General features: G+C 37.0%; 8 protein-coding genes and 2 long non-coding RNA genes across 16 annotated transcripts in view; 6 read left to right on the forward strand and 4 right to left on the reverse strand.

Moving 5' to 3' along the window:
• The first annotated feature begins 466 nt into the window (after positions 1-466).
• LOC139970479 (uncharacterized) lies at positions 467-8,122 on the forward strand. Its single transcript, XR_011794157.1, has 2 exons — positions 467-721; positions 3,112-8,122. It is a non-coding gene; the product is annotated as an uncharacterized lncRNA (long non-coding RNA).
• Positions 8,123-8,335: 213 nt separating this feature from the next.
• On the reverse strand, positions 8,336-21,700 carry LOC139970474 (uncharacterized). The gene is made up of 12 exons (XM_071976224.1): positions 21,500-21,700; positions 19,518-19,637; positions 18,870-18,989; positions 18,043-18,177; positions 16,894-17,027; positions 16,061-16,287; positions 15,651-15,841; positions 14,998-15,039; positions 13,530-13,749; positions 12,762-12,878; positions 9,543-11,683; positions 8,336-8,482 (listed from the first exon to the last, which is right to left on the reverse strand). Exons 1-11 carry the CDS (start codon positions 21,578-21,580, stop codon positions 11,493-11,495), a joined length of 1,578 nt encoding a protein of 525 aa, XP_071832325.1. The 5' UTR covers positions 21,581-21,700; the 3' UTR covers positions 8,336-8,482; positions 9,543-11,492.
• Positions 21,701-25,687: 3,987 nt separating this feature from the next.
• Positions 25,688-41,756, forward strand: LOC139970482 (uncharacterized). Its single transcript, XM_071976236.1, has 9 exons — positions 25,688-25,847; positions 29,786-29,941; positions 31,085-31,156; positions 31,766-31,856; positions 32,056-32,153; positions 34,019-34,094; positions 34,664-34,819; positions 36,121-36,259; positions 37,796-41,756. The coding sequence occupies exons 1-9, from the start codon at positions 25,732-25,734 to the stop codon at positions 38,521-38,523; spliced, it is 1,632 nt and encodes a 543-aa protein (XP_071832337.1). The 5' UTR covers positions 25,688-25,731; the 3' UTR covers positions 38,524-41,756.
• On the reverse strand, positions 39,206-48,906 carry LOC139970483 (actin maturation protease-like). The gene is made up of 7 exons (XM_071976237.1): positions 48,674-48,906; positions 47,375-47,658; positions 46,027-46,110; positions 45,336-45,457; positions 44,945-45,071; positions 44,493-44,563; positions 39,206-43,797 (listed from the first exon to the last, which is right to left on the reverse strand). Exons 2-7 carry the CDS (start codon positions 47,578-47,580, stop codon positions 43,454-43,456), a joined length of 954 nt encoding a protein of 317 aa, XP_071832338.1. The 5' UTR covers positions 47,581-47,658; positions 48,674-48,906; the 3' UTR covers positions 39,206-43,453.
• A 4,458-nt stretch (positions 48,907-53,364) lies between these two features.
• Positions 53,365-110,242, forward strand: LOC139970484 (TOG array regulator of axonemal microtubules protein 1-like). Its single transcript, XM_071976238.1, has 20 exons — positions 53,365-55,661; positions 60,070-60,211; positions 65,666-65,794; positions 75,326-75,544; positions 75,929-76,128; positions 77,325-77,527; positions 78,745-79,058; positions 90,917-91,080; positions 93,744-94,332; positions 94,966-95,092; positions 95,878-96,054; positions 96,786-96,978; positions 98,884-99,032; positions 99,714-99,872; positions 103,617-103,743; positions 104,112-104,239; positions 104,819-105,014; positions 105,853-106,069; positions 106,259-106,345; positions 107,561-110,242. The coding sequence occupies exons 1-20, from the start codon at positions 53,595-53,597 to the stop codon at positions 107,806-107,808; spliced, it is 5,835 nt and encodes a 1,944-aa protein (XP_071832339.1). The 5' UTR covers positions 53,365-53,594; the 3' UTR covers positions 107,809-110,242.
• On the forward strand, positions 79,447-83,995 carry LOC139970486 (uncharacterized). The gene is made up of 3 exons (XR_011794160.1): positions 79,447-80,580; positions 81,466-81,615; positions 82,041-83,995. It is a non-coding gene; the product is annotated as an uncharacterized lncRNA (long non-coding RNA).
• A 141-nt stretch (positions 110,243-110,383) lies between the features above and the next one.
• On the reverse strand, positions 110,384-157,133 carry LOC139970485 (xanthine dehydrogenase/oxidase-like). Of its 4 annotated transcripts, none has more exons than XM_071976240.1 (33): positions 156,914-157,133; positions 155,089-155,180; positions 150,924-150,981; positions 145,346-145,442; positions 144,514-144,622; positions 142,929-143,117; positions 142,314-142,577; positions 141,829-141,909; positions 140,045-140,189; positions 137,462-137,629; positions 135,672-135,748; positions 130,584-130,680; positions 129,532-129,638; positions 129,253-129,437; positions 126,159-126,324; positions 125,890-125,982; positions 125,227-125,344; positions 124,524-124,575; positions 124,155-124,275; positions 122,729-122,848; positions 120,461-120,682; positions 119,005-119,138; positions 118,294-118,468; positions 117,828-118,019; positions 116,696-116,844; positions 115,762-115,843; positions 115,205-115,429; positions 114,848-114,922; positions 114,690-114,742; positions 114,260-114,449; positions 113,364-113,552; positions 112,150-112,317; positions 110,384-111,532 (listed from the first exon to the last, which is right to left on the reverse strand). In XM_071976240.1, the coding sequence occupies exons 2-33, from the start codon at positions 155,140-155,142 to the stop codon at positions 111,482-111,484; spliced, it is 4,206 nt and encodes a 1,401-aa protein (XP_071832341.1). In that variant the 5' UTR covers positions 155,143-155,180; positions 156,914-157,133; the 3' UTR covers positions 110,384-111,481. The 4 variants fall into 4 exon arrangements, with proteins under 4 accessions (XP_071832341.1, XP_071832340.1, XP_071832342.1 ...); XM_071976239.1 differs by lacking the exon at positions 156,914-157,133 and adding an exon at positions 156,705-156,883; XM_071976241.1 differs by lacking the exon at positions 156,914-157,133 and adding an exon at positions 156,599-156,649.
• Positions 157,134-176,744: 19,611 nt separating this feature from the next.
• On the reverse strand, positions 176,745-209,648 carry LOC139970599 (serine/threonine-protein phosphatase 2A 56 kDa regulatory subunit gamma isoform-like). The gene is made up of 17 exons (XM_071976406.1): positions 209,328-209,648; positions 202,748-202,816; positions 201,252-201,405; positions 197,547-197,746; positions 195,459-195,569; positions 195,057-195,149; positions 191,475-191,605; positions 190,348-190,407; positions 189,032-189,140; positions 188,747-188,800; positions 188,078-188,128; positions 186,261-186,380; positions 185,385-185,512; positions 184,065-184,166; positions 183,603-183,675; positions 181,514-181,636; positions 176,745-179,596 (listed from the first exon to the last, which is right to left on the reverse strand). The coding sequence occupies exons 1-17, from the start codon at positions 209,355-209,357 to the stop codon at positions 179,447-179,449; spliced, it is 1,758 nt and encodes a 585-aa protein (XP_071832507.1). The 5' UTR covers positions 209,358-209,648; the 3' UTR covers positions 176,745-179,446.
• A 3,952-nt stretch (positions 209,649-213,600) lies between these two features.
• LOC139970893 (uncharacterized) lies at positions 213,601-254,020 on the forward strand. Of its 3 annotated transcripts, none has more exons than XM_071976954.1 (22): positions 213,601-214,013; positions 220,760-220,982; positions 221,879-222,011; positions 222,701-222,891; positions 223,758-223,881; positions 225,800-225,963; positions 226,642-226,910; positions 228,464-228,536; positions 229,843-229,988; positions 230,225-230,365; positions 234,817-234,991; positions 235,270-235,386; positions 235,909-236,001; positions 236,675-236,837; positions 237,854-237,970; positions 238,534-239,771; positions 241,402-241,503; positions 242,770-242,853; positions 244,024-244,149; positions 246,664-246,732; positions 247,899-248,222; positions 248,996-254,020. In XM_071976954.1, exons 2-22 carry the CDS (start codon positions 220,800-220,802, stop codon positions 249,179-249,181), a joined length of 4,218 nt encoding a protein of 1,405 aa, XP_071833055.1. In that variant the 5' UTR covers positions 213,601-214,013; positions 220,760-220,799; the 3' UTR covers positions 249,182-254,020. The 3 variants fall into 3 exon arrangements, with proteins under 3 accessions (XP_071833055.1, XP_071833057.1, XP_071833056.1); XM_071976955.1 differs by lacking the exon at positions 213,601-214,013 and adding an exon at positions 219,500-219,685; XM_071976956.1 differs by lacking the exon at positions 244,024-244,149 and having other exon boundaries at positions 213,602-214,013.
• A 9,528-nt stretch (positions 254,021-263,548) lies between these two features.
• Positions 263,549-288,358, forward strand: part of LOC139970542 (kelch domain-containing protein 3-like) — a 30,286-nt gene continuing 5,476 nt past the window's right edge. Inside the window, exons 1-10 of one of the 2 annotated variants that reach the window (XM_071976327.1) lie at positions 263,549-263,999; positions 265,299-265,478; positions 269,252-269,428; positions 270,727-270,842; positions 271,677-271,742; positions 274,369-274,591; positions 278,057-278,252; positions 280,652-280,713; positions 281,673-281,751; positions 283,633-288,358. The exon at positions 283,633-288,358 is cut by the window's right edge and continues 5,476 nt beyond it. In XM_071976327.1, the coding sequence (XP_071832428.1) occupies positions 265,325-265,478; positions 269,252-269,428; positions 270,727-270,842; positions 271,677-271,742; positions 274,369-274,591; positions 278,057-278,252; positions 280,652-280,713; positions 281,673-281,751; positions 283,633-283,699 (1,140 nt within the window). In that variant the 5' untranslated portion in view covers positions 263,549-263,999; positions 265,299-265,324 and the 3' untranslated portion in view covers positions 283,700-288,358. Of the gene's footprint in view, positions 264,000-265,298; positions 265,479-269,251; positions 269,429-270,726; positions 270,843-271,652; positions 271,743-274,368; positions 274,592-278,056; positions 278,253-280,651; positions 280,714-281,672; positions 281,752-283,632 lie in introns of both variants that reach the window. The other variant, XM_071976326.1, reaches the window with a different exon arrangement.

Consider the following 288,358-nt stretch of genomic DNA (forward strand, 5'->3'; position numbering starts at 1 on the left):
GGCTGAAGTATTCCATCATGTCCTTACTTCAGTAGTTCTGTTACGTATTTGTTTTGTCTTCCGCTCGGAAGTAAAATTAACTTGCTTCCTGCTCAATAGTTTGCTCAATAGTCTGACTCAACAACCTCAATTATTGGAGCACAGCTTTTATTAATAATGATATGGAAGCTCTCGCTTATTCTCAGTTCCTTAGTACATGTGCTCACTTAATTTGTTCAGTTGGGCTTGTGATAATATTATTTTCAAGATCTCTTCTTGTTAGAACCTGAGGCAAGAAGCTAATGAATCATTAGTCACTGGGTCTGTAAATTTCATTTCAATATATGCCTGCTTGGCTAGAGTTCAATGTTCCATTCCTAGCTTGGACTCAGCACTATATTGTGAGTGGTATGTGAAAGATGCCCGAAGGGAACAACAGCAAAGCTGGTTAGATGTTTGACCTTGCCTTGGAGAAACGCAGGTATTGGAAAAGCAGGGAGTGTTCAAGGCACGCTAGTAGTAGTAGCCATAGTCTGTGTTGTCTCAGTGCTCTTGATGCTGACATATGAATCATTGGGCTAAGGTTTATTGCTGCCATCTGCTAAGTGGGTGTAGTCTTCACAGTGTACTGATACTAACTGCACATGCTATTACCACTCTTATTGCTTAAACTAAAGCACTTGGATCATTACAATAGCTGGATATACTTCTTCAGTAGTGAAAGATATATTGAAGTTTTAAGGTTTGTATTTCAAGTTTGTTTTTCATGTCTTTTCTGTAATTAATCTAAGAAAGAGAACTTCAGTGTCCTGGTAGAGCCCGTTGACGGCCTGAATTTATGTTGACTATCGAGGTGTGTCATTGTATGCCTGGTTACATTGTAAAAGGTGTTGTTTGGTTGTATTGTTAGCGTACATCGTTGAAGTCTCATGATAAGTTTGTCACCTATTGGCTTTAGTATCCTGTTATTGGAAGATTGGCAAAGTATCCTTAATAGATATTACAGTACATATACTTGCACACAAATAATTAATTTAGCCTTATTATCAGTAAGAACAGATGTGTTTGTGTATGGTGTCCTAGATTATAGTAGGATGGTTAATGGATGCAATCAGTTAGAGTTAAGTCAGTATATAACCTCAAAATTAAAATTCAGAGTACTTCTCATGGTGTAATTCTGTCAATTTTCAAGTCCTCAGACTTCAAAGAATGTCAAGTTCAGCTGTAGACAAGGGGAAAAAAAGAAGCTTTGAGGGCAGTGAAGGGCTTGCTCAAATTTGAATACAGGTTACCAAATGATATTAGAATATCTAGCATATACTGAACAAGTTTTTACTGTTGGTTGGTTTCAATGTTTGTGTCTGTAAGGATCAAAGGAAAGAAGGGAAAAGTACCCAGTGTATAGCAAACCTAACAGTGTGAAGACGAGAGGAATGGTTAAGTCAGTGAAAGAATTGAATGAGGTAAAATGGATCATGCAGGATGGATTTAAATTTAAACAAAACATTTTACCAGCATTTTTTTAGGGGGTGGGAAGGGTGGAGGAGGGGGTAATCATATATCTGTGTGCAATGCTTCATTGAATGATCTCATGAAATATGGCAAGGAAACACTAAACCTGCTGGCTTCCTTGTACTACTACAAATGTTAATGAGCACCATAAGGATTGATCTTGTCTTATCAGATTTTAAAGATTGTTAGCATGTTATTGGTTGATTGTCCCTTAACTACAAACATGAGAAGCGTCTGGAACATGAGGATACATGAGTAGTGTTCGGTTTTTCTAAGAGCTCTCTCACCACTCAACAGATACATCTTAAACATGTTAAAAGAGTTAATTCAATAGGCTGAACAATTTGCTGGTAGATGCATTGTGTGCATCAGTTGCATAGCAGATCCGTAGTCATGTTACATTTAAAGGCCAGTTCACCAATATAATAATTGGCACTTATCAGTTCTTACCAGAGTAGATTTGTATAGAATAAAGCAGTGGACTACAGCCTCTATGATGAAACAAAGGAGTTGCTAATGGAAAACTATTGAAATAATCATTTTAATTTAATCTGTTGCAAATGAAAAGCATTTCAGCTAGGACCTAGGTATTGTCAAGCTATGTGTTACAAAATTGCAAATGTTGTGCATGAAAGTCAAGTGTGAAGTTGGCCTTGGTTGTCTTATTCCTATTAGTGACTCATATATAACACAAAGGATTTCTAAAACTTAACACTTAGACTGGATGTAAGGCCGAGTGTCATTTAGGCATATATCCATGCCCATTGGATATATGTGCTGGTAAAATACCTCTCCCCTCCCCCATTAGTTGTGAACCCTAGAGTAAGGTGACCATATTTACCTGACTGGAATCAGGGACATTTATTGCATGACTGATATGGGGGAGGGGTCTAAGGGGTGTCCCCCTCCCCTTTGGAAAATTTTCAAGTGCCTAAGGTGCTTTGATGTAAAATGGTGATATTTAGAAGCACTTTTAAAATCAATTTTATTTTCAAAAATGTAGCTTTTTCTTAGATGAAATTTACTTACTTTACGAAAGAGTGCTAGGCTAGATCGATCTAGCACTTTACACTGGCCCACCTGAAATACTGGTTAGTTCCGTTCTGCGACTGCACACTTGACTAAATTTTGTTTTTACAATTATTTTACTAAAAATGTGGGATATTTTCGGAATTCCTGAACATTTTGACTTTTCGGGGACACTTGTTCATCGGGGACAACACACTGTAATCGGGGACTGTCCCCGAAAATCGGGGACGTCTGGTCACCTTACCCTAGAGCTATTGGGTCAACCATCATCGATCCTATACTATATACAGCCAGTTATCCATACTCAATGGGTATATATGCTGGTAACATCCCTCACCATTAGTTGTGAACCCTAGAGCTATGGTGTCAACCATCACCCATCCTCTAGTATAGCCAGTTATCCATACTCAATGGGTTTATATGCTGGTAACATCCCTCACCGTTAGTTGCGAACCCTAGTGTTATGGCACCAACAATCTTTCATCCTCTAGTTTAGCCAATAGCCTGGCTACAATCATACTTTTTCATTCCAAGAAAATGTTTCTTTCTAGATTATCATCTAACTAGCTTGTATCTGTTTACTTTCTCCAGCATCTTGTTTGGTCTTGACATCTGGTTACTAAAATGGCAAACTGTGGCTGGCTCTGGAGTATTGTGTGGGCTATCATCCTACTGATCATCGGCTGGCCTATTGGTATCATCTGTGGGATCCTCTATGCTATCCTCTGTGCATTCCCACCCTGCTGTATAGGCTGCCAAGATCTAGTCAATTTCATTCACAGAGGACTGGAGTTGCCGCGAACATGTGCCACCAACATGGTTGCTCAGAGATCTGGATGCTAGCGGGATCATCTTACTGCTGTGTTTGTCCTACAATATTAGCTGTGTTAAATGCAGAACATAGAACCGATTGAGGTGCAAGTTTGGGGGCCATTCACATATTTGGCCATCACAAGAATCATGAATGAGGAGATAAACAGCGAAATGTTGTCCGACCAATCATGACAAAATTAAATCAGCTAAATTGGATCCTTGTGTGGTAAATGCAGTCAAATTGTAATTTTTATGTTCAGTCAATTTCACCTCATCCGTGAGATACCAGGAGCAGGTCATTTCACCCTTCAAATTCATTAATAAGTTTTCTCAAAGAACTGCTTACCTTACCTGGTTGGTAAAAATTGAAAGACTGAATATTTGAATTACTTCACTGAAGTGTTGACCTCAGTTATGAAGTAACAGAATCTGGCTGAAAGTCTATTTCATCACTTTGTTCAATAAAATAATCACAGATAGAAAAAATTGTACAGGAATACAAATAAAGACAATGTCTTAACGCATGGGATGCATTTAAATTGCTGTTTCTGAGCTCTGTTACTTACAGATTACTTACAATTTACAAACAGCTTTATTCAATTTTATGAATTATCCTGACATCATGAAACAGAACACAGAGATATTTTACATAAATAGGCACTACTGAGAACGATTACAGAGTTGTAGAGTTCCTTTACTTGGTTTACTCTGACCTAGCTCATTGATTGTTCATTTTATTGTATGACCAGGTATTAGTTTGGTTTACTTTATTCCTAATCCCCCCACCCCCCACCTGTTTTAGTACTATCTGCTCCTGGTATCTACTGTTTTTAAAACTTGTTCTGTAATGCATTCAGTCTGTTGGTCCCTGATAGCTAAGCCATGACCTTACTTGGTTTATACTTCCACTGACTTGCTACTCTTGTCCACCCTTTATCTGTTAGTTCATTCATGGAGCTAGTAATAGCTCCATAGCCCATGTTTCTGCATGCCTTTGTTATCATATTTTACAATTGTTGAAAGTGTATTATATTCTACAGTAGTTAGCACTTTAATAATCAAATGCAGTGTATGGTTTGGGTATAATGCCAGTTTTTGCAAACATTTGTTGTTTCTATGACAATCTACATGAGCTTGTACATAGTTTAATTACAATAGAATGGAAGTATCTAAGCAACAAAGCTTCTTCCCTGAATGGCTTACTGAAAGTCTGAATTTTAATTAGTTGTTACAATCACAATGAGGTTGCCAATTATCTGTTCCCTTTCCCATGATGCATTGGTTTGGTTTACATGGAAATCTACAGTTATGGACATTGCAGTATTAGGACAGGACATATCAGTATGAGGACAGAATCAGAAGACGTCTGTTTCCAGAAGTATTTCTGCATCATAGTAGGGCTGGTTAATTGTTTTATAAACAGTAAATTTAACTTCACTATATTTTGGCTGAAAATACCTGTTTTTTATACCTTTATTTGTCGCATAATATACTAGTCTTATGCTCCACATAGTTACATGTTAAGTAAAAGAACTGTGTTATATGTAGTTTTCCTAAATGTATAGTTTTAACCTCACATCTTGTACTAGTGTAGCACATGCACTTCCCTCTGTAAACATCCCAAGAGATGATTCTGTACGCCCTTTATGATTGTATACGGTGGCTTATCAACATCTGGATTGCTTCCTTTGGTTGCTAATATTACAAACAAAGAGTACAGAGGATGCAATTTTAATCAGTATGAACAGGAAGGTAATCTGATCCCTTTATTAAGTAGACTTTGTGTTATGAGCGTGGATCACTTCCTCGATATTCTGAAAGATGTTCTTTGTTAGTCTAGATGAAGGCTGCGTGGGATATATTGAATATTCGTTGTTGGTAATGAGACATACAGATATGGCCATGGCTGGATTTATCATTGAAGTCATCTTTGTGTTTTTACTTTGTTGATACACTGCTCTGGTCATTCATTTATAGACAGTGTTAAACTTTCTGACTGTCACTGTAGTTGTCAGTAATGTTTCTGCTAGTATATATACACAATCCTAGTATACCTCAGTAATACAGTATTTGCCAAATGTGGATGTAACAATGTTCTTCCACGTAACTAATCAACCTCTTAAGGTTTTGTCTCAAAAAGTCATTTGCAGCTATACTTTATAATGTTCATCTTCATAAGCAATTGACTAACTGTAAAAACTCCTTACCATTTAGATATACTGTGTACTTTAAAGTATCTCTACAAAGCATAGACCATGCAGCAATTGGTACTTTGAACAAAGTATGAAATATCTGATTAGAGGCTTTTTCTGCTGTTGTCTGAACTTGAGAAGTTTTTTAAAGCTTGCTTGTAAATGAAAATCCTTTGCAGAGGCTGTTGTCTTCAATTTTAATATTCTATAATTGCCTTGTATGGAACCTTTATTGACAATGGGTGGGCTGAAAAAAACTAAACCCATACACCCACACTGTGTGAAACCATTTCAGTGAAACATTTAACTGTACTGTAGATTCACTGTGTACTTTAAAGTATCTCTACAAAGCATAGACCATGCAGCAATTGGTACTTTGAACAAAGTATGCAATATCTGATAAGAGGCTTTTTCTGCTGTTGTCTGAACTTGAGAAGTTTTGTACAGCTTGCTTGTAAATGAACATCCGTTGCAGAGGCTGTTGTCTTCAATTCTAATATTCTATAATTGCTTTGTATGGAACCTTTATTGACAATGGGTGGGCTGAAAAACACTAAACCCACACACCCACACTGTGTGAAACCATATCTGTGAAACATTTAACTGTACTGTCATGTGGCATGATCTCTGTACCTTAATGAATATTCATAAGATATTAAGAATGTATATCAGACACAAATTAGTGTGACAAAATGAAATGATTTGTGTTGTAAAATATTCACCTACCTATAGCTGCAGTACCATTACTTAAGGTTCAGTGACAACAAGCAGTGAACATCAAAACTATGCGTTGTGTACAGAATCATATACCACCATAAAAGTTATGTACATTTCAACTTTATAGTTTGCAATGCTTCATAAACACACCAAGTATTTGTTTGCTGTTACTGATGTCTGGAATTTATTGAAAAGTTTGTCTTACTCAGCCATTGTATGCGAACCTTTCAGTCTCAGACACATAGGTCCTCAGACATTTCAAATACCTTGTAAACATATCTGTATATTTAATCACAATATCTCTATGGCATGTGTATGCAGTGTCTGTAGCATTGTTATTTTAGCATAACTAGCAAATTGTGGCATCTCTTATTAGTCTCCAATGCCATCCCAGAGAACATTTAGTAGTCTACTGGACACCAACACTGATCTCATTTTTATGAGTGAGATTATTGTCCTAAATGTTTGTGGGGTAGTCAGTCTGCCACACCTATTGGTGGTATTATAGAATACCTAAGTAAGGAGCAGGTTCCCTCACTGCTGCATAGATAAAGCAGTTTCTCTCTCTAAGCAAACTTGAGTAGAGTTTATGTTAATTTATCAGTCAGTTGATTTGTTTGTGTAGTATGGAGACGTAACTACATACAATGTAGCCTCTGTGTTGTATCCAATTCCGCACAGCCACAGCTGGATTTATAATTAAGAAGAAGTTCCTGTACTGCCTAAATTATTACATTTTCAGCCAGCCATGCATGGTAAAGAATAAATATTGTACCATGTGATCAATACATCAGAGAAAACTATAGTGTGCAGGGAATTAATGCCTTAATGAACATAGAGTTCACAAGAAACAAACAGGGAATGTAAGAACAAATATGTAAGAATATTACTACTTAATTAATTTATGCTTGTTTCTTTATCATGCAATGCAAGTGATTCAAGTGTGATGTGTCACCTATTTGGGGCAGTGGTTCAAATTCTACAGCTTATTAAAAATAATCAGAATGTCACAAATTAAAAATTTAAAAAAAACTTTTTCTCTTTTTGGAGAGAATCCTGAGGTCATTAGTTTAAATCATGTTCTTGCCAAGAAAATTCTTTCCTTTTTAATTTGTTCATAAATTCCCACATGATTTTTTTAAATTCTTAATTTACTATAATTACTTTTTGCCAAATCTGTAACTTTTGCAGTTTACATTGATAATATCTCCTGAGAAGTGCCAAATCATACACCTTGAAGGACTTGTAATATGTGTCATAATTAAAATCACATTAATAATACCTTGAATAGCAAATTAGTTAAAATAACATATTACTGTTGCTGTGTTTTAATGTGGTAAAAATACACAGACAAAGGTTAAGCAGAAAGGTTTGAAGATGTAAAATGTTTGCAAAAGAAAATGTGAAAGTGTCGTTGCATAGTTCTGATGTACTGTCAGTCTGTTTGTACATGGTTAGTTGTCATACAGACAATGTAATAATTACTATGGCTGAAGTAAATAATTTAAGGTTTAATTTACATTGTATAACATGAGTGATTAAACCAGTATGATGGGGTTGCTACTCTACGGCAATTGCTTCCTTTTGACAGTGATTTAATTTCTCAAGTCTTCCAATCAACTCATTGGTTCACGACCCCTTCACCATCTTTCAAAGTTCACATGATTTACAACATCTCTGATGATGTCATTTCATAAAATGAATCTTAAATCAGCTACATTGCAGTCTTTCTTCAACTCATTGCTGCGGCTGAAAAGTAGTGTCCATGTTTTAGGTGCTTTTTCATTGTTTTATACTCCTTTTGCATGAAATATATTTACCCTTGTCTTGTTATAAATGTCTTTGCAACAATTCAATACAACACACATATTGAAACTGAATCCTACTCTTGACTTTTTCTTTGTTATTAAATTGATGGACAATCTCAATGATGTTGGCAATTTAGGCACATGTAAGTTGTTAGAGGAAAGTGGGATGGGTAGGAAAATAGTCGGACTTTGTAAGCAACTGTTCAGGTGAGAGGGTTGTGGTCAAATTTGACTCACCATCTGTGTGTGGTCACGACAAAGACAAGAAGTACGAAGAACAATTTGTTTGGTTCATACGGCATCATCTGTGCACTGAGTTCATCTTCTATTGGAAAACTTGCTAAAACTACAATTAAATACAATCATAAGATTAGTGAACAATGGCACAGTTGAAAAACAATCCAGGTACAAAGACAAATATGTTATTTACACCTGTACAAGGGCGGCGGAAGTACTTTTAATCTGGGGGGGCACCAACGTCGAAGGGCACTTTATAGAAATTCGATTGGACTGATGCAGCCTGATATTTAGTACCCTTTATAACTCTTATTGTATTATCTTATTTGCGTATACACATCACTGCATCAACGCCCCCTCCCCCTCAAGGAAACAATGCATACTAGCACTGCAATATCCAATGTGCAAATTGGGAAACAAGGAACAAGTTTTCTTTCGAGACAAAATGAGGTGAAATCATTATCAAGTCCAAGTCCCTGCACACGCGATCGATACATGCATGAAAGCAAATGAAATATGTCAAAATACGAAAGGATGGGGTAGGTTATGGGATATTAAAACTATACTCATTATTTATAGTAGGCTATAAATGGCTTCTGCTTATTACAAAGTCACAATGTAATATAGCAATGCATTTTTGGAAATGCACTAGGATTTTTTGGGCAAATTGAATATGCATAATGGCACCCACCAGAATGTTAGAAGCCTTGTGGTAGTAAACATAGGCGTAGGAGGCGGGGGGGCCCCCCAACCAAAAATTTTTGTAAAATTCGGGCAATATGCTGAGAATTTTTCGGGCACCTACTGAAAGAAAAATAATTTGCTATGTGTTTTTCAATTGTTATACTGATATTATTATGATCATGATTGTTGTAATGACTTTCCCAATAATTCTAACCAATATAGAAGGGTAATAACACGGCAAATGATTGTATTTTATTGGCATGCGATGTAATAACCGATGCATGCCTATATGATATGCACATTAACATGTTGAACGCGCGCGGAGCGCGCGAAAAATTTGGGTAATATTCTTCGGGCAAGTGTTACAGCCCCCCAAATCAAATTGGGCCCCTACGCCTATGGTAGTATACATATAAAACTTCCCGAAATATTTCAATAGACGTGGGTTTCGCTTTGTAAACTCTTTTTTTTTTATAGAAATTTTAATGTAGAAAAAGGGCACATTTTTAACCTGAGGAAAAGTGGGGGGGCACGTGCCCCCTGTGCCCCCCCGGTTCCGCCGCCCTTGCACCTGTAAATATTCTTCAAAAACCCAGAGTAATAGTGCTCCCACCCCTCCCCATCTTCCTAGTCACTATTCAACCTCTCCCTATAGACCAAGCTCTTTAGGAGGACATAAAATCAATTTCTTCTAAAACACTTTTCCAAAACCTAGAACAATTTACAGAAGTTAACAATAAAGGTACTGTACAGGTTAATGATAAGACAGTGATAAAAAATATACAAATATCAATAAAAGTATCACTTGCTATTTAAGATAAATTCATCTACCCCACATAACGAGTGTATGATATTATTACTACACTAATACAAGTACCTAAGAGACTTTTTAAATCTGTCATTAACACAGCACTTGCAATGGCTGTAAACTACAAGACATAAGAATATTTTGTACACAAAAGTTATATCAATATTATATTCTGACCTATCTAGTGAACTGCCCTTCAGCTTACATGGTATTTAATCTATTAGCCTTAGCAAACTATGTCTTTAATAGATAGGCTTAGGTTATCCTGATGTGACCTGGTCTTTTGCTCAGTAACTATCATAAGCTGCACTTGCACTATGACAACTGCAAAACTGAAAGTTATACACCTGAAAATTCTTCTGCATAGAACAAAACAGTGAGACATGTGACAAAACTTCAGGAAATGTTGGTATTCAGTCCTTCAGATGAGACATGATGGGTCACATGCCTGGTTATGCAATGGTAACAAACAACTGTAGCATGTGATTGCATTGTTTATCACTGAGTTGGGCAGCAGTGAGGATACTGAAGGTAACAATCGCACAGTAACATTTTACTTCCTGTCAATCAAGTTATCAACACACTGTTATTCAGATAACCATTCAAAGTATATACCACTCTTTTGTCAAATGATATATCCCTTGACTTTAAATCAACAAAAATTCTACCACTCTTCTGAACTCTTGGTTGACTCCATACTGAATCAAATTTTAGTGACATGAAAGGGGACAATATTTACCTCCATATTATGAAAATTGACATCAAGAGCACACCATTACTGGGATTTGTGTGCATCACCTTCCTGTTACCATGTCAACCTGCTATGGGGAGCCCTGAAAAATATTTTCTACCATCAATGGTCCACACTTTGAAGTACAGCCTAGGGAATCATTGTTTTGTCATTGTTATGATTTCCTTATTCTTTGAGAGAACAAGTACCTTTGTTATGCTCATATGAAAATAGATTACATATCAGAACAAAGGAGATGAAACAGGTTAACTAATCCCTGATTATAATAGAACACATAAGTTACAAGTTTGTGAACAAGGCAAGAAAATATACTTATCTATACCCCACAATTTAACAGAACTTTGACAACAAGATTAAATTATTAACTGGATTAACCATGTATATTTTCAGCAATGTTACCTTCCTTTAACTGTGCTGCATGATAACCAGAGGCTGTGGCAAGCTCAATGCAAAAACCAGTGACTGCAGCATACTTTTATTTGGTATCATCCATTAAACCAGCAAGTTTCATTCATGACACAATAAAAGTGCTAGGAACTTCTGTTTTGTCATGATTGGACATCAAAACTATTTGAGTACTCTGCATGAGGCCGCAAACTTGAAATAGTTTTGTAAAATGACACACCAAAGCTATGATAATAAAAGGAGGATATGGTATTTAAGGCCTCAGTGTGCTTTTCCTGCTAACAGTACTTCATCCATCCTGTTCTCATCTTCCAATATTTATGTTACCTAAAATATTCAAAGCTTTTAATCTGACTAACCATTTTACATAATTACATTACTGGCGGGCAACAGCTTTGTGCAACATTGTGTAAAATGAGAAAGAACATAAAATATGAGATTGCATAACTGCGTGCAATGCATTTGTCATTATAGATAATTGTATATAGAGAATCCAATAATGGAATGCTGGTAGCAAGTCATATGGTACATATTTACAACGCACTGTCAGGGTTCCTCTATACCACAGATAAACCCCTTCTTGTCATCATATTATCTTTCCTACTCTTTGTTCTGTGTTTAGTTGCCGCTCTCTGTCTCTCTAGCTTGCTACCCAGTTTCGGTTTCTTCAAATTTTCTTTTGCTTTGGCAATGTGCGAAATGGGTCGTGATTTAACTGGTTGAGTTTCAGCTAACGGTTTCAATTTACCTAGTAAAGAAAAAAAAGTTTGCATGATCATCATCATTATGATATTAATGAAACGAAACGATATTATATGAGTGAACATGTACATGGTGTGGAATGTAGCCTAGGTTTGTTATTACTGTAGCATAACACAGCCTATGTCTAGACTAGTGTGTCACACTCTGCAGTCAGTTGTCCAGTATTCATTTGATGAACTGATCTTTTACAAACCATGGTTAGGTGGACATAAATCATGAATATTGGGCTAGAACAGAATAGGAAACATAGACCTGAGCAGTCATATACCTAAACCAAATGAGCTTAGGATGCCAGTAAGAAGCCAATGTACCTAATGTATCATGCAACAAACAGTCACAACCCATTCATTACACACAGCCCCAGACTGAAGCAGGGAAGGGATTTCGATACACGTAGTTACTGTATAGAAGCAAGGAACTGGTTGATTGAAACAAATTATTCCATTATCGAGAAAATTAGCGTACATACATGTGTGGCCTACAAATTTCTGTCAGTCGGGTCATGTTTGGGATGGGGTTGGGTGGGCATGCATTGATAATCTACCAGGATTAGGCTTGGGTGGACATGCATTGATAATCTACCAGGACTAGGCTTGGGTGGGCATGCATTGATAATCTAGCAGGATTAGGCTTGGGTGGGCATGCATTGATAATCTAACAGGATTAGGCTTGGGTGGGCATGCATTGATAATCTAGCAGGATTAGGCTTGGGTGGGCATGCATTGATAATCTAACAGGATTAGGCTTGGGTGGGCATGCATTGATAATCTAGCAGGATTAGGCTTGGGTGGGCATGCATTGATAATCTAGCAGGATTAGGCTTGGGTGTGCATGCATTGATAATCTACCAGGATTAGGCTTGGGTGGACATGCATTGATTATCTACCAGGATTAGGCTTCATGACTGTCTTTCATTGCTTTCATGTATAATGTGGGTACATGTGTAATGTATATAATGTAATGTATAATGCATAATGTGGGTACATGTAAAATGTTTTACATGTGGTTTAACATAAGTTATATGGCTAATTTGTTGCACCAGGAAAAGATATAATTGAACTTACCACTGTAAGGTTTATACGTCAGTGGCTTGGACAAGGAAGCCTTCAAATCAAATTTCTTCTGAGTGGCGGGTGAGTTGACCGAGGTATTGGAAAACTTAAAAGGTGTGGTACTGGGTCCTAAATTTGGCAAAAGAAAAAAACAAAGTATATTTCATTTCTTCTTTGCCTCCTCCCAATGAGTGGGTTTGAGGTATAGAAGTGCCCTTGCAGACAGCATTTACTAAACAGAAAAATATATTAATAAAATTAGCAATAATAAGATTTGAAAACAACTGGTTGCCTGTCACATTGCTAGTCCACTGATCACAACAATCACTAAACTCACATGTTCAGCTAGACTCGACGAGGATAATAGCTTCAGATTGGAATAACATTTGCAGCAAAATGAACAAGGCATAGGCATAGGCAAGGTACTTCTACTATCTAAAGACAGTGTGATAGCTATCAAATACATTTCAACAGAATCTATCTTGATTCTTACTTTTTTGTCACAACAGTTGTTTAATATAAATCTCTGTTGATCTTCAAAATTTACATCAAGAGTAAGCTGAGTGACCTTTCTGCACAGGTTAATGAGTAATCATTCACTAAAAGTTTCTGCTTTGTTTGGCTATATCATCAACTACATATTATTCCTTCTTACATTGTCCGTTTCAGAAGGTCAAACCTCATGAAGCCCCCTCCTCCCTCACACCATTTACATTGTAGTCAGATCATTTGAAGAGTTTTATCTTTTTTATCTTCTGGATAATGAAAGCCCACCCTCACCTGACACAGACTTCCTGCTGACTGAGCCACTCATGACCGCAATGGATTTACGGCTTCCGGGTGTTGCAATTCTCTGCTCTGTGCTGGTCTTCCCAAAGATAAATGTGGAAGGCTTTGCTGGGGTTTTAAGCCGTGAAGCATGGAAGGTTACCGTCTTGGTAGTTGGCTTACTCGGTTTTGGAGAGAAGAAGCTAGTCCTCTTCATAGCAGGTTTAGCATCCTGTTAAATATAAGTGTTAGATATCACATTATACATGAATTACTTCAAGCAAAATACACAGATTCATGAACTGTTTATAACTGAAGGCCTGTTAAGTAGACACTATGTGAAAGAAACTTTAAAGGAAGAGGAGGATACAGTTAAAGGTAGATGATACTAGTCTGGAATGGAGAGTGAGATGCATCGAGTATCAAGATATCTTCACATAAAATATAAACGATGAATTGAATCAGATTTTTTCTGTCGTCGAACATAACATTTTATGATTTTCTAAATCTTTCTCATAATCTCATGAGAGCAACATCTGAGAACTCTTTACAAGACAGTATTGCCAACATAGAAGACCAAATGATGAAAGGCTTTGTGAATAATTGCCTGATTCAAAGACATCAAGGTAACCTTAGCCAGCACACTTGAATTTTGACTATTGTTGAGCTTTAGAAGTTCAGCAAGGTTCTTGGACTGACTAAGAAGGATCCTTCCCACATACCAGATATGAATTTCAACCAAGGTATCATTTTGAGTTATTTAGCTTTGAACTTAATCACCAAAACTGATCTTCCAACTGGTGATAAAGTGTTAGGGTAACCCCTAGCAGGTGATTAAGTGTTTAGGGGTATCCCTAGTAGGTGATAAAGTGTTTAGGGGTACCCCTAGCAGGTGATAAAGTGTTTAGGGGTACCCCTAGCAGGTGATAAAGTGTTAAGGGGTACCCCTAGCATGTGATTAAGTGTTTAGGGGTACCCCTAGCAGGTGATTAAGTGTTTAGGGGTACCCATAGCAGCACATGTATGTCAACTTCTCCAGTAATGGTTGTGAATGTATCACCAATACCTATCACACCTATATCACCAATATCTACCTATATCACACAAAAAAAAGGTTCTAATCTTGAATAGTGTGCAGACTTATGAGAACAAAAGCTATTTGTTTAATAAACAGAAGAAGATACAGAGCATGCTACCTATGTTCCGAAGATGAGTACAGTGCTAACAAATAACGTTGTTCCATTCTATGAAAGGTCAACTCATATTTCTCAAGTTACAATATTATGGACAAGTACAGCTTTTTGCTAATCCAAAGCTTTACAATGGCAGCAATATAGCTTTGGTACTAGCTTACATATGTGTTTCACTATATAAAATGTATGTCTTTGCTTGTGCTGATGGGTGTAGTCTGTAGGCAATGAGCCTTTGTTGATGTTTGAGAAGTTGATTGTGAGATGTTTACTTCTCTTGTTGGACTCACCTTTGGAGTCTTCTTGGGAGTCTTCTTGGAAGAAGATGGAGCCTTTGGAAAAGAAAAATTCGGAAATTATGTTACTGTTAACTGATGAATGCATATCAATGATGTGGTCATTACATTCTTAACATATACAGTCAGCTTTAAGATGTGTCTTCAAGGTGACTTCCTAAACAGAAGTTAGCTTCAAAACAAATCCCTGTGTCACATTTATTGATATGCTTGCGGAATCATAAAAGCAGCTGCTTTATGCTATACAGAATTGCGATACTGCGTAAACAGAGATTTATGCATCATTACATTTGATAGTGTTGAAACATCCTCATCATAGCTACACATTTAATTCAAAATTATTAGTTGAAACATTGTGTATTAGAGTGCATACCAATCTTATCACATTAAATGTGTCCAATTATATATTAATTTTAATTATTAAATTTACAACATATAGGAAGTATACAAATTTCCACAGAGGTAAAAAGCAAAATGTTAAAAAAGTACATGGCAACACTTCAGTATTTCAACATTACTGTGATAGTTCCCAGTGCCCTGTACGCTACAGACAGACCACGGTCTAAACAGAACCACCCCCACATCTACTTCCAACAAATTTGTCTGACAGGTGTATAATAAAACAAATACCTATTTAGATGACTAACCTTTTTGTATGACTGAGTCAATGCTTCAATTCGCTTCCTCTTTCTCTCCAAATAATCATCGATTGATTCCAGTTTTTCAAACTGAGCTTTGTGAGCTTTCTTAAAGTTTAAAGATTTCCCAGGAGTAACATTTTCAGAAGAGGCCTTGATTTTTGGAAGGGGTATGCCTGTCTTCTTGGTTGCAGGTAAAGCTAATAATTAAAGTTGAAAAATTGTTATCAGATAAGATTAATACTTAAAACTTGTTAACAATGTTTACCAATGACTATAAAATGTAAAATGATATACTTACATGTCAGTTGCATTACTTATAAACTGAGGTTTTACTCATGCTCAAACATACATCATGAAAAATCAATAAATACACATTAAGGAAAAATATTTTTATGCAAATTATATGGGATACTAACGTTTTTGTGGTGAGGTCTTCAATTCCAAACCAGTGATTGTTTCTGGCTTCATTTTATTTTTATTTTCTGGCGAAATCCTTTCTGCTCCTCCTGTTTCTCTTTTCTCATTCGCTGAGCTGCCATCTTGATTTCCGTCCATGCTGGTTGCTTTCATTTCTGACTGACTTCCATTCTCTGTTACTTCACTTTTTGGTGACATTGAAAAGGTCCTTTTCCTTGTTGATTTTCTGTAATAGAAAACATTATGGAAGTCAGGGTTGGCCGGTTCACATCACATTGACTTAAAGATTGATTTAATCACTTGATTTTTTTTTAAAGATTTAAATGATTGATACTGTTAATCCATTTTTTATAAACTCTATATCACAACCAAAACATGTTCTTTTAACTTCATAGAAACAACAGAACACCCTCGGATGACATACACCACCATCAGTCCTTAACTGAATAAGCTTGGATGTATCAAGGGACATGTCTCAAAGAATAAACATGTTATAGAAACACAACCTGGACTGTAGCAGTGTTTTATAACGGTCTAAAATGTATCAAATTAATTTGTGCTAGAAGTTATGTATTCATGATCAACAAAAAATGGAAGTAAACAAAATTTGCAACAAATGATCTAAATCAAATCACTCTTTTTGTTTATATCACCAACCTTGAACCTTTATAGAAGTGCAAATCCAGTTTGATAAAAAATTGCAAATTTTGTAAGATGATATGATATTTGATATGAAGTTTTGTGTTATGAAGTTTTTATGATATGAAGTTTTATGATATTGAAATTGGTGCACTGTAATTATCAAAAGTTGGAAAAGTTGCATTTCTTTTACCTTGTAGCAGGGATAGGATCTGCTGGTTCAGATATTTTCTCCACATTACCAGCTGGAGCGAGTCTCTGCTGCTTGGCAGGCGGTAGCACTAGTTCATCGTCAGAACGACTTCTCTTCTGAGATGACTTTGGTGTCTTGGAAAAGTAAGAAGAACCCAAATCGCAAATGACATCTTAACTACAAATATTCTTTCATGTTGTATCTCATTGTAGACAGATCAAGTTGGTTTAACCATATACTACTCTAACTAGTTAAAAAATATTGTTATTTAACTGTCTATAATGATCCAAATAGTTTGAAACCCTCCTCTGATTACTTCATCAGCATCTTCTGGTTTCCTTACGGCTTCAATTTCATTACATTGGTATAATGATGCACAGTGCATTTTCTTCTTTAATAGCATACAGTATGTAATTGTATTGTGTACTACGATATTAAATTAGAAAGCAGACATTAAATTAATATTGATATACTCTGTAGAACATTACAAATCACTGCACTATCACTACTGATAGTATGTTTATGGAGACCTCTTATTATTACTGGCTCATCAATGCCATTTACTGGGTTACTTGATATAGCTATAGCTACTTGATGACAGCTCAAAGCAGACATTCAATTAATCTTGATATACACTGTAGAACATTGAAAACCACTGCACTATTACTACTTATAACTTATGTTAATCGAGAAATGAACCTTCAACTATTACTGGCTCATATATGACAGTGGCTGGGCTACTTAATATAGCACACAGCTCAAAGTAACACAAAACTCAACAGAAAACCATGACAGAATCAATCGCATCTAAGAAGATGTTCACAATACATTACAAATGTGTATCATAATGTAGTTGGGTTTCATCTATGGGTGCTCTATTGTTTGTATGGAGTTAAAATAATAGTTTAGAGATAACTTTAATTTGACATGTAAATGTAGAGTATAGGCTTAATCTGTGTTGTGTGAAGAATATTTATATGCTAGTTATACATTCACATACAGGAATCACGTTCTGGAAGAGCTGTATACATGATTAATTCTTCGTACCATCTAGTTGATTTGGCGACCATTACTAACCATCTATGTTATGTACTACTAGTTTTACTCTCTAGTATGCAAACTGCACTAGATTCTTGGAAAAATATATACCTTAACTACTTCCTGGGGAGTTTTGATCACAGAGGTGCGCTTTCTCCTCAACCTTTGACCTCTTCTTCCTCCTTTCACCGACTTTTCCTGTTTGGTCTCTGTATCAAGTTTGGGTAACGATTCTGTGATTTCATTCTGAAGAGAACAAGAAAATAATATGTATGATCCAACAGACCATTAAGTAACCTACCTTACTGTATTTTAAACTTGTCAACTTTAAGTTAGGGTAATAGCTAAAGACAGTTGCCAATCCTTTGAATCAATATGCATCTAGGTTGACAACATGACATGATGATAACGTGCTAAGAAAATGGTTGGGAACCACATTAATGAAATCAATGTTATTGACTTTCAACTGATATAAAAAAAGAAAGAACTGATATTAAAGAAAGTGTCCATTTGATGTAAGTGTAATGTCAAGAAACATTTTCTTTCTGAGCTTGCTGATCTTATAATCTACAAGTGGCACAACATATTAGCCATATGTGTTTTCTTCATAATTTGCTCGCTCATTCCTTATGGTGGGAAACACTGTTAATTTTACCTAGGATTAAATAACATACAGTTTATACACAGTTTCACTGAGCAAATGCTTTCGAGAGCACTGAGGAAAGTCATGCAATGACTGCATAGTTTTTGTGTTACATACATGTACACTGTAAGCAATTTCTTGTTTCATCCCTCGTGAGCAGAGATCATAAGAACAATAACCATGTACCAAAGGCACAGTATGAGATGAACCAGTAAGTAGTAACTGTGAAAAGTCAAAACAACATAGATATGCAAAAAAAGTAGTTTAACATTACAAAGATGAAGCAAAAAATGACCTGCACTGGTTCAGGATCAGGAGTGTCATCTGGTGGAGAGGCTTTCTTGCGCCCCCTTCCACGTCCTTTTTTGACTCTTTGAGGCTTTGCCTCATTTGTCAGCTCACTTACAGAGTCTATCTGTAATGGTAAAGAAAGAAAGAAAGAAAAGTAAAAATGAAAACATAGAAGTGCTATTCATTCCTTAGCTGTCTGTTGGTATGAAGTATACTGACACAAATCAGTTAAGTAATGTGTTACTAAGAAAAAAGCACACTTAAGTATACAGCCGTAGTGCTGATTGTAATGTAGCAGTCATCATGTATCATGTATAAAGTTATAAACTGACCACTTCTTGATTGATTTAAAACCTTGTGGCAATAAGCTGATAGTTAAACTCAAATGCTATAGTATATTGCTCATAGTTTTCATGACTGTTAAACTCAACACAGTGCATATTATATGCAGCATATTATATAATCATGACAAATTACAGACATTTTCAATACCAAACATGTTTTATGGTTTACTGTGTGTGTGTGGCCTGTACATTAATGATGATGTTATGGCAAGGAAACACAACCAGCTGCTTAAAGGTGAACCCCTCCATGATAAAAATCGACCAACTAGAAGCATGAAGTGACCATACCCGTAGAATCATTACCGTACCTTAACAGAGGTGCTTGCAGCTTCATCTCCCTCTGTTTCATTTTTTGCTGTGTTGATATCTTCATCTGATGGATTAAGTTGACTCTGATAAGCAACCAGTGCCTTGATTAATTCTTCAGTCTGAAAGTTAAAATTAAATAATTTCATGAGTCATAGGAAAGCAAATTCATGCAAAAAAAAAAGTATTCCAGTGGCAGATGTAGATTGCTTTGAAACATTGCAATGGAGGAGCGAATTAATTTCCCCACTACTTTCAAACCTGAAAGTGTTTTGTTTTGTTCATAGGCATACACATAGAAAGTAGTGCAAACTACTGTAGGTAATCAATGACAAATACCATCTAATCAGTAATCACTGTATCAACATTTTGTTAATAGTTTGAAATATTCTTATATACTTAATAATAATGCTTCCTCAGTCAAAATTATTATTCATTCATATTCATTCTTCATTTTCAACTAATCTTATCCAACATTTATCCTGGGCTCTTTGCAAGCAATCATCTATACGAAAATTACAGTAGGCCTATGTGAATAGCTTTTTACGCAATGTAGATTTAAAAAAAAAAATCAGTACAGTCATTTACAAATGAATGTTGCGCCACAATAACATTTACTGAAGCACGTGGTTAATTGGACCGTGAAAATTTTTTGCAACAGAAACTACTTATTGCAAGAATGCACATTTTACATGAGCAACTATTAATGCAGAGAGAAGAAACATACTGTGAGCTGAAATATCCTGATCAGGATCAGAGATGTTAGCTTCCCACAAAATTCATAGATTGTCTCCACTCATTAACATTTTCTGATCAAAACAATGATTCAAATATTACGTGATAGTCTCAGAAACAATGCAAGTGCATCTTCGTTGTCAAAATGCATACGTACTGTATGTGGCAAGGCCTAACGTTATGATATTGGAGTACAAACACATGATAGCCTATATAGCGAACTTCACTATCTCTACACAGGGGAAAGTAACTGTTGCACGTAATTGTTGTGAAACAACATACTACGTGTTCATTGAGCACTACAGGTGCAAGAATATTCACAGACAATGGATGGGGACTATTAACCAATCAAATCACGGGAATTTTGAAAAGCATCATTGTCTATTTTTAGCATGAGAATCTCCGTAATTAGAATGAGAATCTCTGTGTTGTTAACCCTGTACAGTACCTTGCGGTTGATTGTTATGATATATTTATTTTCAAACAAATTCAATGATCTGTGGGAGTAGGAGAACTTTTGGTTCTTGTAAGAAGTTGTGGTTTTTGAAAAGAAATAATGAAAGATGTTCATTCAAAAATGTGTTTTGTTATGTTTTCCGTTGACCTAGTTGTGAGTGTGTATACTTGGGGTTTGTTTCTCAAAAAATTTTTTTTGCATCCGCCGGATGCAAGCAATTTGAAGATTTTGCGTCCCTGGCCAAAACATTGTGTCCCGGACGCAGAATCCTGCATTCATAACCATGCTGGGACTCCACACTTTGGATGTCTGTGTCACTCTGATATATATTTTAAACCAACCAGAACAATTAACAGGTGGATATTCCAGAGCACTATAGGTGCTAACCACAATAAAATTTAGGCCTAGGCCTACCTGCCATTGTGATGACATAATACTAGTTACTATTACCAGTGGTGAAAGGCCTCACTGTTTTATAGATTGCATCTTCTAAGTTCTAACATTGGCCTTCTTTTCTCTCTCAACTAGGCCTAAGTTTGAAACTTTAAGAATATTATTGTAAGCAGTGAGTCTACATTATTTAGTCCAGATTCCCTGTTAATCCATTCAACTAGCCTAGTTCTACTGTAGGCTAGTTGACTAGGCCTAATTCTCCAAACTTGTTATGCCCTAGCCTTACTTTACCTAGGCTAGCTAGTACTTCGGTATAGGCTTACAGTAGGCTAGTGTAACTTATGTTATAGCCTACAAGACAAGTTTCGTTGCTCATTAGTGAGACTTAGCGTAGGCTACCTTCATGTTGGCCCTTATACCAGCCTTCTTTGCACACTTCTGCAATTCAGTCCGTTTCATGCCTTCGAATTTTAGCTCCATTGTTTCAAATTTTAACAGCTTATACAGCTTTGAAAAGTTTGTTTAGGCTCCTCTGTCTACTTTCTATTCGGGTATTATCCAACTTCCTAGGATAATTTCAAAATCGTCCTCGCATGAAACACTAAATATGATTGGTTAACCAAATGATGGCGCAATACAACATAATTGTAATAAGACTACGGACGCTTAAATACGGAAGTTTAAAAGTGCCATCAACATAAGAAAAACTTTGCCCCATTAGTTGACATTTTTCGGTAAATTCTTTAGACAACAAGATAATATCTTATCAAAAATCAGAAAAACATTTTGCAGAAACATGTTAAAATTGACGAGATATGAGTTGTCAATTACACATTTTGCAGAAAAATGTTCAATTGCTTGAGCAATCCAACATTTTTCTAATTTTTGATAAGATATTATCTTGGTAATTAAACAATTTACTTAAAAAATATTGACTTATAAGGGCAATGTTTTCTTATGTTTGTGACATTTTAAGCTTCCGTGGCTATGAATTTGTTTGGAGATCACGACAAGGGGCCATATAGACTCCACTCTGTTACGAACTCGAACTTAGCCAATCCAAAATTTTGTTTCGGTAAAGGGGTTTTTGATGCAAAATGGTGTTATCCCCAGTCAGGGAATTTCGCTTGTATTTATATAATTATACATGACACCATAGACTCTACCCTCTGTAACACGCTTCCCTCTTTTCAATCATTTTACTACATTTGTGAATACGACTTTGCGTGTGTGTGTTATAAAATGTAAGGAATTTGCAAGACAATTGTGGGGAGGGGGATTGCTGTCCCTGACATATATAATGATATCAGACATTTAAAAAACATTAAGTACTTTTGAGTAGGTATACGCATGTACCCCTTTTATGTCATATACAATGGCGGCACCAAAAATTCAAGAGGGGGAGGCGGGGCCGGGAAAGCAAGCAGTTTGGGAAGGATAAGGAGAGGGGGAGTCTCAAACGTACCTATCTAAAGTGTACATCATGGAGTTTGAGGATATTAGGGAACACGTCCTGCTCCCCCCCCCCCCCCCCCATCTACCTTTTCATCGGTGAACAAAATTTATTTTTTTACATCATGAAATTCAAAATTGTGACAAACTTTATGCAGAGTCGAACATGCACCCTTTTCAAAAGCAATGTTGATCGATTTCAAGACTGACTTCCATGCAGTGACTAGCTGAGCAACGTTTCCGAAAATCACTAATGCGGTAATTTACTTTATATTTGTATCGGGGACCTGGTGGGAGTCTAGGGTAAATTAGCCCTCGGAAGGCTTAGCATTTTGTAGACTCATATTATACCCACACATGATAAAGGAAATTTGTTTTAGTTTACCACAGCTCACTCAGGGGGGGGGGGGGGGGACAAGCATCATGATTGGGTTAGAAATCCGCCAGCCCCCTTGGCGCCGCCACTGTTCATACCTCAGTGACCCAGAGATGTTTTATTTTTCATTAAAGACTACAATCCAGTTCCATACGACTCACGGAACTTTCACTAGAACTGTCATGCACTTTGAAATTTAGTAAATGCTCCGCCACTATAAATGTGCAGCAAACGTGTCAAACAGAGCCGTATATCGCTGTCTATCTGGTGTCAAATACGGTCCTAAAATAGATTTGAAGCTATTGATTTCGTATAACGCCACTCGAGTATACGGCCTTCTATATACTTCTAGAAGTTGTTACAAAACTTAGCATAATTTGGCAGTTTTTTGCACATAAGCAACCTTGAATGACCTTGGATGACCTAATGGTTTTTATAAAAAATGTTCTCCTTGATGTCCTAAAGTCTGTCCGAAAATTGTTATTTGCTCCAATGTACACACACAATGTTATTGCTAAAAAGGTATCAGATCCAACCTTTGGCCCCTCATAACTTGAGAACTGGGTGTCCGATTGAAGCGGGAGTTGGATTCCTCTATATAGCACACAGAACTCTTATATCAAAATATTGACAAACTTTTTTTCTTTGACCCGTATCTCCCAAAATGAGCATATTTTTCCAGATTTGACATTTTAACCTCATAGTAGAATGTAGTTTGACAGACTGATTCAAAAAAGCAACATTAAAAGTCTGTAAGACCATCCTAACCTGCATGTAAGTTTATTAAAACCAAACCAAACTTTGACCTCTGATAACTTCGCACAGGAACGTCGCACGGGGGTCAACTCATGGACAATTTTGATCGGAAAGTACCTTTGAGATTTGAATATGGCTACAAAAATTCAAATAACCAAAGAAACTATTACAGGTCACTGGAGGTCAACCTGAGGGCAAAGGTCACCCAGATGCGGATCGACTATTGGATTACAATAGCGTAACTCCCAACCTTGATGGACATAAGAATAAGTGAAGTGCTAATAACATATTATAACTAGTCCGGTTTGCGAAAAAAAATATCTGGAAAGCTATATCAAGAGTAAGTTGATGACGACGTCTTCGGCTCCTCGTGGAGTGGCCTATTGTTAATCCATTGTTTAATTAATTGTAATACTGACTCCGACGACCAACAACAATTAGTTCATAAAATGGATGATATTCAACAACACTTTAAGTTGGAAAAAATCCGATAGGAGTACCAAAAGGTATACTCGAGTAAAGACTCTGGTACGAGTTCGAGTACACCGAGTATCTATTTACCATGTGCACTCACGAAACATATATGTGATCTATTAAGATTAATGTACTTAGTTTGCCATGGAAAAGACAGAAAAGAACGATTATTCTTCACGGTCTGTCATAGAATTAATTTGACCTCCTGAGCTGGAAGGAGATGGGAAGAGGAGTACTGAGATGGGAGACCGGCCAGGGAACGGCAGCCTCAACCTAATAATCAGACTTACAAGCATTTGATCCTAATTTGATTCCACGCACAACACATACAGAGAGGCTGGTTGTATTACTCATCCATGCCAATTAAAAATAAGTAAGGAATACAAGCACAGGCACATACATTAACACAATTGTCAATACCAACAACACCGACAAAAATACATAACACTAACACAAAGTAACCTATACTACATTATAGTGCAGAACAAACTTGAACTACTTATACGGTAATGGGTGTTTCAGGCTAAATAAATCTCGAGTACGATAAAGATGCAAGTACTAAGCTCCGGTTGCGAGTACATGACATTGGCCTTATCATCCCGAGTAAGAGTATATACGAGCAAAGCCCCGCGGAGTACGAGTACAGGAAAATATAGTTTAGTACGCATACGGACTCGAGTATACTATTCCAGTCTGGTATTGGCCCCAAATTAAAAGTTGCTAAAGGTTTGCAAAAGTACATTCCTTGTGTTTCTACCTCTACAAATGATTCCATAAACAATAATGAGCTTTAATTTAGACACTTAAATTTTACAGTGAGGAAAAGACTTTGATGGTGGTATTAAAATGTTTGTTGGCCGGAGTTAGAACATGAGTGACCATTGCTTGACTTTGTAGCGTGTTTGGGGCCAATAATGATGACTCTGATGTTTAATGGGCCATCTCTCAATATTCAGAGGAATAGAAATACAGCCTGGGCATATATATATATATTTATATATTTATATATATATATATATATATATATATATATATATATATATATATATATATATATATATATATTCTGATCATGGTCTAGACTCTAGAACATATCCTGAAGTTCTTCTGGCATGTCTTCTGCCCCTCAAATTATTCACTGCATGCCATTCCGGAAAATTTTCATACGACAAAATTCATATCTCAGTGAATGGATAAGCTTTGACAGTAGCAGCAATATCTCTGTTAATAGTGGAACATGATTAAAGATTATTTTTGCTTTCTGACCTACTGTGGGAAAAGCAGATGTCTAATCAACACAATGATCACGACTGTTTCTGCTACAGCTAAACGGCGCTCCATGTATCAAAAGGACTGAGACCCATTACCGTCACATGTACTTGTCACAGAAATTTATGTTTCTGTGATACATGTATTACCCTGCAGCGTAACACACACTATTTACAATAAATGCCACGGCGTTGATATCACGACTGTATGGTATGCATATGTAGGCCAGGCCTATACCATACTCTTCAGACTACTGTTACTTGTTAGCGTTGGTGAGACGAACAAGTAAGATACAATCGGAAAGATGTCTGCAACTGTTTCTAGACTCATCCAACAAAGGATCGAAAAGACGAAGGAGAGGCTAGAAAATGTTGATGAGAGCATTCGAAAACTTACAGGCCGTGATGCGGAAGAGTGGGGGTACTGTAGATTTTTTTAAAGCAATTCAGTCTCTAGCATGCCCTAACGTTTGGCCTAATTAAGGCTAACGTTAGGCTACTGACATACTGTTGTGTATACTTTTGGCCTAATCATCTCGCTAGGCCTTAGACTACAGTGTGGCCTATGCCCAGACTTCTTAGTCAAATGATATTACAACTAGGCCTTTACAATTGGGCGTGCAGTAGCAGAATCGCTTCCACCAAGCAGTAGGCCTAAAAGCAAAATGTAGTAGTGTAGTAAAGGCTTCATAAATGATGCACCATCGTAGTTGACGCATGTTCAAATATTACTGGTACTAATTTAGAATCCGTACCATTTGACTATTTCTGTTAATCCATATCCCGCTTACTATCTCTCTCCCACATTCATGTAGTCACTCCCTATCTCCACCTCCCGTTCTTCTATCCCCTAATCCTAACCGGATTATACAGTTGTTATTCTGCCGATTCGAAGTAGCCTAAGCTTTCCCATTCATATGATACGGATTCTAAAGTTAGGCCATATTACTAGCAACGATACAGCAGGCAACCTAAACTTTTTGCAGCCAAGCAGAGTTACATATTTCATGAGTTTTAATTCATTTCAGGTATATGCTGATCAAATTTTGTTTTTTTTATAGCTTTTAACACCTTCCCCCCAGTTCACACATTTTTTGGTCAGTATGATACCACTATTCTGTGGGACCTGACCTGTCTGAGCTTAGGAGGCTCAGAGCATAGCAAACAAAGTCAATGGATGTATACTTAGGCCTACACTACAGTTAGTTTATATACATGGCGGAAAGGATCGAAACCTTTGGAGGAAAGGTATGCCAGTATGTTCCTATGGTGGAATGGCACTAGATCCAGTAGGCCTCACCTAGTGCTAACTGCCAAGCCTAAAGAAAGTTCAGAGTTTGTATTCTTGAATTATTCACAAGTTATATTATTGAGACCTATAACATTTTTGTATGCATTTTTTATTCCTTGCCCAAAGGCTCAAGGAATCTATGCGATGGTGATTGCGTGTGTGTGTGTATGTGACTCCCTTGGCTCGTAAACACGATAACTCAACAATGGCAAGTTGAATTGAAGTCGTACTTGGTACATAGATGCGCCATACTGAGTAGAAGAACCCTATTGAGTTTGGTGCTCATCTCGTGAATAATAATGAGGTCTCAGGCAGGCCTGTAAAAAGAGGGCAAAACGGGAAGCTCATTGCCGGGAAATCTTGAAAACTCGCGGGAAATCTCACACGCAGCAAAAAAAAAAAAGGGTTAGAGAAAGAGCCAAAGAGGAAATAAAATTTAAAAAAATTATAAATAAAAAATCAGAAACACTAACTTTAGTGTCTGGGTGTCTTTATTTCTCACTTGAAATAACCCAAAATAGCATCATAATTATTTAATACACTTAATGGCATCGCCGCCGCAACCCCGCTGAATCTCTCAAGCAAATGTTGGAAAACCTTGTTCAATTTCCCGCGAACACACTGCCGATTTCCCGTCGGTGTTCGCGCAGTACCTGGGAATTTTCCCAGGTACTGTACATTGCCAAACAACTGTGAGCACTTCCCCTGTCTAACACCTGTTGGTTAACCTTTATTCTTTTTTTGGCATGTTTCCAAGGAACGTTTTATGTAGTACACGAGGCACAGCCCATACGTACATACACTCATATCATAATAACTTATGTTTTAGGCCACTTGGCATGATTAACTAAATGCTAAATATTGTTTCCATGTTCTTGTAGAAAACGTCAACTTCGCAAAATACAGTTAGTTGTGTTTTTGTAGTTACGTGAGATCCGTAACCGACAAGGTGGTTAGGCTATTTGATATGCACTTAACTATTGTAGGATATTATTTTTTCCGTATTTTTGGAAATTCTAGAAAATACTTTCTTTTTCCCCCGCTTAACACCAGATGTGGTCTTACGGTTTATTCATAAATGGGTGTACTAGAGCCTTGTTTACATGACATTAGTTGCATTTAAGACGATATGCCAGTTTCGCGTGAATTTTTCGAAAGTGTTTTGCTCGATCTTTCGTCAAATTTGAAAGGTGTACCAACTTACTTTTCGTACACAATTGGTAATTTCTCTACTGATTTTCAGAGTTTTTATCTCCATACAGTCAAGTATATACGTTGTGTATTGAGTATAAACTAATCGAGAATGCAACTTATGCAAGAAAACAATGCGGGGATTTCCAGCAGACAAATTTTTTCTTTGCGGGATTACTGAGTCAGTTGAAGGAATCCCGCACCTTAGAGGGAACACTGAGCTGAAGTCAAATTCATACGACAGAAAACGTTTACTTTCTAACATACAATATAAATTTTTAAAAATGTGGAATGGCAATATTGTTGTTCAAAACATTTCCCGCCAGGCAAATTTTTTACAGCAACCTTCCCGCGCTGTGCCGTGGGTGTCAGTTTGACATTGACATTGCCCTTGTGAGTGGTTTGGGGACACATCATTACTCGTTATATTGTGACAAAGATTGCGCGCACGCAGAACTTTTCGTAGGTAGTGTGATGCACTGATTGTCAACATGTGATTGTCATTTTAAAAAGTTTCGATATTATTTGTACGTGAATGAGAGTGAAGTGAGGAGTGGTTTTTTTCTCGTGCGCTTTGATAAATTGATAGGGGTAGTCGGGTAGGCCCACACGTCAACAAAAATACAAAATGGCTTCGTTTATTTAGTCTTTATCAAAAATATTTGAAGAAGTGTAAAGTCTGCTCAGTTTGATCGATCCAACACAATTTAATAATAAAGGCTTACTGGGCGTCCTCTTTGAAGGATTTTTATTTCATTTGTTCTATTTTTATCGTGAACCATATCCAATTTATCTCTCTGCTCCAAGCCATGCAGCACACTGTACATAAAAACTGATGGGATCCATCGCGCACTCCATTGCTAAAATACACGTGCTCGCTCCAGCTCCACTGATGTGTAGAGATCAGTGGCTCACTTGCATCTCATGTAACTTTACGATGTTTGTTTACATTACATATTAATAATTGATGTGGTACAATGTGACAGCCGGGTTATAGATGTATAATAAATTATTATCAGACTGGAGTGATTGCTTGAGATGAGACTACTTTGAGTTTTGTCAAGGTAAGAACTCAAGAAACTGACACACTAAACCAGTTTGTTTTAAAAATTATATTTATTACCTTTTTAAGTTCAAATTAGCACTGGTCTCAACGATTGCAAGTTGTTTTAAATCGCCAAAAAGGTGCACCAAATGGCGCCAATTGCATCCTCATTTTCAAAAATCTGTACCTTGTGAGGGGGGGCACATCCCCCCTCACACACCCCCCTGCGCCGCTAAAGCGGCGCAATGGCTGCTCAGCAGCCATATGGTTCGTGGGAAATTATACCGTCCTTGCAGGGAAAAAAACATTTTTTACAGCCCTGGTCTCAGGGTCAAATGTAAACATTTTCAGAATTGAATCATACTCTGTGTGAAGGTGTTGGTAGGTAGCGGGTACATGATAATGTATGTTCAATGCGATATTATGCACATTTATTAGGGGGCAGGGCTAGAGCTGATTTTTGCTAAAAATAGCTTGTAAACATGGTAAGTTAACATATTTAGTAGGTAGGTCCACAGTTAGTGAAAGTTTATAAATAGGAGTGTAGCCATATTGCCATAGCCTACCTGAGAAGTGGAATGGCCTTCCATTCATTGAAAATTAATAGCATTCAGTGTATTGTATTGTTTTATGCAGTTTTCATATAAAATTATTAAAAGTCAATTTATTTTTATTAAGCTCATTAATTCCAAAGCATGTCAAGGTGACCATTTGAATTATGTGAGCCTGGTAGGTTTGTAAGTTTATTAGTTGTCTGCAAGAGAAGCTTGCATGCAATAAATGATCATCTGGCATATATATATTTCAAGGTTTTCAATTTTTCATCTTACAGGCAAGCAGGTGACCAAAGGCGGGTTTCCATTGGAGATAGAGGAGGAGGAGGAGGAGGAGGGAGTAATATTGGAGGGCGACTTGGCCAACGTGGGGTGGCAGGGAGACTGGGTCCCAGAAGAGGAGGTGGCAGAGGCAGAGGACAGATTGGGCTAGGGTAAGCACAGCTTTGGTACAGTGGGTCAGACTGTAAAGTTATTTTTGCACTGGGAAATCAAAAGGGAGCATTGAATATGCGTGGAAAACACAGCTTCAGATCAATTTTTCTGTGGAAATGTTCATAAGACCATACTGTTGGTGCATTACCTATCTTGGAAAGGTAACTACAAATCACAGCGAGGTTCCAAGGCGTGAGTATAAATGAATGAATGCAGGTGTTTGTTGGTTGAGAGCCAGAGTGTAACTGTCTCCTGTATTTACTATCAGGCCAGAGTTACATCACAACGGATGTATTAATTAGCATAGCATGTAGAGCTTTCAATTGCATAATTTGTTTGGCACAACTATACTTATAGGTGCAGTATGTGTTTGAATATATAACACATAACATCCGAGGGACATCAATTCCATTCCAAATGAAAATATTTTTGCCATAAAAAAAAAGGCTGTCAACTACATATTTTATTATATTAAACAACATCTTTAAGATGTCAATAATATATTCAAACCAATATATGCTTATATAATAAATGTTCATGGCTAGCTCACCTCTGAAGCAGAGTGAAGATATATTAAGTCAGTTTGTAACAACAGAAAAAAGAAAGAGTGAATATTAAATGATACAAAAGTTGCTTTTTCACCTGGACCTTCATCAGTCTGGAAGCCACTGTTATTTTATTTTCTGTTAATTTTATTTAAAAATGTCTCCGAATTGTTGGGTAGTTCCAATAGTTGCATGGAATGGATGAACATTCGCAACTGTGATTTGTACTTTTGGCAACTCCAATTTGAGCACAGAAAGGCAAATTGTTTATATAGTAACAGTAACATTTCCTGAAGCGGCTGATGAACAGCAGGTACTGAAGAAAAGAAAACTGTTAAGTTTGACCAAAAACTGAGTCGGGAATGCTTTGCAATCAGACAAACTTTGCACAGATTTTAATAGTGTCACTGAAATTGTGCAAGTGACTGTCTATTGTGACCAGCCATTCTTAAATTATGTAATCTGAAGAGAAATCATTGGAATGCACATGTACTGTTTGACAGAATATAAATTATTGACATTAAGATGCATTCGTTACAAAACTTTTTATTTTGCCACCAACGCTGTGGGTAATTAATCTTTTTGCTTCTTTTTCAGATCGAGGATGGAGACTTTTCAGAGACCGGGAATGCCCGTGAGACGGCAAAGCACAGGCAGTGCCTTCAGTAGGTGTGTACTGCATGCCTCTTAATGTCAATTATTCATTCTTAGCTGATGTATTATTACCACAGTAGTTTTATCTTTCATCAAGGAAAAGGAACGAGACAATCCAGTTTGAATCTATTGCATTTAATATCAGCTGGTTGCAATTGCAGCATAATTTTTTAAGCTATAAACCTGCATGAAAATATGTTGCCTTGTTAGTGTTTTGCGTTAACGTTTCATTTGAAAAATTATTAATATCTGGAGAACATGTACTAGATTGCATTACATATTAACACTAAACATAGACCTACCACACTTTCATAACATATGTTTATATTCTAGTCTACTGTTCATATGTGAATTTCAGCTGAAGCTGTAATTGTCATTTACTGGTGAGGATAATCCTCTATTTGTTTCATCTTTTGGAATTTCTATGAAGGATGTGTACAAACAATATATTAGTAACTTGAGTGATTTTGGTCGGAAGTGGAATACATATTTATGAAACACAACCAGCTAATTATGATGTGGTAAAGTGACAAAGCCTAATGTTTTGGTCTTAGAATGGTCTTGTCCAAAATGTATTTTACAATCTTGAAACTGACTACAATTGTTTCTTTCGTCACCCTCAAGGCTTGGTAGCCGTGTGGAACCCAGGGACAGGGATCGGGACAGGGATAGGGAAGAAAGTGATGAAGAAGAAGAAGAAGATGAAGCCAAGAAGGTACGGGATCTTCATAAGAACGAAATGACTTACATAATTATAGTATTATAGTCTGTCAATGATAGCTAAAACATGGGTTAATTTTCCTTAAGCAGGGTGGTGGTCACTTTGGTTAATTATAGTTATTGCAATGTGTTTGTTTGAGCAAATACAGATTTCATCCTGTACTCTTGAGTTGTTTATCCTTGTTTTCCTCCAGCCCACTCTGCAGTCCTCAGTTGTAGCCACTGCTCCTGTTGTCAAGTCCAGGGAAGATACCGTAAAGGACCAGCAAAAAGATACTCGTGGTCGAGCCAGGTATGTTAGTAAATTTTCTGACTGTTGTGTCAAGTAAACTTGCTTTGTATATATAATGTCAATATAACAATGGTGTTTCATTCATTCCCATACCAGTGATGTGGTAACCCCATCCCAGTAAACTTGCTTTGTATATAAAGTGTCAATATGACAGTGTACCTGGTGTTTCATTCATTCCCATACAAGTGATGTGGTAACCCATCCCAGGCATATCATGAACACTTACATACTTTCCAATAGCTATTTAAAATAAATGCCAATAGTGAGTAATAGATGCCAATAAATCTTAATCAAAAACATCATATTTCATGGTTTACCACCAAATACTTGGAAAAGAATAAGTTCAGTTGTGGTGTTCACACATCTCAAGAGACTCAAGTTTGCTGATACAGGAAATATATAGCTCTGTCTGTTATCTCAGTCACTGCAAGACCAATGTCCATTACTACCACAAATATTCAATATACATCTCCTGTCTCCATTGGCTGTCTAAACACTGTCCTAGAGGCTGTTTACCTCTCATGACAGAGTATTTCACATTTTTTCTTTGCCACATGTCTCCTGCGATACTTCACTATACAATATAACCTTTACCTGGTTTAATGTATTTTCATACCCATTGCTCCAATGCTCAGCATTACCTATTAAAAAGTGGTGTTTGGTATATATTGACACTGTGGAAGGTGATGTATGTGTGATCATATATATCGTATATAAAGCATATGTGTACTTACTCTCTATATCGATTTTTTCACAGTTGCTACTATGTTACCCAATATTTGCTCGCTAAATGAAAACATAGCACATGTTGCATCCTACATAAAATTGCTTGTTACTTTAAGCAGTTCTAAGGTTATGTTGACTTTGTCCACGGTGTAGTGATTTCTAAAATGCGTTTTGAATATCCTTGGTCAGTTAGTAGTACTAGGACATACTCTGTTTTAAAATTTCCTCTGTTTTTCTTTAACATAACTCTGCCTGGTAATATCACTCAGCACACCTATATTTTTCTTTTTGTCTTCTTCTTTACAATGTCTCATTGAAAAAATATCTCCGAAAACAGTGTTCAATGTTTAAAATTATGTGATGGACATGTCAGTGTAAGTTTTTTACCTTTTTTGAAAGAGACATAAATGTGGCATTCATGTGTTTTACAAAACTAACTGTTTGAGATTCTCTCTGCCCTCACAAACATATATATATATCAATATTTTCTTCTGTTACTGTTACTTGTCATTTAGCCTTTGAAGAAGATCTTTCTAGGATCGAAACGTCAGGCCAACTTACTTTTACACACACACACACATCAATATTTTCTCATAAGATCAATTTATTTTTATCCTTGCTGGAGGCAAACGGAATCTATGCCTTGGTGATGGCCTGTGTGAATATGTGTTTGTGTTGCCTTGTCTTGTAAACACTGTTACTACAAAAGTAAAAGTACAAAAGTAAATGGACATCATATTTGCTATACATAGACTCAGCTTATTGAGTACAAGAACACTGTTCCTCTTTGTAAAGAAAAATGTTGTAAACTCTGTGTATTGAACTGCTGGAGAGCAAGGAAAATTGCTGAAAAGGAGAAAAAATTGGGTGGTAAAAGTTTGCTTTCTGCTAAACTTGAATTCTTTCTGTGACTCTATGATTGCTCACATGACAAATTGTCAATTTTTTACAAATAAGTATTTTGTCAGCACATCTCCTTCTTCCAGTAGTAATGAATATGTAATAATACTGTGCATGTCTTTGTACAGTGTTGCAAGTATAGACATTCTTTACAATGTAATGATTGTGGACATTTGTGTCTGATTTAAGCATAAAGGATCTGATGAAACTTGATGTCATCTTCTTTTTCTTTCTTGCAGGAATAAGAGAATGTTCGGTCTGTTGCTTGGGACTCTTCATAAATTCAAACAAGAAGCCACTCATTTTGAAGACAAGGTGAGAAAACTACATGTGATAACAAGAATTTAGAACTACTTTTGTTTTCTTGAAAGAAATCACTTTAAACCATGTAGTGCTTAGTGGATGTTGTTTCTCCTGTATGAATTCACAGATCTTGCAAACTCATTAGCTCCGCTGTTTAGTAATCAATGAATATTCACAATTGCGGTTATAAAGAGGGTCAGACACAAATGTAACCTATCCCAAAGTATGAACCTGACAAGAAGTAACTTGGCCACCTGTATGTCAGAACTAAAACCTTTCGCCAGCTTTAACGATTGTCATCTGACAATTTCCTTTCTGATATGCACTCTTTGAACGTCAGACGTCCAACGTTGCCTTTCTTTCTTTCCTTTGTGGAGTGGGCAAGTTCGTCTGCTTGGCGTTCAAGCAATGTTGTCTGGGCATAAAGTGTTCTGCATACCTATACTGTGGATGTATTCCCCGTATAGTATGTGCGGTTCTATATTACGTAGATTGATTACACATTTACCCTTCTGTGTTTACTACTTCAAATAATAACATCTACCCGAGACTGGAAACTTCATCCCTCATTTATCTTGCAGAATGTGAGACGGGCACAGATAGAACAGAAACTAGATCAGAAGGCACAGCAAGAAAAACAAGCCATTGCCACACAGAGGAAAGACTTGTTTAATGAAAGGAGAGAAAAACAAAGGGAAATGGTGAAATTGGAAGACTTAATGACTTTAGCCAATGAGGTACATTTTTGTGACAGATTTATCCATTCTCATGTTTTACATATGTTACAAATATGTCCTATTTAGGTCTTTCAGAGTCTTCTTGTAGCTAGGCACAATCAAACATACTCTGAGATGTATTTCATTCTCAGCTAAATGACATTTCTACTTATCCAATAGAAGTTCATAGATGTCAATGGTCCAAACTTGATACCTCTATTATAAGTTAGGTATTACATTTTAAACAGTGATAAGATTCAATAAAAATAAAAAACAATGGAAGGCAAAACTATATGATTTACCTTATATGATACAGTTACATTCTAGGATCTGTTTCAGATAAGTCTCAAGAATTATTATATTTTCATATTTTTGGGGGGCTTTCAATTGATTGACACTGATGTAGTAGAAGTACATGGGAAGCACTTTTGTTTATAACTGAATGGATTCAGTAGTTATGCTACTTACTGCTCTTTAGGCAAACAAAAAGATGGTAAGATGGTGTTTTAATACATAGCAGTCATATTTTTGTGTATAATAGATGACATATTGGAAAATAGTCACAGTCTAATGATGGATTACAAAATGATGCTCTAGAATGTTTTCACAGATCGGAGAATCTAAATACTTGCTGGAGTACCATAGCTCATAAAAATAGCAATGTTACCAAGGTAAAGTTTGAGCTGTACACAACTTTAATGAGAGCTGAAATGTTTGTTTTCAGCTGCTATAGAATAAAAAGAAACACCATATCATATGAGAAGGAAACACCCATCTCAAGCAAACCGTATTAAGTGCTTGTATGACAGCTGCAGATAAGGAGAACATCACTGCTGCCTACTCCCTAGTACAACAAGCCTTAACAGTCTTTGGCAGGGTACTCTCACAATCTGTGTTCTACACATGAGTGTAGTAATGCCTTCTCAAGCAGCAATATTTTCAACTGATGAGGGCCTCCACATGCTCTCAATGATACTTAAGACTTCTGTGAAGTCTACTGTTTAATGTTCTCATATATATCACAAGGAATCACCAAGCTATATTGTCTTTCTGGTTTGATGTTGGGGGTCACTTTTATATGCTGTTTGATCACAACCTTAAAATCCAATGAACAAAGTACATGTACTATATAATATAGTCAGCATAATGTGAGTCATGGAAATAATGCCAATGATTGTCATGTGTAAATCTTGTTCTCAAGTGACTCACTAAACACAGTTTATCAAGTGAGTAGGGACAAGAGTTAAAATATCAAACGGTTATCTTTTTTCACATATGGAAGGTGAATTGCCAAGAACATGTTTGTGTTTTTTTTACCACAGCAAGAGGCATGGGATGAACATACAACTAAGTTGTCCAATTTCATCTGCACCAAGACCAAACCAAGAATATTCTACATGCCCAAGACCCACACATCAGACACTAAGAAGAAACTGGCGGAGTCGAAGGATGATTTCATGGGTATGTATGATGACTGTAAGATTGTGACTTCAAAGTGTGTATGATGGCAGGCCAAATGGGCAATATTGTCCTGTCTGAGCACTAAGCAGCAATGTAGTAACATTTCATGAAACACATTTGCACAATCAGCAGTGTAGCATGAAAGCAAGCATACTTTGAAACACAACTCCATGACAAGACAATTACATCCAAAGCCAAGTACTTCAAAAGTTGCATGAAAGACAATCCTTGCCATTTATAAATGCATACCTTCAGCAAATGATGTACCATGAAAGTAACTGCACAACATCATGAGCATTGGGAACAAGTGGGATTACAAGATTTAGTCACACCTACCTGTTTGATGAAGTTTATTTTGATGACTTGCAGTATGAACAACATTTGATTCTCAACTCAACTAGCAAAGGAAGTTTGCAAGGTTTGAATCGTAGACAACCACACAAGTTTAAATTATTTCATGTAATGGTATCATAACAAAGAATAGCATGGACCTTGCAAAGAAAGCACTGAAGAAGAGTACATGGTATGTGGATATACCATGGTGAATTAATAAAAGTCATTTCAAGTCAGCAGAGGTCAAAGTCTGAAAATGTTGTAAATGCAATAAATCCAACAGTAAAGCTTTAGTGAACTTAAGTAGGTATGTATAATCACCATAGTGAGAATAACAAATCCTGACATTGTTTACTTTAGTGGGCAAAGTTTATTGAGGTCATTAGAAAGTATGGAACCTTGTAAAGGTCTACAACATAGTGCAAGAAGTTAAGAAACTTGTTGATCATTTGAATTATTCAACAATGGTCAAAACTTGAATACTTTTCTGCAGTGTTTCATTTCGTGCTTCCATGTGGAGTGTGGCAAGGAATCACTAAGTCATCTGATGTTCTGTTCTTGCATTGATTTAGGCAAATCAAAACCATGAGTAACACAGTTGATAAATCAAGTAATGTGATGCCAAGTGATTTCGATTTTCACAACATGATTGGCTTTTGTGATATAATTTGTAATCAAATAACTCTTTATCAATTGAATTTGTTCTGGTGTAAGTATCTGTATGGTACTACAATTTGTTTTCTTGTACCATTGCTTCTGATGCGATTACTTTTCATGAATGCTACTATGTTTAAGTAGCTTGACAAATATTGACTACAACTTTTATTTGCTTTGTGCTGCTCTGTACTTTGCTCCATATTCATGCTACATTTTTAATGCAACTTTAATATCTGCTTGATTCTTGTTGAACATTTAAAACAACATAAATTTAATCCTGCCTAACATAGGTCTGTAACCAAAGTTACAGTGTGACAACTTGCAAACAGCAGTTGCTGCCATCTTTGTCTCCACTTTGGTATTTTGCTTTGAAAATTGACAAAAATATTGAGAAACAGTTAATAATGCATGTAGAAGGCCTGTTGAAGATGCCTTCTCCTTGGGGATGTAGCAGATAGGGAGTAATGATCATTGTCTTTGAAGTTTAATCCAACATACTAGTGACTATCTCAGTTCCTTATCTCTTGTTTATTGTCCTTTATGCAGGGAAGGTAAAGCAGCGTAAAGAAGACCTGAATAAGGAGTTGGAAGAATTGGAGAATGAAAGGAACAGAAGAAAAGAGAGAATCGAGCAGAGAGAACGGGAGGAAAAGGAAAACGTGAAAGCGGAGAAGCAAGTCCGAAGTTATGACGGATATAGTCAAAGAAGGGTGACCGAGGGCAAGGATGAACGACATGTGTCCGAAACCCACGATAGGGAAAAGAGAAGAAAGAGTGAAGAGGAGAGGGCGGGAGGCCATCATAAGAGGCGGAGGACAAGGTCAAGAAGTGACGACACCCACAAGAGAGAGAGATCTGACCCAAAGGCTGATATGGTAGGTAAAGAGGAAGTTGCGGTAAAGAAACTCAAACAGGTCGCGGAGGAGAAAGAAGAGGCAACAACAACATCGATTGAAGGAATGGAGAGTAGTTCAGGTAAGACAGGTAAGTATGAGGGTGAAGTGCATGATGGGGAGGGACAGTCAAATATTGCCAAGGAAGATGGTGTAGCCAGGAGTGAAGATGTCGGGCGGACCAGCTCCGATGGTAACGAATCAGAACTTGTCCCGGATTTAAACTCAATTCAATTACCGGAAGGACCAGGAGTACCGATCCCACCGCCGAGACAAGAAGACCAATCAGCAGTAGCAACAATGGATGATGTGAATCCATCTAATGATCTCCTGATTGGTGGGGTAGATGAACAGTTGGACTATAATGAAGCTATGGAATAAACATTGGTAGAATGCTGTAACAGTGGCTTGAGCAGGATTACTTTTATGGAGAGGGAATTAATTCATGTTGTTCGGATACGTTACTTTCAATCAATGGCTGATATCACTTAGCCGAAGCAGATGTAACCTGATACTGCTCTAGCTCCTCTCACAGAATGACATGCCATATTTGGCCAGTGAAGCACAAAACGCTTGGTTTTCCAGATTCTCTGATGTGATTATGGATGTCTTAGTTATATGTATAATGAAGGATGTAATCCCTCATCATTTCAGCTAACAGAAATCACAATTCCAGTCATGATAAGATATAGACTCTTTGTAACAAATTGACATCCTACATATGTACTCTTCTTTGCCTACCAGATCACAATTCCTCCAGAGCTTCTTGGTTTATTAGCTATGTGTGCCTGTCATATCCAGAACTGGAGTCAAATGCGAGAATGTTGTTGTATAATCTAGTATATACTTGGAGTTGGGGAATCAATTGATAGGTTGTTACAAGAGAACTAAAATTTCTAATGTGTCACACAGATGCTGGCTTTCATGTTACAGTGGTGGAATGGTTCTAATTTGTGTCAAAGTTAACCATATCTAATACATCATGGCTTTTCATATGTGTTTTCCAGGACGATTCCCAAATGAATTAAGTATCTGCTTGAGTCATTGAATCATTTATTTGTTAAAAAACAAATACCCATAAGGAGAAGCAAATCCAAACAGTATGTTTATCTTATATGACATAATCTTGTGACCAGCTACTCCCTTTAAATTTCATTCCATATAAATTGAAGGTATCCCTTATCCCTTACTATAAGTTTTTTTTTGCATATGTTCAGTGTTTTATTTTTTATATGAATGCTAGTGTAAGGTAATTTTTGGAAAGAATTAAGTGCTAGTGTAATATTCAATCTTCTTCAAGTCATCGCTCTAGTATTCAAAGTAATCCACTTAAAAGATGGTATGAAACAGAATGAAATTATTGTTAACTGATTGAGGTAGTTGTTCAGCTTATCTATCACACAAGTGAATAATTTTGCTTTAGGTTTGCTTCTCCTTTGACCTAAAAGTTGGTTAATATAGCAGAGGCAACTAAAGTGAATCAACTTTAACCTTGAAGAATCTTATTTAAATTAATGGTTTGATAATTCTCTTAAGCATCTCTAGTGTATAATATTTTCTACTCAGCAGCAGGAATGTCAATACATGGTTGCTCCAGTTCTTACATAGAACAGCAATGTGACCGGGCCAGTCATAAAAAGATATGAATAAATTGTAATGGATTGGTGCTCAGTATTCAGTTCTTATTAAAGGCTTTGGGATTTGTTCTATATATGTTTATGTTGGAGTCAATTTGCACTGTTTTTGCAATCATTTTTTGCTTTTTTTAATGTCATAATACCAGCCGAAATTTGCCGTCTAGCACTGACTATAATGTTGTGTACAGCGATTGCAATGTGTCTTTCTAGTACTTAAATCATTTATGAAGTTATTGTACTGATGAAGCAATTTCATGACATGTACACTCCCTGATTAGATAAAAAGTATCAAGAATGGAAGAAAAAACTGCCTGTGTAGGGAAATGTATAGAAGTTAGAGGGTCTGATGGTTTCTTCCTAGCAGGAACTTCTTCATAGGCTTACTGAAGAAGTTCCTGCTTGTAATGTCATGCAATACTAAAATCCTGTGTCAAAATATATCATTGATTAACTTGAGAAAAATATATATTGCCATGTTGCTTTTTGGGTGTGATTATTCAATGTTAAAAGTGTGACAGATGTTGAATGAATTTAATGAGAACTGGTGATTTTCCTTCATTTGGTGAAAAGAATCTGTGATGTTTCAATAATATGATAATTTTGTTACCGTAATAAATAATGCTTGGTAGGTTTGGTAAAATGACTGACCAAACACATGAAAGCTGCTTTTTTATGGTTTACAGTTGAAGAGCTTTATCATAGTATTAATCAATTGTACATATTCAAATAATAAATGTTAGGCTTTTGTACCCAGATATAAACCTTTGGTGTTGAAGTGGTAAACACCACCCCAGTCCTGATTTTGCAGTGGAACTACTGTAATATTCTGTTTAGTATTTCTCCCAGACTGTTGGCCCCTAATTATTTGTAGATGGTCTTCACGTTGGTTATTAATGAAGGTAAAGCAGAATGTGCTTGTCTATCATAAGTGACAGCGTTGTGGTCAAGTGGTTAAAGCAGAGGACTTGATCTAAGGTTTGGAGGTTCAGATCATTATGTTGTGTCATTGGGCAAGGCACTTTATCTCCATTGCCTCTCTTCACCCAGGTGTATAAATGTGGACTTGCAAGGTAACTTGTAAATATATTGCATTCGCCGGTTTTTGGCTGCACCCTTTGGGAAGTCCCCTGGGGCACACTTGGTTGTGGTGCACTGTAGTCCCCTAGAAGGGATTGTTTGAATTGTGCCCACTTTGGTGTGTGGGTGTGACAAGTTACCAATGACCAGGGGTTAAATTGTAAAGTCAAGTGAGGATGCCATGGCCTCAAACAAGGCTGTAAAACCAATATTTTTTTTAGTTTGTACCATTAAAGGGGGGGGGGGAGGGCAGGGGAAAATGCCCCGTCAGGGGATTCTCATAATTTCTTTGCATAAATTTATTAGCACAACCTTGCATTAAGACCTAATTATAGACCTAATTCATAGTCTAGGTATGCCTCAGTATGCACCATTTGAACTTTTTTCTCCTTACATCTTAGCAACACCTCTCCCTCAGAGAATTGTGGATCCATCAACAGCCCTTCCAAAAAGGTTCATGCCCCTATCTTTGAAATCCTGTGCACTTCACTGAAATAGTTGCATTCAATAATGGGATATTGAAGAGAATGTCTGTTAGCAACTTGATATGTTTGATCTGGCAAATTATTTTTTCAAAACAATGAAGGCCAATTATGTATTCCACCTGTGAATCCTTCATCAATTAATGTCCTTTGATTTCAATCGTCTTTCTTGTTGAAGGTTAAAACAAAGTCCAAAGAGTCCGAAGTGGTTTAGCATTGTATGTATGGTAAGGGAAGAGACTTTCCTGAAATACCCAATAGCACTTGATTGGTACTTCATGTTACTTCAAGAAACCTTTCCAAATACGATGCTAGAGAGAATTTGATCCATTTTATTTGTACGTATTTTATAACAAGATTAGATATGTTGGCAAATCTGTAAACGTGTACAATAATAAATATGAACAAACAAACAAAATTGTGATTCATTTTAAGTTGCTTTATTTTGTCTCTTTACTTTGTGTTACTGAAGAGATAATGGAAGTTCATGATACACAAGACAAAAATAAATAAACCAGCTCTTTGGCAAGAATGTGGCAAATATCTTGTATGTAAATGATGGCAAACTTGGCATTAGATGGCAAACTTGAAACAACAACAATACAATTATATACAAATTTTTAAATAACAAGGAATCTCAAAGCAAGAGCCAGGTAATCCCTGACTACTTCAATATTTCTGGGTTGCTACTAATCAAACAAGGAGGGGGGGGGGGGGTAAACTATTATTGCATTGTATTATGGCTCCTGACCTACACCAACCTTCCCTGCCAATGATCATTAAGGACATATTCCCACTAACTAATGGTTTTTGGTTTTCATGAATGTTCATGATAGCGTATGTGTGAGTTTGTGATGCCCAGCTTGTAAACACGGTATCTAAAGAAGGCAATGTTGGACCAAGTTCATGTTTGGTGTCTAGATATACCACATTGAGTACAAGAAGCCTATTGTTTTCTGTAGAGGTCATTTGGGGTCACTAGGGTCAAATTGTGAAAACATTGTAAACACGATATCTCAAGAAAGGAAGCTTGGGCAGCCCTCATATTTAGTGTGTAGAAGTACCACATTGAGAACGAAGCTGTTGTTTCTGTGGAGGTCAAAGGCCGTTTAGGGTCACTAGGGGTCAAATTGTCAAAACCTTGTAAACATGATATCTCAAGAAAGGAAGCTTGGGCAAAACTCATATTTAATGTGTAGAAGTACCACATTGAGTACAGGAAGCCTATTGTTTTCTGTGGAGGTCATTTAGGGTCAACTTGTGAAAACCTTGTAAACACAATAGCTCAAGAAAGGAAGTTTGGGCAGACCTCATATTTGTTGTGTAGAAGTACCACATTAAGTACAGGCAGCCTTTAGTTTTGGTGGAGGTAATTTGGGGTCACCAGGGGTCAACTTGTGAAAACGTTGTAAACACGAAATCTCAAGAAAGGAAGTTTGGGCAGACCTCATATTTGTTGTGTAGAAGTACCACATTAAGTACAGGCAGCCTTTTGTTTTGGTGGAGGTAATTTGGGGTCACCAGGGGTCAACTTGTGAAAACCTTGTAAACACAATAGCTCAAGAAAGGAAGTTTGGGCAGACCTCATATTTGTTGTGTAGATGTACCACATTGAGTACAAGAAGCATATTGTTTATGGTGGAGGTCAAAGGTCATTTGGGGTCACCAGGGGTCAAAATGTGAAAACCTTGTAAACCCGATATTTCAAGAAGGGAAGCATGGTCAGCCCTCATTTTTAGTGTTTAGAGGTACCCCATGGAGTACAACAAGCCTTTTGTTTTTGGTGGAGGTCAAAGGTCTTTTGGGGTCACCAGAGGTCAAATTTTGAAAACCTTGTAAACACACGAGTAAATAGACAATGGAAATTTAAGTGACAGCTTTGTAGTTAACTGAATAGCCTAGCAGTGTATGATAGCATTTTTAACAATTAATGACACCAGTCTCTCATAGCTGTTACGCTGACCGACATATCCCTGACTATAAAGCTCATTTCATGTCATCTTATAAAGTCAATGTCACCATCACTTTGTGTATATGCTAACTGAATTCCCTTACCCTGTTAGGTATGTTTCTTCTATCTGTTATTGGTATTGTGTACCCTTAACAACTTTCACATTAAACCTCTGCAGTATCCAGAATTATGGCTTTTCCACAGAGTCCTGCCTCCACTCCACCAGCTGGTAATAAATATTCATCATCATCTCTAGATGGACTAAACTCTTTCAAGTTGTTGTTACTCTCAACAAGGGAAGAAAACGACCAAAGCCCAAGATGTTTACTTTTGCCTTGTCGAGTAAATACATAGACATCACCAGCCTCCAGACTGATAACTTTAAGAGGGTCTTCTTCCAAAGGCAGAGAGGCAAGGAATAAATTAGAGCAAGATGGGTCAGGGCTGAATCCTAGCTTCTCTAGTTGCTTCTCATCCATATGAGACAATGGAAGCCTGATGAGATACCCTGCAAAGAAAACATGAAAGAACTTGACATTTAGTTGTTCATGCCAGACTAAAACTTGTTCCTACTAGCTGTTAAGTTCAATGCACAGCCACAATAATGCAGCTGAATAGAGAATGAAAAATATTACCTCAAGACCCACTTTTTCAGGTTTCAAATTGGATCTCCTGGTCATTGTCTTGCCTTTGAAAGCATTGTGAAGAGTCAAACTATTACTAACAGCAAGCTGATCAGATAAGGGTGTTCTTTCCTTCAAAGGGTCAGGCACATATACCAGCAAAGGTCATTTAGAGTTATTTCACTAGCATCTAGTATTAACTGCATCAGGCATACTTGTTCTTATGAAGGAAGTTACACTTCTTTTGATGAAGCCTAAGCAGTCACTATGATACAATAGGCGTAGGAGGTAAATAAAAGTCAATGTAATATATTAAATTTCTTCAGAATACTAAGTAGTTCAATTAAGAATGTTCAATTTATTTGTAGGAGTGTAACTCCAGTCTGTTTAGCAAAACTCTTCTCTTTAATGAATGATCCAATTAATGGCTCAGGATAATCACAAACACTTTATCTGCGTTGCTCAAGTTATACATGGAACAACACTTAAGAGAGCAAAACCCTTGCAGATCTCGTCATTCATTTCACTATCATTTAAAAATCCTGAATTGATGTTATAACTTCATTTAAAATGCTATTACCTGTCAGCAAGCTCCAATGTGCCCTGTGCCCACCACGACAACATGGTTCGTGGTTAAAATCAGCATCATAACTATGGAGGGTGAATTAAGGTCATAACACACTGATTAACTAAATTTGATCTTAGATTCTCATTACTAAGGAAATCTTGCAACAGAAGGTTGATCTCTTCATAAGAAGCAATATTAACATTTAATGCTACGTGAAAAAAAATAAAAGAAAGACAAAACTCACAGGAATAGCCCAACTTAGAAGAAAATACCACACACTGTAGGCAGTTTAAAATGACCGCATATCCCATATCTGGTACAAGCATGTGAACTTGGGATGATGGTAAAGTTTGGATAACATACAGGGAATTGACAATTAAGGTCTATTCAACAGAGCGATGTGTATGATATAATTCTGCAGTTTCATTCCAGCACAAGTAAGTATGTCAAAACACAAAGGATACGGCACAAGTACAGGTTTTAATCTTTGTATCGAGGTCAGTATCTTCTTCCTATGAGTCTGAAGGCCGTGAGATACCAGCTCTCCGGTACATCTCAAAGCTGCAGTGGCTAATTCCAACATGTTCTTAGCTGAAGATGAACAAAAATGTCTTCTTTTCAATCATTGTAGGAATAAATTGTAACCCTTAATAGAATATGGTATTCACAAGCAATGAATCAGTACAAGTCATTATTATCTAAGCATTGTGTTGTCTTGTAGGAAATTTTAAAAACACATGACTTCAGGCTAGGGGTGAATGTTCTTATGGAGCTGACACAATAGGTTTGAGGACTTGCCTCCCAAGAACACAAGTTTCAAAATGTTAGTAACAGTACTATAAAGTGACTGCTCACCAGAAAACATTTCTCCTTGATGGGTGAACTTCTTCCTTCTTGCCTCATTCAAGAGATATTCCACATCACTTTCCTCTCCACATAGAAGTCTTGATGCCAGTTTGATGACCACAAGTCCACACCTAAGAAAGAACATTTAACATTAAGAGTGATGAAGAGAAAATGCAGTCTTGTACTTTTTGATAGAGATGAGTATGAGATTTGCAGATTACAATGACATTTTGTCTTAACTCAACGACAAGTTAAGGAGTGAGGCTGGCAGACTGCAACATTTCATGTACATGTTTTAGAAACAACGTACAAGTAAAATTAACTTAGATGAGAGGATTGAATGAAACATCCCTGCTGAGAACCATTGGGCACTGAAGCCACCAAGAAAAGAAGTTATGCCATAATAGTCCTATTACATGCCCTCATCAAATATATTAATTGAAAAATACTTTATTAATAACAATGGTCCAAACATTTCCATAAAAGTGAAGTATTTTGTCATAAAAAAATTGAATAACCTTACATTTTGGCAAGAGAAGGTAAATATCTTTAAAAAATATCAACGCCAGTATATTACATATTAATATTTCTAGAACGTGCAGAAGGCTATTAAATTGTGCAGGTAAAAATCAGAAAGTTGTGTCACCACACATTTACTATTTGTTGTAGGCTAAAATTTCACAGACTCACTCTGACTTACGTTGGTCCATCCTGAATAACAGGACTCACATAAGAATTGACTGAGAGCCAAACACTTTTTTCCTCCTTTTCCTCTTCTGCTCTCCTGAAAATAATAGAATTATATAAATAACAAGACACTAAAAACCACATGTGATCAATGCATGCAAAGACCAATACAATGGACTAGGTAGTTAAGCAAACATTTCTTACCACTTTATTCTATCTTGGGCTGAAAGGCAATTATTTTATGATGCTAAGCAACCACATGTGATTGTAAGAGAAGCAAATGGCTTTAGCTTACACTTCACATCAGGTGGCTATATCCAATTTACAGTTTAGTTAAGTTTGGACATTTTTAACTTTTGGATTATCGAAGACTACTTCAACGACTAAAACTGTTGATTATCCTATATACGAAATACACCTTTCTTTAGCAGGGCTTGATCCATGACCTTTCCAGATGCTAAGTTAAGATTATAATTGTTTACTATTCTGTAAAGGAAGCTGTCATAAATATTGGCATTTACAATGCACTGTGCTTGACATTTGGCATATGCAGTGGTTGACAGCAAAATTTAGCTTTCCTCAAAACAAACAGTCTTGAAGTACATATTGCTTTCAGTGCAATTGTAAAGGAAGTTTAACTGAGTGTAAATTAGGAGATAGCATACTGTAACACACAAATCATTTGCTTCTGCCATTTCAATTTTCAAGGATTGGAAAGATTTATTTTGAGCCTAACATTAAAGGAAACACAAGCCGTACTATCATCAATGGTCAATGTCATCAAAATAATTGTCATGAACAATATCCCCAAACAGCTACCTAAAGCCTATGTATGTCTTTAACCATTTACAGATTTAATGATCCTTCACATACAATGCTGAAGACTTGATGAAGTCTAAATATGACATCGTTAAGCCATATGTGCTTCAGTTTTATAAGTTGTTCTCTGTCTATTACAACGTTTATTTTCTGTAATAGAAATGGGATTTTCAAATGATGACTCACAAATATTGAATCTCTTAACATGACCTCATTATGACATTGGTTTCAAAGTCAACACTGTTAGCATTCTACCTTGAAAACATGAAAATACGAAGAAAGAGAAACTAAAAGGTTCCCTGATCTTAGTGGCTCTATGACATCACAGATTTAGAAAATGACAGCCTCAGATATGCCTTGTAAATTAGGATATATAACTAGCTTGGATAAGATTTCCCTTAGTTATTTGGGGGAGTTCATCACAAAGAACTCTGTCAAATACTGAAGCCCAAAGTGATGGTTACGTTAGTGTCCCCTTTAGAAGCAACAATAGAAAGGCAATTTTTACAAGGTTGTTACCTTCAAATCAAGCAGTCTCTTACCACTGAGGAAGCTTTTTGATTGCATAATAAATCTCCTGCAGGGGATTAGTTTCAACCACATTAGCTTGTATCTGACAGAGCAGTTCGCTGCTATCTGCTGATAGTTGACTTCTAGTCTGAGTCTTGTTTGTGTGTTGCATTCGAGATAGAGGAGGTGGAGGTGGTGGAGGAGACGAGCAATGTTTAACCACATCGTCACTTGACATGATGACACAAATATTTCCCTTCACTCCTTTGGCTGATTATATCTTTGACATCTGGAAGAACTCCACAAAATGAAGAATCTGCAATGAAGAAAAACAGACTTTCACCAAGGGCTCTTGCTTCTTGCAATTGGTAGGCTCTGGTCTGAACTTTGAACAAGTTTACTGAAATTGGTTCTGGCCTGGGTTTAACTTTGAAAGTTATGGTTTCCCATTCTCATTTGAAAAAAACCCAGGTACTTTAGTTCAAGTTGGCAATATGAGCTTAGATAATTTACTAGTTAAGTGTTTTACATTAGGCTGAAGGTATTAGCAATGTTTGTTATATATATAAAACATGCCTTGACTCTGAACATCAATTTATAATACATGCTTTTGAGAGGTAGTCTACACATCATTTTCACTTAGGTGTGGCTATATAAATGATCGTCAGTTAAAGAAGAATGAGTTCTTGCTTGATCACCCGATCATAGGTAGTGAGCTAATAGATGCGTCAAGCCATGGAGGAAGATATTGATGTGCAACGTACACAATCCAACAAGTGGAAAGTGACAGTGCATGAAGTTTCAGGTCTTTGTGGTGTATTCATTATCATAATGCTGAAATCATGCCTGGTTCATGTTGAGACATTTCCCACCTTTAATTCAATTCCTTCATGACAGTATGTGCTAATTGTTAGAATGGAATCTGAAAAGTGCCTTTCATTTAGCTATGATGATTAAAAACCGGTTTAGACTATCCTGTGATATGAAAGATCGCCAATGATCATTGGTGTAACTCACTATGTGCGATCGATAAAAAAAAAAACACTATTAGTTGCATACTACACTGTTCATTTTCCCAACAATCGGCGGATCGGTTAGCATAAAATAAGCATTGTACTTAGGCCTAGCCTGTTACTGTTAGCCTATAGCAACATTGGTGCATATTGACCCGACGATCAGTTAAATAAGCAAGAGGAGCATCCTTATTTGCGCCACCCTCCGAGCATAACGTACGTTATGCATAACTTTTTGAGCCTAGCGTTAGTAAAGAGGCCCCAATCATAATTTACTTTATAGTTTAGTTTAGAAACCCAAGGACCAGGAAGCCTTACAAGTTACAGTAGCTTATTTGAGACCCGATCCGTGTTAGATCGTGGATGAACACCGTAGCATCCACAGAAATTCCTGTAGTAGCATCGCTATATTCCGCCTGCGTTTTGTTAGACTTTCAGTTTTACGAAGGTGGAATATCTTCGGTAGGACCATGGAGGTTTGTTTTTTCAGAGAGTTGTTATGGTCAGATCAACTACACCAACCCGCACTGAAGCATCACTACCTTTATTTGTTGAGCAGTATGCAAGAAACTTGACTACTATGGAACGCCAAAACCAACAAAAATGCAGATTTTTTTTTTTTAAATCTAAGTCATTATGTGAATACAAAGTTATCGCACATTATGACCAAAATGCGAGTTTTTAAGTCGGTGACTCGACAATACTCCATTTTTTGTCGAGTCGCCAAGCTAACGAAAGTCAGAAACTCGACAAAAATCAACGTTTAATCGTCTTGTCGAGTTCCCGTAGTTAGGGAACTCGACAAGAATCAAATTCTTTGTCCAGTTGTCGCGTCAGTATTGTAAGTCTGTAACTTGACAAAAAACGTAGTTTTGCCGATATAACATGGTTTTCTTACACGGTATCTCGACATCTCGCATGTCCCCTTATCGCTTCCGTAATTATATTACAATTGTGGTCGTTTTCCATATAGAAGTTACTAACTTCTATATGGAAAACGACCACAATTCAAGTTACAGGATCAGATAAAAGTATAAATAAAGAGGGCAATCCACCGAGTTGCATATCTCATCGCCAGCAAACACTGATTCAAATGAACAAATTTACTATTAGCTATGCAATCCCGCAATACCGCTTTTGAAGTTAACATGATTACATTCTTTTGTGATTCTGGGAGTCCTGACTCCAGAATCATACTTTTCAAATGATAAGATTATTGTGAAAATGTCCTCTTTTCTTTCATTTTATACCAACTTTTAACACTGGGAAGGTTACCACTCATTGTCAATCAGTGAAATCTTAATGTCGCGTGAAGGTAATTATACATAGCCTAGGCCGACTTAGCTTTGTCTTCTTCGCGCTAAGACGCAGGGAATAGACCTAGGCTACACGCCTCAGCACAATGCAGCACACACACACACACACACACACACATATATATATATATATATATATATATATATATATATATATATATATTTATTTATTTATATATATATTCATTTGCCTTTGTCGTTTACCTCCATTGCATTAACATAAAGTCTGTTCAAAGTATCTCTTTCGAGATCCGGCTTTAGGAATCACAAATGATTTCGAGTTGGTTAGCATCATGTTTGATCTCTAGAGTAAGGCAAAATATGTCACCAAAAACAGAACTAGTATTGTTCGATACAGGTGACAAACGCCTACAGTGGAATTACGACCTTCCTTACCGGTTTCGAACCTCTGGACATACAATCAGCGTCCATAGCCTAGTGGTTAGGGTGTCCGCGTACAGAGCGGAAGGCCCGTGGTTCGAATCCCGGTGGAGGCTGAAAGTTTTTTCACTGTTCTTGATTTTCCAACTCATTACGATTTTCATTTATATATATATATATATATATATATATATATATATATATATATATATATATATATATATATATATATATATATATATATATATATCGCGTAATCACGCAAACGTTTACAAGTGGCTAGACCCGGACGCGAAGGTGAAGTGAGTCACAAAACTGCGACTTTCCCATCGGACGTTACCGTCGTTCTAACCTTGTGTGACACGTGGACATATTTGGAAAGTTTACCATGACAATTGTTGCTATGGAAACTGACATAGCTGCATATGGCTCAACGGGCAAAGGAACTACAACATCTCACCTTCCCTATGGGAGCGATGAGATAACAAGAGGGTAATTCATGGACTTCTGAATGCATCTTAATTGTTGTCATCTTTGCTATAGGCAGGATTCCAGTTTTTTAACATTATAGTTTAAAACGACAATACCTAAGCATCACTGTTGTTTCATGCAAGGCATCAAAGTTGGGGCAATTTCACCTCTGACCTACATTGACCTTTCAACTTCAACATCCAAAAGGGAATATTGTCGTATTTGTCTCATCATTCTCTACATATCTTGTGGCTAAAAACCAATGTTTAGGGCCTTGAACATTGACCTATGACATTATCAATTAAGCAGGCACGAGTTCACATGATCATGCACCTATACCCACCAAGTATGAACTTGATCCGAATTATGGTCTAGGAGAGTTTGCGACAAACTTTTCCACAGAATTAAGGCCAAATTTGCTTTTGACCTACATTGGACTTCGATGTCGACCCTTAACAACTAAATAAGAACTATTTTAAAATTTATCCCATTATCTTGTGGTTTAATACATTTTAACAACATACTAACATTTAATGATCTAAAAACAAACTTTTCCGGTATTTGATTTCTGACATTTGACATCACCAATCACACAGGCACGCGTTGTCATGGTTAGGCACCTCCCCACCAAGTTTGAACGTGATCAGACTTACGGTCTAGGAGTAGTTTGCCATTTGACCTCAATTGACATATATATATGTGACACCGACCCTTGCGCTTTAATCGGTCCTACTTAAAAATTGGTCTCATCATTCTCTACATATCGTGGTTTAATGACTTTTTCCTACAAGATGAAAGATAATTATTAGATCTATTAATCTTTTTCAGTGTTTTCAGGTACTTAGAAGTGCTGAATAAAGAAATGTTGCGCACAGAAGTTGAAGAGGGGAAACAGATCAACAAAATGCAACTGTTTAAATGAGGTGTAATTTATGCAAATTATATTCAAATGAGCAACAAATTATAGAAAAACATAACTAAAATGAAAATAAATAGGAAAAAAAGAATAACCTTACTCTATTGTATTATTTTGTCTTTGTAATTACTTCCCCCTCTGTTGTCATTATATATTTGTTGTTTTTTGGGTTGCATTGGATCCTTCCTATTACCATAATTGATTGTTTATGGAAATTGCTGGAACTTTTCTGCAGCATAGACCAATTCATATCCTAATTTTTAGTGGCAAAGATATGCCTATTTTCAAATGTCTTCTTCAAAGTGTCTTATGTCGAGAGAAAAACAACAAGGGCAACAACGCTGCAGAAGCTCAGCTAAGCTTCTATTTGAGAAATTTGTTTTGATTGGCAAGTCTTCTGAGCAGTTGCTCCGTTTGTTTGTGCATAAAATATAAGACATATCCGGAATAACGGTGTCCTTTCCTTTGCTCCCGATCTCCTTTTTTCCTTGTCTTATGCTCCTTCTTACCAGACGTAGTTTGTTAAAATTTTAGAAAGTTGTAAACATTTGTTTTGAAAAGAAGACATAGAGATAATTGTATCAGTTATTGAAATAAACAATGATAAAAGTTTGAAATAAATATAAAAAGTAAAAGGGCTACTAATAACCGCTACGTTGTGTTCTTGAATATTTAAACTGCAGAGCCTTTATAGTATCTTTAAATCAAAATGCAAAACTGCATTGAGGTTTGATGGATGACTCCATCGTAAAAGGGTATGAGCCAATGTTATCATTGTAAGATATAATGAAAAAAGTTTTGTTTATATGAATTACGCCGCTACATATCCCGAAATCCCAAATGGGGACTGATTTCAACGGTAGTTAGCCCTAAATACTGTCGGGTGTATATACGAACTGCCCATTGTTAGTCCTAGAAGAAATTTCCCGATATTGTCGTATTCCGGGAAATTCCTTCAAGTGTCTCTTTCAAATGTTGTGGATATCACGTTTGAATTGTGCTGACCCACAATTGTTCACGAAAATTGCACCCATAAAATAATAGAGAACTACCTGCATCTTGTTTACAATCGACGTACCACAAAGAAACGTTAGAGATCAGCAATCGGAATCGGCTCCAACAAGCCGTATCCCACACACAAACTGTGGAAAAGTTAAAATGATAAATCTGCCAAGTCGTTCTTAAGTTTACAGAGAATGATATCGAACTTTATATGAAGCCTGAAGAAAAAGTGAACATTTGTCTGGATCAAGCTTTCCACGGGTGGAATTATATCCAATATGACGGGAACAATTAAAGATGAAAGACATTTTGCTGCTCACACCAAAACGCATACTGGTCGTGAATCTAAAATGTTGAAAAACAAATTTTATGATCATTACATATGACGTGTGGCCTACATTTCACCATAACTGAAAACTCTACAGAAGGCCCTGTGTTGGGCCCTCACATAACGATAACAAAAATTCCTGAACAACTTTGGTTCGCGACATTCAAACGATATATCCACAACATTTCAGCAGAGTATGACAACAGCGCTCTAGGAGGAGTAGCATGTTTAAGTTGTCAGATAATGACCTCTCGTGACCTCAAATGAAGTTCAAATTTACAAACCAAATTGTATGAAAAGTTAACTCACACAAGCCATTTTCGAAATTTGGTCCAAATCGTATAGAAAATGACGAAATGCAGTCATTCAACAAGGTTGCCGAAAGTGAGAGGATTTCGGCAGAATCGCACGATCGCTGTAAGATCAGCTGAAAGCGTTCAGTACGAGTATCTTATGTACGGGTAGTACATACCAACAGTAAATCAGTATAACCCCCTCAATTATATTTCGGACATTCCAATTCCTTGCGCCTACTGTGTGAATTGTACTGTACGAGCTTTTATGGTAGGCCGGAGCGCTACATGCAGAAAATGTACATAGTAACATAACGCCATACAGCAACAGCGTTTCATCTCCATGGACTCGACGATATTAGTAAGTACAATTACAAATGTATTCTAGGCCAACCCGGTGTAGCCTAGATACGAAATTTATGATCGTAGTTTCTCTTCCAGTGGAATAACATGATTTTAAGGGAAACGTGTTACCATCTTACAAATTGGTGTGTCAGAGGATCTTATACTTGTGCTGCAAAATGGGAATTAAATGGCAGAAACCGTCGTCAAGTTACCACTATTTAACTCTTTCGACGAGGATCCCATGGTAATTAATAACACTAGGCGTATCGATACTAACGTTCAAATTCGTAGTAAAATTAAGCATTCTAAACCACGAAATTGGATCAACCACATTCATGAAAGACAGACGGTTGGGGACAATGGTGACTTAATTATGGAAGAAAGTGACATTCTCGATCAGTTGCGAGATGAAAATTACATCGAGCACCGTGCATATCTACTTGATGAATTACTTCAGAGAACTCAAAAGTATGCAGGCCAAGAGGCTGCTGGAAATAGACAGGAACTTTTTCTCAGTTTAGCCCATGTATTGCTGGACAGTGACTTGGAAGTTAGACAGAAGGCCGTTGAAGTCATTTATGCAGTAATACCACACCTTGATTATGAGTTAGATAAATGTATGGACTATGTGCTTCCACAGTTCATTCACAATATTGGTGAGAAGAGGGTTGCGGTACGGAAGGTCATTATTCAGACCCTGCATTCATACATGCGTAAAACATCAAACATACAGCATTTGTTTCATGCTCTTGTGAAACATGGTATTGAACATACTGATCCAGATATAAATATGCAAGCAGTGGTTGCCCTTCCAATCCTACTCACTCCTAACATTCCCTCAGCTGATGTGTATCCAATTATACAATCATTGGCATTCAAAATTTGCAAGGAGCATGATCAAAAACTTCTAGGTTTATCACTTATTGCTCTTAATCAGATCAAGTCCACAGTTGGAAAAGACAGATTTAATTCTTATATGGAAAAGCTTCCACCTGAAATAAAAGCTAGATACCAAGCCAGAGAACAACAAATAACAACAGAAGAAACAGATGACCTAGATGTTAATTCAAACCAACGAAACATATTCCAGGGGCATGGGTATAGTGATTCTGTGTCACATCAAGGATCTAGCAACTCAGAGCATATTAATTACAGTGATACACAAGTGCACGATGATGACGTTGGGTTTGGAATCATTCCTCAAAGTATAATGAAGGGTCTAATGGATCAAGAAAACTGGTATGAAAGACTTTTAGCAGCAAAAGAGTTGAAATCTTTGATATCTGAGCTTGAAGATGTGTCCAAGCTTAAAAGTAACTTTATTGCGCTTATAAGCTTCTTATGTCAACTTTTGGAGGACTTGAATTTTAAAGTCTCAATAGTAACAATTGAGATAATTGAACAATTAGTCTTGAAATTAAATCAAGACATTAAGTTTTACCTCAAACCAGTTGTATCTGCCCTCACCAAAAGATTCGGAGATAATAAAATAGTGATAAGGCAGACAAATATGAGAGTGATGATAACTCTAATGCAAACATTAGAACCAAAGCCCGTTGTAGATGTTGTCAGTGAAACTTTGAAGCACAGAAAGTCTGGTGTTCGAGAAGAGGCGCTTCATATTATCATCGCTGCCCTTTTAACTTTTCCAAGCAATGATTTTGATCTTGCCAAACTGTGTAGTTCTGTGGCACCCACATTAGGTGATCCAAAGAGGAAAGTACGACAAGCTTCTTTGGAGACATTTGCTGTTCTTGCCCAGGCAATGGGTCCAACAAAGATATCACCTTTAATACGTGCTGTCGATGAGGTGGAACTGCAAATGAATGACGAGGGTGTAATGAAAGCAGTTCAAGCTAGGCTAGCTCGACGTCAACTACCGAGAATAAATGATGAATACATGGTGGAGTTGCCATCTCCTTTGCCATCATCAGCTAGCTCACGGTCGGCTTCATCTGTTGCTTTTGACACTGTGTGGATATTGAAAGCAGCTGGTAGCACTGGTAGTGCTAAAGACAGATCATATACTGACCCTGCTATAGAGTTATTACAACCTTCTCCTAACAAAACTGCTCTTACTAATGGATCTCTTCAAGAGCTCGTCCCACCAAAAAGGTTTTACAGCGCAGGAAGAGGAAGGTCCAAATTACCCTGGGAAGAGGACCGAGATGATAGGCCAGATGACTTCGCATCTGAAGGTTATGATGGTTCCTTAGCAGCGGCTCGTGGTCATGTAAACAGTGCCCCTATACAGGTGAGTTCATTACATTTTAGAAGTTTAAATCTAATATTACATGATAAACAAAAGCAGGTATGACGTGTTCAAAGCAGAAATGTTAGAGAATACTGATAATGTGATATGATTCCCCTGCTTGGAAATGTTTCAGTTTTGTGAAAAAAACTGTTTCACTGCATCACTAATATGATTGTCTACTAGTAGAGACAGGATTTTTCTTTTGCCATTATGAACATTATTAAGTACCAAAAATGCCATATTAATATTTCATGGTGATTTTGACCAAAAGTATCCATTGTATTGAAGAACTTATCTTTTTTGAAATTGTTTTGCTCTCATCAGTTGTGGTCTGCATCAATTGAGTACATAATTTGCATGACATAATATACTATGTAACTGAGTAAAATGGTAAACAAAAAATGGAAGTGATTTAACTATAGTACTGCAATTGAGGGAGCAACTAAGGTGTCTGCAACCACACAAAACACACAGACAAACACAAATTTGTATTTTGTTGTTGTTTTTGTAGTGGTCATATTGCATGTGATGGTTTAATAGCTGATTTGGATAACATTTAACAAACAATTAGGTAAAAAATGAGCTAAACTGAATCATAATGACATCAGAATGTAATTTTCAAATTGGCTAACCAGTATTAGTATGGTTGTTATTATACGTACAGTACCATACCTCCCAACTAAACTCAGGAAACAACCTCTATCAAGTATATGAAACTACTGTGCATAGATGGCAGTAATATTAAATGACATGATAATATGATTAGAACTGTAATTGATAAGATGAAAATTTCTATCATGTTACTGTTACATGTAGGTACCCATTGGATTCCTTACCTCAGCTTTGCATAGTTTAGTTAATTGCATTGTGGCTGTAACTAATTTTGAGCCTACATCAATCATTAGCCACTGGCTGCTTCCGTACATATGTACACGGCGGTAGGAAGCTTCCAAAAAGTGGGGGGGGGGGCACAACATCAGAGGGGCACTTTCTTATGCCACAACCACCATTCACTATGCTATAAACTGATACACACCGGCCATTTCACTTAAATGATGTGTTAGTATGTTATCAATACTATTATGGTGCACGTGAATAATTCAAATAAAATATTAAAATTAACAAAGGCGAAGATATCCAAAAGACAGTTCATCATCCAAGGGCATGTTTGCTATTTTGGAAAAAGAGTAGGGGGGGCACGTGCCCCCCGGCTCCTACCCCCCTGTATGTACACATGTTTCCTTTTGCATTCTTACTGCTGAAGGTTCTGATGGATTCATGTGTAGTAGGTATCTACAGTACAGTATATAGACTTTGATAATCAAATTAACTCAAAATAGGCAATTTTGGCAAAGGCTTGGTTCTAAGGCAAAGGCTTGGTTCAGCGGTTAGAGTGTCCACCTCACAATCCTTAGGTTCCAGGATCAAAATTCCACCAGGAGCCAATTCTCTGACCTATTAAAAAATTGCTGCAGTGCAGTGGTGATGTGTGAAGTCTTCTGTGGATTTGGTAAATTTCTGGTTTGTGAACTTGGGAAAAGGGGTTTGTTTCTGTTCTTCACTTGGTTTCGAAACAACTTTGTTCGTCATGGCTGCACTGCAGTGATGTCGAATGGGTTGCCTTTGCCTACCTCAGTGTTTGAGAAAGTAGTCAGATGATGGGATAGACAATCTCGACCCTGATGGGGACGTTAAATGGCGGTCTCGGGAGCTGGAAGGGGAGCGAATTCACACCCCTGCCTGGCTGCCTCGTTATCCTCTGAACACTTGTCGAAAAGAGAAGGCTTGAAATAAGCCGGTGTTCATCCACGATCTTACTTGTGAATGGTGTGGAATGGTATTCACTTCTGAAACCATCCTGAACGTTCCTGAACATTAAGACCAGCAAACCATCAATAACATAGAATTCCTCATTGTCCACATATCAATGAATACAATTGACAAACTTCCAGCCAGTGATCCCAGGCTTACATGCCTCTTTACAATGTAAATGATTTTCCATAGTTGGAACTTATTGTTACTAGAGCACAACAGGTTTTATCTCAGTTAGTGATGAAAAAAAAATCAATATTAAACTAAGCAAGGCTGTGCGATAGTTTTGCACACTGTGTGGCTTATATGTATGTATTCATTGAGTGTGTTTGGTCTGTATTAGTATGGATTTTATTTCTACCAAGAACATTGGAAGAATGATGTACACGTATGAGCTGTGGCCCATCTTATTTACTTTGTTGTACTGTATATCAGTTGGTTTTAGCAATTTTAGCAACTTGCTACGATGTTATCCCTCTTCTCTCTGAAATGCACTATAGACAGTCCAAACATCATCTTATGAAAATAATTATTCTGGAACCAAATTTTCCTTCTGCCTTGCAGTTATTCTTCTATCAATCACTGATGGAACACAACACATTTATTAATAAACATGAACAGTGTGTTGATACAATGGAGCCAGATTATGCTAGCATACATGTAGCATTTGCCCTACTCCCAGAATGGTGATACTGTGCACATACTATAAGTTCACTTTGGGTGGAGGTCAAAGTTTCCCTGACTAAATAAGGTCAGCGGAATTATACCCGCAAACTACATGAATTTCTTTCTTCTTGCTGTGTGTATCGACCTCTCTCTTGTTGGGTAAAAAGATTCATCTGTTTTGTTCGACATATCTTTATTTTCAAGTAGTTAACTTAATATTGAATACTTACGTAATTGGTTGTAACTAGTTGATGGGATAAAAGCTAGCACAGGTCAAGTATGAAACTACTGTATTATCCAGATACTTCCATAATTTAGGCATCAGAAGTGGACATAACTGTTTGTAGTCTTGAAGTCTTGACCTGCCCTCTTGCTTGCATTCATCAGCAACTTAAACCTATAGAGCATACTGAAACTCCCATTCATGGGCAGTTGCTGCATCTACGGTATTCTTTCAGACATGTAATTAGTGGGCATTATCATCAACTTAAGTTTGCAAATTTTATGTCTGAATATTCTTTGGTGGATTATTAATGTTTGATATTTCAGAGAGTACCTGAACACTCTGTCTATATACAGTAGTCACAAATTGACTGTAAATGTTTGATCAGCTGACAGTTGGTGACAATTACTTAATTTCTCCTAATTAGTAAGTTGTTAACTGTTCAACCAACACGATCTTTTATTCATTACCTACGTGATTTTGGTGAAATAAAGTAGTTCTTATCTCCTTGCAGGTACCTGATCTTTATTAAATCATATGGACTGGTAATCATAAACTGTGTCAAGCTTACATAAATGTAGACCAAACATGAAAGCTCTTCTAAGGTGCCTTTGTCATTTTGTAAGCAACTCTGAACATGACACTATATTACAGTAATAGTTCCATCACTCTCTGAATTACCTGTGTCCACACACAGTCTTATAAATGCAGTCTTCTCTAGTCTACAACTGTATACTGTACATCTTGGTCATGTTTTGGGACTGATTCTACTCGACTGTTCTACTCTATTGTCTGGTCTATTACCAATGTCAGTTACCTCTCTTCTCATGTCTACTATCAAGATATTGTTTTGGACAAGTGTTAATCTTTTGATTATAATCAAGTTGTATATCGGTACATCAAACCATTTATATTCAACACAGTAAGTCATTTGGCATAATTTACTCTTATGCAGTCTTCCTTTGCATACATTGCTTCCTCAGTTATATACTTGTCTCCTCACAAATTACAGTCTCATTCTACTGTGGAGTAGCTTGGTAAACATTTAGCTGTCTGGTCCATTCTGGATCTCCTCATTCTACCACCTAGATGTTATTGCTTCAGACAAATTTATATCTTTCGATACTCAAGTTGTACAGTACCTGTACATCTAAGCATTTATTCAAAGACGGAAGTTATTGTGGCATCTTTTTCTACTGTTCCTAGGTCTCTTGATTCAAGTACTATTTTCAACTTGAGTGTTTTTAAAGGCTGGGTTTCTCCCTGTGCTTTCTTACCTTCTAGTAGTTTCTTATCTTCCAGTGCTCAATTTCCTGTTGATCTGTGTTGCAGATCTGAGGAACTGACATATTGTGTGATAGACTAACAGTAATTAGTGAGTCTCAGATTTTCAAGGGTCATTTCTAAATAAATAAAACTGGTATCGAAGTTCAACCTGGACTGATAGGGCTCATTTTGAATGATCTATGACAGGTCAAAATTAATTTTGTGCCTACTGTCATTGTTGAATATTGTGTTAAATGCCAAAGTACATCACATAATTTCACACGCTCCAGCTGACTTTTCATTCTCTCATTGTTAATACAATTAAACCCTGTGTTATTGTGCCCACTGTACTCTCTTTTCTTTGATACCTGTCATGATGTGATCAAATTATTTCAAAGATTTCTGTAGTTAAAAATCTCACATTTCATTCCTTACCTCCAGGAAAAGCCAATGGATATAAAGCCACCGTTCCAACCTCGACAGACATGGAATGGTTCAGAACCTAATTTAAGAGAAACCGTTACCAAGGAAAGACGGCTGAGGCCAGGGTTCTTAACAGACAAACAGGATATGAGAGATACAGGTAATATGTTTGGTCATACAGTGTTTAATTAAAAGATATAATGCTGCTAGATAGGGAAACGCTCTCTCAATAGTTTGAGCTAAGATGCATATATTTAAGTATAAACTTGTAAATGATAAAAGAAATATGAAGACGGAAAAATGAGCACTCAGATTTTGCCTTGAAGACACTGCTTTGACCTTGAGGAAGAGGGATTGGATGGCATGTGTGTGTACATTAATAACTATGTATGCTTTTATTGTCTAGCAAGGAATCTGCAGCTTCTGTTAGCGATGCAATGTGGTCTAAAGTTTGAGAGAAACCTGCACGGGTAGAACATGCTTGAAGTAGGTCTAAGACACACAAGTAAAATACAGACATTTTTGTATGCCCAACTTTCTGTACCTACCAGTGTAGGACTTTCACGGTCGTCCGAGACGATTAGAAATTACGTCGGACTACCAAATCTTTCAAAATGTTGTGTGCTTGGTAGTCCTTCGGACGACCAAAAAAAAATGAAGGGTTCGAAAAATTATTGAGCCTAATTATATTTCATTAAAAACGAAAGTCAATTTAATTAAATAGTTTCTGAATAACACCCAAACCATACATAAATTATTTAAAAACATGCGCAAAATATTAACTTTACAACATCGTTAGCAAAAATCTGTTCACTAATAAAGTTGCCTAACGTTAGTTTCTAATGATGTACCCAGAAAACAAATGAGACTTGTGGCTAAATGTCAGTGCAATGCATTTTGTACGGTGTTGTAACAACAGTCGATCAGACACTGACAGTCTATAGGCCGAGTGAAAATGCATTGCTGGACAATGGGGGAAATCTAGCCTATACTGCTGAATTTGTGACGCAGTTATAAGATATCCATGGAATACTTTCAGTATTGCTGTTATCTTCGACCACATGGTTGCCTAACAGCACATTAAGTCAATTGGGGAAATCTAGCCTATACCGCTGAATTTTTGACGCAGTTATAAAGTATCCATGGAATACAGTAATGTTATTAGCGAAAAAAAATTGGCGTCCCGGGGACGCAAGCCCCCGAAAAAGTTTGCTTCCCGTAAAAAAAAGTTTGCGTCCCGATCGAACACCAATTACGTTTATTGTAATTTGTATGACCTACTGTACTAATACTAGTGTAGTATCACTGCCTATACTTTGTGAATGTTATACACAATATTATAGGACAGATGGCTCAGTGTCTTAGCTTCGGTGTTTGACAGGGGCGGCCCGCCCCACTCCTCCTTTCGCCCACCCTGCCGTTTCAAACAATTTTTACCCCAGCCTCCTCCTTCATCAGCCCTCGTCCTTCCTACTGGCAACTCCGTGGTCAATTGGACCGCGAAAAAGTTTGCAACAGAAACTACTGTGGTATGAGTGCACATTTCACATAAGCAACTTTTATTGCAGAGAAAAGAAACATACTGTGAGATGAATATCCTTTCAGGATCAGATATGTAAGCATCCCACAAGATTCATAGGATGTCTCAACTCATAACATTTTCTGATCAAAACAATGATTAAAATATTACGTGATAGTCTCAGAAACAATTCAAATGCATCTTCGTACCACCAGAGATTGTTGTCAAAATGTACGTAACAAATATGAGACAAGGCCTAACGTTATGATATTTGAGTGCACACATATGAGAGCCTTTACCACAAACTTTGTTATCTCTACACAGGGGAAAGTAAACGTTGCAAGTAATTGTTGTTAAACAACATACTTCGTGTTCATTGAGCACTGAAAATGCAAGAATCTTTGCAGACAATCGGTAGGGACTATTAGTCAATCAAATCACAGGTATCTTGGTAAAGCATTGTCTATTTTTAGCATGAAAATCTCTGTAATGAAGTTTTGGTGACCCTGTACCTTGCGGTTGATTGTTATGATATATTTATTTTCGAACAAATTCAATGATCTGTAGGAGGAGAACTTTTGATTCTTGTCAGAAGAAGAAATAATGAAAGATGTTCATTCAAAAATGTGTTTTGTTATGTTTTCCGTTGACCTAGTTGTTAGTGTGTACTTGGGGTTTGCAAGCAATTTGAATATTTGCGTCCCTGGCCAAAACATTGCGTCCCGGACCCAGAATCCTGTGTTCGTAACAATGCTGGAATACTTTCGTTATTGCTGTTATCTTAGTCCACATGGTAGCCTAACTCAATGGGAATATCTTGCCTAACCATAGGTTCTCAAAAAAAACAAAAAAAACACACTGCATAGTATTTGGGAAATAAATAAGGAACCAGGTAGTATCTTGTCGGGCGGGTATCCGGGTACCCGGATACACCATGCAAACACTATTTGAAAACAGTACACAATAACATGGTTATATGCTAAACTAATAAAGCTTTAATTGACACAATCAGATTGAGCACCAAAATGTTTTGTTTTGAATTATTTGTGTTCATTTTCAATTTTGGTGGAAAATTTGGAAGGACTACCAAGTTTTTTGCAGGACTACCAAATATTTGAAAATCCTTGAAGCTGGTAGTCCTTCGGACAACCTTCTTAAATTCCTGAAAATCCAACACTGCCTACTGTCAGAGATATCGGCAAGTTCCTTTTCCCCAACCACTTTATTCAAGTCTGCCCAACCCCGGTCAGTTCCAATCCCTTTCCCATTACAGTTTGTCAATAACTTTTTACACAATGTAGATTCAAAAACTCAAGCTTCAATGGATACCTTTGATGATGTATTGAAGTAGATTACCCATCAATGTTGCACAAAACTTTAATTGAAGCACGTTGCCAAAAAGACCCAGAAAATTTACACAAGTTTCCAAAGAAGACATTACTGTGGTATGAATTCACATTTCACTTAAGGAACTCTTAATGCTGAGAGAACAAACATTCTGTGAAATGAAAATCGTTTTCAGTATCAGAGATGTTAGTTCCCCACAAAAATCATAAATTGTCTCAACTCAAAACATTTTGTGATCAAAACAATGATTCAAATATTACCTGATATTCTTAGAAACAATTCAACTACAACTCCCTACCATGATCCCTTTTTGTCGAAATGTGTTGTCAACAAGGCCTAACGTTATGATATTTAAGTGCGCACATATAATAGCCTATATTTCAAACATTGCTGTCTCTACATAGGAGAAGTAACTACAACTAGTTTAAAAGTTGAAAAACATTCTTTGTGTTCCTTGAGCACTGCAGATGCAAGAATGTTTGCAGACAATGGGTAAGGGACTGTTAGCCAATGGAATCTTGGGAAATTTGGATAAACATCATTGACTATCTTTTAGCATGAAAATCTCTGTAATGGAAATGTTGTTAGTTCTGTACTGAAGCATCACAACGTTGATTGTTATGATTAATTTGTTTTCAAAAAATTTAATCATCTGTAGGATTGGAAGAAACTTTGGTTATTTTGAGAAGTGCTTTTTTTGAAAGAAGGAGAGATGTTCTTGCAAAAATGTGTTTTGTTATGTTTTACACTGTCATAGTTGTGAGTTTGTGTGCTTGGGATTTGTTCTCATGAAAAAAAAAGTTGCTTCCACCGGACACAAGCAAAAGGTTAAAACAGTGTGTCCCATACGCAGAATCCTGCATTGGTAACAATGCTGTTAATGTAGCTTAATATTACCAAAGTACCGTTCACTGTGCTAGGGACTCACACATATACAACTTGTCTGCACAGTGAACACTGAGGAATGTAATTTCAAAGATTTCAACACTTTCATCGAATCATCGGCCAATAACCCAATTCCTTTTTGAGTATTAATGCATCTGCAAATACAATTCAGCAGCACAATGCACAAAGAAGGAATAGCGAAGTAAATCCTATAATTGAGGCAGGTTGTCACCCGGATTCAATTAAATTATTAAATACAGCTTTAACTTGAACTTATCACCATGATCTCAAGACACACATAGTACATTCACTTGTTCTGCAGAAATAGAAACCCATAACTTGACAAATTATGTTTCCTCTGCTTGACAACAACACACTTTCCATGTTAGACTAGCCTTAGATTTGTGTCTATGTATTTATCATGCAGAAGAAGCACAGTAACTCACTGTAGCTCTGCTCTCTGCTGTCAGTTGCCTTAGAAGTGACCATTGCCATAATAATACAACTCTAAGGATACAATGCTCTATGTCAGCAGAATACAATAGATAAGATGAAGAGAATTTCCCATTGATAAAAACCCCATTCAAGACATTGTTGGGATGGACAAGAGTTACAAAAGGTAGATTTTGTAGAGGAGTGACAGTGTTTTCAAATTGGAAAGGAGAACTAACAGATGACATAATGGTAGCAACAGACCATGAAACCACACAACCAGTACAATTATTATTCAAACATTCCAAGACTTTTTTACGATGGAACAAGTGATCATGCATATATATTATGACCCTTTATACTGTAGCCTGTAGGATACTAGGATTCAAAGGACCACTTCTCATGAAAATCTTACAGTTTATACTAATGGTGAAGTACACAATTTACCATGTTATTTTGTAGTAGTCCTTATGCAACTTAATCGCACACACATAACGGGGAGGGGGGGGGGGGGATCTTATCCATGGGTGTTCTAAGTATTTAGAAATAACCATGTACATTTGCTTTAAGAAAAAAATTTCTTCAGAATCATGGCTTAACTGGCTTTTGCAGTTTACTCTTAATGGAGAGGAAGGTCAATTTGTCAAGACAAAATTTCCTTTGAAATATAGAAATTATTTTGAGTTTAGGTTTGATTGAGCACTGCATCTCCAGATATAAATTAAACAATTTTCTTTGCGAACATTGTAAGGTCATATATGCACAAGCTCTGCTACTCTTACAACGTCTCAAATGCATGTAGATATCATCACTCAGTGAGATACACATTTCACTTACTATTTGCGAAATGGCTGCCAAATTGTTTGGAAATTGTTATAAATGTGATAAGTGTCCACTGCTCTTCACTTACAGTGCACACTTAAAGTACTTGACTGTTTTTGAACTGTTACAGGGATGTGTTAGTACCTTATGAAAGACATTCCCAATGAAGTAAGATTTACAAGCTGACAGTAGATACAAGGACCCTATTGTTTTAGTGGAGGTCCACTGTCATTTGAGGTTGATAGAAGTCAATGTCTCAAGACTTTATCAACTTAATAATTTTGTAAAACATGGATTAACTTCACGCACTACTAAAATGATCCACTTTGGTGAATGTTCCAAAATATTGTATTGAAATTATGCCTTGTATACATTGATGAGTTTGTTATACAGGTAGGATGTTAATTGATTTCACCATTAATTCTCTAGAGTGTTTGCACATGGAAAGCATCTTATTCTGTATTGAGAATATCTGTCAATCATGAAAAGTCAATAAGGTTTGCTGAAAATGATTAAAAAATTTCTAATTAAAGAAGAATGTTTTTGGCTGCAATCAGGTAAACAGGTCAGTTTCATTGATGACTTCTTCAATACTGTCTTTCTCTTCAGGTGGATTTGGGGGATCTTATCGTCAGCACCATCTTGATAAGATGAAGATGATGTCATTAGCTCCTGTGAAGAATGAAGTTGATGAAACACCATACAATGGCTCCCACAGTGCTCCAGTCAGTGATCGAGGTAACAGCATTTGATGTCTCTTCTAAAGTTTTTGTCCAGAACCAATATCTGCAAATTGGAAAATTACTGTTTCACTAAACAAAGACGAGCATAAAGAGAGGAGGGGAGGCACTCAAAGTCATTGATAAAATAGTAATAATTATGTTTTTCAAAATTAGCTGTCGTGGCAAACCTCCCCTCTACTACAATACCAATGACAATGTTCACTGTCATTCCCCATCTTATTGAAATGCTCTCCTTGTATTGGGTCGGCAAACTTCTACCATAATTGATAGTTTGTAAATATTCCTTTTTGAGAAAGGCAGGGTAATGGAAAAACAAAATAAACTACTCGTTCTCATTTTTAACAGGAATCTCAAAAATCAAAGTTGAACTTGAAAGACTAATAAACAGAATGACTTGTGACTACGTATACTTGATAACATCCATTGTGACTTTGTGAATGTTTTTGTCAAATATATACAGTAGGCATGTTCAACTTTGTATCATTTAATGTGATGAATATAGATTTAAATATCGGTCCAATGTTAAATCAAGGATGATTGATTAAAGTCTACTTGCTTATATTTATATGTGCTGTTTCCTACAGTCTGTCTGAGTTTTACTCTAATCAATGAAACAATCTATACTCTACTACGTAGGTACTTCCAATTTACCTTGTTATGACGGCTGTTCTTAGTTAGCTAGATGGAATTGAGTTTGGTTCTTCATTCTTCAGGACATATTGCTTTGGTGAGAGGCGATGATATATTACCCAATCAGACTGCAGTTTCTAGTGTTTACAATTCTAGCTCAGACTGTAATGGTTGTGTAGATTTACTTTTACTAGTCTGTTTAAAATATGTAATTTATACTGCAAACACTACTCCTGTTTCTATTATTCATTAAATTGATTCGTATAGTCCTGTTCTCATCACACTTAGTTTAGTGTGTCACCCATACACAAGCTGCAAAGGACGTCATTGGCATATTCATTATAGTCAAAGTCTCAGATTAGGGGAAGTAGGTGTTGCTCAACAGCCTCCATGTTTGAGATTGATTAATTACTTCTGCAGCGCTAGGAGTTTAAATTTATAGGAGCTGTCAAATAAGGGACAAGAATATCTACACAACTCAAGTATAGATAAAGGAGATGCTGAATTCTGTAATTGATGGATGTTCTCAAATTATTTTCTGTGATTCTGGTTAAGTGAATCTCGAAGATCCTTTAATCCTGAATTGTAGACAATTGGTGCTGTCAGTTACAAATAAATCATACATCTTTTGTAGAATTATTTGGCATCCAAAGAATTGACTAGAAAGATGATTAAGGATTCATTGTTTGTGTGAAGTAACAGTTGCAAGGTTGATCATGTAGCACAATAATTTTGCAAGCTGGGTCGGCAGAGAAAAGTAGTTGGAAAGTACCGTCTCGATTGAGTTTCTGAATTAATTTGTTTTATGAAGACCAGAGATGAACGTTGGTTGGAGCAATGGGAGAGCGAGAACCAGTATAAGCCCCCAGGCCATCTATTGAGAAACCCTGGTCTAAATGTGGATCAGACATTGTGAACTACAATGGAACATAATGAATAAAGCATCAAAAACAGGAAGGTGAAGTTTCCTGCAGTTGAAAATTCTGAAGCAATATAAATCATCTCTGCAAGATGCAAGAACTCATGTAAAACTAACGCTGTCAGTGCACTCACTGAGTTAAATGAATGAAGGACATCACAAAGTGTACAGCACATATAAAGTCTCAGCAAGTGTGTTTGACTGCTCATACAAGACAAATCAGCTCATACAAGACAAACTTCATTCTAGTCTTTTGTTAGTATGTATGTACTTGTTTTGATGTGACTTGTAAACTGCACTGCCCCCCCCCCCCCACCTTTCCAATTCCCCTACCTTGCTTTAACCCTTTATAAATGCCTGATTTTTTTTTTATAATATTTAACTTTCAATGCCATTCCTTTCTTGTACTTAATCTGAGTTACTGATGCAACAGTAAGGATTGGTACAAAAGCCAAATTTCAATTTAGTCCAACATGGAAGCACACACTTGGCAGAAAAGGTTATACTTGCTTAGCAAGTCAATAATGATAATGACGTTTTCTTGTGCAACACATGCAAACATGTTGACTCTTGGACCTGAGAGCAGACATTCACATAGATCTAGGGAAGCAGTGGAGCAATTTCACTTTATCTTTTGTAATTTTCCTTTTTGCCAGTTTATTATTGCATTTTTTGAGACATTGCAAATACCATGGTTGGTTTCAATGACAAGAGAAACCAATGCAGTCACGCAGATGTAAGTGTGTGTGTGAGTGTGTGATGCCTTGCTTGTAAACAGGATATCTCACAATGGGTAACTTTGATGAATCTCATACTTGGCATGTAGATGTCTTATATTGAGTATAAGAGCTCTATTGTTTTTGGTGTGGGTCAAAGGTCATTTAAGGTTACCAGAGGTCAAACTGTGAAAACTTTTTAAACATGGTTTTTCAAAATGGGAAACTTTGACAAATCTCATACTTAGCATGTAGTTGTCTTATATTGAGTAGAAGAACCCTATTGCTTTTGGTGGAGTTCAAAGGCCAGTTGAGGTGACCAGAGGTCAAATGGTGAAAACCTTGTTTATAGTCCATCAGTTACAACTCTTTATTGAAGATCTGACAAGAAACAGATTCAAACAATTTTTAGTTCTAATGAGAAGAGAACCTATGCGGTCAAGGGCATTTGTATGTGTGTGTGCGTGTATACATGTATGTGTTTGTGACATGTAGCTTGTTAACATGATATCTCAAGTAAGAATCATGGATGCATTTTATACTTGGTATGTAGATGTGTCATATTGAGACAAAGAAACCTATCGTTTTTGGTGGAGGGGAAAGGTCATTAGAGCTCACCAGAGGTCAGACGCTGAAAGCCTTTTAAACACTATATCTCAAGATTGGAAGCATGGATTCTTTGGGTACATGGCATGTGGATGCGTCATATTGAAAAGAAGCCTATAGTTTTTTGTCAAGGTCAAAGTTCATCTTAGGTCACAGTTTCTATGTCAAACACTGAAAACCTTGCAAACAATATCTCAAGGTAGGAGGCATGGATACTTCTCTAACCATGTTGATGTGTTATATTACATAAGAGAACTCTGTTGTTTCTAGTGAAGGTCAGAGGTCATCTGAGGCCACCAGAGGTCAAATAGTGAAAACCTTGTAAGCAGGATATCTCAAGTTAGGAAGCAGGGATCCTTTCCTACTTGGCTTGTAGATGCATTTTATTTTGAATAGAAGACTCAATTGTTTTAGTGGAGGTCAAAGGTAATCTGGGTCACCAGCAGTCAAACTCTGAAAACCATTTAAACATCTCATGGTAGAAATCATGGATACTTCTCATCCTTGGTGTGTGGATGCATCACATTGAGTACAAGACCCCTATTGCTTTTGTTGGAATTGTACAGACCTATGTTTATGCCATAGTGTCATTGTACATCATAATAGTGGTTCAGGACATTTATCTAGTGGTTTTGGATCATATTCATGTACTTCAACAGCTTACTGTTTACATTTGAATTCTAATTTTGTAACCCAATTTTTAGACATGAAACCCAAATGGAAGATAATGCCACAGCATTCTGACATGGTTCTCGGTAAAGTACTCCTAGATTCTTGTTTTTTGCTGACTCTCTTTCAGTCGCACCTTTCTTTGCTTGCAGTGAACTGTTCAGACATTAAATTACTTAGATATTACAAGAGATATTCTAGGCATGGGCGAGTAACACGACACATTATACTGGTCACTGTTACCACATGCTATACATGAAGGAAATGCTGGCATTGAATCAATCATGAGATGTTTGACCGCCTCTAACGTGTAATGTTTAGTTGACAAATATTTTTACTACTATTTTCCGTATTAACAAATGAACATTATCCTTCCTTGTTAGCGTTTACAAGTCAAAATTAAACCTAACCACCTTGAAAGTGATTGAAAACAAGTTTAGGAGAACAGCAAAAACCTGTGAATGAGGAATATAGTAGCTGTAAAAGACTTTGGGATCACTATTTCATGGAATTTAAGTAGAAGAAACTTGGAATATCATCACCTTTCGGTCATTGTGTTACCTTGAAGGAGTCAGGACAATACCCAGAGGCTTTGACTAGGATACAATAATCCAGGGTCTGAGCTTCATTTCCCTCCCAAGTTGCTGGGAATGTTCTGCATCTTTAGGCCAAACAGTGCCTATAGAATGTATTTTGGACATAACAATTTTTAAAATTTAATGACATTTTATTAATGTATCTGGTAACAGCAGAGTAGATATCGTCATGTCAATTGAAGTGACAAAGGCTTTGTTTTGTTTTGCCTTTCAACTCATTTATCCACTAAGAGAAATAATATTCAGACATTAAAAAGTTGCATGTTGAAGAAGAGCACAACACCAACTATATTCGGAATAAGTCACATTTCGAGAAACAGTCAACAACAATATTGTATTTGCAGTTTAAGCTATTGAGGAACATCTACAATGATGACATCTCAGACCACTTACAGTACACTGATCCACTCTCTGGAGTAAGAGAGTATATATGGTAACCAAAAAAAAATTCATTCAAACAACCTCCTATAGAGTTTGGAAAATGATTTTGAGATGGGGTCTTCTCCTAATAGTGTGGAATATTTTTCTAGTCAATGTAAGTTGCTGTTGTTGGTGGAAGGGTATCCTTCTATCTACAGTACATTGTTTCTTTGAGAAAAACTTTCTTGAACATTAATTGTATTGGGGGGGGGGGGGGGAGGGGAGCTGGTGTCAATGAAAGTTTTACTAATAGATGACAAGAAAATACCATCACAGTGACAGTGCATTATCATGGCTGTTTGTCGAGTTCGTTATCAAGTAAGTGTGCAATCCCTTTAAAGTTTTGATTTGTTGTAGGTGATTGATACTACTGTACATAATTAAAGTGTCTGGGTGACATAATTTAGAATCGAATGAAACCTGTAATTACTCCCATTTAACAAAGTTTCATTTGGTGGAAAAAGGCCTATTCAGTCCTAAATCGAGAAACACGGGTTAGTTTAGAGACATTTCCAGAAGTTGACATGTATCAACATTGGCAAAAGCTGTCTCAATGTTCTGTAGCTTGTTAACTTCACCTGTATTATCTGTAATATCTGTAAACAAAAACCACTTATATGGAATGATTCAGTGCATCTAGATGCAATTTGAATAAAATTCATTAAGATTAATTTCATTCCCTCTTTGCTCACTCCTATTCCTTTGTACTCAGATCAACCTTAGCATAAACATCTTCACTGAGCCCCAATGAACCCCTGTAAAGTCACTGCCCTCTTTTAAAAAAGTTGCAGCTTGGTTGAGCAACTTGAGCATCATAATTGTATGGAATAATTTATCTGATATGGCATCACAAAATGCTATGCAAAATGGGCATTGCTGTACAAGTACAACGATGTACAGAAGGTCGGTTCTCAGATATCATAGTATATAAGAATATTCAGAGCCATTATAACTGCTGCACAAAATTTGAACACTAAGTTATTCCCTGACTTGGTGTATAAATGTCTAAGATCCATAATGGAATTGCTGGGAGGTAGGTCAATGTCTGAAAATGGGACTACAAAAGTAAAACCTGGGTAAACTTAATATCTGTACATGAAGTACATTTTTTCTCAAGTTAAATGACCAGAAAACAGTTTGTTCTTCTTGGTTCTAGGCAACAGCTCTCAAAGGTTTATGTACCACACAACACAAATTGGTGACTCTGATATTACTCCAGTAGCACCTGCTAGGAATTTGGGTGCTCTTTTTGATTCCTTGGCGGTAGCCGTAGGAATCTATGCGGTCATGACTGCGTGTGTGCGTGTGTATGTGTGTGTGTGTGTGTGTCTGTGTGTGTGTGACGCCAAGCTTGAAATTAGGTTTTCTCAGCAATCCCAAGGTAGATTGATCTCATTCTTGGTACATAGGTTACCCATCATGAGTAGACGATCCCTATTTATTTTGGTGCTAATATCATGAATATTAATGAGTGGGCGGGGCTTAGAGTGATTTTCAACAAATGTCAATATCTTCGCAACCGTAAGTTCAATTTTCATGGAACTTAGTTTGGTGGTACAAGAGGAAAGTCCTCTATATGAATATGGTGACAGTTTGTCCAATCTCATTATTATTCATGAGGGGCGGGGCTAAGTGTTGTTTTTCGCAAAAAAGCTTGAAATTAGGTTTTCTCAGCAATCCCAAGGTGGATTGATCTCATTCTTGGTACATAGGTTACCCATCATGAGTAGACGATCCCTATTTATTTTGGTGCTAATATCATGAATATTAATGAGTGGGTGGGGCTTAGAGTGATTTTCAACAAATGTCAATATCTTCGCAACCGAAAGTTCAATTTTCATGGAACTTGGTTTGGTGGTACAAGAGGAAAGTCCTCTATATGAATATGGTGACAGTTTGTCCAATCTCATTATTATTCATGAGGGGCGGGGCTAAGTGTTGTTTTTCGCAAAAAAGCTTGAAATTAGGTTTTCTCAGCAATCCCAAGGTGGATTGATCTCATTCTTGGTACATAGGTTACCCATCATGAGTAGACAATCCCTATTTATTTTGGTGCTAATATCATGAATATTAATGAGTGGGCAGGGCTTAGAGTGATTTTCAACAAATCTTCAGTATGACCCGGCCAGGAGTCGAACCCCTAACCTTCCAGCTGCAAGTCGGAATTTCTACCCCAATACTATTAATGAGGGGGCATGAATATTAATGAGTGGTAGAGCTTAAAGCAAATTCTTTAAAATATCAATTTGTTCATCAAACTTGAGCTGATAGCAAGGAACAACATTTGTGCTAGTGTTGCGCCGATATCACCAATATCGGTTTTGGCCGATATCCGATATTATCATCCCAATATCGGTCCGATACCGATATTTTTTATCAGAAAAAATAAAGGCAAAATCGTACTTTTAGTCATGCATACATTCACAAATAAATCTTCAAGTAAACAACAAAATATGGTGTTTTGTTTTCCTTTCGTCCTAAGTTTCACACTTTCGAAAAATTCACGCAAAACTGGCATATCGTACTGAATGCAACAAATGTCATGTAAACAAGGCTCTAGTGCATCCATTTATGAATGTACCGTAAGACCACATCTGTTGTTAAGCGAGGGGAAAAGAAAGTATTTTCTAGAATTTTCAAAAATACGGAAAAAATAATATCCTACCATAGTTAAGTGTATAGCAAATAGCCTAACCACCTCGGCTGTTACGGATTTCACGTAACTAAAAAGTTCCCTGGCAACGTGCCAAAAAATGTTAACAAACAGGTGTTACACAGGGGATGAGCTCACAGTTGTTTGGAAAGGTACCTGGGAAAATTTGCAGCACATGTACCGTGGTAGTTGGGTATAGGGTTAAACACTGCAGTTGTAAAAATGTACGCATAGTGCACGCTATTCATTGTTAGGCAGTCTAGAAACATGGCTTTGCTGAACGTTGTTTGTTTCATAATATCGGAAGTTTTGTAAGTTGCATTTTTTAAAGATTGAAAGACAGATTAAATCTCTTTTCATTTTATAACATAATATAGCTACTCTAACTTGTCATTTTAAAATTTTCATCAGTTTCGTGACAGTTTAAATAAAAAAAGTTGTCAGTATTTTGCATCCTCAACTGCGAATTTTTTCATCGCCAGACACGCAAAAAATGCCAAAAATTTTCGGGGGCTTTCGCCCCCCAGGATTTCTACGAGGGGTTCTATCCCATGACCCCACCAAGGCCCTAAGGCGGGCCCCTGGACACCACGCCTTTATGCTTGCACGCTACGCATGCTCGGCGCTTTCGCTGGGCGAACACCGGCGGGAAATCGGCAGTGTGTTCGCGGGAAATTGAACAAGGTTTTCCAACACTGCTTAACTGTGCAGTTACGCATCATGTTCAAGGTTTTCACGGAGGCCTTTGAGAAAATGAGTGGTTAGTACAGTGTATATATGCTGCACTAATGCTGTGTGTAGGCCAAGGTTCACGAAGGTCATTGGTTATATTCGCGCGCCGTTGACGTGTTTTTAGAGGTTACGGAGGGTCAGGTTTCCATGGATATTAATCGAAAATGAATCTGAGTTTAACTGACGCTAAAGAAATGGATCGTCTTGGGCAGATTAACAAATCATTGCAAGTGTAAAGAAGTAGCTCAATATCGGTTTGCTATTATCGGCAATTAGGCAAAATTTTACCGATACCGATATGCTGCCGATATTGCAAATATCGGCCGATACCGATATTGAAAACGATTATCGTAGCATAAAAGGTCGGAACCAAGTGTACACAATGAACCTACAGTAATATTTAGATGCCAAGGAATCTCAAAACCTCTTGGTTTTCTTGTTGATACATCAATTGATGTCACTTAGTTCTCTGGAGTCTAGTAGAGTGCATTCATCATCATTTCACATCAGAAACATTGGTAGAATCAGAAAGTATTTAGTTCCACAAGCCACTGAACAAATTGTTCACAGTTTTATAACCTTCCGGCTTGACATGGGAAACTCACTCTTGTTTGGCCTCCCTCAAGATCAAATTGCTCGTCTTCAGCGCACCAAAAACGCTGCTGCAGGCTTGGTCACTTTGACTAAGAAATCATCCCACATTACTCCTGTTTTGTACGAGTTACATTGGTTGCCGGTCGGTTATAGAATTGTGTATTAGTTAATGCTGATTGTGTTCAAGTCACTAAAATGATCTGGCACCAGAATATATAGATGCTCTTCTTACACCATATATAACTCTCCTTGTGCAATCTGTTCCAGCATATGTCTCTTCTTTGTGAACCGAGATCGTACATGGGGGGATGGGGCTTTTCTGGAACTCATTTCCATCACTTGTTCTTCAGTAAATCAGTTCAAAAGCTCTGAAGACTTATTTAATGTCACAAGCATTTCCATAATCTGCCAGGTCGTTTAGTGCAGTGCCTGTGTTGTTGTTTACCTCATGTTATTTGCTGTAGTATTTAAGTGAGTAGGATTAAGTCGTAAAGTTTTGATTTTGTATTTAAATTGAGTTGTAGTTTTTATGATATTGTAGTGTGCCTCGAGCACCTGCTAGTGGAGTTTGTGCCCGTTATAAATCCACATTATTATTATTATAATAACACTTAGTGGTACAGAAACCCTGTGAACATGTGAACAGAGATCAATAGCTAGCTCTTCATTAAAGTTTTATCATTTTAAACATTCTAATTCTTGATATCACACTTTAAGTAACTTCATATTTGATATGTACATCCACCTTTGTGATTGCAAGAGACCTATTGCTTTTTTCAGGTCAAAGGCCATTTGAGAGAAAGGTCTGATATTCTTCTAAGAACCTGTAAAGACAAAAACATTAACTGCAAGTCAACAGCACTTGGTTCAAGCTTCATGATATTGTGTGCAGTGTTATTTAAACAATTGCCTTTTATCCCATAAAATAGGGCACAGAGTCACTAAAGTTCTTTCTGGTTATGTTTCAATTTCCACATCTTATTTCTTTCAGATGGATCTGATCCTTTTCCACTGACTGCATCAATTCTCTCCAAGAAGAGAGACGAGAGCAAAATTATGGAGATCTGGAATGAAAAGAGAATTGTTTATGATAAGCAAAGAGTTGCCAGAAGACCTAATGATCTGTCATCCTTAAATAATAGCCCAAGACGGAGTTTCTCAAATTCTTGGCCAGATGGAAGGTTTGCTGAAGATATACAGCCTCGAAGGAGTAAGTATTCATCTTGTATTCTCAGAAAACATTCCTTCCAATCCAGGTTAGGCTGTCATGAACTACCAATTATACCCATTTAGCTTGTTAAGTTCATTTGTGAATTAGACCATAAGTCTCATATTAAAATGATATTATTATTTGTATGGCTCACCATTACGTGCTATCAATGAATCTAAGAAGAGCTGTTATTTGACATTGTGGTCATAACTCATGGCAGATATTATCTACTTGCGGTAAGTGAACTAGAATACAGATTTAAGAAAAGGACGTTTTAAAAAAAAAAAAATTATGTTAATAACCTATTACAGTGAGGTTTATGATGTCAAATCAGTTTGGAAAAGAACAGTTGTCAGGTTATTGTGCAATATCATTTATATGCAGATGCTGTATCAAACACTCCTAAACGATCAGCAGGAAATTATTCTGGCCCAACCGCACATATACCACTCAAAGCAACCTTGGCCAGATCTGCCAGCCGTTCACGTAATAAAGATTTGAGTCCAAGGGAAGAAGTAATTGACATCGACTTTGAAGATAATAGTCAGCGATCGCCAGACTCGGATGATGATCTTGGTCCTGCAGTAAGTGTTCTGTCATTTACCACTAGTGTCCTGTCATATTGAATGTTTTTCATAAGTAGTTCAGTTTTGGTCAAACAAAACGAGATCTACTTCAAGGGAATGCTGTCAGAATTACACTAGTTAGGTGTTCTCAATCTTCCTAAGACCTTCAAAGCCAAGCCTTCATTAGTAAAATGTTCTTGTAGAGGAAGGACTATTGAACTCTCCTAATTGGGTGAAGATTGAATATACATACAGCAGTGTGCATGTTTTTTGCTAATCAGCTTAACTTACCAATTAAACATCTTCATCAGCTTCAGGATCACTATTTCCCCCTTCACAGAATGGTAGTAATTTTTATCCTGCTGATAATTCAATGCAAGGCTAATATTTGTATACCAAAAAAGTTCAGGTTATGGGACATTTGGATGAAAAGGAAAGTGGCGGACATTGTAACATGGGAAAATATTCCATAGTGGTAGCTGAAAACCCAATCTTTATATTGTTCCCAATTCCAGATATGGTTGATTGAATGTAACCTATTTTAACAGGCAAAACCCTGGATTCTAAAAGTGAGTCAGTCAGTCAGTCAGTCAGTCAGTCAGTCAGTAGATGTTCTTCTATGTGATCATGATAGATGTTCTGAAAAAAGTTTTACTTTCCTATGTAATAAACTTCCTGTTGACATATCCTACAAATGTGATACGTATGGAATGTCACTAAGAGCTGTGAATAATTCTCTGAAGGTGCAATTTCATTTAATTTACAACTTTTCAGTTCAGTTTACTGCCATGATGTGATGACATCATTCACTCTGCTGTTGCCGGAGGTATTAAAACGCAATTTTGGAAAGCTTGTATACATCCGCCATACAAAATGGTATAAAGATATGGTTTTGACCTTTGATCGATTCAGAAAATTGCCAGCAGTTTTGTTTAAAGCAATCAACATCAGTCACCAGAATATATCTTAAAAATGGTGTGATTTATCCTTAGGTCAAAAGAAAGTTGTTACAGGTTTACAAAGATGCTGTTTGTAAAACACATTTAATTATGATTATCTGTTGATTAAAAAAAACTGGCCTTTCAAGCTCTGTATTAGAAGTCTGACAAAGTAGGCCAGAAAATCAGCATCAAGTCTAAAAGGTGTGAAACATTGACGTCAGCATTCTTTGTGATAGTTATGGTGATAAGCAAAGGATCATTCATTCTTTCTAGGACTTCTTGCAGAGTGTTCGCAGCAGCGCTCAAAAGAAACGTGCCCAGAAACAAGCCAAGTCAAGCAAAAGTGTGTCCTCTCATCAGCAGCAGTCCGTGTCAGATTTACAAGACTCTGCATTTTTTGACAACTTTACTCCCATGAACAGCGCTGTGGAAGAGAGTAATGTCGCTAAACCTGAACACAGCTCCAAGAATGGAAGGTAATTTCATTTTGCTAGTGTCTTTGAGCAGTGATATTTAACTTATGATTGTATCAACGATGATCTTCTTGTAGACTTAGTATAATTACTGTGTTGCCAATAGCTTAAGAATATTTTATGAGGTTATGTCATTTTCCTCCTGAAATTTATTCTGATCCCATTTTAGTACTACTCTTAGCTTATTTTAATATTCAATTGATAGGGTTATATACCCAGGATTGGTGACATAAATATTCTTTCCGAATGTGCATTGACAAGCTTGTTATTTGCATTGTGTAACTTCTGTAGTTTAAACTGTTAAAATCTCTAATCGGGATAACACAAAGTTAAAAACCATGTACATGGTTGGTTATCTTGTGGGACAAGCAAACTTTTCCTTGTAGGTTGCCCACAAAAGATTACCAGTTTATTGCAGTGAAAGCAATCAGTCAACCAATCCAGTTAAAAAGTTAAGCACAGAAACTTTATTCTGTTTAAAAGGAAACCTCGATAAAAGCCATAAGATTCTTTTCTTTGCCATTCAGAAGCTCAGTTGCGGTGTACTTTTACATTGTCTTATCCCATGATGGAAATGTATATTTTATTCTAATTAAGTCAACCAATTTCATAAAAATAGTTTAATAGATGTTGTGCTTTGTTATTTCTGTCCTTCTTGCTCTTAGTATTATTATTTCATGGCTGATGGATTTTTGTATCTCAAATCTCCTTCCTACTATATTTGAACTCAAATTCTTTTGGCCATAGTTTTCCTCTACCCTTTCTTTCTAAATGCCAACAACTAAACAGTAATAGATTTTTCCAAATTTGTGCATTTATCAAAATTTGAGGTAAACCAATGCTGGTAAATTGATTGTTCTGAGCCAGAGGGAAATGCCAAACTACTACTCACAGTTGTTATATAGTTAAATGAGTCTATGCAGTCAAAAACAGAAAAGCTTGTACTTTGGCCCACATACCCAGCCGCTAAGTTTTGTCTTTGTGTAATCCATCCCATATTAATCATTTTTCTCAGAATCTACAGTCTCAAGTATCTGTGATTGTGAAAGGAATTAGATGTGTTTCTCTTCCATGCTCACATGTTTTTTTATAAATAGAGTGTTTTTTATTCCTTTTCTCATTGACATACAGTTGTATACTATATTTTACCATCTTATGAACAAAATATGATTGTCTGGGTAACTACTGTATCAATGAGTGTTCTTCTTAATATCTCTCAGCCCAAAGAGGGTTCCACCAGACTCACCATTTAGTAGCAAGCCTCGAATTGTCCGTTCGTCGTCTGGGAGGAATCCGAGGAAAGGTTCAGGGGAACTTGTCAACCGAAAACTGGATCTGGCTGGACCAGATTTTAATCCTGCCGGCGGAGTGACTTTCAGAGATAATGCCACAGCTGACGTAACCGTGGTCGGGAAGGGTTACAACAGTCACCCAGGTCATGAAGGAGCTAGGGAACCAGTGGTTGATGACACACTGGCTGCTGTTATCGGTGGAAGACAACAAAATGCCAGAGAAAGAAGACGTCAACAGAAAGGTAAAGAAATTAGTCTTCAACTTCTTTCATTAAATTTTTCTAATTTTTTATGCAGAAGAATTGTTTGTTCTTTCCCTATGAATTTATTTGGCTAGCTCTTTCCTGTCTCCAATCTATATGCAAATTCCCATCTACCTAACCTGAAAAACTGGAAACGATTTAGCACTGCACCCAACTATATCCCACTTCCAGGATACGGTCCACTTTCTACTCTTTCAAAATCTTCCATTCAGAAGTCAACTTACTGTGGACTTTTCATCTAAGAAATTATACAAGATGTTTTTTTCTAAAAGATAGCAAAGCAGAAATAATGAGAAATCAAAATGATTAATTTCAATTTATCACAACACACTCTCTCTTAGTGAAGTTTCATTATGAGTTGATATGTATATGGCTCATTCCATGAACCTGGGGCCCTAAGGCATCATTCAGTAGTACAAATATACTTTCATTTATAAATCAACTTGCCAATGATTTTCTTTCATGTTACTCATTTGTTATTGTCAAATGTAATATTCTTTTCTCCATTCAGTGTCAAATTTGCTCAAATGGAATTTTTTTATGAATAAATTTAAACAAAATGTTGTGGTGTTATCCCATAATTTGCAGGTAATTCTGTGACAAATAATCATCTTCTTTTTGGAATGAACATATTCGCATTAAAACATCCTTGCCATATTATAACTATCTACGGATATGTACAAGAACACATCATCTGATGTGTAATAGACAACCCAGCTCAACACACAAACTGCATATTGTTGAACTCACTGCCAATATAATTTCCCTCAGACGTAACTATTGGTGTAACAACAAAAAACTCCATGTTACGTCCAAACAACCCCTTGCTTGGCTTCTCACAAATGTGTTAGGTACTGTGCTTCTCAAATTAAGTTCTTTCTGCCCATTTACACCTGCTTGTGTCACAAAAGTTGCCAAGGTGCGGGATTTTTTAAAAGAAATGGAAGTTAAAACTTTTCTTGGAGATAAGGTGTAACGGCGGCATGTTACGTCTGGGTCACGATGATATTTCATTAAACATGATAGCCATCCCCCTAACAAGTAGAATAGCCCACTACGTAGCCATTTTGGACCAGGGATTTTCCCTTGGGTATGGACGGCGGGATTGTTCATTTCTTTTTTTCGTAGGTAAGTTTCAAAATTTGGTGTAACAATGTTACGTCTTAGAAAATGTTACGTCCAACATTCATATTCAATGTTTTATTTTCCAATTGTTTAATTCCTCCATCAAAGAATGTTAAGACAAAATTGAGCAACATTCCCAGAAACATTTGGTACAAAACAACAATCTCTAAATGATTCCCCCTTCCACCAAGTAGAAGGTTCTCTATCAACAGCCTTCTGGTGTACACGGTGTAACAAACACGAACGTTACGTCTGATTACTAACTTGAACCGTATCATTTTTTTTGGGCTTTACTGTGTGATTCCAGAAAATGAAGATAACCTTATCATTAAGTGTTACGGAGATAATCGGATGGTTGTTGTACACGAGATTAAAAGTAAGTATTCGAAGCTTTTTCACTCCGAAGTAACGTTACGGTGATCGCAGTATCGATCTCGCGAGAATCGGCCTAGGCCTAGCCTAACCTCCCTCAACACATTAACAGGTAGCCTAACAACCGTCCGTCATGAAAAACATTCGAATAAAAATACCCCACTAACCTTTTACATGTTCCAAACCATCCGAAATAATTTGATAGTGCCACTTTATGAAATTTATCACAGTGAGGAAACGAAGCCGTAGTGTGATCTTGTTGCATTGTTTGGCTTAGCCTAAAGTTATACCAGTGCCTAACGTTAATGGTCAATCGTAATGTTAGGCCTAGTGCAGTTTTCACTTTGTAGTTGTACTGTAGTACGTACGGTTACAATAGCCTAGCAGTGTCATAACTAAACATTTGTTCCTAGCCTACTAAGTTTGTACCAACTGAGCTAAAACATAGACAGTTCAACAATGCAAAATAAAGCTTATGAAGCATATTCTTGAATATGAAAAATTTAAAGGATAACTCAAAATTTGTTTATCAATTAGGCCTAACAGTAACACAGTAACAAGTTAGACTGCAGAAGGCAGACTTCCCAAGTTTTGTGGGATCAATTGCACAAATCGAGTTAACACTAACATCATGGTGTAGCTGTGTACCTTGTTGATTCAAGGCCTAACATAATTGTAGAATGGTGCATGTTGACATCTAGGCTACCATTTTAAAATTCCTAACTGTGTGCTAGACCTTACTCAAACATTAGTTGAATCCTTTTTAGGCCTACCAGAGGCAGGTAAGGTTTGGTCCCTGGTTTGTGTTCACTGAGGGCCTAGCTTGAAATGTCGTTTCACTCTCTATTAAATAGTTTATATGTGATTATTTGTTTTTGTTTTCTTCCAGCCCGGCATTTGTTTTGGCCAAAATGGAATAGTAATGCCTAAAAATAAAGCTCTGCAGGTGGCTTCAAACTGCAGCTGTGAAAGTTGAATGAAAAAGTAACTGGACACGTTCTTCGAACTGGCGTACCAAGCTTCAAGAAGATCCAGTAAGGTATGAAGCCTATAAAAAAGTGGATGCCGTTCGGGCTTCTATTTACAGGCTTTCAATGAGTCAAGAGAGAATGAAAGTTTACAATGAATTCTGGGTGCAAACTACGGATGAGACAACACAACAACTGTGCTAACTAAAATTTTATTAAGAGCCACGGTCCATACAATTTGTGGACCTAACTGTAATATTAAAAAAAAACACTGGGCATTTGTGATTCATTCACTTGTTTGAATACCTTATCTTTGTCTCTGAAATTGCCCCATTCTTTAAGGTCTTCTTTAGTAGGTGGTTGTGGTCCTGGTCATTGGGTGGGGGGGGGGGGGAGTTGGGGGTTGGAGGAAGAAATTGCTTATTTAAAATCTTTTTCCCATCCCTCACATGTTCCTTTCAAAAATTATATAAAAGCAATTTTTTTCTCTTTTCAGATATGCAGGCCTGACGAAGAATATAAAAATGGGAATGGAGAAATAGTATGCTGTTTTTACACCAATGAATTTTATATTGAAAGACTACAAGGCTTGAAGGTGAACTCTTCTGGTTCAAGTTCCTTCATAGAGCCAGAAACTCAGAAAATAATGAACGTACTTGAAACTGGCCAAAAAGGTCTGCTGTAGTTGCTGAGCAACCACAGTATGTTATCAATGGGCCACTTTCCATTGTTGGCAGTGGGCCATTTACAGCCATTGAGCTGGAAGAAATTGCTTCTGTTTACAACAGAATGAAGGGAATGAAGAGAGTTGAACTGTTAAATGACATGTTCTTGCTGATTGCTTTTTAATCTGTTTAAAATTATTAAATGTGTTTATTTTTCCAGTATTTACTGAATGGTGTGATCTGGAATCTGGTTTACTTCCATTCAAACTAGACTAAAAGTTATTATATGGTGTTACATCTTTGATCTAGTGTAGCATTTCAAAAATAAATATTTGGGATTGAAAGTTTTTTTTTTTCATCTGTGTTTAGATTATCCTCCAGGTGTTGCTAGGAAACCCTTCTTTATTAAATTCAATGCCTGAAATTGGGACATACTGTTGTTAGTGCATCATCATCAAGGATTATATGAAATCATTTCTGATGTGAGCTTGCTGACTATTGACAAGGGGTGTGTTGTTGAAAAGCAGATGAGAGATATCTATGATATCTTGAAACTTACAAGAAGAAAAAGTTATTTAATATGAATTTTAAATCCAGTTAATGTTTATGCAAGAGTTTCCAAAGTTTGTGTTAAACTGCTGTCATAATGTTCACAACATTTATGTAAATTAAAATTGTCATATTTTCTAAACTTGGATTCTTTCAATTCAAAATTTTGAAAGACTAAAAGTAATGATAAAGTGCTACTTCTATGAGCTAGTTTTGCATAAGAAAATAAAATATTTGGCATTGAAAGTGTTGATTTTTCTTCATCTTTCCCCGAGGTGAACTTGCTGGGATTTGGCAAGGTGTGTATTGTTGGAAAGTGGGTGACAGATATCTCAGATATCCTGAATCTAAAAAGCAAACAAAGAAAGGTCTTTAAGATAACTTAAATGTACTTCCAGTGAGAGTTTACTTAAAAGAATTTCCAAACATTGTTTGAAAATAATGTGAACAATGTGTTTATCAATTAAAATTTCATATCTGCCAAATTTTGCTTCAAGAGGAATGTGGAAATTCATTGAATAGAATTATTAAATGTCCCCTGTATATTGTTGCAATTATGTTATTCTATAAAGGGAGAATATTGCCTGCATGTGAGTTTTTAATTTGACATTGATAGATAACTACTGCATGTATACATAATGAACTGACCGTATGTTCAGTTACTGTAGAAAAAGCATAGAGACAACATACCGATTGAACTTTCCAAATGTAGTGCAAAGTAGAATTAACTATAGAGCAAAATTTTGCCTTGATATAAAACAACAGGTACTTACATAAATGATTTAAGAAGAGTACATAAATGATATTTCTTCATAGCACAAGTCTTCTCTAGAAAACCATTTCACATGAGAGGTTATGTGGAACAAATAGGAACAGCTTTATATGATTTTTCCAGATGTAACACATACACGGTGTAACTGTTACATCCAAACCATAGTCAAACATGTTAGAAAAAGCCTCACAAAAAGAAATAATATGTTTAAAACATGAACAAATGTACTGAGAAACATTGCACTGGAGTGCAAAATCACATGGATGAGACTATTTAATCTGAGAATGCTTTCTCTTTGAACTTATATGTCTTACTCATATTCTTGACTTCTTTAAGCCTATTTTTGAGCAACGATGCTTACACTGAAGGAGTGTGAAACCATTTTTCTAAAGTTTAAAGAAAGCTCTTTTACTTTTGTATGTTATTGTCAATGGTTATAATTAAAATTATATGTGAGAAAAAACACTTACTTTGTTTTCCATTTCATTGTAACTATTTGAACATAGAGCGGTGTAACCTGTTACATCTGAGCTTTTGCTTGAATCTCCAAAGCAAAGTTTGAGATAATTTTTTCACGGGTAAGGAACTACTTTAAATACTTTAAAAATATGAGACTACATATAGTTTGCTGGTCTTACAGCACAAAATATCTGGAATGTAAGTAGTTTGAAATTTTGACCCCAATGTCACACTAGGAGCCCCAAGTTCATGGAAAGAGCCATATATATTTGATATTGTGGTTGAAAAAATATATCTGTGTAGTATAGCAGCAATCTTTATACATTACCCTCTAAATTAATACTTAAGGTGCTACACTACAGTAAAGCAATGATGCACTTAATTTGATTGAAAGGTTCACTAGCGCCTAATTGCTAAGTGCATTGGAATCTATTTCAGACTTTCAAACATCTCATGGGGAAAAGTATCCAAGGGATGTTTGAGAGTACTTTTTTAATTTTGCACAGTTTTAGTGGTTTGTACACTCTTCGATAGTTTAAAAGATTCATACTTTCATTATGTTGAGGTTATTTACCTCTGAAAGAATGTGATTCTGTCTTTGTCTTTAGATTGCATATATTCCTGTATGTGATCAGTGGCTACAGATATGTTGCAGAGGTTAACAGGCTTCAGATATTCATCTGAAGTTTTATCTGTTACAAATATATATTTGTGTAGAGGTTTCTTATTTTAAGCTTCATCTCATGTACCTCTGATCAATATGCCTATCAATAACAAGCAATACTTTGTCATAGCTGTTATTTGTAATACAAAGCAGCCTATCTTTGTTCATTCTAGATATATCCATATTCAAACTATGAATTCTTTGAACTCAACATTGGTCAAAGCTTGAAAAAAATTGTATGCAATATTACATTAAACCTTCCACATGAAATCAGGCAAGATATCACTAAGCCTCTTGGCTGTGTGTTTTGTTTCTCCTTCTATAACTGTATGATCATTATAACTCTGCTTTAGTTTGACAAACAGTCAATAACTCTGAAGAAAGCCTACCTTGTTTGTTGTTATTAAAATCCAGTGTTTTATATTCCATTGACCAGTATTAAAATACTGCTTCTGTGCTCCAAGTGGAAAATAGGTGGCAACTGAAGTAGATACGATTAATTTACAGTATCATTTTGTATTGTGTGTCTGTGTATGCAACGCTAATTCCTGCAGAGAGGTGTCAAGGTGCAGTAGGAGCTGAATTATATTAAATTTTTCATGCTGTATTAAGGAGGAGGCCACACTGCTATTATCAAGGAGGAATCGTTAAAGCATTGTATACTATTACTAGTTGGTTTGTAAAGTTTCATACGAAAAGTCAGATTGTGATCAATGAATTTCTCAAGATCAAATGATTAGGTTTGCAAGAAACTAATTTATGATTAGCTCTGTGGATAGGAAAATGGATGTTTCGTAGCTATTACTATATATGTGTGTGTGTATGTATTGTATAAATTGTTTTATATTTGGCCATCATATGTGAGTTGCAGGGAGATAATATCGGCCACTAGTTTTAGTATTCATTAATTGCTAGCTGTTTTTTTAAGTTCTTTTCTGGTGGTTCTGACCCTTCAAATTAATGCCAGTTTATTGGGAATGTCAAATTAGATGATGAAATGTCTCAGGGAATGCTATTGAGGGTTTGAGCATCATGTTCAATGAAGTTTGTCCAGTACTTGACTGTCTAGCATATTCTAGCATATTGGGTGCAAATGGATGCCTTTTCAACTCACTTAGATCAACATGAATGACAAGATCAAAGACATATAAGTCACAAACCATTTGGCTTTTCAAAGAAACTGATGTCAGTTTTCATGTTTATAGTTTGTTGTATTATTCTTGTCTCATCTAAGTTGTATTCCTGCAAGAGATATGAAATATGAAGACATAAAGTATATTATTGCAAATCCCTTAATACTGCCTCAGATGTAAGATATTTTTACAGCTGATCGGCAGTACTGCTTCCATGTCATCACTTACTGTGCTATGGATTAATCTGTTCATATGCTGCTCAGTGTTCCCATTTTCAGATGCAATCTTATCATTGTAATATCTGAGACTTAATCAAGCTGAATGCTTCCATACCCTGGAGGGATTTATGTATGGATATTTGTATTTTAGCATCAGAGGCTGTCTTATTTTTTTCATTTGCTTAACAAATATCCTGAGTCTTCCTAATAACTGCTTTGTGGGTTCGTTCATTTTCGTCTGCTGGTGAGGCATGTCTTTAGAACTAGCCTAGAGGTTTATTAATGGATAGGTAGTGATAGTACCCACATCTATGGACATGATAGCTACACTGTTGGTGTCCATATAGAAATGACCAAATGCCAAAATTGACATTGTGTTATGACTTCAAGTATTTTGCCATTGTTCCTCCTTTGGCTGAAATAATCTAAAGTTTCAATTTTTGTAGCTCCTGTTGTCAGTGAGCTGGTGGTTTGTGCTATTCTGATCTTAGCAGCTACTTAATTTGCTTTATTCTATTTTATTTGCAAGCAATGGAACATGAAATATCCCACAACAATTGCTGCTTAGTTTGTTACTGTTTATGGAGTCTTATTAGTAAGCTATGATGTTTCTGAACAGCCCTGATAGTCTCATAGTGTATATTGGTTGCTACACTATTAGGTGAGGTTTTTCCTGCATTGAGACATTAGTTTCAATAACTTTTGAGGAACATTGTTTACTACTTGTTTACAATCACTGGTGCTCAAATGGTATGGACACTGCAGTACAGTACTATGTTGCCTCAGTTCACAAATGTCTAAGTCTATTGATAACTAAAATGTATGGAAATACATTTTTTCTTGTTCAGTTTTTATCTAGTACCGATGAGCAAGCGCTGTTATTTCAGCATAGGAAGGATCCTTGTATTGATGAAATTTCCCTCTGTAAGAAGTTTCAGCATGTCAGCTACAACACTTTTGTTTTCTTGCCAAAGGCAAAAGGTGTATATGATCATGGGGTGTGTGTGTGTATGGTGCCCCTTGTAAATCTCCAAAATTGCAGCTTGGCTGAACTTCATGTTTTGCTATGTAGCTCTCACTTGGTGAGTTATAAACCTTTTGAATTTGTGGAGGTCATTTGACTTCAACAGAGGTGAAAGCCTGAAAGTCTGCAATAACTCCAAAAGTATAACCTACATGAACCACATACCTTGTACATAGTTCCTTAGGAAGTGCAAGAACTTACTGTATTTTGTTGAGGTCAATGGTCATTTGATGTCAACATAGGTCAAAATCTGAAAACCTTGTACACTCAATACCTCCAATAGTAAAGCTTCGATGAACTTCATACCTTGTATGTACATCTACCTTTGTAAACTTGTACAATAAACATATTACATGTTTTGAAATGTCATTTGAAGTCAATAGAGGTTTAAAGTCTTCTAACCTTATAAACACAATAACTCCCAAATAAAAGTTTGGATAACCCTCATATATTGAATACATGTAGATCCATGTTAGTGAGTTCAAGAACCCTGGTGTTGTATCGTGTTGTATGTAGGTCATCATACATTTCAGGTCAAAAGGTATCAAAGTATGGAAGCTTGTAAACACACTCCAAAAGAAACTGTTGTATGAACTTCATTCATACCTTGTGTGTAAGCTGACCTCAGTAAATACAAGACCCCCAAGGGCATTTTGTGGAGTTCATAGGTCTCTTGAGTTCAATGGAGGTCAAAGTCAGAAAACCTTGTACAGTATGTAACTTTAAAGTAATTGGTTTTCTTTCTGATTTGAAACAGTTAAACTGACATTTTACTAGCAGTTTTCCTTTATCTTTCTATCAATGATAATTGGTCAATCAATATCTATTGTTCCCATTATTATTGTGAGAAACTCACAAAGTGAAAAACTAAGAAAAATGGTAACAATGTGTTTAAAATTCTTTTTCCTCCTTTGTTTTGCATGTTTAGTCTAATTCCTATATAAACTTGTCCACATTGTTTACCAAATGCAAACAATCTGTAATATCAAGACAGTACCTCATCGGTTATCAAAGTTGGATTTTGTTTCCTCTCATCCTGTAGTTTTCCATGAAGAACTGATTCCTTCCATCTCATATTATTCTAAATGTCAAAGGACCATGTATAGTCTTCTAGTAATGCTGCAAGTTGAGGTTTGTGATGAAATTGATTATTCTTGAGTGATCTTCTCGGTTAAAGAGAAGCTGCATATTAACAGATGAATGGTTTTACACTTGGGAATGACGACCACTCATATTTAAAGTGATACACATCATTAGCAGACAGCCTCTAACTTTATGTGCTCATTAAAAGCTGTCAATGGAATTTTCATTTAATCTTTGTGAGATGACCTAAATCATAAGAACTGAATTTTATTACTTGGTCACTTGATGAATGAATAGCAAATATGAACCCTATCTTGTCTTACATGTCCCCATTGTAAGAAACAACAAACATCAGGTGTGTGTACGGATACGTAGTACCAAATATCTCAAGATGAACCTTTAATATCAAAAGATTAATCCCATGTCTTTTATATGTGAGAGGCATTTGAGCTCTATGGTTTGTGGGGCAATCTGTGGTCACTTGAGAGATAAACTACTGTTGGTCAGAATGTGAAGACAACTCTAACTGCGATACAGACGAACCTGGAGGAATTATGTCAAGCAATGCATGTGAATGTCCCATAGTTTCTATATAATTTGAGGTCAACAAAGTTCAACATATGTTATATAAATCAATAATGCTTTATGATCACATAGTACAATTTATAATAGGTACCAAACTTGGACAAAAGATTTGGTTTATGAATGGGTTTTAATATAGTAAGTAGCAGTTTCTTACTTTCATAGTATATAGTTAAAGTTTGAGATGTACCATGCAAAACATGGTGGCCTACTGGCCTCCATGTGTCTCACTTTTCATGGTGTGATTGTAAGAGCACACAGTAATTTTTCAGTGAATATAGAACTCGCTGCTCATTTAATGACAAGCAACAACATGAATAAAGCACCAATCAGGCCTCGACAAATACGGTCGCCAACTCGCCAATGGCGACTAGAATTTTGCGACTGGCGAGCAAAAATTGCATTACGCTCGACATTTTGGCGAGTGGCTCATTCGCTCACTGCCTTTGAAAGTGAAAGCTGCAAGTCGGACACTCAGTAATCGATCGATAATAATAATAATTGTCAGTATTAAGTGTTATCTTAACTTGTTAACGATACTAACACATACACATACACTGACACAGTAGTCTGATGTCATTTCCAGTGAAAGTTACAGATGGTCGCCGTGCCATTGCTTATTATTGTGGTTACTTTTACAAAGCAAGTCATAAACAATGCTTACAATGTTTCACCGTTTTCTATTTTCATGAATATCATGTTTTAAACACTTTTGACGAAGCACTATTTACATAGATCGTTTTTGCTGTAAACAACTAACAGTAACACTGAAACCGAGATCCTAAGTTAGGCCATACTACCTAGGCGTATATCACACAAACACTTTGCGAGAAAGAATGGCGCGTAAATTCAACGTTTTGGCGAGTAGAATTTTAGACTCGGTCGCCAGTTGGCGAGTAGTTTTAAATTTTTTTGTCGAGGCCTGGCACCAATGCAGTTGGACTACCTTACTGATTGAGTACTCTATCAAATAGTATTGCTCATGTTAGCTAGTGTTATGAAATAAAATATAAATCATATAGGGAAATGTGAGAGTAAAATGCCTTTGCACTAGCCTTTGCTGGATGTGGGAATGTCTATTTAATAGTTTCAAATGGTCTTTGTGGACTGTGCTTTTCTTCCTGTTCTTTATCTTGTCATAGTCAAAGTATTTGCTCATTGTGTACTCTTCACCCTGCAATGTCTTAATTGTTGAAGTGTATGAAGAAAAATTGCTTTGAAGTTGTATCTCCATAGAGACTGATGATGTCACAAGGAAAATGTCTTTTCTTGGTGACACACTTTCATCTAGCTGGGTTTGTCAACGGAAGTAACGAAGTAATTGTCCATTAGCTCTGTGTTATTGATTTCTTTCCTCACTGAGAGTTCATTTTCACCTGGAAGAATTTGTCTTTGGTTTACAGTAGGGACACTGAGCTCTCATTGCTGCTGCTAAACTTGATGAACAAGTTGAGGATAGACCTTTAAGAAATGTAATAATAGTCAGTTGAGATGGAGTGTTGAATGATTACTCAGATGATTGAAATAATTTCTTTACTCCTCTTGATATGTTGAAATAATCATGCACAATTGATATGTATGTCAAACTGAATTTGTATGATAATATGCAGAATAAACTGTACTAATCAGTTTGTTGTTTTTGGTTTGGTAAACAACAATGATATTACCCATTGATTAAACTATAATAGGGTTGTCTTTTTGTAGTCAGTAACTGTCAGCTATTGATTTTTTTGTTAGTGCTATATTAATTATGTTGTGTGGAATCAATACATTAGATTGGAAGACATGTTAGCCCAAGAAATATACTCTATCTTCCTTGAAGTACACAATGGTTGAATTTGGTATATTATACCTTTCTTGTTGTCTTTGGTGTAAGTTCAAACGTGATTTGAGCCAAGAGGGAACCTAAGACATCAGAGGGCTTTGGTATGGATACCTAGATGACATGTTATCACAAGGCTATGATAAAGTGGGAAACCAATGTATGTCAAATAGTTCCAGATAAATGTCATTAAAATGAATTTTATGCATATATTCATATTTGTATGCTTTGCCGTACGTAGCATTAACAAGGAAGCTGTCTGTCTTGCTGTCTGTTGGTCAGTAGTGACTATGATTTGATCTAGCCTCCCTGATAAATACTGCTGCTTTTTGTTTATTGATGAGCAAAAGGATAAGTTCATTGTAGGTTTACTGACAACAAGATTTGTAACATTTTTGCAGGTGTCTATGGCAACCACCAAAATGCAGAGACTAATCAACAGCTCGCACAAAATAGACGCCAAAGTAACCAGAGGGATTGGACTGAAGCAGGTTATGAGGACCCACCAGAAATAGTCGGCTTTTCTTATCAACAGAACAACGAATCCACTAAGAGTGACGATGAGGTAAGTAACATTGTCTAACAGAAGGCTTGATAAGATGAAAAAATAAACAGCGAGGTGTGAAAACACATGTTTTAAGATACCTGTCCCCTAAAAGAATGCACAAAACCTACTTGACCCCTGCAGATAAAGTTGGCTTGTGTCCAGCAAAAACTACTCATAAGTATTATCAACTCATCTTGTAATTATCATTTAAACACTAAACGGTTGCCCGATGCTGTTTTTTTTTACATTTTTGTATTGGGCAAGCCACCCAAACTTTGGTCTGTTCTGAATACTGCTCTTGGTCATACATGAACTAGATTACACACAGAATTATAATTGAAACACATAATTGGAAGGATCATAATGATTTGGCAACTTTGCAATGAAATTATTAATGTATTAAAGTACAGTTTAGGGACCGAACTCTCAAAACATACATAGTTGTGAGATCAAAAGTCATTTCGTCAGTATATCAGAGTCACTAGCTTCTGACCTGTGAACTGCAAGCATAAACTGTTCAAATTCAAAGATTCGTAATGAAAAAATATGTTTCAAGTATTAAATGATAGCCTCTGAAACCAGTTCAATGGTGGCCTTTTTTGCCATGAACAGTTCTTATTGAAAATAACACAAGAAGGCCTATGTTCATGATCTTTATTTGAACACACTTGATAGCAGAGTTGTAGTATGAGTACAAGTAGTAGCCCCCTTGGTATGAGCACAAGTGTATCTATACTGATTTACAAAATGCCAGAGTATGAGTTAAATTGTGAGAGTGGACATGAGTACTGCATGTTAATCTATAGCACATGGATTGCTCTTTTTTGTAGTAAAAACTAATGTTGGCAATAGCTCTACAGCAGACTGCATAGTTAGTAGTTTATAATATCATGTAGAAACATTAAAGAGCAATAGATTTATGTGAATAGGTTGCATGGCTATAAACATATATTAAAATTATGAATGACATAGACAGGGAAAAGACTACAAGAATTAGCTGGATGGCTAATAGTGTTACAATTGCTATGAGGTCAAGTGGAATATTAGTGTTTCTCAATAAATTAGAATAGTTTTTCCATTTAGTGAAAGAAGCTTTGGAACATTTCGAAGGTCCTAGATCTGTACACTGTATGATGCAAACTATGTAATCTAGCTAGATTTTACTGTTCTGAGCAGTGTTTTGAATTCTAAACATTTATGTACTATACAGTATCAATTGAAAGCTCTCTTTGAATGCAATGTGTAGATTTTAAACATTTTATTGACAGCTAATGTCATCGTAAAAGTGGGTTAATGGTTATTGGTGCTCCTATCCTGCACAAGTCTCTTGCCTCACAGGTTGTAACAGTTATTTTCAATGGATGTGTTTATATTTGCCTAGGTCTAAATAAGTTACACTTCATATATACTTTCACAGAAATAATCTATTCATGGCAAGTCTCAGCTAATATACACAAACAGGGGTCTTCATTTTGTGCATAATGACTTCTGATCATGTTTCATATCAATGACATTTTCTAACATTAAGCACAAGTAAGCATATTAATACCAGACATTGCCTTGCTCTCCAACAGTGTGATGGTGTTGACACTAAGTTATGAATTAAATGTGTACAAATATATTCACTGTTCTCCCTCAACTCTTACCAAATGAGCTGTTAACGACAAGTTGTTTGACAGATTTGTAATACCTGGAGCCGGCATGTTATTTACTGTTAATCACTATCAATGCTTTATATAGTGCTCTGTATGACAGTCCTCTACATCACCACTTCCATTACGACAGACATCTTAAGAGTTGTTCATATTATAAGAAACATTGACTCAAGGAAATATGATAACATGTTTGTCACAACAAGAGCTTAATCATTAACTTACAAGCATTACTGTTACTTGTCTATGCGGGAAGTTGTTTCTTTTGGGAGAAAACTATGCTTCATTCCTATATGTAATCTACTGGGCTTGAGATATTTTACTACAAATTGTGCAAATAAATACTTAAAATTGCTGCCCACCACACAACCGTTGTGGCACTGAAAGGAAGCATTAGTGTATATTGGCGGGCAGTACCATTGTAAAGCACATTCACATGGAGTAGACTTGCATGGGGTACAAAATGTAATGCTGTGCATGTGTGTGAAAATCTAAACAGTAAGGCCAGTGGGTGTCAAACTTGAAGGGTGTATAACTGGACATGGCATAAATTATATTGTGAAATCATAGATTCAAATGTCAGAGCTCATAAGGCCAAAAAACATCCAGCTTCTTTGGCTATCACACACATAACAACACATATTGCTTCTTTCTTGATGTTTAATATGAAGATTCTTTGCTTTCATTTCATTTATTAAACAGGTCAGCTGTGACTAATGTACACGTTATGTATTTGTTTGTGTTAATGACATTTTTATAAATTGATGACAAGCTTGTTAGATTTATATCATGAAAAGCATCCCTTGCTTCAATAGGGTTCCTAGGTATTTTTGAATTCTTTTCTTCTTTCAACTACCGATCCAAGTAATAGATGACGTATAGAATAGTCAAACTTGTCAACTTGTGCATCAGTGAAATGAAGTATAATACATGTCTATATTCTGATTTCATTTTGGTATAAAATGTATAATAAAAGAGAATGTATGCTTTTTACGTTCAACTGTAAAACCCTGTTTTGATTTCTTTTAGGGTTTAGGAATGTCAATGTCAAGAGCAGTGATGGACAAAATCACGCAGAAACAGGAAAAGCAAAGGAAATCTCGACAAGCAGAGAAAAGCCCTAGGGAGTTGAATGATGATGTGACTGAAATGAGGAAGAAATCATTGGATGATGAGAGGCAAAGATTAAAGGAAAGAAATGAGTGGTCTGGAGTACAGAGGACATCAGAGAGGGGAAGAGCAGATCTGCTGGTAGAATCAGATGTAGGCTTTCAAAGCGATCCAGAAATGGAGGAAGAAAAACAAAGACAAATCAAAGCGCAAAGGTACCAGGCGGAGGTGCAAAGAGAAAAGGAGTTCAGGTTACAGGAAGAGAGACGGAGGGCCTCAGCAGACAGGAAGAAGAGACAACAAGCAGATGAAAAGAGGAGGCAGGAGGAAGAAGAATATAGGAAATTAGAGATGGAGGAGAGAAGGATTCAAGCTGAGGAGAGACAGAGAATCGAAGAACAGAGGGGATTGATTGAGGAGAGGAAACAAGCAGAGGAGAAAACACTGAGGACACGTAGGATGAATGAAGAGGAAGAGAGGAAAAAAAGATTAATACAAGAGGAAGAAGGTAAATATGAAAGCCTTTGGCTCATGAAGGCAGTATTTAGGTGGATGTGAGATGGCCATGTGTGCTGGGCTAGTGACCCACATGTTAGATGCCTAAATGTTGTAGCTTGCTTTACTGATTGATCTGTGTTTCCTCTGCATACATAGATGCAGCACCAGGAAATGCTCTGAGTATGTCAGTGTATGCTGTCTATGTTTGCTGGGTGCTAGATGTTGCCCTGTTGACTTCACCGCTGGGAGGCACTATGATGTCACACATTTGGCAACAATGCAGTGACCTTAATACATATATTTAGCTGTGATATTTTTTGGAAATGAATATTTCTTTATCTCTTTTATACATTAATTGAAAGCATCATAGGAGATGAAGATTATGGTTTAGTTTGCTTCTTGAAAACTGCAATATTATGAAATACTCACAATAACATGGATGACCACCGACCATGGTTACTGTTCCTCTATTTCTGAACTACAAGAATTTATTAATGTTCTTAAAGAAAAGAGACTCAACAATAACTTGACTTTCATTTAGAGGACATCAGTATATGCACCAAATTTTAGTATACATTGTGTGAAAATTCATCAACACTTCATTCCCTGGATAGTATATTACCATCTACCATCAAATCCTCAGATAAATATGCAGCAGAAGAATTTGAAGAGGACCAACCATCAGAATACAGCAAACCTCCAGCAGCAATTGCTCCCAGAGAAAACCACCAGAGACCTCCACATGCCACAAAGCGGAAGAAGACTAAATCGTAAGATTCTCTACAATTACCTGTCAAAGGAGACTTCTATAGATTGCTATGAAATCAGATGTTATATATAGATTTATTTTGTGTGCTTAAAAGATATCTCTCTCTATGGAAATCGGACCCATGATCCATGAGCTGGCACAATGATTTATAGCAAACATTGCATCATATAGCAGTATCAAATGACATTATTAAATTATGTCAGTTTGGCAGGACAAGATAATCAAAGCATCCACTTTTGCCATAAGTACAGTTTATTTGCAGTATATGATCAATAATTTTGGACCTGATTATCTGCTTCCATAATGTAATGGGATGGTAGATAGAAAATCAGACTTCAGAGGAATGAGAAGGGAAGCAGCTGCAATGAGCTAAGATACTTTAATGTTCAGCATATGCAGAGGCCTACTATATCTTTGCTTTTATCAATTTATGGTAATTACAAAAATTAATTCATCACTATTCTACTTGCCTTCAAGATCACAAGAAAGAGAAGGATGAAAAAAGTCACTACCAAAAATTTCCAATCCCTACTGTTTTGTTAGGATAATATGATAAATGTCATCAAATGCCTCTTCAGCTCTGTTTGCCTATGCAGTCTATTCACTCTCTTTGTCTTTTCTCATATTGGCCAAACCTATTGTAGCTTCTATAAAGTGAGAGTGTTCTGTTTACTCTATGTATCATCCATGGCCCACAATGTCATATTTTTGTATACTTTGTAGAAGAAAAGTGTCTACATAAACATTCTAAATGTATGTATTTTTTGGTTTACTTGATATCAACAGCCCCAAGTCACCAGGCAATCGAGGTTTAGCACAGAGTATTTCAGGGTCCACTGTACAAGGACAGGCAGCAGAGGCTCCACCCAGTGAGAACACTTATGACAGAACAAGTGAAATGCCTCTCTCTAATCCATCCGTAGCTTTGAAAGATGCTCTACGGTTTTTAGAACAAGATGACTGGTGCGTATGATCTCTCTCATTTCTTACACCAAAATACTGAAGTTTGTTAATTATTAAGTACGGTTATGCTTGGTATACCAGATAACGATAACAGACAAATCACACTTGAGATAGCCGTTAAAAGTAAGCTAACATTAACTTGCATAGTGTCTTCAGCAAGTCAGATGCAAACCTACCACTGTAGTGAACCAACCGTGATATAAAATTTAATTTGCTAACCATAGTATCTGAAGTGAACATAGTGAGCTAACCATGGTGTAGAAAAGACTGCAGTCAGCTGTTACCATGTTATATATGAAGTGTCTGTCACAAGCTAATCATGGTATATAATGTGACTACAGTGATTGATGTGACCTAGCTATGGTCTATGAAATGACTGCAGTAAGCTAACCATTGTGTGAACATCACTTAACACAGAGCTTTGACCCCCTTTGCCTACTGAGTTGAGTGACTAATTGCACATGCTTGATATTCCCCTCTCCTAAAAGCTGATCACTTGGGCAATCATGGCCAGTGAAGTTCACTGTGGACTCAATGTTTAACCTACCAGGTGGTTGAATTTTACACTCAGTGTGCCAAATCACTGATATCTTGAATCTGAATTTCTTGCACTTAGTATTTTGTTTTGTTTTGTTTCTGTAGAGGAGTAAAATGGTGAAGTGATTCTTTCATTATTTGTTGTGAACATCTTATAGGTCAGTTCAACAATTTTTTAACATTTTTCTTGGCAGGGAAATAAAGAATGATGGATTGAATCTAGTGAGACAGCTAGCCCTTCACCATCCTCAAGAGTTTGGTGCTCAGCTTCATACAGTGGTTGTGGCTGTACTTGCAGAAGTTAAAAACCTGAGATCCAATGTTTCAAAAAGTGCAATTGGTTGTTTAGGAGACATGTTTGAGGCGCTCAATGTTGCTCTTGATAAAGTAAGTTAGGCTTTCAGACATCTTTGTGTACAGTAGCTGTTTTCTACATTCCCTGGGATTCTGTATGCATTGTTAGTGGGCTAAAAGTAAATTTACCTCAACTTGAATTGGACAAGATCAACCCTACGTAAATAGAGATCTCTGAACTTGAATTGGACAAGATCAATCCTACGTAAATAGAGATCTCTGAACTTGAATTGGACAAGATCAATCCTACTTAAATAGAGATCTCTGAATTTGAATTGGACAAGATCAACCCTACGTAAATAGAGATTCCTCAACTTGAATTGGACAAGATCAACCCTATGTAAATAGAGATCTCTGAACTTGAATTGGACAAGATCAATCCTACGTAAATAGAGATTCCTCAACTTGAATTGGACAAGATCAACCCTACGTAAATAGAGATCTCTGAACTTGAATTGGACAAGATCAATCCTACGTAAATAGAGATTCCTCAACTTGAATTGGACAAGATCAACCCTACGTAAATAGAGATCTCTGAACTTGAATTGGACAAGATCAACCCTACGTAAATAGAGATCTCTGAACTTGAATTGGACAAGATCAACCCTACGTAAATAGAGATCTCTGAACTTGAATTGGACAAGATCAACCCTACTACGTAAAAGATTCCTGAACTGAACATAGTCGAGACTGCTTGGCTTTGTTTCTCTATATATGCCAAAAGAACAACAGTTGCCTCAATTCTAATACATTTAGCCTTGTGAGAACGAAAGTGTCCCTGACATTTGGTATTAGTCAATACATGAACAATAGCTGTTATCCTAGTGGATTGTAGTGAGTAGAACTATAAGGAGGAGTGAACTGAACAGAACCAGTACATTAACTCTGAATGAAACATACAACCACAAAGAAGAGTATGTCAGTAACACAGTTATGGTTGGATTCATTCACGGTCATTGATAACTCAATTATCTCATCTTACGATGGAGTTCCTTCAAGTCCTTATGCTTCCGTTTAGTGGAAAATTGCATTTACTCTTTGGATGCAATTCTATGATGGAATAACTAAGCACTCTTTCTTACCCTATAGGATGCTAAACTAAGGAATGTTTGTTTTGTCAAGATTGCTTACAGTGGGTTGTATAATGGGTGATGAGTTTGGGGATAGGAATGGGGTGGGGTAGGAAAGAGGGTGAGGGTAGGGAAGGGGATTTGGGTAGGGGATGATAAAATCAAGTAGCGGTATATGATTTCATTATCTCTGCTCTAAACATTCAAGATTACTTTGATACTTTAAAATATCCCTCATCACAGCAGAGTCAAACTAAGTGTATTAAGTGTGATTTATTTCTGACAAAGGTCTTTCTGTTGATTCAATTATGTCACCTCCAAATGTTGCATTAAGAAGTGAATGTGCTGAATCTGGTAACACAAAGTCATTCAATATTTTGGTTGCTGTTTACTTTTGTCCCATCCTTTACATCCCAGGGATACTTATTCTTGCGTTATTATTTTTCTCTTACTATGGTTTGCTGAAGGAGGGTCTTAAGATAAAACAATTCTGAGCAGTCAAAAGTTCTTGTCTTGAATGCCTGCCTCTATATGTACTCTTAAGTATGGACATAATACTTGCTTCAAAGATTTACTTTTAAATCACCAATAGGTAGTGACGGGATAATGGGAATGCAGCTGTGTGTGTGTGAATTGCTTGTTCTTATAAATAGATTTCAAAAACGGTGGAAATGACTTTAGTATTAAGAATGGGCCCTGCTTATCAGAGGTACAATCACAGAGGGAAGGTGTGTGACAAAGAATGCTGTTAAGTCCACTAACATGTGAGTTTGTAGGAAGACCATGGCATAGATCCCATAGATGAGGGTTTGTTACCTTTAGATAGATACCATGTTACGCATTCTTGAATTGTTTAATTTCATTGAAGGAATTGGATCAAATATGCAGAGTTATACTGCCCAAGTCACTGGAGAGTAGCAGCTTCATTCGTAACAGCTTAGATGCAACACTTATGTCCATGGTTCATAATGTCTCACCACAGAGGGCACTGTCAGCCCTCATCAGTGTTGGTGCCAGGTAATTTATCAATTTTCTATGATTTGTCTGTATTACAAGTGTCTATTCATAATTCATTTTGATGTATGTGTATCTAGAGTACAAACCAACGGCAGAAATCTTCACTGACTTAATACATATAGGATATATGCATATTTATGGTGTATCTTACCAGCCAACGATATCTGCAATATCCTAAGAACATTACTTATTCCTGTGAAAGTGTTTTCTTTTACTTTTTCTCCATAAAAAGTTGCATTTTGTGTTGAATTTGTTACAATCTTGTGGTAGCATAAATTACATCAGGTATTTAAAAACATAATTTGTTAAGTCCATCAAAATCGTACAGCAGTAAGTGAAACCATGAAACATTAATAATGTGACGTTTTTGTGTATTGGATGATAATGTGTAGTAGATAACAAATTAGAAGCAACCAAATCATTGTAACCAGATGGATCTCTCAGTTAAAATGAGAGATTCAATTATGTGTAAATATGACATGACTGGTCAGACACAAAGTCAGACACAACCTAAAACACAACTTCATGTTGCAGCAGCATATATACTTATGTACACTAGCCACCAGTAATGGAATACTTATCAAATCCCTACAAAACCATGTTAGCTCATTAATTTGATCTGTTAACCTCTTACTTATTAAATACCTACGAAATAAATCTATGGATACTATTTTTCGGCAGTCACAACAGTAAAATGGTTCGCAAAACCACCGCCCAGTTTCTTGAACAAATAGTGGAAAGAATGGGTCCAGGAAGAATATTGAGTGGCATCAAAGATGTGACCGATAAGGTGTTATTGACAACAGCTAAACTAGCAATGGATCCCTCCCAAGACACAAGGTAAGGAATATGGACACTGTAGGTTATGAGAAACTCATCTTCTATTCATATGAGGCAGGTTTTAGGAAGTATGAGGTGAATGATGCCCCGTGGCACAGAAAGTTTGGTTGTGACGGTATTTACTTCGTTCCTCGCTTACCTGTCTCCCCCAACCTATGCACCCTCATTCTACCGCGCCTAGAATGTCCTGGTAACCTTTTAACACTGTGCACCCTCTGTGACCCGGCTTCACGGGTCACCAACCTTCCTTCTCATTCTACCAACCAAAGCGTCTACTTCGTAATTTTTCGAGCGGATTTTTTCCACCGAATTTCGTCCACTTTTGGTTCCTAGGATCGGAAATAATTTCCCATCCACGGTTCTTGGAAGTATTTGAAGTCTTTGCAGCCCGATAAGTATCCTTTTCTTTTTATTAGAGAGGTTTTTAGGGCTGTTTTTCGGGAGCGGCGTTCGCTCCGTTTTTTTCTGTGCAGAACTCTAGTACTGGTAGCAGTTCCGCGTTTCTTCACAAGTTCCTGCTTGCAGGATGATCTAAAATACATATGTATACATAAATACATCTATAGTTTTAGGAGTCACATACAGTATAACAGTTGTAGCATTGACTAAGATTCTGATGAAGCAAACTATCCATTCAGTACTCATTTTTCGAGAGCACTGTGGTCAAATGGTGAAGGCAGTGGACTGGTGATCTAAGACTTGCAGTTTTGAGTCCTGGCCAGATCATCCCGTTGTGTCTTTGGGCAAGGCATTTTATCTCCATTGCGTCTTTCCATTCAGGTGTATAAAGGGGGACCTGTAAGATAAACTGTCAGTCGGGGGCATTTTGGCTACCGCAATGAGGAGGGATCTGTCTCTATGTTTGACAGGTTATCGCTGATCAGGGTTATTTTGTTAGGCGGGGAATGGTGCCAGAACAGACAGGTACTGCCAGCCGAGACCTCTCTGGCACAAGTGGTAGACTTCCTCACTCCCTCTTCGAGGAGGGAAAGCAAGTGTCAACCATCAAGAACTACAGGTTGGCAATTACCGCTATCCACTGCGGCTTTCCAGATGGGTCCAACCCGGGCAACAACGGGGACATCACCCAGCCCATCAGGGGGATGGCAAACAGGCGTCCTCGGATCAGACGGCTCGCCCCCTCGTGGAGTCCATCAGCAGGCACTCACTAAATCACCATACGAACCACTGGCTTCAGCCTCGCTGGCAGCCCTTAGTAAGAAAACCCTTTTCCTGATCACCCTCGCGTCAGCAAGAAGAAGGAGCTGTCTCCACGCTCTGCCTACAAAGCAGAACCATATTAGGTTTGAGAACCACGGGAGAATGGTCCCCGATCCGTCCTTCATACCCAAGAACCAGGTCCTTTCCTTCCTGCCGGGGGACATCTTTATCCCTGAAATAAAGACGCTTTCCTCAGTCGCAGAGGACAAACTGTGGGGCCCAGTCAGGGCTCTCAAATGGTACTTAAACAAGACTCAACCCCTGAGAGGAACAACCATGTCCTTGTTCATACTACCCAGAGCACCTTTTTCAACGGTGTCTAAGGACACCCTCTCTCGGTGGCTGACGGAGATTATTCGCCCCTTCGCAGTTGGCACAACTTTAACGAGAGCCCATGACATTAGAGGAAAAGCGGCCTCGACAGCTCTTTTTGCAGGAGTCCCAATGGAGGTCATCCTTAAGGCAGCAGCTTGGCGGACACCAACGACGTTCGTCGCCTGTTACCTTTCAGACTCATTACAGGCTGAGGCGGCATTTTGTAGCGTGGTGATGCGAGATCCGGCGGGTACTAGGTCCCACCCCTCGGGCCTCCCACCATCGGGCAGTGCCACTCGGTGCATAGGTTGGGGGAGACAGGTAAGCGAGGAACGAAGTAAATACTCCAAAACTTACTGGTTTGGATATTTACGAGTGACGAGCTTACCTGTCTCCATTCCCGCCTCCCTCCCCGAGGGGGGTGGAACACAGCCGGACAGAGGAGCGGTCGCATTGACTTAACAAAACACCTTCTAGCACAGGCCAAGAGACCTGAGGAAAGGAGGTTCCACTACCGTACGAGCCCCCGTACCATCACCTATTGTTACCAGCGAGTTTGTTGCAAAGATAGTTTTATCGTGACCGGTAGTAACCGGTAGTAACTTGTAGTAATTGGTAGTAACTTGTAGTATCTCGTAGTAACTTAGGGCCACTATGAGTGACTTAGGGAAGAGTGTCTTAAAGTGTTTTATATATATATGGAGAAGCGTTATATATATATTTCCTTTATAATGTTGATACTCTTTTTCTTTTGTCTTTCTCCATTAAACACTACGGTGTTCAGGGCCTTGGGCCTAACTTGTAGAGTACCTTCTGCTACCTTTTTTAGAGCTAAGGGGTACAGGCGTGGACGGGGTCGTAGAGGGTAGCCCCCCTCCCCACAGGAAGGGGAGTACTACCCCTCCCGTTGGAAGCGTCAGAAATTCGATGTTAGGCTAGGAGTCGAGGGGGTAGCCCTCCCATTTGTCGGGAAGGACTACTACTCGACTCCAAGGCAGAGACCACTTTGGAGGGGCTTTGGTCTCATGAGAAGGAAGGTTGGTGACCCGTGAAGCCGGGTCACAGAGGGTGCACAGTGTTAAAAGGTTACCAGGACATTCTAGGCGCGGTAGAATGAGGGTGCATAGGTTGGGGGAGACAGGTAAGCTCGTCACTCGTAAATATCCAAACCAGTAAGTTTTGGAGTGTCTTTGTGAAATTAAGTTGGTAGGCTTTTATGTTTATTATGTGCATAATTTCAAAGTAGGTCATAGACAGATCTATGGTGGTGTACTACAGCAGCTGACTAGTTTGATGCATAGAGAATGATGAATAGCTTCTTTTTTTCTTTTTTTTTGAAAGAAGAAAATACACAGCATTCTACCTCATATATGTGTTTATCATATTTGTGGTTGTACTGGATAATGTAAGGATCCAATATGGATAGTGTAGGGATGATATGTTTATGTGTAACAAGTAGCAAGCAGTAACAGCATATGGTTTGTGGTTGTAGTAGATAATGTAAGGATCCAAGATGGATAGTGTAGGAATGATATGTTTATGTGTAAAGAGTAGCAAGCAGTTACAGCATATGGTTTGTGGTTGTAGTAGATAATGTAAGGATCCAATATGGATAGTGTAGGAATGATATGTTTATGTGTAAAGAGTAGCAAGCAGTTACAGCATATGGTTTGTGGTTGTAGTGGATAATGTAAGGTTCCAATATGGATAGTGTAGGGATGATATGTTTATGTGTAACAAGTAGCAAGCAGTAACAGCATATGGTTTGTGGTTGTAGTAGATAATGTAAGGATCCAACATGGATAGTTTAGGGATGATATGTTTATGTGTAAAGAGTAGCAAGCAGTTACAGCATATGGTTTGTGGTTGTAGTAGATAATGTAAGGATCCAAGATGGATAGTGTAGGGATGATATGTTTATGTGTAAAGAGTAGCAAGCAGTTACAGCATATGGTTTGTGGTTGTAGTGGATAATGTAAGGTTCCAATATGGGTAGTGTAGGGATGATATGTTTATGTGTAAAAAGTAGCAAGCAGTAACAGCATATGGTTTGTAGTTGTAGTGGATATTGGGGAAGGATCATATCTCTATGAGTAGGCAGAAGTTACAGGACATGTCTACCAGAAGACTGACCTAACTGACAGAATCAAGTAGATATTGTAACCTGGAACAAATAGTTTACCTTCATTGGGTTTTTCCTTAATACAGATACTATGCAAGAAAAATTGTTTGTTCATTGATGCAACATGAAGACTTTAGTCGACTCATCGAGAAGCATGTACCCCAAAGAGACCTAAAATCATTTCTGGAAGTGGTAGCAAATCTCAGAACCAAGGTAAGGAATATTAAGCATCCTCTTGAGATTGGGCAACTTTGATAACACTGGTGTGATTATGGTGTGATATGGCAGCTCACAGTGTCCCTATACCATTGTGACCCAACCGTAAGAAGACAATATTGGATACATCTAGTACTGACATTTTATGCCTTCAGTCATGCTTACTGCTGACTATATTTTTTGCCATTTATTATCTGATATCATATGATTTCTGAATGATAGTACAAGCTGTCATTGTATCTTTAAAAGGTGATGAATTTCTGGCTGTGAGAATTAGTAACCAAAGAACCATCTTAATCCTACACTAGTACAGCTTAAGTGGTTATTAGCAAGTGTTTATGTCTTATTCTGGTCTGTATTTCCAGGGTCTGGCTGATCCCACATCTTCAGAGTCTCTCTCAGCTAAGGGTGGTCGTAGAAGTCTGTCCAACAGCAGAGCCAACTCGGGATCAAACTCCCACCTCAGAGCTTCAAGTAATGGAAGTGCTAATGGGTAAGCATCTCTTGTTCAGTAAATCCTGACATTGCTTGTTAACAGATGTGTTTGCAACTAATGAAAGCTTGTATTGGATTGCATTTTCATAAGATTATTGCTAAATGAAGGGAGGAGGGGTGGCTCTGGTGAACCAAACTGATTGGTGTTTGGTACTCAAAGCAACTACAACTTATTAAAGTACTAAGTGTGTAGTAATGAGTAAAGGTACCCTTCTGATTAATCGTTCCTTGCTCATATCTTGTATTCTTCTGTGTTAGACAATTAAGATGCCTTACTGGTGTTTGCCTTGTAAAAGAATTCATTTACTTTTTGACAGTCTTTGCAGTTACAGCCACCCTGTAAACATCCAGAAACGGAGTAGTCTTATTTGGTATTTAATGCATTTATGATGGTATGGAGAAAGGACAAGCCCAACAGAGGTAGCATACTTTCGTAGGCAGACAGGTTTTCAAGCAAATAGTTTGGAAGCAATGAATAAGTCTTGGCTGATGATTCAATGGTCCAAGTAGATATAACTGCTCATATTGAAGGGTTTGTAGACTTTTATTCACACTATGTTCTCTATACTTTTTGCAGGGGGGAAAGAACTCCTCCTACTTCGGTTAAGAAAACTAAACGGAGTTCAGCAAGATCCGAAGGCCAGCAAGAGAATGTAGCGGAACTGGTTAAAGGGTTGACCTCATCCGATTGGAGAGAGAAGATCAACGCTGTGGAACAGTTCCAGGAAATGTGTGAAACTAATCCTCACATGGTTACAGCTAATATAATGAAGGTACATATTACTAGTCTGCAAGTATATCATGTGTGAAACTAATCCTAACATGGCTACAGCTAATATAATGAAGGCACATATTACTAGTCTGCAAGTATATCATGTGTGAAACTAATCCTAACATGGCTACAGCTAATATAATGAAGGCACATATTACTAGTCTGCAAGTATATCATGTGTGAAACTAATCCTAACATGGCTACAGCTAATATAATGAAGGCACATATTACTAGTCTGCAAGTATATCGTGTGTGAAACTAATCCTAAGATGGCTACAGCTAATATAATGAAGGCACTTATTACTAGTCTGCAAGTGTATCGTGTGTGAAACTAATCCTAACATGGCTACAGCTAATATAATGAAGGCACATATTACTAGTCTGCAAGTGTATCGTGTGTGAAACTAATCCTAACATGGCTACAGCTAATATAATGAAGGCACATATTACTAGTCTGCAAGTGTATCTTGTTGAAAGTGTCTGCTTGTGAACAATTTCAAGTTGTATTTACATGTGATATAATTTGACAAATTAACAAGAAATTTGTTTTATATGTAATGAAATAAAAAAGGCAGGATAAAGTTATCAGACTCATAGCATTGTGCCTGGAGAGTTGTAAAAGTTGGTGTTAGAGGCATATAATAGTCTAACATTATTTGCTTGCTCTTTAACCATACATGTTACATGTCCATCTTATTACAGCAGTATGGAACGGTTTAAGAAATAAAGCAGACAGTTGTACCATCAGCCTTCCTCTTAGAATGAATGAGTGAGATTTCTTTTTCAGTTATCTTTGTCCAGGTCATTGAAGTATTCCTTCTGTCTTTGCTTTCTTGTAGATCTTTGATGGCTTTTGTCCACGTCTTGCTGATTCTAACAGTAAGGTTTGTTGTAAAGCTTTGGATACCATGAAGCAGATTATTCCTCACATTGCTCATGGGTTACCTGATGTCATCCCGGAGGTCCTGTCAAAGCTGGTCAAGTCACTTGCCTCTAAGAATAACACCATCTACAAGAGCAGTAATGAAATATTTGATATACTTCTGGATAATGTTGGTAAGTCTACCCATAGAATCTGTCCTAGTTGTAGTGTTACCGGGCATCTCGGAATTAGTTTAAAGGATGAGCAAACCCCAACCTCCATTACTAAACTCTCTCCTGTGCATATACAGAATGCTCTCAGTTTGGAAAGAACATTTACACAACTGGCTCTGAGAATTCACTGATTTCTCTATTTTATTTCAGATAATTCATTGATGGTTCAACATTTCGCTAATGCTACCAGATGTGCAAACGCAAGAGTGAAGCCACCAATGATTGAAAAGCTAACTCGTAAGTCACTTCATACATACTGTTGAGAAATTGCTATTCTTTCACATGTTAAAACATGCAAAATGAAATGATTTACATAAGTAAGCAATTGGTTTTTGTTTCAGTATCTTAACCAGCAGCAATATTGATAACTTGGCTTTATCATAACTTTCTGCTCACTAGTTTCAGGGTCTTCTCCAACTTTTCCAATTTTTTATTCTGTTTTATTATAACTGTTGAGTTGTACTACTATGTCAGGCCTATTTCTTTCTCAAGTGACTCCTGTCAATATTGTCTGTGTGTTCCCAACCTGTCTAGATACAAGACCATGTGACATTATAACTCAATAGCTGTTAGGTAATTGTCATCTTACTGACTGCAAAAAGCAGACAATTTTCTCCAATGCTTCTCTTGCTGTGCTTGGATAAGATAACTTCTCATACAATCGTAGTGAGATTTGGGATTGATAATTACTTGAAATATTTCATAGTGGAGATTAGTCAAGTTTGCTAGAACCGTTTTATTTGGAATGTAAATGCTAATTCCTGAGATTTCAATCAATTGTATTTGAAATTTGATCTTGCCAATCCTTCTGAAGGATGCCATGGTCCCTTCCGTCCTTTAGATACTTAAAATGTAGCAAATCTTTGATATTTTGACAGATTTCAGAAAATATCCACCTCAAAGAAAATAATGAGAGCCCATTAAACTTGAGTTTGACAGCTTTAAACAATGTTTTATGTGCCTATGGAAAGCTTTGAAACAGTCTTGGGGATTTTCTGTAGATTTGAGCAGTCTACTTTTTACTTAACAGGATGATAGTATGGTACAGTGAAAGTATGATACCAAACAATTAGAAATACCATTAATAGTTTGTTCTATGAAACCAAGGTCGTATGGAGGACCTAGCCCAACATTGGATGCAGTTAATTAATCATTTACCCAGGAGAGAGTATTAGTTCTTCATCCACGTACACTTGTATCGTCAATTTGGCCATAATAGAGGTTCGTTGTTACCTATGGTTAAGGATGTACAGTAAATTAGGAAAATCAAAGCAAACAAGTTAATGGTCACAGCATTAACTTGCAACACAACAGGGTGATTGTGCACTGTATGTACTTACATGGTAAAATCTTGCCTAGGTTTGTTGTATGATTTATCATGGTTTGGTCACAGTTAAATTAAGTTGTGGAAATAATTGATCAACATTTGTCTATCATTGATATTTTCTGTAGGTCTGGTCATGTCTGTGTTTCCAAAGAAGCCCCAGCTGATAACCAGACAGATCCTGCCAGTGCTGTGGGACATACTGGGTAACATGACCACCAGTGGAGCCATCCCAGGAGGATCAGGCAATCTACGTATAGCTACAAAGGCTTTAGTTATGAGTCTGTATGACTTCATGGGAAAGGACTTAATGCAAGAAGCTTCAAGTTTACCACAACGAAGTAGAACAGCTTTAGATGGTTTGTTGAACTCCTGAGAAAGCCAAGCCTGAGTTTTAGTACTGTAATAGTGACTTCTGACATTGTTTATGAATAGAGAGGTCAGTGAGGATTGCACCACAGAGTTGGTGATTGAAGATAAAGTCTGCATCTGTGAAGAAACTTCAATAGCAGCAACAGCAGCAGCCCGAGAGCAATCAGCCATTGATAGGAATATCAAGAGGTAGACTGTTAGAGACCCAGTTTACATTTGTGTGAGAATTGAGCAATACAGGAATAAGTAAAATTATAGGTTATATGTTGCAGTGTCCAGTACCCACATTAGGATGAAATGATGATAACAAAGCAATAGATATGATCAAGACTCATTTACCATTTGCTTGGATGGTTTGGAAAAGGTTGATTGGATAGTCTATCACTAATCAACCTACCCTAATCTATCACTAGGGTAAAAGGTTTGTTGTATGTTTATTGTTATCATTCAGTGCCTGGAATAGCTCTAAGACAATGATTGCTTCTTGTAATGACAAGACTGCTTCTTTACCAAACATAAACTTGGAATGATATGCAGAATATGTCCATGTGTTGTAAAAACCTATTTCTCATCCTTAGTTGATACCTTGTGACAAATGATAGTTTGATTAAAAGGAGGGTATTGTATGAAGAATGGTGTACCGATTACTTGAATATGAATGGACACATATGCAGATATGTGGATGTTAAAGTTGCCATGGGGGGGGGGGGAGGGGGGTCAAATGATTACTTGGGGCCCTTTTTGATTTCTTGCTAAAGACCAAAGGAATCTATGCAATGTGGTGTCGTGTTTGTTTATGAATGTTTGTCTGTTACGCCTTGACTTGTACATTAGATAACTCTAAAAGTACATGATGGATTAGTTTCATACTAGGTAACATGTCGAGCCATCATAGTCACTTTTGCATTAATGCCAAAGGTCATCTGAAGTTACCTAGAGTATAGGATAGTCAACTTGGACTAACTGCATACATATTGGTACTTTTTTGTGGGTACAAGATTCTCAAGTCAAAAGTCTGTTGGGTCATCAGTGGTCAAAGTCTGAAAAACATCTAACCACAATCACTCAAAAGGTAAACCTTGGATGCATTTCATAACATGGGAATCAACTTTATGAGCACCATATTGATTTATGTTGAGGTCAAAGGTCAGTTCAAGTCATCAGCGTCTATTAAAGTCAAGTTAACATGATAGTTTCAAAAGTAGAGTTTGGATGAGCTTCATCCTTTACATGTAGATATACAATAATGGGTCCAAGAACCCTATTGTCAAATTACTAAGGTCATTTGAGGTCAACAGAAGTTCAAGTACTACAGAATACCTTGATAACATGAAAGGGCCAAAAGCCTGGATCAACTTGATATGTAGATCCACTTTAGTGCCAGAACCTTCCTGATCACTTGAGCAAGAATGGTTAGAAACCTTGAATATTTTGTCTGTAGTGTTACATTAAATATCTTCACATTGATGCATGGATGCAATGAGACTCAGAACATGTTGGTGTCTGGATCTTCCTCATGCTGTTAAAGAATTTCCAGACAAAGCTGATTTTTATTTTGCTTTTAACTTCAATTTTTCTTCAATTGGTAGCTCAGCACACAATACTAGTGATACACATGAGCAATGACAAATCAGGGCAAGTAGGCAACTTGTGACTGGTACTTGGGATCAGATAGTATGCATAGTGGCTTGTGACAATAGAATGCTCAAGTTGCTTAATGTCTATACATATATAGTAATGATTTATATATATTCTTATTTATGAATTCAGAGTATAAGATTACCCCTGTGAAATTCTACAGGAAAGAGTATTTTAGTTTCTTCTTTTTGAACTTAAAGTCACCTTGTAAATCTGAACTTAAGGTACCTTGCAAAACTTGTTTATTGTATATATACAGTGAGTAGGTTCAATGTTTGAATCATTAAAGGCATTACTTCAAACAAGGCGATCTTGACCAGAGTTAATCACCTTGATAGTGGTTTTGTTACGTGAGTCACTTCTCTTCCGTCCAATGTTTACAATGTATAGAGAACTGATGATTGGAATATCATCTGTTAGTACGTCATCCCAGTGTTTGCTTGTACATAATGCCTTTCAGTTTGCTAGTATTCATTTTCAAGCACCTTGACCGTAAATTATATTTATATATCAAATAATTTATTGGAACTGTTTTGCATGCTCGTTATTTACATAAATATCAAAAAATTAATAAAAACACTTTGTCACAATGTGACAGCAGCTTGCATGAGATTTTTCAGAATTGTAAATAAGGTGTTCCTTGAAAACAAAACAGTGAAGCTGATGTGTATACATTTTAATATCTTTGAAGTGCAAATATATAAATCTTATAATTGTTATCATAAACTACTGTTGTTGAAATTATGTTTATCTGATGTTTCTATTTGATGACAAAGAATTATTTTGTTTTGCAATATTGTAAGTGATGTGTTCAGTCAACCAAGTAGTTTCAGTATGATTCCTCAATTACAAAGTTGTCACTAAAACAAAGGAAGATGAGTTGAAAGCTGTTTATTCTTTGATTGCATAATAATAATAAGAAAATAATTATAACAAATGTGTTGTTGGTTAAATGGTTATTTTTATTTTCTCTGAATGTTTCTTTGGTAAATGTTATTAAAGTTTATGGAAAATAGTTTACATACATAAGGTAACAGGTACCCACTTTCAGATTGGGCATTAATATTGGGCATTAAAAATTTAATTCACACCAATGATAATAAAAATGAATGAGATAGATGAAATTCATTGAGTACAGAGTTTAGAAAATACCTTGCAACTTTCCCAAAATGTCAACAATATGTACAAAGTTTGAAACCCACTATCACAAAAACAAACCGTGTCCATACAAATTTTAAACATCCAAATAGTTTACACTGCTGTTAGTCAATAACTGCTCTTCTAGGCTAATGTGACTATTGTTTATTTCACAAATTTGGGGACATCATATTAATGTTGACGGTCATGTTGAAAACTAAAGTCAGTTACTTACACTGTACATTGAAAGGGAGGGGCTGTGCCTTTGTCTGCCTTTGTCAAAGATCATGGTCAAATGCCCTAGTTCAGAAACGAGTATTTTGTCCAAGATAAAGTGAAATTATTGAATGATTTGGGTTGCCTTCACCTGTAAACCATGAATGAATTAGTAGTTATAAATAATCTCAGCTTATGCTCAAATGTTTCTATGAATGGATGGCCAAACAGGTATAACTGAAGTTGTTTTGAGTCTTATTACAAATTTGGAAATATTCTAGGGACAGTACATAAAATCTTGGGACATTTCTGGGGACGCTTTTAATTCAGGGATGGTGCATGAACCGAAATTGTCCTCACAAATCTGGAAATGGTTTGTCACCTTTAGGTAGTATCCTCTGTCAATATGATACCCAAATCCTAGCAACTGAGTTGTCCTAGAAAATAGACTTTGACCAAGAAAGTACCCCTGGCACAAACAATAATGACTGTCTGGAACTTGATTAATAAATAACCCTTACTCTGGTCAACCTCTGACCTAGGCAATAACCAAGTTAAAAACCTCTTACCCTTAACCAGACAATATGTAACCTTTGACACAGACAATCAATAAAAAGTAGTCAATATCACTTAACAAAATGCAATGCTTTACATTTTTCAATAACATTTGTTCCATTTTTAGGTCTTCATGGCCTCACTAAGAATGGATTGTAGGAGCCCTTTTGCGGTTCTGGAAACTGAAATAGAAATGACACAATACATTAAAAATCTGGCGAACTTCGAAACCAATGAGCCACATATGAGTTTTAGAGGGTATCTTAACTTTTGATCAGCATGAGTACAAATAAAACAAGAGGGCAATCCATGGAGTTGCAGATCTCATCTCGTTCATGACTTTTCTCTTGGCATCCTAATATTGCTGAAAAGTGTGCCATTTGTTCGTACAATTAGTTTGAACTTGAAAGGACTTAAGGAGTGGTTTATGGCACACTTTTTCGCACAACTTAGGCCAAATTGATCTATGACCTCAGTCGACCTTTATCCTTGACCCTAAACACCAAAATTTGCACTATGTTAGAATTCATCTCATCATTCTCTACATATGGTGTGGTTTAATTCCTTTTTCCTACATGTTGACAAGCAAAATATGGATAAAACCAATTTTTAGGTTTTATACCTATGACGTCATCAATCAGGCAGGCACAATCAAGTTTGAACTTGATCTGACTTATAGTTTATGTAATTAAAAAATTAATTACATCCAAACAGCACAAGCTTAAAAGAACTGAATCATTGAAAGGTCTGGTACAGTGTACTATGCAATCTTTTGGAGAAACAGTCAGTTCTTACTTACTTTCATTGTAAATTGGTCCTGGCAAGCCATTCTTATTCTCTCAGAACTGGCCGGGCTGTCTAAGCGAAAGGTACCACTCAAACCTGCGTCTGTCCTTGCAGATGAGATGGCGTCCTTGATAGCAAGGAATATGGATGCCGACAGAAAGAGGGGAGGCTCCCCGACAGCCTAGATGAAAACAACGAGATGAAACTTCACTCAAACTGTATAATAGGTTTGTAACTAATTAACATGATGAGGGTAGAATGTAACACTTGAGTTTTGACATAATGTCCATATAAATCTTTCATGTTGCTCTACAATGTTATATCGTAAATGTCAGGGATTCATTCTTCAAGATTAGCTAAAAGATCTTTGCTTTCATGTAAAGTTTAATACTAGTTAGTTTACATTTGGATCAATACATTTTCCTGAATTTCTAAGTTTTAATTCTTTCTATTGATGTTTGTTTTCATAAATAATCATCAAATGGCAAACTAGATATGAGCAAGTTCATTCCACAAATTCAGCGTAAAAATTACTACTTTAAACTATTATAGTAGGAAAAAAACAGTTTACAAAGCAATCATTCAGGAAAGGCAAACACAAGTAATAATATATAATAATATAATATATAATATAATAATATAATAATAATAATATTATTTTTATATTATATTATTATTATTACAAGTACAAAATCAAAATAAATGAAGAACATCTAAGTTGACATGGACAGGTGGTTCCGGTTTGGGTGTTTGGGAGGGATTTTTCTCTCACATTCACACGTGCATGAATGAGAAACTATACATTCCCAGCATGAATAACATAAGGCCATATGAGAAAACCAGTTACTGTATAAAGTAATCATCACCATTTGCAGAAGAGGGTGAACATAGCGCAATGATTTGAAAATCATTACGGAACAATGGTCTACTTGCAAGGAAAGGATATTTAAACACAACCAAAAAAACTACTACTACACTTTTATAGCAAGCATAACTAGTCTAGCCTAGTACTTTGCATGTACTGGAGTGAAGTTATTATTGTCACAAACTCACAAGTCAAATAACCATTTTCATTGCAGCTTTCTGGATGGGATCTTGCAGTGTTACAGAAGTCACATGAGTAACTGAGGTGTGAACTGAATGCACAAGATACAACAAGCTGCTTTAAAGTTTGACAATAATGTTGAGAAAAACAGAATAATTGAAAGACATCTTATAGAGACACACCTTAGAGGAACAAATAGCATTTGGATTTGGAGCTCTATCCAGGAGGTAGACATTAAATTCTTTAGGAATATCTCTGAATCCAGGTATCTTGTAGGTTCCAGGTCCAGAGGTGAGCAGATGACCCTCTGGAGAATAAAAGTAATCCTCAAGAACAAAGAGACCGTACCCTTGAACAAAAGCGCCCTCAATCTGCTCATGAGGGAAAGAAACAAATAAACAAATATTCACAAATTTCCTCACCACAGTATGAAAGGGCACTGTTATATGAAATGGATACTAAACATTTAAGATGCACTTCAAACCTGATTTATCTCCCTATAAAACTGTCTAGTCTGATTATCGTCTTATGACAAATACAGTAGTGTACATACAAGAAACCATTTAAAGGAAAGACAACATATTCTCACCAACAATCTATGTGATAGGTTTGATCATTTGAAAATATGTTGTGCTTCCCACCATAGGCTCATGATATTTAATCTTTGGATACCACAATTTTAACAGTACAATCATATAGCAGTCAAATGAAAGATTATGTGTAAGGTATACTTCTTACTTCTGTTTACAAAGTGGGGTATCTAAATGCTTAGTATGAGCTATGTCTTTGCCCTACTATTTACAAAGTGGGGTATCTAAATGCTAAGTTAAGTATCAGCTATGTCTATTCACTTCTGTTTACAATATGGGGTATCTAAATGCTAAGTATCAGCTATGTTTCTTTGCCCTACTGTTTACAAGGTGGTGTCATACACATACCGAAGTCTGAAGTCTCACACATATGTATTGGCTTTGGCAAGAATCACACACCAAATTTAAAATGAGAGAATGAAACAAAAAGCAATAAAAAAAGGAAGCTTAACCCCAGCTATAGGTAGATCTTAGATGGTTGTACAAACCTGTCCAATATCCACAGCTGGATTAAGACTTCTACCCACATCCATCACTATATCAGTTCTCAAGAGCTGATGGCTTCCAGTAAGGCAGTCAATTTCAACCTCAGACACTGCAGCTCCATAACAGAAATAGAAATACTGCTTGCCAGTGCGTGAATCAAAGTCAAAATCCAAGTCAAGCTCACCTGTTGCTCTGACAACAAATCAAATATGTTCCATTTAGCATCATTGCGGGGTCAGGGCAGCAGTAGGAATGGAGCTTTCAAAGCAATTTAAACAATTTAAACAATAACATGGATGGAACTAAACATTATTTAAATTAACATCTCACTCATAAATATCATTCAAGAATTAAATGACTAATGTCCCGTATTTTGAACTGATATTTATGAGTGAAATGTTATGTTAACTACAAGATGAAAGTAGGTCTTACTTGTAAAAGCCGACAGCAGAAAGACAGACTGCATCGTGGTAAGCTGCCACAACCTATGGGTAAGAGAGGCCATTATTAAACCAAAATGAAAACTAAAGCATCATTTTCAGACACATAGTATCAACAAATGTGAAGAAATCTATATAAAGTTTACTTACCCAGTCTTCCCATGTTCCTTCAGGGTCAGTCATTTTGTACTTTTCAAGCCTTCCAATAAGAGACTCACACGCTCTCTATAAAAGTTAAGAAATCTCAGTTCAGTTAAATCTGTAACATTGTTCTAGATTTGTTTCAGAATGCTTTGTCAAAAGGGCAATTACCAATCATGGTTCGAAGCAGACTTCAATATGCCCACATCCACCCACAACCACCTGAAATCCTGAGTTAATGCTTCCATCTGTCTGTCTGTGAACATACTTGCACTGCTACACCATTCATGTCTGAGTTAATGCTTCTATCAGTCTGAGTGTAAACATACCTGCACTGCTACACCATTCATCTGACTGTGAACATACCTGCACTGCAACACCATTTATGTCTGAGCTGATGCTTCCAGCAGTCTGAGTAGTATTTGGTACTTTATCTGTGCTAGTCTCACTAATGTAAATGTTATCTTTAGATACATTCAGGGTCTGGCTGGCAACTTGTATCATCTTGGTGTGTAGTCCCTGACCCATCTCAACTCCTCCATGAGAGATGAGGATGGAGCCATCAGAGTAAATGTGAACCAAGGCACCGGCCTATTGAGAGATCGATGAATAATATGCAAACAACTACACTTGAAACAAAATACAGAATTTTATTGTGAAAAATACAAAAAAGGAGGCATTACAAGAGATAAAGGAATCCGTAAAAGTATCAATACCCTAATGGTATATACTAGTATTAAATTAGCCTTGGACATGCATGCTTAGGAACTTAAAACACAACCTGCTGTGAAAGATCTTTATAAACGATACCAGAAACTGTAATGTTTTTGCAATAAAGTGACTCTACATACCAAGTATGACATTCATAGAATGCCTACATCACTACTACCACTGATAACAATTCTGCCACAAGATGGGTTTACCTGGTTCTGATACTTTGGATGCATACCAACTCCATGCTTCGATGGTGTGATGGCCAAACCTCTCTTCTTCCATCGATTTTCCCTAGAAAACAAAAAAAAAACCAAAATCTTAACTCATACAATGCAATGCAGGATAAAAGAAGCTGTACTCAGCTAGCAGTTTCCCAACTGAAGGCAAGTGAAGTCTGTACCTCTGCAAGCCTCAAACAAGGTTTGAACTGTGAGAAAACTATATTCTTCTTGAAATCATGAAAACAATTCAGAAGTTCCTCTCACTAAAATAATATTTTCATTTCTTAATGGTCATGGGAGGATACCATGCCTACTTTCACAATTACCTATGACCTATATAAAAGAACAACAGCAGCCAGGAAGTTTGCAAGCTAAGATATCACATACAAACACGCACACACACCCAGGTGTGTTTTACAGTCAGAGCGAGGACCCCATTGTTTATTCCATTGTTCAAATGAACGTACCCTAACCTTAACAATACCCATAACAATAGAATTCTTCACATGAACAGCAAAACCACACATGCGCCATCACCATAGCAGCAAAATTTCTTGCACCTTTAAGATCTGTCCAAATAAAAGACCTACTGCAGCAACTTCAAATGTCATGGAGGGCCATCACTTTCAAATTTGCATATGATCTTCTGTAACATCCAATGAGGCGGCTTCCTATTTGAGCAACTGGTTTTATAAGCTACTTACTGGTGATTGATTTCATGGTTGTCTTACTTGGGAATTATGACCTAGAGTGAATGCAACACTAATATGTGATGTGTAATTTATCATGCAAGGGATGTTAACCTGGTCCTTTTGTTCAAGAAATGAATACTACAAAACAACTTATGATTGAATAACATATAACAGTCAATTTTAATGAATGTTACATAATCGTTTGATATAATCCAGATTGTGGTACTAACTTGTTGAATTTGTCTACTTGATGTCTCCTGGTATTAAAGCAACTTTTCTGCAAACAAAGATCCCAGCAACGTGGAATATTCCAATCCTTCAAACACTGGTTCATCAAACTCTTATCTCTTGGAGGTTGCAGAAAGTTGATTTCTCGTACCTAATTCACGATGCATCAAAACATAAAGACATACCTATTAAATCAATTGTATGATGAAGGAGAGAATGAACTAAAAATGGGCAATGATGATAAATGACGCAGAGTAAAAACACGTTTTGGCTATTAAAGCACAAATTATTTATAGACCAAAAGAATCCCTTGACAAGAATTAGGAAAGATGTTGATATATCATACACTGGTAAAAAGTGACAACCAGAATGCACAATGGACAGAGCTCTCAACGATTGCTTTATGTAATAGACCGGGTAAAGAACCGTTATAATAATAAATCCAAGCACTTAAAGTGGTGCTGCGGTCAGACTTTCACTTTAAATTCTTCTAGATATAAACCCAAAATCTAAACCACCCTGCTGTTTCCTAGATTACAAAGTATAACATCTGAGGTGTGAACTCTGGCTACATGGTATCCAATGGCTTCTGAATGGCGCCACCCCATCCCCTCCCCCCCCCCAAACAAGTGGATGGTTACTAAGAAATTATACACCTACGTGGTAAAGTCGCACACAGGACTTGAAATCCTGATGCGACTGGTTGACTGCTGTTCTGTCTATTAACTTATCTGCTTTTTTAAATTTCAAATTAAAATTTAGAAACGATTTCATCATCCATTTTACTTTGTTATAATGTACAATTGAAATGTTTGAGACAAAGCTTCAGTAACATGTTCATTAGTAACATTAAGCAATAGCATATGTATTGATAGAACTGTTTATGAGGCTACCCTCTGCTTAATGTGTAATCATGTTTGGTAAATTGCTCGGTAGAGTGTACTTTCATTTTGAGTCACATAATTGATATTCAATTTGGGGGAATGTGATGAATAAATTTTGAGAAGATAGTTTTTACTTTTAATTGTATATTGTTAAATTAGAAACTATAATTCCAGCAAACCGTACTACATCAGACCTTCAATTGATGAGTTGTAAATGTTAAATCACTAATTTAGCACTTTGAGAACATACCTTTCTCTGAGTTATGTTGCAGGTTGTAGCTATATCTGACAGCCATGTCTCTGTGATGAATAGACCCTGTGGAACACCAAAACCACGCATTGCTGTGCATGATGGGATATTGGTTTTGCAGACATAACCCAAAGCACGTACATTAGGAATTTTGTATGCATTGTCCAAGGCCATCATTGCATAATCACAAACCTGCAAGAAAAAAAACATGCCCACAATAAAATATATATTTTAAATCCACATAATGACAATCAGGCATCAGTCTTTGTGGTGTGAGGGGAAAATTTGATCCCCATATTTTAACGAGAGAATTTAACTTTAATTAATGCTTGCATTGATGACTTTTCATGACACTATATAGGCTCAACCCTCTGTTATGTTGCAGGCATGCACTTCCTAAACCCCAGAAATACCCCAGCGGGATGAAAAACACCACTCTCCTGGAAGATATTAGTAAAAGACTTACAGCAGCCGAGAGATCAATCGTATTGCCAGAGTTGACAGCCAGGGTGAGATCCAAACCAAGAATTCGGCCTTCTTTGGTACAGCCTACTTTGTACTTTCCAATAAATGCACTACGTGTCCCTGAGCTCCTCATATCTTCATCTCGGTCCAGTGTATATCTTACTGGTCTTTTAACTCTTAAAATGAAAAAGAAAACATTATTAAAAAGCATCATAATGAAACTATCAGGTGACCAACACAAGACAACACTGCAAATAAAGGTTAAGGAATACTGTAATGATGCCCCAACCGCCATGGATTCCAAAAGGAGGCAAATAAATGTGAGTCTTTCACAAAATATAATCAAGTTTAATTCAATAAAGTAAATAAACTACTGCACTGCAGCTTGCAGGCAAACCTTATTCAACACTAAGAGAGACATAAGAGAAGCAAGAAAACCCAGACAGTTGTTAACTTAAAATATTAAACAAATTCATTGAAAATCCAACCCTCACATGTTGGCAGCCTGGACAGCTCTCATGGAAAAACTTAAAATTATTCCCACCCCAAAAGACAAAAGAACACACTACTGCCTAACTGCCCACACACAAACACAAAGGTTCCTTTTGCATTCAGCCAGGAATCTTAACTGGACATAAGTAGCAGCAGGAATGTGGAGAATGACAATAATGTATCATTATTTATTATTTATCAATAGTAGAAACGGACTTACTTCTTTGCTGCTACAGCTACTGCTGATGCAAACATTCCAGCTTTGGTTTCCTTCCCACCAAACCCTCCTCCCAGCCTCTTACAGCGACAGATTATTTTGTGTCTCTTCACACCAAGCACTCCAGCAATATTTATCTGAAAAGAAAAGCAGTTCATGCCAGATTGTAGTACACAACACCATTCTTATAATCTACTGGTCTGGAACACAAATAACTAGGTCTTGAAACCAGAACTCAAAGTCTAGATCGAAGCAAAGACAGCACTCATTTGTAAAAAAAACTTGTCATACATAACTGAGTAACTGTATTATTGTATTATTAATTTGACCTTACAACATCATAGCAAATGCCTAGCCTATAGCATCAACACAAATCTGGACAAATGATTGTTGACTAGTCCACACTTATTTGGCTGATCATATATTTATGTAAATTTTGCCTGCGATGACAAATGTGTTGTCAAACGGTACTTCATAAAAGCTGTGTCATCCTTTCCATTTAGCAACTGCCACTTCTCAATTTGGCCACAACTACTTTTTTATAAGACAAGGCTGTTCCAATGTAAAACTTGAAATAATTCTATGTTAATCTCTGTATTCTTCTGCAGTGTTTAGTGTTGCCTATGATATAAATTTGCTTAAATACTGAATCTTACATGAGAATAATTTTTCATTCGCATACGTTTGGTTACTTTATATTATGCATGAAGCTTCAATCCAGTAAACATGTGCACATGCACCCTATACATCTTTATAGTAGGCCTACACTTCTTGCACTAATCCAGACATGTTAGTATAGTACTACTATACAGCAGAGTTGTGAATTTATTAAAGTATCTTTTATGTTATGAGTACTACAATACTGCAGCTAACAGCATCTATAGTATATGTTGGTCTTTGGTGACTTGAATTGAAATTGGATTGTGATTGTCTCTCTCAACTCAGACTTTGAATTCTAAAGACTCTGCCTTGGACTCAGACTGATATGTTGTGGATTTGACAAACACACATACTGACATTTAGTGTGAACATTTTGTAAGTGCCTCATACACTACAAAATGATATTACCAAAGTTTGCGGAGTTAGTGTAGAGCAGATGTCATGTGAATTAACACAAAATAAGTATTTTGCATATGGAGGCAGCAGCAACTGTGACAGAGTGCCCATATAAACTTCTATCAGGGAGCACAGAAATGGGAATACAGCATGTTTTTCAGTATGCCAGCTGATTTAGTAGTCTACTGTCATATATAGCAGCATCTCTTACTCTTACAAATTAATCATTACACTGCCTCATGTGTTGGCTAACTTCAAATTGTACTCTTCTCATACAGTAATACAGCTATAGCTGACATTTGATTTACTTACTAACAATATTAGATATTTCATAATAGCTTAATTAGTACATTCATGTTGCTATTAAGAGATGTGGTCAACATGAAATTACTCTTAGTCATACCTGAGTGCCAGAGAGGTTTTGATCTGAGGATATGATCTCCATCTCACCACCTTCATTCTTAGGGACAGCAATGGCTCCCTGGGTCTCCATATAAAAGTGTTCCTGAGCCCCAACTCTCACCTCTCCTTGAATCACATGATCAGCTTGGGTAAAGGCAGCATCAACATCACCCACAACAATGCTCTTTGGTGACCCCATGAAGCTCTTCTTTTCAAAGGCATCCTGTAATATTGGCAACGGACTAAACATTTACTTTTTTCCTTTTTCCCATCAGTTGACAGGATCAAAAGCAGAAACAGTGACAATAACTTTTAAATCAGAATTCTGTGTTGAAAGATTACAAACTGGTGGTACTAGAGGATATCTCAACATCTGAGCACTTTCTCAAATACTGAGCACAGCATGACAAACTGTTTGTTAGTCAATAATTTAACCTGCTGCACACCGGTTAGTCAATTATTGCACAATTCTGAAAACCCAAGCAAACCTCTAAGTTTAGAAGAGATGATACTGGCCTACAATACTTTACACAAGGTTTATCAAAGCATATGCATCAGTTTGACATGAGATGTATCTAAGGCATGAAGTTACTAGGCTTCCTATCATTCAGTGTTCATACGATACTTTTACTAGAAGAGAAGGCCATCACACAAAGGTTATAGTTCAATGAATGTAACTGCATGCTTATGCACAACGTCTTTATATTGAAGGATCTTAATTAATCAAACAACAATGTACTTGTTCAACATCTTTACAGATCAAAATAAATTTTAGAGATATCTGGTGAAAGATGGTCATAGAAGTTTGTATCAATTATACTCAATGCTCCTTCCATTTAATATCAACACAAACAATGACAAAAGCAACAAACTATTGAGAGCCAAGTGTGTCCTTGTAGTTAAGTCCAAAACTTGTAAACATGGGTTTCTCTTGTTATTGGCCTGGTAGATGGAGACAAGTTATTTATAGATAAGTTCATTATTTGGCTATGCACTTTGTGTTGTTCGCTATGTATCAGGTCTGAGTAAAATGTTCTGTTGCTGTTCCAGAATCTTGGTTAGATTCAACGATGGAAGCTCAACAAGCTAACAGGTAATCCTATGGTTTGTGCAGTTTATGGGTTAGTATTACAGAGTGTCACAGTGAAGGTTGGTTAGGAGGATAGAGGACCATGCTCACCATTTAAATCACCAGTCCTTGGCCCTAGTGAGCTAGGGACTTATTGTAATTCCTTGCTTTGTGGGTTACTAAAAACCATATTACTGAAGCTACAGCGTATTCAGAATTCAGCTGCTAGACTAATTACTAGGATGCTTAAACATTTAAACATAAGCCCCACACTTTACCAACTTCACTGGTTGCCCATGGAGTAGAGAGTTATTTATAAGGCACTTTCTTATTATTTACCGTGACCTTAATCGCTACAGGCTCTCCTTATTATATAAAGCTTCTCTTGCATCAACCATCTAGATGCCTCCGTAGTTCTAACAAAAGCCCTTTGGTCATTACAAATACTCGACTTCGATCCTACGGCGAACGTTATCTCTGAAAATTTGGTTCTGTCCATTGGAACTTCTCCTTCTGTCTATTAGAAATTTGACTTCTGTTGTAAGCTTGAAGTCCAAATTAATGATGTTTATTTCTAATTAGGCTATAACTTTTTATGTCATAGTGTAATTGTAACTGTTTTGTAAAGTGCTTTAGATTGTTGCTCTTCCAGACTTGTATTTAGCACTATATAAATGTATTACCATTATTATTATTACATAGGCAAGACGGTCACATTCTATATATATGTGTTGGGCCATGCATGTATCCATCAATGGGTTTGGTGTGATATTTTCAACATACTGTAGGTTGAATTATTCACTAGTTACACACTTACTGTAGTTGACACATAAGTATTACATAATCATTTAGTGCTCATTAATATTTAGTATGTGAGCATGTAGGTCTCTTGTGAGAGGGTTTCCCTTTGTTTAGGAAGGTTTCATTGTGTTTGAGTTTTATGATTGCAATGCCACACTGTATATCTGTTATTGTGTATCATGATATATCATATACAATATATTGTGTTATCATTTGAAGATGGTTTTTTTATTTATATTTTGGTCTGTGTGGTTTCTGTAGTGTTAGTCATTGCCTCTCTGCAAGAACACTCATGCAACCCTTGCGGATACTTGTCAATACTGAAGAAGACTCTTTTTTCCCAAATTGTGCATGCATCCTGTATTATGCTACATTGGCAAAACAATAAACATCAGTTACCTCCAATGTTATAATGGCATCTAACTCTTCATAGGACACTTTCACCAATTTTGCAGCTCTTCTGGCAATGGCCTTACTGTCTGCTACCACAGCTGCTATGATCTGACCAACACAGGTGACCTGCATATTACGAAGATGAGTTTAAAGTAATAAGTTACATTTGAACTAGTATGCTAGCAGTACACTTATAACATAAACAATAGCATGGTAGAACACCTAAGACTTTGAAAATGTCAATTTGACACATTAAAGTATTTCCCCTCTAACTATTAAATATCTAATACTTTTGTGAATATGTAACCTACATGTACATCACACTTTATAGAGTTTTGATAAAATCTGAATAAAAATCTGGGCTATTTACATAGAATAAATTTATATAACAGCAATAAACATGAAGCACCAGCTCAGTGCCTATACAGTGCAATATGAATGGAATGGATCTCAATCCCACGTGCATAACCACTGAGGGACTACAAATAGCTTCATGGTCTTATAAAACTTACAATGTACAACACAAATTTAAATTGTACAACAAGGAAGATCTAGGAATCAGAATTTTGCTATATTTCTTCGTTCTTTACACTATATATACTATATATACTATATATACTATATACAGTGGAGAAGATATGACATGAGAGTTACTGGGGAGCAGACCTATAGTAATCATACATCTACACATGGGTTTGCACTTATATTCTGTACATGTACCTAGTAATGGGTTGCACTTATATTCTGTACATGTACCTAGTAAAAACAAAAGTAATGGGTTTGCACTTATACTCTGTACATGTACCTAGTATAAAGAAAAGTCATGTGCTTGTACTCATACTAGTCATGGGTTTGCACTTATACTCGATCTGTACATGTACCTAGTAAAAACAAGTCATGGGTTTGCACTTATACTCTGTACATGTACCTAGTATAAAGAAAAGTAATGGGTTTGCACTTATACTCCGTACATGTACCTAGTATAAAGAAAAGTAATGGGTTTGCACTTATACTCCGTACATGTACCTAGTATAAAGAAAAGTCATGTGCTTGTACTCATACTAGTCATGGGTTTGCACTTATACTCGATCTGTACATGTACCTAGTAAAAACAAAAGTCATGGGTTTGCACTTATACTCTGTACATGTACCTAGTATAAAAACAAGTCATGTTCTTGTACTCATGCATAGTCAAGGCAGCTGAGTATAGTCATGATCTTGTCCTAGTTTTGCAAACTTACATCACATTTTAAATTCATTAATTGTGAATAACAAATGAGAAATGTCCCAGTAGGCATTTGCTCTGTATTACTTTGCATAACTATATCAATAAAATCACTGTAAGACATACAGTTCAATGTTAAATCCTATTAGACTACCCAAAGGATCACATGCTTGATGCAAGGATAATCTTAAGCACTGATATGGATACCTCATGAACAGCAAACAAATCCTCAGGGATGAAATTAACTTTGTTCGTTCCAGGAACATCTTTGTGAGTAATCACATCCTGAACTCCTGTTAGTGCAAGAGCCTCAGAAAATTCTACAGACCTGAAATGAGAAAAAGGGAAAGGATACGTCAGCAGTGGGCAAGGATTTCTGATTTAATTTCCCAGCTACATTGGTCATTATAAAGTGCACTCATCATAGGGCTACAGCACCTTGTTTTTCACTGCCAGCAATTGATTGGATAAAACTCATCCACTTAGTTGGTTGTTACATTAAGAATAAAACAAAACAACACTTAAGCACATAAACTACGCCATGCATTCACCTATTGTCTGCGTTTATGTACTTACATGATACGAGCATGAGCTTTTTCACTGAATACAAACGCCATGAACAGTTCATCTAAGGATTTTGAAAGAAAAATAACTGGATGATACAATCCATGGCAATTCTTAAGATTGTCAAAATAATGTATGATGTATCACTAAATAGTCTTCTGCTTTAAACTTGAACCCATAATTTCCCCAAAATATTGATTGTTACAATAAATCCATAAAATACTATTTCTTATATTATTTCACATTTGATTTTCACACAAAAATGTGGACCACATCATCTACTTCAAAATAAAAGAAGGAATAGAGCAAGGACAAAAAGAAATAATGAACAGCAAACATTCATATGTTTTCATTTGGTAACATTCTCTAGAAGAGTAGTTAAAGCAATTAAGAAGAAAGCTACATTTCACTCCTTTAATATTTCAAACTGTCGGCATATTGCACAGGAAATCCAGCAACTGAAAAGGCTTTGATATGGACCAGTGGTGAAGAATATGGCCACCCTGACTGGATTAAAGACATGTACATACTAATAGGGTATGGTCATATATGGACCCTTCTGTTGAACCAGGAGCCCAAGCTTTAAAAAAAACACTAGCACTAATGGGAACATTTGAATTTGTGCCTGTCAATTATGTTATACAATAATGAATTTAAGAAAAGCACCCATCATCTAGATAGAATCACAAAAGTCTGCCACAGCAAAGTCTCTTACTCTGATACTTTGGAATATCGTCCAGAAATATCGCTTCTCCTGTAGATTGCTGGAAAGAACTGACATGCATGACAGGTCTGCCAACAGAATCAATTTCTGGTTGTGATGAAGGGACCTCCTAAATGCAACAAAATTGAAACCAACAAGTAGAGTAACAGGAATTGTTGCATGTTTCATAAAGGAAGATTCCCCTGAAGGAAGGTTACATGTCACACTGAGTTTAGTGAAGACGGGAGCAGCTAATTCAATGACTGTACATTCCAGTGGCACCATATCTCGTGGTAGTATGGAGGAATGAACTGAAAGTAATTACTGAGTGGAGATACTTAACTAAACAGTGCAGTTAATGTTCATTACATTAGGTCTCTTCTCTGGTTGAAGGTGAGCATGGAAGGATCAAGTTAAAAGACTGGACAGACCCAAAAGGATCTATATTGTTCAAAGGCCCTCTATTCATAGAACAAGAACAGGCAGAAAACAATGTACAACAAAAGACAAGTGAACCAACAAATAGCAATGCAATTCACAAAATTGATCTTTAAACTCAATGAAATGAAAAGTGAAATTATTCTGGCATCAGTTTGAAAATTATCAATGTAACGCTTGAAAAAGAGCAGCTACCCCCGACAGACAATGTTATGAACTAAACAACTAAAAGCATACCTCAAAGAGCTGTGTGCTTTGAAATTCCCTCTTGTCACTGCTTGGTAGAGCACTCTGAAATTTCTCTGGTATTGGTGGTACAGAAACACAGAGCTATTGACAGAGAAGCATCAAATCATGAAATTACCTTCACACAAACTCAAAACCAAACAAGTAATGAGTAACTTACATAAATTGCAGAATAATTTAAGTATGAACTACTGATTGAGTATGTACTTAAATCAGAGTACACACTTGGCCTTAATTAAAGAATGTGTGAGATAACATACCTGAGTCTCTTTGAGTGCTTTAAGCACAAAAAGATAAAACTTGAAAAAGAAGCTCAGGGAAAGGGACTGACGATAGGCTTCCCTCCCTCCTGGGGCACCAGGGAGTACCAGCAAATCTTCTGCCAGGGTATGACAAGCATCCTCTAATAGCGAATTGTCCCAGGTCCTGATCATGCAAAGAATGAACAGATGCAGTGAATACAACTGTAATCGTAATCCAATTTCTTTGCAAGTCACCATGAGAACTTATCACAGTATTGGTTTGTAAATGTTAACTTATGAGACCATACCCACCCATAATACCACCAATAGTACAATCTTGCAACATGTTACCACTATTCACCAAACCACCATGGTACAATCTTGTTACATGTTACCAATATTTACCATACAACCATGGTACAATCTTGTAACATGTTACCAATATTCACCATACCACGAATGGTACAATCTTGTAACATGTTACCAATATTCACCATACCACGAATGGTACAATCTTGTAACATGTTTCCAATATTCACTATACATGGTACAATCTTGATACATGCTACCAATATTCACCATAACACCATGGTACAATCTTGTAACATGTTACCAATATTCACCATACCACCATGGTACAACCTTGTAACATGTTACCAATATTCACTATACATGGTACAATCTTGTTACATGCTACCAATATTCACCATACCACCATGGTACAATCTTGTAACATGTTACCAATATTCACCATACAACCATGGTACAATCTTGTAACATGTTACCAATATTCACCATACAACCATGGTACAATCTTGTAACATGTTACCAATATTCACCATACCACGAATGGTACAATCTTGTTACATGTTACCAATATTCACCATGGTACAATCTTGTAACATGTTACCAATATTCACCATACCACCATGGTACAATCTTGTTACATGTTACCAATATTCACCATACCACCATTGTACAATCTTGTAACATGTTACCAATATTCACCATACCACCATGGTACAATCTTGTAACATGTTACCAATATTTACCATACAACCATGGTACAATCTTGTAACATGTTACCAATATTCACCATACCACGAATGGTACAATCTTGTAACATGTTACCAATATTCACCATACCACCATGGTACAATCTTGTAACATGTTACCAATATTCACCATTCCACCATGGTACAATCTTGTAACATGTTACCAATATTTACCATACAACCATGGTACAATCTTGTAACATGTTACCAATATTCACCATACCACCATGGTACAATCTTGTAACATGTTACCAATATTTACCATACAACCATGGTACAATCTTGTAACATGTTACCAATATTCACCATACCACGAATGGTACAATCTTGTTACATGTTACCAATATTCACCATGGTACAATCTTGTAACATGTTACCAATATTCACCATACCACCATGGTACAATCTTGTAACATGTTACCAATATTCACCATACCACCATGGTACAATCTTGTAACATGTTACCAATATTTACCATACAAGCATGGTACAATCTTGTAACATGTTACCAATATTCACCATACCACGAATGGTACAATCTTGTAACATGTTACCAATTTTCACCATGGTACAATCTTGTAACATGCTACCAATATTCACCATACAACCATGGTACAATCTTGTAACATGTTACCAATATTCACCATACCACCATGGTACAATCTTGTAACATGTTACCAATATTCACCATACCACCATGGTACAATCTTGTAACATGTTACCAATATTTACCATACAAGCATGGTACAATCTTGTAACATGTTACCAATATTCACCATACCACGAATGGTACAATCTTGTAACATGTTACCAATTTTCACCATGGTACAATCTTGTAACATGCTACCAATATTCACCATACAACCATGGTACAATCTTGTAACATGTTACCAATATTCACCATACACCCATGGTAGAATCTTGTAACATGTTACCAATATTCACCATACACCCATGGTACAATCTTGTAACATGTTATCCAACATTCTTCTAAAATCTGAACTTCTGAGCAATACGTAGCCATTACAGCAGTGTGGACTTTACCACTCTGGTATAATGTCATTAAATTAAAAAAAAATTCCTTTAGAACTGACCATCCCCCAATTCAACCTCACCTATACTACAAATAAGCTCTCTAGAACTGACCTCCCCTCCACTGGGCATACCACCATAGCACACTCAGACTACATATAAGAACTGACCTTCTCTTCAGTTGTTTCATAGTTGTAGTGGCCATTACAGTGGTGGGGGCCATACCACCATAGTACACTCAGACTACATATAGCAATATGTCTCTCTATATCTGACCTTCCCTTCAGTTGTTTCATAGTTGTAGTGGCCATTACAGTGGTGGGGGCCATACCACCATAGCACACTCAGACTACATATAGCAATATGTCTGTCTAGAACTGACCTTCCCTTCAGTTGTTTCATAGTTGTAGTGGCCATTACAGTGGTGGAGGCCATACCACCATAGCACACTCAGACTACATATAAGCAATATGTCTGTCTAGAACTGACCTTCCCTTCAGTTGTTTCATAGTTGTGGTGGCCATTACAGTGGTGGAGGCCATACCACCATAGCACACTCAGACTACATATAAGCAATATGTCTCTCTAGAACTAACCTTCCCTTCAGTTGTTTCATAGTTGTAGTGGCCATTACAGTGGTGGAGGCCATACCACCATAGCACACTCAGACTACATATATAGCAATATGTCTCTCTAGAACTAACCTTCCCTTCAGTTGTTTCATAATTGTAGTGGCCATTACAGTGGTGGAGGCCATACCACCATAGCACAATCAGACTAAATATAAGCAATATATCTCTCTATAACTGACCTTCCCTTCAGTTGTTTCATAGTTGTAGTGGCCATTACAGTGGTGGAGGCCATACCACCATAGCACAATCAGACTACATAGAAGCAATATATCTCTCTATAACTGACCTTCCCTTCAGTTGTTTCATAGTTGTAGTGGCCATTACAGTGGTGGAGGCCATACCACCATAGCACAATCAGACTACATATAAGCAATATGTCTGTCTAGAACTGACCTTCCCTTCAGTTGTTTCATAGTTGTAATGGCCATTACAGTGGTGGAGGCCATACCACCATAGCACAATTTCAGGCTCTCTACTTCATCCGATCCATCATGGAAGCTAACTTTCATACCAGCATTTACAATGGCAATGTCATCTTCCTCCCTGGTGGATTGCTTGATGCAGAAAAAGAATTCCCTCTGAAATCAACAAGTATTAAAAGTGTTAGCTTTATAGTGATAACTTTTTACAGAAATGTCTACAAATATCATTGAATCTGTTACAGATAGTTACCTGTGTTGTAAATGGAAGGAAGATACTGGTCAGTATTTCATCTGCATTCAGCTTTGTTTTCCTGTATCCTGTGAAGAAGTTATCATCCATGGTCACTATGCGACAACCTGCCATCAGATGAAAAAAATTGGAAATAGAAAAATCTAACCATGTTTGTGTGTTAGAGTATGAATGAAAATTTCCCAAATGTTATCTTAATCTTGGTATATTGTTATAGAAGATATCCCAACATAATGTATTACCAAAACCTTCTCTAGTGCAGAACTGCCAGCAGTTCTTCAACAAATAAACTCTGTTTTGTATCACTGCATGAATCATACCTGGCTGTCCACAAAAACTTAATGGCCAATGATTAGCATGACTGATAATTAGGCAATAACCGCAGCAACAAGAGCTCCCTCCAAGAGAACAGCCATGCAAACCGATACAACAGTTTCCTCACCAGGACAGTTCTTCAAAAGGGAAAACATTACTTCATTATATTCGACTCTGTCACTGGTCCCTACGTACACTCGATCATGTTCAGCCTTTCCGAGCGTGCAACCTGATCAAGTTCAGTCAGAGAGCCTACCTCCAATGAAAGTAGTGGAGTATACAATTTTACGACTCACCGTTGGAAGAAAATTGTAGTAAAATAAACCTTTCTCCAGCAAAGCTGGTCCAATAACATTGAAATAGGCAGCTCTTCCTTAGAAACTACGTCCAACCAAAGCTAAAGCCAACAAGTTACATTAACACTGGGTAACTCGCAACAAACAGGGGACTACGTTAATATGCAGAGAGCTGGGTATGAAGTAGTGAGGAGGGTCCAATGCAATTGACAATTCCCAGACACCCTGCCTAGCCGGAGGAGGCGAGGCAAAGGTCTCCACATGCAAATAACAATGAGTGACTACTACACGATCATCTAATAACTTACCGACTATGTAGGTGTGGCCTAACCAGTGCACTTCATTTACATCTGCAATTTCTTAGTCATTGATGTATTCATTCAACACACGACATGAGGGATGTACTGTATGTATGCATTTGTCATGCCTTTAATTTCATACCTGATTTGGATGCTATGTGCAGAATGCATTCTCCAGCCATGAGGAGAGGATTTAGGTCAGAGATGGGGCTTGCTGTCATGATATTCCCACCTACACACTAAAGGAGGTAAACAAACAATTGTCATAATTATGTGCTACATATAGAGAAAACCAAGCAAACAGTACTATCTTTGGTCCATTTATATTGTTTATTTTGTTTATTTATTTGTTTTATCACAAAAAAAAGTACGATGTGAAAGGAAGTCTTCTATAAAGCCTGAATTGGCTAATAACAGAGTAGAAGACTCCCTGGTATAGAAGAAAAATATAATACAAGTTGAATGAGCAGAATGATACAGATACTTTAAGGAGTAATAACAGGACAGGATAACATTGTCCTAGTTCATAAAGAATTTAGCTATACATGTAATTACTTAATATATATAAATATAGCATAAAGACCGTATTAGTATGTTGTGATGAAGTATTTTTTTAAATACTTCGTAAATAAACTCAACAACTTTTTGGTCTTTATATTATCTGAAAGGGAATTCCATGTTTTAATTATACGGTTATGAAAGCTGTAGGTTCCTTTAGTGGTACGGTAGCAATTATGATGTGCATTATAAGTATGACCATTTGATAGTGATACAAAGTTTTGTTACTATTAATAAAACTGTGGAAACCTATTCCAAAAATCAGACCAGAACAAGCAAACACCAGACCAGTACACGTAATGATTTGTAAGCATAAGCTGCAAGCTTCAGTTTGATGATATCACAAGTTTAAGCAAGTTTAGTTTCTTGAATAGCGGATTAGCGTGTTCCCGTGGTGCGAAATGGGTAATGTGACGAATAGCTCCTTTTTGGAGTTTGCTAAGGTGATCAAGATTCACATTGTGTGTCCCAGACCAAATATTTGTACAGTATGTTGACGGGTGTACAGAGAAAGAAATGAGAAAGAAAATCAAATATTAGCAAACGACAGAATAAACCTGACAGATATATAGGCCAAATCTACTGGCAAACATCAGACCAGAACAAACAAACACCAGACCAGTACTAGTAAACAACTGACCAGTAGTAGTCTTCATGCAGGCCAGTATTGTTCAACACCAGACCAGTACCAGCAAACACCAGACCAGTACTAGTAAACAACTGTCCAGTAGTAGTCTTCATGCATGCCAGCATTGGTAAACACTGCAGTACCAGCAAACATCAGTACTGGCAAACATGACCCAATGATACCTGTGCTAGCAACATCAGGCCAGTTGTTGCAAATCGCAGGCCAGTCCTATGACATCAGGCGCGTAGCCAGGAATTTGCCAAGGGAGGGGCGAAACTGTAGATTCGGCATTGCAAACTATCTAAGCGTAGCGCCACCGTGGTTGGCGCGAAGCGTACAAGAACATTTTGGCTGAAAATGCCTCCCAGATCGCTGGAAATGGCACTTCCCAGGCCTTGTAAGTTGCATCTTAGCATTTTCTCTTTTGAAAATACTAGCGATATCATAAAAACATTAAAAAAAAAATTAAAAAATGCTCAAGGGGGGGGCGGCTGCCCCCTTTGCCCCCCCCTTGGCTACACGCCTGTATGACATACCTGGCCATAACTAGCAAACACTAGATCACCACAACTGCAGACACAAGCACAGTACTAGCAGACATTTACCTTGCATCAGCTATAATTCAAGCATCACTACTGGATGTAATTCAGGGATAATTTAGTGACAAGTGTAACATGGAGCACACAATGCATGATGGTATTTAGAAAGTAATTAATGTCAGACAGTCGGATAAAACTATGACATCTAGAATCTAATTTCAGGGATAATGTCAGGTACAACATTAGGAGGAGTATGTCATAAATGGTCAGATATCACACATTGTTAGGCCTTTCCCCAATACCAAAGCTCCATACATGTGCAAGAAATCAAATCCAAGTATGATATACTGTAGACACAGATCTGTATGTTGTACTGTTTTTAGACATTAAGTTCATATACACCCACTTAAAGTTTGTATAAAATGTTAATATTATACAGCTGCAAAGCTCAAATTTGTAACATTCATTAAACTTACCAAAGCACATGTAAGGCTTTCAACTTGTCAGTATATGGGACATATCAGTAAAATTCATCCAAAGTTTCTATCAATTTTATCTGACCAGACTTCACTAGAGCATATATCAAAGATGTAGCTTAACCTTCACTGAACCAGAATTAAACTGAACTTAGCTAACTGCATTTCAATAGATGAGAAGTTAAATACAACAGATGTGGCTTGATATAAACTGGATGACTTTCAATAGGCTGTAAGATCAGTGACATCCTAATTAGACAGGTATAGTGTTAAGTATGAAAATCTCCAATGTCCAGAATATTGTAAGTAAAGCCAAACAATGTATTCTCAGGAAGGCCGTAAGTCAAGTACAAAATAAGCCATAAGGTCACATGTTATGTCAGGTTTGATGTACATAAGGCTACATCAACTCATGTCAGGAATGAAATCTACTAGGCATAAGTTAACAGCAGGTATGAACTAATAAGGTTAACATCACGTCACCTTATGTATATCATTAAGGCGGGCCCACATGCAAAATTTCATGTTAAGTGGTACAGTGAGTTAAATTCAGCCAAAAGTCTAGAAGTTGAGCAATGAACGGTGAAGAAATTTAGCATCACAAATTTATGGTTATATATGTTAATACTGCAGTTACATCACTAATCTCCATGTACTTTTACTTAAAGCTAGGAACATTGAAGAGTAAAAAGAAAGGTAAGTTAAATTTGCTAATTCATTCATGTCCATTTGCTCTTTTACCCTCAGATTGATGGAAAGGAACTATATTTAACTCAGCTATGTCTGGCTATGAGTACATTTACCTTCTTCTAATATTCACTAAGATTATCATGCAAGTATTACATGATCACTTCATTGTAGAGCTTGCCAAATCAATAAGGAATACTATCCTATGTTTTAGTGAATTGTTTCATTGTTGTGTGACATGCTCATGAATAAATTATGCTCTTGGTAAGTGATCTGGACTCATCTGAAATTATAACTGACTTTGACTAAACTCAATACATCTACATAAAGTGAAAAGTTTGAACTTATTTTGTCAGATATCTCTCGAGAAGCTCCACATTGTCCTGTCTGATATAGCTCAAATATATTATTAAAGTGGCACAAACCATGCTACATATCAGAATGACAGTGGCTTGTAAAGAGATGTTAAGAAGAACACTATGTAACCATGACAATGTAGTATGCTCAAGAAGCTCTCTTTAATACTTCAATAGATCAGAATGGTAGTTTTCAACAAATTTACCACACATGTCAATTAGTTTTCAAACATATGATTACCATAGATTGAGCAAAGATACTGTCCCAGTGATATTCACCTAAAGATTGCTAATAAGTGATGAATTAAAGGTTCCAATTGATTCTACAACATTTTTTGTACAAACAGTTTTGCTAAATTATTATTAATCACATGCAATCCCAAACAAGCACTGTTTCAAATCAAGAATTTCTTGACTATTTCAAATGAAACCAAATCTTATTGATGCATGGTAATGGGATTATGACATGGACAGCAAATGACCACTGAAAACTGCCAGTTATAAAGCTATGTAAATAGTGTGATATCATTGTTAAGTATATGATATCTAATAATGTGTATGTAACATGATGACAGCCAATCAATTAGCTGTGGAGACATGGCAATGGCAACCAATAATAAAGCCACGTAGATACCTTGTTTTTTGCCTCCATTTATTGGCTCACATACATGTCAATACAAATTTTCTATAAGCAAACATCAGAGACAATACTTTCTTTCACCTGAAAATGAAATATGTCGACACCTTGATGACACCCATGTAGCTATATAGATACCATGATGACACCAATGTAGCTATGTTAAAGCAGTGATGACATCCAATCATGTAGCTATGTATGTAGATGCAGTGATAACATCCAATGATATAGCTATGTATGTAGATGCAATTATAACATCCAATAATGTAGCTATGTTAATGCAGTGACGACATCCAATAATGTAGCTGTATGTAGATGCAGTGATGACATCCAATAATGTAGCTGTATGTAGATGCAATGATAACATCCAATAATGTAGCTATGTTGAGGCAGTGATGACATTTAATGATGTTGCCAGTAGATATATTGTAAGGACACCCATGTACCTATATGTAGATATCATGATGACATACAGTATAGTAAAGGCTTCATAATTGACGCACCTTCGTAATTGACGCACCTTCAAATATTACTAGCAACGATAGAGCAGGCAACCTAAACTTTTTGCAGTCAAGCAGTTACATATTTGATGAGTTTTAATCCATTTCAGGTATATGCTGATCAAATTGTTTTTTTTTTTAAGCTTTCAACACTCTCCCCAAGTTTTGCACATTTTGTTGGCATTTGGAAATCTACCTCTTTAGAAACAACCAAAATTACCTCAGTATGATACCACTACTCTCTGGGACCTGACGTGTCATGAGCTTAGAGGCCCAGAGCATAGCAAACAGCATCCAATGTCAAAGGATGGATACTTAGGCCTACACTACAGTTAACTTATCGACGAATGCGTCAATTATGAGCCCACCATGCTACTATATCCACTATTAAAGCAAATGTAGATACCATGGTGACATACGATGATAAATATATATATGTGTATGTAGCTGTTGTAAACAGTATGATGACCTGAATGAAGTAGATAAACAATGATATAAAGATGTAGCATAGGTGAGAGGCACTGTCCAAACAAACATACCTTTGACCCAGACAACTAGCAAATCATATATTTATACTGGGATAAGAGTCAGGCTCTTCGATTATTGTTAGCTAATCCATAGAGATCACTCATCAAAATTCAATATCAGAGATGAGAACACATATAAAGGAAGACATACTGAATATTATCAAAGTCCGAATGCTTTATGCTATCAATCTGATCAAAGGTCGTTTGTTCTTCAGCAGTTAGATCTGGTTTTTCATGCAGTCAATGGTTTGTTGATATGTTACTACTGTCAGCTATGCTGCTTGCTGTAGGATATGAACCAAACTCATGCTCTCATACTCACTGCAACATTGCGAATCTGGGTTCCTGAGAACCAACCCAGCATCTCTACGATGCCTTTAAAGAATCTCGTCTTCCACTCTTCAACAAAAAATAATGTACCAAAATACCTTGACATTTAAAACAAATTAAGATCATGTGAGCAACTAAAATTGTTCTACCTTTTACAATTCCTTGCACAATATTTCAGGTATTAAAGGACTCTATGTACTTGATTATATACTCAATGATGACAATTTAAATGACAGAAATGTTGCAAATTAAGTGAAAAACTGAATACTTGTAACATAATGATTATATTTTGTGATATTATTAATTTTGATTTGCTACCTATTTTAAGTGACTGTAAGTGTTCAATAATCCATCTCACAAGGAAGTAAATCAAAGTTCATTTCTTATCTCACAAATAATATCTGGTATGTCATTCCTTAGAGACTGGGAATCCAATAATGAATCCTGCTGTAAGTTGCAGGGTGCTTTACCACTATTAGGAAACATTATTCTAGTTTTGGTCATGTTAAGCAGAATTCAGATTTCAAGAAAGCTTAAATAGTGAATTTATTGAAAGGAAATTTAATTGTCTGTTAAATAATCTTGACATTTGACCTGTATGTCACAGGTTTTCTAAGTGCAGTTAAGCATTGACCAGTGTGGACAAAGGTGAGGATAATCTAAGTCTGATGTCAAAAACAGTAATATCAATTTATGAAAATATCCCACAAAGTTTTAATATAAACAACTAATTGAGCAGTTAATTACAGATTAGTTTTTTTCCTCTTGTTCAATACTTACCTCATTTGTATGCTAATCTATGCAACATTGTGTTGAGAACTTTATAAACAGTATTTGTTGCAATCATAGGATGAATATAATCTTCAACTTATCAGCTAGCAACTCATATCTTATGAATATTTACAACAGTTACAAATTGATTAAATTGTTGTCATTACCGATGTATTACCTCATTTAAATTACAATGTAAGAAATATTTAATAAAATTGTGTTTTGTTACATTTTGACAAGAAAGAAATCATCAAAACTAAAATTCTCTGCATAATTTAGTAATTTATGGTGTGATGGCCCTTATCAGCTTCCCTAATTTGGTGCAAGTGTACATACTCATGATTGACATCTTGAGGATTGTTAAATTGTCTGATGGCATGCCATCAAAACTGATAAATCAAAATGACATCTAAAATGTTAACAACAGAAGCAATCTTTTATTGCATTCCTGTTATTTTCACAGTGAACTATCCGTCAATTGTTTGCTTTTTACATGCTTTGTCTATTTTGTTATATTTTGGCCTCTTTCATGTCAGGTGGAATATTCCTGACATTTTGGAAGCCGACCTCTCATCTTTACCTATGTAACTGTAAAACAGATAATGAGATTGTTTACAACAGAAATGCTAACAACAGAAGAAATACAAAAGCTTCTTATTGCTAACAAGCAACCTAACCATGAGCTCTTAACAGGTGTCAGGACGATTTCATCTGCAATATGAAACTGGAGAGGAAGCATGAAGCTAACAGCTAACTCTCGTTTACTATGGCACTACATCAGAAGAAAGCAAGCAACAGCATATTTTATAATCAACTGGCCACTACTGCAATATGTCAATGTATGGTCTTTTTTCATAATGAGCTGCAACCATGTTAATTAGGCTTGTATAATAATATTTGTGCCATAGTATGTAACACAGAATAAATGTTCAATTTCATACTTTCTGATCAAGTGATCCTTTTTCAAACATTTGGCGGATATTTTTCTAGTGTTAATGGTAAATAACTTACCTGGGAGGTCTGTGATACATTGCCTGAGGAATTTCTCCAGTGTTGTGAGATTAACTGAAGCTCCAATCAATACACCATCATCTTGTAGCTTGATCTCAATCAATTCCTTGACATGTGTAGCAGCAATCAGTATTGGGTAGAAGCGATCCTTAAGTTTGACTTCAACACCTTTGGGAGAACACAACATACATACACCTGGTAAATATTTATTCCCTTGTTTACAATAACATGTCTAGTCTTTCTGCAATGTTAACAAGAGGACAATCCATGATCTTATCACCTACATGACAGGAGTGATTGTTGGGTTACTTCTGAATACTATCTATGTTAATAGGCTGGAATCCAATTTTTTATGTAGTTTAGTTTAAAGTTTAGTAGAAAACTACATTACCTAACCATCAAAAGGAATATTCTAGTGTATGTCTCATAATTCTCTATATCATGTGGTTAAGGGCTTTTTCTACATGTTGACAAGCAGAAAATAGCAAGATACCAATTTTTAGGTTTGTCCACCTTTGACCTCTGACTTCCGACTTATGACATCATCAATCACACAGACACAAGGTTACATGGTTCAACTTATGGTGTAGAAGTTCCCCAATCACTTTTTCCCACAATTTAGACTAAATTGACCTTTGACCTCAACAGACCTTTGTCCTCAACCCACATTACTCAAATCTGCACTATTTTCAAATTTGTCTCATCATTTTTCACATATTGTGAGGTTTAATGCCTTTATCCTACTCGTTGACAAGAAGAAAATGGCTACAAACCAATTTTTAGGTTTCTTGACCTCTGACCTTAGACCTATGATGTCATCAATTACGCAGGCACAAGTTTAAATGATCAAGCAGCTACCCACCAGGTTTGAAGTTGATTCGACCGACGGTCTAAAGAGTTTGTAACACTTTGTCACACAATTATACCAATTTGAATTTGACCTCAACTGGCTTTTACCTCAAACCTTAACCACAGAAGTATTATTTTAAATTTGTCCCATTATTCTCTACTTATCTTGTGGTTCAATTACTTTTTTCCAACATACCGACAAGCACAAGCAGGCAATGGCTAAAACCAGTTTTTTGGGTATTTGACCTCTGACATCACACAGTCACAAGTTTTAATGGTCAGGCACTTTTAAGTTTGAACTTGATCATACTTACCGTGAAGGAGTTTGCGGCACACTTGTTTACACAATTTAGGTCAATTTGACCTTTGCCCTGAATTGACCTTTGACTCTGACCTTTTAAATTTGTCTCATCATTCTCTACATATCGTTTGGTTAAATGCTTGTTCCCTACATGTTGACAAGCAGAAATGGCTATAAATCAATTCTTAGGTTTCTTGACCTTTAACCTATGATGCCATCACTCACGCAGACAAAAGTTTACATGGTCAAGCACCTACCAAACAATTTGAACTTGATTGGACTAGGAGGAGTCCTCAACACACATTTTGCTGCACTCATTCACTCACATCTGGTGGCTTTCAACTCAACATAACAAAATTCAAAATAACTATCTGACTTGAATGTAGGGCAAATGAGTCAGTTTTGTCCAAGAATAAAGTGAGAAACCAGAAAAGATTTGTAGAACTCCCTTGAAGCTCAGTTGGATCTGCATACCATGCATGAAGTTCAACAAAGATGTAATTTTTGAGATATCAGGTTCACAAATTTTCTTTGACCTCTGTTGACCCCAAATGACCATTGAACTTCACAGAAAAAAGTGTTCTTATACTCAATAAGACTGATCCACATACCAAGTATGACATTAATCCACCATGAACAGTTTGTGTTTCGGTATTTACAAGCAAGTGTTGAACACACACACCTACACCCACACATGCCATCACCATCGCATAGATTCCTTCTGCCTCCGGCAAGGAATCAAAATGGCAAAGTTGAACCACCATTATAAACTTAATCAACAACTTGAACCATGCATGTTGAATGTGTATAGACTCTTTTTAGTTTGTTTGTAAGGGTGTTATGTTATGACATTCAACAGCAATGAATGATGTATTAATATGATATATTCAAGTTGTAATATTGACCCTTGAATGAACTGGATGTGAGAGTATGTGATTGGTCAACCTCTTTAGAGGGAGGTTAATTAGCATAATACTAAATGGAATGGTGACAAATCAATTACATGTGTTATCTTAGGGGATGGTCTCAGCAGCTTAATGGCCTTGGCCTCTGTACTATACAGATATTTTAATCATTAACAAATTATAAATAATCGTCCATGATAAAGTCAAATTTTTTTGCTTAATGAGCCTTTGCGTGTGCCAGTTATCATTAATTTGTAATTGTCCTCCATTGCCATAGCAACCAACAGTTAAATTAATCAGAGTTGGAGATGACACAAAAAGTATTAAATACTGCCACTAATTGCAGCTTGTTATGCCTTAATACTCTGACAAATGATAAGTATATTTGGTTGACTAATTACAAAAACACCATATAATTAATACATACACCTTTATCATTGCTGGCTGGATGTTACACATTCTAGATCAATTTCAAGTAATGTGAAAGCTATTCAAATCTGTTTATAAACTTTTAAACAGCATACTTACCTACTTCAGTGTTACCAACAACAATTTTCCCCTCAGGATGACGAGACTTCAATTCCAACAGTTCATCAAGTGTTCCTGGCCTGAACCATCTCACTCTCTCACTGATGAACCGAACAGATTTCTGAAGCTTTCTTCCTCCATGCAGCTAAAACAATGACAAAATTCCAGATGATGAGAATACAAATCAACTGTGTCATCCCAGATAATGTGTCAGTAGTCACTTGATAAATCCAGGTAGCACTATTGCTGATCTTTACATAGGTGATAAAGCTAATCACAAAAGCTTGGATCACTCTCAATTAACAGTTTTGATGCTGATGGTGATGTTTATACACAACACAACATAACTATTGCAAAACTAAATACTTTACTAGAAGAATGTCACTCCATGGTATTCAGTATGGTGGGGAAGATCCAGCCTACCAAACAAAGTACAGTTGCATTTTATTTGGGTGACAGTTTCAGTTATTGAAATTCATTTTTGTGCCAACCTCAGCTGTTATTATGATCTTTTTTGCTAATATTGTAAAATTATGTTACTTTTTCTTGTACTGTTATCATAATAATTGCTGTGCCCATGCAACTCCACTGATATTTAAAGTTATATTTTCAAGAGAAAAATATGATAAGTAGAGTTCCTGTTAGTAATGCATTCTAAGGTCAAAACCACATCCGAAAGGCATTTTGTTTCATGAAAATACACATTTCTAGATCATGTTTTAATTTTTATGAAAGCATCTGGCAACAGTGGCATTATTTGATGACATCATGGCAATTGATTGATTTGCAAATGTCTTTAATTTCTCTTTATAATGTACAAAACCTTTAATCACTGAAGCAAGTAATATTCAGGTACTAAGAAGTTGTATAAATGGAATTCTTTTTGCAGAGAACATTGACAACTGAGAAACCATATCAGATGTATCACAATTGCAAGAGAAATCAACAGCAATATTAGAATAGGAAATCAAGACATTACACTCCACCACTTCCTGAAGTAAGGTTGGATTTATTCATGTTCATACAACTATATCAGTAGGAACAAGATACTGAGATGGGCTTTTCTACTAACAGTGCAGAATATTGTTCTCTTCCATATAAGCTTCACATTGTCTGCCTCTGGCATATCCCTTTAATGCACGATCTTAACTTTACCCCACACAATGTCCTTTTCCTGTAAAACTTAAACTATTTTCCCAATTTAAAAGAATACAACAAAGTGATACAATCTTATAGCTGTGTCCAATAGCAAACCCAACAGCATTCAACAACCCAGTTCTTGTGTTTTCCCTTATACATAATAACCACCAAGCCAAGAGTGCCTATATTGTTCAACTAATAAAAGTACAACTGATAAAGTACAACTAATAAAGTACAACTAATAAAAGTTCAACTAATAAAAGTACAAAAGTACACATTAGGCAGACTGAACAGATGATACAGAATAAAATACATCTCTGAAACTAGTAATGATCTACTGTAAACATAGAAATTTCATAAATATAATGTTAGAGGTTTAGTTACCAATGATAAATCATTATTCATATAAGCTTCAGTAATGACTAGCTAGGCTACTGTAGTCTATTAAAGGCCCACCATTAATCTTACATTACTATACACAAAATAAACATTTACCAACATCGTGTAGGCCCTTGATATTGGTTTGTTATGGTACTTGAGATGCAAGAGAACATTCTCCAGATTTACAAACACATACAAGCACCACCATATTACACACATACAGTAGGAATACATTTTCAATATCAACTTATTGGAACAAATACCAGTAACTCAGGTGGAAAGATTGGCTCCTGGGTTTGGTTGTAAGGAACAAATTTTTCACTTCGAAATAAGTCTGTGGCCATCTGAAACAAAACAGAGAACGAATAGCAATCAGAAGTGGTTTTCTGGGTATTTGGAGGGAAGGGGGGGGGGGGATGGGTTGTGATTTAGAGATCATAAAATGATGACTATTAAATAAGTTTAACTAAACACCAATAATTTTGTACTAATAAAACACATCAGGCACCAAGACGTATCTTTGCCGCCAACAGCAGTGTCCGAATCAGTTTCCAGCATTAGCAATGCTTCTGTTCTTCTTCCTGTTTTGTTGAGGATGAATGTACACTCGGCATAAAAGGGACAATCCTTATTAACTAATAATCTCATGACCAATAAATGAAAAGGTTTTACATTTGATTGCCTCCAATAATATGTGTAGTAAAAGTTACAAGAATGACAAAACAATAGATATTGTTTAACCTCAAACCTTTGTTTGTTTGCTGTAAATGTCAACTGGTATGGTATTTGCATTCACATCATGTTTGTCCTTCAGTGAAGTCTGTGCTAATTGGTCAGTTATCTTGACTGAATGACTTATCAGATCTTCAGATGAGCTCACTACACCAACATAGTCATCATCAAGTGGCAGCTTTTCACCTGAATTTTCTCCAGTGTTGCATGTTTCGGAATTTCTTGACTTGAGCTTGTCATTCTGAAGTTGACAACAGTTCTCACCCTGAGGACATCTTCCCTTCAACCAAAATGAAACCAAAGAAAGGATCAGCCAGAGCAAGTAAATAGAATGCTACAGAAGTAGCATGACTCAAGATATAGTAGAAATGAAATAAACCAGAAGGTAAATCTAATAGACTTGAACAAACATGTTTACTAACAAATGTTCTGAGAAAATTGTTTTTTACCATTACGGAGAGGGAACTGCATACAAGGAAACTATCATTTAAGTATAGCATATTGAGATATAGATTCATTGCTTAAACACATGCACGCATTGCTTAAACACATTCATTGCTTAAACACATGCACGCAGCTCCAACATCTTTCCTTGAGAGTATTTGAGTGATATTGCAATGCGACTACTTACCTTTGTAAATGATCTGTATCCTTCAATGATAGGTCTATAGCCAGTACATCTACAGAGGTTACCCTGGAAAGCATCTAGGATATCCTCCATGGTGGGCTGATCATTGTTACGAAGTAAGGCGTACATGGACATCACAATACCAGGACTGCAAAAGCCACACTGTGATCCATGAGCTCTAGACAGCCTCTCCTAGTGTACAAAGGAATGAAATCATGAGACAAACATTTACACTGATGGTGAATGTGTTTGGGTGGGGAAGGAGGAGGAGGAGGGGTGAATTAGCATGATGCATGCAGTATCTTTTACACTGATGGTGAATGTGTTTGGGTGGGGAAGGAGGAGGAGGAGGGGTGAATTAGCATGATGCATGCAGTATCTTTTACACTGATGGTGAATGTGTTTGGGTGGGGAAGGAGGAGGAGGAGGGGTGAATTAGCATGATGCATGCAGTATCTTTTACACTGATGGTGAATGTGTTTGGGTGGGGAAGGAGGAGGAGGAGGGGTGAATTAGCATGATGCATGCAGTATCTTTTACACTGATGGTGAATGTGTTTGGGTGGGGAAGAAGGAGGAGGAGGGGTGAATTAGCATGATGCATGCAGTATCTTTTACACTGATGGTGAATGTGTTTGGGTGGGAAAGGAGGAGGAGGGGTGTATTAGCATGATGCATGCAGTATCTTTTACACTGATGGTGAATGTGTTTGGGTGGGAAAGGAGGAGGAGGGGTGTATTAGCATGATGCATGCAGTATCTTTTACACTGATGGTGAATGTGTTTGGGTGGGAAAGGAGGAGGAGGGGTGTATTAGCATGATGCATGCAGTATCTTTTACACTGACGGTGAATGTGTTTGGGTGGGGAAGGAGGAGGAGGGGTGAATTAGCATGATGCATGCAGTATCTTTAACACTGATGGTGAATGTGTTTGGGTGGGGGAGGAGGGTTGAATCTGGACAGAGATAATTAATAAGAACAATACTGTCAATACCCTATTGAAGCTGTATAACCCATGCTGTTGTTCAAATTATATCAGACTACATTATCTGTTTATGGGGCAACAGGAGGGTTGGTTTTCAAATATAGACATAAACACTTAAAATTAGATCACAGCCTATCCCCATTGTAGTACTGTGTCTTCAGGCACAATGCACAACTGCTGTAAGGAGTAACAACATTTGCAGTCCTGGCATAAACCCATAATCATTTTTGCACTTCCCGGCTGGACTAAACTTATCCAAACATTGTGATTTTGTGAAGGAAGTAACCAACATAAGCAAACTTGGTACTATCAATTTCTCTTTCCAACTGCTTTAAAATGTACCTGTACGGTCTGGTACAATAGGACTTTAATTGGACAGCTCATATGTAACACTAGATATTTGTGTGGGTTTTCACTATACACAGCTAGTTTGAATTTTTTTTTTTTGTGAACATGCTTTAATTTAATTTTCCACAACTATTGCTGTGTAAAGACAAATTTTTGGTTTAATACTACTTAAACACTCTAACTTGTTTTATTCAATAGGAATTGAGCTGACCATACAACAGCAGTCTGAGCATGTATATACATTTGCAATTATCACCTGTACTGGATGAAGCTTTGACTCTGTTGTTCCAATTCCTTCCACAGTTGTAACAGCCAATCCATGCATTGAACAGACAGGAGCCAAGCAGGCATTGACAGCATAATGACTGATATGAAAATGAAGATAAATACATATGAAATGATTACTTTATTCATTTGATTTGTTACACATTACAACTATTATAACTACAAGTCCACTGACATATTTACTTTCAGGGATGGCTTCTCCATCTCCTCCTCCCTCTCCCCAGCTCTGTCTCCACTACAGTATGCCTTCATTTCCTTCTTACATTTAATGCATATTAAGATACAATAACGGTATCCATTTGGTAGCTGCTTCAATTTTAATCTAGGTACCTTTGAGTGGAGGCTGGAAACAAGAAAAACACATCAACAGGATACTTCCTCTCTGTGTTACGAATTATGTTTACCAAGTTACGAAAAGAGATGAAGCGAATCTTGCCAAATGTGTTTAGTTTTTGCTCATCATATGAGCAATACTTAGACATATAGCTTCCTGTTGACTTCTGATATAGGGTCACATGCAATCACAAACTTTGAAGTTACCATTCCTTAGATATAAGGATTTTAAGACTTCACATTTTGACCTCTGCGGATGTTTGAATGCCACTGAAAAGTTACAGACAAGTTACAGTACAAGGTTTTTGGCAAGGTATAATCACAAAAGTCACTGCATGGATGAATTTCTACCTTTCAAGATTTTTATTTTATAAACCGGTACTGGGAATTAACTGTTGACAATGGACAATGAAAACAGAATTTTACAAGGTAATAAGAAAGAGTTAACCATTTGTGATGAATATACTTACCATATTTTATCTGTTTTAGCATCAAACCTTGAGACCATGACAGTGCAGGCCCCACAGCCACCTTCACCACAGGCTAACTTGGTTCCTGTCAGTAACACTGTAACAAGGAGTTAAGGGGCCATGATCACAAAGCAATACAGCGACAACGCTATTCTATATATTGACATATAATCAAGTGTTCTTTGTGTTCCTTGCATGGGTGACTTAGCTTCTGATATTTTGTTATTTGTCTAATTCTAAGGTGGTATATATATATATATATATATATATATATATATATATATATATAAATATCTTGCCCAAAAAAATCTTAGTCCATACATACATAAATACATACAAAACTACAGTTAATAAGTTGTATGTTGGGCTTAAATGAGAATGCCTCAAAGGAAGACTATACCATTAAAATTTACAACAATGGAGAGAGGTGTGCTGTACAGGACATAAGTAATTATTCCAAAGTGAATTTTCTTCATTATAACAGCATTTGAGCCATTTTCGGAACGGTTTGCTTTATTCATACTGTCATATCATTATTTTTAAAACAGAAGAAAATTTCATTTCTGAACACACTTAGCCTTGACAGACATTCTCATATGCAATTGACATATTGCCACATAACCACACTGTTTTGAATCTTATCATAATGTACAATGCAAAGGATGCATGCGATCGCTGTCTACATGTTATATAGCACACTTTATCCAAATCACTCCAAGATTAATGTATGTCGTCCAGTTACTGTTGCTGTTGAAAATTGACAATTCATAATCATGGACGTTGAATATGAATCTAAGAGACTGACTTCGGTCAGCTTGCAGCTTTGATAAGCCAATGAGGCTTCTTCGCGAGTTTCTGCTTGCAGGAGGATATATACATACATACATGCTTTCTGTGTTCATGGTCACAATGAAGTCAACTTGTTGAAGTCTCTCTTCCAGCTCAAATTGTGTTTCAATTCTGTGCTAAACTGGTGGTGACACTTCCTCATTTGTAGTATTCATCAGGATGTCAAGAACCAGAACGCCAGTTGGTTTTGTTATTCCTTGCCATACAATGTGCTCAAACTTCTAAATAACTATCTGACTAATGTAGAGCAAGTGAGTTAAATTTTTCCAAGAATTAAGTGACAACCAGACAAGATCAGAGATTTCCAGCAGAGATTTAACCATTTTAATCCACTGGTAGGGATTTTACAGAATAGAATTTTTATTCCAAAATGTTTCCATATCCAGAAGGAACAGTCTTCCTATGTTAAATGTAGACACATAGATGTATGAATAAAAGGACATTTTCTTTTACCAAACTTTTGAGCCAGCAAGTCAGTTTTGCCACCATCCATACCTTCAATAATTGTTGGAATGAGAGCTCTACATGACATTATTTATACAGTCACTGTGAAATATTTTCACAACTTACTGCCAAAGCAAAAATCATCTAGTAGGGACCATTTGATATAACTTGTTGACCCTTGCCAATTTCACGCCCACCCCCCCCCCCCTTCCACCATTTGAGGTAACATGTTGACCCCTTGAGGCTCAGAGGGTAAAAGCTGATAAAGGGCCCACTTGAGTGTATTTAATGCCAGACTATCAACTCTTTGAAGCAGACTTCATTTCCTGGGTGACTGTATGTTCTGTTGAAGACATGTAGAGCCCCTTCACAAAACAAGACTGAACTGATTTTGACCAAAATATGGCCAGCAAAAGAAAATCATAGCATTGGAGAATTCACAGATTGATGGTAGGTTTAATTTTTGAGTTCTCGTGTTTAAAAGGTTTTCAGACTTCACACCTGTTGACCTTGTTTGACACCTGTTTGACCTCTACCAATTTCAATTGGGTTCTTGCACTCACCAAGCTGGATCTACATACTAAGTATGAATTTCAAGAAAGATGTACTTCTAGAGTTATGGTGTTCAAAAGATTTTCAGAATTTGACAAATGTTGACTGTGAATGACTTTTGACCTAAACCAATTTTAATAGGGTTCTTGTACTCACCAAGCTGGATCTGCATACTAAGTATGAAGTTCAAGAAAGATGTATTTTTTGATATATGTTTACAAAGTTTTCAGACTTTGACCTCTGTTGACACCAAATGACCTTTGAACTTCATAGAAAGAACAGATGCACATACCATGAAGTTAATCCACCATGAATGTTTTGAGTAACGGTGTTTACAAGCAAGCAGGGGCGTCAATCCGATTTGAAACGTGGGGGGGACGTAATCGATTCGAGTATTCCGGCCGTAAGTACTATCTAAGCGGAGCGCCACCATCGGTTGGCGCGCAGCGTACAAGAAAATTTTTCTTCTGGCAGACCCCTCAGATTGCAGGAAACGGCACTTCCCGTGCATTATGGCAGTAAGCAACACCCCTAAAATTGATAAAAATTTCTGGCAATTTTTTTATTTTGGGAAATATTCTCGAAGGAAGTGATTGCCATTTATTCCTCAGTTTACCAATTCCTCGTCTCCCAGAAGCGCCCAAAATTTAAGATATCGAAACATTTTTGTGTTGGCTGATCCATGAGCACCGCCCATGCCCGTGAGAAGTGGTGACTGGGTGAAGAAAAAGCTATGCCGTTTGAAAACATGGGCAGAAAAAGCGAAAGTAGCGAAACCTAAGCTAAAACGCGCGATAACGAAGTGATTATTTTCCAGGTTAATTGAGACTGTATCAAACGCGAGCTTAGGACAAACATATTCAAAGGTAATGGCATTACTTATCCCGATATTTCGTCTTTGAAGTGTGTGGAAAATCCGCAACGACCATAACAGAGCAATTGAATATTTAGTCTACTTTTCGATTTCGAAAACACTTTTTTTTTAAATTATGACAAAATTTTATGACACCTTTGACAAAATTTGGGGGGGGGGTCTGTGCCCCCCGGGCCCCAATGGGCACGACGCCACAGGGCCTAAGATATAGGCCTATTGCAGGAGTGTGCAACCTTTTGAATGAATGGGCCAGATTTTAGGAGTGAAAGATTGACAGGGCCGCACCTAACCAACGACCTGCTGTTGATTTCAAACCTTTGATTCCGAGGACGTTCAAGCAATAGGTGTGTGTACTTAATCTGTATTCACAAAACCATAATGTCAATACAGTCCAGTTGATAATTAATGGTGATAATAGACCACCCTGACAGCATCATTAGTGCAGATAAATTCTAAGCAGCTAGCTCGTTTTTGGTGATGATGCAAAATAGATTGATTTTTTTCTTTTTCTTGAGACATCTCACGGGCCGCAAAAAAATCACCGGCGGGCCGCATTTGGCCCGCAGGTTGCCCACCCCTGGTCTATAGGAACGATGTCCGAAAATTTCCCCGGACATATAGGCGAAGGAAGCTATCCGCCGCGACTGCATGTGAGTTTCTCGACTTTCCGTCCTGGGAGTCATACCACAAAATGGTGCATTTCCTCATACGCCATTATTAATAATTTAAAATTGTTCGTTGGAGTCCTCAAGCAAGTTACCTCGGTTGCTAGGTGGATCTGCATCTGGTTATCGGGTGAATTCTGGTCGGAGCGTACTATGTAACCACCATGTACCCAGGGTAGCTAAGGCCTGATGATTGGGGGGGGGTGGTTGTAGTGGCTGAAAATCGGTTTTGAAGCCAGAAAATTCCGACTGCTGCTTTGTACGCCCCACTCTCGCGCTACTCGTCAACGATATGGTCAGTGTCAGTCAGAAAACCCAATCTTTCGCGACAGCACTTCTGTTACGAACTTGTTGCGATACATTTGTACCCACTGGCACTCATTTCACAAACTTATTGCACCCCCCCCCCACCCCAACCAAATATTTTTTTGAAATTCGGGCAATATGCTGATAGCTTTTGGGCACCTACTGAAAGAAAGATAATTTGCAATGTGTTTTTCATTGGTTAAACTGATATTATTATTACCCAACAATTCTCACCAATACGGAAGGGTAATAAGACGGAAAATGATTGCGCGCCTAGCGCGCGAAAAATTTGGTTATATTTTTCGGGCAAGTCATTACAACCCCCCCCCCCTCCCACAAATCAAATTGGGCTCCTACGCCTATGACGGTAGCTCTATTAGGCATTTTTTTGTAGTATTCAAAATCATACGAAGTTTGTACGGTGGAGTATAAGAATCGCGAGATACAATTTCCCAAAGTGGCAAGGAAAACGTGGTAAATATGACAGGTTAAAGGTCAATTTTGACCGAAATTTTTAAAAATTCCAACTGTCGCACTCCAATTTTCCAACTAGCGTCAGTTTTACCAAGTTTGGGGGTGAGACACCCCCACACCCCCTCTAACGACGTCCCTGTGCGGTGAATATGGAACACGATCACATGGTTCAGCCTCTGTAGAGTCATGGTGCTCCGTAGCCTTGTCTTCAAACGCCTCAGAGCACTAAAAGATCTCTCGGCTTCCGTCGAACTGGCGGAGGAGACGAGGAGCAACCGCAAGAGAGCTTCGACTTCACCAAACATAGCCCGTACCGCTGGATTCATCGACTTGAATATTTGTCTATACCCTTCAACCGACGACGAATGGAACTGGCCTCGAGAGAAAGGCAGACTAAGCTTAAGATTTTTGGAGAGCTCAGGGTACCAACTCACGAGATCTGGGTGGAATTCTCCATTCAGCAACATTGAGTGATATTCGAGGATATGAAGCCTAAGATGTGTAAGCCGTAACCACATAGAGCCACGACACTACTCTTTTTCCAAATGTGTGGGGGGGACATTTGATATTGTTTCCCCCATCCACCGAAATGTGGGGGGGACGTGTCCCCCCGTCCCCCCCTGGATTGACGCCCATGCAAGCAAGTGTCACATACACACATAGGTGTGTTTTACATTCAGACTGATGACCCTATTGTTTACCCATTGTTTAAAGCCATGTTCCCTAATCTTAACAATACCCATGAACAATAGAATTCATCTGAGGATGTGGGGATACTTTTGAAATGACACACACACCATCACCATCACACAGATTCCTTCTGCCTCCAGCAGGGAATCAAAAATCACAAATGATGAAAAATATCCACTGTATCTTGCACTGAAAGGGATTTTAGTTCACGCCAATAGAAATTTATGTAATCCTTAGATCTTAACAAATATAGAATACAATCATCTGGAAATTATTTTATTTACCATGCTGCAATCTTTAATCAAACAAAAGCACTTGGACTTTTGTACCATTACTGGCAATGTATAACTGTAAATGAAAATTTTTATAAACTTGTACAACAATTACTTAAATTCAGTGGACAATATTCATGCCAATTGAAGTGATGATTGCATATTATTGAGTTCAGACATTTCTTCTAATTCACACAGCTAAATTATCTTGAGCTTATCCCTTCACTGCATGCAGAAGTTTTTCAAGGGCATTAGCTATAGTGTATGGTTTACTAGGTTGTTTGCCATAATTAACCTAGTAATTAACCTACAGTAGATAAGGGTCAAACTACAGGTCTCAGTAGCAGCATTTCTTACAAAACACACAAACAGCTTTTATTCCCTAGAATAGTTGTTCATGCCTGAAAAGTGATAGCATAATAGTTCATAATAATTCATATTGTCAAGGATACACTTAGTCCTCAGGTAAGTCAGCAGAGTCATCTCGGGGTCAACATTATCCTCAATCACCTATTAAATTCAAAAAATAAATTTGAAAAGATAAGAAAGACGAATCCATTTATGACGACTAAGAAACAAGAGGTCAATTGGGAGCACTTGGGACATTAAACCTTTATCGCCATATTGCTGTATTAAAGATGTATCTGTGTGTTACATCATGTAATCATAGAAGTGATATATGCAAATGGCAATCATGAAAACTGAAACCCACATCAAAGTGATATATGTCTATCCTCTGGGATGCACACAGATGAGTTTATGTAATAATGAGACTTGTCATACTACTGCATATTCATTGACTTGAGATGTTATTGCAAAGTCACTAGAAGCCTCCTGTGTAATGATGGAATCAGGCAAAGAACCGCATATATTTGTTTGTTATTTAAACATTTTTAAACATTTGCCTTTCTGTGTTCATCCAGAGTTGTGTGACATTGTGTCTCTTCTATCCTAGCCGACTCTGTTTTCCTTCTGTTTTCCTTCTATACTCTTTAATTGTACCATATATTCTCTATAAAAGTAATCACATGGTTAAACCATTACTTAGTCCTTAAAAAAAAATAAGGTTTGAAGTGAGTTTACTATAAGTCTTTGTACTAACAGGCGCGTATCCAAGATTTTCTAACCCGGGGGGCGCGAATTACTATCTAAGCGGAGCGCCACCATCGGTTGGCGCGCAGCGTACAAGAAAATTTCTGGTTTTGATACCCCCCAGATCACCGGAAATGGCACTTCTCGGGCTTGAAAATGACCAACCAGATGTACACTTTTACCTGAGAACCAAGTATTTCCAAATAGTTTTCTTTCCATCCATAACCTTTTTGAAGATTTTCACCAGTCACACATCATGTTCGACCTCACCGCATCTCCTGTGGATCATTGCTTTTGTAGGTGTTTCTACGTCGCGGTCCACAATACCCGACAGCCCCACTTTTGAAGGTTTTCAGCCCATTATTTGTTGAGAATTTGAAAATTCACATTTCTCGTGAATAAACTCACTTGAAAACATACCCATAATGTTGCAAAAAAATGTCATCTATGGACAACCAATATAGAAAAACCTCCTTGAACCCCTAACAGACCGGTCAAAATTACACTAGTAGAGGGAAGTATGATGAAGAATGTTGGTGAGGAAATTTTCGAAAATTCAGACACACTAATTTATTGGTGTAGAAATATTGCAACCTCTTATAACGGCTATTATTAAACTTGGTTGAAGAAAATGAAAAAATACCAGATATTTCCTTCAACCGAACAATACACACATAGGCGTAGGAGGCAGGGGCTCCTACTGAAAGAAAAATAAATTGATGTAGCTAAAGGAAATGAATAGTTTAAAAAATATCTCCTTGATAATTGAAATAAAGTTGTAAGCTTGGCCGACTAATTCAACATTACTAATGTAAAAGAGAATTTGACATAATTGGACCTCCATGCTTTTTCTCCATCTACATAAGACATTTCGTTGTTTACAGCATCCCGCGGTATACTGCGCAATTTCCACGAACCGTACGGTACACAATGACATGCGAGGTAATAACCGACGCTTACTTATATGATACTGGTATTAACGTATTAAACGTGCGCGGAGCGCGCGAAAAATTTAGGTTATATTTTTCGGGTAAAGTCGTTACAGTCCCCAAAATCAAATGGGTTACTATGACTACACACATCGACAGTTTTGAGGCTGTTCATCCTGGAACATCGATTTTCATGCTCACTGATATATGATGTGATATCTGCTGTGTGGTTTAAAAAATTCGAACAGGCGCGTAGCGAATACTTTGCCAAGGGAAGGGCGAAGCCTGTAGGTAAACTATCTAAGCGTAGCGCCACCACGAGTTGGCGCGAAGCGTACAAGAAAATTTTGGCCGAAAATGCCCCCCAGATCGCTGGATATGACACTTCCACTGCCGTGTAAGCTGCATCTAAGCATTTTCTATTTTGAATTTACTAGCGATATCATAAAAAAAAAATATGTTCAGGGGGCGGTCGCCCCCTTCCCGAAATGCGTCGTGTTCTCCGACGACTCCGACCAGCCACCGTTGGTTTCATAGCACAATGGTTTAAGGCGTCCATACACACACACGCGCGTTATGGTAGACCATATATAGTATATATATAGATACATTAGTGAGAGAGGAAAAATGGAAACGTCAAAAATGGAGTTGTCGGTGAAAGGGGTAGGGTGATGCGCCCGCCCCTTCCGACATCCTCGATCCGTCACTGGCTACCCTGTGTATATAATATGGATCAGCGCTGTAATGATGTCACTGTTCGTCTTTCTCTTCCCGGTGTCTTGGCATATTTATTCTACTCCCTCCTCTTTTTTCTCCTCTTCTTTTTCTTTTCCCTTCCTTCCTCCTCCTCTTTTCTCCCTCTTTTTTCCTTTTTTTCTTCTCTTTTTTTCCTCTCCTCTTTTTCTTACCCGGGGGGCGCGCGCCCCCAACGCCCCCCCCCTGGATACGCACCTGACTAAGTTATACAGTACCAATTCATGGTATAACAAATGTCTTTAAACAGAATCACATTTGGTACTCCTTATAGTGAAAAAATAAACGTTGGCTTCTCGGTATTGAATTCATCCAATATTAAGTGCTCACTATACATTTTACATCATGAGTTAATTCCATGAGGTGAAATATCCCTGATTGAGACTTTAGCTATGCCATATATGTTTCATGCTTTACAGTAGTATGTACACTATTAGTTGTTTCCAGTCTGGTATTTTCAACGGAGGGTTAAGTTTAGTCACATATATCAGCTATTCATTTATTTCACATAAGCAGAAACAACATTTACTTTTATAACTGTGTTCACCAAACAAAATGTCACTTTTAAAAGTGTAAATACTTTGAGTATTGTCATTTGCAATTCGGTAGGTAAATTGACTCGAACAGATTTATCCAAAACATATCTGCTCTTTCGAACTTATTTACAATTGTCAGTTGTCTACTTATCCTCCACAACTTAAGAGCCAGTAAAATATGATGAAGGAAATTTCATTTGAAAACTTAAGTACTAATCTGAATACTGCAATGTGTGTTATTCATTTTTGCATTAGAGCAAGATTCTAGAATAATTGTCCTTTAATTTCCTCACTGAGGTTCAAACTATGTATCCAAAGAGAAAGGTTAAAAATATTTTTACAAAACTTTTGCAATTACATGATGCCTGTAGGTCAGGGTTGTCCAACCTTTTGCAGAGGAGGGCCACATGGCATGATTTTGATGAAGGAGGGGGCCGCATGCATGAACCCTACGCTCGATTTTTCGATTGTTTGCCCGGAGCCCAAGGCAAAAAAATGTGAGCACTGCCCGCGGAGCGCACTGATTTATTTTCCTCCCTGATAAAACTGATGACTAAAGTCCAGCCGCCCCCCCTCCCCTCCGCTGAGAGTGTCACACAAACTGACCTGGATGCAGTTTTTTGGACCCAGAAGGTTCGAATGATTGATTATATAGCTTCAAATTGTTATCAATAAATCTGCTCACTAAAATTTCGCACCGTACAGCATCTCTGGCGGGCCGGACGCAACCCTGCGGCGGGCCGGACTGTGGCCCGCGGGCCGTAGGTTGGACAACCCTGCTGTAGGTGTTCATGACTGTTCCAAAAACATTTAAAATGAAAATACATTACCTTTCAAGGACAAATCAACACTTTAAAATATTGCTTTAACAAGCCAAAAAGCCAACAGCATTACAGTGATTCCAAATTACCATGTTTAATATGAGAATATTTAGTTTAACGTTTCACACAAGCATTTCAGGTTTTGCCCACAAACTGCCTTTCTTCTCAACAAAAAACAATAGAGTTCTGGTGCTCCTTGAGGTTAAGGAATTTACAAATTTTTTTATGAAGTTCTCTCACCTTTACTTCTGGAATAAGTTATGTTGACAAGGATTTCAGACTTTGACCTCTGAAGATAACAAAATGGTTGTTTTACTCCCTAAGGTGGATCCCAATACTGTGGCCATCAAAGCTTTGTTTTGGAAGTTATCATGGTTTTATTTAACAGGGTTTCAGACTTATCAGTTCTGCTATTGATCTGAACTGAAATACCTAATCCTCTTTTTACGTCATTAACAAGTTACAGTAATGTGATCATATACTCACTTTTTTGCCATTACAAAAAAATATTAATGGATCTGATGTTTCACGTCTTGCCATGATGTGTCTAGGGCAGATTTTCTCATTAGTACAGTGACCTGCCAATGAAGAGAAAAAAACTACAATGTCTCACTGACTGAAAAAGTAACCAAAATGCTCCGATGTGTAGTCTTCCTAAAACTTCATGAAATAAATCATCTATTTGATTATTTGATTTTGCTCTTCTGATGGATATACACGGGTGCATAGTGAATTGTGAATATCTACAGTCATGTCTTGCGGCATTTGCATGTTGGCAACTATCACATGTAACTTATTTATGACTTGAAAGGACTTGTGCATTGTATTTGACCTATGAGTTGATGAGTATTTAAATAGTAATATAGGCGTAGGAGGCTGGGGGGGGGGGTGCAGCCCCCCAACCAAAATTTTGTGTGAAAATTCGGGCAATATGATGAGAATTTTTCGGGCACCTACTGAAAGAAAAATAATTTGCAATGTGTTTTTCAATGGTTAAACTGATATTATTATTATCATTATTATTGTAACGACTTCCCCAATAATTATAACCAATATGAAAGGGTAGTAACACAGGAAATAATTGTATGTTATTTGCATGCTATGTATAAAACCGATGCATGCCTATATGAAGCACATTAATATGTTGAATGCGCGCGTACCGCGCGAACAATTTTGTTTATATTTTCGGGCAAGTCGTTACAGCCCCCCCAAATCAAATTGGGCTCCTACGCCTATGAGTAGTAACACCATTTACCATGCAGAATAAATTTACAATTATGAAGGAAAGAACCCAACACTCAAAATTTACACTGCATAACTACTGTGAAGTGTACGTGTACAGCCAACTGCAGGAAAGCTAAAATATAAAAAGACAAAAACTTATGATTATTTTGTATCTGTACATGCAGGATCATCAAACCTTTAACAAAAATTCTGAGCCTGTATAGATGGTAATTGAGTAACACTGCTGGCAAAATGTTAAATTGACATGGTTGCATGAAGTTAAGGTGTGGCACTAATACATGCATGTCTTACATTCTTGTCTACATTTATCCTCATAATTTAATTCTGTGGTAGTATATGAACCTTTACCTCAACAACAATCCATTCATTTATGCCGACACAAGAGCTGCTTATATATGTTGGTTATCGGTTGAAATGATATGAAAGGACTGGCTCATTCTATTTAAATCCAAGCATGTTGTTGTACAAACTAATAATGTAACTTGCAATTGTCTTTTCTTCACTGTGACAGTATTTTATTGACTTTATTTTAAGACATATTTCTTATTTTTCCTTACGTAATTTGTGCCACATGATGCAAAAGATGTCCATATATTGCATTCCTTTTACAAGGCATAGCAGAAACACTTTAAAGAATAGTATTAATGACAAATATGGTGATTATGGTAGGCCTAATATAGTTTAAATATGTATGCGTTTACTGTAGCTAGAAAGTTAGGATGGCATTATAAGGTTAATGGCTACAACTCACTGTGCTATACTGACTACCTCGGTCTGGACCATTAGCAACGACGGTCGGCAAACAATAACCTCTAAAAATTGATACAACCCTATTAAAGAGAAACATAAATACTTACAATCTAACTTGCATCGAGGAACAACAGGCTAAATTGTTTATAATGGATTCATTGACCTCAATACGCACAGCAATACTACGAACAAGTCATACGTAATTAATAGGACGCGATAACTTGCGCACTGAGTTCTACTCAGAAGTCGAAAGCAACAATGAGGGATTAGTTCTGATTTTTATGATCATAATTGTAAATCGAGTTGTATATCTCACCTTGAAGCGAGTGCAATAGTGTTAAGTATTTCCTTTTCGCACGACTGCCTAATTCATTGTTTACACCACAAACACAACTATTACTATGCAGTGTTCGCTCCAACAGCGCTCTACGGGTGATCGGGGTAGAGGCCACATGCTCAGTTTGTTGAACCCTTGGAACATTCCGACCACTTCGATCAGCAATGGATACCACGCATGGAAACGGCTAGTTTACCTGAAACAGGAGCAAGCAGATCTACATGTATTAGTATAGTTGTCAGTCAACTTGAGTGATTCCAATTCTCCTGGTGACAGGGCACCTGGACGGCCAACCAGGCTGGCTGACCACAAAAGGTCAATGCACGGGTTTCGATCCTATATGCATTGCAATGGTTGGGAAAGCAGCACACAAGTCAGAAAGTCTGCAAGGATTTATTGGGTATACAATTCCAGTGACATCGCCAAGTGGGAAGGGGATGGGGCTGTTCGGTGGACCCTGGTGCACCCCCTCCCCCATTGAAATTTTGCTTATTTTAAAGATTGATTCCTAATACATGGAAGAATAAAATTCGATTATTTCATATTTTCTGCATCGCTTCATACGTTAAGAAGAAGATTTTTACATTCCTCCTTAAATCTGATGGGGGGGGGGGGGGCAAGACAGCCCGAGCCCAAGAGTTGTTAAAATTCACCAACTTTACATGTTAAAAAAGGTGTCGTTGATTCTGCAAATGTCATTTCAAATCTAGTACATTATATATGCCTGGTTTCATTACAATTTCGGTTTGTTCATGGAGTTATTTAGTTCAATGTTGTTTTGCTTTGTTTCCAAATCCTCGGAACTAGACCAATACCGGTATATGAAGAAAAAATCTTTCAACTTATCCTATTTTAAAGTTGTGTTATTTTTTACCCTACAAGAATACCATTACTAGTCAAGAAACTTATTACGACCGCTCTCTCCCCAGTACAAAACAGAGTATGGAATAAAGATTAGAACATGCTTGTCGCATCTATATACAGTATCTGTACAAATGTGCATTAACAACGGATCCTGCATGTAAATATATACTGACGTCCCATCTGCCTTTCCCTATATTTAGAAACGCCTTTGAATGGCTCTCATCCGCTCACTTTATTGAAACCGGTTAACCTAGAACTGTGCACCGGCTGTATGGGCCAAAATGTTGGGAAATTCACTTATTAGCTTTAAGATCACATCACAATAATTGTGTCATTTGATTGAAAATGTCCAAAAATTCCAGCTTAGGTGTTCACCAGATCGCTCAATTTCGATGTAAAAATTGCACAAACTCCCTGGGGTGGGGGAGGGAGAACCACACCCTCTCCCTGCTCGGTCGCTCCACTCCTTGCTCGGGCGCCCTCGAGTTTTGACTCCATGAAAATGCCGAACTCCAGTGCAGCGATGAAAAAGTGGGGGGGGGGGGGGGCCAACCAATGTTGCTGCTAGGATTTTTAGAAGATAGATGCTCTTCCAACCTCAGATTTTCATTGTTTCAAATTTAAATTTCATACTGCAAAGAAACATGACTTTCCAATGCGCAATTACGTAGCACCACGTAGTCTGCCTAACCTTTGTTCATAGAAAGTATTGATGTTGCAGATCTGTAGGCCTACTTTGGAGACTTGAACAAAAAACATAGGCCTACTGGCGAGTGAAATTTGGCGAGAAGATTTTTAGCCACGGTCGCCAAATAGAGAGTACTTTTAAAAATGTTTGTCAAGGCCTGAAAACATTCAAAACACGATTTCTCATGGTAGAAATCATGGATACTTTCAAGGGCGTAGGAACCGGGGGGGCTGGGGGGCGCCAGCCCCCCCAATGAAAAATGTGGAGGGGCGGAAGTATCATTCCGCCCCCCCGGTTCGCAAGTCAGAAAACCCCTTTTTCATTTCCAAATGAGAAAAAACTCTCATTTGGAGCACCAAATTGCATCTTAGGCCAGGTGAAAATACAAAATTAAGTTTACAAAATGGAATGGGTGTTGAAGTGTGCTATATTGCACCAAATTGCATCTGAGGCCACCTGGAAATGCAAAAAAATCCAAAGGGGAGGGGGACACCCCCTCCCCTTAGACCCCTCCCCCAGGCCGGCCATCAGTCTTCAGCCCCCCCCCCACTCAAAAGTACCTTCCTACGCCAATGGATACTTTTCATACATGGTATATGGATTTGCCATATTGAGTAAAAGAATCCTATTGCTTGTGAGGTCAAATCTCCTATAGGTCACCAGAGGTCAAACTCTGAAAAACCTTTACATGATATCTAACGATGTAAATCGTGGATACCTCTAATACTTGGTGTGTGGATTCATAATATTGAGTACAATACCCCTATTGTTTTTTATGGAGGTGTGTATAGCCACGTACAGTAGACTGACCTGTTATCATGCCATAGTGTTATTGTAGCAGCTAGTTCTGGTTATACTAACAAGCAGAAGTCTAGTGCATTGAAGTCATCGAAACCTCAATGCATTTTGCATTCTGGTTCATTTAGCAGCCAATGGCTACTATTTTCCCCTTCTGTACCGCATTGGTAATTATTGCTGTTTAGTGGGTGGGATTAACCGGTTTGAACCTTAGTTTGTGGTTCTTTGGAACGGACAAATTTCCGATCCAAATCTCTTGGAAAAACAAGAACCATGGGTTGTTATATACAATATTTCATTTATCTAAAAAAAAAAAAAAAAACAAGAAAATTAAAACGGATAATATCGAATATTTCAATGACCAAGTGCATATTTTTCTCTGTTAGCAGATAGCATAAAGTACGAAAACGTTTTACAAATGTCACTATGTGATTTGATCCTATACAAAACTTCTACCAGCCTAGATCAGTTTTGAATATGTGGCCCGAGAAATGTTTTTAGCGGCTACATTATTCAATATTTCCCAAGTATTATCTGTAACACAATAAGGCCATATGAGATACACACAAGATTTTACTTAAATATTATTCAGATCAGTATAACAGTCTCATCTTAGCTTGAATACAGTGGCGGAGCTTGGGGTATTGGTCAGGGTGGGCGAGAATGGTCTGTAGGGGCGCTTTCGACACTATCTAAGCGGAGCGTACTGACATTTTTTGAGTAAAGATACTCCCTAGATCACCGGAAATGACCCTTTCCGGGCCTTGCTAATTTGCAGATAAACGAAGAATAAATAGGTGTCATCGCCATTTGTGACAACCCGGAAGTTTATATGGGTGTTGAAAGTACATGCGCTTCATCACAATCCCTGTGGTATCTTTGTTGTATTACTATTTCAGCCACTGCGCGTTACGTGGCGTATCGTCTAAAAATAGATTGAAAACCCCGTTCAGTTCTTGGAAATAGTTTCGTACAACGGAATACCGATAAATTAAAGACCGTCGTTAGAGCATTTGTCAGAAAATTACACCAACAGAATGTGAAAAATGTCAATAGGTAGATGAGAGCGCAATAAAAAAGTCAATAATCGCGAATAAGTAAAAAGTGGTAAAAAACTGAAAAGCGGCGCTAGCAGTCCATTTGAGTCCGTCAAGGGGGGGGGGGGGTCCGCCCTGACTGTATGGACGCTCCGCCACTGCTTGAATACATTGCTCGACAGACGAAGTGCATGCAGATACTCTGCAAATCTCAAAGTCAACACTGAAAAAATAATTGTGACAATGTTGTACCATATTGAGAATTTGAGTCTTGCCGGGAGCAGCACTTAAACTATACATAACTGCATATTGTTATTGGCTGGGAGAACGGGGTGATGCAAAGTCCTCGGAAGCTTCAGCAGTTACATTGTCGTGCTATGGCGTGTATCTCGAACTCATATGGGTGCCTCGGAGATGGCAGGCCATACGGGAAAAAATTGCTAATTTAATGTCCGTATATGAACTAAAATTATTACCGGTAATAATTCTATTTAATACCGGCATTAATTCTCAGCCAATCACCATATAGCTTCATATGCCGGTATTCAATAGAATTAATACCGGCATTAAATAGAATTAATACCGGCATTAAATAGAATTAATACCGGCATTAAATAGAATTAATACCTGCATTAAATAGACCAATCACATTGGCGAATTTTGAATGCATGCTCTGAGCTAGTGTAAATCCGTCTTGTTGTAGCGTGAAATCAGCGCAGTTATTTCTGTTGTATATAGAAATTAAAGTACAACACAATGACACGCATGATAGACAAAGTACAACATATGCGTGATTTTCGTCGAGAAGCGAACGATACTTGTAGGTTATTGACTCCCAATCCCACACAATCCGATGTTTGTTCGCAATGCTTTGAACCGGATTGTTAATCTTCGAAGAGCATTACGCAAACGAAGAATAAGGTGTCATCGCCAAATTACACCCTCAAAATGTGACAAATGTCAATAAGTAGATGAGAGCGCAATAAAAAAGTCAATAATGTAGAATAAGTAAAAAGTGGTAAAGAGCTGAAAAGGGCGCCAGCAGTCCATTTGAGTCCGCCAGGGGGGGGGGGGGCATCCGCCCCCTGACCGTATGGACGCTCCGCCACTGCGCGGCGGGGGTGCAGCCCCTAATTCGCCATTACTAATGTAAAAGAGAGTTTTGACATAATTGGACCTCCATGCTTTTTATACATCTACATGAGACATGTCGTTGTTTACATTTGCATCCCGCGGTATACTGCGCAATTTTAACGGACCGTACGGTACATGATGGCATGCGATGTAATAACCGATGCTTGCTTATAGGATATTGACATTAACACGTTGAACCGCGCGCGAAAATGTTTGGTTATTTTTTCAGGCAAGTCGGACAGTTTTGAGGCTGTTCATCCTGGAAACTCGATTTTCATGCTCACTGATATGATGTGATATCTGCTGTTTGCTTTACAAATTCGAACAGGCACGTAGGGAATACTTTGTCAAGGGAGGGGCGAAGCCTGTAGGCAAACTATCTAAGCGTAGCGCACCATAGGTTGGCGCGAAGCGTACAAGAAAATTTTGGCCGAAAATGCCTCCCAGATCGCTGGAAATGGCACTACCCAGGACCATTTGTTAGCGCGAAGCGTACAAGAAATGTTGGCCGAAAATGTCTCTCAGATCGCTGGAAATGACACTTCCCAGGCCTTGTAAGTTGCATCTAAGCACTTTCTATTTTGAAATTACTTAGCGATATCATTTAAAAAATGCTGAATGGGGGGGGGGCGGGCGGTCGCCCCCATCCCAAAAATCGTCATGTTCCCCGGCGACACGGTCGAGTTCGAGACCAGCCACAGTTGGTTTCATAGCACAATTCTACAAACGCGTTATGATAGACCATATATATATAGATCATTAGTGAGAGAGGAAATTGGAAACGTCAAAAAATGGAGTTGTCGGTGTAAGGGGTGAGTCACACTTTTACGAAATCATTGATCCGTCACTGGCTACCCTTCAGCGCTGTAATGATGTCACTGTTCCTCTTTCTCTTCCCGGTGTCTTCGCGTTTTTCTTTTACTCCCTCCTTTTCTCTCTTTCTTATTTTTCTTTTCCCTTCCTTCCTCTTCCTCCTCCTCTTTTTTCCCCTCTTTTTTCCTTTTTTCTTCTCTTTTTTTCTCTCCTCTTTTTCTTACCCGGGGGGCGCGCGCCCCCAACGCCCCCCCCCCTGGATACGCGCCTGCATACGGTACATAATTCGGATTTATGCGGTACATAAATACGATTAATGTGCCGCATAAATAAGCATCGACATGCGCTCACCTGATTGGTCGATTTATGTCCTACATAATTCGTATTTATGTGGTACATAATTCGGATTTATGTCGGACATAATCCAGCAATTATGTCGGACATAACTCAGCAATTATTTCCCATGCGGCCTACCATACTCAGAAGCTGCTCTCTTGTAGCGAGGTTAAAACACACAAAACATGTGAGAGAGAGAAGGGAATTAAATTTCTCTGCCAGGGATGCATTTAAAATCCCTAGTGGAGTACAGTTGGCAAAGCTCCCATACGTTTCAGCTTGTTTAGATAGTTTTTGTTCTCTCGTAGTGAGTTTAATGCACATGTATTATGAGAGAGTCGAAATTCCTGTTCTCTGGAATTAATATCAAAACCCTGGATTGTTGTTTAGGTGCGTAGCCCTGGAATCTCTAGCATTTGGTGATGTACCTTTGTCCATTACACATAGTCAGAAAGAGGAATAACAGTTCCCTCGCGTGCATTTGAAACCCTGTTGAGGATTCTGGATCACCATATGGGTAAAATTGTGAAAACTTTGTCAACACGATATCTCAAGAAGGGAATCTTGGACCAATCTAAAATTTAGTATGTAGTTGTGACACATTACAGCATTAAGTACAAGAATTGGCTAGGGGAGTTTATTGAAATTAATTGTCGTCTAGTTAGATTTTTATCAATGACCGATCTCAATGCGAATTAACTGTAGAAAGTGGTTCGCTATCTGAACGTGATTATGTACGGGAAGTTTCATGTGCAGAGATAGCTCACAATTAAACTTCCGTGGAGCATTTAGAAACATACGGCCGTAGCATCAGTTAAAATCTAATATAACAATTTATTAGAGGGAAGGGCGAGCTTACGAAGTACGTTATGTGTTTTAAAGGTATTCATAATTATGCTGTGTTCATATATTAATTTCTCAACAAATTAAAATATTTTAACCGTCGATATCACGACGGTTTGGTTATGCGCAGGCCACCCCTGCACAGTAGAGAATATGCAGGTAGACTAAGCATTGTTAACAAAGTTTCGTGGCAGAATACCAATACACTTAAGGTGGCCAAACATCTCCTAAATTATTTCTTAAGGCATTTCCTACATGCAATCAGTCATAGTTCGCAAAATATACAACAATTTAAGGAGTTTGAGACAAGTTTGCATGTTGTTATTGCTGCTAGGATCTTTTGGCAAAGATTTTCACTCAACACTAGTTGCGAGTGGAGGATAGATGCTCTTTCAACCCTATATTTTCATTGCGTAAAATATCGTTTTGATTTAAGCAGTGTAATGGAGTCATGGCGATGTTGTCTCGGGCACCAATCTGCAGCTAAAAGATAAGGTAAATAATTGGTAAATTGTAAAGTCGCGTTAATCGACTGAGTAGCTGTTCAAAGTGGCAGTGAGCTACTGTATAGGCCTAGGACTCCCACACACCTATAGCTACTGTATAGTACACTCTAAAAACAACCTGGTGAAAATTTCCCGGTCAACAATTTGCTAACATTTTATCCTGGATATTGTTTACGTTAGTTAACATAATCCTGGTTACGCCTGGTTAATCTAGTGCGGTAAATCTGATCTTAACATAACTCTGGTGAATTAATTAAAATAGATTATTAGCATATTGCAATCCTCGCCTCTGATTGGTTTGTTGGTCGCAACTCAAGACGTTCGAACTAGCGGCTTCCTACGTATGACAATCGCAAGCCGACGAAACTGTCATATACAACTAAGAAATCTGCAAATAACCATCTAATTATGGCAGATGACGAAGTCAAATTCATGCTATAGATCAATGGGGTATGAGTTACCCTAAGAAAGACCGTAGACCTAAGAAAGTGTATGCCTACAGTGTGTCATACCCATACTTAGCAAGACCTAGACGCTAAATCACGGGCGCTTATACTTCTACCGAATGCGAGTTTTGTGGTGTTATAACTTCTGAGGGCACACCTAACGAAAGCCACAAATTTATACACAGCAATTTTTTTTACGCTTGGGTCAGCACACTTTAGACCCCGTAGCTTGCCTCGCTTTTAAAAGACAGTGGATATGTTAAGACCACTAGTGGTCTACATGTTCGGGCTATACTAGTGATTGCCGACATTGAAAGAAAAAAATATAGCTGTTGCATGTGATGCATTTATTGTAGTGGCCTAGACTAACCTAGTGTAAAACTTACCCAGACTAGGCTATAGCAATTAAGCTATATTGATAATGTGAAATTTATTGAGAACAATGCTAATTTTATACTATTCATTTATAAAAACCATGAAACTCGTGTATGGTTTAATCTTAATCTAGACTATACTTCAATCTAAATTGGTCAACAATCAATGCTTTAGTGTCAGGTTGGAGGGGGGGGGGGTACTGGTATGTCAAACTCTAACAGGTTTTGGCTGGAATGTAAGTTAATTAGGCTAAGCCTAACCATGCAATGATATAGGTATAGTCTAGCCCTAGTCACATGTAAGTTTTATCCACATGAGAAATGTCAAATGAAACACCACATAGCTAGGTCACAGCTTTGCACTCCTTGCAATATAAAACAGACATGAATATGAATTGTTGGATTATTACATCTCATGCTGTTCTTATACAAAGATTATACTCCCCAAAAGTAGGTTTTGGAGCACTGTAAGTTAGGCAGAGTATATTTCCATTTTAGGCACAGCAGATCATGAAATTTTGGTAAATCTCAATAAACTGAACTGCCCATAGCAGGGACTCCTTATGGCATGATTTTCTGACAGTCAAAAGGGACACATGCATTTATAGTTTTCATTGGATATGTCACTGCCCTATCATACATTTCTTCAGAAGTAAAATATCTCCATAGCAAATTACAGATATGCTCAACTACAGAAGATTTGCCATTCAAATTTATATACCATTTTCATAAAAATAAAAAAAAGCAACAAGTGAGCATGTTCGTTTATGTTGCTGCAATGTTCATGCTGTATACCCTGGGCTGACCCTCTGTTTCTGGAAAGGATCGGAAACGGATTGCAGAAATCATTTTTCAATACCAGAGAATTCCCGCACCCTACATGATTAATCATGAACAGTGTCATACACATAAAATGTCTATAACTCTTCCCTCATTGTTTTTACCAAGATTTAAAGGTTACCACGTCTTGAGAATGTTTGCGTCCGCTCAGAAAACCTTGCATCCCTACAGACCTCCATAAAAACATGCACTTAAAAGTACCTCTACATGAACGCACAATATACGTAGTTATAATGACCCCTGACAACCATTGGCTTGTGCACAATAAAATCAAATGATGAAAGCATAACTAGTATACAACAACAAAATTATGTCAAATTCTGAAGCGCGAAGTTGGCCGTATACTAGTTACCATGTAGTGCATTTAAACAACACCCTTTGTGTTCATTGAAAACTATCGATGCAAAGAAATTTAGAAACCACCATTGCCTATTTTTATCATGAAAATCTCTGTAATGGAATTGTTGTTAACAAAGTACTTGCGTTGATTGATTTTTTTTTTTCAAACAAATTCAATCACCTGTGCAAAAGATTCGAATTTTGGTTCTTTGGGAAGAAGTTGTGGCTTTTGAAAAGAAAGAAAGATATTCATTCAAACAATTGTTATGTTTTTCATAGGCCTAGCTGTGAGTGTGTGTACTTGGGGTTTGTTCATGTACAAGTTACGCATGTAGAGGTCACTTGAACCATAACACTGCATGCAATATTGCAACCTCCTTGCAATCATTCATAGATGTAAATCAAGTAAGTTTTATTGTTTAGCTTAATGTTTAATTCGCATGGAATTGCATTAGCTGATAGCCCACTGATTATTGGTAAAGTGGGACCAGTTTGGATATGTTGGGAAATTGAACAATTAATTTACTGGTGTGTCAGCCAGAAGTGACAGGACTTTGCAAAGCGAAAACAAACTTGTCTAAAATGAAGAGAAATCGCTTTGACAGAGATCTTTCAGTGTCTACCTTCATGTACCGTAAAATGACAAGAACAAAAACAATCTTGAACCGATACCATACCCTTTGGTTTTCGAAGTGGTTTAAGTAACAAACACTATTGACTCATTTTGCTCCAAGCGACTATCGTGTACTGCACTTTTACACATTTGACATTCGCCTATTATGAAAGTTCATAAGGCTGTGTGTACTGAAGTCTCCATTTTCTTGTTCGTCGGATAAGTTTAGAGGAAAACCACCCTGAAGAATCGTGATCCTTTATTGGCTGCCAACACAGCCTGTTACGCACTTGCTATAAAGACAGGCTTATGCAATATATTCCTTTTCTACAACCGGCCGAACTGAAGGTTTTCAAAAATATTTGGTACAAACTAGTAGACTGAAAAAAAAAACGATTAATCCTCTTTTTCATCCTATAGTTCGTTAACACACCATTTAATACTTTAATTATTTCATTCCATTCGTAGATTGGTACAATCATGCCAAATACCTGGAGGAGGTGAAAAATTGAGAGAGGCTGCTAAGTTATACAGCTTTGCAGTAGTAGAAGTATATCTCTGTCTTGGACGATGCACATCAGGAATGTGATTGTAGCTGTTTATGAGAAAAAGTTTCATTTCAATCCATCTCTCTGTCCACATTTGAAAAAAAAACCTGCTTGTAAAACTTCAATGAAACTTGGACAGAGATGACCTGTGATGAAGAGACATATAGAGGTGTTCAGGAAGTTTATGTGCAAGGTCATTTAGGGACGGTTTATTTAATTCTTTGGAAATGCTTCTTCGTCCACGGACAGACATGTGGATGTATGTTGACATGATCATAATTATTGTCAAGAATGAAGATGGTCATTCGGGGTCTGAGTTTCAGAAATTTTATGTTAAAGGACTTCGGTCTATTCTTTAACTGTTAGTTCAAAATCTTTTCAAATTAATCTTTCTTGTGATTATTATAGCCAGCCAGGCTTGTTGTAGACTGCTATGACTTCAACACACCATCGTTGAGTATCCTCCATTCTTTGCACTGGTTGCCTGTTGAATTCAGAATTAAGTTCAAAGTACTGCTCCTGGTGTATAAGTGCATTCATGGAATGGCACCCGCCTATTTGTCGGACGATCTGTCCTTCCAGGTCAATACTCGTTATACCTTGCGTTCTAGCAATACACTCACTCTCACTGTTCCCAGAACTAAACTGAAAACCTATGGCGACCGTGCCTTTACATCAGCCGGGCCCAAGCTCTGGAATGGTCTGCCCATATCTGTGCGGAGTTCTCCCACTCTCATTCAGTTCAAGTCTTGCTTGAAGACTCATTTTTTTAAGTTGGCTTTCTATTAGGGTTGTACAGCGCTATTGAATACTTCGTAGATTTTAGCGCTTTATAAGTTCATTTATTATTATTATTATTATTATTATAAGCCACAATTACCACTTTGTATTTGAGTTAAAATAGTTTGCACAAGAATGTGACGTCAAAGGAGGAGCTAATGAATAAACCATTAATGGTATCGTTGGTTACCTCATTATTGTCTCGCAGAGCCTTGCTTAGATTTAATGGTTAAAGATGTTCAGTTTGCCAGTGCGAAGTGGTAAAATATATTGGTAATTAAATTAAGAATATAAATTAATTACCAAATTAAATAATTAAACTTAAAAAAATGGTAATAGGTCGTCCTTATCAACAACACTTTGAACATAGATCTTTTAAGACCTTCCTATCTAGTTCAAAGAAAAGTAGCTACTGCTACAGGGCTGGCTTTTGTCGTAACGTAAAGGTTATTGTGAGAGAGGCTTTGATCAAGTTTTAAGGAGACAGGTAAACGGTCCATTTGCCCTAGTACAGTCGTAGCATGTGACCTATAACTAAGTCAACTTTTGTGCAATTCTTGTTCCGTAGTAAAAACTGTTCAAGTGATTTTGTTTCCTTGTGCAAAAGTGCTGAACAAGCATGGGCGGCGATCATGGGGGTGGGGGACGGGGGGGTGGGGAAATTCCCCCCAATATTTTAGGTGGGGGATATAGTATCTAATATCCCCCCAATGTTTGGTGGCATAGTTTTTTTGTGGCTATAAATAGAAAATAATGCGTGAGATTATTTATCCAAATCATATTTGGCCAAGGGCGTAGGAACCGGGGGGCTGGGGGCGCCAGCCCCCAGTGAAAAATGTGGAGGGGCGGAAGTATCATTCCGCCCCCGCTTCGCAAGTCAGAAAACCCCTTTTTCATTTCCAAATGAGAAAAAAATCTCATTTGGAGCACCAAATTGCATCTAAGACCTGGTGAAAATACAAAATTAAGTTTACAAAATGGAGTGGGTGTTGAAGTGTGCTATATTGCACCAAATTGCATCTTAGGCTACCTGGAAATGCAAAAAAATCCAAAGGGGAGGGGGACACCCCCTCCCCTTAGACCCCTCCCCCAGGCCGGCCATCAGTCTTCAGCCCCCCCCCCCACTCAAAAGTACCTTCCTACGCCACTGTATTTGGCGGTGGCTAAAACTTCATCCAACACATGCTGCATGAGGTAAATGACTCTTCGTGGTCGTTTCTGTGACCTGTGACCGTATAGCACGTTGTCACTCATGATTATTATCATAATGTCTGTACATCTCTTGTGTATGAGTGTAAGTACGTACAATCATATATATGATCCAAATCGATATGGGTTCACTCACTGGCGGATCCAGGACCTTTGTTTGGGAGGGGCCAAAGTGGCATTAGAGTGATATGGGGGAGGGGTCTTTGGAAAATTTTCTATTGCTGAATGCCCTCAGATGCAATTTGGTGCGACAAAAGTGTACAATGGTGATGTTAATTTACTTCTAAAAAAAATGTTTCCCAGGTGTAATTTTCTAAAATATTTATAAAACAAAGTTGGGATCATCTTTCTCAAGAAATTTTATTTCTCATAGGTTATAGATTTCTTACAACCAGCCTGTAACTGCAAAATGGTGTTAAACTGTAAATCCTCATGCTCATACATTTACATAGCTCCCAACTCTTGAGAAGGCAAATGCTGGTCCATGCCACGAATCGCCGTCCTGGGGGAGGGGTATAAGGGGAGGGGGTGTCCCCCTCCCCTTTTGATTTTTTTTGGAATCCTGGTGATGCCTACATGTAAAATGGTGGCACTTAGAAAGGCTTTTGTCACCCAAAATATTTTGAGAAATATGCATTTTTTTGTGTGTAACATCAATAAATTGAATAGTAGGTGATAATTCATTCTTTCCCGTGGCATGAAAATGTTCGCTGCTCGCCCCAATGAAAAGAAATATAGGCTAATTTGAGGTTCAAATGATGCTGTAAAGGAGGTTTTATACTCTATTATGCTAAATGCTAAAGAAATGATGGTTGCTAAGTCAAAATTTGATGCAAATTTTTTTATGTATACTTGACAATTACAATGCGGTTTTTTTCGGACGCTTGTGCGGGTCAGCGGGTTTGGGTGTTAGAATGCGGGTCTAATTCCCGCGAATTGCGGGTCAGTTGGGAGCTCTGCATTTAATTTTAAATCAGAAAACGAAAAGGTTTAGACTAGTCCAGGCGCGGCGAAACGGGAAAATTATTGGGGGGCTAATATGTGGAGACTATCTAAGCGGAGCGCCACCATCGGTTGGCGCGGAGCGTACAAGAAAATTTTGGGTTTTTCAAACCCCCCAGATGGCCGGAAACGGCACTTCCTGAGTGTTTTATGCTGCGAATACCTAGCCCTAAAATATGGGTCTCAAGCCTGTAATTTCTCAGATTGCACGAGAAAGTCTGTAAAAACATTGTAATTTGTATATTCGATGGTGTTTTAAGAGAGTAGCTATTACTCGTAGTGTACTCGCAAAGACGTTTTTGAGTGTAGTAAGGGCAGTGGCGGAGCTAGGGGTATTGGTCCGGGGGGGGGGGGGGGGCGCTTTCGACACTATCTAAGCGGAGCGCCACCACAGGTTGGCGCGGAGCGTACAGAAAATTTTTGAGTAAAGATACTTTATAGATTGCAGGAAATGACCCATTCCGGGCCTTGCTAATTTACAGATAAACGGAGAATAAATAGGTGTCATTGCCATTTTGTCGGAAAATTACACCAACAAATGTCAATAGGTAGATGAGAGCGCAATAAAATAGTCAATAATCGCGAATAAGTAAAAAGTAGTGAAAAGCTGAAAAGGGCGCCAGCAGTCCCTTTGAGTCCGTCAGGGGGGGGGGGTTTGCATCCGCCCCCTGATCGTATGGACGCTCCGCCACTGAGTAAGTGGATGTTGGAGAACTGGCTGAAATGAGGCAAGTCATTGTCCTAAGACGAAGTTGTGTTGCGCTTACCGGTATACTCACACTCACTGCTTCCACTTTTCACGGGGCGTGAAGACGCGGTTGGGGTGAAAATGTGGTCTATAGCCAGGGGACGGGCCGAGGGTCCCCCAGCATTTACTAAAATTATTACACCTATATAGTATACGTGTGAATCGGACAGATCGACAAGTATGCATTGAAAAATGGGCAGATGCACGTTTCGGAGCCTTGGTAAATATTGGGGGGGGGGGCTTATCATGCATTTGCCCCCTCAACTTTTGCATTGGGGGCTAGAGCCCCCCAAGCCCCCCCGGTTCCGCCGCCACTGGAATAGTCTACCACTGCTATTCCTCTCGATTTTTTTAATTTCCAATCATATGATTTAGCGGATGTTCGGAAACACTTTTTGGCTCACCTTTGGGGGGGGCCATGGCCCCCCTTGGCCCCCCCCTTGGATCCGCCAGTGGGTTCACTGGGTTTCCATTTGGCCTGTTTCCTACAAGTTTTCTAACCGCATGCGCGTAGCCAAGGGGGGGGGGGCGAAGGGGGAGACCGCCCCCCCCCTCGAGCATATTTTTTTATATTTTTTTTATGATATTGAAGTTTTATAGTAGCCGTTATAAGAGGTTTTAATATTTGTACACCAATAAATTAACTGTGTCTGAATTTTCGAAAATTCCCTGACCAACATTCTTCATCATACTTCCATCTACTCGTGCAATTTTGACCGGTCTGTTAGGATTTGAAGGGGTTTTTTCTATATTGGTTGTCCATAGATGAAATTTTGTGCAACATTATGGGTATGTTTTGAAGTGAGTATATTCAAATTCTGAACAAATAATGGACTTAAAACCTTGAAAAGTGGGGCTGACGGGTATTGTGGTGCGTTACATAGAATTACCTACAAAAGCAATGATCCACAGGAGATGCGATGATGAGGTCGAACATGATGTGTGACTGGTGACAATCTTGAAAAAGGTTATGAATGAAAAAAATATTGGGAAAAACTTGGTTCTCAGGCAAAGATGTACATCTGGTTGGCCATTTTCAAGCCCGAGAAGTGCCATTTCCGGTGATCTGGAGGGCTATCAAAACCAGAATTTTCTTGTTCGCTGCGCGCCAACCAATGGTGGCGCTCCGCTTTGATAGCAATTCGCCTGCACCCAAGCAAATGTCCCCCCCCCCAATATTTGAAACAAATCGCCGCCCCTGTGAACAAGGTCTTGGTATTCCCTGTTATACCCCACAGTTGAAGTCAAGCAAGCTTCGGCATGTGACGATGGTATCGTGAAACATATGACCTCAAAAATTCTTCAGTATTGCATTTCTTATAGAAATCCATCGTATAAATATTTGAGGAATTAATTTAACTATTTTGCGAATGATCATTTACTCAAAATTCAAAAGTAAGGAGAAACAAATAAACTTTCAGTAACATTAATTATGTTGTTTTATAAATTATGTTTTGCCTTTCCATAATTTGAATGCATTGCAACTTTAATCGAGGATAAGGTGGTATACCCAATAGTATTAACAAGGAAAGTGGTGATTTAACCAGGAATGAGGTGGAAAATTCTTTGATATTAACCAGGATAGTATTGGCACCAGCCAGGAAATGTTGGTTAATTTAACAAGGAAAGAGGTGAAATACCCATTGATATAAACCAGGATAGTGGTAAAATCTAACCAGGAAATTTAACCAGGATATCCTGGTTATTTCTACCAGGATTTTGTTAAAGTCTCATTCACCAGGAAACCTGGTGAAAACAACCAGGATATGGAAAGTATAGCATATAAAAACAGCTCCTGGTGAAAAATTCACCAGTTCCTGGTGAACTTTCACCAGGTTGTTTTTAGAGTGTACATGCCTAGCAATAGTGGAGCCCTAATGTAACAGAAGCCAAGCTATCTTCGTAGGTTTTGTTGCAAATGTTTTATTTTTAATAATTTGAGACACTAAAATAGGCGTAGCTGCTTATTTATGATTCTGCGACATGTTTTACTCTGTTCAACACTTACTTTTGTTGGGAAAAGTTTAAATTTCATACTGCACAGAAACAAAATTTGCCAATGTGCAATAACGTAGCATTTCTAATGTGCAATTACGTAGCATCATGTATCTGCCCAATTGCCTAATCTTTGTTTTCAGAAAGTATTGATGTTGTAGATCTGTACCATGGAAACTTGAAAAACAATCATAGTATCGAGTGAATTTTGCGTTTTCGCAAGTATTTCTTTAGTCACGGTCCCCAAATAGCGAGTACTTTTGAAAGTATCTGTCGAGGCTTGAGAAGAAGCCTGTTGTCTTTGATAGAGATCAATCTGTATGCTGAATACAACATAAGTGTCAATCTCCGTTATCAGCTGCCAATGTGAATATTGTTTTTCATATCTCAATGCTTTTTACTGGAGTACTTTGAAGTATGTTGTGCATCCTGGCTATACGCTACAGCTTATAGTGTGTCAGATTCATATAAGATAATTGTGTAGCATCATCGAAACCACACTGCAGTTTTGCGGTCTGGTAAGATACGCATTTTATATTCTGCCCGATTCGGAAAGTGCGTGTAGATTGGTAACGAAAAGGCCCCAGTATGGAATCGACTAGTAAACAATTTTGTGTACAGGGCGATGATCCTGTGAATTGTTTTGTTCGCCCCTGATGAGGTGGCATCTTGACAAAATGCCCGAACTAAAAAAAAAGAAGGATTACAGACATTCGGAGCTTTGAAGTATGTGGAAATTCTTCTGAATGATATTTGCCAGTGATGGGAGCAGTGTTCGCATTAGGAAGCGCGATTGCGTCTCTCTTGGCGGGAGTTTCGCAGCCGAATTCCTGGTACTTCCCGCAACTTGCACGCATTACTATAGTTACAAAACTTGCCAATAACAAGCTGAAAATGATCAAGTTTTTAAAGTTTGTTAAGGCGAAAAGTGATTGGTAAACTGTTTCAATACAGAAACACTGGCTTCGTTAGTGTGCTACCTGTGTTAACATGTCGCGTATGTACGTGTATTGGTCGCAATGGCCGACCATGGTCATGTGTACTGCACCGATCCCCCATCCCCCTCCCCCTTCACCCCAGTAAATTGACTTGGGAATTCCCATTATTTTTAAACATCCTATAGCGCACTAATACAGGGTGGGAGACCAGGGTGGAATTCAGTAACCAATTATACCATTTTGGAACTGGTTTGACGAGTTTTGTACGTCAATGTTTGAGTTATGGGGTTGCGTTTGGCCAAGTGATGGCATTTTCAATAGAACCCGAAAATACTGGTCTGTTGAGGTGTTGTGACAGTTCTTTGGTGCGAAAATAAAAATCGACTTCAGAGGAGCAAATGCGTTGGATGCGCAACGCTTAACTGCATTGAATGTTTCTGGTACAACGACGTTGACGGCAGCTGCTTGGTAAGAGGTAGTTTTGCTTGTTCGTGGGTTTATTGAAGTCTATTTTTAGTGAGCAATCTTATAGGGTCACAGTGGTGTCCAGAAAGTAAACGTCATGTCTAGAAAAATCTGCAGTAAAGTTGATGTGTGATGAAACGAGTTTTTGTCATCAGTGAAGACAGTGAAGAGATTAGCCTCACCATGGGTCCATACTAAGAAGATATCGTTAATGAAACGTAACCACTTGTGTGGTGCTTTGTCGAGATAGAAATTCTTTCTCGAGGTTTCCCATAAAGATGTTGGCAAAAGAAAGAGCCATTTGGTACCCATGGCGGTATCATGAATCTGGAGGTAGCGTTTGTTGCCAAATACCAGAATATTGCTAGTCAAGATGAGTTGCATCAATTCAGCCAAATCTTTCTTCGTGGGGTTATCTTTTCCGTTTGAAGGCTTTCGTGCAGGCCGAAATGCGCTCTTCATTAGGCATATTTGTGTATACGAAGACATATTCAAGGTTGGATGTGTTTTCAATGTACACACCTAATTAAGATTGGTGATCATTTTGTAACGTGTAGAGCAAGAAAACTGGTTAAATAAAATGTAGTTTTATAACGGTACAATACGGGCAGCTAGGGCACGTACGCTTATTTGTGATTACAGTTTATATGGTAGCACTTGGTACGTTTTGTGTTCTGAACTTGTACAAGGAACTGCTTCCTGTTAAACTTTTCTTTTTTGTAAACTTACAGATCGGTACAGTACTACAAATCCAAAAGGTTTCTTTGTATTGTCCTTTCGGTAGAATTCTGTTAAAAAGCAAGCCATCTGTTTTGAACGTTTCCATAGCTATTCGATATAAACAATGAATAATTTGATAATTGATAAAATTGCAAGTTGCATGAATCCCTTTAAAAGCGAATAGATAATGCAACTGTGACCCTGTATCACCTTTGAGGTTTAGCTTTGACCTTGGTAAGACTATGTATTTCAGATAAGATAGAGTAAACACTTGTCACGAACGTTTTTCTTGTACTTAACTTCCTGTTATATATAACAAAGGTCAGTGAACGTTAATTGGCGTTAGGGCACAAATCAATTGTTTGGCCCATGTTATTTGTGTGATCTCGTTCAGTGGTAAAGGCCTGTATTCCAAGGCGTAATTTATGGTCCGAAGTGGCCTGCAAATGTGAGTCCTAAGCTTTTTAATGATTTATCATTCTTTGCTTGTTCCAGCCCATCAACTTATATTTATAAAGCTAGACTTAAAATCTATTCAATGGATGTTTTTGACTATTAAATTAGAACCTTCAAAGTGTTTTACAACACTGAGACTTTTATTTTTACACTACAACTACTGTTGAAAAGTTTCCTTCATTCATTTGGATCTTCTGCATATGTCTATTTCATTATGCACGAGCTCTATTTGTTATCTGTTGAAATTGCCATCAGTCAGTTCCAGATAAATAATATCTTCTCAGGAGCGTACTTCCAGAAATGTACTGTTGAAATGTGAGTATATGCTGATCATTGTTTGTCCAACTACCAGAAAGCCAGCAGGGCTTAGTGATTCCTTGCCATATAAGTTTATATTGTATATGGAATCACTGGATTGATAGAGCAACTGAGGAATAATGTGTCCTGAAGTCAAGTAACAGAACAGATAACTTGATCATTACAAAGGTATTCTAGAAATTTAATTTGACAGATAACAGTCATTAGTGGAAGTGGAAACCCTCTCAGCCACTTAAAAGAGGAAAGGTCAAATCTTGACACAGAAAAGCTGTTCATCAAAAATATGGTTGAGTTGAAAGCTTACAAGGTTTTCAAACTTTAACCTCTGTTGACTTCAAATGACCTTCAATCAGCATCATATTTTGGCAAATATTCGGACAATATCTGCCCTAAATGTTGCAATAACAAGCACTAATAAGAGCAACTGTAATGGGTTAAGGTAAAGTGTTCATTATAGGAATGTCATATGCAAATATACATCAGATGAAACTGAAATGTTATGATGCCATGTTTAAAATTTAAAGAGTGTAACCTTTGCTGAACCCAAATGACCTGTACCAACAACCAAAAACAATAGTTCTAGTATTCATTATAGAGAAGCCATAGTCATACATACCAGCTACTGCAGTTTTCTATCTGGAAATATCTGTTTACATAGTGTTCAAGTTTTGAAACCTGGTGACCTTAAATGAACTCTGACCTACATTAAATTATGTACAAACTATACAATAGACAAGGTCATCATACCATGAGCTCTTTTTCTTGTTCTGGTTCTGGATATAGCACTTTTGATATATCCATATTCTGCCCACTGCTGACCCAAATGACCTTTGACCTACACCACAATCAATAAGGTTTACTGAACTAATTGCAGAAATCCAATCCAAATATAAGAACTGCATAGACAACTTTCCTTGAGGTATCATGTTTACAAGATTTCACACTTTTTCCCTGTTGCCCTTTGACTATTTGCTAAAATAAAAAGAACAAAATTGCTGAATCTGGAAATCACATATATTTGAAGATTCTAATATACCAGACTGACAAAAAGTACATTTCACCTAGCTCTTGACATGATTCTATATTACATATGATACTTAAGTGCCCAGGTTGTTGCTGTGCATAGATGTTATTAGAATAAATGCTCACAGTCATGAAAGCATTCTTAATTCAGACAAAACGATGCATAATCCAGGTCTCACATCAAAAGTTTACTTATTACATTATTCAGTTAAAAAATGTAGTTTCTTTGACTTAATTCAGATACAAGGTGCAGCACAGAAATAGCCTACAATGATTGAAGATGAATTACTTCCAAGAAGGAAACTACAGGATATCCATACAGACCCAGCATTAAATAAGTGAATGCACTGTTACAGGCATTGTTGGCACAATTAAATGTTTGTCAAATAATCTAGACTGGTTAACTCGATGGGCAAATGTAATCATTCCTCTGACCACTGAAGTGATTGCAAGACTGGAAAGCATTCTTACAAGTCACTTTGAGGCTACCCACCCTCAGCCTACATCAATATCTGATATTATTACATACTAATCTCAGACGGAAGACTACCATTAGGGTATAAGAGTGGCTGCAATTTGGACCTCCTTAAGAGAGTAACCAATACTGAGGTACAACTCCAAGCAAAACTCATCCCAATTAGTTCAGTGGATAATCAATGTTGAACAAGCCTGGGCCCTATAACATACTGATTTCTATAAAATATATGCAATGTTTGACATATTAGTGCTAGGTGAACTTCTCTAGCACCAGGAATCAACAGTTCCTTATTGAGTATTTCCTCACCCAGCCACTGAGAATTAAAACCCAAGAAATGACACCAACCCTGTGTTTAACAACTGATGTACACATAAATGTAACTTCATGGTCCACATTGCTACCACCATCAAATGGTGCAAATAATTGAGTACAGTTTGTGCTAAAAATATTTGACTGATAGTTCTTAATCTCAATATATATGCTAATAAGTAATGTTTGTTGATTATTATCTCTAGAATGGATGATAGATGTTTCATTTCTTACTAAGTATATAAAAAGGTTGAAGTTAGCCAATTTTGATTCCTTCAGAGTATTGCATGACACAGTAACAATTTGACATGACTTGACCTTACTTTACATTCTGTAAGCTATGATACTCCTGAAGCAATCCCCATCGACCAGTTCAGATACCCCCAAAACTGATATGGAGACAAGAGTTTTTGCATGCACAACTTGAGGTAATTTGCTTCCAACATTTGGCCAAGAAGTTAAAAGGTAAACCAAAAACACTACACAATTAACAATATCTCAGCTAAAAGTGACTTGCACATGATATCGAGTGTGATGATAATACTGAGATAAATATTAACTTTGTGACAATGGTCGATTAGATTGTCCTGCAAAATGACCCATTATCAATAAGCTAATATCTTTTCCAAACTTGTTTCATTCAAACTCAAACAATATTGACAGGAGTAACTTGCTAAGTAGGCTACAGGAAGAAGAAAAAGATGAAGAAGAAAGAAAAACTGCAAGGAAAAACAGGTGCACTGTTAACAGCAAACCAAGTGATCTATGGGTTGTGTCCTATGACCATGCATGGATCCCAAACTAAGAATTCAGATACAGTACATTCAACTCCTAATTGCCACCCTTTGGCAATGAACACACAAAAGCTTATTCCACCAGCTGAGGAGTGTAGCAGGTACAAGGACAGTAAGCACTTATACACTCAACAAGAACTCTGGTTGTAACAGGATTCATCTTCTACTTTGGTGATAACAAATAAAGCAGTCCTTTTAACTAGTTAACTGACCAAAGTGACTTGTGGTTCTCAAGATGAATAACTTTTAGAACCTAAAAGGAAACTAGAGCAAGACAGGAACTAAGATTTGCATTCCATTTATCATAGTGAGCTTCATGCTCTAAGGCGATGATCAAGTTTACTAGATGCAGAGATGAACGAACTGGTTTGAAGGATTCTTATTGCCAAACGGTGAAAGTAGAGTAAATCAAACACCCCCGAATCCTAAAAGTCAATACAATATTTTAAAAAAACCCATCTCCCTCTCTTCAACACTTCCATTATAACAAAGTGCTAATACATCTGTTATTTTAGTTACTTAAACTTACATAGTAAGGTGCACTCTTGAATATTCATAGCAGCAAGCTACACAGAATTTGTGAAATATTATATTTACATTTGGTTTTAAAGTCTCCACCCCTAAATGAACATACAACAAAGGTGAACAGTTAGTGATAAAGAATTCAAGAAAAAAAGGCAACATGTTTCTAATTACATCTGACATAACCAAACCATACAAGTCTCCTGAGGACGCCTCTTAAATATGTCGAGAGGCAATGTAAATGATTGGTTTAAAAGATTCCAGTCAGGCATTCATACCAAAACAACAAGCCTATTGGTAAGTACAGTTTACACTTGGAACTACTTGTTTCAAAGCAAATATTTATTTGCCAAACAGTCAAACACATACCAGAAACTAAGAGATCTGCCAGACAAGAAGGCTTTCTTTGTTGCTTGAAGAATGATTTAAAAAAAGCTTCTGCCATAAAATCATGGAAGTGTTACAATAAATAGCAAAGCTCTTTTAAAATCGTAAAATATTGATTCCACACAGCGTTCATCTAACGCTGCCGCAGGCACATAGATGAAGAGGTGACTGTCCTACAGAAAGAGATAATCAGCTGTTTGTTTCAGGTGATGCTACCAAATACTCCTCTGACCTCTGGTGGATTGTAAGTGCTTTCACAGTCTGAGCATCATGAGGAAGCTGTGATTTTCTTCTCAAAAGAGGCTTTGCCTCTTTCTTCACCTCCGGATTGATGGTTTTCTGAAACAAACAGACCAGTGTGATATAGTACTCAGCCATGTAACAGCAATACAAGTGGTGCTTAGCAGTAAAATACTAAACTTATCAATCAGGTGCCCATTTCTCCAGTAATGTTACTAGCGAATAAAAGTTACAAGAGAAGAAAATACTACTAGAGAAAGAACAACAAAAAAGTCCCCAAAATAGTTTGTGTCCCATATAATAAGCTTGCATACACCAATTGTGTGTATTGTAAGACCTACTTTTACTGGTGTAGTTGTAAAGGTGTGATGGTATCACTACCTTTACTTTGTGAATGCTCTACACAATATATAGGCCAGATGGCCTAGTGTCCTAGCTTTGCTGTTTTGCTTTGCCCTGCTGTTTTTGCTTTGCTTTGCTTTGCCCTGCCCCTCTTTTTGCCCACCCTGCCCTTTCAACCAATTTCACCACCCAGCCTGTCTTTCATCCGCCCTTGTACTTCCCTACTTGCCAACTCTGTAGCAGCTCCATGCTTTGACCTCGCTGCGATTTCAAAAACAACCAACTCTTGCCGTTCCTACAGTAGGCAGATCTCTCGCTAAATTCCATGCAGTTAATAACTGCATGTTCATAGGCCCGTTCAAACTTCAGAGTTTCAACTACACATGTGCAAATCATCATAACCAACATACACTGGGTGCTTTGCAGTGTTTGCAAAAAACCAGCTCCACAAAATTTACAGTAGGCACATGTAAGTAACTTTTTATGAAATTTTGATTCAAGAAAATCAAACTTTAATAGCTACTTTTGACGGTGCATGAAGTACAGTAGTTTACACACGAACATTGCACAGAAAAATTGAATGAAGCACGTGGTCAAAGGGACTGCGAAAATTTATGCAAGTCTGCAACGAAGAAATTACTGGGGTATGAATGCACATTTTACACTAGTAACTCTCAATACCGAGAGAACAAATCAATCAATCAATCAATCAGAAAACATTTATATAGCGCCAAAATCAACAAACATACTGTGAGATTACAAAATCCTTTTCAGTATCAGAGATGTTAGCTTTCCATGAAATTCATTGATTGTCTCAACTCATAAAATTTTCTGATAAAAACAATGATTGAGATATTACGTGATAGTCTCAGAAACAATTCAGTGTAACTTTGTACCATGAGTGCTTGTTGTTGAAACGTACGTATCTGACAACAAGGCCTTAACGTTATGATGTTTGAGTGCACACATATGATATCTGTAGCACAAACTTCTCTAACTCTACACAGGGGAAAGTAACATACAACTAGTTGCATACTTTGTGTTCATTGAGCACTACAGATGTAAGAATGATTGCAGACAATGAATGGGTAAGGGTCTATAAGACAATCAAATCACAGGAAATTTGGAAACACACCATTGACTACTTTAAGCATGAAAATCTCTGTAATGGTTCTGTTGATGACCCTGTAGCTTAATTTCATTGCTATGATTAATTTGTTTTCATTCAAATTCAATCATCTGTATGATTGGAAGAAATTTTGGTTCCTTTCAGAAGAAGTTGTGGTCTTTTGAAACGAAAAAAGAAAGATGTTCATTCACAAATTTGTTAAGTTTTGCATAGGCCTAGTTGTGAGTGTGTGTATGTGGGGCTTGTTTCTTAAACGAAAACAGATTGAAAGTAATTTGAAGATTTTTCATTACTGGCAAACAAATCACGACCCGGATGCAGAATCCTGTGTTCGTTACAATGCTGGTCTCTCAAATTGCGTGCAATATCAGAAAGAAGCAAACATTAGACGGCCATCATGATTGTTAATTGTTTCTTCTCAATACTATATATCGATAGAACAGACAATATCCAAAGGAGAACCTCATAATCATACTATATGCACCAAGAGAAGCATAAAATGGTGTGACAATGGACACATTGGTGCTATGAGGTATTTATCTTACTTGTATGTGAGAGACCTCTTTAGGCATAGTTACAGGACCATCATCATCCTCCATTCTCTCATTTATGTCCATCTCGTTTTCAGGACCAACATCCATTCTAACATCCTGTTTGAATTTCTCAAACTACCGGGATAAACAGAAAACAAAGACATGATTAACATACGATTTAATGTGATTCCTCTATGATAACCTGAACCAGGGAATCAACATGATTCAATGAAAAGATGTTGAATTCCAAGATGAACATTTCTGTATCACAAAGAAAGCTAGTCCAGGTTAATGCAATCATCTAATCATTGTTCTGGCATTCACTTTTAGGGTACAAATTGATTGATAAAGTGATTACATACTCTACATGCCTATCAAATTGCTGTGTTCCAGCACAGTTTTGAATATCACCCCTTCAGCTGCATTGCTTTCAATACTATTTTAATATATTATATTTGTGTGTATACAATATGTAATCATGGCGAATGAGACAATAAAACCCTGAAGTTTGCTCTTTAACAGTGGTCAGCTACTGAGCAGTCAGCTATCAAAGACAATTCTATGATATTACAAGCCCTTAAAGCTAACAAGTCATTCCAAATTTCTGTTGTGGGTGTGCGGTCACCATCAAGTATGTGACATAGTACTGTTCAATGCACACTGAAGCACACAGTGGTCATACTATGTGATTTCCTGGTCAAACTACGACTACTATATGTTTGCTCAAGTAGAAGGGAGTTTCAGTACAACACCTCCATACTTCGGTAACAGACAAGGCAGTTTGGTTTCTGATATTCAATGAAATTTTCAAGTAAGAAGATGATTTCCAGTATGATGGCCTAAAAGTATAATGAAATGTTTGATATGTGTTGTAACAGTGCTAACAAGTAGTTAATTAATAATGATTAAACAAATTAATTATAATAGTTTTGTTGACCATAAGTACTATCTTCAAGAATTAGACACCACTGATATATTCAGTAACTTTTAACGAACTCATACAGTAACTATATTCCACAAGCTATGCAAAGGCTTCCTTTATGTTTAATCAAAGACTCTCAGCAAACAAACAAGTCTTTGTGGTCCATATTTAATAAGGCCATCCACTGAAGTGTTAGGAAGGTTCTTATAGTAGATAATGTTCACACAAATAAACTACAAATTTTGCTGCCCACATGTAAAACTAATTTTGTTTTGTTTTCAGGATACATGAGTTAGATATAACCACAGTTAGGTATTACCACTGTTAGGTATTACCACTGTTAGCTGTAACCCCTTTTAGTTATAACCAATGTTAGGTATAACCACTGTTAGTTATAACCACTGTTAGGTATTATCACTGTTAAGTAACCACTGTTAGTTATAACTAATGTTAGGTATAACCACTGTTAGGTATAACCACTGTTAGCTATTACCACTTAGGTATACCACTGTTATCTGCAACCACTGTTAGTTATAACCACTGTTAGGTATTATCACTGTTAGGTATTACCACTGTTAGTTGTAACCACTGCTAGGTTAAACCACTGTTAGCTATTAACACTGGTAGGTATAACCACTGTTAGCTAATACCACTTAGGTATAACCACTGTTAGCTGTAACCACTGTTAGTTATAACCACTGTTAGGTATTATCACTGTTAAGTAACCACTGTTAGCTATAAATAATGTTAGGTATAACCACTGTTAGGTATAAGCACTGTTAGCTATTACCACTTAGGTATAACCACTGTTATCTGCAACCACTGTTAGTTATAACCACTGTTAGGTATTATCACTGTTAGGTATTACCACTGTTAGTTATAACCACTGTCAGGTATAACCACTGTGAGCAATTACCACGGTTAGGTATTACCACTGTTAGGTATTACCACTGTTAGGTATAACCACTGTTAGGTATTATCACTGTGAGCTGTAACTACTGTTAGGTATTACCACTGTTAGCTATTTCCAATGTTAGGTATAACCACTGTTAGCTATAACCACTGTTAGGTATAACCACTGTTAGGTATTAACACTGTTAGTTATAACCACTGTTAGCCATTACCACTGTTAGGAATAACCACTGTTACGTATAACCACTGTTTGGACAGATGACTTACCAATGGACTTGTCATTGCTTTCTTCTCAATCTGCATCCAATTATTCTCCCTGGTTTGAATCTCATCCTTCTCCCTAATTTAAAAAAAAAAACATGTTGGCAACGGAAATTGTATATGGAAAGATAAGAATTTTGAGTGAGACCTTAACACTCAGATGTTTTGAGCATGGTGTAAGATTGCAATCTTTTCAAAGTCAGGTTTACTCAAATATTACATTGTTGCTTTGATAAGAGCACTTGGGGGTGGGGGGGTGCCCATTTTGATCTTAGCCCAGTAGGATAATATTATAAATGTTGACTAAAAATATCTACAAATATACAGAAAATACTTCTTTAGCACAAACAAGAAAAAAATGTTGGCTGTCACAGGTTTCCTGTAAGTTATCAGTGACTAAACAGGAAACTGCTGGATAGGAGCCATCAAACTAAGTGATTGATGATAATGCATGGTGCAAGAATGTACCTTTGTCTTTCAGTCTTGTACTGCTGAGTACACTCATCAAACAGCTTTTGGTTCATCTCCATAAACAACTTTAGAGCATTGTAGATCAGTCCATGAATGGTTCTGTAGACAGAAATAATAAACAATTCATCTGGCTACTCTTGCTGATCCATCACACTGCCTGGCGGTCAATTTACTCATTATAACTATGTCTGTTTACAAGGCTATTTGACCATTCCATACAAACTTAATCATCTTGAAATGAACAGAAAATAGTCGGTACAGGCTAAAATAGGCATCTCATAGATATATGTCTTTCATACCATCATAGCTGACTATATGAATTAAGTTGATAGATTACAATAACCAAATACTCTTTAATACAATGAACCAGAATGAAAACATTTCACGGTTCCTTGCTGCTGCTCATTGATTTGATTAACAGGGAACACTCCAAGTATGTAATGATGAATCATTCCCTTCAGTTATGTGTACAGACTGTTGTTACCAAAATAATGCCAAGACCTTTCTCCTCATTAACATGCATAACATCCAGTTCAACACATGAGCACCAAAACAATAAGGTTCATCTACTCACTAAATATAGTGATGATCAATAATTGCCTTGTGAAGTTATTAACCATACAAACTTGTAACCTAAATAATGCAAAGCCACACCTCCTCATAAATACACATGTTATCAATTGCAAGACACATCGCCATGTGTAGGCTATCTACCAATGACACACTCACATTTGATGAAACTGTGACTTATGATTGTCAAATTATTGCAATTTGAAGATTTTGACCCTGTGACCTCATTAGTATTCATTATATGAGCACCAAAGTCAATAGGGTTTATCTAATCATCATGGACCACCCACCCACCAAGTATGTTATTGATCAATCATTCCCTTGTCTAGTTATTGTGCATACAAACTTCTGTTACAAAAATAACGCTCAGCCCGGCCTCCTCATAAATATGCATGATATCAATTGCCAGACACATCAGCATGTATAAGTTGTCTACCACACCAAATATGAAGAAACTCCAACTCGTGGTTGCCAAGTTATTGCAATTTGAAGGTTTTGATGTTTGACCCTTGTGACTTTATTAATATTCATGATATGAGCACCAAAATCAATAAGGTTTATCAACTCATTACAGACCACCCACCCACCAAATATGGTGTTGATCAGTCTTCCCTTGTTGAGTTATCGTGCATACAAACTAAAGTGTCACACACACACACGCTGTCCTGACTACCAAGGTTCCTTGTTGAAACAAGGAACCAAAAATAACTGTTTCACTCAAACAACAAAATGTGGAAATTGGCTTACTTATTCCAATGAGATTTAGAATTCTTGTAAAGAGCAGGAAACATGAGGGGAAGAATGGTGCTCGCATTCTCACTGATTAAACTCATAATGTATTCATTGTTCCAGTAGTAGAGAGCTCTCTCAGCAACCTATTGAGAAAACATGGTTCATGTTAAAAATATGACAAAGCAGATACAAATCCAGTACAGACTTTACCACAAGCAGTAAGTTACCACACAAATTGCAGACAACAATATCTACCTTTGATCAAGACGTGTGCATTTCATCCATTACGAGCAGAACAACAATGCTGCATGCTAACATGTTACATTATTTGAAAGGAAGATGCTTAACACATATATGAAATATATAAAACCTGAGCAAGCAAGACACCTTTTCATATCAATTTGTACTCAACAGAGGTGATATTGACTAGATTTGGACAAATTCTTGTACTGGGTATAGTGTGATGCTTTGGTTGATCAGGGGAGCCCACAGGACCACTGATGTAATGATCAACCACATCATAACCCATCATCTTCTCATCATGATGATCTGTTTGAGGAAAGCAAGCTATTATGTGACTTTCCTTGTTTGGAACCCAAATGACATTTGACCCGAAAGAAGAAACAGCTTTATTGACCCATCGTCTGCTGATCATTATCATCATGTTTGACCTTTAAACTGAAATAAAAGTTTTATGACTCATCAACTGTTGATCACAATAACCAAATTTGATAAGAATAAAACGTAAGCCCTAAAAGGAATAAACTGTGTGATTTCGCTGTTTACCCTCTCGTGATGAAAGATTACCCATCCCACCCCCCCCCCCCAAACAGAGAATTTCATTAGAAAGATAAATTTAAAGAACAGAAATACACTTGTAGTCCTGCTTACCTGAAAATGGGGGCTTGACACACACATCGCCAATTGCTGGAATAAAGGTGTCATTATTTTCTGGAATTCAGCAGGTTCAATCACATCTAAAATTTCCTCCAACTCATTTAAAAACATAACCTAAAATGGGAAAAGAATAAATGAAGAGAACTGCATGAACCCAAACATTTCACTATTTAATGCTATTGAAGGATCAATGACCTCTGGGTTGTGGAGCATATTGAAAGATGGACACAAACCAGAGCTTTATGCCAAACAAAAGGAACCACTTGAGTTAACATTCCATAATACTTAAGTCTTGTACATTAAAAGCTTTGGATTCTGTGACTTTACTTAACATGGCCTTATATGAAACCTGCAAAATCACAATTACTGAAATTCAAGACAAAGTACAATTTTTTTCCTACTGAATGAAGGGTTACCTTGACCATTCCTTGAACCCGGGCTCAAATTAAACCTCAACCATGCTTGGTAATGTAGGGTAATTTTCATGCAAGGGGAGGGCACTGCTGCAATTTTCTGAGCTTTGAAAAGGGCATCAAGGCTAACTTCAAAAATTTGAAAGGACACCCAATGCATTTTTTTCCAAATTGTGAGAAAACATGATCATAAATTTTTTTTTTTTAAATGATTCATAAGATCTGCGTTTGTAAAATTATTAGTCTTTTTTTTACGTTTCGAGCAGCTGCTTAGCTTTTTATTGGCACAAATCTTGCTGCAGTCTTTGAGCCTGATTTAGTTTGATAATGAAGTTTAATAATGGAGATAATTTTGAAGGCACCTAGAAGCAACTTGCTTTAAAGGGCACTGCTTTTATTGCCCATGTAACAGATGATTTTTTACGGTATTATGGCAACAGGTAGGGGGCACCTACGGCTATTACAAACCAGATAGCCAAGACTAAGTGATTCATTGCCATGTTTTACAGAAGGACATTCCATGCACACAAGATGCTTAAATTTGGCTAAAACACGGTAGGGTTGTTGCATTCACTACAATAGACAAACATAGAAACTATGAAGTTCATCCAAAGCTTGCTTTTGAAGTTATCATATCTACAACGTTGTCAGATATTGACCTCTATGCAAAACCATTGGTCTTATTTTTTACTCACTTAGGTACATCAACATACTACTATGAAGTTCATACCAGCTCTATTTTTAAAGTAATCAAGTTTACAAGGTTTTTCAAACTTTGAGTATCTTGATGAAAATGGCCTTTGACATCTTGGGAAAACTGTAGGGTTCCTATACACACTAAGGTTGATTCCACATACTACATGTGAAGGCTTTATTTGAAGTTAGGAAGTTAACTACATTGTTTTCCTCTGGTGACCTTTGACCACCAAAACTAACGATAAATGTTCTTCTACTCATTGTGCTGCATCTACATACAGAGTTTAACATTGAAGCACCATTTACTTGTTAGAGAGTTTACAAGCCAAGCATCACATATATATACATGTTTGGAGATATCAACACGTTTCTCGTAATCACTGAAGTGGATCCACATACCAAATATGAAATTCATGCAAGCTGTATACGAAGTTTTCAGACAGTAACCTCTGTTGACCTCATATGACCTTTGACATTAACAGAAAACGATCTGGACCTATATACAAAGATGCCGTCTTCAACTTTTGTTATACATCAGCTAGGCGTAAGTCACAGCAATAAGGTTTTGTTGCAGTGGCCCACTCCTAGATAAATATGCACATTTGATTTGATACAGATATGGGAAAAATACTGACTATAAATAATATATGTCTTACTACCTAGCCGATCGAGTACATTCACATGCCTGCTCGCTCGACTTACCTCTTTGGGACTATGCACCTTGGGCCAGAATCGTAGTAGTAAACTCAGCACCTGTAAGTCAACATTTTGAGCCAAAGTTAAGTCATATCTTGACATTAACGTCACCATTTTATTATCAAGACAAAGTGTGCTCCATTGGAACTTTAGTATTGCAGCAGTTTAAAAAAGAAAAAGAATCCAAGGAAAATATTTTAAAGATGTAACAGTGACATCAAAACAAAGGCAGTCTATACTCAAATGTACAGGAACATAAGCAAGAGCATGAATCCATGTAAAAGTTACATTAGTTTGAAATTACTGTCACATATGCCATGCTGCTGTCAAATACTATATCACATATAGTCAAATTCTTACATACCAGCTGACATACAAGTTCTTAATCCATATACAGATTAGCCACAATGTTATACCACATGAAATGGCAGACCAGTCATGGAGATATTGATAACTGAATATTCCCATTACGTCCTACTTACAATGCAATTCTAACAAGTGGTTATATATAAAGGCTTCTTATAGCAGCTGTCATGCCTTTATCTGACTTTCATGAATTTACTTGTTAGCATATCACAAACCTCCTACACATATTACTCGTTCTTATCTGATCTGACCATAGGAACTTCTGTTTATAGTGTCAGTAATAACTCCATGCTGTTAATTTGGACTTACCTCTTCAGTAAGGGTTGGATCTTTTTCAAGGAACTGAACGACACAATACGCTAGCTGTGAAGGAGACAAAAGCAACAAAGAACTGTAACCATGTGAACCATGTGAACTTGCAAAGAATTTTCCATAAATAATATTTTGTAAGTCTTCACACTTGATACAAACTTTTCACAAAGAAAAAGAGAAATGAAGGAAGGAGAAATATGTTACTCAGTTTAAAACAAAAAGGCAATCTCAAATAGATTAGCAGTTGACTGGCGAGATATTGGGTAATGTTTAAGAGCTTACTTGTGGGTGATAGACACTTAGAGACTTGGCTTTATGTAGAGGCATCAGCACCTTCAAAAGAAAGGTTTTGTGCTCGTCTTTCAAAGGCAATGCAAATCCGTTGATAATACTGTTGGGAGAGGAAGAAACATTGAAACCTTACAAAGCAGCCCAGCAGTTGATATACTGTAATTAAGAAAGAAGTTTGTCTTTCTGGAATATATGATTATTGTATGAACTATTTGGCACATCGTACATGCCACCTAAGCTCACTTTGTAAGCAAAAATTTACTGTAGCTTGACTTCTAACAAAGGAGTATGCAACCAAGAAGTCATGAATGAGCTTGACAAACTAAGCAGTAAAATTAGTTATTAAGAGGCACCTTCATACCAAACATGAGATTTGTCAAAGCTGGGCTCACTGAGTGGGCATGTTTTACACTGTTCTTAGGGCTTGACCACTACAGACTTTCACTAGAAAGTACTAAATAGTACTCATTAAATGGATCTTTTGGTGACAAACAATGTGAACTTTATATTGAGGAGAAAAATATTCCACACTGCTAGTTGAAAACCCCATCTCAATATCTTGCCCCTAACTTAAGATATGGTTGATGGAATGAAACCTAGTTTGTATGGCTAAACCTTCAGCTGCTCTAGAGAATTGGATCACAGTAGGGGGGGGGGATGTCATCTGGGCAAATGATCTTCCAACAGTTTACTTAAGCTATTGTGACCATCTTGTTGATTTATCCTTGAAACCTATTACTTTTGGAATGCTTGCTTAGATGTCAAGTTCTCTGTACTTAGAATTTCATCAAAGTGTACACTCTTTGTTGAAATATTCTTTCCTTTTGGATAAATGATCTACAAATTATAAAGAAAACCAAAGAAATTTTCAGCTGAAGTAGCCTGATGACATCATCCACTCTGCTTGTTACCAGATGCATTTACAAAATATCACAAACTTTGACAAATTCATTTCTTTGTGATATATAAGGCTATGAGGAAGTGGTTTTCTCCTAAAGATTCAGAATTATTTTTAGCAATTTACAATGCGATCAATTTCAGACACCAGAAATCGTTTAAGGGACACATACCACCAATCTACCAGTGATCATTTGTTAAGTGACAAATTAGGAAAATTGGAACATTGTACTGATTTTGCACATCTTATGATGTAGGGCTTGGCCTAGGTCTTTCTTTAGCATATAAAAATAAATGTTAGGATGTCATAGGTAAGGTACTGAAACCTGTACAGAAGGTTCTTTATATTAGAAGTAACGGACCTCAGTATTAATACTTGTGTAGTATTACTGTACATCAGAAACACTCACCTTCCCAAGATTTCCAACAACTCTGCTATTCCATTGTGGTGTTCAGTTTCATAAACAAATCTGTAAGGTAAAAGATTAGAAAGGTAACATGCTCCAGTTCTTAGTTTTGTCATGTTTTTTAAAAGTATACATATTACACTTTAAACAGATACTGCCAAACTACTTAAGGAGCAAAATTTAAGATATATTCCAGTAGCAGACAATGCAATACTTATATGGAAGATTGGATGGAACCTTTCTTCTCTGGAGTAGATCACAGTAGGTGGTCTCTGACGAACGGAACCTTTGTTGACTGGCTAAACCCTCGATTCTTCTCTGGAGTAGATCACAGTAGGTGGTCTCTGACATCATAACAGCAAACAGTCTTCAAAAGATTTACTTTTCTGTTATAATCTCCATGTTTATTTGTCCTTGAAACTTGATATATTTGGAATGTTTGTTTAGTGTCAAGATTCTCTGTATTTAGAATTTCATCGAAATGCAAAAGTGTTGTAGAAATATTCCTTTCCTCTGTAAATAACTGAGTTAAATATAATAGAGAAAACTGAAAGCATTTCTACTTAATTGCTATGATGACATTACCCATTCTGCTGTTGCTAGCTGAATTCACCAAATACCACCAAATTGAAAAACTTTGTATCTTTGCCATACAACACGCTATGAGGATGCGGCAGAAGATTAATCAATCTTGTCAGCTACTTGAATATCTCTTTAAGCCAAATGTTTTTTTGAACAGAGGTATTTATCATCAAAGTGCTACATACATATCAAGTGTTAGACTACAGCATCATTTCTACAATGGCTCCAAGAATTCCTTTACCCACAAGAGGCCAAAGAAGATTTCACTTCTGAACTTTTGCTAACATTGTTTTTTTTTTAATATATAATTTTTTTGGTTATTCACCTTTTAGTGCAAAGAGATATGACATTTAATTACAAAGGAGAAGTGAAGTAAAACAACACTTAGTAATCAGAATGCCATTGCACTAACTGTATTTGTCAAAGAGAAGTGAAATAGCTAGTGGAAATAGACACTAGGTTTGCAATGCTTGTAATCAAACATAACCATTTTCCTTAGGACCAAACAAGGAAATATATAAGTAAAAGGAAATCAAATAAAATCTCACCTGTAGAATATATTGTTGATTTGTTTGCGAATATATGCCCTGAGACCAAGAAATTTGCCATAGATTCTGTGCAGAGTGGTTTTAAGGTAATCCCTTTCTCGAGGATCTTCACTGTCAAAGAGTTCTAAAAGCTGTGAAATAGGATTATAAAGCAGAAGTCTAAATATGAAATCTTGATTAATTAATCCTCAAAAATCTGTGTTTTAAAAATAATAACAAGAAAACTTATTTTTCAGCAACTGTCAATTCTGAGTCTTACCGAAAGCAGCACTTAGCAAATGTTTAAGTTTTCTACTACACATTTCTCCTTGCTAGGCACTAGTTGATTAAATATCTGTACCAGGTACCTGCAGATCTGTCGACATACCTATCAGCTAGTAGTTATCAATACTACTAGGCCTGACTATTATGCTCACCAATTCGCCATTTGACGAGTAGAGCTTTCACTTTCGCTTGGCAATAGAAAATGCACTATGATTGACATTTAGGTGAGCGACTCAAGGGCTATTGAAACCAAAGTTCTTCAGAGCCTTGATTAGCCTAGGCAAAAAGCCTAGACCATCATTACAAACATTTCACAGAATAGTACTAACCATGTTAAAAAATAGTATCTGGCAAACTTGGAACAAGTCTAAATTGTGAAACTGAATTTGGTCAATGGCCAGCCTAAATGGGAATTGAGGTTCGGTAATTCCAAGTTGAGTACTAGCATCCGGGCTATTAATGTGTAGATCTATTTTGAAAACGAAGAAATTCTATGCTTTACCCACAGATGACAGAGCACAAAATTACTACAAATTACATAACTTTTTAACAAGTTGTAAAAAGGATATTCTGTGTTTCAGCTGTTTAAAATCAATGGGTTTGTGCCACATGGCCTTGTAGGTGATATGATAAGGATCCAATCCACAGGTTATGATTGTTCTCCACTTTAGATAGAAAAATTCACATTAAACATGAACTGCAGAGATGCTTAGACTTCACACTGTGCCTTACGCTAACAACTGTAGAATAGTCTTCCATTTCTTAACATATAATTTTTTTTCTTCTCAGAAATATAATGTACCAGAGATGACAAAACAACTCATGGATGGTTCCTTGGGGCAATTTCAACATGGTATCAGTTAAAATACACAAACTATACTAAATTTGAGGAGTCTGAAAAAAAAACAATGTGCCATCATTCAAACCTCCCACTCAATTCACAGGTTGCATGTTTGCGACAAATGCCATGCTGCTCTTGGATTTTCAATGCACAAAATGGTTTGATCAAAGTACAGCTGTAGTGCACTAACAGTGGATAATTTTGGGCATCATTTTACAAAGAAGATGGCAGGAGAAAAAACGTGGACAAACAAGGGAACCGCAGCTTAGCGTTACAGTGGAGTTACTGGATCAAGAGTAGCTAGTAGTACTACAGTAATGTGAAAGAAGACAAGCTATCTTTGTAGCATATGGGGTGGCATAATTTTGCTGATATTATTTGGAAACTGTTTGGGATAAAATAGGTACAATGATCTTAATTAATGATTCTGTGACACGTTTTACATTGTTTATCACTTTCCTTTTGAGATGGAAGTTGTTTAAATGTGCATTCTGTGGTATAATGTCCAGCACAGAATGTATTCATGTTTGATTTTTTACTACTACAAGCACTGAAACTAAAACAGAGCATTATCCATGCCAAGTGAAATTTGACAAATGGGATTTCAGTCACACTTGCCAAATGGTGAGGCCTGGTGCATGTACCTACTAACTTGAATCTAGTTAAATCTGTATACATACCTATATAGTCAGTATCTTATGATTACCAATTTGCTCACACTGACTAGCTATATAATTACCACCTAGGATAAACCCTATATCAGTGATGTAGCAGTTTAAGTGTCCTTCCTCCCCACCAATGTTCAAAATCCCACCAGGAACCAAATTCTGTTCACCTATTCAAACTTACTGATGTGCACTGTTGTTGAACAGAGGAGTTTTCCATGGGTTTGCTTGTGTTCTTTCAATGGTTTCAAAACAAGTTCATCCACCATGGCTGCACTGAAATATGTTTTGATACAATATGCCCCTGGGCTAGTATGATAGTAAATCCTACATACCATAAAATTGACTCCCCAGTGATGGCACAGCACATTGTTTGCACTGATCAAGAAGCAGTGTTACTGCAACTAATGCAAGTTCAAAGAAACTACACTACCTGTAAGCTACTTTTATGTAGGCATATTCTACTATGCTCTACACATCTCAAACCATCTTTCTAAAAATTACTAAATTCTCACTTCAACTATCAAAAGAATGTGAAAACCAAGTGATATCGATCAAGGGTGAATGTTAGAACATGTTACAAGTTTGTCAACATGACCAGATATTTCAATAATATGTTAAAAAGCTGCTGCAGTTTTCATTGCTTCATGCTGAAAAGCACGTTAATTTGGTTACTTTAATTTTAATTGCAGCACAAAGCCAAACAACAGATGAGAATGTTGGCTGACAAACATCAATGGAAGGGCTACATGAGTGTCACATACATCTAATGAAAGTTACATTATAAAATCCAGGACAAATGGAAAGATTAAGAACTACTTCATGACAATCAAAGTTGTTCTATGAGTCAATGTTTATTAAGTAATGCCAAACTAAATTTTGACCCAGACATGTACTAAGGTTTGTTCCAGTAGTGACTATGTCACTTGTGAAGTTGTTTTGGAAAATCACACCATTCTACTGCAGTAATGCAAGCAAAATATTATCTAGGCTATATGTATGGTTCACAGCTTTCATTGTTAAATTATATTTGCAATGGTGAATAAAAATTGCTTCATAGAAACCACCTCTTCACATGATTTGTTGCTTGAGGTTTGGGTCCCACTACGAGTACTGATCAACAGAGGATTGCCCAGCAATGAGACTTGACAAAACAATGAACCTCTTCAGTTTCAAGAGCCAAATTCTATAACATGGTAACGGTACTTACTTGTCAAGGTCTGTATGTCTACCTACTATGTAGCAGCGCTATTTCTATGGGTATAACATTCCCTATGCAATAACCTATGTATCAACTCTAGCATGGCATCTTATTATGTATGTAAATACTGGACTGACCTTAGTTGAATACATATTTGGCTAGTTAACTGTGCATGACCATGTTAACTTGCTATCTAGTATGAAGTCACCTGTGTACCTGCCTACTAGCAAGTGCCTATTTATTTATGTACCTACAACCTACTACCTAGATATGTGCATCACATTTATTGAATGGTAACTATATATGGGTGTTGATAGTTAATATCTAGTACAGAGTCTATTTCTAGTACTAGCTAGTACAGATTTATATTTATTTCTAGTACTAGCTAGTAACTTCTGACATTTACACATACCTACCACATAATCATCTGTACATATGTACACCTCGATTATAACTTGTTGCATGTAAACATGGCTAACAGTACTTGTACCTGCATATCTGTGTAACTGCCTAATAAATCATTTACTAAGTTATCACATCTCCACCGACAAGACAAAATTTCTGATGTTAGTTAATTGCAAGCAAAAAGTTAGCCATATATGAGTACATACCTGCATAACGAATTTCTGATCTATGAACCTCTTTGCCACATTTGCTTGAAAATCTGGCGATTCCAGGAAACGGAGGAAAAAGTCATACACAAGCTGAAAAAAAATAAACAATAAACATGAATATTTACAAGAAATGGTTTGCAAAGGCGAAACTTACAGGTAATTTTCAATACCACAATTAGAGAGAACTTTTTTATTTCTATTTTCACCATCATGCTGTTCTTCAATCATCCTTTGCTTCCATCCCATGTCAACCAATAGTCAGCAATTCCTTTCAGCAATATATCCGTATCACTTTTATGTGTGTGTAACTCTTGTCTTTATAAATCTTGTCAGCCTGTCAAAGATACTGCACTGTATAGCAAATCAGTCACACTTTTGGATGAGAGGGCCAAACCTTACCTGCAGGTGAGGCCATGCAGCCTCCAAGGTTGGTTCATCTTCTTCAGGATCGAATTCAGCACCCATAGGGTTAGATGGTGGTGGAAGGGTTCGAAATAGATTCACTGTGAACTATAGACGGAAGTGGAAGAGATGTGAGAGAATCATCAATTTGAGCTACAGTGTAAAACTACAGAGGTGACATGTTCACGCCTTGCATCAAATTAATGAACTCACTAAGTTTCAACTGCAACACCATAAAATTCTCAATACCAAAATCACTGTCAAATTCCATTGGTCCAATTATGAAAAAATTGAAGAACGGTTGGCCCTAAAAACCAAGCTCAAGATGAGGAATTACCTGAGAAATATGGAATGACCAGATATCAATCTCACCAATTCTGCAGTTCCCTATATAATACCTGTGTACTTATAGATTACAACAATATTTGAAAATATTAGAGCGATGATCCTTCCAATGGTACTTGCTATACTAGAGAAACTAAACCAGTAACTAACTTTTGAAAGTAATTGTTAAACCACAAAAATTCAAATGTTTCATGGTTCTGATACTTTTTCAAGATGCCAATTGAATTTGGTTCATGAATCTGAGTACAATATCAGAAACTAGAATACCAACAGTGAAGGTGCTCATATAATAAACCTTGTATGAAATTTATTTGAAAACAAGACAGCCAAAAGGGCCACTGAATATGAATGACTGTTCTTCATGCTGGGTAGCATCAGAATGAAAAACACAATTTATGTCACACAACTGAAGCTGTGTTTTGTCCTCTGTACCACTTGAGTCAGCACAATGATGCTCAAGTGGCTGCTTCTACAATCTCTGTCACTGTTAGTTCACCAAAGTGAAATAAAGGAACCTTCAAAGGCAGGCTAGTTATGTGTAAATTTTTAGCAATTGTTGAGGTGCTGTGGACTGCAAACATACAAACTAACTTACTTCCTACCTCTTGTGGTCAGAGATAATCACCTATTAATGGAAAACCTGTGCTCATAATTGGGGGGTACTTTTGCTGGCACAGGTACCCCCCCCCCCAGAATGAGAAAATGCTGCACTTGAATTTTCATGAGTCAAGACTCTGAATACTATGTTTGTTAAAAGATCACACACCTTTGCAGTGATTTTGTGTTTAATAGTTTTTCCATGGCCTGGAAATGAACTATTCATGTAGGTAGACTTACCAGTAGCCTACACTGTTTACAATGTGTTCACACAACACAAGGCAGTGCCAAAGTTCCTCTGTACCTGTAGGAGACTATGATGTTTTGTTTGAAGGTCTCAGTATGTGGTGTTGAAAAATAAGTTGTTACCAAAATATAATTGTAAAGCTTATAATGTACATGAACTGGGTAGTATACATTCCTTGTAAAGTATACTTCCTTGGATTCTCAGAAAAAATAATGCATGTACATGTGTCTTCAGTTGTCAATGGGCCTACCAAATGAAGGCTTGTGTAGTGCACAACAGCACAAAGTCCTGCACAATTAATAACTATTGAGATTGGCTTCAAACATTTTCAAAAAAATTCAACATATTGTTCTGACATGAAACATAATGAAACAATGGAGGAATGAATGGGGGATTTCCGTGAATATTTTTGCAGTAGTAGTTCATTAAAGTTGACCAAAGTGTCAGAGTCAAACGCATCAGAAATTGTCCAAAACGTTCAGTTGAAATGCAAAACTAAAAGCTAACAAAAGCGTCAGGTACTCCACAAAGTGTCAGGATTGAATTCCTGGCAGTCTACAGGTGCAAACAAAGAATGTGGTCTCTGCTGCAGATAAATATGTGATAAACTTTACAAGACAACAGTGTTGGAAAACCTTGTTTAATTTCATGTGAACACACTGCAAACAACTGTCGATTTCCCGTCAGTGTTCGTGCAGTGCTTAACCTTCGCCAAACAACTGTACAGTTTGTTTTAAGAATGGCCGACATTATTATTGAACATGATAAATAACCACAATCACAAACATCTCTATCATTTAAGATAAGAATGTCTGTGGGGTTTTCCTTTACCTTTCAGTGCAATAAAGTGCATCCTATATTTTAGTAGATATTAGGAAACAAAGTTAAGGACTTACCATTTGGACAGCTTCGGGATAAATCTGTTCAGTGATAACTCCTCTCTGATGAGTCACATAGTCTACCAGTTCATTCAGAGCTGCCCTCTTAATTTCTTTCCACTTAAGGTCACTAAGAGGGTCAGTGATGAAGTCAAACACAGTACAACCTTGTCTTATCTTCTGCACAAACAAATCTTCTCTTTCATTTTGGGATACATCTACAGGTAAAAAAATGCATGATTACTTGAAAATAGTAGAAAATGCTTGGAGTGGTAATACTGACAATCAACGCAGATGGCAATTGTTCATGACAAATCTCGAGGTGCAGAGCTAACCTTTCTTGAATTTGAATAAAAGCAGGTGGTGCTCTTTTCCACAAGAGTGTTGGCCATCCCAGTGGTTACTTGCCATATCCAGTATACATTTTGAAAAGATCCAACTACCAATTATTACCACCTTGCATTACTATGATTACAGGGTTTCAGACTTTTACCTCTGTTCACCTCTAATGATGTTTGACCTCCAACAAGATTTTGTACTCAGTACTAAGAAGTTATTTGAACTTTTTGAACCTATTTTTTTGGAGTTATCATGTGTACAATGTTTTGGACTTTGATCTCAGGTGACCTCACATCACATTTGACCTCCACAGAAAATGACAGTATTGTTGTACACACCAAGGTGGATCCATCTACTGTGTACGAATTTCATCCAACCTTTTCTTAGAGTTATCATGCTTACAAGACATTCATTCTTTACCTCTTCTGACCTCAACTGACAATTGACCCCACAGAAAACAATAGGTTTGTTGAAATCAGTAAAGTAAATACACACACCAAGTATGAGCTTATTCTAAGCTTTCACTTTCAATTTATCATATATAACAGATTTTCAAACTTTCATTCGTCTACATCAAAGGACCTTTGACCTTCACATAAAACAACAGGGTTCTTGCACTTGGTGTATCTATATGCAAAATATGAAGTCTTTTACCTATTGTGTTTAAGAACTCACAACCATAAACACCCACCAACTTGACTGCATAGGTAAGATACTTGCCATATTTAGGACAAGTAGCCAAAAATGACACCATAGTAACATTTCCATCATATTGGCTCTTTGCCACTCATGTAACCAGTGAAATTTTCAGAGCCACCATTATGATGCATTTCTTATCACTGGAAAAATGTGCAATCTACTGGTAATTACTACCGTAAATTAGCCTTATCAAATAATGAAGGTAACAGTTTCCTTGGCATCTTGTAGACTATGCCTATGTAGATATATTCGGCATGTGTTACAGGCTACATTGAACTGTGTTGTGTGTACAGTATAGTCATGGAGTTACAGTTTATATTTGGCATGTGTTACAGGCTACATTGAATTGTGTTGTGTGTACAGTATAGTCATGGAGTAACAGTTTATATTTGGCATGTGTTACAGGCTACATTGAATTGTGTTGTGTGTACAGTATAGTCATGGAGTAACAGTTTATATTTGGCATGTGTTACAGGCTACATTGAATTGTGTTGTGTGTACAGTATAGTCATGGAGTAACAGTTTATATTTGGCATGTGTTACAGGCTACATTGAATTGTGTTGTGTGTACAGTATAGTCATGGAGTAACAGTTTATATTTGGCATGTGTTACAGGCTACATTGAATTGTGTTGTGTGTACAGTATAGTCATGGAGTAACAGTTTATATTTGGCATGTGTTACAGGCTACATTGAATTGTGTTGTGTGTACAGTATAGTCATGGAGTAACAGTTTATATTTGGCATGTGTTACAGGCTACATTGAACTGTGTTGTGTGTACAGTATAGTCATGGAGTAACAGTTTATATTTGGCATGTTTTACAGGCTACATTGAATTGTGTTGTGTGTACAGTATAGTCATGGAGTAACAGTTTATATTTGGCATGTGTTACAGGCTACATTGAATTGTGTTGTGTGTACAGTATAGTCATGGAGTAACAGTTTATATTTGGCATGTGTTACAGGCTACATTGAATGGTGTTGTATGTACAGTATAGTCATGGAGTAACAGTTTATATTTGGCATGTGTTACAGGCTACATTGAACTGTGTTGTGTGTACAGTATAGTCATGGAGTAACAGTTTATATTTGGCATGTGTTACAGGCTACATTGAATTGTGTTGTGTGTACAGTATAGTCAGAGTTACAGTTCAATTACAGTTGCTCCATCACTTGATGTAAGATGTGATCAATTTCAAGGTCATTAATAACAATTTTCCAATAACACAATGTAAAAATTAAAGGTTGGGGCGCTACTGCAGTTCAGTAACTAATTAGACAAACAACTACATATCCTGTTCATTAGTGGTGATTTCATCACATTTCTCTGTTGGCCTTTCTTTGAACTCTCTGTCACTATTCATTTTAACAGCAAACTGGAACATTCTTAAGATATGGTAAAAAGGATATATTCTGCAGTGCTCACTATATGATGGCAAATAAAAGGAAATAAACAATAACAATAAAATATTGATATTTTAATGGATGACTTGGGACAGAAATTTATTCTTGATATGTCATAGTCTAAGAAAAAAGAAACAATAAGTGCTAATGTTTCTATAGCTATTCCAGTTTTCATTAAGTTCAACTTATAATATCATTAATCTCTGGAATACTCTCCATTGGCCAAATTAATGATATCAACTCCTTAGTGCAGGCCTAAATGTTAATCCACTGTTTTAATAATTCCCATACCTCAAACAAAACATACTCTTTGAACTTCTCATGGACAACAGAGTACCTGCGGCGGACATTCAACACAATTTGTTCATGCCAATTTTTAATGCACTGTTAATTCACAGTAATATTTGACGCCAAGTATGATTGTCCAAAGTGCTCTTTCTGAGAAATTGACCAACTGGCCTCTATGATAGAATATAAAGCAGTCTAACACAGTGGTTTAAATGTTGAGCAACAAATGTTTCAATGGTCATTTCTCAACAAAGTGCTATCAAAATACAACATGTACTGACAGCAGTGTTGTCATATGGGCTACAACATACAAAACAAACCTTTTGCCGGATGTAATCCTTTCAGTTGTTACCATTTAAGATATTCACTGGTCTTGTTAAGACCCTAATATACCCAGCCTAGTGTACCTTTCTTTTTCACAAAGCTATTTTCCCGTATTTATTTGCTGTACTGCCCAGAGAACGCCCTCTGCAACGCTTTCAATTGATACTAGGGTCTTACACATATCTCACAAGCTATCCTCTGTTTTCCTTTGATTTTGGCAGATTTGCTTTGGAAAAGCGAAGAAGCCAATCAGGTTTGCCAATTAGTTCACTTCCCCAAAATGTTTATTCAAGCCCTGTCTGTCACATTGAACAATCACTTGGCCTTAGATAAGTTTATACACTGCGAGACGGTCGCTAATTACTGCAGAAGAAACCTGATCTAACATGACATGCAATATCATAACTTAAATATGAATAAAGATTTTGTGGTTTGTATAAATTCGCAACCCTCTTTGGAGAAATGTCCAAGACGTTTGTATCGGACATATCCTCGGGCGTGTAAAATACAGTGGACAAGCACATTTGTGATAGGCAGGAAGGGACTCTGAGGAATGCACAGTTTGCACGCGAGAAAAAAAGTATTACAAACGACTTGTCCATGACTACATGTTACCAAAAAAACTTCTGTAAGCCTTTACAGTATCAACTTTGAACAAGTAGCTTTTACCTTTCAATAAAGGGAGCTTCTGTAACTCCCTTATCTTACTGATGTTGAATCTGGAAGACCCCTGACGTTTGTCTTTCTTCACAAGGGGTCCACCCTTGTTTCGTATAAGTTGTGTTGGAGGTGGGACAGCAGGACTCTTATGCCGAGAGGCACCCTGTAAATAAAGCAAACAAAACTTCCTGCAATTGTGCTTGAAACAAAAACAGAAGTTAATATACAAAATGTCAACATTAAAGAAGCAACATTAAAGAAGCAAACACATACATCTTCTTTATAATTTTGCAAGAGCAACTCCCCAAAATGTTAAACCCAACCATTTCTTTCTTAACATGTCATTAAGGTGAAAGTAAACACTGCCAGACTTAGGTAACAGTAAAAGTTCAGTATTTTTGCAATAACAATAACCGTACACCTTTTCATTTTGATTATCTGGCTTTTTAGTTATTACATGAATATAAGCAATGCACCAACAAAATTTGCCCAACTTATGATTTGAGCTCTGTTGACCATGATCCCACTAATAGCATTGAACGCAGATACCAGGTACTCGATACACTAAAGCTACATTGTATGTAAAACTTGATCTCTAGCTGCAAACTTGTTGCAAATCATCAAACCAATCTATGAAACATGCAAACTGTTCTGACCTCAAATGACATTTTTACTTCCTTGAGATATCTTGTTTACAAGGCATTCAGGTTTTGACCGCTTTTGGCTTCAAATGTTGTTTAATGAAGATCTGACTTTAAACTGATGTCCACCAAAAAAGCTGTTGACTTGTTACACATTTTAAGGCTGATTTATGATGCATGTGCCACCTTTTACCAAATTACAATTTAGGACATATATTCTCAGGTTTTGGCCATACAATGAGCTAAATAGGAAATTGACCTCATAAGGACAGTGAGGAATTATCACTCATTATGGCAAATCCCCATGCCAAGTAGGACATTTTACAAAATGCTTGCACTCATGTGATACCTAGATAGTATGAAGTTCATCCTAGGTTCCCTTTTTGAGTTATGGCCTACAAAAAACCTATAACGCTTTTGAACCCACAACCTTCCACCTCCACTAATTTCTATGTAATTTTTGCACTCATCTAGGAAGATCTACATGTTATATGTTAACTTCAATGAAGCTTTACATTTTTAGTTGCAATGTCTACAAATGTTCAGACAGACCTCTGTTGACCTTTCACCTCCACCAATTTCGATGGTTTCTTGAACTCAAAAGCAAGATCCAATCTACCAAGTTTGAAGGTCAACCAAGATGTACTTATTGACTTTAACTTCTGTTGACTTAAAATACCAATAAGGAAGTTCAGCCACCATGGACTTTTTGAGTTACAGGATTTACAAGCCAAGTTGTCACATACACACACACATATGGCATCACCACCACAGAGATCCTTTTTCCTGGATAAAGAATCAAATATCTTGCACCCTTATACACACAATAAAATAATACACACAAGGCTGAAACATTTCCTTTACCTCATCTTGTGCATCATTATCCTTTCCAGATTTGTTGTTGGTAGCTCCGCCAGCTTGCTTAGCTGATGTCTAGAGTAAAGAAAATTAAGACTCAAAAAGTTTTTTCTGGTACCAGGGTGACCACCATTATGATATACTGACAAACGTATCTGCTATGTAATGAAATACAATTACACTGACTAACATACATTGTTATCTAATATCTACTTGGAATTACAGCAAGACAAAAGGCTGATTTCTTGTCACAATTTTCTACTTGACCTGAGGGCCGATGAAAGTTGCAAACCATCCGAACGATTGAGGGATATGCACCAAGATTATGAAAATATTTGTCTTAATATGCTAGCTGCTGCACTAGATAGCCTTTGCTCCAACCAAATGCTTCAATCAGTGAGTTCTAGGCCTTCTTAGTGCAACATTCCAAAAATACACAGCTCATTTGCAAAGTGTTATGAATACTTTAACACACATTACCTACTGCATCAGCTCAATCCATTCCCTGTGATAAATGGTTATATTCAATTTGTACATGTCTTCCCTGTATGTTTACAAATGGAGGGTGTGGTCTGTGAAGTTTGTGATTGACCTCCATACAAGGTCAACATGATTTTACTGTCTGAATTCCTCCCATAGCTCTAACTCATTGGAGAAGTCCGTTGACTTAACATGTGAAAGTAAAAAGATCGTGGAAGAGCAAGGTTCTTGCAAAGGACGAATCAACCAAATCTCCCCAAAATTGTTGGGTTACTCTATAATGTAACATAGTGTACTACTCGAAAAGTACCGCACTGAATGATGGCTGGGGCACCAACGGCAAACAAAAAGGGCATGCCAGCAACTTTTGCCATCAGCTGGATGTATTTTTCAGGGGCCCATTGGTAAACATCGAGGGCACAACTGCTTTTTGCCGTCGGTTATGTCAAGCCCTAGTCACCACATATAGAAAATTTCCCATACGTATAGCAAGTGCAAAAGGCCAACCATTTCACAAGTTACTGTACACAGTTAATTCCCAATAAGATTTGTTGTTGACAAAATCAGCTTACAATTTAAACTTGCTTCAAGTATACCAACAACCTTGAATCATTACTATGGTTTGTGGTATAATACTTAGGGCTAAATTAGGGCGATGTACAATTGTTCTAATACAGTATCACAGCATTTCTTATCCAGGCATACATTATTAGCACTACGTTTTTATTACAACCTGTTTTCTTTGGGGCTAACACATACACCTGTATTCATCATGATTTCCCTTATGAAAACATTTCACACAATACACAACGCAAGGGTCAAAACCTTATTTAAGACAGTAAGACACTTTGAGTGTTGTATTGACCTTCTTTCCCTTCTTTCTCTGGTGTCAATTTTCTTGATTGATTGCTTGTTAAAAATGGAGGTTTGGTTCCACCATTTAGTAACAGGTCATAAACTTCTTAGCACATTCCTTTACCAAATATAACTCACACATGTGCTTTCATGCATAACTTCCAACCCAAAGTTCCATCCCTTCCACACACAGGTAGTGACAGTCTGTAAAAATTGTTTCAAATATGTTTCAGTCCACTTGTTTCTGTACAAATCCAGGATTACGTTTCCATCAATTCTGTGCACAAATTTCCTTTTGTCCTTTGTAAAACTTGTAAAATATTTCAAAGAAGCTCAGGGTCAATGGAAATGAGGTTTGCAGATGAGCTGTATAAGAAGACTGCTGTAGCATGCTGTATACCAGTAATGTGACTAGAGCTAAAAAGTTTGCTTCCCAGGGATGCAAGTGCCCAAAAGAGTTTTAGTCCCCTAAAAAAGCTTTGTTCAGATTGAACACCAATTGCGTTTACCTTATTGTATGACATACTTTTACTAGTGTAGTTGTAAAGATGCGATGGTATCGCTGCCTACACTGTGTGAATGTTGTACACTTGTAAAATATAGGACAGATGGCACAGTGCAGTAGCTTCTCTGTTTTATAGGGGCAGCCCGCCCCACTTCCATCACCCCCCTCTGCCCTTTCAACCAATTTCCATCCACCCTTTACTTCCCTACTCGCCAACTATGAGTAGCTCCATGCTCTGACCTTGCAGCGGTTCCAACAACCAACTCTTCAAACATCCCCGTACCTACAGTGTGAGTATCTCTCACAAAATTCCACACAGTTCACTACTGCATGTACATAGGCCTGTTCGAAATTGGGAGTTTCAATTACACATGCCCAAATCCTCAAAACCTAACCTAACCCAACATTTACCCGGGGCATTTTGCAGTGCTTGCAAACAACCAGCTCCCAAAACTTACAGTAGGCCTATGAAAATAACTTTTTATGCAAATATCGGTTAAGAAATATCAAAGTTTTCACACAAAAATTACACCCAAAAAATTGACTGAAGCATGTGATCAAAGTGACCTCGAAAAAGTTAACAAAGACACTACTGTGGTATGAATGGACATTTTACACTAGCAACTATCAATGCAGAGCGTACGAAAATACTTTGAGATGAAAAATCCTTTTTAGTATCAGAGATGCAGCTTCCCACAAAATTCATAGATTGTTTCAACTCATAACATTTTGTGCTTAAAACAATGATTGAAATATAATGTTATATAACAACAATTCAATAACAACTTTATACCAGGATCACTTTGTGTCGAAATGTGTGTCAACAAGGCCTAACATTATGATATTTGAGTGCACACATATAGCACAAACTTCGCTATCTACACAGGGGAAAGTAACATTACGAGTAGTTCCATACTTTGTGTTCATTGAGCACTACAGATGCAAGAATGTCTGTAGACAATGGGTAAAAGGGACAAGTAGCTATAAAATCATATGAAATTGGGAAAAGCATCGTTGACAATTTTGCAGGGTTGGCAATTTTTCTTATTTAAACCAGATTTATTTGTTTTTTCTTAATACACATGTCTTTGATGAATGCAATTGTCAAGATAACTTCATTTTTGAGGCAGTTATGAGTCTTTAAATTGCTACAATGAATGGTATGAGCCTATAGGATGCATTATGCAATTTGGAGAAAGAAAAAATCATATGATTTTCCATACTTTTATTACACTTTTGTTAAATATATGTAGCCAACCCACTAGATGTGCTAGAGTATACAACAAGTATATTATCCTTGTTGAATACTATTTTCACTATCTTGTTACAAAAACTATTTTATTTACATAACAATCGGAGGTCTCCTTGATTTCCGTCTTTCTCTTTAAATTAAATCTTGCTCTCCATACAAAAAAGATATTGACCTCACTGATACACATGTGCACACCTGCCACTTGGATGTAACTCATACAGTGTACATATAGGTACAGGCTATTCCACAGAAAATTTAACTACCATATGGTCTGATCGACTCTAAAAACTGCCTTGGAACTCATAAAGCTGCTCAGCTTGTGTTCTTATTTAAAGCATTGAACATGAAGAAGGACCATTAACTTTAAAGTCTACTGACTGTACAATACACCTCCAAGTTTGCATTTCAGTGTTTACGTTTTAGTGGTAATGTTGAAAACTTTATAAATGTCGTTTATGCTTTATTCTCTGGGGTACTGTAGATCCACACACTATCTCCTGGGTCTAACAGTATTTTAAACATTTAAGAGAAACAAATTTTAAGCTTTGTTTATATTTATTGCTCTAACACCCTTGGAACCTTTAATTTACAAGTGTAAGATGACAACTGATTCTGCACACTAATTAATGTTACAAGTTATATGTGCTTATATTTTAAATAAATACCAAACTGCAGAAGCAGACTCTTTGTAGTTTCTTACACTAGTAAAATTAAACCAAAAAAATGAATAAAAAGTTAAAAACATGCACACAAAAAAAAGAATGATTTAATTCAGTGATTTTTTTAAAAATCACTTGAAAATCTCTGTAATGGAAATGTTGTTAACCCTGTACCATGGGTTGATTGTAACGATTTATTTGTTTTCAAACAAATTCAATCATCAATAGGATTGGTTCTTTTCAGAAGAAGTTGTTGGTTTTTGAAAAGAAAGACGTTCATTCAAAACTTTATTTTGTTATGTTATGCATAGGCCTAGTTGTGAGTGTGTGTACTTGGGCTTTGTTTCTCTAATAAACATTTTGCGTCCTTGGCTAACACATTGCGTCCCGGTCACAGAATCCTGCTTTGTAACAATGCTGTGTATACTAGTGTTTACTAGAACAGATTGTACCATTGTCTATTCTTTGTGAATGCTCTACACAATATATAGGGAAGATGTCCCAGTGGCCTAGCTTTGCTGTTTTATGGGTGCTGCCCACCCGCACCTCTTTCTGCCTGCCCTGCTGCTCTTTCAATCGACATTCCTGCCCTGCCCCTCTTTCGTTGCACTTCCACATTTGCCAACTCCGTAGTAGCTCCATGCTTTGACCGGCTTTTGCGAAACAGAAGCAAAAGGTCAATAATGTGCAGGAATTGACAGATTTTTTGAAGCATTAAGTTTGGAGTTATCATGTTTAAATGGTTTTCAAACTTTAACACCTGTTGACATCTTTGGACCTCTACCAATTTCAATAATGGAGCATCTATCTACCGAGTATGACATTGATTCCACTTGTGGTTGATTAGATATCGTGTTTACAAGCTGTTTTTTTACTATTTTCTGTTAAGCCCCATAAACTCATGAATATTAATGAGGTCAAAGTTGTTGTAGGAAGAGCGTATACTTACTATGTAGTTACATCACCATACCAAGTATGAACTAAATTGGGCATATTGTTGAAGAGATATTGACATTTTTGTGTTAAGCCTGGCCCACTCATTAATATTTACGAGATGGGAACCACAAACAAAAGGGCACATCTACACATCATGGGGCATCTACCTACCCAGTATGACATTAATTTAACTTGTTGGTCCTGAGATATCATGCTTACAAGCTTTGAACTGTGAGAAAAGAATCCTTTTCAGTATCAGAGATGTTAGCTTCCCACAAAATTAATAAATTGTTTAATTTATTACATTTTGTGATTAAAACAATGATTGAAATATCACGTGATATTCTAAGAGAAAATTAAATAACAACTATGATCACTTTTTGTCGAAATTTGTGTCAACAAGGCATATTGTTATAATATTTGAGTGCACACATGTGATAGCCTATAGCACAAACTTCAATATCTCTACACAGGGGAAAGTAATGTTACAAGTGGTTGCAGTTGAACAACATGCCTTACGTTCTTTGAACAATTGACACAATGTTTGCAGACAATGGGCAAGCGACTATTAGCCAATCAAATTACAGGAAATTGTGCAAAGCATTATTGACTAAGCATCACAACTCCGGTTGATTGTTATGATTTGTTTAATCATCTGTTGAATTGGAAGTCAGTGGTTCTTTGGAGAAGAAATGGTGTTATGAAAAGAAAGATGTTCATTAAAAATGTGTTTTGTTGTAGTTTTGCATGGGCCTAGACGTAAGGTTCAAGGATAGCCATAATGCTGAATGCCATGATTTTGCTAAGTAGCTTAGTTCTAATCTATCATTGGAATGTGTTATTCCATCACTGGTTTGACCAAATTCCGCCGTAAACAGAAAGAGTTATACTTGTTAAGGTTTGGTACACATGTGAAATAATTCAAAACATCTCAAAATAACTAACTGATGATTTCTTGTTTCACTGTGGCAAATTTTGGCAGTTTAAATGAAAGTTGCGATTCAAAATGTGGTAACAATTTGACTTGTGGACAATGCAAACTACAGTGTCTCTCAGTGCAGCTACATGTATAACACAGTGAATTTAGGGGACATAGTACTTAGTAGGACCAGTTGGATATACAAATTGTTAACAAAAATCCCATACACAGTGTACATTGTGTGATTCTTAAGTAGCTCCCCATCCTTGAATTGCAAAATTTAAACAAAGTGGCTATTGTTACGACTAGTCGTAAGAATAATTTCCGACTACGCATGCGCAGTTGCTATTTTCATGACCAGGAGTACTATTTTTACGACGAGGAGTAACAATAATTTCCGGTTAGGGTTAGGGTAAGGGTTAGGATCGAGGTTTAGGGTTATGTTTAGGGTTAGGGTTACCCCTACTACATGCGCAGTTGCTTTATTTACTTTACTGCTCTTGAATTTGCCTTTGTCGTAAGAATAGTTTATAAATAATTGTTACGACTCGTCGTAAGAATAGCCACGGCCAAATTTAAAACTTGTTCTCAAAGTGGCAGACCCTTCTTTGAGTTTGACATGGAATATTCGGAGCGATCTGGGGCTGGTAGGACATAGCCTGGCAGCAATTTTTTCAATGATTACCTAGGCCTAGGCCTCACCTATACTAACTTAGGCTAGCCTACATAAGTATATAATCCATTAACCGTGGACGACAGTATAGCCATACAATGTATAATGGTAGCGCAGGATTTGCGGGTCATCCTACAATTACTCCCATGGTTTCACATTTGCTTCCTGCAAGTCGATACTAGCCTAGGTAGTATAACTATCAATATCAAATTGATCTTAACGTTATGTAAAGTTAGGCCTAGCCTGGCCAACCTCGTACTCAAAGTACGTGTTAGGCTTTCACCTAGCTTATATGGGTAAAACAAACCTTATCTTGCTTCTTGGGTTTATTCGGCATCTTAATACTGTTGGTACATTCTCACTTGACAATCACTTCATTAAGTATTAATTAGGTCGGTTGAAGGAAGGCTAAGCTGTAAATAATTTATCTAAAGGCGATCGGACACCAGCCAAAATACGAACAAGTAACCGAGTTGCCCGAGACCCTTTCGCCGCGCCTAGCTATAACAATTTGTATATTATGATTATCAATGCAATTACGTATGTTGTGTTGTGTATATCTGTATGCACACTGTATGTATGGATACAGTACTCTTGCCAGCGCGCCTCAAACACATCCTTAGTCTAGCATTGTGGATTGCTATGAGCCTGTTCGAGACGAGATAGTGAACAATCCAGTAATTGGGCTGATTCGGTCACGTGACTTAAACTCGTTCACGGGGAGTCGGATAAGTGCAATAACCTGCTAATACCGACATGAAAACACCAAGTATGGAAAGCCATAGTATGTTAAATTTCATTTTCAGTATCTAAAGTTGAATTGTGAAGGTCTGAAACTCGATATCGCAAGTCAGCTCGCTGCTATGTAATTATAAAACGCCAAAGCTAGTATCAATTTACGACAGGTAAATTATATAGAGACATACATACATCAGTTTGCAAATTTTGGCAGAAAATGCTTCCCAGATCGCTAGAAATGCCCTTCCCAGGCCTTGCAAGTTGCATCTAAACATTTCAATTTTGAAATCTCATGTTCAGGAAATTGACTATTGTCACAATTAATATGTAAATTTTGTTTTTATGGTTTTTTTTCTAATACCCCTCCAGGAATCGATATTCCGTTTACCGTATGAGAAATATATTCCCGCAGACTTTCCCCTTCCCAAGTGTCTAAATGCGGGAGATGCATTTGCCTTTGTTTCAGTTGAACTTTGAACCCATCATGGAGTGGGCTTTCTCCTGGCTTTGTCTTTAGCAAACTGACTGATGATGTCATCGACGTCGATGGTTTTGAGAACGTTGGGTTCCATAGCAAGGATGCTGAGATTGACGAGCCTAGATTGGCCCATCACTCGGAACGGAGGGGACTCTTTAGCAGCTTGAGTCGAGAAAACGATCGCTCACCGCTACAATTCGATACCATGATTGCCAAGTAAATCCTGGGTAGGATTTAGACGTGTTACGCAAATGCCGTAGAATAAAGACCGTGCATCATTAAGTTGGCCCCATGTATTTATGGAAAGACAACTTTTGTTCAGTGTGGAGTTTCGAAACAAATGTCCGTTTTTTAAATGTTGACCATCGACGGACGGACGGAAAGGCATTATGCCTCCAATTTTTTGGCCACCCAAATGTGGGGCCCCAGTGGGCCCGCCGTAAATCCGGCTTTGGCTACAGTTGGAAGCTGCAACATTTTTTTTTGCCTGGGCATGTTGAGTATTTATTCATATAGGTAAGAGAAGCACAAACACATGTCAAAAAGAGGGAATACTCAGTAAATTTCTCTGCAATTGTGTATCTCAGAGCCCTAGTGGGATCCAGGTCACAAATAGTATAAGTTAGGGGGCTAACTTGACGTTTCGATCTTAACAGGATCTTCTTCAAAGGCAAACTGAAACGAAAACATATTAAGACAGATTTCACCTAGACATGAAAGACAGATAATAAACGTGGGCCAATGAATGCAGCAAAAAACAGACTGAACAATTGAGATCAAACAGTTATGGACATGAAAAGACGGAGATTAATTGCACAGAAGAGTGAAACAATGTGAGTTAATTAGTAAAAAGGTCAAATGGGATTTAAAGATGTCCATCAGGTGCGCGGGCTTCAGCTGCAGCGTTTTCATATAGTTCTTGCTCTCTAACAGCGATCAACGCTCTCTGGAATGCATTTCAAAGCACGGTGGCTTACAGGGGACGAATCCCCGAAAGCTGCAGTACTTAGATGTTAGTTTAGTTAGTTTAGATTAGTAGGGGGAAAAAAGGATCATGCAGGAAGGACGCTCATGTCCCTATTAAGGACCCTATAGGAGAGAAAGAAAAATCACACCCGATTGCAATGCTTATAAAGATCTGCTTTATTGGCTCCAATTATAGCACGCTTTAGCTAGGAAAGTTTTGTGATTACGTAATCGACCTGCCACGGTCGAAAATCGATCTCATGCTCAACAATTAGCCGCATAGCTTCTTAACACCATTAGGCTATTTGTGTAAACGCTGTGTGGTAATATGTTCATGTCTACTGTGTAGTTAATCATAGCGTTCACACAATGACCCTCATACAAGAAGAGAAAAAGGTGGCAGGCGTTGCAGACTAATCGGTAAAAAGAGGTCATTTTACGACCAAGGCGCAGGTCGATTACGTAAATCTCTAGAAACTTTTCCATGATATCGTGCTATATAGTTGGGGTCTATACCGCAGACCTTTAAGCCCATTCACACTACTTGTAAGTTCAACTTTCTCAGGCGAACACTTTATCAAAGGCCTTCTTGAAATCCAGGAACACAACATTTACAGACTTCTGCTGATTTAGTGAACTTGTTACATCTTGAATTCCATAAACTCAAGAATATTAGTGAGAAAAGACCTTTTGTGACAAAAGCCATGTTGAGACTTTCTGATCAAAGGCTGACTACTGAAGTGAATGACCATAGACTTTTTAACAATAGACTCCATGACCTTACAAACAACACCAACTAACATGCCTGTAATTACAGGGCTTAGACTTATCACCCTTCTTGAAAATTGGGGTAATATTAGCACATATACCCAGTCCTCAGGAACATAACCTTCATTCATAAGTTTACGAAAAAACCACTGATGAGAGTAGAAAGCATACATGCTGTGCAAAAGTCTTCAACAAATACGGATGGATTGCTCCTTATCCGAAAATAAATTAAATTTATTCTTACACTGAAGCTCAGATAAAGGTCCTGGCCTCTTGTAGTGATTTTGAAGCACAAAAATGCTGGTACATGTTATAGGGAAGAAATTAATTCTTTGGAATGTGTGATTTGAAAGCCCCGGTGGGGGTCAATGACTCAGTGGGACCGTATAGGCCAAGCTGTAGCCTTTTAATATATTGCTTGTTCCCCCTTGGCAATTTCAATACGCAAAAGCGCATGCCAGAATTAAAGTGCAATTTTCTGTGAAACGAATTCAAAGCCGCCAGCAGGCAGATAAATAACATTTAGGGGTATTTCTCTGAAATGTTTTTTGTGCTTTAGTTTAAACTCTCTACGAGGAAAAAAGGAGTACCTCAAAGCGCTAGAGCTTCCGTGAGTTTCAACTTTTTTAATTTTATTTTCATGAATCCAAATTTGGTTTACCTAGAACCGCGGAGTGGGGGGGGGGGGGTAAAGGCCCGGTCACACTATACCGATTTTTTATCGGAATACTATCCGATTTTCCCGGAGGAATCGAAACAGCCTGTTTTCCGTTCGGGTCTTCTAGCCACAGTGATAAAGGACCTGATTTGCTATCTGTTGAGCCATTCCGATTTTTATCGTTTTTCGATGTGACGTCACTTCAGAATGTAGTCAGTTCTAGAACCCCTCAGATTTGAAGTAGGTATTCGAATATTCCACTGCATTCATTACATTCACTACCACAAACCTCACTCTTCGGCCTAAAATCGGAAAAATCGGACCGTATTCCGATAAAATATCGCTGCAGTGTGACCGGGCCTTAAGACGTGTTCCTAGCCCGACGATGTTCCCCCTGGTGTGCACATTATAAAGGTGCATCTCGGCACTTCCAAATTTTGTGACCCCCCCCCCAAAAAAAATGTTTGCTTACCCCAAAACTATTTCCTTCCCCCGACTTTCCCTTCCCCCAGCTTGGAATTTCGGTTGACGCCAATGATTTGTTCTGTTGTTCATGAATCGACGATTATGCTGCTTAAAGTGAAGGAGGAATGTAATATTGAACATAATATGCCATCAAATTAATATTAATATGTCCGATCTTGCAGTCCTCGCAGAGTGACTATGATCTTGTGACTACACCATGCCGACCTGACAGCTCAGTCTCTGCCCCTCCCATGAAGGTTCAGGCCCCTACCTTATCAGTCGGAGTATAACCATATTTGACGTAGAAAACTTTGATTCTTTTCTGAATCTCCCCTTGAATCCTGTGCACTCCACTAAGCTTATTATTGCTTATTCTGTAGATTTTTATAGCAGTATAATAAATATAACGAGAAACTTTCACTACAGATGTTGCGTGCATTTTGCACATTGTTTGAAGATCAATATAATTTTGAGACGAACAAATGTTCTGGAGGCGTTTGTGAAAGTGCGAACAACAGTTTACCCGTGTGACAAAGAAATTTGAACGTTGTTTATGAATAGCGCCGTGAAATTTGTACCTGTGCACTTTTCCAATACGATTGATTGGATCGGAATGTACCTGCAACTCAGAAAAATCGCGTACCTGACGACAGCGTCGAGTGTTACCTAACACAGTGGCTTAGGCTAGGCCGCAACCTCACTGTATGAAAAGTATGATACCTTGCATAGCCACTGCATAATCAGACTTCAAAATCATAAAACGTAGAAAGTAGAAAACCAGTCGTAGAAGGAATGTTAGGAGGACAAATGGCATTTTTGTTATATTTTACAAAATTCAGGATATACAATGTGGCCAAAAATTTATGAAGGTATCTCAGGTTGAATCTGATCGAGAAGCCCAAGTTCGTTAACGAATAACGGTAAGTAAGTTAATGCTAGCTAATGTCAGTTAGTCAGTCATACTACTACTATACTAGTTGTCATAGGCTTACGTTAGGCCTACCATACTACTATATTATAATAAACTTGGCATTAAGACTAACAGTAACACTACAGCAAGTTAGGGACGAGCCGTAACTTAGGTTAGCTTTAACGTTTGTGGTAATTCTATATACATGGGCTTCATTAGGGGAAGAAACGCCTTACCATACAAAGAAATAGTACTGGTGCTGTGGCCGAGTGGATAAAGGCGGTGGCATTTGAAAAATGAGGCTAAGCAATCCGTAGGTTCCTGGTTTGATATCCGACCGGCTCATACTTGTCATAGTACTATTAAAGTGGGTTTTTCATCAAGAGAAATCTACGTTTCCCATCTGAAATGACTTTCTAAATTGAAAAGATTCCAAATTTGAGTTAAAATGTTGAATTGGAAGCCACCCGACTAAGTTGTAATCCATTAGACCTTGCAGGTTTTCCCCACATTTGTGGTCGCTTAAGCGTCGTAAAAATAACTGCTGATTATCGTTCATAGTTAGGCTAACGTACAACTAAATGTTAAGATCTTTCTCTGCCATTTTGCTGCAGTTCTCCATTTTGCTTGAGATGTACTGGGAGGGGGGAGGGCGGGGGTTATAAGCCGCTAAGCTGTACATAACTAACGTTTGCAAAACTTTAGGCTAAACTTTAAGTGAACTTGTGCATGTTGTTTGCTCTTGCTCCCTTAGATAATGCATGTTTGTTAAGATTGTGAGACTGAGTTTGGACATATAAAGGTCATGTAAAGTTCAAGGTTATTTTTAGTTACTTCATTCCTAGCATTGGTTGGCAGCCCGCCAAAATCTGTAGTTGATAGAATCTACCTGTGCACATTGTTGTGCGTCTTTCTGTGTACGATATATGTGTGACATGATATTATATTTGCATACATTTGCATTCAGCTGTGCATGATCGATTGGCTTGTCCAATCAAGAGTTATTATGACTGGTCACTATTGGCACTTCGGCCAATCGGCTGAGTGTGCGTACATGCTTGTTTATTCCAGTTTGCGTGACTTCAAAGAAGCATCTTCGAGAGTTAGTCTTTGTCTCGTCTCAGTTAGTCTTTGTCTCGTAAGGACGTATTGTAAGAGTTCTCATTTCTTTAGGCCCTTTATTGTTAAACCGTTTCAAGTTTCATCCCATCTATTGTTCTCAAGTTGGAATCCAAAAACTTCAAGTTTGTGTATCACAAGATAAAGAGTATCCGATTCATCTCCTGAACTGTTTCTTGTATAATCTCTATATTTCGATGGCCATTTCCATTCCTTCAGTGATAATATTAGTGATTGTCTAAGGGTAATATCAGCCAACAACAAAACTTTTGGCAATTTCAATGTTGACCTTTTAAAAGCATCTTGCTCCTCAACTCCAGAAGCTTTTCTAAACACTTTCACATGCTTTTTATCCATTGATTGATAATAGTATAGTAAAGGCTTCATAATTGACGCACCCCCGTAATTGACGCACCTTCAATTATTACTACTGTAGCAACGATACAGCAGCCCACCTAAAGTTTTTGCAGTCAAGCAGAATTACATATTTCATGAGTTTGAATCCATTTCAGCTATTTGCTGACAAAACTTGTGGTACTTTTTAAGCTTTAAACACCCTCCCCCCAGTTTTGCATGTTTTTTGGGCATTTGGAAATCTTACACCCTAAAAATAAACAACATTACCTCAATATGATACCACTACTCTCTGGGACATGACCTGTCTGAGCTTAGAGGCTCAGAGCATAGCAAACAGCATCTTAAGTCCATGGATGTATACTAAGGCCTACACTACAGTTAGCTTATCGACGAATGTGTCAATTTAGGGGGTATGAAAGAACTTGACACGGCAGACATTTTGTGGTCAAATTCTGCTCAATTGTACGGTGCATAAGCACAGAACCTTAAATATTTTGAGATCATAACATTTCTGAGGAACTACACATATGAAAAACACATACAGTTGAGTGATTTGGATTTTTCCTTGATAGACATCGTTGATCAAATCCTTAAGTGCGTCAATTATGAGCCCACCATGCTACTAGAATTTGTGAAACCTCCACAACCTTAATTGATAATATTTTTACAAACAGTCACCGTACTAATTTGCAAAGTGGTATTATAATGTCAGATAGTTCTGATCATTATCCCGTTTTTGCTAACTTAGCCAAAAAAATATTGTAAAATATAATCCTACAAAGAAAGTATCTTACTTCAACAATACCTGTGTTAAGAACATGTCTAGACTTCATTATCAGTTGTTGTCGACAGATTGGACAGATGTTTGGAATGACCAGAATCCAGATTCCGCCTATTCTAAGTTTTCTGAAACCATACGCAATGAATGTCAGAGTTGTTGTCCTTAACTTTAAGTAACCATAGGATTAGTTCTTCAAGTCACCTTGGCTTACACTGGTATTTTAAGTCTATACCAAGAAAAAAACCTATTATTCACTAAGTATAAAAAGAGTTACTCAGATGTTCATTAAGAAGCATACACTAAGTACAGGAACATACTTACCTCAGTTATTAAGAATTCTAAGAAAATGCATGATGCTGATCTCATATCACTCAATAAGAAAGACAGTGGCAAAGTTTTGGATATTTTAAACAATGTGATTGGTGAAGGTAAGAGTGTTTGTAGGAATGCTGATTTTATATGTAACAGAGAAGCAATTTATGACGATTTTGCTGTCAGTAATGAATTTAATAAGTATTTTGCCGCTCAGAAACTCTCCGACGGACTTCCACCCAGTCATTATAATCCTCTTAAAGGGCTTTGGTTCAATGGTAATGCTTTTGTTATTCTTCCAACAGACTCCACTGAGGTTCTTAGTATCATTACTTGTCTTAAAACTGGAAAATGTCCTGGCTTGATAGCATTTCAAATAAGATTCTGAAATATGTTGGTGATGCTGTTGCAGCTTCTTTCTCGCATATCATTAATCTCTCGTTTTCCTATGGCGTGTTCCCATCTGAACTTAAAAATTGCAAAAATAGTTCCAATTTTTATATTTGGCGACAACAGCAGTTCTCTAACTATAGGCCTATATCTTTATTACCTTCTGTTTTGAAACTTTTCAAACACTATATGTACAACAGAATTTATAGTTTTGTTCAAAAGGATAGCATCTTAAATTCTTTTCAGTATGGATTCCCTAAAGGTTACTCTACAGACATGGCTCGATAAAATTACAACAGCATTGGACAGCAGTAGGAATCTTCATTGATCTCTTGAAGGCATTTGACACCATTACCATACATGACCATACACTCTCAAGCAATTGAAAAGATTCAAAATCCTTGCATCATTTTAAAATGTCACTGAAACCCCACACTCAAACTTCATAAATCCTATGATATCAGCTCCAAATGGCTCTTGTGTTACTGACTGATGAATTTTAAGTTGTCTAAACTCAGAATGTCAAGGTCCAAAGTTAAGAGATTTGTGTGATTTGGGGCTATTATTTCCACATGTTTACAATAAGTAGGCCCCATCTAAGCTAAAATGAAAACAAAAGTGGTATTCATCTTACTGGTTATCTAAAGAACAATTTTGCCTATGTTCATTTTAAACTAAAGCACTTGTTGCAATGATTTATACCTAAAGCAAGGAAACGTTATCTGGGTAGTGTTATGATTCATGTAATCTGGGAGAAAAGAATGATATATTTAATCACTTTAGTATATTTGAGCAAGCATAAAAGTATCATCAATATTTGTTTGATAGTGTTATATGTAGTGCATAGGATATTTCACGAGAGTTGGTCACATGGCAAACTCAGTGTGACAATTGCCTTGGTAGCTAACTTTCGTTTGTTGTATCTTTATTTGTTGTTACTCTGCATTGAACGGAATTGTATTGTAGCTGGACCTCAAACACTGCAGGATGTTTCATTGAAAATTTGAAATTGCCTTGAGAAGAGATGTTAAGGTGATAAACACAACTTTTTGTACTTCCTGTGCTTCAGTTTCTTTACATCAAAAGAATCGGTTGCTTCTCTAACAATTGGGAAAATTCCAATACTCTGACCAATTACTTGTATTTAAACACTACCTGTAACTAACTTATAAACATTGGTGTAAAAATTAACCAGGGTTGGGGGGGGGTCAAGAATTAGATGGGGTCTTTAAAGTGAGCAACATTGGCTGTGGACCAAGTTTTTATTTCTTCCCATGGGCTCCTGTTAAGTGAGTATAGTTTAATTATGTCTGTTATTAGCTAAGGTGGCCCAACATACCACTTATAAATTTTATGACAGCTTTGTTTTAAAAAAGAGTTATATTTTCAGATTTTGACCTAAGCTGACCTTTGAATTCTGTGCTAAATATGGTTATTGTACTCACTAAGATCAGTACATATATATACCATGTATGATATTAATTCTTCAGGTACTTTAATATAGTTAACAGTAGTAGTTCATCAAAGTTGATAGCGTCTGAAAGCGTCAGGTTGAAATTCAAAACGTTGGTGTGCAAATAGTCCCCCAAAAGAGGAACTGTTAAACAACAACCATCAGGATTAAATTCCTGGCTGTCTTGCTGTAGCGGGTTGTGGCTATGCGAGAAACTTACAACAATACAGGAAACTAACTTCAAAAGGGTAGAACCTCGGTAGAAAACAGATGATGCCTTGGAGAAAGAATGGTCGAAAATCTCTTATTCTCTTATGAAAACTTTTATTTTTTTGTTTTAATTTTGTGTGAGTGTTTTCTACATGCATTTGTTCATTCATTCTATTTTGAGTACTCTGTTTCTTTTCTTTTTGTTTCATTTGTGCGCCCGTTTTGCACTAACATTAGGCCTATGTGAAATCACCGTGAATACAACTATCGGTGACTGGAGGGATAAAACAGTTAACTTCTGTTGACATCGGTCGTTGAACAAAAAAATGTGATTTGGACTTGCTTCATGTTCACAGCAATAACGTTTCTATTTCAATCAGGATAGCATATATACATTTATGGTGTGTTGATAAAGCAAGAAATCCCAAACTCAGAAAGCAGTTATATCGTGATGATGTGATACTTTTATAAACAAATACTTGACCTTTTTTCGTGTAGTACTTTTTAACAGAAAGCATTTTCCGCTACGGTTCCCACAAAAACTTCTTGCTTACTTATCATTGGAAAATGATTAAAGGATGGTGTTCAATCAAGAAGATCAGGAAGACAAAGAAAACACAAAAATGATATGAATTTATATTAAAATCTCATCAAAACATGCTTGAACTATTAGCCATCAAGTACGTTGTACTGTGGGAAGGTTCACACGATCAGAGTGTTCGAGGCTTGCCTTTGAACTGGGCTTGTTTCTTCTCCAGTCTATTAGTTTATTACCATTTAAATTACTGACTCTTTCAGGGAACTAAAATCAATTTAATCCCTTCATGATTAGACGGTCAATAATGCTTTTACCCAACGCTTTTTCAGGAGTAAAAAAGTGAAACTGTTGGAAATGTCAGAAAATGTTGTAAAATGCCGCTTGTGTGAGGCGTCTGAGGCGTCTTCAACTTTGACGAACTACAACTGTACAAGTTAACTGTATTGCATACACACACAAACCATAGATTCCAGACACCTTTGTGAAGGAATCAAACACCGGAGAGGACACAATCAACACTGTGTAAGTTCTGTTATTTTAGTAATGCAATTGACACAGGGGCAATTTCCGTTGATTTAAAATCTTGATAAACACTTCTTCAAGTTTTCTTAGCTTGGAGAGATATGGAAGTTTACATCACATGCTATATTGATAATTGCAGTACATGAATATATTATAGATCTACTATTACTGATGAACAACACCTTGGAGAACTCTACAGGCCTTGCCATTATTCAGAGTGATTAGATTTCTACGAAAATCAATCAATGCTCATTTGGACAAGGAATTTCTTGCTTCAATTGTACAACTACATAATCAGCATGTATATACAAATAGGCTTGACCCGTTGCATTGATTTGCTATGCCCTGCATCAAAGCACAAAGCAGATCATTAAAAATTTAAAGCTATTGATCATAATGTATTAACGTATAGTACAGGGAACTGTTGCACATATGTAGCGTAAAGAGGTCTTGAAATCTTGAAAAGTAAAAGTTCCTTAAAATATGCAAATTGTGACTTTTTGGTGATACTTTTATTGTATAACCTTGCACATGCAGCTTTAAAAGGAAGCAAGAACAAGTGCCAACCTACATTAATATAATTAAATGATTAGTGTTATCATGTGGTTACAATATCTCCAAATAAACTGAAAATGCTGGCTGTTACTACTTTACATAATCCTTGATGATGTACAAACTAAACTTGTGCAGTTAGTTGTAACAAGTCAGTTGACAAGAGAATAGGCCACCAGTGTTTATTTCACTAAAACTGGAAAAAAAAAAACATTTATCTTGATGTCCTTTTTTTTTCAAAACAAAAGTTTACAACCTTCTACCATTTGTCTCAAACTTGGTCTGCTAAGAAGGAGCATAAGGCAAGGGAAAAAGAGATGGGAGAAAAGGAAATGATACTGTTTTCCCGCCTACAGTATGTATTATTTTTTCCGCACAAACAAATGGAAATATTGCCAATCAAAACAAATTTCTCAATAGAAGCTTATCTGAGCTTCTGCAGCATTGCTACTCTTGTTTCCTTAAAATTATGGCATGTTTCGATGAAAGTCTTATTATAACCATTTTTCCCTTTCAATATAGAGGCCACATTTTATGTTGGTGATACAAGAACTTGGACAGAATGGATGAAGATGAGGACGTGTACGTGAACCAGCTCCGGGATGTCTTTGATGTTTGTGATACGGAGCGCACAGGGAAACTAAATAGAGAACAGCTGGAAGAGCTGTGTGAAAAGCTGCAATTAGCTACACAAAGTGATGCTCTCATTACTTATTTGTTAGGAAGTGATGATGGTGAAGGACAGGTAGGTATTTTTGCTTAAATATCCACTGTCTAGAATCTATAATGTCAAGTAATTGATTACAGCCTGACATCTTCATAGTTTGTTCAAACTGTCATGAAGATTTACAGGAATTCTAAATATTTAAGCTGGTTTTTTTTGGGAGGGGTGGGGGTTATTTGCCTAATAGGCAGGCAAGTAACTTACTTATGGAGTCAAAGTGGTGTGTTAATGGGTGTATGTGATGTGAGCATGTAAGCAAGTTGGCAATAAAAAGTATAGTTGAGGGCTCTGTAATGATGCACTTTTAGAAATTTTATGATTTTACCAAGTGTTTGCACAGGTTATCCCGGTACCCGAGTACCCGCCCGACGTGATACTACCTGGTTCCTAATTTATTACCCGAATCGTATGCAAAGTATGCGTCATGGATTATTGTATGTCTATTAATAGCTTAAATTTCTTCTTTTTGGAGGTTTTGATTGGCATTATCGTTTCTTGTAAAGCAAATTGCTAGACCAAGTGGCTCAGTTATGTCTAGAAGTATAGGCCTAGTACATCAATGTATATATAAAATGAGCGAAACAGATGGTTTGTTATAAATAATTTTATAATAATTTTTTGGGTCAACAAAAATTGTTGATTTTTACGAAAAGGTTAATTACTTGCTAATTAGGGTTCGTCGAGTAAAACTTCTATCACAGTAATCTCTCATCAATCGCAAGTTGCTGATATGTAAATAAATGTAACTAAGTGACAATGGAATTCCAAAAATTCTCAAACACAATTACTCAAGTTGTACTACTATACAGGGTATCATTCTCAGGATACTTGGTTGAACCCCATTTTCTATTTACAAGTTACCACGCAAGAATTCAGAAACAGTTTTATATAACATTGATTATTTTCCTCCTGCACAGATTGATTTTGAGACTTTTAAGGAAGGTTTTGTGATGATTCTTTCAAATGACCTTGATATTAGTGTTGCTGATGATGAACCCTCTGAGACAGAAAATGATGCCAGCATCAGCATGTCACTTAATCTTGATCTTGGTAAGACCACTCAATTTACTTCATTGCTTTCTTACCTATCTTGCATACTATTGCAATATCCCATCAATCAGTTAAATGGTAATGTTTTAGCACTGCACCCTCATTGACCCTCTTCCAAATCTACCATTCACAACAACAACAACAGCCTGTTACTGGTGACTGGATTCTATCTGCAGGAATCACATAAGAATTTTGTTTTGAAATTGCATTTTCAATCCAATCATCTTGGGGGTTTGCAACACACTTTTTGAGATCTCTGTAAGTTACCTTTAACTTTGTGGGCAGATCTCATATTTTGTATGTAGGAGAACCTAATTAAGGACAAGAAGTCTATTATGTCTTTTATGGAGGTCAATGGTCATTTGGGCTGAAAACAATGTAAACACGATTTCTCAAGAAGGTAAGCTTAGACAGTTCTTACATTTTGTGTGTAGAAGTGCATTATTGAGTACAAGAAGCCTATAGTGTTTGGGGAGGTCAAAGGTCATTTCAGAACAGCCTGTGTCATTTTGAATTTATTGTTAGTCACATCACACTGTTTTTCACTGTATTACTAAGATCAAGTATGTTGTACACCCTAATTATACATTACGTCAGATTCATGAAGAAAACTGCTCATGTTACATCATCAAAACCACAATGCATTTTGGCATTCTGGTCATTAGTATCCCTCTTTAAATATTTCACAGAAGATGAAGTCAGCCCAAAATATGTTCGAAATGGCAAAAGGTTTGGTAGGAGATCTCGACCTGACTTGGAACACTCTCTTGCGTATTCAGAGGCTGATTACAGCAGCCAAATGGAACTTAAGTCTCCTGTGGAACTAACAAAGTACAGCGATAGCCGGATATCCACAGGAAAACAAGACAGTGAGAATGAGGTATAACAGATTAACTGCCATAATCAAGGAGAATTTAAAGGGTGACATTTAAAGTTGTGTGGGAGTATATATACCCTCCCTTTTTACTAGTATAATATTTTTCTCAAGTTATTTTCTGCATGTTGGGAACAAGGCCCAGAATTATCATAAGGCAGTGTTTTCTGCCATATTCAAAACTCCACCCAAAATGGCAGGTTCCATCAGACTTCTGGCAGATATTCTTTGCCAATTGTAGTTTAAATGCAGTGAACTTTATTTGGAACTCCATTTACTAAATCATCTGAGCTGTCAGTATGTTGTCTAATTTAATTATTTCAGCAAAAAATGTTCCCAAATGCCTTGAAAGAATAATCCACTTGGTTATAAAAACTGTTGTGAGCATCCAAAAATAATATAAAACTGACACACTGGTAACTTAGAATCCGTATTTTAAAGTTATGAATGCAAACTGATGCAAATTCATTATCAGTTTCAATGATGGATACAGAAACAGACTCCTGAATTAGTCATAACTCTGTAGTGTAACATCATCCATTCACTTTGTTTGTAAACACAGCTGAGCATATAGCCCCGGGCCATGACCTAGCTTTCGGGGCCTGTGGATGTGTTTACATTTTGATGTTATGTGAGTGGACACCCTCTATGTAGCCAGCCTAACAGGCATTGCATATAAGACATCAGAATGATGGCTGAATTTTATTTCATTAATTTTCATTTCATTTTATTATAATTTTCATGAATTGAGAATGATTGAAAGTTAATTTCACCACATTAGTTGGTGAGTAATACTTATCAATGAAACAACTGCTGTAAGCAAAGTAGCTATAGAAAAAAATATTCCAAGTACAATTAAAATCTACTTTCAGAGCAGTGATGCAGATGCTGATTTAGACCTACTAGATGAGGTAGGTGATCTTGAAGAGGACCAACCATCAAAAGAAAAACCATCAAACCTTGAGCTCCCACGAAATGAGACATTTGAGGGAGATGGTAAGAGATTATTCCTTAAAGTGGAAGCAAGCACAATCAATTCTACAGTAGATACTCTTGTAATGACCAACTCTCTCTTTACATATTAAAAGTACCATGGTTTTAATGTTCTGTTATACGAAAGGCTCCTTGTTGCCTTGCCAAAGGCAAAAGGAAACTATTAAATGGTGATGATGTGCGTGCATGTCTTTGTTGATGTGTGTACGATATCTTGACTTTTAAACATTCTACGGCCAAAATTAAATGGTAGATAAAGTTCATACTTGTTATGTGGATCCACCTTATTGAATTCATGACCCTTGTTCTTTTCTGTGAAGTTCAATAGAGGTAAAAGTCTGAAAACTTGTTAAAACAATAACTCAAAAAGTTAAGGTTGGATAAACTTCATACTTTATATGTGGTTCCACCTTATTCAGTACAAGAAACCTTACATTGCAACTCTAAACGTAAATGCTGGATGAACTTCATACTTTTATATCTGGATCCATCTTATTGAGCAGATGAAATCTTCTGTTTTCTGTGGTGGTCAAAGTTCATTGAGGTAAATGGAAGTCAATTTCTGTAAACCTTTTAAACAATCTAACTACTAAACTAAAGTTTGGAAGAACTTCAATAATTGTAGGTGGATTCACCTTATTGATCACAAGAAGATATCTGTTTACTGGTCAAGGATATTTCAGGCTGACAGGGTTCAAAGTTTGAAAACTAACAATGTGTGTGAATATCAACAAAGTTCAAACTCTCAAACTGTGTAACACAAAAACTCCAGGGTAGGTAGTGAGAACAATAAAACCATTGCATTAAAGAAATATATATCTTAATAAATATATATTAATCAGATTATAGTCTTTAAATAATTAATGTGCATTGATAATACTCAATAATACAACTTGGTAGTCATGATTACCAGTATTTCAATCAATGTGTATATCCCACCTTATGTCTCTACGTACATTAAGCGTAACAGTTTTCATTCAACAGTATGCATAATTTAAGGTAATGATCGTATAAAAATTTTAAAAACTCAACTTAAGGGATAATCTCTGGATTAGCTTTTTCCACAATGTGCATTAAAGCTGTACATCAGAATTCGTTTAAGACGACAATATGCAGACAAACACGCAGCTTAATTAGCAACGCCAAGTTACCGAGCTGGATAACACAGTCATCTGAATACACAACATAAGCAGTACTTTCTTTGGATACACAAAGTAATATGAGACATCAGAACACAGGGTACCCTTATCTGCATTACAGGAATACATAGTAGGCCATGTTAAACTGCTGGCCAGAACCTATTGTATCATGGTGGCCCCTGAATTTAGGTAATGTAGTAGCCTTCCAGCTGAACTCTCACATATGCAAGACTGTGCACTCTGAACCATGGACCTTGGAATTGCTTGGTATTGATTTCAAATATTTATTGAACGTTTTTAAGCCTGAAGGGGATGACCTTTAAATCCATCTAATTGCCTGTGTTGCAAACGATGCAAGTGAATAACATAAATTACATTTGTAGAATCCAAGTATAAGGTGGGTGGATTGCTATAATAATATTGTTGCCACCTGTTGTCTACAGTAAATGTTCCTGTAGATTTGATCAGGGGTGGGGATCCTGCAAGGACTATATATCTTGCAAAGACACTAAGAGAGGAGCTTGAATGAGCTAAGAAGTGACCTCAGTTTAGGAATTTGTTAGTTCGAGAGTTCTCGAGTGCCAGTTCTGTGTGTATAAGTGATTAGTTACAGGGCTATGTTGGTCCTGTCTTCAAGGTAACTTCTGGAAGGAGTGCCTTGTCAGCCCTCCACATTCAACAATTTTACACTTCCTCAGTAAGTCAGTAGCATAGTCTGATGTGTTAGGACAGAAGCTTGCCCACAGTTGTATGACTTAACTTTTATGTTTTTTCCACTAAAGGTGAAATGAATGCTTCCATGAGTGTTCTTGAAAATCCAGCTACAGAGAAAGACCAAGTGCAGAAAATCTGGGAGGATGTAGGAGTGGGAAAAGATGGGTTTCTGGACATGGATGAACTAGCTATTGTCTGTGAGCACATTGGGATGGAGGATATGGACAAGGAAGTAAGAGGAACTGCTTTAGTTTATTATCAGGACTGGTCACAAATACATTCACACAGCAGGTGTAGTTACATTTGTGACACCAACTTTATAAACAACATCTCAAGAATGGTAGCATATGCCAAAATCATACCTGAAATGGAGATGCTCCATAATTTTTGGAAGTCTGTTTTGTAGAGTTCATGGGTCATTTGAGACCAGCAGCAAGTGTTTGTAGAAAAGAATTGAGGTATTATCAAGGGAGTGAATGAAATGGTTGATACCCTCAAGGGAGTACTACAAATAAGAGCTAGAAATCTCTCTGTTTTTATTTTTGCTCTCACTTAATTCTTGGACAAACTTAACTCAAGTGCCCCACAGTACTCAAATAGTTATTTTGAATTTTGAGCACATTGTATGGCAAGGCATGACAAAGCCAACTGGCTTTCTGGTTCACAAAGTATGTGATAAACATGGGCATAGCAGCCTGATCAAAGAGATTTCCTAAACTGAAATCCTTTTGTAATATAGTTTATAGTACAAACTAACCTCCTGTCATACTGATAGCTTATGTAGGAATTTCCCAAAGATGTTCTTCTCTGAAACTATCTGCTAGCTCATTGTGTGCAGGATCACACCACACAAAGTAACTTTTGTAATATCAGTGGTAACAGCATTTGTACCTTTCCACCCCTTCTTCAGGAATTACTAAACCTCTTCAGCAAGCTTGATGAGGATCAGGATGGTAGAGTTGGATTTGATGAGTTTCTTTTGGGACTGTTTAGACATGAAGGTCCACACACTCCTATGCTATCAACACCCAGTGTGATGTCTCCATCCCACAAGTCCAGACTGACTAGGCTGGTATCAAGTGCCTTGGATGACCCTTATCACAGGACAACAACACCTTCAACATACCATCAAATCAATCCAAACAAATTATTTACCAGCCTGGATCCAGAAAATTCTGGGTAAGGTCAAGTAGTATTATGTAGGGAAATGTTTGAGCAATGTCATCAGCAAACTGAGCTGGATGGCACTTCACATAGTGTAACCTGGAGTGAGTCAAGTTACTTATAGTGCCAGTGAACTACTAATGTCATATTTGAAGTCAAATGTCGGACAAAAAATTGTGCATGTGATAACTCCAAGTTGTGTATAGCTGGGATGAATGTATAAGGTGATATGTGGATCCACTTTATTGAGCATGATAATTTTGTGTCCATCTTTTCTATTAAATGTTTTCATATGAAACATGGTATGGAATAACTAAGCCTGTTGTCTTTCTTATTATCATCATGTTAGAGAAATCCCTCATAAACTCACCATCTCAAGAAGAAAATATATTTTAATATAGATAAATATCTATCTATCTATCAAATGTTCATTTGCTATCAATGAAAAGTATGAAAATGTTGGAACAGGTCCAACAAGCAAAAGCCTTGTGATCATGTAATTCAACAATGGTCGAAACTTGAAATCCCTTCAGCTGTGTTACATTAAATATTCCTATGTGAAATGTGGCAAAAAGGAAACCTTAGCCAATTGCTTTCTGATTGAAAATTGTATAGTTGAAACTTGTTATGCATATTTATAATTGAAATTTCTCAACAGCATATCTGAATGATATTACTGTTGTGTCATCACAGGTCGCAAACTTTAATTAAATACGTTTACTTCAACCTGACCTACTTGTCATAAACTCTATTGTTATGCTCTGTGTATCAGCTGTAATTAAAATTCTGCCATTTGTTGAAATGCTGTGTACACTGTGTGTAACATCTGCTACTGACACTAGAGCACTTTTACATATACTTAACTGAGTAATAATAACTTTGCTGCTGATTGTGTACAATGTTTCGGATATATTTGAAGGAATTCTTACCATATTTTGTGAAGAACAGAGCTGCTGTTGAAGCTACTAAGGATCTGAATAGGTATTGCTTATGTAATATATGTTTGTTAGCACGAGCCTTTTCTTTAGTAATAATTTTTTATTTATCTAGTTACTTTCCAATGGGATTTTAATACAATTGATATTTCTACTTCTCAGTGTGCTCATTGGGTTAATTTGTGGTTTACACTGTTAGAAACAGACCTTGACAAGTGATATAATGCTATACCAGATGTAACCTCAGCATTCATTGTAGGATTTATGGTTACTCCATACTGCAGTCATGTTGTAGTTTTCTAAATTGCATACTTAACTGTGATTTATTGGTATTGAGTGCCAGCTTCCAAACCCTTTTCTTGTGTAGAGAAATTCTATTCACTTTTGCAAAATTTGAGCAAGACATGTCACAAAGAAAGATGTTAATACAATTGAAATAATGCTAGAACCATAAATTAGATCAGAGTTGCTATGTCATAGTATTTCTTGTGTGTGTTAGAATAGTTGATAATCAGTGGACTACTCTGAGGAATCTTAACTAAACTTTCTTAATCATGATTTTGTCTACACTTTCATGGATTCCCTTTTTATAATAGTACCATTATTCAGTGATAATTGTTTTTTTCCCCATAGGTATGTGAATGCTGATGATGTGATAGAATATTGGCAATCCCAAGGAATGCATAACCCTCTTGAAGTTTTAGAGGTAAGGTTATGTTTAAACTGATTGATAAAGCATGATTCTATGCAGTTCCAGAATCAACACCTTTTGTAAAGATGAATGTAATTGTTTTGTGGTAGTAAGAGGCACTGACTAGATGTAAATGTAAGCAATGTGTTTATATCTAAGGTTTTTTATGACTTTCATGCTAGCTAAATCAGAATTGGTTCTGTTTTATGACCACAGATAGCCTTACCTTTACTATATCCATTTCACTTGTACTTAATCATAATGAAATGTACATAGTTATCATTGTACCCGATGCAATTGACTTGTACATTCCTCTATGCAACTGTTAGGGATGCTGTCTGTACTGTGGGCCTGTATCAATACTCACATGATATTAGTAAACAGTATTCCTTGCATATGCTGGCATTTAATTGAAGAGTTATAACCATTCAACCAACTTGTTGTAAAGACCTAATATTTCCCTATCGTGAGTTTAAAATCCCTGTTGTTTTGGGTAGAAGTCAAAGACCACTTAAGTTCTGCAAAGGCCTTATTAAACCTATTAAACAACAATGTTAACAGTGCTGGTAGATCCAGAAAACAAATATTTTTAGTAAAAATTAATTACATCTGAGTGAAACAGAGGACAGCTCTGAAGTCCCATACTGCAGCAACTTCCTCTCAGTTCTGACAACAAATTTGGCTGTAACAACCCTGATTGCTTCAGTATTTTAGTTGTAACAACTCATTATACCCTACTAGAAGAGTGATGTGGTCTGAATGACGTAAACTTAACACGAACGAGCAAGGTCTTATTAAAATGGCGATGCCCATAGGCCAACTGTGTCCACTCAATTCTGACTAAGAATCAGATTGATGTATTCCAAGTAATGCTTTTATTCTATTGCTTCATGTAACTTTGACAAACAAACAAAATAACAACAATTCATTTTTGTTATTTCTTTATATATCTTATTGTATGCTATGTATGCAAATTTATTCAAGGGGTCAGGATTTCGTTGGAAGCTAATCCATCTGAGGATCATCGTTTAATGATTTCAACCATTGAGAAATAACCACATGTTGGTTACATTGCCGAAGGTTCAGTAAATTTTTGCAATGGTGCTGGCACGGGTGTGTGTATATGTCCATGTGGGGTTGAAAGCTCCACCTTAACAGCGGAGCTGATTTGCATCAAAGTTGGGGGGAAGGTACCCCAGGGTGAACACTGGTGTCTTGCAGGCCTCTGAACCAAATATAATAAATTTGTTCATTTGAAATCAGTGTTTGCTGGTTAAGAGATATGACTGTAGATTGCCCTCTTGTTTCGTTCTTTTGCCAGGCTTTGGAAATTGACATGGAAGCTGGAAAAATCAACTTACAAGAGTTATCCTATGCCTTAGAGCACATCCTGGAAGCAACTGGGGATGACAATGGTATCTTCCAGGCAGCCTTGACAGCTTTTCAAGGAGAAATAAAACATTTGAGGTAATTTATTCCTTTTTGGAGAATAGTAGAACTGCTTTGTTCCACATAGATTTTTCAATGCTAGGTATTTTCAAGCTCTTACTAGAGAATGGTTGGGACTGTATTGGATGAGAAGTTTAGAACATGCAGGAAACTTAGTTTATTTGATAAGTTGATAAGTCTCTTATAGCATCCAGGATTGGTCTTGTAAGGTTCATTAGTACATCTGTAACTCCTGTCCTTCTTTATGTTTGCAGGTCACAGGTAGAATCCTCTCATGATGAGAGAGACAAACTAAAAGCTGATCTGGCAGAATCCAACCAAAGAAGTGCTTCCATGCTTCAAGAGATTGACGAGAGACATGCAAACATAGAGAGAACACACGAAACCAAGCTGAAGTAAGTTATATATACACAGAGAGGTGGATAGGAGACATACAAACAGAGAGAGAACACACAAAACTAGGCTGAAGTAATATACACAGAGAGGTGGATAGGAGACATACAAACATACAGAGAACACACAAAACTAGGCTGAAGTAATATACACAGAGAGGTTGATAGGAGACATACAAACAGAGAGAGAACACACAAAACTAGGCTGAAGTAATATACACAGAGAGGTGGATAGGAGACATACAAACAGAGAGAGAACACATGAAACCAAGCTGAAGTAAGTTATATATACACAGAGAGGTGGATAGGAGACATACAAACAGAGAGAGAACACACAAAACTAGGCTGAAGTAATATACACAGAGAGGTTGATAGGAGACATACAAACAGAGAGAGAACACACAAAACTAGGCTGAAGTAATATACACAGAGAGGTGGATAGGAGACATACAAACAGAGAGAGAACACATGAAACCAAGCTGAAGTAAGTTATATATACACAGAGAGGTGGATAGGAGACATACAAACAGAGAGAGAACACACAAAACTAGGCTGAAGTAATATACACAGAGAGGTTGATAGGAGACATACAAACAGAGAGAGAACACACAAAACTAGGCTGAAGTAATATACACAGAGAGGTTGATAGGAGACATACAAACAGAGAGAGAACACACAAAACTAGGCTGAAGTAATATACACAGAGAGGTTGATAGGAGACATACAAACAGAGAGAGAACACACAAAACTAGGCTGAAGTAATATACACAGAGAGGTTGATAGGAGACATACAAACAGAGAGAGAACACACAAAACTAGGCTGAAGTAATATACACAGAGAGGTGGATAGGAGACATACAAACAGAGAGAGAACACACGAAACCAAGCTGAAGTAAGGTATATATACACAGAGAGGTGGATAGGAGACATACAAACAGAGAGAGAACACACAAAACTAGGCTGAAGTAATATACACAGAGAGGTTGATAGGAGACATACAAACAGAGAGAGAACACACAAAACTAGGCTGAAGTAATATACACAGAGAGGTGGATAGGAGACATACACACATATAGAGAACACACAAAACTAGGCTGAAGTAATATACACAGAGAGGTGGATAGGAGACATACAAACAGAGAGAGAACACATGAAACCAAGCTGAAGTAAGTTATATATACACAGAGAGGTGGATAGGAGACATACAAACAGAGAGAGAACACACAAAACTAGGCTGAAGTAATATACACAGAGAGGTGGATAGGAGACATACAAACAGAGAGAGAACACATGAAACCAAGCTGAAGTAAGTTATATATACACAGAGAGGTGGATAGGAGACATACAAACAGAGAGAGAACACACAAAACTAGGCTGAAGTAATATACACAGAGAGGTGGATAGGAGACATACAAACAGAGAGAGAACACACGAAACCAAGCTGAAGTAAGGTATATATACACAGAGAGGTGGATAGGAGACATACAAACAGAGAGAGAACACACAAAACTAGGCTGAAGTAATATACACAGAGAGGTGGATAGGAGACATACACACATATAGAGAACACACAAAACCAAGCTGAAGTAAGGAATTTATACACAGAGAGGTGGATAGGAGACATACAAACATAGACACAACACACGAAACCAAGCTGAAGTAAGTTATATTTACACACAGAGAGGTGGATAGGAGACATACAAACAGAGAGAGAACACACAAAACTAGGCTGAAGTAAGATATATATACACAGGGAGGTGGATAGGAGACATACAAACATAGAGAGAACACACAAAACCAAGCTGAAGTAAGGAATTTATACACAGAGAGGTGGATAGGAGACATACAAACATAGACACAACACACAAAACCAAGCTGAAGTAAGTTATATTTACACACAGAGAGGTGGATAGGAGACATACAAACAGAGAGAGAACACACAAAACTAGGCTGAAGTAAGATATATATACACAGGGAGGTGGATAGGAGACATACAAACATAGAGAGAACACACAAAACCAAGCTGAAGTAAGGAATTTATACACAGAGAGGTGGATAGGAGACATACAAACATAGACACAACACACGAAACCAAGCTGAAGTAAGTTATATTTACACACAGAGAGGTGGATAGGAGACATACAAACAGAGAGAGAACACACAAAACTAGGCTGAAGTAAGATATATATACACAGGGAGGTGGATAGGAGACATACAAACATAGAGAGAACACACAAAACCAAGCTGAAGTAAGGAATTTATACACAGAGAGGTGGATAGGAGACATACAAACATAGACACAACACACGAAACCAAGCTGAAGTAAGTTATATTTACACACAGAGAGGTGGATAGGAGACATACAAACAGAGAGAGAACACACAAAACTAGGCTGAAGTAAGATATATATACACAGGGAGGTGGATAGGAGACATACAAACATAGAGAGAACACACAAAACCAAGCTGAAGTAAGGAATTTATACACAGAGAGGTGGATAGGAGACATACAAACATAGACACAACACACGAAACCAAGCTGAAGTAAGTTATATTTACACACAGAGAGGTGGATAGGAGACATACAAACAGAGAGAGAACACACAAAACTAGGCTGAAGTAAGATATATATACACAGGGAGGTGGATAGGAGACATACAAACATAGAGAGAACACACAAAACCAAGCTGAAGTAAGGAATTTATACACAGAGAGGTGGATAGGAGACATACAAACATAGACACAACACACGAAACCAAGCTGAAGTAAGTTATATTTACACACAGAGAGGTGGATAGGAGACATACACACATATAGAGAACACACAAAACCAAGCTGAAGTAAGTTATATTTACACACAGAGAGGTGGATAGGAGACATACAAACATTGATAGAACACACAAAACCAAGCTGAAGTAATATACACGGAGAGGTGGATAGGAGACATACACACATAGAGAGAACCAATGAAACCAAGCTGAAGTAAGTTATATATATACAGAGAGGTGGATAGGAGACATACAAACATAGAGAGAACACACAAAAACAAGCTGAAGTAATATACACAGAGAGGTTGATAGGAGACATACACACATATAGAGAACACACAAAACCAAGCTGAAGTAAGTTATATATACATAGAGAGGTGGATAGGAGACATACAAACAGAGAGAGAACACACAAAACTAGGCTGAAGTAATATACACAGAGAGGTGGATAGGAGACATACAAACATAGAGAGAACACATGAAACCAAGCTGAAGTAAGTTATATATACATAGAGAGGTGGATAGGAGACATACAAACAGAGAGAGAACACATGAAACCAAGCTGAAGTAAGGTATTTATACATAGAGAGGTGGATAGGAGACATACAAACATAGAGAGAACACACAAAACTAGGCTGAAGTAATATACACAGAGAGGTTGATAGGAGACATACAAACAGAGAGAGAACACACAAAACCAAGCTGAAGTAAGGTATTTATACATAGAGAGGTGGATAGGAGACATACAAATATAGAGAGAACACACAAAACCAAGCTGAAGTAAGTTATATATACAGAGAGGTGGATAGGAGACATACAAACAGAGAGAGAAACTCCTTTTACTAGAGATCAGATTAATTGACCAGAGGATGGAGTAGCTTTGAGCCAATACTATGCATGTCTATGTTATTGGTGTCTCTTAATCATTAATCATTACATTCCTCCTTAATTGAGCAAGAGGTATCAACAGTACATATATTTCTGTCTTTGTGGCATCAGTGTGTTAGTTCTAACCAAACAACATAGACAACATGCTGTGACGGCAACCACACAGCTATAGGGAACGCAATGCTGTGAGGTGGGTGATCATCAGACAAATGTCGTACCCTTATCATGCTTCTAGCTCCTTTTTGTACATGGTTTTCATGAGTGATTTTTTCAATAATGGGAATACCATGATTGGGTGGGCATTACCTTTACGGTGTGCTGCAGAATGGGTTGGTGCATGTCATTCTCAAGTGTCTCTACATAATGTCAGAATACTTTGATAAACTGATGTGATTGTGGAAGTTTAGTGAAGAGTGTTTACAAAGCATCATTTTCAAATTGTTGGTAAGCAAATAATTATTATGGTTGTAACATTTAAAATACCTGTAAGTTGATGTTACGCTATTGAAGCTAATCTTAAGTCTTTTGTTTACTTGAAGTGTTGGTCTTTGTTCACAGGTCACTTTTGTGTGACTAATGCATAAGTGGTCAGCATTAACACCTCTGCATTTCACTTGTGTCACTTGTTAATGTAGACTATTGGGCTATGCAGGAGATAAGCAAGTGGGGTGAGGAAAGCATTTCAGATACTGAGTGGATCTAAAAGTTGAAGTTTAAAAATGTGGATTAAATATGAGTTATTTGTTCACCAGTCATTTTAATGTTTTAAAAGTTGCTGTTGTGTTCTGTTTGTTATCAGGGCAGTGGAACGGAAGTACCAGGGCAAAATCAATGCATTGCAAGCAGAGTTAGCAATGGATCGGGAAACTTTAACCAGCCATGCCATCAAGCAGAGACAATCCCTTGAGAATGAATTAGAAACATTAAGAGCAGACGAAGCTCAACTCAGGACCAGAGTTGAGATCTTACAGAAGGTAAAGTTATTATGTTTAGTTTGTAGCTGTGGTAGTATAAGAACAGTTTCATGGCTTGGACATGATTGTACATTATTTGCAGATCATATCTAGAAAGTTCTGAAATATACTGGTGAATTGACATCATGTGCAATAACAATCAGAGTATTGTCATTTTGATATACAGAATGAATGGGAAGCCTTTTAAGGTTGTCAGATGCTCTAGGATTGTTTATTGTTTAATTATATTTTTGCTCTATGATTGTTGTTGCTGTTAAGTTTGTTTCTACTTTTAACAGGAGAATGAAAGATTAGACACTGAGAATGAAAAAGCTGCTGAAAAATTGATAGATTCTGAGAAGACTATTAGTAAACAACAAAGAGATTTAATTGGCTTCCAGGAACTTGAGGACCGTGTAAGTAATCACTCATTTAAACATCTTATCTATGGCATAGGTTTTTATTCAGCCCTTGATCCTTACGTTTGTTAACTTAAAGTTCTTCATGCACAGAATTTTGTGCATGTTTCCTTCAAATTTGTGTTTAAAAATCCCCAAACAGATTCTTCAATGAACTTCATATTTAGTATGTTGATGCTTCATATTGGGTTGCTGAACCCTGTTTTCATTGGAGGTCATTACAGGTTAATGTCACAAAACCTGAGGTTCATATTTGGTGGCAGGATGCCCCCTTATTGGGTTTATTCACTGTATTGTTTTCATTGGAAATTAAAGATCTGAAAATCTTGTTTACACTGTATCTCAGCAACCAAAACTTAGATGAATGTCATACTTTGTATGCAAATACCCCATATTGAGTAGATGGACCGACCCTATTGGCTATTTGGCTGTGAAACATTCTTTTCATCTTTAGTTGGAGTTCAACAATGTTCCTTCTCTAGTTTGCCAAATATTATGAAATATTAAATTTCATTTCAGCTTGCTGGATTGGAGAATAATACAGATACTATATCCAAGCAGCAGATTGAACATTATGAAAATGCTCTCAGGGACTATCAGGAATTACTCAGGGTGAGACTCTCATACTAGCGTTCATCTCATTACAACCAACATGTAGTCACTACAACTCTGAACTGTCACTGTTGATATGCTACAGCTTAATTAAAACAATACTCTAAACAAATTGTGTTAATCCTTGCTGGTAAGGAATTAAACAGTCTTAAGATTCTCTTTGATTGTTCTCTTTGATTGTTCTGTTTGAATCAATACAACTGTATTGATTTTGGGCTGTATTGGCAGATGACTTTCTTGTTTTAAATTTAGCTTTTTGAGTTGATTTAGATAATTTTTTTATGCTCTTTGATACAAAAATATCATTACAATTAGCTCGTTCATTAGCTTGACTAGCCACGTCTCATTTCAAGTGAAGGTAAATTTTAAAAGTTGATACTGCCTGTTTACATAGTGTAGTGTTAGTACTGTTATGAAAATTGGGCATCAATGTCTTGATGATGGAATCAAATCATTATAGTTCTGACTGATACCTTCTGTTGGTACATAAAATCTAAGGTTTGTTTGTTTGATCAAGTGCAGTCTAATTTTGAGTAAAAAAGTCTTGAAAAAGTTGTTGAACAAATTCTTGCCTTACGGAACAGCGAGATGGATTGATTAGTGAATACATTAGATAAGATACATTTAGATTTGTTTGGATCTATTAGTTTATCTAGTATCATGAATCTTGCAGAAAGAACATGACAAGGTAGATGAGCTGACACAGGAAAATGAATTACTTAAACACCAGTCTTCGGAAAGAAAGGTTAGAAGAAGAGGCAGTAAGTTCCATAGACAGGGAAGATCCATGCTTGGAGACTACTCTGGTAAACACAAGACATCTCTTTCCTCATCAGGTTTGGATATTTTATATATTTACAATGTATTCACATCAGTGAAGTCTGACTCTGGGCTAATGCATAGTTGTTGTGAACATGTCTGTAATATGATATATAAATTAAATTTTTACTTTTGCAGTAGCAAGTGTGGTCAAAGGATTGTCAGACTTTAAACCTTTCAAAGTAGTGTAGAATAATAGTAGATTCTGTATCATAGACAAGCACTGAAATATATCATTTACTTGCAAGGGAAACAAAGTGCAGAAAGAACTGTTGATTACTGTTCTACTTTCATGAGTTTTTTGGCTCATGTGATTTATTGTGATACCAAGGCAGTGGCCCATCCTGGCATCATTGTGAATACCAAACACAAAAATGACCATAGCTACGTTATTTTTATCCACCAGTGATCAACAAGTTAAATTGATGCCACAATTTTGCATATAAGCACTCTTAGTTGCAAACATGTTTGCATGTCTTGAAAAGTTAGGAGTTTGTATGGGTAAATGCAAAAAAAAAAGGTTCTGTGTCAATCATGCTTTTTAATATGCTAGCAATAATTACTTTTCATTTATTGTTGAAGGAAAAGAATCTGCACAGTGGACATGGTATGTGTGTAGGGCTTTGTGAAGAGTCATGTATGTGTGTGTGTATGAATGTGAAGCCCTTGCTCGAAAACGTACAAAATGTACATCTTCGCTTGAAGTTTTAAGAACAATGCGACAATCAAACAACTGTTATTTGCAGTAACAAATATTGTTTGCAATCAGAGATGGTGTTACTGCATGGCACAATTAGGGAAAGTTAGCCACAAACATTAAGTGTGAATATATAACTCATTGAGTTCTGAATTCATTTGCATTCTGGTTTCGTAAAACATTTTAGATGGTGCCTGAAAATCATATATTGATTATACCTTTAAGGTACAGTCATACCTTAATAGTATTTTGCTTATCCAAAGCTCTTAAGCATATTCCTTAGCCCATTATTTAATTAGATAAACGACCTTAATGTCTATTGCCATTTGTCTGCAGAAAATGAATCTGATGGGGAAGAGATGGAAACAGACATAAAACCTCCATCAGAAGATAGAGCTGGTGGAGATGGTAATTCCAACACAGAAGAAGAAATGAAGAAGATGGATGCAGAAGGTATTGTAGATCTAAGTACTAATATTATCTGGTCTAGTAGGGAGAGGGATTTAATGCAAAAGGTAAGGAGAAGTAGATTATTACTTCAAATCTGGTCTGCAATGTTACATTATATGTTCTCATATGAACATGGCAAGGAATTACTAAGCCATTTGACTCTCTGGTTTTTACTTGACATATTTTCAATCTTTTATTATCTCATCGCTCTCATAGGGCGGATGAGATACCCATGTGTCTTGCAGCCCCCCTCCCCCGAAACAAAGGTCAGATTTAGTGAAAACTGCACGATTGTTGTTGTTTTTTTTGTGTGGTGTGTTAATGGTATTGCCAGATTGGTAGCTAATAATAAATTTGTTCATTTGAAATCAGAAATCAGTGTTTGCTGGCGACGAGATATGCAAATCAGGGGATTGCCCTTTTGTTACTATTGTGGTGAATCCGTTGTTTGACAAAACATATCAGGGGATCCTAGAACTACATTTCTGTAATCAATTGACAAGTTTCAAAAGTATGAAGGTTTAGGGGTACTTGTATAATTGATTTATTTCTCATTGCCTTAACAGTTGCCAAGTGGGAAGCAAAACTGAACTCAATGCAAGAACAATACAACCATGAACTTTCAGAAACAAAAGCTCAGCTAGAGCGGGAATTAGAAGCAGCCAAAGTTCAGTTTGAAAGAGAGTACACAGACATGGAGGAAAAATATAAAGTCAAAATCATCGAAATGGAGGATGACTTTGAAAAAGAAAGAGCGACATTAAGAGAAGACCTAGAGAGAGAGAAGGAGCAAATAAATAGTCAGTTGACAGAACTAGAGAAGGTCTTGGAGACTGAGAGAGAAGAACTCAGGGAACACTTTGAGAGTGAGAAAGAAGAAACGAAGGAGAAATTTGAGACAGAAAATGCATCATTGAGAAAACAATTAGAAGATTTACAAGATGAACTAGATGCAAAGTTAGAAGATTTGAGGGTAAACCTGGAGAGACAGAAGGATGAAGAAGTAACAAGTCTGGAAAAAGATTTAGCCAAAGAAAGGAAAGCATCAGAACTCCAAATCAGAAAGCTGCAAGAGGAACTTGAGTTAAAGATGAAGAATAAGAAGGAAGATATTGAAGCATTTTATAAAAAGGAACGAGATGAGTTAGAGCTGCAATTAAAAGAGAAGGTTTCAGAACTAGAAATGATTTTGAAGGATGGGGAGGCTGGTTTACAGGGTCAGTTAAAAGAAGACTTTATTGAATTACTTGCAACACATAAAGAAAACATGGAGGAACGTTATGAACAAGAGAGAGAACTACTTCTAGAAAAGTTAGAGAAAGAGAGAGAAGAATTGCAAGAAGCCTTTGAACAAGAAAAAAGTGAATTATCAACTATGGCTGGAGAGGAGAAAGATGAATTGCTTAGGCAATTACAAAATGAAAAGTCAGAGTTGATGGAGCGATTTAAGAAGGACAAGATCAAGTTGGAAGAGAGATTTAAACAAGAGAAGCAGAAACTCTCCGAAAGGCACAGTAAAGAGAAAGAACAGCTGAAACAGGAATTAAACAAGGACAAGAAACGTCTCTCACAGGAAGTACAGAAAGAGAGCGACAAGACAGTGAGACAGGTCAAGAAAGAGAAGTCAGAATTGGAGAAACAACTTCAGAAGGAAAGAGAAAAGTTTAAACTAGAGAGAGAAAATATGGAAGCAAAGTTAGCATTTGAATTGGATGCTTTACACGACAGCTTCAATGTGGAAAAAGAACAACTAGAGAGAGGAGTGAGAGAAGAAATTGAAGAGGAATCTAGAAGAGCAGCAAAGGTTAACAAATGTTTTCTCTTTTTGTTTGATGTTCTGTAATATCTTAAGATTTACTCAGCTCCACAGAATAACAGCAAACTGGTAGCAACCTGTTATTCCATTCTGTGCTTGATCTAGCATGAAATAGTCAACCTCAGGCCCTTTGTGGTGATGTAGTTTCAGTTTAAATACTTGTTACATGAATTTTATACTAAAAATAACTACCCAAAAGGTACATGAACCAAGCCTAAAAGTATAAGGGACAGTGTCAAAATCAACTCACCAGATTGTGGCTGGTAGATATTTGCATTTGCAATTTCACTATTTATAGCTGAAGGATAACATGCACATCTGCTATTAAATCTAGCATTAATTATAACCAATCTGCAAAACACTAAACACAGGCATATTGCGTAATCAATGGCGGCTCACCTGTGCATGGTGGTGAAGCCTTAGGAGCCAATTTTCAAAGCGAGCGTATTCAGTCAAACAGGAAGCAGTTAACTTAAAAATGGAATATTAGATAGTTTGAGGTTACTGAATAATGTAAATTGTCTTTGGTCCCTGCCTTCGTTATTCCTTTAATTATTGGTTATCAGTTTCCTTTGTCACTCTTACCAAGGCTTTTATATGCAGTAAGTAGTACATCTTGGTTAAACTTCACACTTAGATGTAGATCCTGATTGGTGAGTACGAGAACCCTGTAGAAATTGGAAGAGGTTAATGGTCATTTGAGGTCAACGTCTGAAATCTTAACATGTTAACTAAACATGATAGTTCATAGTTGGAATCTAGATTCTCTTGGTGCGTATGAAAATAATATTGAAATTGTTGGCAGTCAACAGAGGTAAACAATCAACAGTAGGAAATCCTTGAAAACAAGTCCAACAAAGTGCAAAAGGGAAGCTTGGATGATATTTAGTATATACCTGAACAATATTGTTTTCTGTGGATGTCAAATGTCATTAAAGGTCAATAGAGGTAACAATCTGAAAACCTTAAAAACAACTGCAAAAATTTAGCTTGGTTGAACATCATACTAGACAGGTAGATCCTCATAGTACAAATGCCTTATTGAAATTGGTGGAGGTCAAAGGTCATTTGAGGTCAACATAGAGCAAAGTCTGCAAATGCTGTAGTTCATATTTTGTAGAAGAAGCTTGTTGATCACTTGAAAGTCAGTAATGGTCAACTTTAAAGTATCTTGTTTGCAGGGTTACTGTTGTATTTTGTCATATAAAAGGTTGCAAAGAATCACAAAGCCAATATTTTGGTTTTCTGGTGAAAGCCATTTGGTTGTATGAACAATTTTCTTTCCACTTGAAGCAGCTATTTTTCCCATGGCCCCCCCCCCCTTTTTTTAAATTTACATCAGTGATAAGCTTTTAAGAAGGTTGTGGCAATAAGGCTTAACTATTGAAACTCTACATGTACATACACCTTAAATAATTTAGAACCTTAATCATTTTTAATTGTGTGCAGTGTGTACACTAAATCTGCTAGTGATGAGTCTTTGAAGATAGAGCTAAACTAGCACTACATTTGTGTAGCATAAAACTAAGTATTCAGGATATACAGGGTCATTGCCATTGTTAAAGTACTCTAGAGTGAGCCTGTATGTACAATAAAGAAATCATTCTATTATTTGCAGAAGGACTTTGAAGAAGAGTTGGCTCAAGTAGTGCAAGATATGGAAGAAGAGAAGGCAGAAATCATCTGTGACAAAGAGGAGCTGGAGCTACAGCTCAAAGCAGTCAGTAGTCTTTATCCCAGTACTTGTTATCACTATCCACACTCTCTGCTAATCATTTAATGTCATTTGCCGACCAAATGTGAAGCACTACAGTCATTTGGAGGCCCAATATGAAATCATTTAAAATGCTTCTCCTCCTAGGGTTTAATGGATGAAAGTTGTGACAGTGGTTGTTTGTTGATGGCAGTCATTGAGATAAACAGATGGGAAAGTTTGAAAACCTTGTAAACATAATCAATAAAAAAGGAAAGCTGAGGTGAACTTCATACTTGGTATGAACACAAATCCTATCAGTGTAAGAGGTATGTTTATGTAAGGCTAGTTCTACTGTGCTAATACTAAATATATATTATATATTATATATATTATTATATATATTAGACAATGTATTCAGTATTGACGCCCATTGACACGTCTCTTGTGGTCTATTTTGAAATTTTCAAGCAACATGGAAGAAATTAAGTGATCAGAACTACTCATTACTTTATAATTCTTTCTTCATGAAAAAGATGAAAGACTTGTTGGGAGACTATATAGAACAATATTAGTGGAAGATTATTATGCATATCTACATTTTCATTCGATTCCTCTTAACTCTTAATACATGAAGCTGAAAAGTTGTTTGATGTAAAACATACTTGAAGTTTCTTAGCACTAACATGTCTTATTTTAAAATGTATAATAGCAGTTTAGTCAATAAGACACTAGTGTTCAGAAAAGATTCCCATATGCATTTTCAAGGAAACAGAAAATTGCATTCCTTGACATGTGAAATCCTGTTGCCTCATACACTAAATGAATAATATCAACTTAGTGACTGTGCTGTGTGTAACTGCAAACTAACTACCTAATTGCAAAATAAATGTTGTTGAAGGCAACTGGGAATGGTTGTTTCTGGTTCCATAGTATTAAGGGAAAGGCCTTGTGCAGAATGGATTTTGAGCTCAATGGCAAAGACATGTATACTTCATACTGTAGCAGTTAACTCCCCAAGGATTAATGATAAGTAGTACAAAACTTAACATCACTTGATTCATGTTTGCATGTGTGTGTGTTTCTCTGCAAAAAGTCAATTTATGCTACATCATTTCTGATGTTCTAATTTCAATCCATAGTTATCAAGACATACAATTGTCTTATTCAAGAGAGACTTTATGTTTAACAGGTTGAGTTAATATCACATAAGGTGACCAGCTTCCTATATGCAGAGAAGGTGTGAAGACCAAGTGACCTTCTATCATGATTTTTTCCTGTTTATTATACTAGGCCAAGGTTGCCGCAGAGGAAGCAGTTACAGCAGTAAACCTGCAAGTCCAGCAAGCTATTCCTGGAGAGCTAGAAGCCACTAAAGTGAGTCATAAACCTTTTATTACCCTCTATAAGGACAATATACAACTCTAAGTTCATTTGAGAGAACTGTTTTCCTGTATACGTTCCGAGCATTCAGTATTGATGTATACATCTTACAGTGTACATGGACATAGCAAATAGTTGTTTACATTTATTGAGACTGCAATGCATTATGTAGTGCAATCGTCTGTTTAGTTCATAATAATAGTCAAATGTTTAACAGCTGAGTTAAACTCAATTAGGTAGTTGCATTTTATAAACAGTCCCCTGGTTGCTATGCCATTTTTGTACTGTTGCTAAGCTTGAGTGAAATGGATTACATAACATTGCACAACTGATGTATGCTCCAGTGATAATTCATTCCTTTCTTAATACAATTTAACACACTTCTAGTTCAAAGACATGTAGAAAGCATATGTGTCAAATATCCAAATTAGGGGGGGGGGAGGGGTTACAAATTTTACACTCATGTAGTGTAGCAGAAAGAAATCTGTACATCTCTGAATCACACAAATCCGTTGCACTTTGTTTGTGGCAAGAAAATGCGGCTGGCTGTGTAATGTTTCATTTTTAAGGACACTTTCAAATCACATAGGGCAAAGCATCACAGTTAATTGCATAGCAAACCAATTGGCTGTATGAGGCAAGTTTGGCTTGAAAACACGAGCAAGAAATACAATAAATGAATTAGCATCAGGTTTCTCTCGCACTTAAATCATGTTTGCATGTTTCTATATGAGTTTCTATTGATGTACATTACTTCCGTGCATACTATTTGAAGAGCAATGAGTCAATCTGGGAGTAGGATTAGGAAGACCAGGAGTAGATTGAGCTGAGAATGTCAGTAGGAGGAGGGTTAGATGTGTCATTTAATGGGTAGGGTTATTGTATGATATTAGGTAGTATGAGTAGTTACAGGTATCAGATCTGATTTGGTGAGAACAGGGCAACTGTTGTGATATATCTCCAGAATTGTTTGTGTTCAAAATTGCTGTGAAAGCTTCAGATATCTGTCTTGTTACTTGATTCAATGAACACTCCAGACAATGTAGGTATAATTCAGGTGTCAATTAATATTCATGTAAATGTCGAGCTGTTGTTGTGTGCAGCATCTTTTATTGCTTCTTGTGTGCACCCTTCTTTCATGGTTATTTTGCATGGCACCCGCAGGCCTCTTTTGAGGAGCTTTTACATAAGCACAGTTCGTTAGAGCTAACAGCAAAGAGCTTGGAACACAAACTTGCTTTAGCTGATGAAAGATCTGAACATTCACGAACAGCTGTTGGTGTTTTAGAGGTAATAATAATCTCAATTACCACATTAACTAATCCACTCATTCATCTCATCAGTCATCATGTAAATATCATATTTTTGGGATCATCCAAACTCTGTCGGCGGGACTTCCACTTCTCCTGTTACCTATATGTGCAAGCGATAAATACAATCAGTATTTATAGGACCTAACATTGTCTAGACAGAAACAAACACAAAAACACTGCTAATGAAAACATATTGTATCATGTTTATGTGGGAAACAATTTAAAAGAAAATTGACAGTGATGTGAATCATCTTTGATGAAATGGATCAGCCTTTTGAGGGTTTAGAAAGAATCGATTTCTCTGTTTATGCCTCCATTAGGCTTACCTTGCTGCAAACTGCTTTCAGAAGTTTTGCCAAATTTGTTTATTATCACATGGAATTTCAAATTGCTTCTAAATTAAATGAGGAAAGGTCTGTATCTTGTTTAGGTGATCATACATACTCTTGCCAAAAGTACTTTGCAAAGCTCTTCTGTTATGTCACTTTGCTGAACATTTCCTGTTTCACTTCTAGTCTCTACAGCTTTTTCTGTCACTTATTTGTTGTAATGTGGGATGGACATCTACTTTCTGTTTGTTGTGATTCTTGAACAGAACTTCTGTTACTTATTGTCTTGCATGGCTTTACTTTTTGTTTCCATGTTTGGTTACAATGCTGAAGGCTCAGTTACCTTTGCAATAATGATGGCATGGGTGTTTGTGTGTCAGTGAGTGTGTATGTATGTAATGGCCAGCATGTAAACACAATATCCCAAGAAGCACAAGTTCAGTTAATGTCATGCTTGGTAGGTAGATGCCCATAATGTGTAGATTTGTACTATTGTTTTAATGGTTCCTGTCTCAAATTTGATTTCCACCTCAAATGCATTTTAGGACACTTTCTTTGGTCCCGACTTTGTAAAGACCAATGTTTTTGGGCCCACATTTTTTTTGGGTTCATGTTTAGGTTGCAAATATATTTTCAAGTCAGATTGTTTGGGCTGAATATTTTTAGGACTATTTAGGTGCAAAATTGTATTAGGCCTATTATTATGGGAACCTAGTAAACAGGATAACTCCAAAAGCAAAGCTTTGTTCAAATTCATAGTGTGGATCCAACTTATTACAAGGACCCAATTGTTTTTTTGTTTTTTTGAAGTCACCGCAGGTCAAAGTCTGAAAACCATATGAATTTGACAAGTCAATTTGTACTTGGAATGTAGACAGTATAAATCATTGGATTGCATACAGGTCAAAGGTCATTTGTGGTCACCACTCTGTAAACTGTCGAAATCTCATCAATGAGATAACTTCTTTGAGGGAGTATCTCATAGTTTTTGCTCTTCGCTCATGGTTGTGCTATAACTTTCCTTTCATATTATACTTACTTCATTAGGGTACTATTATAGTTGGAATAGATTTTATAAAATATTGGAAGCTTGTATTATTGAAGTTAATAATCTTGAAGTTTGTATTAAATTGGGTCAAGTTTTTACTTTATCACAGCATTTGACTTGTGGAAGTATAAAGAAAGCTAGTAAACTTCTTTCAAATTTTGTTTATTTAAGCAAATTAAACTAAGCAACTAGGAAATAAGACCAGAATTTCAAAAGCAGTTCAATAGGATTTTAGTGTAGGCTGCAAAATAGCCTATCATTCACCTACTGTATTTCAGGTTAGGCTTGCTGGTAGATGCTATGGATAATATCTCATGAAGAGAAAAATTTTGTCTGATGGGAAGGGTGGGCATGTTGGGGGCTCAGATGCATAATTAGAGTTTCTCTTTTAGATAACAGATTTATATTTATGATGCAATGTAAGTTACTTGTTACTTCAGCAAATCCGGCCAAGTTTAGATAAAATCCAGTCAGGTACTGGATTTGAGATATTCCTCAAATGTGGCCGGAATTCTGTCTGAGTTAAATTCAGTGCATCCCTGATGAAAACCAAGTAAATATGATAACTAGCGACACTTGGTGGGATGTTGTAGTTAGCATGTGGATTACTTTTTTCTTTTCATAGTAGAGTTCAAAGGTTATTTTGAGTCAAACCTTGAAAATATTTTGTGCCATAAGATATTAAATGCTTGAATATGGACCATGCCAAGGATGCTCTAAGCTTGTTCTTCCTTCTGGCTACTAATTAATTGATATAAGTAATGCAGTATGTCATGTATGATTATCCTTCTGTCCTCCATCTATCATCTCACTCTTTCACTGGTGTGTGTTTGTCGTTTATTTTGAGTGTTATCAGTGATATATCCTGCACCTCATATTGCTTTTCTGATACTGCTGTACAGAGCGAAGCATTTGTACTATCACATTTACTGTATTGCAGAACACTTTATGTGCATGGCTGAGCTTGATTTCCCCATGTTGATCAGTGTGCTAAATTTCACAATGTAAGGTCTTGCTTTTGGACCTTAGCATGTTAACATAGTCACATAATGATATGATGAGCCAGTGTAACATATTGTTATTGAATCATTAAGAAGTTTCCTTCCTTTTATAGGCTCAGATTAGTATGATAGAAGCTGAGAGGGATCAATTCAAGAAGGACCTAGATGATGCAAACAGAAGGGTCAGTTGTTTCTTTAATCCTGGAAGAACTTAACAAAGTGTTGTTGCCTCCTTGAGAAAGCCGAATGCATCCTTCATAGGGTGGTTTTTTTGTGTGTGTATGCAACTGGCTTGTTAACAAAGTACCTACTTCAGAATACTTTTACTTTTTCTGTTTACATCCTCAAAAAATGACAACACTAGACCAAACTAATTGTCTGATCTGATTTTAAACATAATTGAGCCAAGGCTACACTTTTGTCTACTTTAACAAGAAATTTTCGGAAAATCTTGTAAACACGATAACTGAAGAAGTACATATCTCCTGAATTTCATACATAGTAGATCAAGCTTGGTGAGTGCAAGACACATTGAAACTGGTAGAGATCAAAAGTCAGATGAGCTCAATAGGTTTGAAAGTCTCAAAACCTTTGAACATGATAAATAATCTCTTTAATGCAATGCTTTTCTTTTGTTGAAAATAGTTTGGTCAAATTCAGTTTAGTTTTTTGAAGGGGCTCTACGAATCTTCAACAAAACATAGTCATCCAGGAAATGAAATCTGCTTCAGAGAGATGATAGTCTTGCTTTAAGTTCACTCAGGCAGGCTCTTATCAGTTTTCACCCTCTGAGCTTCAAGGGGTCAACAGGCTATCTCAAATGGTGCAAAATTGGCATTTTCTCTGTGATTTATACTAGATGACTTTTGCTTGGGCAGTAGGGTTGTGAAATATTTCTCAGTGTATAAACAATGTCATGTAACTCTCATTGATCAATGACAATTATTAAAGGGATGGTTGATGTCAGATCCTATTTGCTAGCTTAAATTGGTAAAAGACAATATCCTTTTATTCATACATCTATAGATGTGTCTATATTTTACATATAAAGACTGTTCTTTCTGGATATCGAAACAGTTTGGAATTATATTTTGATTTTGAAAATTTTAAGTGACTTTTTTTGCCACAACTTGAAAGCATGATTTTTATGTTACTCTGCATTGTTTCTAAAGTCAGAATTGCTGCAAATGCACATTAGGAATATAGTATGATAATATGTCACATGTTGCAAAAGCATTTGAGATTGTATACTAAGATAAATAGCATCAAACATTGTATAGTGTCCTCACTCTGCATAGTATTTTGTTTTCAGTGTTTCATATATTATAAAATGTTATTTTACTAACAGTTCATGGAGCAGCAGATGCAGATGTCAATAAGTGAATCTCAGTATACTAGGGAAGTGCAGCGTCTGAAAGCTAAGCAGCAAGAAGAGCTGGTCAGAGAGATGCAACAATTACAACTGGAGATGAAAGAAATGGAGAAGCAACTCAAAGATGCCCAAAAGGTGCACAAACATAAAGAAGAGCAGATGATGAGAGCTCTTGATTCAAACAAGGATGTAGAGAGCAATGAGATGAAGGTCATGAAGCAACAGAAGGAGGAGGCAGAGAAGAAATTCAAGAGAACAAGAAACTTGCTGAACGAATATATGAAGAAGCTTAAGGAGCAGGTGAGCTTCATCTAGTTCTTAGTGTTTGTTTGCCTTGTTTCCATTTTCCTTTTCGCTTAAAAACGTTTGTATTAGGCGCTATATAAATATTATTTATTATAATTATTATTGTTATGTTTACATACTTTGGAAATCATTGATGTAGATCAGTAATAGTCATAGAAAACAGTATGTAATCCTAACTAAACAAGGATTTATTAGAATAGTCACTTTGTTCTCTGCTGTAGTCAACAATATCATATACTGAGCCCATCAATTACCACTGATGAAACAAGAAAGAGTTGTTATTAAATTGCTGTATTAAGCGACCTATTTGCATAATTACTTGATGTTAAATTCAACCTTCTATTTTATTTGTCTTTACTCAACACTGGAAAACACAAACTGGAAAACCAACACTGGAGGGCAGACTGAATTCTAATAACTGATGTTTAAGATATGTTCACTGTGATGGTAGCAACACTATATTGGTCCTGTTACTATGTCAGTTTGTATTTTCAAAATGCCAATATACTACAGAAAGGGAAGAATATCAGGCAAGGGTTTCATTAATTATTTAATTGCAAACATGGACAGAAGTAAGTTAGCCAAATCAAACAAAACCTACATTAAGATTGAATAAATTGCTAGAATTTTCTTGCTTCCATGACACTTCACTGGAAGTGGCATAATTCCTGTATTAATACAAATCTTTGCAAGTGTTTGTTGACAAGCTCTACAATGCACTACATTGCAACTATATCTTTATTGTGAATGTAATCTTTTCTTTGTAGTTGTCCAAGTCAACAAGGAGTGATGTCCTGGTCAAGGAACTGTACATTGAGAACTCAAAACTACAGAGGGCACTGCAACTTACAGAGGAACGCCAGAAAAAGGCTGAAAGAAATAGCATCAATCTCATTGAAAAAAATCATGCATACCTAGGATTAATTAAGAAGGTTTGTCCAGCAAATGTCTGACTGCCCATGACCAGAACAGTTGAAAAGTTTGTGTGCAATTGAAGTCAGAGGCATTAATACCAGGATTGCTGGCAACTGTTCTGATTTTCTGGGATGACGGCTTTAGCTATGTGCTGACTATTGGAGAATGGTTGTTCATTTTATGGATGGCTTTAGCTATGATGTAATGAGGACATAGAGAGAGTCCTACATTGTGTGCAGAAGATTGTTTGCAGATTTACTCTTTAAGGGTTATAGCATGATCAAGACTGTTCAAACCTATATGCATTTACTGTTTGTGGGACTCTAGTCACTACCAGCTCAAGAATACTCAAGGGTGTTGGCAATTCAGAAAGTTTGGGAGTTAACAATCACCAAGTCTTCAGCATTCTTATGTTAATCCAGCAGTATTTGAATTCAGAAGAAGTGATTATAAATGTGAACCAACCTCATATGTTATACAATAAGTTATTACCTTGAACCAACCTCAGTGTGTTATACAATTAGTTATCATCTTGAACCAACCTTATTGTGTTATACAATTAGTTATCATCTTGAACTAACCTCAGTGTTATATAATTAGTTATTACATTGATCCAACCTTATTGTATTATACAATTAGTTATTACCTTGTAGCAACCTCAATGTGTTATACAATTAGTTGCTTCCTTGAACCAACCTCAGTGTGTTAGACAATTAGTTATTACCTTGAAGCAACCTCAATGTGTTATACAATTAGTTGCTTCCTTGAACCAACCTCAGTGTGTTATACAATTAGTTATTACCTTGAACCAACCTCAGTGTTTTATACAATTAGTTCTCACCTTGAACCAACCTCAGTGTGCTATACAATTAGTTGCTACCTTAAAGCAAATTATACAAATTATACAATTATGCAAATTATACAATTAGTTATCACCTTGAACCATCCTCAATGTGTTATTCAATTAGTTATCACCTAGAACCATCCTCAGTGTGTTTATACGATTAGTAATTACCCTAGTTACCACTGTGAATCACACATGTAGGGTATTGTAGAGATAACTATCACCCTGAGCATCCCTTGATGTGTTGCACCAGTAGTAACCACTGTGAATCTCCCGTAGGATATTGTAGAGGTTATTACCACATTTAGCCATCCTGTTGCACAGTTGTCACCCTATTCCAAACCTCACAGTGCTACACACGCAGTTACCATGACAACATATGATGTTGTTGGTACAATGTGTGGCCTTATTTTAAATGTATTTTGATGGTGTAGATACGACGATATTGTTCTTCAAATGTAGAAGCCTTGTTTCATTTCTCAAAGAATAACAGAAAGTTTTTACCTATTTTAAGTGTTTTAAACCTTTAATGTATAATGTTTGCTTATCCCCTTATATTGCATTTACCTGTGTATGTGTTTTTGTCTTGTTTTTTTATGTTTCTATGCCCAAAAAATTTTTTACTGCAAAATTATTTTAGCCTTCACATCCAAACACGGCTTTCACCTGATGTTTTTTTTTTTGGCCTTGGGTTTGTCTTATGTCTGTGTGCTATTTTTTATGTAAATGAGAAGTGACATTTTTGTAATTTTATATTTTATATATAGTTTGTATGATTTTACTCCAGAATTAGTTTCTTCACAGATTTATTATAGGAACAGTTGTACTTGTGATGATAAGTAAAAGGTAGGCTGTTTGTGTTCCTGGCACAGTTGTTTCCTTTATGACCAAGTGTCAGTCTGTTTGTTGCCTTCTGTGCCCTGTTAGAAAGAGAACCTACCACTGGTTCTTTGCATTCTGAGTTGTAAACAAGTTTTAGCTTTTGATTGTAGTGGCCTTTATCAATTAATGTTTGAGAACAAAATGTAAAACAAAAGGACTGTCTTCCATAATGTATAATAACTGTTAATCATGTGACAGTCTGACAATGAGTTCTTGACTACTCAGTCCTGAGTAATTAGCCTGACCAATAATCAAGGAATGATGATCATTGCTAATATATACTTCTCTTTTGTACTTTACTTTAATACCCGCTGATTCATGTACTTAAAGGTGTGTTGAGTCCTATAATAGGCATTGAAGTGAACATTCAGAAGCTGCTTCATGTTATATTTTATATAAAAGAGAACTGATAATGTAAATAAGTCATTTGTAATATAAACTATCTGACATTTTGTCCTTGAAATTGGTCGCAATAAATCAATCATGAAAATTGACATAACTCTCTTGAGGAATTACCTTAAGAATTTGAGCATTGTAATATTATTGAAATATGAGTTTTGGAACTTACACATTATAGTGAAACCTAGAACTTGCAAAGATTCTTTAGACAAATTCTGTGTCCATAAACAGCCCACCCCTATCATATTGTAATATTCTGCTTATATTTCTCCACACTGGCTGTGGCACGCTCTTCTTTTGCCGTCCGCCACAGAGATTTTGGACACATTGCTAATCCATTCACAGCTGAATACACCCAATCATCCACACCCTAGCTAAGGAAATATCCGAAAGAAATGTGCTCCTTTGTGAAGGATATATGCTCTGGATGGGTGGTGTTTTTGTTTTGTTCATGCACATGAATATGCCCTTGTGCTGGACATTTAAACTAACATTCAACAACAAGTTCTCAGCTGGGGTGGTCGTAGAGGGATAGGATTCACACCAGAGTCTTTTCTCTCTGTTTACATCTCATTTATTTACAAGTATTATATATATGGCACATAATTGTATTTACAGTTCTGATAACAACATTGATAGGACTTGTCATGCAATCTCAATATTACAAAGGAATTATTTATTTAAAGCGAAAATTGTTTCTGAATGAATTAATGATAAAGATCAATGTTACAATTCGTAGTATACTTCAAACAGAACCAATGTTATCTTCAATGAATAGACATAGTGTAGGAACATTGAACAATCAGTAAACACAACAAAATATTTCACAGTAACAGATCAATTTTCGAACAGGCTTGGGAGATGAGCAAACAGTTCTTTAGTACATTAAACTGATTTATATTACTTTTTAGGTTGTCTTGCTTAGAATTAATATAATTTTCTACTTTCAGAATGGAATAATTTTGTAAAAGAACTCGTTACATTTTGGCATAAACTCAATTTACTTGCAATTATAACCATAATATTTGCAATGCAACATGAAAAAGTTCATAGGGTGATATAACACTAAATTATAACCAAAGAAATAATCCTTTTTGGTCAAAACAAATTGTCTCCCAAAAAATAGATTCTCGGTATCTGAAAGAAAACTCGAGGTTACATGGCAGTCCCAAAATAGGTGCTCAATGGTTTCTGTATCCATTTTACAGAAAGTGCAGGCAGAGCTTCTTTTTATCTTCCATTAAATAAAGAAGCTTATTGGTAGCAAGAAGTTGGTGTAAGAAATTTAAATTGAAAATACTGAACTTTCAGTCTCTTAGAGAGTACGAAAAGGCATTCTAAAAATGATGTTCCAGTAACCATCATTGTGATTAAAGAGCAAGTTCCACTTATCACACAGGTGGAGGAAGAGAAATAGGTCAGATTAAGAGAGAGTAAACTGCTTTAAAGACTTGGAAGCTGCCCTCCCAGTAAATTATTCTTATTTACTTCACTACCAATCCCCTTCCTCAGGACGGGCAGCAGCCAACATTTGTGCCCACCCCATGCGGAAAACTTGCCCTCGGGCCCGCTAATGAGTGAAATTAATTACTCCAAGCTCGTCATAAAGATAATTTCATTTGGGAAAGCCCAGATCTTAGGAGGAATATTTTATTTCCTTTCAAGCAATTATTCAGAATGTGATCATTTGCCTGTAAACTTGAAAAGATTTATAGTCTCATGTTCGCTTCAGCAACTCGTTATCACTCTAATAGGTCAATTATAAGACAAAGGACAGTTGAAGATTATGGACAAGGAGAAAAGAACTCCGATTTAATTAAACACTGATAGTGTAGTATCTGAGTTATCCAAAATAGTTTACAAATCAGATCGTCTGTTGTACACGGATCTGTTAAGGTGACACAGATATTGAGATATAAATATGACCATATCTTAATTTTTTTGTGGCCAGAAATTGAGATATTGGAAATGTTTTCTCATTATTGGAGTATTAAGAACTATGTTGTGTAACAACCTTAATATTTAAATATCTGAATATATATCATGTAAGAAGATGCTACTTATATTTGAACATATGCAGGAACATTTACATATTATGATACTCAACTAAAAGATTAAATTTAAATATCTAACCATTAAGATATTTACAAATTCAGAACAAAAATCTTTACTCATTTATTTCTTAACGTTTAGAAATTAATATAGTTCGAAAGATCTGAATAGCTAAACATTGAGATATTCACATATAATTAATAAAAAGCATCATACTATTTTATTATATACATATTACGACATCAAGATCTTAAGATCTAACTATATCTGACCATGAAGATATTCATAATATACAAGATCATAATATCTGCATATGTGAATATTAACATCACATCTAAAAATATGACTGTTGAGATATTTACACATTCATAAACGAGAATAATATCTAAATTTATAGCCATTACGATATTCACATAATCGCTGGCACGCATCTAAAGTTTAAAGAGAGGTGTATTGAGAAAGGAGGACGGCCTGCCATACAACTTTACCTGAGTTATGCCTACTAAATATTTCATAAGATTCTACAAAAGCTGCAGTTGTTTTGAGTGGCAGTTCACGTTGAATGACATGCTGTAGCATGATAGTGTGCGTCAACTTTCCTTTTCAGCATCCTCTCATTGATTGTTTTGTGTTGCTTTCACTGAGTGCTCTGTATCATTGGTGACATCCCAGGAGGACAAAGTAAAGCGTCTTTAAATGCTATACCTATTGTTTTCTTGTTTCACCTCTTTAGAGTGTCTCTTTTCCCTCAATATTGTACAACAAGCATATTTATTTATATATTTTTACAACCTGCTTCAGCAGAGCTACTCCTCACCTATATTTGCTGATGTTCCTTACCCCGCCTCTTATTCTTACCAAGATCTCTCTCAAACTGGCCAACGCTAACCAGAAAACACTTTAGGGCTAATGAATATGAAACTTCTCCACCCAAACAAAGCTCCAAAACAAGTGAAACATAATAACCTAGTCTCCGGAATCTCAGTTGAAACTTCTCAAAACCCTATTGCATGCCTTGGTCGAACCATTTACCTCCATGGCCGAACTAATCAGGAAAGCGTAACCCAACACCCTAATATCCTGAATCCTCCTTGAAAAACTAAAACATTGGACTAACACCAGGAAATCCTGAATCTACGATTTCTCTACTGAAGCCATGGCCACAAGATACGAAACTTGGTAAGCCCATTCCAAACTGGCTAAACAAATGCCTCTCAAACCTCACTCTGCAGTTGTTTGCCGTTTTAACCTTTCTATTACTGACAACAAAATAAAACTTATCGATCAGGGATATATGCTAAACCATTAAAAGAGTGATAATGAAGATAACTATAGCAAAGAAACTTTGAAAGTTAAATTTAGCTTCTCCGGCAGAGTCTGACGACAGAGATGGTCTAGTTACACACAGTCTAATACCTAGGATACTCAAAACAAAGTAGAATTATACCAAGAAACTCAACCAGTCCTACAATGTTATCAATGTCAATAAAAGTTTGGTGACACATACAACAACTGCAAAAACTAAGCAAAATGCCAAAGATGTGGTGGAAACCGCTGAGTAAAAGAGTGCACAAACGAAAAATAAAATAAACATGTTGCAAATTATGAAGGCAAAGATGTAGCAATATACAAAGGTTGCCCAAAATATCAGGAAATAATACAAAACATATCCGATCAAAGCTCAAGATAAAAAAGTATGCCCAAATAGCCACACCGGAAATCAATTGAAATAAAAAGTAACATTCCCTCCTCAGGGAAAGCTAATTTAGTAGCTTTTTTTTGTTGGGCTCGTTAAATATTCGACGGAGAACGCCAAGTTCAATATTAAAAATAAAATAATAAATCGGCTGGGTCATTGTGTCGGCCCACCGCACCTAAATTTGCAACTAAAGGTTAAAGAACTAAACGAAAATATCTTTCCTCCTCAAATTCTGTGTCTTTCTCCATTATCTGATGGATAATAACAATTCCAGTTCTTTTAAAATTCTTTTTCGTAATATTTATAGTATCACCCGTTAGCTACTACTAAGCCTTCACAAAATTAACGTTTACCGCAGCCTACTATTATCTCCCTCCAGGAGACTAAGCTAGACAGCTCTAGCCACCTTGTGATCCCAGGTTATACAATTTTCAGAAAATACTCTATTGCCAGATACACAAGGGGATTCTGTATGATTGGTATCAAAAACACTATTCATGCCCTGAATTCCAAAATACCAATTTCTTGAAGTTTTATTCCTTGTAAGCCTCATACTGTACCTATCATCTCTTACTACAATCCTCCGGGCTCTCCTTTGTATGTAACACATCATAATGATAGCAGGCGCGTATCCAGGATTTTCTAACCCGGGGGCGCGAATTACTATCTAAGCGGAGCGCCACCATCGGTTGGCGCGCAGCGTACAAGAAAATTTCGGGTTTTGATACCCCCCAGATCACCGGAAATGGCACTTCTCGGGCTTGAAAATGACCAACCAGATGTACACTTTTACCTGAGAACCAAGTATTTCCCAATAGGTTTTTTCCATCCATAACCTTTTTGAAGATTTTCACCAGTCACACATCATGTTCGACCTCATCGCATCTCCTGTGGATCATTGCTTTTGTAGGTGATTCTACGTCGCGGTCCACAATACCCGACAGCCCCACTTTTCAAGGTTTTCAGCCCATTATTTGTTGAGAATTTGAAAATTCACATTTCTCGTGAATAAACTCACTTCAAAACATATACCCATAATGTTTCAAAAAATGTCATCTATGGACAACCAATATAGAAAAACCTCCTTGAACCCCTAACAGACCGGTCAAAATTACACGAGTGGAGGGAAGTATAATGAAGAATGTTGGTGTACAAATATTAAAACCTCTTATAACGGCTATTATAAAACTTGGTTGAAGGAAATGAAAAAGTAGCAGATATTTCCTTCAACCGAACACTACACACACATAGGCGTAGGAGGCGGGGGCTCCTACTGAAAGAAAAATAAATTGCAATGATGTAGCTAAAGGAAATGAATAGTTTAAAAATATCTCCTTGATAATTAAAATAAAGTTGTAAGCTTGGCCGACTAATTCGACATTACTAATGTAAAAGAGAATTCGACACAATTGGACCTCCATGCTTTTTCTCCATATACATAAGACATTTCGTTGTTTACAGCATCCCGCGGTATACTGCGCAATTTCCACGAACCGTACAGTACACGATGGCATGCGATATAATAACCGATGTTCATTCATACTTAGTAAAGATTCCTAAATCCTATTGGTCCATTCAGGTCAGCTGACCGTGGTTAATCCTTTAAGTAACGCACGGTAAAATTACGGGGCATCACTTTAATAAATCTTTGGTTATATGTAACCAAAAATGTTTTGTTTTATGATTTTTCCCCCACACAAATGGTAGTGTATGAATGAACGGGGTTAATCAACGGTCTAGCGTGCGTTACTCACACGATTAATGCACTCCGGGTGTTAATGCTATCGCTGGATGCACTCGGGCTCCGCCCTCGTGCATCGCTTGCATTATCCCCCGATCGTGCATTAATCCTGTGAGTAACCGTCACTGTAACGCACGCTAGACCGTTGATTAATCCCTTACTTACTTACTTATATGATATTGACACTAACATGTTGAACGCGCGCGGAGCGCGCGAAAAATTTAGGTTATATTTTTCGGGTAAGTCGTTACAGCCCCCAAATCAAATGGGTTACTATGACTACACACATCGACAGTTTTGAGGCTGTTCATCCTGGAACCTCAATTTTCATGCTCCTGATATGATGTGATATCTGCTGTTTGCTTTACAAATTCGAACAGGCGCGTAGCGAATACTTTGCCAAGGGAGGGGCGAAGCCTGTAGGCAAACTATCTAAGCGTATATTAGCGCCACCACGAGTTGGCGCGAAGCGTACAAGAAAATTTTGGCCGAAAATGCCTTCCAGATCGCTGGAAATGACACTTCCACTGCCTTGTAAGTTGCATCTAAGCATTTTCTATTTTGAAATTACTAGCGATATAATAAAAAAAATATGCTCGGGGGCGGTCGCCCCCTTCCCGAAATGCGTCATGTTCCCCGACGACTCGGTCGATTTCGAGACCAGCCACAGTTGGTTTCATAGCACAATGGTTTAAGGCGTCCATACACACACACGCGTTATGGTAGACCATATATAGTATATATTGTTACGGGAAAACAACCTAATTTTCTCGTGTGTACGTATTTTCTTTTAATCGTTATAAAATGTTTCTTACGTAATGTTTCAGCTAGGAGGTCTCTAGTTTGTGTAACTTGAGTACCAGTTTATTGCTGGCTGCGGAAGTTGGTTCTTGCTGCCGGGGCTTTATGTAAACAGTCCGGTGGACAAGGCCTCCTTTGTTCTTAGTATACGGGTAATTATTAGGGGTGCATAGACAGTGGGGCGGGGTTAGTTCATATTCGTATAGTATTGTAGAGACCGTTGACCGGCTGTCATTGGGCTATGGCGCTTGTCAATCTCACTGGCTTTTTCATAATTGGTTAATTAAATCGTGTATAGGGTTCTATACAGTTACGGGGGTATTTATAATGTCGTGCAAGGAGCGTTTTTAGACATTAAGTTGCGATATATTTAGTGTAATTTGCTAGGCAGAATCTATGCCGAATTTGTATGTTGTTTTAGGGACTTAGATTATTTTTGGCTTGTGCAGAGGGTCAAGTTATGCACTCAGCAGTTGCGCTGCGTAACTGCTTGTGCCTGCATGCATTCTGCAGCTGCGCTGCGTAACTGCTTGTGCCTGCGCAAGGTCGTCGCAGCGTAGGGTTCGCGGGCTGACGAACTTCATCGTTAGCTGCGCTGCGTTGTCCTTACGCTGCGTCGCCCTTGACGCAGTACCTATAGATTAGCTGCGTTGTGCCTGCGCTGCGTTGTCTTTGACGCAGCGCCTATAGTTAGCTGCGCTGCTAGGCAGCTTACATATTAGAGCTAATTCATGTATGACGCCCTTGTTATTGTGTTTAGGTTTTATTGTTCTACTTTCTGTATATATTATTTGTTTATCATGCTTTACGAAAGATGTACGGCAGGTACATTGTTTGTCTAATTATACTTTTTAAACTCTTAATGCACTGTTAGTGTACTTCTTTTCAACGGTGTCCTCGAGTCTCTTTCTACAACCCCCTTCCTCAATTGCCAACTGGGTACTTCACCATACACACCGAAGCGGAAAGCGTTACAATATATAGATACATTAGTAAGAGAGGAAAAATGGAAACGTCAAAAAATGGAGTTGTCGGTGAAAGGGGTAGGGTGAGGCGCACGCCCCTTCCGACATCCTCGATCCGTCACTGGCTACCCTCTGCATATAATAGGGATCAGCGCTGTAATGATGTCACTGTTCGTCTTTCTCTTCCCGGTGTCTTGGCGTATTTCTTCTACTCCCTCCTCCTTTTTCTCTCCTTCTTCTTTTTCTTTTCCCTTCCTTCCTCCTCCTCTTTTTTCCCCTCTTTTTTCCCCTCTTTTTTCTTCTCTTTTTTTGCTCTCCTCTTTTTCTTACCCGGGGGCGCGCCCCCAACGCCCCCCTGGATACGCGCCTGGATAGTGTAAAGCAAAGAATACTTTACCTAATTGTGACCAATCAATATTCAAATCAATTTTGGGGTGTACTAAACCTTTACCTAACTTAAACAGCTTCTTAATATAATAGACCAATATATAAGACTTTATATTACCAACACTAACACCACTACCAGGACAGACCCTATGGATCGATATACGAGAACTGTTAGACTAAATTATTACTAATATATATATAGCTAACAAAGCAAATAACCTTCAAATCATTGACGATACAGGCTTAAGTGACCACCACATTAACACAAGTACTCCCTTCAGGGACGTAGCTAAGGCCTGATGATTGGGGGGGTGTAGTGGCTGAAATTCCAACTGGATGGGTTTTGGAGCCAGAAAATTCCGACTGCTGCCTTGTACCCCCCCCCCACCCCCGCACTAATCGTCAACGATACGGTCAGTTTCAGTCAGACACCCCATCTTTCGCGACTGCACTTATGTTCCGAACTTTTTTCGATACATTTGTACCTTATGGGGCAAAGTTTTTGCTTATGTTGATGGCACTTTTAAGCTTCCATAGATTAGCATTGGCGTTTTAATTGTATACCATAGAGACAATATATATCCCAACGACGTAGCCAGGAGTTTGAAAGAGGGAACACCTTTTGCGATTGTTATGGGGGAGGGGTCTAAGGGGAGGGGGTTTCCCCTTCCCCTTTGAGATATTTTTGAACAATTGAAGGTCCTTAGATGCGATCTGGTGCAATTTGTTGCCAGTTTCATCATTATCATATGATATCATATTATCAGCAGATTTTGTTTTCCTGTTTGAATTCTTTTACATGTTCTTTTACATAATATATCAGAAATACATTTGACGAACTTAACTGATGGACAATATAAACTTTCATATTTTGTAAGACAGCCAGATGTGCAGTGGCCTAAAAACAAATATCGTTATCGCCGTGTATTAGCAGTGTAATAACAACAGTTTTTAAACATATTTTTCGACACTGAAAGGGGGGAGCAGTCGCTCCCCTGCTCCCCCTGGCTACGTCCCTGTATATCCTGAACTTACTTGAAGCAAGCGAACAGGGTCGACCCACCCAATAGCAAAATTAATACATAAATTATCCGAATTGAAGCTGGCGAACGTTGTATTTTTTTTTAGAGTATTCAAAATCGTACGAAGTTTTGTATGGTGGAGTATAAGGATCGCGAGATACAATTTCTCAATGTGACGAGTAAACGTGGTAAATATGACTGATTAAAGGTCAATTTTGATCGAAAATTTTATGTCACTCACAAATTACAAGAACATATGAAAATAAAAGTGCGACAGTCAGAAAAATTAGAGTGCGACAGTCGGAAATTCCGAATTGAAGCTGGCGACAGTCGGAAATTCCGACAGTCGGAAATTCCGACTGTCGCACTCAAATTTTCCAACTATCGTAATTTTTACCAAGATTGGGGGGGGGGTGAGACACCCCCCCACACCCCCCCTCTAGCGACGTCCCTGACTCCCTTCCTCAGACCGATTTGTTCGACTAACACATACTGCTGTTCGCCAAAGTATACCACTTGGAAAAAATTGAGAATGACATTGACAACATGACCGACCCTGACTTTTTTAATTTCGATAACATTGACTCAACCGACAAGCTGGACGCCATTGCTCTCTCCTGTGCAGTTAGTAGCAGTCTCACCAAAAGCAGTCTTCTCAAAAAAGCCAAAAAGAGGAATTTGGATTTTTAAAATGGCGCCACTTGCTGTAGAACTTATAGATATTTTATGTGGTGTATGAAACTGTTCATGATTAATCATGTTGGATTGCGGGAAGTCTCTGGTATTGAAAATTGATTTCCGTAATCATTTTTGATCATTTCCAAGGACAGAGGGTAGGCTTAGCGATGGGGTGTGCATCAGTTAAAGTGTAGGATTTCCCCTCATTACAGAAAGTACCAAGATGTTATTTACATCTTACGGTGTTTCTAATATGAATGGAGTGTGATATCAAAAAGCTGTTATCACTTTTCTAGTGCAGGTTTTGATTTAAAGAATAAGGATTTATAGCCAAAACTCGATTTGCACTAAATTGTACCTTTGATCTCTGACCTTTGGTCCAGGGGGCCTGCGAGACACAAGGTTTATCGTGTTGTACCTTCCCACTAAGATTGAAGAAAATCGGCCCAGCCGTTTAGGAGTTTAAAGTATACATTCGACCTTTAACCATTTAACCTTTGACTTCGTTTCCTTTGACAATCACATATTTTGGTACTACTTGAAATTTACATTATATATTTGAAGATTCCATGTCAATTCCATGTTTGAAGTTATAGCAACAAAACAAAACAAACGTTTACCGAATTTGACCTTTGACGCTTGGTTTTGAGGTTCTGCGAGACACAAGGGTTCACCCTGTGTTACCTTCCCATCATTTTGGAAGAAAATCGGTCTAGCCTTTAAAGAGGATTTGTTGACACAAAATTGGATACACACATGAACACACACTGACTGGAACACGCCCACGTTCTCTCCCTCAGTTTTTACTTAATAAACACGTAGCGTGCGTTTGATGCAGAATTGCGCGCAGCTTAGAGCTTCTAGAGCGCGGCATTAAAACTCGCGCTACATTCAGTTGTTAAACATAATTCAAAACGTGATTCATTCTTAATACGGTATACTCATTATCGAAAGATTCTTGACATTAGCATAAATCGGAAGTTATGTTTTTGAGAAATTTGATGCTAATTTGTTCATACTGTAACGCTGGCCGCCCCCAAGACGTCTCCTTTGACCGTAATTTAACTTCCCCAGAAAATACCAAGAAACACAGACAGAGATGAAGACAGGGTTTTATAACTTTTATTCGGTTTATTCTCCATATGATTTTCCATGCGACTCGTCTCAACAAATTAATGCAATCAAAGTACAGAATCAATGAAAAACGACAATGACGGACTAAGTGATATAAACAGACTTAAGTGCATACGCAGTTTGTACGTACTGACCGAAGCCGCAATATGCACACACTGAATCAATACCGCAAAACGAACGTACTGCGTCAATAACGCGAAACGAATGCACTGCGGCTTAATACAGGGTGAATTTTCGTAACAATAGTTACCAGATGTATTTTTTTCCCCAGATTTTCAGATGTACAGATAAAAGAAATCTTCTATCAAATCATTCTGCGTGTTTGAATTTGGTATGACGAGGATTTACATTCCCAACGATTGCTATCACCCTCATTTGAGGTGACTCCTACTTTCCTATTCCTATTGTCGTGGTTAACTGAGCAGTATGCTTCCGTAGATAGCCACCGCTGAGTGTTATTATGTCCCAGTAGTACAGATCGAACAGCAAATACACTGTTTCGTTGAACCAATTTTTATAATTATAATTATTATGATTATAATGATTATTATGATGATTATTATGATGATTATTATGATGATGATTATAATTATTATTATTATTAGTAGTAGTAATAGTAGTAGTAGTACTAGTAGTAGTAGTATTATATAAATACGTTCAAGATTCGCTTTCCATCCCGTGTAAACATTTCCTTAGAAGTGGCTCACATTTCTGTGCAATGTTATAATATAAAACAAATGTTTATTTTGATATATTCAGAACTGTTCAGAATATGGCAAATTAATTGGTTACTTCATTGCCTATCGTCGCGTTAAGACTTTACGTAAACTAGTAGTTGGTTGACGCTTTTGGGTGAGCTATTGGTCTGCAAATTACTGCAAGTGACTAGCCGGAAGTAGCATTTATGTGATGCAATTCTGTGGTTGGCAAAGGCAAACTTTGATAAGGGAGTCGTAGCAACGCCTAGCTGCTTCCATACACAATATACGTCAAGTCTTGGAAATTCTATATATAAGCGTCACCAGATGAAAAGGTTCCCAAGTTGCTTTGACTAATGGCAACGGAGTTATTTGCTACAATATATCACTATTTCAAATTTGACCAAAAACTTTTGATCGCAATGATAATGAAAGGTCTACATTTGCGTCCACCACCCCCCCCCCCCCCCCTCTATGCCGTGCTCCGAAACCTCCCGCCGAAAATTTTATTGCAACCAAACTTCATTATTTACACCAAAAGTGATCTCCATCAGAAAATTCAAGTTTTAAATCATCAAAAGGCTGTAAAAGGGTATAATTACATAGTACCTATATGCAGTAACCGCCAACAAGCGTCGATCTGCACACAATTGCATATGTATCAGTAGATTGAGATTAAATCATTGAGATTAAATCGTAACAGAATCTCACTAGAAATAAATAATCAGTATTTAAAAAATGCCAAAATAAAAACTAATGCTATTTGAAAAATATCCGGACGCAAATCTAAAACTTTCATTCTCATGGCCAATACATGAATACATAATTATCACCCCTCCCATCCGTTTAAAATGAACTTCCACGGTTGTTAAAAGACGCAAACACCATTTCTTCTAGCAAATATTGAATATTGTGTGGTCTAACCTGTTGTTGGCCAGGCAATCTTCGCATTTTGTACTTACCAATACGCCTCTGACCTTTAAGTTCACATGAACAGCTGATGAACGTTATCACCTTATCGTATCCAGGGCTAACGATACACGCGGACTCGGCATGACAAAACACGAAATACATGTTATCGAGGGGTTTCATGCAGGTATGTGTGTTACTGCTGCGTGTTAGGGTCAGCGACAGGGAAGGATTCTGATGAACTATTGTGCAATTACGCGTGATGTGCATCATTGTTTACCCAGATACAAGACAATGCAGCCAAACCAAGGTGAAGCTCACATATCTTACTGATTTGCTGATTCGTTAACAAGAACGACTGAGGCTACAAATTTGTAAGAAGAAAATGTGTTTCGTCAATGTTCTCCACATTTGACAAAGCATAGGCTGACATTGATACACCATACAGTTTGCGAGAATACCGATACATCATACAGTTTGCGAGATATAAGTGAAACAACACTAGTACCAGCATCGAAGTAGGCTGATCGTATTGTAGCCAATGCGTGTTCTGAATAACCTGTACAGATTGACTAACCGAGACAGTGCCCTGGCTGTAAATGAAGTTTTGAGGTAATCTCAGACCGACGGTGGGACTTCGATAACGTAAGATTTTTAGTTTATATTTCCAAAATTAACCCAGGCCTACCACAGGAGCTCAACAGTCAACGTTGGCCACATACAAATATGTACTGTGTGGCCTCGTTTGGAGTGCTTGTGTCCTACGTTAGGCCTGTAAACCATGATGGTTGATTACTTAATATAGTCTGCTAACTTTTACTGTAGGCCTTGGCAACTAGTTAACAGCATAGTGGTTATGAATTCATTCGCAGTCAGAAGTTTGTTTGGAAGGCAAAGATCATGGGTACAATTGATAATGACTGGGCTCTAGTCTTACTTAAGTTCATATCATCATAATTCATATGCACTGTTTTAAGACTTTGAGATATGCATGAAGCCATAATTATGCCTATAGGACTACATTGGGTTTAAATGTTAAACAAATGAAATTACCATTTCACGTAAACAAACATTGTGTTTAAATACAGAAATGTGCCCCTAAGTAGCAAACACTGCTAGTAGTTTGTGGAGAACAATAGGTACTGAGGGGTTATTCCACACACAAATTTGCCATATAAACACATTCTGATTGAAACTTATTTCATGTTGAAAATGCCTTGGCGTGTTCATAGACTTTTGACTATTCCCTGTGTTTACTGCAGCTGAAATAGAAATATTTTCATGATGAGGTTCTTTCTTTGTAGGTAGATCTTTGGACGCTAGGGTTATTAGGCGGTAAATTATATAATGAAATATAAAAGTATGTCACTCACCTCAAACACTATATTCCTTTTTGCGCTAGGTCGCCGTCTCGTACGAACCCTACAGACAGGCTCCAATGAAAAATCCAAACACAAATCCCAATATCGAAATCCTAATCCATAAAAACAATATTATTCGCCCGGAGGCGGGGGCAACACATATCCGATTTGATATGGAATAAAAATAGGGAAAAACAATAAAGGTTTTCTGTTCAAGCGTAAATTCGTCGTAAAATATGTAATCGTTGTCGAGTCGTTTAATATCGTCATCCAAGTATCGCAGTCGTAAGTAGCTATATCTTCTTTCACTGTGTGAAAGATTTCTATTATCGTTCGTAAGAACAAAACTATCCATTGTTTATCGAAACCAATGTCTTCTGACCCAGCATGAGTCATGAGCATGAGGCAAGGGACTCTTCAAAGGTTAAAGACTGAATTATACAGTTCTGCCCATATTGATATTTTGTCAAAGCTATTGGGAAAGAAACTATGTAGGTTTCTTAGGGAGAGTAAATGTCTATCAGACCTTGACTTGTATATCATGTACATATTGTATTTGAAGTTTTTTTTTTATATCCAACAGTGAAGTCTACAAAATTCAGTTCAATTATGCCTTTGTGGACAAATCACCTAGATGGAGGACCCAGAAGAGTCAATCATGCTGCTACCTCAGTTGGTGATTTCATCTTCACATTTGGTGGCTACTGCAGCGGGGGAGACTATGCGTCAGAGAGACCCATTGATGGATTTGCATTTAACACCAGTGAGTATAACGATTTTCACAAATCAATCGAGCCTCTTTAGTACAGTACTGAGGGGCTAAAATTTGTTGTATTTCTGGGTGTTCATGGTCATCAAGCTGAATGATAGGTTGTATGACAATCATAAAGCTACACAGGCCATAATTTTGTGGGTATCTGTGTGTGTGTGTAATGCCTTGCTTGCAAACATATTAGAGGTCAAAGGTCATTTAGTCTGGAAACCTTGTTAATACCATATCTTAAGAAGTGAGACTTGAAACTTAAAACCATGTAAGCACTGACTGTTTTGATTTATACAGTTCTGCATCTGCAGTATGAACTTCAGCAATTGAACTTGACTGTAACCAATGTGACAGTGATGAACTGCTACAGTAGCCTGTACAGTAAGGGAATGACAGGTTCCTTACTTGCTACAATGGTCTAGACAAGCTTGGATTCTTGGAAAGAAAATTGTTGCCTGTCATATGTGGCTGCCTGATATTGTATCGATGAACAGTTGTGATTCCTTGCCGAAGGCAAACAGAATTCATGTGATGTTGGTGATATGTACACGTTTGTGTGTGTGTATGAATGTTGAAGTTCATACAGTATGTAGATCCCCTTTAATTGAGTACAAGATCCCTATCAAAATTTAACATGATAACTGAAAAGGGAAGCTTGTTTGAGCTTCATTTGTAGTGGATCTGTAGGGTTATTCTGTGCAATCCTACTGAAATTGGTGGAGGTCCTTTGAGGTTAACAGAGGTCAACCTCTTGAAACCTTGTAAACCTGATAACTCAGTTAAACCAGTTAACTCCATACTAGCGATGAAAATGGGTGCCTGAGGAACAGACCAAAAAAATAGCTTCCTGGTCCAAGCAGTTACTTCTTGGTCTGAAATTCTAAAAATCACTAACATTGTTCTCCAGTCAGTTACATTTTTGGTTTCGATGATAGCGTTGTGCGGGATCCCGGTAGTCAAGTGAATACCGTTATCCCGATCCCGGTATTGACTAATCCCGATCACAGTGCAATGTGTAACTACTACCGGTATTGGGAAAACAACCGGTTATTACATTCGTTTCAGTATCATTCCCGGGAATCCTGGACATAATAAAAATATCTACGTGTTACTATTTGAAATAAAGAAAAGAAAAAACGTCTATTTCTGGTTTCTATGTTCTTAGTTTGAATAATATCTGATCAATTTACGTACTGGCCTAGACCTATATATTAACGAATCAACTTTTCACGTAGTAATTTGGACCTAGGCTACACCAAATATCGAACGTTACTTGGGCTCAGCATGTTACGCGACCTCAAAATTATTCTGAAATTTTTGTTATTTATTCTTCCTTTAAACGATGATTGTGAAGGTTCCCATGTACAAAATCTTACCCTTATGCATTTCACCTCATTTTGTTTTAATAATTATAACGATTTAATAAATTTTGAGCCAAAACCGCAGGGAGTATATCCAGTTTAAATCCATGTTCGCACGGGCTGTATATTATTATAGCCTAGTGTACCGTACTGGTACACACAGTGCAGTACGGTACTTGAGATATGATGCTGTAATGAAATGGATTCGTTTATTAATGCGGGGTTCCACGATGTTATTTATAGTTATCTTTCGTTACTTTTTTAATTTTAAGAACTTTTGTACGAAGATTGATATTGTACGTATTGAAAGTACTGTAGCTTTTTTGGAGTAAACAACAGCCGATTAACGACATAAATAAATCTGTACTATTCTTATGTATGTAGTTTATAATCCCGTATTTACGTAGCCCCTGTGTTACATTCTTATTGTCTGAAGTTGCAAACACGCTTACGTAAAACTTCTATATATATATAACACGTGGAAAACCCGAGATTTTACACACATAATTCCCATTGACATTGGTCACGTAACATAAGTAGGTCATCGACATTCGAACTTGCCCAAGTTCATTGCACCATGGGAACGACTCAACACATTGAACATGTTGGTACATTTTCCCGCCATCTGGACGCCGAGTGTATATTTTGGTGTAATATGCAAATTATTAATGGTACTGTGCTGCTCTGGTTAAAACTTAACCTATTGCAACACAAACAAATTTTGGGAAACTGTTGTAGAAGTAACTTTTGTATCAAATGTAAAGTACTGTATGGTATGGTACTATATTTTATAAAAGACGTTTTTCCTCAGGTGGTAGGGAAAAGGGGTGATTCGGTGAACTCAATCTCTTTGTATTGTACTTGGATACTTAAAATGACCATGTTCATGCAGTTTCTATTTCTCTTTAGTAAGCTCTACTTAGCATTGTTATCCTTTGTGGATCTTTATTGGAATAAATACGAAATGTATTGTTTGACGCCAGTGTTAAACGGTAAGCATTTGTTAAATTTTTGACAGCTTCAAAATCCATTTTCAAAAAAGTCTGTATTCATGAAGGTTTTATAAAATCGACATATAGCCAGGGTAGGAAAATATTAACTTAACCACATTAACGAAGGTTGTTCTATTATCCAAATAAAATACATGTTTCTCGTACTGAGATCTGAAAAAAAAACGGGCGGCCATTTTTATTCTTTTCATGCGCTAATACTAGTTTGGAATATGTTTTTTGGATATTGTTTTTTGTGGAGGTCAAAGGTCATTTGGGGTCACCATGGGCCATATGGTATCTCAATAAGGTAAGCTTGGGCAGATCTCATATTTAATATTACTTGAACCCCATTAAGTACAAGAAGCCTACAATATTTGGAGAAGGTCAAAGGTCATTTGTGGTCACCAGGGGTCAAACTGTGAAATCCTTGAAAACATGATATCTCAAGAAGGGAAACTTGACAGACCTCATATTCATTGTGTAAAAGTACCACATTAAGTACAAGAAGCCTATTGTTTTTGGTGGAGGTCAAAGGTCATTTGGGGCCATCACTTGTCAAATTGTGAGAACCTTGTAAACATGATATTGCAAGAAGGGAACCTTGGACAGATCTCATATTTGGTTTGTAGATGATCCATATCAATTTTAAGTTGTCTATTATTGCTTTTGGTAGAAGTCAACTTGTCATTTGAAGTCAACAAACACCTAACATTTACTTCACTCCACTCTTACCTGTCTCTACACTAAAGCACCTTCCTAAACATAATTTTGCAAGGGCAGCTTGGACAGATCGCTTATTTGGTATGTAATTGTACCACATTGATAACAAGAAGCCTAATGTTGTGCGCGGAGGTCAATGGTCATTTGAGTTCGAGGTCAGATTGTGAAAACCGTGTTTTACACAATATTTCAACAAGGACAGATGCCATTAGTATGTTGATTTATCATTTAGTACAAGAAGCTTGTTGTTGAGGTCAATGGTCATTTCAGGAGAGCCTGTGTCATTGTGAATTTATTGTTTGTCACATCACACTGTTTTTCACTGTATTACTAAGATCAAGTATGTTGTACACCCCCACTATACATTACGTCAGATTCATGAAGAAAACTGCTCATGTTACATCATGGAAACCACAATGCATTTTTGCATTCTGGTAGAGAAGTATCGATAATCGTCTATTGAGGATCATGTTAACTAAAGCATGTGTTATGTCAGTTAGTTACTGTAAAGTGATCCCATTGTTAGCCCCAATCTCTGTCCTTGGTAAGGACACAGACAGTCTATTTAGCCTTTGTAGGCATGATCTCAATAAGGGAACCTCTAGATATCAGATACCTACAGTAAGCTATGCAGCTAATACATCATCAAAAGTATACATCTCAGTGCATTTTATTATATTGTTTCTGGTTTATTCTACAGATTCATTAAGATGGACTACTTTACCTCCTTACATGGAAGATACAGAAGCAGTCTTGAGACACACTCCTTATATGAGATATGGTCATTCAGTGATTACTCATAATGAAAAAATTTTCCTTTGGGGTGGAAGGAATGACATCATCGGTGCCGACCCAAGATTATTTTGTTTTGATCCCAGTAAGTGTCTTATATGTTAGAATACAGTAATTTCTTGCAGTCCCTAAATTCATGTACAGTTTTATACATATGTAGCTGCACTGATAGACACTGTGGTCGCTCTGTTTGTTAGTCAAATTGTTACCACTTTTCAGTTGCAATTGTAATCTATAAAGGCTTAACGGTAACAGCCAAAATTGGAAATCATATTTTGGCTAGTATTCATGTACAGTATACCAGGTATTTTCGATATACTTGTTAGTGGTTAATTTCCATACTGTCGTTATGGATTATGAAGTTGATACCAAGAAAAGTAGATACATCAGTATACTGACACACCTTAATGCATAGTATGTTAAACATCGTTGCAAGGTATTGCCAAGTTTTTTGGGTTATGTGTATTTTCACCAGTGCAATAGCCGGATGTGTGCTGAGTGATTATGTGATGGTTAAACCACACCAGTATAAACTTCTATTACCAGTACTAGTAGGATGCCTGGACTGTTAAGTCATGATAAAATCATAATAATTTATTTTATAAAGCACTTTACATCAAAGAATGATCTCAAAGCACTTCACAAAATTATGAAGTCATCTGTTGGTCATCTGTAGATCTGCTAAATTCTTTCACAGTCCATATGTTTCACTCTGTCAATTAAGTCCATTCTTTCCCTGCATGAAAAGAGATGTGACTGAAAGAAAAGATTTTTTTACACACCCTTGAGAATATTGCTATTAATTAGCAACTTGCTCCAAAGAGCCAATCACAAGTAAAGGCAAGAACTTTCCAAATAAACTTAAAGCTGCATGTGTACGTCTCAAAATGAACATGACTTTTGAAATTTTATTGTGTTTAATTAAGAAAATGATAAGAATAATATCTTGACTAAGTCTTTATAAACACCTCCCAGGGATGCCTTAAAATCTGGGAAATATATCCAATGTAGGGGAGTTAACAGGAGCTTATGAAACAGTGTAATATAATGTTCCATACTATCACTTGAAAGTTATGTAGCAACGTTTGCTGCCCAGCCATAATGATAGTTTCATTGAAAGCATTGAGCAGCCAATGTCTATCATTTGTTCCAGCATAGATTATCTCTGGCTGTGCTTACAGGTAGTATACAGTCACATCATTAGTAGGAGGATCTTCTTTTCTCAATGGTGACTGTTCATAGAATGAGAAGATTTAATTTGCCGGTCAAATAATGGACTTATTGTACAAACAGTTGGTTTCTTGGCTGGTTCATTCTGACCTCTAACACAGCTAGCTCAAAGCATTTTGGTCTTTAACTTGTTACATGGAACATATTCCTCAGAATCCATTTCTTGGAACCACATCCGTGCAACTGGAGACATTCCCTCAGGGACAGATGGCCATTCTGCCTGTGAGATTGGTAATGCAATGTACTTGTTTGGCGGCTTTGTAGACCCAGTAAGTATGCTATGTTATTGCTATCACCACTTTCACACAGGAACAAAATATCATTACAGTGTAAATCGTACTGATTGTCTTCATAACCGAAGTCATGCTGAGCAAATACATACTTTTATTTGTTTATGACATCATAGTTTTCATTAATCATGTTGTTTTTAAATTTCACTGGAATGTAATATTTGAGTCTATTAAATGCATTCAAAGTGCTTAAACAGCAAAAGGTTCTTAAGCTCACAGAGTTTTAGCATTTTATATACAAGGAGGAAACCCATGTCCTTTTAAGCATCCCACTTATTAATGTTCATATTTCCTACATTTCAGGGAACTTTGAAAATATTTTTCTTTCTAGATGAATATTTTAATATTAAGAGTTGAACTGTAATGAAAGTTTGCTCTGAACCTTTACACTGTGTGTACTATTTGCACTTGAAATGTAAAATTTCCTTCCTAAGTGTCATGATGTTACTGTGCATGATTACTATTCATATCTGAGGTCTGCTTTTAAACAGTACTAAGCTTAACTAAATTGATTGAACCAACTTAACATTATTGTTGAGGTCACAACCACAGAATTTCCCTGGTATAAGGTGGCCATAATATTGTTGCTGTGAAGAATGTGTTTTCCTTGACATGTTTGCGGTATTACATGTTTAAGTGTACCAGATGAAGCATAACAAATTTATGTGGATATCTCAGATTGTTCAGTCTCCTCACATACACTTTTGCAGGCTGCCTTGTGTGAAGTGCACTTTCTGAATCCCATATTTGGGGGCATCACACTGATCAATACTACAAACCATGACATAGGTCTTCTCTTTTCACTATAAACAGTTGCAGATCTATTCTAACATGGTTTTCATGTTAGACCTGAGAAATAATAATTGGAGACTCCTTCAGGTAGGATTGCATATTTCTTTATGAATTTTGATCACCTTGTCAATTCCCAAATGTGTCATATCAAATATGGCTTTCATGTATGTATGTATACATGTATGTATGTATTTTATGTATAGGTGAATGTATGTATGTATGTAAAGTATTTTATGTGTGTATGTGTATGTATGTATGTATTTTCATGTTATTTGAGTCATCAAATGCAACCAGCTGCCTATAAAATACTGTTGAAGCATCAAAAGTAAAGCAGTGCCAAGAGGACAAAGATACATGGTTCTTGTATGAGAACTAAACAGAGTAGCTTCATGATCAAAACATACAATCGTATGAACAGCAATCGCTCTATCAAACTGGACCGAGGCTTCAAAAAGTAATTGTGGCATCAAACTCATTTGTTGTATCAAAATAAATTAAGAACAAGCAGCATCAAGTACAATGGCAATGTAAAGCAATCATATTATCAAATATAAAAACTGGATCATTGCGTCAAGTGCAATTGTAGTTCAAACACATTTGTAGAACCGAAAACAGTTGAAGGCCCAAGTGTGGATAATGCTTTCATGACGTAGCAATATCACATATCACCATGGTTACCCTCTGGCCGGAGAGCTGGGAGCATGAATCAGCTAACAAGCCACTTGGTGTGGGGTTGTTTTCAACATCATAGTAAACAATACAGGAAATGGCACATGGTTTCTCTATTGGAGGAATACTGGATTATAAAGCTCTCATGCAAAATGGTTGAGTACAGCTTAGCATATTTACAGTATGATAATCTGCGAAGTGAAGCCTGGATTAAGTTCAGATGTAGTATGGAATCCACCTTACTGAAAACAAGAACTCCATCGTCTTCCTATGGATGTTAAAGGTCATATTGAGATCAACAGCAGTCAAAGTTTGAAAACCTTGTTAATATGTTAAGTCAAAAAGCATAGCTTGCCTGAGTTCTATACCCATTATGTGGATCAACAGTTTTGAATACAAAATTCCTAATTCATCTGTGGAAGATTTAGGTTAACATAAGTCTGAAGCCTTGTACCGCACAATAACTTGAGAAAGATAAAGCTTGGATTAACTTAAAAAAAGTTTCAAGTTGGCATGTATACCACATTTACGACTAGACCCAAAGTGCTCAATGTATATGTATTGTCCCATGCAGGCTGGAGTTCAAAAAGAAAGTGGCGTGGCCCTGAGGTTGTTGCAGCTGACTCCCATTTTGGGCATCCACCCCAGAAGATAAAAACAAATTAGAGAGAAATGGTGCATTCTTGATGTATAGTTGGTCCATACACTTAAGGTTGTGCTAAGTTCTACTTTTAATTTGTTTCTGTGGGTTGAAATTGGGAGGGTGAAGAATGAAGACCCTGTATCATCTGGATCTGCTGCTACACTCAACAGCAATGCACTGCTATCAGAGTGTATTGAGATTCAGAAGCATTGCTGCTCTAGTTTGTTGTTGTTAAGTTCTTAGTTGGTGTATTGCCTCACATATTCATGCCTTAAACAACGAACTTCAGTTCTGTCTGACATTTCAAGTTGTGTATTCTGACTATAAGTACAGTTTTCTACAATGTAAGTTTACAACATGCAGTTAACTTATTAAAACTAACCAGGTGCATGTAACATCGGTTGGTTACATTATAACACCTGAACAAAGTAAGTTATGAAGCAGTTCAAACTGGTGACTGCAGGCTCAGGCAGTGTTCTGTGATGATGTTATTTCGCAAAATATTTTGATGTTGATTTTGATGGTACAAATGTTTTGATTCTGCAACTGATTTTGATACAAGAACTGTATTAAGAGCTATGTATTGTTTATGCTGAGATTGAGTTGGATGCTGCTATTGAATTTGATACAACAAATATCTCATGGTAGGATTGTATTTGGTACTATGGTTGCTCTTCATGAGATGTTGCTACAGTCTGTTCTCTTGCAATAACGATAAATTTTTGCCCTTACCGCACCCCATTCGAAAGGTCATTGGCAGTCAGTACCTGCGGGGCCTTCAGTGTACTGATATACTACTGAGAGGGAAAAAGGTGTATTGATCTCATTTATAAATATGAAGTCAGTGTGGAACAAAGCTCATTAATTGGGAATCTAGGTGTGTCATATCATGAATAAGGAGCTAATACAGTACATTGCTCATCACCTGTCATACCATATACAGTTCCATTCATGCATATTTATCTTTGCAGTACAGCAAAGCTTCTTAAATTGACTTTAATATATGTGGTACTTGGTAGTAGTTTCGAGATGATGCTCAAGATGGCAGGTTTGGGTAGTTTGGGTAGTAGGTATAGAGATATACTTTAATTGTTCTGAGTTGAAGGACTATAGAAGAAAAGTAAGTATTAGGGAAACTGTGATTCTAATGTGTTAACACATATCATTGTTGTTTGTTGTAAGCTTTTAGTTTGACAGGTTGGTGCCCTACATTGTATTACATTATCTATCAATTGAAGCAAAGATTTTCTTATTATGTTAGTTTCCTAGATAAATTGTATAAAGTGTAAATCTTTCTGTAGTTTCCTTATTTTGACTGGTTTGCCACTTTGAAATAAGATTTTGTTGCCAAAATTGACTGTTGCTGTAACAGTCTTTGACAATGTTAATGTTGACTTACAGAGAAAGAGTGAGGTTGTGCCCCACTGGAGAGATTTCCACACAGCAACTGCTGTGGGCCCCCAGATGGTTGTATTTGGTGGCCGCTCTGACCAGTCTGGGAGATGGTACACAGAGCAGGAATTTTATTGCAATAAAGTATGGATCTTTGACACAAGGAACCAACAGTGGACACATCCAGAATGTTCAGGAGAGCCACCGAAAGGACGTAGAAGCCACTCAGCATGTAAGCATTTATTGAGATTCAGCTTAATAAAATGTTAAATTGTGCTTAATGAGCTACATAAGAGGTGATGTTTTCAGAGTACTTTATACTATATTCTGTGATAATTGGTTATTTACTTTACAAGACAAGTTTAAATAGTTTGGAGAAAGTTTGAAGTAACCAAATTGCTACTTTCACAAGAAAGGCTTTTGGGCAACAAATTTTTTGAAGCAAATGAAATTCTGCATTAGTCACCCGTTCAAGTTTCATTGATAGGAATCCATGTCCAGAAACGTGACGTAGATTGATGATTTGCATTCTTGTGTTGGGTTCAAATTTAGGGTAGATTAGATGGTACAGTACCGCCAATAAGTAACTTGCTAAAGATTAGCGCGATTCAGCGCAAAACGCAGCTTAACTGTGATTAACCCCGCTCCAAATAAAGAAACGCTACTTTCCCCGCACTCCAAATAAAGAAACGCCCCCGCGCTCGCTATTCACCACCGACACAATGGGAGTGAACCGATAGATACAATGCTATTCATAGCGTGGAGGTAGGGCTGGGCGATATTTGCTTTTTACCGTCACGATAAATAGTTCAAAAGTTATCGCGATATTTCGGATAATTTCCCCCTAACAGAATTAGCGTAAATTTCGAGCTTTGAGTGGACGGAGAAAGAAAGATATATGGAGGGGACATTCAAAGAGAATGAAAAACCTTACGATATTTTTCACAAATACTGATGCTTAGATAAGTGCTTACTCACAATCAACGAGCCTCCCCGAAATTCACTCCGCTTACGTAAAACTTCTATGTTTATATGTTAGGGCTGTGTCATTCCGGTTAATTCACTAACCGGTTAACCGTTTCTATTAACCGAACGGTTAACGTTTAAACGTAACCCGTGTTGTTGCCTCAAAATAAGTGCCGAAAATCAGAGTTATATAGCTCAGATTATAATTCCGAAAGAGCGCCACCACTTTTGATGCGGAAGTACATTCTCAAAATAGCGCTGCAAGTATCGTTTTTTCGTAACGCGTATGTCAAGAATTTGGCTGTATTTGCTTAGTTTTGACGAATGTTGCATTGAAAAAGACGAATCGCGCGTTTTCATGAAGTTTTAAACAGATTTTTGTTTCTTTTTCAGTTCATCGGTAACTGTTACAGAGATATTTGAAGCAAATATTTCTTTGTTAATTGCGTAGCCCCTACTGTAATACCGCAGGCATTGTATGGCAGTTATAAGCCTAATATTACTAGGCCTACTTAATATTGGCATTGTGTATTGAAGTTCGCGATCATATGGAGTGTTAGACTACAAGGCTTTCACCAGCTAGGCCAAGGTTAGGAAAGTCGGTTGTTAGGAAGCGATTACAACAGAAGTGTACGGTAGTAGGGCTAGGCCTACGCAATTACAATTTGAAAGGATTAGATGCAGACTCGCCACGTTGTCAAACGGGGTAACAATAGGCGCTTCACGCACCATGGGAACGACACAACAAATTGAACATGATGTTACATTTTCCCGCCATCTGGACGCCGAGTGTAAATTTGGTGTAATATGCAAATTATGAATGGTACTGTGCTACGCGAGTAAAGCTTGTTTTAAACGAGAATAGTTTTGTGTTGAAGGGGAAAACCTTTCTTATACGTGTTTATTCCCCGATATGTTCTGGTTACCAGGAGTAATAAAAAGCAAGAAGGAAACTTCGTGCCTTATCCTTTTGGGTTACATATCATTTTTAGTAGTAACATCAGGCCTCGTGTTTTGTGTGGACTTTAGGCACATTAGGCTAGGAAAGGTTGCACTGATTTATAGAGTACTGTTCATAGGCTTACGAATACGAGACAAGACTCGGTGCATTGGATATTGTTCGCTGTTTCGCTATGTATAGACGTTCCACTGACAATCGTTTCTTGGCGAGTTGCCAAGTTTAACTAAGAACAAGTGTTTCATGCACATTGTAAGGATGTTTTACAGTACTGTAGCATGCAAATCATCAGACGACAGCCTGCTGTACCGACCGTCTGACGGTAACAATGAACTTCACACTTCTAGCGGGCATGAATAGAATTAGGGAAGCCTTCCGATGGAATCTGCACTCTGATAAACAGATCCCCGCAATTACCCGCATTTAAATGCCAGTTTTAACAAAAGATAGAGCGCGGTTAAATGCACTGAGCGCAAAAAAAGAGCGCAGTTTACCAAGTTACTTATTGGCGGTACTGTAGATATTGTCTACATTTATTTTGTAAAAGAAGCCTACTGATTTTGGTGGAGGTCAACACTAGTTCATTTGAAGTCAACAACGCCAAACAGTTACTCCACTCCCCTCTTATGAAGAAAGATGCTCATGTTACATCATCAAAACCACAATGCATTTTGGCATTCTGGTTCTTAAAGGCATTTCCATAAAATCAGTTCCTAATCACAACATCTCAAGAAACGTAAGTCTATTTCAGTTGGTCCATGATACCATGATGCTGGCGATGAACCGTGTTGTTTCTTAGTGCAGACTATGCAGATTAGTGGGTGGTTTAATGGGAAAAACACTGGTATTTTACCCAGAAAATCTTGTAATGGGCCAATTCAAATGTGGTATAAACTGATGGAGACAATTTCAAGAATTGGATCACCATTTCTTTCAATTATTCCAAATTTTTGTGTTTTGGAATCAAAAAGCATAGTAACCCCAACACAGTGTTGTGTTTTAGGTGATTCTTTAGGTTGAAGGCAAAATGAATGTTGACATGTGTATGTGACACCCAAGCTAATAAACACAGTACCTACAGGAGTACATCTTGATGACATCACCTTTCAAACACGATAAATGTAAAGTGCAGGTTGTTTGAAATTCATAATTGGTATGTAGAACCCCCTGCGTAATTACAAAAAGCTTTTTGAAATTTGTTGATGTCAAAGATGAGTTGATGTCAACATAGGTTGAAACCTGAAAACCTTGTAAGCCTGAGAATTGCAATATAAGTAAACCTTGGATAACTTCATCCTTGGTATGTAGCCCCCCCCCCCTCCCCATGATGAGTAAGAAGACCCCATGATGTGGAAAAGAACCTTATTGAAAGTTTAGGTGGTAAAAGTTTATTAGAGTTCAACAAAATTCAGTCTTAACATTTGCTAAACATGATAACTGCATTTAAAAGCTTGAATGAATTTCATACTTGTTATGTTAGATCCAACTGAGTGAGAGCAAGAAGAGTAAGAACAAGAATTTTTCTGGTAAGGTTAAAACTTAAAAGTCATTTCAGGTCAACAGAAGTAAAAAACAACTTTAAAGTTAAACATGAGCAAACCTGAACGATGGTATTTAGGTCTGCATAAGTGCAAGAAACCAACCACTGACCAACTCACAATATTTATTGCATTTCCATTTCATTTGAAATTTCCTGGAAATTCTAGAACCTATGTAACAGAAAATTTCATAGCTGTAATTCTACAAACATTTTCTTTTCCATTTGCATGACAGTTGTTCACAAAGGTAGCATGTATGTGTTCGGTGGCTTCAACCGAGTGGAAAACACACATTTCAATGACATCTACAAGCTGGATCTATCATCTTTCGAGTGGTCAAAAGTGGAAACAACAGGTGTCTTACCAAGGAGGAGGAGGAGACAATGCTGTGTCATGGTCAAAGATAAAATGTACATGTTTGGAGGCACAAGGTAATGTATTTAAATCTGTGTGGCCATCCTCAATGGCATGCTGGTGTTATAAATAAATTAAATGATTTAAAGTTATTGTTTGCAAATGGTTTCTTGCTTTAGATTCTTTTCACTCCTGTCTTTTGTCTACCTCTATTTGATGTCTTTTGAATGTTGGCAGCCATGAGATTAAACAGAAATGCTTAAAGAAGCAATTCCACATACTGCATTATTGCAAAGCAGGTCACAACACAATGAAATTTTTTTAAACTTAAATTCACTAAATTCACTCTTGACAGTTTGGTGTGTGACTCAAGGAGTCGAAGCAAATACCTTAGTAGACTACACAATATTACCAAGAATATCTTTACAAACGTTTCACAGTATGGTATTGATATGGCAAAGTTGAAGCAAGTTTTCTCTTTTATGCTGATATTGTCAATGACCAATCTCAATGTCTTCATGGAAAAGTTTCATGTATGAGAAAAACAACTTCATGGAGATTTTATCTTCCATATAAAAACTTTCAGTGGAAGAGTCATTTAAAGTCTAAAGTTGCCATTCACAATTGGAAAGATGCAACTGCCACGATAGGCATTACTGTGACATATGCTATATTATAATTTTATGTGTTTATGAATGAAAAGCTGAAGGGAGAAAAGTTTGTCTGCTTTCCATGACTTCATTTGTACTTTGTAAAATGTACCAAATATGAAGATATTCAAAGCAAGTTTGCTGTGATTTTTGGCCAAAAATTTTCAGGTTCTCACTAAAAACATGGTGCGTGTCGACCTGTGGTAGATTGCTTAGTCAAACTTAGATTTCAATCCAGACCGATTTGATCTTATCACAGCTGTAGTGAGGTAACAGGATGTCTGAAAAGGGGAAGTAAAAAAAACTTGGAAAAAAATACAAATTCTTAACCCCAGTCATGGCTGTGTCTTGCAGCTGAGTTGCTTTATGGAAAATTGTTTGGGTCAAAGTGCAGTCATCATATTAATGATTCTGTCACATGTTTTACAATTGCCGCATTTCTTGTACCTCTTTTTTTCCCATGTGCTGCATTAACTAACAGCTATATGTAAAGTGTAAGCATACTGTAGCTAGCATAAATACTAAGTATAGATGTTGGATTTTGTTGCAAACTTGTATAGTATTGTTAGTGAAATTTCATTTTTGGGGAAAAGAATTTAAGGCATGCTTTGCGAATGGAAAAGAAATTATGCAGGCCTAATGACCTTCATCAGATAATAGGGGGGGGGGGGGGGGTGCGAGGTGATACCACAATGCAGGATATCACCATCTGCATACAAATTTCTGAAATAATCACTATAAATGCTTCTTATGTAAAAAATTCCATTCATGTTTGAAGGAATTTAAAAATGGAAAGTGAATTTGTCCAACTTCAAAGGTTAAAAGGATTACATCACTCAATTTAAGCTCTAGATGAGGGGAAGCTCATTGGATAGTGTACTGTGAAATATAATATTCAAACCCTTATTTGGTAAGGACAGTGAGGAAAATATCACTATCAAGAAAGTCAGTGACTTTGATTTAGTAATTCAAGTAAAATCCCCTGTGAGAGCAGACACCAGTGGATGATCCTGTCTCTATAGTAACAGTACTTTGTCATTGTGAGACAAAAACATGTGCATATAACCAATGCATGTTCTTTTACAATCATAAAGAGCATTGACATTTAAAGCTGTAAAGCATTGTAACCATGTTATATAAGGCTATAAAGGTCTTGTTGAGTTTTGTGTTGCCTCTGAGGAACTGACCTACTGTCATTTGTGAATCTCAGATGTTTCAAGGGTCATTTCTCAAACATTTAAACTGGTATGAAAATACAGCCTCTGCTGATAATAGGTCTTTCTAATGGCATAGAAGATACAAACATTAATTTTGTGCCTCAAGTCATCCTTTAAGAGTGACAAACTAATTGCATGAGTAATTTGATAGTCACTCTTTTCAATGGCTTACGATTGAAATTGCATCATGCACTATTCGTGTTACAACATGAACACAAGATACATATTAACTATAGATCTGTTTAGATGTTAATAATTTCCAATAACCTATTCTAGTTGATTATGCCTTTCCTTTAGAATTTGAAATGCCTGTTATAAGGCTCTTGTACTGTGGTCTGACTTGACTCTGTTGAAAGCTTGTAGAGTACCAAGGTAAACCATTTTGTAATCAGGAATATTTTTAGATACACACAGAATATGATTTATTTTGATATCCTGTGTGAACGGGTGTGGATCAGTTTATAGACGTTGTCAACTTGTTAAAACATGTCATCAGTTAATACCGTTAGTTTTACGTCATTAGTGTTATTATTCAATGCTTGTTCAAATTCAAAGCAATGTTGTGATAAGGGAATATGTGAATAAACAATTTCCCTATTTGCTTTACAGCCCCCAGTCAGATGATACAGACAACTTGCTTGATCTTGCTGACTTACATACCCTTGATTTTTGTAAGTATGATTAATTCCTTTGATGCTATGCTGTTTTCTGTTTGCTGTTTTCCATCTAAAGCCCAATTGTGCATTCCATTATAAACACAACCAACCCTGTTGCTTTTAGTGCACATATCATGAATGTTAATTAGTGAACATAAAATTCTTAATCAGATATATCTGAAGTAGTATGTCTAATTAGCTTTATACATTGGACAACATAATGTAAGTACACTCTATAGAGTACAGAAAATGCTTATGAGATCATACAATTTTTACCTCATTAATATTCATGCATGTATCTGTTTTAATAAGATCTCACTAAAAAGATTTTGTCAACATGATGACTCTTTCCTATAAATACCTTCCTTTATATATGGTAGCATTAGTCAATACTTAATCCCCCTTCATTTTGGTGTGCACTAGCTCATGAATATTAACATGTATGGTTTACCACACTATGAATATGTTTGGGCATCGGAATCACTAAATGTTTTCGTTTTCTGGTTATTTAATAGTAAATATCATTTAATACTGGTTACAGTGATCAGAAGATGATGGGTCAGTGATGTGAATGATCGTTACATCAGTGGTCATGTGGTTCCCCTTGGTCAGCTAAACCTATACACCACACCGAATGTTTCCAAATCTATGAACAGTACAAACTGATTTGAAAAGATATCTTCCTGACTCAAGTTTAATCTATTATATGTTAAGAAGCTGTCATTAATTGCATCAGAGTTTAGGTACTGCATCAATGATGTTGTAGTTAAGTGGAGTTCAATGGCCATGTCATGTCAGTTAAACAAAGAAAAATCTGTGGAATATGAAATCTCAAGAAGGAAACCTTCTGAGGTAGATTAATAAAAAACATGATTTAATTTGTCATGAAAACTTGACTGAAAGTTTCATTTATGGTTCCAGTTTGTTATTTCATTGAGATAAACTTTCTTTATACAATATTGTTCTCTTTTCAGCACCGTCCTTGAAAACAATGTGCAAAGTTTCTGTTCTGGAAAACCACTTAAACTCTAGTCTGTTACCTAAATCTCTTCAGTAAGTACTATGTTTTCATATTTGTAAGGTTTAGCCTAACAGGCCACTGCAAAACTCACCTGAGTGAACAGTTTAAGTACACTGTGAATGGTCTACAGCGGCTTGGTTCAGGTGTGCTTTAAATTTAGTGAAAATTCTTCCAAGCAAGGGAACATATTACTTATCCTCAGTGCATTAACATGACTTAGTGAACAGTTTACAGCAGTCACGTTACGTGTAGCCAGTGCTTCCCATCATGCTGTAGTAATAGTTTGGTCAGATCATGTACGTCTCTTATCTTTCTTTCTGCAGAGGATATATGCACACACATGAAAGCAAAGTTTCTTGAGTGATTTGGTACAATTTATCATTAGGACTATATAAGTTAGTGAAACTTGAAGGAAGGAGAACAGTACGTTGTGACTGTTACTTAAGCATGATAGTGACTAACGTGAGACTTCATGCTTATTGTTCTCAGGCTTTTGCTAGTTTCTGCTTTCTAGTGAATTATACTACCTTCAATAAAAGAGGATGAACATTTTCAATGTTTCCTAACCTGTTGGACTTACTTTTGTAATCTGCTAGCGAGGTTGACATACAGTATCAAACAAGGGTGAAAATAAGCCGGCCCCAGGAGCCGAACAGTGCCCGTAACCTCCCAACCGGTGCCCAGATTTGTCATAAACAAATAGGCTAGGCCACGCTGCTTTTTTGCAACTTAATAGCCTCCAGCTAATTCCCAAATATATTGTACGCTGATTTACAATCAAGCAAAATTTTGTAAACTTAAACATATTTTTGAACCACCGAACCATTCATAAGCGTGTGATGCACGCTGTTTAGTCTTGCACTTGTAACAGTAGCGTTATGGAAACTCACAAGGGCAAATGTTGTCGATGATAAAAACTTTCTTGATAAAGATTACCACTTTCTTGATGATGACAACTATTTCGATAATGACAGCTATTATTTTCACGAGGATGGCCACTATTTTGATGACCACGACAACTATTTTGATAATAACGGCCACTATTACATCATCATCCCCAAAGTTGCCTTTATCATGGAAATAGTGTTAATCATCACCAAAATAGTGTCCATACTTGTGAAAATATATATAATAGCCTTCAGAGGGGGGCATCAGGGGGTCCAACCCCCCTTTTTTTGCAGGGGTAAAAAATATACCCTAAACTGCTGAAGGTTGTAAAAAGATGCATTATCGGTGATAACAGGTTATTTCTGAAGTTAGGTGGCAGCCTGGTAGATATATTACACATTCATTTGTTACATACAGTATGTTTCATATTCTTTTTGTGCTTCACACATATAAACTTTCTTGTGGCATTTTTTTTGTTCACAATGGAAGCGAATAAAAATGAAATGACTGAATAACATAAGATTTGATCCCCTCAAATATTCATGTGCTAAACCATTTACTAATCAGGGGTGCCGGAAGGCGAACAGGATTGCACCAACTTCAGTCCGGGCTAATCTGCCAAAAGATCATTCTCAGAAACATTTGTCAATAAATTGCCCCTTTGGAATTACAAGTACCAGTTAAAAGTTTGGAAAGTGCTCAGTTCCGGCACTTAGCTTAAATGAAATTCTTGAACATAAATTTACTTCAAATGTTGCAAAATATGCACCAGATTGCATCTGAGGACTATTAAGTATTAAGTGGCTCCTTGGTCTACCAAACAAAAGAGCCTGTGAGCAAGGAGCCACTTTCCCCAGAATGTGGCTCCTGGACCTCAATTTTAAGCTTAATTTCACCCTTTGTTTCAAATGGTTTTGCCATTTTGTTCCGCTACTCCAGCAAGTAGGACTGTCTATGTAATATTTCTTGAAATGTTATGTGACATAAAAGAACAACAAGAGTTTGTGTTTTGATTATTTTTTTAGGTGGGAACTAACAGCTATGCAAGCTGCCAGTAGTATTTGCTCACCGACAGATACCCAGCAGGGCTGATTTGGAGCTGCAATGACCACAATATTGCTGATTTATCCAGAGAGGTGATATCCTCAGAGTAATGTGATAGAGTTGGCATCTATGACTGTTAGATCTGCTAATGACATCACTGAAGAGTCAGGTTATTGTTTGCATTGATAAGTGAAGCTTGGTGCTCCCATGTCAAGACTGTAAATGCAAAAAGGGCTATATCCATATCTCTGTGATAATAGATAGGCGACTTTCCTAAGGGTGTTAACTATGGTGCAATTTTAACCTGAAGTATTGGCATATGTATGAGAAGATGGTTAAACTTTTATGATATTCTTTACAGTATAATAAAAAGCATGAACTGTCACTGCTACTTAGTGCCTGAAATTGATATCTGCTACTCAAGATAAGTCATGTGGTTTATTTACAGGGTGATTCTTGTAAGTGGTGCTGTCTCATAATAAGGGTGTTCAGAACAGTGTTTCTTGATAACGTTCTTCATTTTTAATCTTCCCTCTCCATGTGCTAAATGTTTCTTTCATCTTCTGTTCACACAATGAGCTTGGCGGGAAGGATACCATGTGCCTTGGTTTCACCTGGACATGTCCTCCTCTCTTTTCTTTTTGTTCTTTTTTGCATCTTATGTCCCGATAGGTTTCAATTTCACATTATTGCAACAGATAATGTTAGATGCATAGATACTTGGATTAGACCCACAGACAGGCTTATTGAGAACCCTTGATTTATATTGAGGGAAATACAGGACATAAACCAGTGGAAAATAAAATGAACATTCAAGCACTAATGACTGCTTGTTGTCCTCTTGAGACTTGCTCAAGTCGTCAGTATAGTGTTTCAAGAAGTATGAGAACCGTCCTCCAAAAAGAGAATGAGTTTTCAGTTAGCTCTCTAGGAATGTGATTCTTTATCAGCATCTTCATTACATAATGGTTGTGGTTACTTGGAATGTTTAGTTACAGCTCATAAATTCTCTTACGAAGTCACAGGAGGCCAGGTCTGTTTTTATTTAAAAAATGTCTCTTTATTGACAAATTAACAAGACAAATTGACATATTAAGATTTTTTTTCAATATGATTAGAAAGGTTAATTTTGTTGAAAAACATTCAATAATTATTTTGTGGTACAGAATGTACAGAGGACTCAATTTGTCAGAAAGTTTAAGGTAATTTTGCATTTAGTTCCCTGACATCTAAGACATGTCCCACTGTACCTCAAAGTTTGTGCCCCATCCCTTCCTGTTGTATTACAAAGTGGACACTGTAATATTAAATGTTGGTGTCTCTAAAAGGGCACATGTGTTTTATGTTTTATTTTTTCCTCTGAAGTACTGGTTCATATGTGCAAATGACCTCTGAAATAAAAACTTATTTTCAAATTATTTTTTTGAATTGTCTTGTAAAATGCAGCAAGTGCTGCGTGGTGTCTCTATTGTGTGAGGCATTCATTGTGTGATTATTTGCGTGAGATGTTGAGTGGTTAACCCTTCCTTTTGTGGGCCTCTGAGTATATGGTCTTTTTTGTGTGAAATATTTACAGTATATGCTATTTCCCTGGTGAAGCATACATTATGTGGGCTTTACAGTGTGTACGATATTCACTTTGTCAGATATTATTATCTAAGCTAATCACTTTGTGGGCTATATATTGTGTGTGCTCCTCACTGTGTAAACATGTTAGTGCTTAGCGGATCATATATTGGGGTGACACCTCTGCAGTGTACAGGAGTTGTGTGCAATGGTCATGAAGTTGTTTTCTTACTTTTTCTTTGCAGTTGCCTATGTTTGTGCTTCTTGCCTATAATGGAGACAGGATTTTTTTTTTTTTTTTTTATAAAACCAAAGATTTTTCTTCTTGTATATAGTGTTAAAAATGTTTGAAAGTGTGATGGCTAGTTGGCCAAAATCTATAGTATCAAAAATGTTTGAAAGTGTGATGGCTAGTTGGCCAAAATTTTAGCAGCTGTATAAGTTTGACAAGCATCAGTATTACTTATAAATCTAAGCAAGGTGATTGATACCTTACAAGATATTCCTGTTTTCTACTTAAAGTTGGTAAATAATATTTATTAGAGAAATTTTTACCAGAACTCCATAAAACTTGTCAACTTTTGTGGCTTGAAGGTTGACATATGTGTGTTTACCTGATTTGTTAAGTAAAATGTTGTTTAGAGTAAATTTGGTAATATCCATCTACAAATATGATTTTTCAAGAAAAAATGGTAGACATGGATTACTTTGGTGACCATTATTTTTAACATTTCTATTAAATGGTCTGAAATAATATCATCATTATCCTCTTCATTATAAGTATGTTTCTTTTCTATGTTGTTTTCCCTCAATCCCTTTTGTTTGTTTTTTCTATGTTGCTTTGTTTTGTATGATAATTTAATGTGTTGCTATGTTGTAGTCCATAAATTAGGTTTGCACGCAGGTCATGTTTTGGTTTTTACGACACACACCTTATAAATATGTAAACGTTTGGAATGTTCTTGGAAAGAAGTTTATCAATTCATCAGCTCCTCTGATATTACCTCAATACATTCTTTAGTGTTAGCACACAAGCCAAAATATCCTGTTTGCTTCATATCAACAACAGTACATGTTGGAGTGTAATCAACACTTTGTTCACCAATGGTTTGACATTATTTGTAAACATGGACCTGATAACTTTGTTGCTTCTGAGGGGATTGTTTAGTGGGCTGTGTTAATCTACTAAAACTTTAAGAAATGATTTATGAAAGACTAGAAATACTACATCAATGTAGCCTCCCAGGCATTGATATTCAGCAGCAGCAATATTAATGGTATGCCTACAGTAATAACTCTCTTTACTGTAAAGATGAGTGTAGTAGTATGAAAGCAGTGCTTTTACTAGACCATCTGCTTCACCTTGCATTACTTAATCAAAGTTTTTACAAGAACCTGCCAAGATATGTTTGTGTATTTATTAGGTATGCTACTAGTATTTAAACTTATATTCAGTTTCTGTTGTAGAGACATTGATGAACACACTACGATAACAGTATTTATAGCATATTACAGCTTTTTTTTCAATATCCTTGTTTCATTAATAGATATAACATAAAAATAAAAGCAAGAAATAAAATTAACAATAATTGAATTCTGTATGATTCTATTTGTTTTGGTTCACTCTTATGAAAGTTATAGCAAGTGTTACCGGATTGAAAATGAAGAAATCAAATCTCGGCAGAAAGAATCTGAGACTCAAAATACACAATATAATTCAGACAAATGGAACTTCATTCATATCGATCTATCTAGCCTTACTCATTGGTTCTTGAAACGCAACACTACTAAATATTCAGTTGTTTTGAATTGGGTATGATACTTACAGGAAGCCAATGAAGAATCTTAAGAATTGGGGTGATGTGATCATACCGTTTAGCTCAAGTAATCAGGCGGCCTGCTGTGTTTTGTAGCGATGAAGACGACCTATGAGTGATAATGGCACAGACGGCAAAAATGAACTAGAGAGCAATCCATGTACTTGCTGATCTCATCGCCTTTATAATTTGACACTTAGTAGTAGTAGTAGTAAGTTGAGTCTCGTCTATTCGACATGCTCAGTGATTAACCTCCGCCATGTATCACGATCTTGTGCAAGGTTCATTGCTTCCTCGAAATTGTTAATATTAACGTCCTAAAATTGCGACTATATTCTTCCAGGCAAGATAGTCACGGGCCTTCCTACTGGTTAAGCAGTATGTCTCAATGCTCCTCTTAAAGCAACCTTTTCTCTTTGCATCATAAAATTTGCTAAAAAGTTTGCCATTTTTTCACACAGCTAGTTTGAACTTGATCAGACTCACTGTATAGGAGGAGTTCCGAGACACACTTTTCCAACAATTATAGGCCAATTTGACCTTTGACCTCAATTGACTTTTGTCCTTGACCCTAAACACCAAAATCTATACTATTTTGAATTAGTCTGATTCTTCTGTACATATTGTGTGGTTTAATGCCTTGGAGTTTCTTCAAATTTGGTATGGTAATATGTGTCTAGTAATTGATTCATGCATATTTATGAGGAGGCGGGGCTGAGCGTTATGTTTGTAACAAGTTTATGTGCACAATAACTAGATAAGAGAATGATTGATCAATGCCATACTTGGTGGGTGGTCCATAATGAGTTGATAAACCCTACTGATTGGGTGCTCATATAATGAATATTAATGAGGTCACAGTGTTAAACATTAAAATCCTCAAATTGCAATAACTTAGCAACCACAAGTTGGAGTTTCTTTAAATTGGTATGGTGATATTGGTATACCACTAAGTTATACATGCTGATGGGTCTCGCAATTGATATGCATAATTATGAGGAGGCGGGGCTGAGCGTTATTTTTGTAACAGAAATTTATATGCACAATAACTAGACAAGGGAATGATTGATCAACACTATACTTGGTGGGTGGGTGGTCCATGATGAGTTGATAAACACTATTGATTGTAGTGCTCATATAATGAATATTAATGAGGTCACAGAGTCAAACGTCAAATCTTCAAATTGCAATAACTAGACAATCATAAGTCACAGTTTCATCAAACGTGAGTGTGTTTATTGGTAGGTAGCCTGCAAATAGCAAAGTGTGTTGCAATTGATAACGTGTATTAATTAGGTGTGGCTATAAGCATTATTTAGGTTAC

This window comes from Apostichopus japonicus, chromosome 8 (assembly GCF_037975245.1).
Source record: "Apostichopus japonicus isolate 1M-3 chromosome 8, ASM3797524v1, whole genome shotgun sequence".
Taxonomy (NCBI): Eukaryota; Metazoa; Echinodermata; class Holothuroidea; order Aspidochirotida; family Stichopodidae; genus Apostichopus; species Apostichopus japonicus.

Coding starts and splice junctions, on each gene's coding strand:
- LOC139970484 (XM_071976238.1), top strand. CDS start 53,595: ATGGCAGAAACCGTCGTCAAGTTACCACTATTTAACTCTTTCGACGAG. Junction 96,055..96,785: donor TTTTTAGAACAAGATGACTG/GTGCGTATGATC, acceptor TTTTCTTGGCAG/GGAAATAAAGAATGATGGAT. Junction 96,979..98,883: donor TCAATGTTGCTCTTGATAAA/GTAAGTTAGGCT, acceptor ATTTCATTGAAG/GAATTGGATCAAATATGCAG.
- LOC139970483 (XM_071976237.1), bottom strand. CDS start 47,580: ATGTCAAGTGACGATGTGGTTAAACATTGCTCGTCTCCTCCACCACCT. Junction 45,072..45,335: donor TCAAGGAGAAATGTTTTCTG/GTGAGCAGTCAC, acceptor GTTCATCTTCAG/CTAAGAACATGTTGGAATTA. Junction 44,564..44,944: donor TTAAAACCTGTACTTGTGCC/GTATCCTTTGTG, acceptor CACCCTCCATAG/TTATGATGCTGATTTTAACC.
- LOC139970485 (XM_071976240.1), bottom strand. CDS start 155,142: ATGGCAAGACGTGAAACATCAGATCCATTAATATTTTTTTGTAATGGC. Junction 115,844..116,695: donor CAAGTAGACAAATTCAACAA/GTTAGTACCACA, acceptor TTTGTTTTCTAG/GGAAAATCGATGGAAGAAGA. Junction 114,923..115,204: donor TAAATGGTGTTGCAGTGCAG/GTATGTTCACAG, acceptor TAACTTTTATAG/AGAGCGTGTGAGTCTCTTAT.
- LOC139970893 (XM_071976954.1), top strand. CDS start 220,800: ATGGATGAAGATGAGGACGTGTACGTGAACCAGCTCCGGGATGTCTTT. Junction 223,882..225,799: donor TGAGACATTTGAGGGAGATG/GTAAGAGATTAT, acceptor TTTCCACTAAAG/GTGAAATGAATGCTTCCATG. Junction 228,537..229,842: donor ACCCTCTTGAAGTTTTAGAG/GTAAGGTTATGT, acceptor TTCTTTTGCCAG/GCTTTGGAAATTGACATGGA.
- LOC139970599 (XM_071976406.1), bottom strand. CDS start 209,357: ATGCCGAATAAACCCAAGAAGCAAGATAAG. Junction 195,150..195,458: donor CTGCATGGCCTCACCTGCAG/GTAAGGTTTGGC, acceptor ATTTTTTTTCAG/CTTGTGTATGACTTTTTCCT. Junction 185,513..186,260: donor TGTCAAGCCCCCATTTTCAG/GTAAGCAGGACT, acceptor TTTTCTCAATAG/GTTGCTGAGAGAGCTCTCTA.
- LOC139970482 (XM_071976236.1), top strand. CDS start 25,732: ATGTCTGCAACTGTTTCTAGACTCATCCAACAAAGGATCGAAAAGACG. Junction 31,857..32,055: donor AAGAAGATGAAGCCAAGAAG/GTACGGGATCTT, acceptor GTTTTCCTCCAG/CCCACTCTGCAGTCCTCAGT. Junction 36,260..37,795: donor GTCGAAGGATGATTTCATGG/GTATGTATGATG, acceptor TCCTTTATGCAG/GGAAGGTAAAGCAGCGTAAA.
- LOC139970474 (XM_071976224.1), bottom strand. CDS start 21,580: ATGGAGCTAAAATTCGAAGGCATGAAACGGACTGAATTGCAGAAGTGT. Junction 15,842..16,060: donor GAAGACCTCACCACAAAAAC/GTTAGTATCCCA, acceptor TTTAATTATTAG/CTTTACCTGCAACCAAGAAG. Junction 13,750..14,997: donor CTCCCAAGAAGACTCCAAAG/GTGAGTCCAACA, acceptor TATATTTAACAG/GATGCTAAACCTGCTATGAA.